Source organism: Saccopteryx leptura, chromosome 1, assembly GCF_036850995.1.
Source record: "Saccopteryx leptura isolate mSacLep1 chromosome 1, mSacLep1_pri_phased_curated, whole genome shotgun sequence".
Lineage (NCBI taxonomy): Eukaryota > Metazoa > Chordata > Mammalia > Chiroptera > Emballonuridae > Saccopteryx > Saccopteryx leptura.
Genome location: NC_089503.1, coordinates 364,785,828 through 365,074,185, shown reverse-complemented (window position 1 = coordinate 365,074,185; position 288,358 = coordinate 364,785,828). Strand labels below are relative to the sequence as shown.

Genomic DNA, 288,358 nt, shown 5'->3' with positions numbered 1-288,358 from the left:
CAGACCAGGATATCCGGCCGGCAGTCTCACGCTCTGAGTGAAACCCCCAACCGCATGGAAAAGTTCCAGCGTTGGAATTGGCTCTCGTTCCGTCCCTGTGCGCAGCTTTTGCAAGATGCTGGGGCAGCCTGAGATTCCGCTTTGGCCCACACAAAGGCCCCTGACTCTGCCCCTCTGTGCGATAACACGGGCACGCACTGCCGAGGCACTCGGAGGAATCTCTCGCTATCTGCGCGTGCAGACCAGGATATCAGACCGGCCGCATTTCCCTCTGAGTGAAACCCCCACCAGCACGGAAAAGTTCCACTGTTGGAATTAGTTCTCGCTCCCTCCCGTGCGCGGCTTTCCCAAGGCGCTGTAGTGCCCAGAGATTCCGCTTTTGTCCCACACAAAGGCCTCTGACTCTGCCTCTCTGTGGGGTAACACGGGCACCCACTCCCGGGGCTTTGGAAGAAATCTCTCACCCACTATCTTCGCGCGCCGACCAGGAGATCGGGTAAAATGGCTGCCCCGCTTGTCTTTCTTTGTCTGGGTTTGCCGCGAGTGTTAGCTTGTATCGCCCGGGTTGCCACAGGAACAGTTTTTCCTCGGCTTGGATCTCCGTGCCACAGCCTGGTTCGGCCGTTTGTGCTGCGGCCTGGATCTATTTACCCCCTTTGCCCGCCTCAGTTTCTATATTCACAGATCCCAGAGAAAGTTAGTGAGGTAGAAATACCTCACTAACTCCTGTTTAGGTTAGTGAGGAAGGTGGAGCATTTCTTACTCCCTAATTCCTTCAGGGTTTGGTTATATATTTAGCCAATTTTTCACTCGACCATACTTTCGGGTGTATTGTGAAACATCTGGAGTCTCTAAGGATAGGTTTTTCTGTTTCTGGTTGAAGATCTTGTTGAGTTTTGGGGGAGATTTATCGGTATCACTTCCTACCCCGCCATTACTCTGACGTCCACATGTGCATCTTTATGTTTATTGCAACATTATTTACAATAGCCAAGATATGGAAGCAACCTAATAATCTTACACTCAAGCCAGCAACCCTGCACTCAAGCTGGTAAACCCACACTTAAATGAGCAACCTCAGGGTTTCGAACCTGGGGATTAGCATAACAGGTTGACACTCTATCCACTGCACCACCAGAGGTAAAGCAAAACAATTTAAAAAATATTTATAAATAAAGTGCTTAGCACAATGCCTGGTTAAAAAAATAATTAGTTAATTAAAATATTTAATACCTTATATATTCTGGATACCAGGTCTTTATTGGAGACATGACTTGCAAATAATTCCTTCCAGTCTGTGGATTGTCTTTTCAGTTTGCATATGGTATTTGAAGCAAAAGTTTTCAATTTTGATGAAGTCCAACTTATTGTTTTTCTTTAATGACTTGTGCTTTTGGTTTCATATCTGAGACATCACTGACTAACCCAAGGTTGTGAAGACTTCCTCCTATGTTTTCTTCTAAAAATTTTATATATAGCTCTTGTTTTCTGTTCAATGACCTATTTTGAGTTAAATTTTGCATTTGGTGTGATAATAGGGTCTAATTTCATTCTTATGAATATGAACATATAGTTGCTCTAGCATCATTTGTAGAAATGAGTATTTTTCCCCCTTGAATTATCTTGGTACCTTGTTGAAAATGAACTGACTATTATTGTAAGAGTTTATCCCTGGGCTCTCAGTTGTATTCTATAGATCACTATGCCTATCTTTATTCCACTTGTACACTGTCTTGATTACTGTAGCTCAGTAGTAAGTTTTAAAAGAAAAAAGTGTGAGTCTCCAACTTGATTCCCTTTTTAAATATTTTTGGTTTTGAGAATCAGCTTGTCAATTTTTACCAAAAAAAAAAATCAGCTAGTACAATATATTGATAGGGGTTTTATTGAATCTGTAGATCAATTTGAGGAATATTGCTATTTTAACAATATTAAATCTTCCAATCCATGAACATGAGATGCTTTCCATTTACTTAGATTTTAATTTTTCAACTCCATTTTATAGGTTTTAGTATACCAATCTTAAAATTCTTTAGGTCCTTTTCTCAAGAAATTTTATTCTTTTTGATTCTCTTGTAATGGAATTGTTTTCTTAAATTCCTTTTCAGATTACTCATTGATACTGTCTAGAAATGCAATTAATTTTTGTATATTGATCTTGTATCCTGCAATCTTGCTAAACTTGTTCATTAGATGCAGTAGTTTTTAGTAGATACATATTATGGTTTAAGTCCCCTTTTTCATTTTACATCATATCAGTATGAATAGCTTTACAAGTCATTTCATCCACACCTTCTTAATTACCATTTTAAGATCTGTATGGTGTTCTACATTATGATATAACAAAATATATTTATCCACCCCCCATGATAGGCATTTATATTGATATTTCTCCTTTTTTATGATAAAAATACCAAAATAAAAAGTCTTGCTCATACCTCTTATTAATCACATATGTTCATATTCTTATAGGTCAAGACCCTAAAAAACCAGAACTGAATGGTCCTAGTGTATATATATTTAAACTGTTTGCAAATATTACAAAATTATCCCTCGAAAGGGCCCAACTTTTCTACCATCAACAGAAAAGATAGATTTATTAAGATGGAACATCAGAACAACTCACAGTTTCTAATGATTATCTTTTAACTTGAGTAGAAAGAATTCCTCTGTAATAAAGCAGTGAGATTCCTCCTGTGATAGTCAAATTAACTTGGTGCTAAGTGTAGATAGATATACAGCAGAACTCCTGGGAAAGATATTTTTCTTTCCCAGAAAATTTAACCAGTAATAACAGAGAAAAACTAAGAGGATTTACTGTAGTTCAATCAATCAACATACATACTGTGAAGCTTTCTAAAATTTTTACTTACTGATTCCCAGAGGGATATGGTTGATTCAGTAGTTCTCAGAATAGGAAGGACGTGTTCAGAATGCAGAAACACATGCAGACTGGTTGTACCTGTATACCTCTCCAAATAAATAATTACTCAAGTTTGTATATGCCTGTGCACCAATACACAAATATACATATAAATTCTATGTTGATTTTGGCATAAAATGGTTAACTAACAACCCCCTACTTCTGCCAGAAGGGTATGTTATAATCATATTCAAACAAAGAGTGTGGTGGTTCCTCACTCAACCACCAAGAGATCCTTGGTAGGTTACACTTGAACTTCCAAAGCCAGTTTTAAAGTACTTCTCCATCAGCTCAAAATGCAGAGGTCTGTTGCCTATGAATGAAAGGATAAAGACCAGAAGCCAAATGCCCATTACTTGGGGCATCTTAGCTTTATTCTCTTTAGATTGTAAAACTGTCAGCCAGTATTGTGCAGAGTGAATTGAATGGAAATAACATCTTAACAGAAATGACTTAACTAAAACTATTCTCTAAGTGAGTACATCAGCAAAGACTACCTCACCAATATGTTCTCAGAAGCAAGAAGGTGACTAAAAATGTGATCCACATACAAGGTGACCCAACAGAACCTGGAAAAGGAATAATGCAGGCCGTTCCAGATCATAAATTATCATCTTAGCCCTAAGATTAATGTTTATTAATATTTTAAGAGAAAAAACTAATTGATAGCAGAATCCAGAGTAAAGGATCTCAATCAAGTTGATAGGTATTTGTTTGCAGTTAACACTAAAGTAAAATCTGAATTACTGTTTGTCAAGATTCCTTTGTTTTTAAATCACATTTTATTTTCAATTTTATCTCACCCCTCAAGGCATATATTTATTAAGTAACTTCCCTATGGAAACTCTAGGCAAAACATCATATACAAATATAACACAAGATCCTATAAAAATCTACTGATCATAGTTTGCAGAGACTTTTCATGCTTTATAAATTTAACAGTACTGATATTCTACAAACAACTTAAAGTTGTAATTAATCCTTTAAAACTAGTCTCCAAAGTAAATTTAATCAATTACATTGCTTTATTCTGATATTTAAAGTAATAATGGAAACTGTTCTAAGTCAGGGGCTGAGTCTGTCTTGTTTATTGTTTTCCCAGCATTTATCACAATGCTTGCTATTTAGTAGACACTCAACAAAGGTTAGTTGAATAAAGGGACTTCAGATTAATGCACAAAAACATAAAAGAGAAAAGAAAGACAACACACATCTTGACCAGTTTATAAATTCAGTAAAAGTATATATTTTTGCTCAGTTTTGTGACTGTCTTCTTAGAAAACTACTGTAAATGAAGTTACTGTGTTTAAACTATGCTCACATTTTACACTATAATACATAATGACTTATTATCTCCAAAAATGTTTTTATTGCTTTATGCTTCATCAACAGTGTCAGAGATTCCTATTAACCAAACATGCCTCAGCACTTTCTCATTTTTTCCCTTCCAAATAATCTAGTATTGTTATTTTCATTTTCAATTTTTTCTTGAGAGAGAGAGAGAGAGAAAGACAGGTAGGAAGAGAGAGAAGGGGACAAGAGAAATGTGCAGCATCCATTCATAGTTGCTTCACTTTTGTTGTTTATTGATTGATGCTTGTCATACATGCCTTGATGGGTGAAAGGGAGAGACTCATGCCAAGCCAGTGACCTTGAGCTTCAAGTCAATGAATGACCTTTAGGGCTTAAACCCTTGAGCTTGCACTCAAGCAAGTGACCTGGTCTCGAACCAGGACCCTCAGCATCCTCAGTGAAAAGCTCTACCCACTGCATCACCACTGATCAGGCTCAATTTCTTTTTCTTTCTTTTTTTTTTTTTTTTTTTTTTTGTGGCAGAGACAGTAAGAGTCAGAGAGAGGGACAGATAGGGCAGACAGATAGGAAGGGAGAGAGATGAGAAGCATCAATTCTTCATTGCAATTCGTTAGTTGTCCATTGATTGGTTTCTCATATGTGCCTTGACCGTGGGGCTACAGCAGACCGAGTGACGCCTGGCTTGAGCCAGTGAACTTGGGCTCAAACTGGTGAGCCTTGCTCAAACCAGATGATCCCATGCTAAAGCTGGCGACCTCGGGGTCTCGAACCTGAGTCCTCTACATCCCAGTCTGGCACTCTATCCACTGCACCAATGCCTGGCCAGGCCAGGCTCAATTTCTTGATTATAAAATAGAAAAATGGGTTTTTTTTGTTCATTACCTTAAATAGTTCTTAATAAATTGGTTGTTTTCTTCTCCAACTTTTTATGAGAATATAAATTCTTTATATAACATTTTATATAGTAATATATTCTATCATCTATTAAAATTTTTATTTTTTAATGTCATCTACACTGTTATTTATTATCTATATATATAATATTCATATATATAGTAACTAGACCTATAAAAATTATTTTTATTTCTTTAGTGTCATTCCACAGGTCATTAAAATTTAAGTTCACATGATCATTTTGCTATACTTTTCTTAGTTTCATTTATTTTTATTTAAATTTTAATATACCAAGAAAGTGGTTTAATCTAAACTATGAAGTATAAATTTAAATTTTATTTTCACAATCAACTAATTATCCTAGTATTTTATAAACAGACCATGAGACTTAAAATATTATATTATAATACCAAAAAACTATTATAACTGTCTCTAAATTATTTTCAGTCTTGTGTCATTTGTCCTTTTATTTTAACAGCAGCACTACCACCTTTTTCTAAAATGTGGTCTTTATACACTTTATTGTTTTTTAATGCCTTTGTTTTCATGTTTTATTGAGAGGTTCCCCTTTTGAAGCGGAGTATTCCTACTTCTGGACTATTCTTTTATGTTTACTTTTTCATATAAGTTTTAAAAAACGATTTTAATTGGCTTGTCTCCCAAATCTCATTGAAATTTCTTCTGGAATTCTCAGAATATGGTTAAAAACTCTCCTCAAGGTAGTAATTGTGTGTTATTTTAACACAACTATTAAAAAAAATGGAGCTGTTTTCAAGAAAATAATTATAAGTGAAAAAATAAATATAAATAAAAAAAAATAAGAATGTCAAAAACTCATTAGCAAAGAACCATGGATCTTTTCTCTCTAGGGAACCTTGAAATAAACTAAAACAAAACAAACAAAAAAAGCCCGTGTTTTAACCACGAGAGGGCAGTGCACTCTAAATAATGGATTTAGCCAAGACACCCAGTCTCACTTAAATTGAAGATCAAATTTTTGTAAGAATAAAAATAGGTTTATTTTAAACTCCAAAGTACTTTTAGACTTTATTCTGATATTGTCAATATAATATTCAGTTAGAATATTTATAGACATATGGTCACCACTAAATAATCCATATTAATATGTCAGCTGCTGCCTGTGCAGCCACATTGCTGAAGACCTACATGAAATCGGAAGCTGTTCTGTACAAACGAGACCTTCCTGAACACAGGAACTGGGTCTTGTTCACCAGCTGTTTCTGTAGCAGTAACGTGGGATTCAGTTTATAGTAACAACTTCAACATAGGGTGAAGAAAAAAATCATCTATAGTCTCACCCTTACTCAATTTACGAATTAGTTCAAAAGAAACCTGGTACATTAGAAACTAGTACTACACTTAGGAAACCAGGTTTCCTGCTCTGGACTTTGGCCTTCAGAAGGCCCCATTTTGCCCTCCCCTAGACTTACCACCTGTCTGTCAGGCTAGGCTCCCTTCCTCTCATGGTCAACACAACATGGCCTTCTGAAGTCTATCATCACTCTGTGAAAGCATGCTCTGGTTATTTCAGACACAACACTCAGTAGAGTCTCTGTTCCATGTTTAGGGAGTCCACTTCTCTGAATCCATCTTACCCAGAGTAGATTATGCTGTGTGTGTGGAGAGCCTAGACCCAAGGGCTAGCTAATGAAGATTTCTTTGGAATGTGGACAGAGTTTGCTGGTGGGGGCTGGGTTTTATAGACAAGGAGATTGAAGAATTTTATCTCTTTAATCCTTATATTTCTGAATTGCATTATTTTAATAATAATTATGTATGAATTATATAACCTTTAAAATACAGAGGTAAAGTCTATTACAGCATTATTCATGGTGGCCAAGACATGGAAACAAACCAAAGTGTCCCTCAATAGAGGATTGAGTAAAGAAGAGGTGGTACTTCTATACAATGGAACACTACTCAGCCACAGGAAGTGATGGCATAGTGCCATTTACGACAACATGGATGGACTTTGAGAACATTATACTGAGAGAAACAAATAAATCAGAAAAAGCTAAGATCTGTATTATTTCTCACATAGGTGGGAGATAAAACTGAGACTCATGGACATAGATAAAAGTGAAGTGGATGCCAGGGGGAGGGAAATGTGCAGGAGGGGATTGAAGGAAGGGTGTAAAGAGCAACAATGTAAGGTGATGAAAAATGATTTGACTTTGGATGATGCGTATACAACATAATTAACAGTCCAAATAGTATAGAAATGTTTACCTGAGATCTATGTACTCTTATTGATCAATGTCACCCTGTTAAATTTAATTTTAATTTTCTAAATAAAAATTTTAAAAATGATATGGAAATTGGAATCAACATGATTTGGTGACAGGTTGGATATAGAAAGTAAAAGGGAGTGAGTGATCTGTCCTTAGGATTCAGAGTGAAGGACTGATTGCATAGTAGAATTGAGAATCAGCAAATGAAGTTAGAAATTCAAGAAGCAGAATGTGTTCAAGTACTACATGGTGTAAGAACGATAAACTCTATGAAGAACAAATTATATTGAGGAACAATGTAATACAGGCATTCCCCGCTTTTTGAAAGTTTGAATTTTGCTACTTTGCTTTTATGGAAGACTTACATTATTAGTACCTGTTTTCACTAACAGAATGGAACTTGAAGAGGACTTTCACTTTTACAAAGAAGAAAAAAGGCAAAAAGCAAAAATAGCATTCAGCATTTGTTTTTGCAAGGAGCTGTGCCATTACAGAGGCAGTGAGCTCCCCAAGCAGCGAGAGAGGCCTTTTCTTTTTTTTTTTCTTTTTTTTTTTTTAATAATTTTATTTTTTTAATGGGGCGACATTAATAAATCAGGATACATATATTCAAAGATAACAAGTCCAGGTTATCTTGTCGTTCAATTATGTTGCATACCCATCACCCAAAGTCAGATTGTCCTCTGTCACCTTCTATCTAGTTTTCTTTGTGCCCCTCCCCCTCCCCCTCCCCCTTTACCTCTCCCTTTCCCCCCTCCCCCCGTAACCACCACACTCTTATCAATGTCTCTTAGTCTCACTTTTATGTCCCACCTACATATGGAATAATGCAGTTCCTGGTTTTTTCTGATTTACTTATTTCACTTCGTATAATGTTATCAAGATCCCACCATTTTGCTGTAAATGATCCGATGTCATCATTTCTTATGGCTGAGTAGTATTCCATAGTGTATATGGACCACATCTTCTTTATCCAGTACATCAGACTAAGAAGTTTTTGCTCAGCAAGAGAAACTGACAACAAAATAAACAGACAGCCAACTAAATGGGAAATGATATTTTCAAACAACAGCTCAGATAAGGGCCTAATATCCAAAATATACAAAGAACTCATAAAACTCAACAACAAACAAACAAACAATCCAATAAAAAAATGGGAAGAGGACATGAACAGACACTTCTCCCAGGAAGAAATACAAATGGCCAACAGATATATGAAAAGATGCTCATCTTCTTTAGTTATTAGAGAAATGCAAATCAAAACTGCAATGAGATATCACCTCACACCTGTTAGATTAGCTATTATTAACAAGACAGGTAATAGCAAATGTTGGAGAGGCTGTGGAGAAAAAGGAACCCTCATCCACTGTTGGTGGGAATGTAAAGTAGTACAACCATTATGGAAGAAAGTATGGCAGTTCCTCAAAAAACTGAAAATAGAATTACCTTATGACCCAGCAATCCCTCTACTGGGTATATACCCCCAAAACTCAGAAACATTGATACGTAAAGACACGTGCAGTCCCATGTTCATTGCAGCATTGTTCACAGTGGCCAGGACATGGAAACAACCAAAAAGCCCATCAATAGATGACTGGATAAAGAAGATGAGGCCCTTTCAAACTCCTCATCCAGGAACCACGCTCAGCGTTTATCAGCACCATGCCACCAGAGCTTTGCATTACGTCGGTGAGCACATGATCTATCTCGATATATTTTGACACACCTGCTTTTACTATATGTTAGCATTACCGTAGGTCTTATGTGTTACTTGTTATGATTTGGTAGGTTATTTTGGAAGTCTGGGAGTGCTCAAAAGTTTCCTATATAAATTAATGGTAATTGCTACTTTGCTTTATAGCAGTTTGGTTTACAAAAGTTTTTAGAGGAATGTTCTACTTTAGATAGTGGCTGAAACCTGTATTTGAGTGTAAATATCTGAAGAGCAATCAGAATTTCTAGTGGAGATACCAGAAGAAAGGGTTGAACTAGATCACGCATTTTGAAAGGCATCTGTGCAGAGCTGACAATATAAGCAAAGAGATCATACAGGGAAAAGTGTGTAAAGTACAAAGGTCCAAGTCAATACTTTAGGAAACAATAAAATTTTGGTGTAAGAGGGAAATTGAGAAGGAGTGATTAGACAGGCCGAAGAATCTGGTAAGTTGAAACCAAGGAAAAGTTTCAGTAAGTGCGAAGAGGTTTTATTAGTAAAATGGAGTAGAAGAGGCCTATGCACTACATTCTTACAAGCATTGAAATGATTAGATCTTCAAGGGGTCATATGTCAACTTAGAGATATTCCTGTTGGTCAGTGGTCAGGATGATGTCAGTGTACTTCAGATTGAACAAAGAATGGGAGGTTGGTTAGTAAAACTAGTAATGGAGTCTACGTTTTTAAGCCATCTTCCCTGAAGAAGATAAGGAATAAAACAGTGTAGCGATTTTGAGGCTTGATGGAAGAGGCTACTCCCAGGAGAAGCTATGGGTTAATCATAAGAAAATCTGGCCATTTAGCTCAGTTGGTTAGAGCATCAGCCCAAAACATGAAAGTTGTGGGTTCAATCCCCAGTCAGGGCACAAATAAGAAGTGACCAAAGAATACACAACTAAGTGAAACAACAAATAAATGTTTCTCTCTCTCTCTCTCTCTCTCTCTCTCTCTCTCTCTCTCCATCTCTCTCCTTTCTTCTCTCTGTCTCTCTAAAATCAATATAAAAAAAAATTTAAATCTGAACAAATGTCATCTGGAAGACTGCCCTCATTGAAAACCCAAATATGACCTCTATTTTTTGTCTTTTCCTATTCTTTCTTGACTCCTAATCACCAAAATTCATTCTTGAGTGGTACCAATTAGAAGTCAAACATTAAATAAATGAACTATTTCCTGACCATAATGTATAGGTTCTCTTCTATGAAGATTAATGTTAAAGTACTGCTTTTATTCTTCATCATTGATCATTTTGTTGAAATGTAAATTCATGAAACAAGTCTAATTTATAAACCAATTTAGAAAACATAGTGTTCTAAGCAGTAAGTAGTAAGTTGATATGCACATTTGGTAATAGAGTCAGAAGCTAGTAGAAGTCAAAAGAAATGTCGGCTGCTCAAAGTTTATTATTTTTTAAATTTCCTTTGGCATACTCATCTTGGCTTTAATTTCTCTTCTTATGCTTAAATTTGTAAGTCATGAAGGCTTAGTATTGATTTATGCCAACTGGGACTTTAATGGATTCCATATTGGTTTAATTCCAACATCATGTTCTACCTCATTGCAGTCACCTTCCTCCAGCACATAAAACATGCTCCCCTATCCCTGCTCCCCACTGTTCTCCTCACCTCTCCTCATGCTCAGCTCCAACCACAAGCCATTCTCCCTTGATAAGTTCATATCCTGCCAGTCCTATGCACAGCCCCCTGAGTAGGTGCTCTACCTCTATGTGGACCCCAGAGGAAACAAGACAGTCAGCTAAATACAGTAAATCCTCAGTTAACATTGTCAACATGTTTTTGGAAATAATATATAATGAAATCAATTTTATCATTGGCCAATTAATACAAACAGCAATTGGCCCTGGCCAGTTGGCTCAGTGGTAGAGTGTCGGCCTGGCGTGCAGGAGTCCTGGGTTCAATTACTGGCCAGGGACCACAGGTGAGGCACCCATCTGCTTCTCTACCCCTCCCCCTCTCTTTCCTCTCTGTCTCTCTCTTCCCCTCCCACAGCCAAGGCTCCATTGGAGCAAAGTTGGCCCAGGCGCTGAGGATGACTCTGTGGCCTCTGCCTCAGGCACTAGAATGGCTCTGGTTGCAACAGAGCAACACCCCAGATGGGCAGATCATCGCCCCCTGGTGGGTGTGCTGGGTGAATCCTGGTCAGGCGCATGCGGGAGTCTGTCTGACTACCTCCCCGTTTCTAACTTCAGAAAAATACAAAAAAAAAAAAAAATACAAACAGCAATTAAGTTTCTGTGGCATTTTCTGGTCACAGAACCCACCAAACCTCTAAATAAAAATCCAAAACACTTCTAATAGTAAACATTGAAATTAATGTGATCTATACATACATTTTTAAAAGATTAATAGAGACAAGTAAGCCCTAGCCAGAAAATTCAGTTAGTTAGAGCATCATCTTGAAATACCAAGGTTGTAGGTTCGATTCCCAGTCAAGTCACATACAAGAATAACCAATGAATGCATAAATAAGTGGAACAACAAATGGATGTTTCTCTCTCTCCCTCCCTCTTCCTCTCTCTCTCTCTCTCTCTCTCTCTCTCTCTCCATACCTCTCTCTCTCTCTAAAATCAATCAATCAATAAAAAATAAAATAAAACAAATAAAGACAAAGATTAATATCACACAGACTGTGCCTCCCCTGGGAATCAATTTTCCTTTCAGCATTATAATGAAACAACATTAAACAAAACAACATTATTCGAGAATCTGTAACATACTTCTAGAATCCAAGGGAGAGTCTCAAGAAATTACACACTGCCTCCTCCATGAGGTTTTGTTTGTTTCCTTCTTCCCTTTGGTGTGTGTGTGTGTGCGCGCGCGAACGTGCATACTTCAAAATAACTCCTTCTTGACTCCATGGTAAGACTCCTCATTCTATTTTTTGAAATAGCTAATTATATGAGTACATATTATCCTACCTCTCTCCCTACCCACTTGCATCCAATAAAACACAGTGCTCTAAATCTGATTCATTCAATCCACGTAATATTCCAGGAAGATAAAGGGGGCTTCAGCAATATAGTTTGTGAGAATCATGGCCTTCCTGTATGAAACATGGCCCTCAGTTTTCACTGGGGATAAAGGCCATCTGGGGCCAAGTCTCACCAGGCCCTTAGGAATCTTTGTTTGGGCGCCATGCTATGGGCTGAGCTTTTGAACAAAGGACACACCTCTTCAGGGCAAAAACAAATTGTTGGTCAGTTTTGTTTAGATAGCTTGAAACCTTAAAGAAACACAAGATAGTTTCCTAACTGTTCCCCAGGTCTTTTACAATGTGGAAGGAAGCTCTGCCTCCTCTGGTACAGTGAGTCACATTATTAAATAGAGTAGTAACTGTACTTTTCAAGGGTGGCTCCCCTAGAAAAGAAGTTTGAAGATAATTGTTCAACCAAGTCCTCAATAAAATTTGTTGCCAAACACTTTCCTTCTCAATTTCCATTGGAGGGGAAGAGGGGAAGGAGGTGGTTCATTCTCCAGTGACTTCTGCTTATTTCATTGTGGAAGAAAGGCCAAACTCCATCATGATACCAACTACAGGATATCATTTGACTTATTTGATATCTTCACTAAGCCATCTGTCTCTTCTGTATCCAAAATCTTTTCATTGTAGTATCTCATAGCAAACAAGGGATTGAGTATTAGAAGTATGACTTTGTATCTTTATAGCTCTTGTGATTCAAGGTACCCTAAAGAAATTACCAACACTTGTTCAGTTATTCATTCAACGAAACTAGTTTAGACTGTCTCATTGTAGGTGTGGTCATTGAGATTGACACTGAGGAAGGAGAGAGAAATAAGATATAAATTCCCACCCTTAAGGAGCTCACGGACAGTAAATCATTACCCCCATGTTGTGTGATAATTAGCCTCATACGCTGTGATAGAATGAGGCACAAGAAGCTCAGGGGGAATAACGGAAGCCATGATAGTCTGAGGAAATCACACATGGCTTCTGGAGGAAATATTACAAAATCTGAACCCAGGAGGGATTTGAAGTTATTGGGATCTGGAAAAGGCAGACAAGTGTTCTTATGAACTGAACTGAGGAGAGTGAAAGCATGCATCAGCCCAGCAGTGAGAGAGCTGAAACTGGTCTACTGTGACTTAGAACACATAGCTGAAAGTTTGGGGATATTGACCACAGATGTCCATTTGTTGAAGGGGAAAAGTTAGTGGTGGAATCTTGAGTAGAGTTCTTGTATCTGGTCTGTTAATCTCAGAAATTTTATAAATAAAATTGGGGATTTGGGCTGCCAACATTCAGAAACCCTAAAAATATGTTTTCTGAGATCTAAGCAAATTAAAATAAATTTCTAAAAATAATTTTATAGTTACAGAAAGAAATGAAAGATAGTACAAGAGATCCCTAATCTCCCTCACCCAGTTTCTCCTGTCATTAATATCTCCACATCCATATGATACATTTGTTATCATTAATGAGTTTATAGTAGTACATTAGTATTAACTGAAGTCTGTGCTTTATATTTTCTCAGTTGTTATAATGTCTTTTTTCTGTGCCAGGATCCCATCCTGCATACCACGTCATGTTTATTAGTTATGTGCCCCTAAAGTCCTCTTGGCTCTGACTATCCTTGTTTCTGATGACTTGGACAGTTGTAAGTATTATTCGTCTGTTATTTTGCAGACTGTCACTCAATATGGGAATGTCTAATGTTTTCTCATGCTTAGACTAAGCTTATATGTTTTAGCAGGATGTGTCAACTTTTCAGTAGAAAAATCTCATCTATATAAGGAGAAGGCTTGTCCTAGGCAAGATTGGGAAGTAAATACAATTTCCCTTGTATTCACTTCATCATCCACATGTTTCTACACCCACCTCCCCAGCACCAGTATCCAGTGCTATCTCTCATCTATTTGTCCATACTTCCCAGGTTCTTCCCCCAATAAAACTTCTTTGACCTTCCTCTCTTCCTCTTGCTATCCGCATCCAGGCTCACTGGTTCTCTGTAACATCCTATGCCTCCTTTACTCCTCAGAGCTATTCTTTTTTCAGAAGTTTCTACACAACACTTCCCACACCCCTTGATGTCCACCTTATCCCATTCTACATCTCAGTTACCTAACACCTCCCATTGATACTTCTAGTACATGCAAATGCCAGCTTTCTCAGGAAGACCCTCTACCACCACTGGCTACAGCCTGCCTGTTAGAAAATCAAATCTTAGAGAAGCTTCAACTGTTCCTTAAATAGCATTACAATCAGGTCCTTATATGATTCTGTGGTTAATGCCGACTTCCCCTACTATCTGTAAGCTATGTGAGGGCAGAAAATATTACTATTTTTTCTCACCTGATATTGTCAGTGCCTTGCACAGGGCCTGAGAGCCAGAGGATGCCCACTACACATCAGTGATGGGGAGGAAGGGAGATGGTAAGACCATGGCAAATACAGGATTGGTACTTTGACTTAATTAATCAACTTTGTGGGATATTTAGGACTGCAGCAATATAATTTCAGTTCTCTGTGAGCACAGTAGGAAGCATTCAAAGGAAAGCAGGGAGGGAATGCTTTATTGGAGTCCAATCAGCACCCTATGAACTATAGTATGGGGTGATGGTGCCTTCAGTAATCAGAAAACTTGTCTTGCATTATCATATGCTGTTCCACTTTTTGAGACAGAAGAAGTCTTCAGACCAACAGCTTCTTAATATCTTAAGATATTTCAAACACTCCTAGTTAGCTAACAGGATTCATGGAAACAAAAGTATATTAAAGATACTGTAGAAATAACATTTTCAGATTATCAGAAGCCGTTAAACTCTCAACTCTTCCTATAACCAGTAAAACTGACTTTCTGCTAGAAATCATAAACTTCCATATATGCAGACATACATGTGTGTGCATGTGTGTATATGTGTGTGTATGTGTGTGTGTGTTTGTGTATGTAAAGGGTACATTTGAGGAAGAGTATAGCAGCAGGAACCACCATTAACCTCTTTTGGGATCTTGGAAGATATAAGTAAATAATTAAATAGTGAGGAATTAAATTAAGTTTTGTAAATTAAAATTTTAAGAAGTAATAGAACATAAAAAACATTATCTAAAAAAGAAATAAATATCATCCAAAATATATTTTATATTCCATTATGGCTGCAACTTAGAATACATGCTAATAAAAAACTACATTATTCTCATATTTTTTGATTTGGCCCCGACCCAACCACAGATGAGTAAGCTAATCAAGAATCCTTAACATCAAAAATATGCAATTTTTTCCTGACACATACACACCTCCCAAATACAGTGATAGTTTACAAACAATGAACAGAAAGACAATCTTTAGTTAACTTATCCAGCATCATAAAGAGCTGGTACCTGTTCTGATATTTAAAGCTCAGTCTTCCCTCTCATACTAAAGTGAATGCAAGTTTGGAGGAGATTTCAGAAATTATCTTACCCATCTTGTATCCACAATATAGAATTAGCCCACTTACTGAGTCAATCTTCTCTGAATCATTTTAGATACTTGCTGAACAGTATTACAAAGAGTTAAAACAAAAATAATGGAAGTATTACCATATGGAGTTTTTTTTTCAAATTTTCTTCATGTTAAGAATAAGTTAGCACCTTGTAAGTTATGATTGATTTAGGCAAGTGAAAGTGGGTTACAATAATTTGAATATTTTAGAAAGGAATTCACATACCTAAATATAACTTTGATTGGATCCTGGAACAGAAAAAGGATATTCATGGAAAAACTGTTGAAACCCAATCATAGCCTATAGTTTACTTTAATAATACTGTACCAATGTTTATTTCTTAGTTCTGACAAATACACCATGGTTATGTGGGATGTTGATGTTGGGCAAGAAGAGTGAAGGACATAGAGAAAATCTCTGCAAACGTCTTTGCAACTTTTGTGCAGATCTAAAATTATTCCAAAATAATGGTTATAGAAAAAAACAAACAAAAGGATACTGACACATCTCATGGAACCCTAGCAGTTAAAATGTACCACAAGGAACTAGAACCATAAAAGAAGAAAAAATTGTAGAGACGATCATATGCAAACTGTTCAACTACACTAGCAATTGAAGAAATAGAAATGAGATATATTGTTTTTACTATGAAATCAGCTAGTGAATTATGATAACCAATGTCGAGTAGATTTTGGAAAATGATCCCTTTACACACTGTGAGAAATATTCATCGTATCAGGATATTTATATTACTGTTAATAGAAAACTTACCTCACACTGGGAAAAGAGGGAAGTTTTTGGTTCTGAAACCTGAAAAGTTCAAAGTTAGGTCAAACTTCAAATAAAGTCTGGTCTTAGAGTACAACAATTCAGGTTCTGTCTGTCTGTCCTCTCTGCTTTCTATAGTGTCTACTATACCTTAGCACTCCTCATATAGCATTAGACTGCCAGAGGTCTCATAACAAAGGCTTCCTCCTTTCCATCAAAAAGTCAAGAGAATAATTTTCCCAACAGTTCTGGAAAAGTAAATATTTCTCACCTCAATGGCCTTAGTGAAGTTATGGGTCTATCTCTGAGCCATTCACTCTGTCCTGGAAAATGGTTTCACATGTGGTGACAATTCCTCCAATGCCATCTGGATGAGAAGATCAGAGGGAACGTCCATCAAAGGAAATGGAGAATACTATTTCCAGGAAGGAGGGGTATACATTAACTTAACTTTTATGGAAGCTCTAACAGGACAGGGAATTTCAAACAATTTTAGCTTTTTAATTCATTTCAAGTAATCAAAGTTGTACAAAAAAGGAATTGTGCATAAGAGATGTTTTGATAATTTTATAGAAAAAAAAAACTTAAATAATCTTAATTCCCAGCAATAGTATGTTACATAGGTTACAAGGTTACAAGGTACTGCTCAATGAATGATCATGCAGCCACTGAATATCAAGTTTTCAAAACCTACTGACATGTGAATAAAAGTCATATTGTACTGGTAAGATCAACAAATAATTCTTGATATCTTACCATGTGCCAGGCACTGGGATATGTCAATGAACAAAATAGACAAGAAGACCTTATCTCCTGAAATTAAATTCAAAAGATAATATTAAAAATAATACAAATCAATGTTTTAAACACCACCATTCTCAGATTCATGCACACAAAAATTTGTGTAAAGGACCAACATTTTCACATGCCTGCATACACAAATATCTGCAAAGTTGCGTATTTATATGTTAAAAATAATTATCTCTGACTGGTGTTTTATGTGGGATACTTTTTATTTCTTCTTTGTTCATTACTGTATTTCCAAAATTGTCTACCATAACCATGTATTTCCTTTTAAGCCAGAAAATAAGTAGCAAATTTGCCCAGTTTTAAGAATGGATATTAGATTTTCTTGATAACTTGGCATTTGCAGAACACCTTTTAAATGTTTAATTCCTTACTTTCTACTCTTAGAGATTTGAAAATTGGGTAGTGAGAAAGAAGGGAAAAGAGCATACTAAACTTATTTTTCTACACAGAGATCCAATTCCATCTAATTTTCTCAAATCAAACACTTGTTGCATCAAATCTCATTTATTTTAATAAATGTTGATGAATTTATATTTCCAAAGATAGAATTGCATTTTTAGATTTATCAAAAACTAAAATTGGATGCAAGGAATGGACATTACCTGTTTGTTATTTAAGATATAATTGCAAAAAGAAGTATTCTTTTGAATTTTAGAATTCCCACAGCATGACTTCTGTCATGTGTTAAAAATAACTCCAATACTGTCCAAGACATTCTGTATTAACTCTGGTGTGTGAATTCCAAAGTCATTCCCATAGGAGAGATGTTTTTAAAGCAATTTCCCATGAGAAAACAAAACATCTGACTTCTAGTGATATGAAAAATAAAATGTCTACTCAAATAGCTGACTTTTCTGTTTAACTATTCACTACCATGTCATTAGTGGTAACAACCCCCTTGGCATATATGAGCTAAAAGTGAGTATTTTGGGGAGGTTTGCGATATGGAATTCATTCCCATACACAGTTCATAAGATGTAGTAAACTCCTCAATGTGATCAACTTTGACTTCTTATGGTTGAACAGTTGATCAAAAAAATAAAAAACTATAAAGGTTCTTTGGAATTTGTTGAGTAAGTGATGAGTGAATTCAAATTGGTTCCCAGGAGTGTCATCATTAAGTTACTATTTGCTCACATAGTGAACAAAAATCTCCGAAATCCCATTATAATCAGGAAACTTTAAAAAGGTTTCATGCACATGAGGTGTTCTCTAAATATGTTGACATCTTAGTCTGAAGGATTAATGACTCTCTCCTAAGTCCCAAAAGATTCTGTTGCAGCACTGGCCAGGAATTTATACCAGAAAAAAACAAGAACTATTTTCTCACTAGATTTTGACAGTTGTTTTTTTTCACTATTTTCTGAACACCACTTAAGAATCACAATTCATCAAAAATAAATATCAAGTAGGCAAATTGTATGCATAAACAGGACCCCTCAATGAAGTTATACAAGTATCAGATACCTTTCTCTTCCCAATGTCTCTTTAGATTATGGGCAATAACAGATTTCTGCTATATAGCATATCCATAATCTTTTAGTATATGTGACAGCTCCAAATACAGGCACTGAACCCATCACTTCCAAAGAGTTGGAGCCTTTAAAAAATCAAGGCAGCCTAGTTTTTCTATAAGATTTAACTTCTTTCAGAGCGAGCAATTTTTAAATGACAGGGGCCAGTCATAAACCAATATTTGATTGGCAGCAGATATTTTCCACAAAAGAAAATAATAATTAGAAAAAATTTTAGATATAAACAGATTAAGTTAATTCCTAACATACTGTTTATAAGTTTTATTAAATTCTTTATGACTTTCTCAAAGATTTGAAACTATTAATAAACTATAATGTCAAATAAGAATTGGAGAATAAATATAAATGTTGTTATTGTTAAACGACAAATACTTTCTAAAATCAAGATCCATAGTAGTACAATAGCAATAAAAAAAAAGTCTTAAATGTAGTTTTTGAATTCATCTGTAAAACAGCCTAACAATACTGCTCAGCTGTTTAATCTGACAATTCAACATAGAATTAAACAGCTGACATTCATGGCTCAGTATTAAGAAATTGATTCAACAGAAAATCATGAAGATCTTTGAATGCTTAATATGAATTCAATGCACAAAATGGGAATTAAACCTCTAAAACAATGTTTACTTTGGCAGTCCAAAATCACAAATTACTCTTACTGCTGTAACAAAATATGCTAATTAATAATGAAATGTACAACTATTTGGCTTTATTATAATAAACCCTTTAAGATCAAGAATAGGATAACTTACACTAATAAACAGAAAACTAACTGTTAAGGCATCATTCCTGGCACTGTGAAAATCAAATTAAACTGTCCTGGCTTTGATATTCAGGAAATTACACTCTGGGCCAATTCCAGTTATTCTGAACCTTGCACCTGCAATTATCAAAGTCTGTTATTTATAGTCTTCTACTCAAACACATATTTAACTCTAGTAAAGCTTGAACTTCAGGTTCTTTCATTTGCCAGGGACTGATTCAAAGTCCTTGAACAAAGTCTAGCAATGTTTGACATGGTGATATGTTTTTGATAATTTAGCGGTGATGAGTTAAGCCCATTGTTTCTTTTAACACGGATCTCTTCTCCATCAAACTTCCTCTTGCATCAAATAGTGTTACAGTGGCCACAGACATTTTGGCCATTGGCCGAAAGATTTGCAGATTCCTTTAGTTTGGTTTGCTGGGATAGATTCATTGAAGTTTTTAGTCACTCTCATGTATAGTTCAGTACTTGTTAACTATCTCAGTGTGCAAATAGTGTCCAGAAACTATCCTACTGCTGCAGCTCAACCAGCACAGAGGCACAAGGTTCAAAACACAAAGTACCAATGAAAACGTTCTATGGCATCTGGCACTGGAAATATATGGGCAGTGAAGAAAAAAACAAAATAATTCAGTTTATATGTGATCTCTTGAATGGATTTCAGATTAATTTGTGAAAATAAAGTTAAGAAAATGGTCAGGTAGTTTTAAACTATTCCTGGAAAAAGAACTTCAAAATACATTAATCTTAAATATACATATAATCTTAACCATGCAAACGTAAGACAATAAGAAGGGGTGGAAGCAGATAGTCGCTTCTCCTCTGTGCCCTGACCAGGAATCGAACCTGGACTTCCACATGCTGGGCCCACACTCTACTGCTGAGCCAACTGGTCAGGGTCCTAGACAAACTTCTTTATGATCTTCCTTCCACAGTGAATAAATTTCTTCTAGCCTTCCAAGAGACTTGGCTTTATATTGATATTTTGGTTTCAATCTATAATTTGCATAAACTCAATCTCTTATCCCCAAATAGATCCAGAACCCAAGTCCTTGTAATATGAATAGGAACCCAACATCATCATGCACAGAGCACACATATGGACCATCAAAGCTCTGATTGTCAGTTCTGTCTTTGTTTCTGGTACCTACACATTTTCCTGACTTTCTTATGAGCTCCTCTATCCTTCCAAAAAGTATCTCTAGCATTTCTAAGTATCTTACCAGGAGGGGTTTCATGTTTTCTGTCCAGAAAATGATGACAAACTCCCTACTTTTGTATCCCTTCATCTTTCTCTCATCTACTGGGTCCCCGCAAAGATATGTTACTTCTTTCTCTTATTTATTCAGAGCATCCTTTGAAGTTCTTTCATCCTTTCTCACATTGGCATATATTTTGCTCCATTTCTGAGGAAGAACAAATGAATGATGGGGAACACAAATTTGGAAGAATAATAAAAAAACATATATATTGACTTTAATTGTATTCCTGGATGCAAACATTAACTAGATACTCTTTGATCCTGTTTCTTCTTGGAAAGTCACAAAAATGATGGTGCCCAGACATCCTTTGCATGAGGCTGAGACCATCTACAAAGTTTGCAGTCAATGCAATGTGGAAGGAAGAGGAGAACTACACTTTCAGGCCTGGCTCTAACACCCCCAGGTACATAGTTCATAGATTTCCTCTCCTCTTTCTCAGATGTTGGAGCTACCCAACGGAAGAGGCTTGAGCTCTTGAATTACTGACTGAGGTAAGGAAAGCAACAAAAGTGCTGCCCGATCCTTGTGCTATTGCAATGTCTGCAAGGAGTCAACTTTTTTTTTTTTTTTTTTTTGTATTTTTCTGAAGCTGGAAACAGGGAGAGACAGTCAGACAGACTCCCGCATGCGCCCAACCGGGATCCACCTGGCATGCCCACCGGAGGCGACGCTCTGCCCACCAGGGGGCGATGCTCTTGCCCCTCCGGGGCGTCGCTTTGCTGCGACCAGAGCCACTCTAGCACCTGGGGCAGAGGCCAAGGATCCATCCCCAGAGCCCAGGCCATCTTTGCTCCAATGGAGCCTTGGCTGCAGGAGGGGAAGAGAGAGACAGAGAGGAAGGAAAGGGGGGGTGGAGAAGCAACTGGGTGCTTCTACTATGTGCCCTGGCCGGGAATCGAACCTGGGTCCCCCGCACGCCAGGCCGACGCTCTACCGCTGAGCCAACCGGCCAGGGCAGGAGTCAACTTTTATTGTGTTAAGTTTCTGAATTTGGAATGTTGCAGGCATTATTTATCCAGACTAATATTTCCCATTATAGTTATTTATAATATACAATTTTAAGTTGAAATGCTCAGATATATGGTATATTTTTTAAATGACATCATTAGAGTCTAAATATGTTCATGGTTAAACTATAAAATTCCTTTGTAGTGTCTTAAGTTTACCAATTTTTAATTACTTGGTTGTGTATTTCCAAATAAGATGTCAAAATATTGATGTGAATATTTATGGCAGCTGTACATTTATTTATGCAGTAGCAACCACAAAAAAATATTCATTGATAAAAAAATGTCTTCTTGGAATCTGAATGAAATGCTAAAACTCTTGAGTTGATATGAGAGAAAACTGAGAAGTGAATCCTGACCAATTCCCAGTACGTAGTTGGATTTTAGGCTGGTCAAGCTGTGTGAACATGTAGATACCACTCTATGTATACTTTGGAGAAGAATGAATGTAAATGCTGTCAAGTGTATACAGGTAAGTTCTATATCTGACTAATGTTTATAATGAATTTTTATTGTCTGGTGAATATTCATATATGTGTGTGTTCTTAACAAAAAGCAAAATGTTTAAAACAATTTACCTTTCATAACATTTTCATATATGATGATATATAGAATTGATTAGCTCTGAAAAAATCAACTTACACACAAAGAAGAGTTTAAATTCAAAGTGAAAACTTTAAACTTTATTTCTCATATGTCACTATAACATGGTAATTGTTTGAAAGCTGTATAACATTTGACATTGTTGCTAATTATATTTTATTCCTTTGCAAAGATATCTTAGATTATTGCATAACATTAGAAACTTTTCTAAATGGGAGGGATTTCCAAAACATTTTAAAAACACAGAAGCAAAGGCATAGTTAAATGAAATGCCTTGCTCCAAGCCTTAGAGAGAGACAAAGGCAAATCTGGAAATAGACTCCAGGGTCCTATTCCCTAGTTCTCTCTTGCTTTTGTACAGATTTCTCACTTGCATTTACAAATCTTTCTTTTCCAAAATAAATCTTAAAATTTTTTGAATAACTTGGCATTTTACCTTTTGAAACTTCATTTTCAACTTTATGTTGTCAATATATATATATATTATATATATATCGAGAGCAACTTTATATACTCAATATATATATTTTCTACTTTTGTGATTTTCAAATTAAAAATATCATTAATAATTTTCCTAAAATATAAAAGGTGCTCCAGAACAAAGAAGCATTTTGTTCATAATTGCATCTAGGGGCCACAAAGAAAGGCAGCCTTGACTCTAACCTAGATGCAAAATGGCAACCTTGCATCAGGACCTTCATCACAACGTGAAAATCCCCATTGCTACTTCACAGCTGTGAGATTCTGGACAAGTTGCTTAATTCCTCTGAGCCTCAATTTCTCATCTCAAAGTGTGGGGTGAAAAGTGGGGGAATAGAATCAGTTCACAGGGTTTTGAAAATTAATAAAGCTCAATGTTGTGAATGTTATAGAGACTCAATCAATAAAATGCAATGTTAATTATTTTTCAAAATTTTCCTGCCCTGGCCAGCTAGTTCAGCAGTAGAGTGTCGGCCCAGCATGTGGAAGTCCCAGGTTTGATTCCCGACCAGGGCACACAGGAGAAGTGCCCATCTGCTTCTCCACCCTTCCCCTCTACTTTCTATCTCTCTCTTCCCCTCCTGCAGCCAAGGCTCCATTGGATCAAAGTTGGCCTAGGCACTGAGGATGGCGCTATGGCCTCCGCCTCAGGCACTAGAATGGCTCCAGTTGCAATGGAGCAACACCCTGGATGGGCAGAACTTTGTCCCCTAGTGGGCATGGCAGGTGGATCCCGGTCGGGTGCATGTGGGAGTCTGTCTCTCTACCTCCCTGCTTCTCACTTCAGAAAAATACAAAAAAGAAAAAATTCCCAAATGTGGTAGAAAACAATGAATATCATTTCAGAATAGAATCAAGAATAATAAAATCTTTAATGTCAATGGAGTTTCCACTAATCTTATACTTTTCATAGAAAAATTGTCATAACTTAATATTAGGATAAAATGTAAGTTTCCAAATACAAAGTTCATAGCAACAAGAAACAAGCTGAATTTTGCAAGCCAACTCATTTGGAACTTCTTTTAGATGAGGGAATCACAAGTTTAAATCCTCAAAGATCACTCACACTCAGAAGCTGTTTAATTGTCATCTGAATTATTTTTCTATAGTTCAACCAACAGCAAAGTGCTTGGTTATGGAAAGATCGCTTCAGCAATTATAGTATTAAATCAACATATGTCTAAATCATTTCCTATTTTTGTTGGTGAGGCTTGCCAAGCAATGAAAATACATTCACTATTAAAGAAAAAAAATGTTTGGAGGTTTAAATTTTACTATTTCATGGGCTAAACTAATTCACAACTTCAAATATTAGTATTTTAATAAATTAGTTGAAAGATTTTTTATCAAACAAGACACCTCATTTGTTTTCTGTCTCTCAAAGACCACTGTTTTTTGTTGCCTGATCTCCAGTATCTTGAAAATATTTTCATATATTTTGTCTGTATTTTTATTGTTTTAGCAGGGAGAGTAAATATGCTTCTTATTATTTGTAAAGCCAGTGGCTGTGGCTACCATCACAGCCACCAGGCCCATGCAGGTTCGCATTGGATTCGGACAGTTGGTAAAGAAACAACGGAGCCAAAAACTGGTGGGCCATAGTCTTTAATCCTAGCTTGCACCCGGCGGGCAAGCAAAAACACACACTGGGCTCCAAAACCACTCACATTCAGTGCTCACAAAGCTACTGACTTATCCGAGTTTCCTAGAATCAAAGGTTTCTAGCTCACCAGACTTTATTCACCTCTGTTCCCCATCTCCTTCCTTCTCCCTGCACAAACTCTGCACAAACTGGCTTCTCACTCAACACTCCACCATCTTGGCTGCTTCTCCTGGCCTCTTCCACGTGGCCTTTCTCTGCTCTCCTCTGCTCTCTGTTCTAATGCTAATCTCAGGAACCAAGAGCGCAAGCTCCCATTCTGCCCCTATTTTATAGTGTAGATTCAAAATCTTTAATCCAATATACAAAATGGGGAAGTCTCTAATACAAAGTCACTTATCTGGGGCATAATTGGATTGTACCACTCCACATCAAAAAGGGTGGGAAAGGCTTAATCCTAAAACCAAGCCCCAGGCTACAAGGCTTCTGCCTGCCCACAGCCCGCCCCCAACACACATTAATATCACCTGGGTAATGGCCTCCACGCGGGCAGCGCCATCTTTAATAAAGTGAGCATGATATATTTTATCTGCCCAACATTATTCCTAGGTTGAAAGAAAGTGTATGAACTGATTTAACAAAGAAAGGTTCATAAAAATTTTTGAAAGTGGGAAATTCTTGTCTTGAGGTCATTGTAGATGATGACATATCAGGCACTGTGAAATAGCATGGGAAGTAGTAAGTGGAAATTTAACTGATTTATTGTTTAACCCAGTGTTGGGCAAATGAGTTTGTAAAATTTGTATTTTTTTAGTTTGCTCACTTTTATTGTTAGAAAATGGCACTGGGCAGCCACATGTGTGCTTGCCCTCAGAGCAGGGCAGTTGATTGCAAATTGAGAATTGCATTCCTGCTTTGGAGGGGCCATTGTTTTGCTAATGCTTGCTGAAGGAGAGGTTTTCACGCCAGAAAGTTTTGAAAAGAGAGGGCAGAAGGAGAAGAGGTAGAAAGAAGCCATGTTTGCAGAGTGAGAGCAGAAAGAATGCAGGATGCTGAAGAAGAAGCCATGTTGGCAGAGAAGGGAAAAGGTGTGCAGATGGGGAACTAGAGCTGAGGGGCTTTTGTGAGCTCTACTGAGATTGGTGGGGCCTTTTTTTTTTTTTTTTTTTTTTTTTTTTTATAATTTTCTGAAGCTGGAAACGGGGAGAGACAGTCAGACAGACTCCCGCATGTGCCCGACCGGGATCCACCCGGCACGCCCACCAGGGGCGACGCTCTGCCCACCAGGGGGCGATGCTCTGCCCCTCTGGGGTGTCGCTCTGCTGCGACCAGAGCCACTCTAGCGCCTGGGGCAGAGGCCAAGGAGCCATCCCCAGCGCCCGGGCCATCTTTGCTCCAATGGAGCCTTGGCTGCGGGAGGGGAAGAGAGGAAGGAAGGGGGGGGGTGGAGAAGCAAATGGGTGCTTCTTCTATGTGCCCTGGCCGGGAATCGAACCCGGGTCCCCCGCACGCCAGGCCGACGCTCTACCGCTGAGCCAACTGGCCAGGGCCTGGTGGGGCCTTTGATTCTAGGAGAAACCAAAGAAGATTCTCCTGGTTGTGGAACCAGATAATGTGTCAGGGCTTTGTGAGCTCTGAATGAAAAGGGAAGTGTTTTCTCTGTGTGCTTGCTTGTCGGCTGGTGCGAGACTTTAATAAAGGAATGGTCCACCATTTTTTGGCTCCACTGTTACTTTACCTTCTGTCCAAATTCAATGGGAACCTGCATAACCACTATGGCCTCAACTATTGGCCTTACACCCAGACACAGGGAAACTGATTTAGTCTACTGGAAAAAGAATGTGGACATTGACCAACCTACTTATCAGACAGCTTAGGGTAATTTTTACCACAGAAACAACAACAACAACAAACCCTCGAAAGTCCACCTACTGCTGTCAAAGAACCCAGGCTGATAGAGTATCCTCTAGTTTGATGGCAGAAGTAAATGAAAAAGTACTGAAACTGGAAAATGTTTTATAGCTCCTGCTCAGATATGGCACACGTGACATTCCCTACATTTTATGATCAAAACTACTCATATGCCTATCCCCCGTTTAAAGGGGCCCTATATATAAGGTTCCTTAATATCTTCAACATTTATAAACTCTACCATGCCTGATAAAAATGAAACTAGTGGCTCTTAACCTTTTTTGAATTCTTATAAAGTTTTCCCAGGAAAATATGAATATGTAACAAAAAATGAATATGTTTTATATACTATCATAGGCCTTGTGAACCCCTATAGGATACTCAAGGACCATAGGCCATAGATTTTAGCTTAAGTACCCCTGATTATATAGCTTTGATGTTCTATAGCTTTGGGGCCAGGAGAAATCTTAGTCAGGTATTTGTAAATTTTATAAAATGAGAAGGTCGTATTTTGTGAAAACCAGAATATACTCTAATTCTGTTAACAATAAACCTTAATCTAATTGTAAAAATATCAAAATACTCCATCAAGTAAATATAATTTTATTAAATATTTATAATACACAAAAATTAAAAAGTCATTTAATCTATGACTTACACTTCATTTTCAGAAATATTAGTTGAGACATCTTAACAAAAATGTTCTAGAGACTGTGAAGCAAGTTTGCTAAACTTTACTTGAACTTTTAACTCAGTCATTTCATTGGACCTGTGAGAATAACAAAACACCTGTTGGTCAGTGTTATTTCTGTTTCTTTTAAGAAATCTTGCCAGATTTGTCAGACTGAAACTATACATGCTCCATTAAATGTCACAGAAGATCATAATAATATTGAAAGAAGAAACAAAAGTACTATTGTTTCTTTTCTGTTGTGAAGGACGTTAAAGCAAATAAATCAAGAACAAAAAATAACAGAAAAATCTATAGAGTAATTATTTCTCTTTTGGATACACAATTGTATCCATCTTATTTTGTATGTGAGCTCTGTATTTTTTGTTGTTTATATCAATAATCATTATATAGTATATAAAAATAGCTGAGAAAATACCTATTGGTTTAGAAAGGAATATTATTTTTATGTTTATAATATTTAGAGTCAGTAGTTTAAAAATTATAATTTTTTTATTTAAAACCAATAAAAATACACCGCATAAATATTCTAGTGGCGTTTTTAGAACAGGGCAGGAAGCAGATATAATTACAACACAGTAAGATGACTGAATGAACACTGGAATGCTCAGAGTCCTGACATTCAAAATAGAAAAATCTAAGAGTGTTTATTCACAAAGGAACTATTTTCAAAAGCACAGGCAGTGTGTAGGGGAACCCTAGGAATACTTTAACAGTTAGAAACAGCAGATTTTTACTATGCAGAAGTTCAAAAGAGAGCTTACTAGAACCCAAAATCAGGGAGTCTTAGAGAGAAATCTGCCTGGAGAAAAGCAATGACCTTTGGTGGAAGGGGACCTCATCTCAAGATGATTACCAAGGGAGGAAGACATCAATGCCCTGAGCTTATTCCCCTGCCTCCTCCTGCTCCACTAGGGCTTCCTATTGGTAAAACCAAGCTTGCAGAAGCCAGAAACCAGCGAAACCATTTGATGCTGGGAGTGGATCTCGAGGGGCAAATGGGAGGAATCTGGCTCAAATATGTTAAGTACAGAACTGGATGTTTTTAAGAAAATTAAATCAGATCAACAAGTGAATTATGCTGCAGATATACCTTTTACTTCCAAAATAGCACTGAATGTTGTTTCATTATTATTATTATCCTCTATTTCTCCCACAGGAAGGCGAAGGGTAAAGAGAGGGAACAGATTTTTCAGAGACTTAGAGTCCCAGTGGTCTATAAATTTCTTGCAACAGGATGCCACATTTACAAATTTTTCTCTCCTCAGCAACTGGCACACATTTAGAACATAATAAATATTTACTGATTTAGTCCACAAAGTGAACAAATCATGTTCAATTGGGAAGAGACTGATGTATATAAATCCCAACAGTGAAAATGGCAATCTATACAACACAGACTGTTAATCCTCCATGTAACTCCTTCGGTGGTTTCCCATAAATCTATGTGAAACCAAGATACTTTACTTCTGTAACACCCTGGCCTAGGTTTCAAAATTATTCCTCTAGGTAATCTCATACAATTCTCTGTGTAGCTAAGCATACAGCAGGCGCCATGTTTTCAATGTATTTTAAAATAAGATGGTTCTCGAAATACATCATTACTAATTCCTGCAGTTTTCTTTGGGTGTTATATTATAACATATTAATCTCTAAATGAAAACAGGATGATTCGTTGGAATCAATCAGTACTCACTTAGGCCACCCCCCGAGAAATAAATCTCAATTCTTTCAGGAGAGCCAGGGGAGCCTTGTTCTTTTGGCCTCAACTTGGCTTACCCAGAGAGGGATCATCTTTAAATAGGTTGAGTAAAAAATAAAGTCCTTTAGGGACCTAAAATGTATAGCTAAATATGTTTCCAAGTCAGTTTTCACTTGACTGGAAAAAAAAAATGCTCCCTATGTAAATCACACTCCAAAAGCCTATATCCTCAGGCTATTCATGAAGTCATTCTTCTCTGTCTTTCTTTTTTCCTTCTCTCTTTTCTTTTCCAGTACCAGTCAACATCTATAAACCATTCCCAAGTGACATAAACAACTATATGGAGAAAGAAGGAGGGCCACATGTATATGTATACTCTCTCAAAGCTTTGTAGATTTTCTGAAAGAAACTGAGGGGGTTTTTCGTTCAACATTTATGCATTCCTCCTGGAATATAGTTATGACAAAACTATCACATATATAATAGATGGTGCAGAAAGAAATTGAAGAAAAGCTAGGAAGGCAAAGGAAGAGAGAAAGGGATGAAGAGAGGGAAGGAAGGAGAGGGAGAGAGAAAGATAGAGAGAGAGGGAATTTTCTTCTACTTACCCATTCATAATTCTTAAATCAGATTCTTCACATCAAAGTAGCAAAGAAGAAGTGAAGAAATTGTGTAAAGAGAAACAATATGTGTCGTGCCAAATCTTCCAGAACCTTAAACAGATCATGATCATAGTTTGAGAGATGCTAAACCAGAAAGAGAAAAGAGGTTTTATAATATAAGAATATCTTATGGCTTATATCAACTTTAAGGTAAAAGCAGAGGGTTTGAGAATTAAAGATGTAAACTCCATATAAAAAAAGACTGTGGGCTTTGGAGTGAGAAAATGCGACTGTGAGTTGTGGCTTGTGTCTTTTGACAAAGTAAAAAAGGATTCTGATCAGTTATAAAAGTAATTGGCCATAAGATGAGCTAAAAACAATTACTCAGCCCTGGCCGGTTGGCTCAGTGGTAGAGCATTGGCCTGGTGTGCAGTAGTCCTGGGTTCGATTCCCAGCCAGGGCACACAGGAGAAGTGCCCATCTGCTTATCCACCTTTCCTCCTCTCCTTCCTCTCTGTCTCTCTCTTCCCCTCCTGCATCCAAGGCTCCATTGGAGCAAAGTTGGCCCGAGCGCTGAGGATGGCTCCATGGCCTCTGCCTCAGGCGCTAAAGTGGTTCTGGTCACAACAGAGCAATGACCCAGATGGGCAGAGCATCGCCCCCTGGTGGGTGTGCCAGGTGGATCCGGTCGGGCTCATGCAGGAGTCTGTCTGACTGCCTCCCCGTTTCCAACTTCGGAAAAATACAAAAAACAAACAAACAAAAAAACCAATTTCTGAGGAGAAGCTTACTTAGAACTGAGAACTGTGGTTGTTGCATAAGAAGACATTATATGATGAAGAAAAAAAGCACTAAATAATAAATAAATGAGATTGGTATACATAACCTACGAGGACCCTTCTAACTCCTCCAGAGTGTTCCAAGGATGTTTAGGTCCATTTGTTTTATTTCTTGAAATCAAAATATTCATCTCTGGAAGGCTGCTTTCAACAATCATCCAGTATACAGCTAGCAGTTCTATAAAGCAATCCAGGGCAATTTATTATCAAAGGGTACATTTTGACAATTTATCTTAATGGTCACAATATGAAATTATATTGTTTAAAGGTAGACATTCTTTGAGGGTTTAATGGTGGGAATTTAATGACATAATCTTTTTTTTTTTTTTTAAATAAATTTTTATTAATGGTAATGGGATGACATTAATAAATCAGGGTACATATATTCAAAGAAAACATGTCTAGGTTACCTTGTCATTAAATTATGTTGCATACCCCTCGCCCAAAGTCAGATTGTCCTTCGCCACCCTCTATCTAGTTCTCTGTGCCCCTCCCCCTCCCCCTAACTCTCCCCCTGTCCTCCCTCCCCCCACCCCTGGTAACCACCACACACTTGTCTATGTCTCTTAGTCTCATTTTTATGTTCCACCAATGTATGGAATCATGTAGTTCTTGTTTTTTTCTGATTTACTTATTTCACTCCTTATAATGTTATCAAGATCCCACCATTTTGCTGTAAATGATCTGATGTCATCATTTCTTATGGCTGAGTAGTATTCCATAGTGTATATGTGCCACATCTTCTTTATCCAGTCTTCTATTGAAGGGCTTTTTGGTTGTTTCCATGTCTTGGCCACTGTGAACAGTGCTGCAATGAACATGGGGCTACATGTGTCTTCACGTATCAATGTTTCTGAGGTTTTGGGGTATATACCCAGTAGAGGGATTGCTGGGTCATAAGGTAGTTCTATTTGCAGTTTTTTGAGGAACCACCATACTTTCCTCCATAATGGTTGTACTACTTTACAGTCCCACCAACAGTGAATGAGGGTTCCTTTTTCTCCGCAGCCTCTCCAACATTTGCTATTACCCGTCTTGTTGATAATAGCTAATCTAACAGGGGTGAGGTGGTATCTCATTGTAGTTTTGATTTGCATTTCCCTAATAACTAATGAAGCTGAGCATCTTTTCATATATTTGTTGGCCATTTGTATCTCTTCCTGGGAGAAGTGTCTATTCATGTCTTCTTCCCATTTTTTTATTGGATTGTTTGTTTGTTTGTTGTTGAGTTTTATGAGTTCTTTGTAAATTTTGGAAATTAGGCCCTTATCTGAGCTGTTGTTTGAAAATATCATTTCCCATTTAGTTGGCTGTCTGTTTATTTTGATATCAGTTTCTCTTGCTGAGCAAAAACTTTTTATTCTGATGTAGTCCCATTCATTTATCTTTGCCTTCACTTCTCTTGCCATTGGAGTCAAGTTCATAAAATGTTCTTTAAAACCCAGGTCCATGAGTTTAGTACCTATGTCTTCTTCTATGTACTTTATTGTTTCAGGTCTTATATTAAGGTCTTTGATCCATTTTGAATTAATTTTAGTACACGGGGACAGGCTGTAGTCGAGTTTCATTCTTTTGCATGTGGCTTTCCAGTTTTCCCAACACCATTTGTTGAAGAGGCTTTCTTTTCTCCATTGTGTGTTGTTGGCCCCTTTATCAAAGATTATTTGACCATATATATGTGGTTTTATTTCTGGGCTTTCTATTCTGTTCCATTGGTCTGAGTGTCTATTTTTCTGCCAATACCATGCTGTTTTGATTATTGTGGCCCTATAATATAGTTTAAAGTCAGGTATTGTAATGCCCCCAGCTTCATTCTTTTTCCTTAGGATTGTTTTGGCTATTCGGGGTTTTTTATAGTTCCATATAAATCTGATGATTTTTTGTTCCATTTCTTTAAAAAATCTCATAGGGATTTTGATGGGAATTGCATTGAATTTGTATATTGCTTTGGGTAATATGGCCATTTTGATTATATTTATTCTTCCTATCCAAGAACAAGGAATATTTTTCCATCTCATTGTATCTTTTTCGATTTCCCTTAACAATGCTTTGTAATTTTCATTATATAGGTCCTTTACATTCTTTGTTATGTTTATTCCTAGGTATTTTATTTTTTTTGTTGCAATCGTGAAGGGGATTATTTTTTTGAGTTCGTTTTCTAATATTTCATTGTTGGCATAGAGAAAGGCTATGGACTTCTGTATGTTAATTTTGTATCCTGCGACCTTACTGTATTGGTTTATTGTTTCTAATAATCTTTTTGTGGAGTCCTTCGGGTTTTCGATGTATAGGATCATATCATCAGCAAAAAGTGATACCTTTACTTCTTCTTTTCCAATATGGATGCCTTTTATTTCTTTGTCTTGTCTGATTGCTCTGGCCAGAACTTCTAGCACCACGTTAAATAAGAGTGGAGAGAGTGGACAACCCTGTCTTGTTCCTGATTTAAGGTAGAAAGTCCTCAGTTTTATGCCGTTTAAAATGATGTTGGCTGATGGTTTATCATATATGGCCTTTATCATGTTGAGATATTTTCCTTCTATACCCATTTTGTTGAGAGTCTTAAACATAAAATTGTGTTGTATTTTATCAAAAGCCTTTTCTGCATCTATTGATAAGATCATGTGGTTTTTGTTCTTTGTTTTGTTGATATGGTGTATTACGTTAACCGTTTTGCGTATGTTGAACCATCCTTGAGATTCTGGGATGAATCCCACTTGATCATGATGTATTATTTTTTTAATATGTTGTTGTATTCGGTTTGCCAGTATTTTGTTTAGAATTTTAGCATCTGTATTCATTAGAGATATTGGTCTGTAATTTTCTTTCTTTGTGCCATCCTTGCCAGGTTTTGGTATGAGGGTTATGTTGGCCTCATAAAATGTGTTTGGAAGTATTGCTTCTTCTTCAATTTTTTGGAAGACTTTGAGTAGAATAGGAACCAAGTCTTCTTTGAATGTTTGATAGAATTCACTAGTATAACCGTCTGGGCCTGGACTTTTATTTTTGGGGAGGTTTTTAATAGTTTTTTCTATTTCCTCCCTGCTGATTGGTCTGTTTAGGCTTTCTGCTTCTTCATGACTCAGTCTAGGAAGGTTGTATTGTTCTAGGAATTTATCCATTTCTTCTAGATTGTTGTATTTGGTGGCATAAAGTTTTTCATAGTATTCTACAATAATTCTTTGTATATCTATGATGTCTGTGGTGATCTCTCCTCTTTCATTTTGGATTTTATTTATTTGAGTCCTGTGCCTTTTTTCCTTGGTGAGTCTTGCCAAGGGTTTGTCAATTTTGTTGATCTTTTCAAAGAACCAGCTCCTTGTTTTATTGATTTTTTCTATAGTTTTTCTGTTCTCTATTTCATTTATTTCTGCTCTGATTTTTATTATCTCCTTTCTTCGGCTGGTTTTGGGTTGTCTTTGTTCTTCTTTTTCTAGTTCCTTAAGGTGTGAAGTTAAGTGGTTTACTTCGGCTCTCTCTTGTTTGTTCATATAGGCCTGAAGTGATATGAACTTTCCTCTTATTACTGCTTTTGCTGCATCCCAGAGATTCTGATATGTCGTATTTTCATTTTCATTTGTCTGTATGTATCTTTTGATCTCTGCGCTTATTTCTTCTTTGACCCATTCATTTTTTAAAAGTATGTTGTTTAGTTTCCACATTTTTGTGGGTTTTTCCCCCCTCTTTTTTGCAGTTGAATTCTAGTTTCAAGGCTTTATGATCAGAAAATATGCTTGGTACAATTTCAATTTTTCTAAATTTGCTGATATTGTCTTTGTGGCCCAACATATGGTCAATTCTTGAGAATGTTCCATGTACACTAGAGAAAAATGTATACTCTGTCGCTTTGGGATGAAGTGTCCTGTAGATGTCTATCATATCCAGGTGTTCTAGTATTTCGTTTAAGGCCACTATATCTTTATTGATTCTCTGTTTGGATGACCGATCTAGAGCCGTCAGCGGAGTATTGAGGTCTCCAAGTATGATTATATTTTTGTTAGTTTTTGTTTTAAGGTCAATAAGTAGCTGTCTTATATATTTTGGTGCTCCTTGGTTTGGTGCATATATATTAAGGATTGTTATGTCTTCTTGATTCAGTTTCCCCTTAATCATTATGAAGTGACCATTTTTGTCTCTGAGTACTTTTTCTGTCTTGTAGTCAGCATTATCAGATATGAGTATTGCTACACCTGCTTTTTTTTGGGTGTTGTTTGCTTGGAGTATTGTTTTCCAGCCTTTCACTTTGAATTTGTTTTTATCCTTGTTGCTTAGATGTGTTTCTTGTAGGCAGCATATAGTTGGATTTTCTTTTTTAATCCATTCTGCTACTCTGTGTCTTTTTATTGGTAAGTTTAATCCATTTACATTTAGTGTAATTATTGACACTTGTGGGTTCCCTACTGCCATTTTATAAATTGCTTTCTGTTAGTTTTGTATCTAGTTTGATTCTTCTCTTTTGTTTTCCTATCATTTGTTTCTGTTTGTTTGTGTTCCATACTTCTTTCCTCTGTTGCTACCTTTTTTAAGTCATGTGTTTTTGTGGTGGTTTTTTCTAGGGTGGTTACCATTAAGTAATGAAAAGGGTACCTACCATATTCATTGTAGTACCCTATCTTATAAGTATTTCTGCACTTCATCGTCCTTTGCTACTGTTAATCTCCATTCTCTCCCCCCTTTTTTTCCTTTGTTGTCACAGTTTAAGTTTGGTTTTATTGTGTTCTTGGTGGAGCTGTTACTTGTGGTGTTGTTTTCTTTTGTTCTTTGAATCTGGTTGGAAAACCCCCTTTAGTATTTCCTGGAGTGGGGGCTTTCTGTTGATAAATTCTCTCATCTTTTCTGTATTTGTGAATGTTTTTATATCTCCTTCATACTTGAAGGATAGCTTTGATGGGTATAGTATTCTTGGCTGAAAGTTCCTCTCTTTCAGGGTTTTAAATATTGGGGTCCACTCTCTTCTAGCTTGTAGAGTTTCTGCTGAGAAATCTGATGATAATCTAATAGGCCTTCCTTTATATGTTGTACTCTTCTTTTCCCTGGCTGCCTTGAGAATTTTTTCTTTGTCATTGGTTTGTGTCATCTTTATTATGATGTGCCTTGGAGTGGGTTTGTTGGGGTTAAGAAAACTCAGTGTTCTGTTTGCTTCTTGAATTTGAGGCTTTAGTTCTTTCCACAGGCTTGGGAAGTTCTCGTCTATTATTTGTTTGAGTATATTCTCCATTCCATTTTCTTTCTCTTCTCCCTCTGATATACCTATTATTCTTATGTTATTCTTTCTGATGGAGTCAGATAATTCCTGTAGGGCTTTCTCGTTTTTTTATTATTTTTGAGTCTCTTTCTTCTTCTCTCTGTTGTGCCTCAAGTTGTTTGTCTTCTATTTCACTAATCCTATCTTCAATCTGGGTTGTTCTGCTAGCTAAGCTTGTTACCTCATTTTTCAGCTCGTGAATTGAGTTTTTCATTTCTGTTTGATTTGTTTTTATAGTTTCAATTTCCTTGGTAATATATTCTTTGTGTTCATTGAGTTGTTTTCTGATCTCCCTATATTGCCTTTCTGTGTTTTCTTGTATATCTCTGAGTATTTTTAAGATTTCTATTTTAAATTCTCTGTCATTTAGCTCCAAGGCTTCCAATATGTTAAGTCTTTTCTCCATAGATTTTTCCACATCTATTTGTGTTACCTCTCTTTCTTTTGTATCCATAATATTCGATTTCCTCTTTCTTATTGGCATCTGAGGGTGGTCTTGTTGATAGCACTAATTAGAATTAATAAAGAATAAAAAGTAAAAAAAAAAAAAAAAAAAAAAAAAAAAAAAAACCAAAGGGTAAAACACCCCACAAAAAAAAGCAGTAATAATTTATTATTTCCCCCTTTTTTTTTTCTTTCTTCTCCTTCCCTCCTCTCCCCTCCTCAGGGAAATATCGTGCCTATAATGGAGGGCCTGGTTTGCGGTGAAGAGTTCAAGGGGCAAAAAAAAAGGAGAGTAGGGACCTACTAAATGCAAAAAAAAAAAAAAAAGAAAAAAAAAAAAGAAAATCTTAGACAAGCATAAGTTGATCTGCCTGCGGGTGATGGTCAACTAAGAGATATAATGAGAGGGATAAGAGAGAACCAGAAAAAAGGACAAAAAAAGGAATAATAAAGAAGAAAAAAATAAAAATAATAAATAAAAATCTGTTGTATTAAGTGGAGCGAAGACCAAATACAATGGAGACCTTGGGTTGGGATGACCCAAAATGCCACAAAAATAAACTAACAAGAAAAAAACAAAAACAAAAGCGAAAAAGAAAAATAAAGCCAAAAAAAACCTTGAGTCCCAAATTAACTAATTTGTTCGTGATTGAGGATTAAATGGGAGGAAAGTAAAACGAGAAAAGAAAAAACGAATAGAAAGGAAAGAATAAGAAAAAGAGAAAAACGAAGGAAGAAATAAAAAAGGAAGAGAAAAAAACAAAATAAAGCAAAAAACAAAAAAAAACAAAACAAAAAAACAAAAAAAAAAACAAAAGAGGAGAGAGTGAGAGTTAAGTGTCCTGGAGTATAACCCCAAAGGAGGGTGAGGATGAAGAAGAGAAATAAAATGTAACACTTATGGGTAGTGTAGTTCAAGAAAAGGGAAGCATAAGATGGGCAGAGAATAGAAGGACCGAGGTGGAGGAAATAAAGGCAATAAGATAGAAGAAACAAACAACAACAACAAAAAAAAAAAAAATTAGTGGAACAAGTTGTAAAGTCTGTGGATTTTTCTTAATTTTGAGATGTTAACTTCTTCCTTTTTCTTTTCTCTCCCTCTTCCTGGTCGGTGACTCTGTACCCCAGGCTCTGCCCCTGTGTCACATTTAGGTAGGGATTTGCAGTTGATGGGATTCTATGGCAATGTCATATAATTGGCTTTAGTCTTGCTGGTAGTCAAGGCTTGTTGGCGTTTGCAGGGTCCAACGATGAGAGAGTTTGCTTTCGTGGATTCTCTCTCCTAGTCTCCCCTTCCTGAATTAGCAGCCTGGTGATCCAGCTATAAGGCTGCCACTGCTTCTGCCTGGGGAGTAAGAGGCTCAAAGAGCTGGGAAATCCCCACTCTATCCCCACTCAGTGCAAGGCTTTGGGAAGGGCTCTGGCAGTCAGGGCCTCCAGTGTAATCAGGCCGGGGTGGGAGTCAATTGTTGTCAAGGTGACTGTTCAGCGCCTAGCATTCAGTTGGACCTCTCAACCCAGGCCTTCCCCACTTTGTAGCCTGTTTTGGCTGGTAAGAAGAGGCACTAGTCTCTGCTTGCGACTAGTGTGGTATAGATCTTATTATCTGCCAAGTCCTTCTTGTTAGCGTTTATCCCTGAATATGGAGGCTCTATCAATCAGAAGTTGCCCCCGCCCCTTTAGCGAGAGGCACTAAAAAATATCACGCCTCTTGTCTTGGGTCGGTGAACTGAGAGAGATCTTATAAATTAGAACCGAGGGTGCGCAGATTTCACGGGTTAAGTTAATTTTAGTAATTGGGTCGCAGCTGTGCTCCCGAAGGTATTTCAGGCTGCCTGCGCGCGCCCCTCCCCCAACGCTTGATTGTTAGCTTGAATGGCTGGGTGAGGTGCCCCGCCCGCGGAGAGAATCTCCCAAGTAGGGAATACCGCCCTGGGGCCTCTCCCGCTCCCCGTGCGCGGGCCGCTGGGAACGTTAGCGGTGCTCGGTCTGCAATGCTCGGTCTGCAACCAGACCGGGCGCGCGCCAGCGGCTGCTCGCCGCTCCGGAGTGTGGGCGGTGCTCGCTCTGCAACCGACCCGGGCGCTGCTCGCGGCGGCTCGCGGCTGGCGGCGGCGGCGGCGGTGGCGGCTCGAGGCTGCTGCTCGCGGCTCCCGAGTGCGGGATGACTTACCCCAGGCGCACTTCCTCGCGGCTTGAATGAACGTCCCTGCGGTAGCTTCCTCCACACCCTCGTCTCTCAGATTCGAGTGATAACAGTCCTTTTGCTTTCAGTTTGTGTGGAACTCCGTAATGCTCCGAAGATAAATTTTCCTGTTTCTAGTTGATAAATTTGTTGTGGTTTTGGGGAGATCTGTCGGACGCGCTGCTCACGGCGCCATTTCCGTGACGTCACTCCGACATAATCTTTTAAACTCTTTTCTTAATGTTTTCAAACATCCACATGTCCTAGGATTTGTCAGACGCTGAGATTGGTAGGCCACCATGAGAAGATGAGAGAAACAAGGTAAGAATGTCCAAGCGGGAAAGGACTACTAGGAAGCACACACCCTGCGTAGCCATGACAAACCATGCTTTTGTTTCAGAGCAACATGAAACAATTAAAAAGTCTTAAGCAGAGGGATATATGGTCTGAACTATTATGTCTATATTGTTTCAAAAGTCTATATATAACATGACCTGTGGTGGCACAGTGGATGTGCCTCGACCTGGAGTACTGAGGTTGCCTGTTCAAAACCCAGCCTTGCCCCATCAAGGCACATTCAAGAAATAATTACAAGTGGATGCTTCCTGCTCTCCCCTCCCCCATTCTTTCTCTCTCACCTTTCTAAAAATTAATAAATTAAAAACAAATCTTTTAAAAAAAAGTCCCTAGACTACAAATTTTATTTTATTTATTTATTTATTTTAATTCCCAACCTTCTAACATCGTACCTTATGTACATGGCACTTACTGAACTAATTACAATGCCTTTATGGTTGATTCATGGTACTTAGGGGGCATGTGGTAGTGACAACCACTCAATGCGCCCTGCTTTCTGGTATATACACTCTTATGTAATCCTCACATTTGAATGTAGACAGAACCTATGACTTGTTTCTAACCAATAAAATATGTTAAATGTGGTAAGATACCATTTCCATGATTAAGTTAAATGTTATCATTTTTCTCTTTCTAACAGACTCTATGTCCTGCCTTCTTCGCTTGTACATTTTGATGAAGCAAGATGCTCTGTTGGAGAGAGTCACATGGTACATGTAGCCAACAGCTAGATAGACCCTGAGACATTGCAATCCAACAGTCTTTAAGAAACTGAATTCTGGAAGTTTCTCCACTTGGAGTCAACCCCTTTCTCAGTTAGACTTTGGGAGACCCCAGCTTGGCTGACAACTTGACTGCAGCCTCTTGAGAGTACCTGAAGCAGAGGACCCAGCAAAGCCATGCCAGACTCTTGATCCACAGAAACTATGTGGATGAATGCCTGTTGTCTTAAACCACATTTGTAGTAATTTATTATATAATAATAAATATCAATAGTATTACAAGGAGGGAGTGGTTAGTTCACACTGAGGATGTGGGTGTTTGGGGCCACATTTGGACTAAGAAACCAGGCACTCTAACCACACTATTAATTAATCCGTAAGTAGTCTCCTGACCTAAACTGGGCCACTGGGAACCTGTCTCCTAGAATTTAACAATTATGAAAGAGAGAGAATAGGGTATAGGTAAATCACAGTCCTATGCCATTCTAGAAAAAAGGTTTAAATAACATACTCCTTATGCGCAGGGTACAACTCAATAAACCATATTTGGCATTGGTAATGGCAATGGCAATGGCCATGGCAAAGTGGGTGAATTTCAAAGAATCTCCAAAAGATTCAGAAAAAAAACCAACCTATATATAATTTATCTATACAACCTTCTAGATCATAACTCAGGTGTGAGATAATCATTGCAGAAAACTTAGTCCCATGACCATAGCCCTTTGTGGACAATGACCTCTTTTGGTCAACAGTTTTCATTGGGGATAATGAAGTTTGAGGATCACACTTCATTGCACACCCAAGCCTGGGACTGTGGGTTAAAATAAGCAATCAATGATAGAAGTTTAAGCTGGATTGAAATTTTTTGTTATTTTGACAGGATAATGTGAAAAATACAGAGGTACCTTCTTTTTTTCAGAAAGTTAAAAATAAAGGAAGAATAAAACTTGATTTTAGACCTGACCTGTGGTGGCGCAGTGGGTAAAGCATCGACCTGGAATGCTGTGGTCATCGGTTCAAAACCCAGGCTTGCTTGGACAAGGCACATATGGGAGTTGATGCTTCCTGCTCCTCCCCCACCTCTCCTCTCTCTCTAAAAATGAATAAATATTAAAAAAATTATATTTAAAAAATCTATTTCTCTGTTTGTAAAATAATTAGATTAAACAAAATATATTCCTAACCACCTTTAAAAAATAAAAGTGAAAAAAAACCTTATCTATTTGATTACCTCTCCATTCTCCTCCAGAAGAGAACAGCACTAAGAAACAGGACGGAAAACAATTCAGCAGGCCTTATAAAGTTCTTGGCAACCCAGTTACATTGAATATTATAAATAAATGAAAGGAAAAGAAAGAGATGCTTGGACCCAAGAAAAACTCAGATAAAAACATTTAGAAAGCTAGGCTTGGTATAACACAAAGGTATAAACTTGAATTATTAATTATGACTTATAATTAATTTTGCATCATCCTTAAACACAATTACTAACACAAATATTGCCAACAATCTCACCCTGGCCAAGTACTCAGTGGGTTAGAGCATTGTTCCAAGGTTGCAGGTATGATCCCTGGTCAGGGCATATACAGAAAACAACCAATAAATGTATTAATAAGCGGAACAACAAAATCAGTGTTTCTCTCTCCCCCTCTCTTTCTTTATTCCTTCCTCTCTCTCTCTCTAAAGTCAATAAATAAAGTATCTTTAAATAATCACCAACAGTCTAATGAGGACTTCAATTAATATGTTTTCTTTCTAAAATAAGCAGCATTTTTTGGTTCATACTTAGGCATATAATGATACCAATAATGTCAATGTTAATTTAAGGCACCAGGAGGCAGTAGTCACTCTGACTGGAGACTCAAATCTGGTTAACATGACATTCCTTGCTGGGTAGTGAGAGCATGGAAATTTGAATAGCTACTTTCCTTGTCTTAAATGTGCATTCATTATCACAAGTGGTGGAGAAACTGACTCGTAAAGTTGAAATAAGATACAGGATTGTTTTTCTGTGTGGTCTTTCTTCTTGAAGTGTAATTCAATTTACAAAGTCTCCTAACAACATAGCAAAGAACAATGGTGAAATGCTATTGTTTCAACCCCTTCTTTTTTTACCCCTCAGGCTGTCCACAGACATAACCACCAAAATCTAAATTGTGCCTTTCATTGCTTAGAGGATGCCTTACAGACATTCTATGGAGGCATTTATGGTAGAATTTGGCTCAGTATCCTGTCTTAGGAGGATCCAGTTTTGTTTGTTTGTCACATTTTCTTGGCTCAACAGCCATTACCTAAATTGTTACTTGTTAGTGTGTCTGTTAGCAGGTTCTGAAAAAGAATAAAATTGTATAGTCATTTGGAAAATAGGAGATGTTAAAAATTCAGTTTGAGAACAATTTTCAGTAGTGTATAGATGTGTATGTATTTTAATCATCAGTATCTCACATTAATGCAAATACATTTTCTCTGTAGATAAAGGTTTTGGAATGTACACTTATTTTAACTATCCTTTAAAATAACACAAGAAGAGTAAAATAATTTGAATGTAATATAATTCAGAAATAAAAATTGTAAGGCAGAATTATAAACTTTATGACTGCTACTTAAGAAAAAAATTGGCCCTGGCTGGTTGGCTTAGTGGTAGAGCGTCAGCCCCGTGTATGGATGTCCCAGGTTCGATTCCCGATCAGTGCACACAGAAGAAGCAACCATCTGCCTCTCTACCCCTCCCCCTTTTCTCTTTCTCTCCCCCCCCACCTCCGCCCAGCCATGGCTTGATTGGCTCAAGAAAGTTGGCCTCAGGTGCTGAGGATGGCTCCATAGCCTCTGCCTCAGGCACTAAGAAGAGCTTGGTTGCTGAACAACAGAGCAGTTCCCCAGATGGACAGAGCATCACCCTCTAGTGGGTTTCCTGGGTGGATCCCTGTTGGGGTGCATGTGGCTGTCTGTCACTCTGCCTCCTTTCCTCTCACTAAAATAAACAAAAAATATTTTATGACTAAATTAATTGTGCTTTGGAAAAGTGTGAATTGTTGGCTATATAGCTGCAACAAAAGTAGTGTGCTTTATATAAAAATGTAGAGTTTGTGCTGAAATAAAATATCTAAGTCATTTGTATAATGATTTGCAGTGTAATAAAGATAAAGGTACTAGACTAGAGCTCAAGAGACAAAAGAATCAGACTAGGATTGGCAAGTAGCTTCAAGTATCAATTCCAAATAGCGGGACATACCTAGAGCACTTTGTTGAGAATGAATTATGAACCATAGGTGGGTGCAGCAAGAAAAACACTAATTAACAATTTCTACCATGGATCAGTATGAAAAGAAGTGTGTTTGGGGGTAGAGGGAGGCAGTGCTGAACGTGCGGCATTCCTGTTCTAAGCAATATTGCCTACAGCTAATTAGCTAAGTAATTCCTCCTCCTCCATCTTTTTTTAGCTTTATTATTTGTAAAACAACAAAAGTTGGACTATATTATATCCAGCTATATTAAATGTGTGAAAATTATATTCATGCATTTTAGTAATAAACTCTTAAGACTATAGACAACATTGTAAATATATAACCTGATGCTTTTGTAGAACAATTGAATGAAAAGACATAATTCAGGATTATCATAAAATCTGATTCAAGAGCCTGCTAAAAGCTGTAATGATGGGGTAACATTATAATTATACTCCCCAGATGGATTTACTAAAACAAAATGTCACACTCTTTCAAGAAGAAATTATTGTTTATGATTTTCACACCAGCCTCTGGAATAAAAACACAAAGAAGTTTCATGGCATTGACCACATAAAGCGCTGGCACAGCTGAGAAACCTGCCTAAGAAAAGTCTACCTATTCCCTCAACTATGAAGGCTTACATACCACATACAACGATTTGGAAGGCACTATTAACAACAAATGATTTTTAAAAAACAAATCCATCAATATTTTACATCCAGACTTAAAAAGGAGAAACAAGATGTTACCAAGATGTGAAAGGGGGAAAAAAATCTGTACTGATTATGGCAAGACTTCTTAATATGGAGCATTTTAACTCTAACCTAAATCCTTGGTATTTATTCATCTTTATTAGCCCAAACCTGAAATTCTAACTCCAGTTAAAGCCCTAACCTATTGAAACCTTACTAGAATTTCAAAGGGGGTGAGAAAGTGGGGGAGGAATTGTCAGAATTGTCTCTATTACTTTTCTGGTCTCTATTTTTTTCTGATTCTTTGTTAGTTGAAATAACCACATTCTTCTACCTAGGAACTGTTTTATTCAAAACTAGTTTTGATATTCAGAGAGAAACCCAAAATATTGAAAATGAAAATCCGTGCAGAATGCACAGACTAATTTGTAAAACAGCTGGACACCTGCTTCAGTAAACCATTGCTTTTATTTAAGCATGGACAGGAGTCAGGATTAATTAGTTAGAAAGAGTAACAAATGCACTGTTGCCAAGGTAACCTTTTCTTAATTTGGGGAAAATCTTCACAAGTTCTAACACATGAAAAAGAAACTATTTGCCCTTCTCTTCATTCTTTGTTAAAATAAGGCAATTTGAAGGTGAATTTAAAAACCAAGCCAAACAGATTAAAAAAACAAAAACAAAACTCTCTTCCTCTGTCTCTCTCTCTAAAAAATAAAATAAAATAAAATAATTTAAACAAATAAAAACCAAGCCAAATAGAGCAGAAAGATACATATGCTACAGAGACCTAAGTTTCCTGGCATGAAACACTGGTAAATAGTGGCAAGAGTTGTAATAGCTCTTATTTTCTTAAGTATTAAGTAGGCTATTTTCCACAGAAAATCCTTGAAGCCAGTAAAAGCCAAACAAGGTATATTCTCTAGTCATTCTGACTGTAAGGTGCAGAATTTACCTCAGTAAAAATACATGGTAACCAATATTATTTGTAGCTTTGTGATCAGCGAAGAACATTTTACGTAGGTAATTAGGTCTTATTATATCATTCTTTATACTAGTTTCATCAAGTCGCTTCTAAAAAGACTGATAGTTTTCATTAAAATCCATTTCTCTTTTCTTTCACAGAAAGTAAACTGTCTCTGGAAGACACTTCCCAGACACTTTTGCAGCCTGGTTTGTCCAGAGCCATCAGTACTGTCTACTGCAAAGTGAGCAGAGACCATGTGAACTACCTGGTCTGTTGTCTTAACCTTGGACACTTGTGATCTTTTCTCCCTTCCTGTGAGCTGACACACACATGCCTGTAACCTAGTTTTGGGTTTTTTTTATTTGTTTGTTTGTTTGGTTTTTTTTTACAGAGACAGAGAGAGAGAGAGAGAGAGATAGGGACAGACAGACAGGAACGGAGAGAGATGAGAAGCATCAATCATTAGTTTTTTGTTGCGACACCTTAGCTGTTCATTCATTGCTTTCTCATATGTGCCTTGACCATGGGGCTACAGCAGACCGAGTAACCCCTTGCTCAAGCCAGTGACCTTGGGTCCAAGCTGGTGAGCTTTGCTCAAACTAGATGAGCCTGCGCTCAAGCTAGAGATCTCGAGGTCTTGAAGCTGGGTCTTCTGCATCCCAGTCCGATGCTCTATCCACTGTGCCAGGCTGGTCAGGCTGTAACCTAGTTTTTACATGCAAATGAGGACAAAGCCCTGGGGGAAATGAAGGAAGAAGGAGAGAAGATGTCTGGGTCCCTGAATGATAGTATAGAGCAGAGAAACTGCAACAACATGGGTTGTTTCTCTAAGGATTCTCCTGTGAGAGAGAAATAAATTAATGTTTTTCTTTAAGCCACATATTTCAGAAGCTCTTTGTGTAACTGTTTAAATTTTGCACTAAAAGATTTTCTGTAGGTATTTTTACATTTATTATGCAATTTCATATACACACACAGATATAATAAATCTGTAACAATATAAAACATTACCAATATAGTTATGGTTCCTTTGTATTCTTTATCAATCAAAATACTTCCTTGCCCCAACCTCTGAAGTAAGTATTAGGTAATCTGAAATTTGTATGTATTGTTGATAGACATGTTTTTACAGTCTTACTACATGCTTTTTTAAATAATATATACATATTATTTTCATTTGTATGTTGTGTAATATGATGTAAATGGTATATTTACCAGCCAGGAATCTTAGTTGCAAATGTAAAAGAATTTACTTTGGTTCATTTAAAATCTCCAGGATCTCACAGAGGCAGAGTCTGAACCCACACAGTCTAACCACTTCACAAATCTTCCTTAATGGAAACACCAGCGTTTCTAGGCTGTAACTGTGATGCTATGGGATATAGAGAAAATATTGTTATGTTTCTGCACCATTTGGGCTTTTTGAATACATTTTGCTAAAAACTTGGCCACCTGGGATAAGACGGTGAGAGAATTCCAGGGCAATTTACCTAACTGTGAAAGTATGTTTATATTTCAAGAGAAAATGTGGCCGCGGACCTTGGAGACATCTGTACATCATAAAAAGCCAGAGAGACCCATGAGGCTGTGGCCCCAGAGAAATGTATGCACCTTTCGAAACATTAGTGACAACCCAGGATCCTTCCGACCCCTTCCGTGTCCTTTCAGAGGCAGAAGGGAAGGCAGCTGTCTCTTTCTTTTGTACATAGGGGGGGGGACTCCATTTCTCTCTTTCCCTCATCAATGGAGTGTCCGCTACTCTTGTAGGTGGTTTCTGCCATCTGGCTTTCATCACATCACCTCCGGGGTAAGGACTGAGGTGAGGGGGAAATTACACACTTATTAATTGTAAGGTAATAAATATGAAATCTGTCTCTGATCCAGAACACCTCATGCACACATTCAGAATAAAATGAATAAGGATGAATATTAAAGTCCCAAGTGTCTGGGACTAGATGCTAGAAATTCCAACACTACTTCCCCCCAAAGCTGTATTAACCGGACACTTTAGGTCAGGTTATTGGGGAAATATGTAGTCCCTGAGACAATGATGTCAGTGCATGATGTTTATGGGAAGTGCTCTCAGGAGCAATACCTAGATTACAGAGAGAAGTAAATCAGATGGAGGGAGAAATTGAACTGTGATGAAATTGTAATGGAGGTCTCAGTCAATCCTTCAGAGGAATGCAGACGTTTAGAGTTCTTTCAGATTTAGACCCAAAGTTGGGCCACTAGAATTGAGCAGTCATTGGATACCAGCTCTCTCTGGGGAGGAGGCTTCCTTTGGCTGCTCTACAAGGGCAAGTCCTGGACAGCTGAGAGCTATCAGCACCAATAGGAGCAACTTTAAAATGATGGCCTTAGTTCTGAAGGGGGTCTGGGCAGTGTGGCATGGCATGTGCCATCGTTTGGCTGCCAGTTCTCCAAGACATGCAACTGCATTTTGGCAGGACAGGGCAGAGGTGGGAGAGACAGGGAAGAAGAAGGGGCAGTGGACTCAGGGTTTGGTGCTGCTAGAAGCCTCGGCCCTCAGGAGTGGCAGTAGTCTGGTCAGCTTCTATGAGGAAGCATCCGTGCTGACCTAGAGAACCCTCAGCCTAGCAAATATTAATAATTACTTCAGACTGATGGTGAAAACAGACATAGACATGACATAGGAAAATAAAATAACATTTACTTATCTAAGTAAGGTTTGACTGACTTATCATACTATAGGAAGAAGTGAGTGCAATCAGAATACTGCAAATAAAATATTTGCAGAGCTCAGCAAAATTATCCCTTAACAGATTTTGGTATGAGTTTCCATGTTCTCCTAAAAAAGGGGAATAATTGCCGGCAAAAAACCTGATTGAAAGTTATCTCAAACTTCCTGGAAGAAGCTCAAATGCTAGCCATGTAGATGTCACCAATCCAGATCATATACAGCATATAATAACGGAATACAGGACAGTTCAATCACGGGGTTCATTATCAAAGTTCATTGATCACTCTCGACCTCTCTGGTTTAAGTGTTCTCTTAAAATTAGAGCTAAGAAGGTGGATGCTAACAGTGAGGATATCTGGGAATCATGCTAACTGGTACTATTCTTATTGATCCTGAACATGTACTGATGTCTCTGCAGGGTGAAAGCCAACTATTTCGATCCAATTATTGAAATGAAGAGAAGAGAGATGTGCTTTCCAGGTCAATGGCTTCCTATCAAGTACCAGAGACCATATACATTTGGTCTGGTAAGAAACTCTATCTTCAGTGGAGTCACCACTTGATTAAACTTACCATGTATAAGATGCTCCCATGTATAAGACGCACCTTAATTTTGGGGCCTGAGATTTGAAAAAGAAAAATGTATTACATAAATTTATTGAACTCAAGGTTTATTCATCATAAAATTCATACAACTCCTCATCACTGTCAAAACTCCTACCCATTAGCTTGTCCTCATCTGTGTCTGATGATGAATCACTGTCTTCAACAATGAGCACAAAAACAAGTACAAAAAAGTAGGAAATGCAAATAAACAAATCTCCAACCACTGTAGAAGACATCCAGTTTTTAGACCCCAAATTTTTCGGAAAATGATGTGTCTTATACATGGGGAAGTAAGGTGCTTTCATAACCCTTATTCTCCAAGGTTCAAGTACCATGGGAGGTAAATGAGCCTGTGGTAAAGATAAGCACATGTGCATCTCAAGTTTTTGGTAGTAGAACTAACTTCTATGATTTCCTAGAGATACAACATTTCTTTGGTTTATATACTGCTCAGAAAAATTAGGTGATATTTCTTTTTATTTATTTATTTATTTTTGTATTTTTCCGAAGTGAGAAGTGGGTTGGGGGGAAGCAGACAGACTCCCTCATGTGCCCAACCAGGATCTACCCGGCATGCCCACCAGGGGTCGTTGCTCCGCTGCAATCGGAGACATTCTAGCGCCTGAGGCTGAGGCCATGGACCCATCCTCAGCACCTGGGCCAACTTTTCTCCAGTGGAGTCTTGCCTGCGGGAGGGTAAGAGAGAGATAGAGAGGAAGAAGAGAGGGAAGGGTGGAGAAGCAGATGGGCACTTCTCCTGTGTGCCCTTTCTGGGAATCAAACCCAGGACTTCCACTGACTCAACCGACACTGTACCACTGACTGACACTGTACCACTGACCCAACCGGCCAGGGCCAAGATATTTCAAAATGAATATGAAGTAATGAAAAAAGAAGCATTTGATTTTTTTTTTTGAATTAACAAGAACATCAGAAAAGCAAATGACAAGTCAAATAAAATTGTTTGATTATGCAAATGAGATACAAAACCAACTTTTATTTCATTGGTGAAGATGCACTATACAAAAGATTAAAAGTATTGGAGTATCTGCACGTTTCTTGATCTCCTAATTTTTGTGAGCAGTATATATAGGATGAACTAGTTTAGTATTCCAGTATCTACCATTTGACTCTTCTTTCATAATAGTCTTTATGCCAATTTGGAAATTTGATAGTATCTCTAAACAAGTAATATACTAGGAAATAGGATGACTAAGAGAAGGCTGTGTCTTCATGTCTGACAGGCCCACTGTGACATGGTCTTGTGTCAAAATTCCAATTTATCACCCAGCCTCAACTCCCTTACACCCACTATGACTGGTGAACCACAGATGTTCTGGGTATCGGGATCGGTTTTCCTTTGCTGACATAACAAATTACCCTTAAAACCAGGGGTCTCAAACTCAACTCAGCATGTGGGCTGCAGAGCAAGATCACAGCCATTCAGCGGGCCGCACTAGGTCTACAAAAGTCAACTGTTATGCAACACTTTTCTCACTGCAGTTGAAAACAAAAAAAAATCAGTACAACAAGCACAATCGTACATGCAGTTTACTCAGTGTCACAAAACGATCAGAAACTGTAGTTCGCATCACAACTGCTGTTAACTAAGCTAATACCTAGCTAGGATGCTAGAGAAATGAAAAATACAAGTAGGCCCCTAGGCTTACTTAATTTTATCCAAAATATTTTGAACTTCGTGGATTAGTCTGCGGGCCTCACAAAATTGTTCAGTGGGCCGCATGTGGCCCGCGGGCCGCAAGTTTGAGACCCCTGCTTAAAACCATACCCATTTATCTCAGTTTATTAGGGTAAAATTCTGATAGATCTCACCAAGCCAAAATCAAAACATCACTTTCAGATTCAACCTGGTTGTTGGCAGGATTGAGTTCCATACACTTGTTGGACTGAGGTCCCCATTGCCTTGCTGGCTTTTGTCCATGGCCATTTGCATGTCTAGAGGCCACCTGCGTTCTCTGGCTCATAACCAACTTCTTGTGCTTTGAATCTGATTTCTCCTTCTGATGCATCCTTCTCTGCCTCCCTCTTGTGATCTCACTACACTGTACTAACTCAAGGATATCTGATTTTGTTTTTTCATTCAAGAAGCTCTGAGTTTGGATCGGGAAACTGGTAAGATGCCAAGCCTACATTATGTGGTCCAAAAGGTGTTACTCTTCTGGAAAGTGGCACAATAGAAAATTGGCTAAAATAAATCTCTAATTCCAATGAAGTTTTCAAATATCAGTTTCTTGTAATAAAGTAATATATCAAGAATGTTTATAATTTGTAATAATTCAATTGCACTCTTTATCTTAAATGAGGTTGCATTATATTAGAGAAACAAGACTACATATAAGCTATTTTACATTTTATATTTTGAGGTATATATCTATAATATTATATGATATGTGGATATGTATGTGTGTGGTTTGATAATATATGAATAACAAACTATAGGTATGAAAGTGGACACAGAAAATGTGTTCGATGTCATATGCAAACAAAAAGAGTCATATTTAAAATATGCACATCTATTTATTGTACTTCATGGAAAAAGTAGTATGGTTCACATAAAATAATAATTTTAGTAAAAGAACAATTTGTATATTGACAAACTAAATATTCCGGTAGGTAATTAATTTAATATTTATTAGATAGAAATACATCACTACTGTGTAATAGATTTCTAAACTAAACTAGAAATTTATTTCGCTGGCTTATCACAGTCTGGTCATGAATGACCCAGGGTTGATATGAAGAATCTACTTCACCAAGTCATCTTCTTGGTCTCCCATCCCTTGCATGCTGTGCTTATCTGCATGGTCTAAGGAGGGGACTTGCTACCATGCTCACATCCCAAAAAGCAGGTTAGAGGAAGGAGATGAGAGGGCAGGTTCTCTCCCTACATGAACATAACCTGTGAATAGCCCACATCACTTCTGACCACATCCCCTCGGGCAGGACTTAGTCACATGGCCACACAGAGCTGCAAAAGTAGCTGATTGCATTTATTAAGCAATTATTTAGTTGCTATATTAAGCCCTTGATGTAGAGTTGTGTTTATTTTAATCTTTTTTTAAATTTTTATTTATTTTTTATTTATTCATTTTAGAGAGGAGAGGGAGAGACAGAGAGAGAGAGAGAGACAGAGACAGAGACAGAGAGAGAGAAGGGGGGAGGAGCTGGAAGCATCAACTCCCATATGTGCCTTGACCAGGCAAGCCCAGGGTTTCGAACTGGCGACCTCAGCATTTCCAGGTCAATGCTTTATCCACTGCGCCACCACAGGTCAGGCCTGTTAATTTTGATCTTTACAACTAATAATAGGGCTCCTTTTAATTGATTTGTCTGTAGTCACAAAATTGGAAAATGAAGACCAAAGCTCAGGCCTCCTGATTCCTAGTTCTTTTCATTTTTCATGCATTAGTGACAGTATGGTCATTTTTGAGGCTAAGGCAGGAAGGGCACATATACATGCACTATAACGTAGCCATAAGTACTAAGAAAGCCAAAATGAAATTATGTCCTTTCCAACAAGGGCTTTGGGCAGAAAACCCTTCTGGATGTCTTTAGACTCTTGCTTTGAGCAGAACAATAGACAACCCGATCTATAAATGATGTTAAGCCTAAAGATTTTTGCAACTAAATTTCATTCTTAAGAATGAGCACCTCGGCCTGACCTGTGGTGGCGCAGTGATTAAAGCGTCAACCTGGAAATGCTGAGGTTGCCGGTTCGAAACCCTGGGCTTGCCTGATCAAGGCACATATGGGAGTTGATGCTTCCAGCTCCTCCCCACCTTCTCTCTCTCTTTCCTCTCTCTGTCCCTCTCTGTCTCTCTCTCTCCCTTTCTCTCTCCTCTCTAAAATGAATAATAAAAAAAAAAGAATGAGCACCTCTAAGTTTTACGACAAGACGTTGGTTTGATGATGTCAGCTGCATTTGTGCCTTTTTGGTCTCTGTCTGGGGCTTTCTATCCAGTACAAGTCCCTGTAGCCCAAGAGGTACCTTAGCAAGCTCTCTGCTGAGAACATTGACCCAAGGATTCCCTCCTTGGTGCAAACTAAGTTTCCACTTAACCACCATTATTTTGATTGCTGATTACTGAGACATTTAACAATAAAAAGACATGTATATTAGCAAGTATATGGTAACATAGACAGAACTACGTTACAAAAAGACATGTCATTTATAGGAAGTACGGTAATATAGTTCAGAAGTCGATATGGAACAGACATGACAGATTATAAAAATGATCATGGATCTTTAATATGTTTTAAAAATTAAGCAACAGCAGTTTGTTAAGCTTGTATATTTTATGAGAACAAAGAATTTAGCCAAATATCAAGGGTCAGAAACTCACTCAGGAAAACCTGGCAGATGAGAAACAGAAAATTCATGGCTCTGATAGGAAGGCTGATGTTAGAAACACATTCAAAGGCAAGGCTTCCTGGTCAGAGAGCTCTATATCTTAGCTGCCTTTAGATACAGAAACGAATCCATATTTTCAAGTGACTCCATGCTCCACTTTGTAAAAGAGAAGAGAGAAAGGAATAGCATACAGCTATGCAAGCTAGATCCTCTTCCAGTGAAGGAATTGATGCCTGTGACATCACACTTCATTTTTGTGGCCCTACACTCTCATGGCAGAAGGGACCATACTAGGAACAAAGACAGAATCTCTCTGGCTGTAGCTACTTAGAGTTCCATTTCATGGGAACATTCCCTTCTTTTACAACACTTTACCCTCCAATAGCTATTATTAAAAGTGGTAAATGGGGTTAAAAATTCATTCAGGGACACAAAGGGCTTGATTTGAGCACAAAAGCCTTCAAGAACAAAATGAAGGATGGAACATTTCGTGCCCCTGGCTCCTCAGTGTTTATGGCTTCTTACATAAGATATAGAAATAGACTAAAGTATTTTTGTGATTTCTAATACAAAATCCAAAGGTTTTTAAGAGAGAGAGAGGAAAAAAGTTGTAGGGGGTAGATAATTCTATCATGAGCAGAGCAAATAATTAGATACACCGACAGGCTACTCAAAATCCTTGCGTGTTGTGGATTGACATGTTGAATTAAACTGTAAATTCAGAATGCATCTTCAGAGGGCAGACATGATCTTCATCTCAGACTTTCAAGCCAGAGGTTCTTTAGTGAAGAGCAGCTGGGCAGGCAAACGCTGAAGAGAGAAGCCAAGATGCTGCGACGTTATTAAGACATTTCTTATCCCTGTGCCTCTCTTTGGAGAAGACAGAAGAGCCTTTCCTCTGACAACGCCTAGATGAATCATTTTGTTGCAAAGAACCATTTCCCCTCCTGGACAAACACAAAGAAAAGGAAGAGGGGGCAGTGGGTGAGGGGGAGAGATAGAAGGGAAGAGAAGGAAACGCTCCCGGGGAAAGACACCAGTTCAGTCTCTCTGGTTTTGCCCCAGTAGGGGGGGAGCGCTCAGGGGACAGCTGAGGCCAGGGAGCCCTTTTTCTCATCTTATAGGCCAGGTGGCTCTTGGCAACCTTCCAGAGCAGCCTGACAGAGCTTATGTTCTCATTATTCTGGAGGTCATGTTTTTGAAGATGCCTGCCAATACTCGCTTGCATGAACCAGATTAAGAAACACACCTCCACCCACAGTATGAGGTCCTCTTGGCTCTGTGCACAGTGCATGCACAACAGCAAGCATTAAAAATATATATTTATATACTGATTTGAGAGAGAGAAAAAAAGAAACATCAACCCGTTTCTGTATGTGCCCTGATCGGGCATCAAGCTGGCACTTTGTGTATCCAGATGATGCTCTAAGCCAGTGGTTCTCAAAATGTGTGCCGGGGCACACTGGTGTGCCCTAGAAGATTTCCAGGTGCGCCCTATGGTATTCCAGAGAAATATGTGCCTGTTGGGGACCAAAAAACCAACAGGGTTTTTGGAGTTTAGATTTTTGGGGGACAGAGGTGTGGGGAATTGGCTGTAAGCTGATAGTTTGCCCAACTCCCCACCTCACTTGTCTGATTAGGTTGCAAAAGGCTGTTAAGCTGTGGTGCTGGATTGTTTACACTACCTCCCATATTCCCCGGAAAGACTGGAGGTAAGTTTCTTCTATCCTTTGTTTGGTGTAAAGTTAAGATGATGTAAAGTATGGTGGGGGTTTTCTGCACTCAATACAATTAAGAGTAAAAAGAGAGGAATTCTTCAATAGATTGATGAGGAAATGAGTGTTTGCCTTTCAAATATATGCCCAAACATTGAAGAAATCACTAGGACACATCAGGCTCATGTTTCTCATAAACACAAGAATGAAAAAACTTAACACATTCTCACTGGGACCTGCCATATTTACTAAATCTTACTAAGAATGTATCTATATATATATAAAGATAACTTTTTTGTCTTTTATTTTTTAACCCCTCTTCTTGACAAATTCTAAAAAGCATAACTCTAAAAATGTAACATAAAAATGTTTTTTAATGTCAGAATAAATTTAATTTTGTCATATTTATTTAGTTTAATTACCATAAAAGCAAGCTTGGACTTTATATTTTTTCTTTAATATTTGACTTAATTATTATAACATATTTCTCAGAAACTTGTATATAGTGCGCCTACAATTATTTGTAGGATTTTAAATGTGCTCGAACTTCAAAAAGTTTGAGAACCACTGCTCCAAGCAACTGAGCTATCAGCCATGCATTTTGGTTCAGCTTGCACGTGAGCTGTCTGCTTCCTGTACCTGGCAAATTCCCACATGATCTCCTCAGGCTCTGTGGGCTCACAATCTTCATATTCCATGAAAAGTATATTAAGTAAAGCTACCTTTAGAACTTTCTTCATTTTCCTTTTTTTGTTCCTTCTTTCCCTCTTCCTTCCATCTCTCCATTCTTCCCTCTTCCTTTCCTTTCCTTTTTCCTTTCCTTTCCTTTCCTTTCCTTTCCTTTCCTTTCCTTCCCTTCCTTCCTTCCTTCCTTCCTTCCTTCCTTCCTTCCTTCCTTCCATCTCTCCTTTCTTCCTTCTTCCCTTCCTTCCTTCCTTCCTTCCTTCCATTTCTCCTTTCTTCCCTCTTCCTTTCCTTCCTTTCCTTCCTTCCTTCCTTCCTTCCTTCCTTCCTTCCTTCCTTCCTTCCTTCCTTCCTTCCTTCCTTCCTTCCTTCCTTCCATCTCACCCTTCTTCTGTCCCTCCTTTCCTACCTTTGAAAAAGAGATCCCATACTAAACCCGAAAAGCTCAGAGGAGGCTTGCATGGTGACCTTACAAACTCAAGAGACACCACATAGGATGGTCTGAGATTAAAACTTTTAACTAAAAACAGCTCATGGAGGGTAATCATGTCCTAGAGCACTATTATTCTCTAAGAAAGGTCAGTCTTCACTTTAACTGAGCCTGCCCGTTGTCTTTTTGCATCTAAAATAGCATACCTGGTGCTATCTTAAACCACCAATCTGCTCATTTTACTACACTGTTAACTGTTAGTTATGCTAGACCCTCCAATGTAAGTGTGTGCCTATTCCTTTTGCTTTTTATCCAGTCCCAGCGATTTCCCCAGCTTGCTTTCTCCTGCCTCCCGAATCCACCACCAGTGGATTTCATGTAACCCCCTGACATCTTCCCCTTTGATTCTGGCGTGTAGAGTAAATGGTAAAACTGCCATTTTTCCGGAGCATCTTCTCAGTCCCTTGAGATTTTGCTTCCTGGTAGTTCTCGTCAGTTTGGCTCAAATAAACTCAGAATATTCTTTCAGGTTTGGACATGTCTTATGTTGATGTTTCTTTTTTATTATTATTAAATCATGGTCTCCCCTGCCCACCCTATGAGGCTAGAGGGTCTTCCCTAGTCTTTGCCCTTCCGGTTCATTCAGATTCCTTCTAGCAAACCTGAAACACAGGTATTTGCAGTTACACTTAAAGCTGAACTTGTTGAAGATGCTCCCAGTGGCCCCTGCCGGCCCTGGCAGTTCACAGAGGACAAGGCTGGGTCACACCACAGGGAAAATCCTGCTGTCCTATAACTGTCCCAGCGCCAAGCACAGACAGTTTCCTTTGGGCATGCTCATGTAGAAATGGCTCAGTCTGGGGCTCTGTCACTGCTGCTGATGTTGTGGGGGAAGGGGAGGCCGCAGTGGCCCTCGGGGGACTGCATGCAGCACCTCACAGTTACTCTGCCGCAGTCCACAGCCTGGAGGCTCGGTTCTGCTGAGTCTGGTCAGTGATCTTCACAGCTACCCTTTCCCAGTCAGGGTTGGCTTGGTGAAGTTACTCTTGGTGATGTTATTCTTGGCAACGTGCTTCAAAATCAGTAGCTGCCAATGTGGGTGTCGTCCTCAGCAGACATGGTTGCTGAGAGGCACTGAGCATTTTGGACTTGCTGCTGGGCTCAGAATCAAGGGAAGACCTACATGGACCTCCAGGGCAAAACATTCCAGGCAGAAGTAGGAGCTAGTGCAAAGCCCTGAGGTGGGAGGGAGTCTGTCATATTCAAGAAACAAGAAGTCCAATAGCTGGACAGGAATAAGGGATGGGTAAAATAGTAGTAGGTAGTGAGTGTCACAGAGTTAACAGGGATGGGTGGGGAGAAGAGGAAATATATGCAGGCCTGTATCCAACAAAGATCCACCTAGGTCTCGCCTTCAAATCCTTACTCTAATTTCACCTTTGTAGTGAGGTCTCCTCTGATCTCCCTAATTTGGTGTTGGAACACCTATTATATCACCTCCATTTATAGCTTTTCAAAAATAAAATCTTTGTATTATGGAAATTTTTAAACACACAAAATTAGAACAGTATAAAGATATTTTCTCACATATCTATTATTCAACATTTATATTTAGGAATATTGTTGAAATCATTTTTTTATCCATAAATACTTTAGTTTGCATTTTTTAAAACACAACATTGCATCATCAAATCTATTAATTAACAGTATTTACAGAATAGTACTGTTCTCATTATCATGTACAAGTCAATATTCAAATTTCCCAGTTGTCTCAAAGATATCTTGTTTCAGTTTATATGTTTGTGTAAAGGCCCAAGCAAGGTTAAAAAATAACAGATAATTACCTGGTTACCTTTTATTGTAGCCTTCAATCTCTCTTCACGATATCTTTTAATTTTGTTTAAAAAACTTGAGGAATTAAATGCATTTCAGAGGACCTGTGAATACACATTCTGTAAAAGTAGAATTTTATTCATGATTATTCAGAACACTTATTAAAATACAGAGCTACAGGAGATGTGCCATGATCCTCATATCTTAAAAATCTAAATAAAAAAAATAAATTTGTAATCCCCAGATACCGTCACAGTTTATAAAAATGTGCTTTATTGTCAAAAATATGTCAACAAAAAAATCAATCATGTGCTAATCCTCATATTAAAAATCATATAATTAAAGTTCACCTTTAAGAAACATATTTTAAGAAATTAACTTGCATACCAATTCATTAAAAGAAATGTATTAAAATTCATATTGTTCAAATCCAGTGTCTATAACAGTGGTAGTCAACCTGGTCCCTACCGCCCACTAGTGGGCATTCCAGCTTTCATGGTGGGTGGTAGCGGAGCAACCAAAGTATAAATAAAAAGATAGATTCAACTACAGTAAGTTGTTTTATAAAGATTTATTCTGCCAAACTTAGCGAAAATCCGACATAAAGTACTTGGTAAGTAATTATTATTATATGTTTTAATTTGCTGTAACTCTGCTTTATAAATTTTATAAAGTTACTTCCCTACTTTATAAGTCACCATTACTGTGGAATGGGTGGGCGATTAGAAAAATTTAGTATTAACAGAGATACAAAAGTGGGAGGTAAGTATAAAAAGGTTGACTACCCCTGGTCTATAATATGTACTGCAGCGATTCAAAGGCAATTAAAATGTTTACTGATAATACTTAGCCTCCAATGTCCACATAGATTTAAAGAGGATATTTTAAGGACATTTGGATAGCAGCAGAATTGAAAAGAAAATATATTACACTGGGAACTAAGAGCTAAAGCTTCTTGCATATTCTCTATTTTTAACTAGATACTTGGTATTAAGAAAGTCAGCAATTCTTTGCCTCAGCATCCTTCTCTAAAATGGAATCAAAGAAAAAACACTTGTCCTACTTAGTTCATAAGTTTGTGAGCTTTCTTCATAAAGTGAGACTTCTCTAAAGATACCAATAACATTTTCCTCCCAAACAAACCGTCTTTTCTGACAGGCTGTTGTCAAGAAATGTAAAAGTTTTATAACTTACCTCTTTCATTTGTTTTTCCAGAAACTATGGACATATACATTTAATATTGAATTTAAAATAAAGCAATTGTATTCTAAAGTTCACATGATTGAGTTTCCAACACATGACGTATTTGGTGGCTAGAAACCCTGAGGGGCCGTGACCCGCTACAATGGGCTCAAGTCATTCTTTCCAGTCCTGGCCACATCCGAGTGCATTTCCCCACTCCTGCCGCACACTGAGTAAAATACAATGTCGTGATGCTCACGGCAACTATAAAGACACCCACTGTCCTCATTTCAAAGTTCAGCCAATTCCTTGGCCTTTTATTGAAGTCCCCACAAGTACTTCACTTGACTTTTGAAAGTACTTCCATATAAATTTCACCATCCCCACTTGTTTTCTTCACAATGAATATTTATCTTCTCTTTTCCCTATTTCTCTCAAAGTAGCTATAGAGAAACAGCTGGCTGTTCTCTATTTCTCTCACAAGTGGGCCTGAAGGATGCTGTGGAAGGAGGTGACTGTACCTGACCATTTTAGTGTCCCTTTACCATCCCACCCACCTTTCTTTAAAATTTTGTTTTAATTACAGTATGCACTGTCATGATGGGATAATGACTTTGGTAGGTTTATAACCTGCTATGTATGTGATATTTTTATGTATATTTGCTTTCATTCAGCTTAAAACCAACTGTTCTTCACAGCAGGAGATGAGCCTGGCTGGAAACAGGCAGAGTCTATGAGAGTTTAGCCATGCCACAATTTGGGAAGATTCAATAAGAAACTGGGCTGGAACAGAATGCAGGGTCAAGGGAAAGAGGGCATTTGGCAAGATAGCTGGCCAGGCTAGCTAATATGGTGTGGGGCTGTCACCTGCTTATACAAGGAAGCCAGAGATCATTTCAGAAGAAACTCTGAGAGCTTTTCCTTCACATTGTTAAAAAAGTCAGACAAAAGGTCAGCCGAGTCTACCTGCTACTTCCTTTTGATTTGTCTGCCCATTTTAGAAATGGGAGTATTAAGGAGTCTCATTAGGTTTGGTATCATATTTCACATTATGATATATAAATGTGGACAAAATTTCTTAGGTTTTTCCATGTTTCTTTGATTTAGGACTGAAAGAGCCTTATACTTTGTGGGTTTCTCTAGCTTTTATTAATATAATCTGTTAGTCACTTAAATAATTTTCTCATTGCATTTCATTACTGAGTTGTATGTATGAATTTTTGTTTGAGAGCAACTGTGCTTGCTATATAGTCAATAATATATTTTCAAACTGTAAAATTGCTGCTAATTGCTTTTTCCCCTAACATCCACCTTCTAATTTTTCTAATATCAAATATCTATAAAATAAATTTGTTTGGCCTTTTATTTACTCTAAATAGATTTAAAAATATCACTCAAAATTTTTAAAAAGTAGTATACATACAGAACAGATACATTTTTTATGAAGTAAATATAATATAAAAACTCACCTTTTCTGTGGTTTAACAAAAGAAAAATTCAGACCACATGCATGTTGGAAACTCTAGCAGTTTTACTACAAAATTAAAATGCATTAAGTATAGCTAGTAATTCAATAGTAGAAATAAATGGAATATTACAATTTACTAAATCCATGAGGCCATGAGGGCCCTGGTTGGCAAACTGCGGTTTGCAAGCCCCATGCGGCTCTTTGGCCCCTTGAGTGTGGCTCTTCCACAAAATACCACGTGCGGCCGCTACCTTGATAAGGAATGTACCTACCTATATAGTTTAAATTTTAAAAAATTTGGCTCTCAAAAGAAATTTCAATCGTTATACCGTTGATATTTGGCTCTGTTGACTAATGAGTTTCCCAACCACTGCATTAGGGGACAAGAATAAAGAAAAATAATAAAGAATAGATGGAACAAACTGAAAACAAACAGAAACATAGAAGCTATACACCCAACCAGATGAATAAATACTTGAAATTTAAATTGTCCAAACCAGGTATCCTCTAACCAAGGACTTTGGGCCAAATCAGGCCTGCCGTTTGTGTTTGTAAATGAAGTTTCACTGGAACACAGCCATGCTCATTTGCTTACGCAGTGTCCATGAATACTTTGACACCACAATGATAAAGTTGAGTGGATGCAAGAGACTGTGTGGCCTTCAAAGATTAAACTATGTACTATCCAGCTTGTTACAGAAAAAGTTTTCTCACCACTGGTCTAAACACTGCAACTAAAAACAGAAAATACCAGGCTGGATGAAAAGTAAGATTCAACAATCCCTATAAGAAATCTTCACACTTTTAATGTAAAAATACAGATAAGATAAAAATGAAAAAAGTGCAGGCATACCTCTGAGACATTGAAGGGTTGGTTCCTGACTGCCACAATAACACAAGTGTCAAAATAAAGCGAGTGGGGATCATTTTGCTGGTGGCGGGTCTCAAGTTTATAAAACACACAACACCCGTGAAGCACAATTGACTGACGCACAATAAACTGAGGTATGTCTGTATTATCATTCAAATATCCACCCTGGCCGGTTGGCTCAGTGGTAGAGCGTCGGCCTGGCGTGCAGAAGTCCCGGGTTCGATTCCCAGCCAAGGCACACAGGAGAAGCGCCCATCTGCTTCTCCACCTCTCCCCCTCTCCTTCTTCTCTGTCTCTCTCTTCCCCTCCCGCAGCAAGGCTCCATTGGAGCAAAGATGGCCCAGGCTCTGGGGATGGCTCCTTGGCCTCTGACCCAGGCGCTAGAGTGGCTCTGGTCTCGACAGAGCAACGCCCCGGAGGGGCAGAGCATCGCCCCCTGGTGGGCGTGCCGGGTGGACCCCGGTTGGGCGGATCCCGGTCGGGCGCATTCGGGAGTCTGTCTGACTGTCTCTCCCTGTTTCCAGCTTCAGAAAAATACAAAAAAAAAAAATTATTTTCCAAAGAATGCTGAGTGTCTATATTAACTTCAAAGTATATTTCAGAACAAGGACTATTGTCATGGGGAAAGAGGAGTATTTATGACAATAAAAAAAAAGCAATTCATCAAGAACACAACATTCTTAAATGTGTAGAAACCCTGAAAGAAAGCTATAATACACAGGAAGGAAAAATTAACAGACCTGAAAGTAGAGACAAATTCAAAATTATGGTTAGAGTTTTTTGTGAGTTGTTTCAACCTTCTTTTTTTTAGAGCAAGAAACATCTATTTGTTGTTTCACTTATTTATGTATTCACTGGTTGCCTCTAGTGTGTGCCCCGACCAGGAATCAAACCTGCAACCTTGACTCATTGGAACAACGCTGCAACCAACAGAGCAACTGGCCAGAGCCTGGTTAAAGATTTCTATACACTCTTTCAGCAACTGAAAGAATAATTAGACAGAGAATCATTAAGAATAGAGAAAATTTGAACAACACTATTAACCAATATGGCTTAATTTATAGAACACTCCATTTGACGATAGCACAATATATTCTTTTCAAGTGTAAATGGTATATTTCCAGAATAGACTATATGCTGCTCGTTAAATTAAATGGCATTCAATTCAGTTTCCTCAAAAAATAAAAAATGGAACTGCCTTATGACCAAGCAGTTCTACTTTGGGGAATTGCAAAGAAATCCCAAACACTGATTCAAAAGAATATACGCACCCCTATGTTCACTGCAGCGTCATTTACAGCAGCCAAACTTCGGAAGCAGACCAAGTACCCAGGGATAAAAAAGCTGTGGTATATTTGCACAATGAATACTACTCAGCAGTAAAAAGGAAGGAAATCTTACCTTTTGCGACAGCGTGGGTGGACCTGGAGGACATTATGCTACATAAAATAGGCCGTCAGAAAAAGACAAGTACCTTATGATTTCACTTATACTTGAAATCTAATGAACAAAATAAACTAACAAAAAAATTAAAACAGACTCCTATATACAGAAAACAGTCTGACAGCTGTTAGAGGGGTGGGGGTACTAAGGGGCTGGGTAAAATATTTGAAAGGTTAAGCAAAAAAACAAACAAACCCAAAACTCATAGACAAAGACAACAGTATGTGATTACCAGAGGAGAAGGGGGTGGGAGGAGGTAAACTAGGGTAAATGAAGAATAAACTGTGATGGATGGAGACTTGACTTTGGGTGGTGACGGGACACACACCACAATGTATAGATGATGTATTACAGAACTGTACACCTGAAACCTATATAATATTATTAACCAATATCACTCCAATTAATTCAATAAAAACTTAAAAAGGAATTGATAGAGTTTGTGTTCTGACAAAAAATTAAATTAGAAAATAACAAGAAAAAATCTAAAAAATAACTAAATGTGTAGAAATTAAATTATAGTTTAAAATAACGTATCTGTCAAAAAAGGAATCAGGCCCTGGCCAGTTGGCTTAGCGGCAGAGCGTTGGCCCAGCATGTGGAAGTCCCAGGTTCTATTCCCGGTCAGGGCACACAGGAGAAACACCCATCTGCTTCTCCACCCCTCCTCCCCCTTCTCTCTCTCTCTCTTTCCCTTCCTCAGCATTGGCTCAATTGGTTCAAGCACATAGGCCCAGGCACTGAGGATGACTCCACTGAGCCTCCGCCTCAGGCACTAAAAACAGCTCAGTCGAGAGCATGGACCCAGAGGGGCAGAGCATCAGCCCAAGACAGGGTTTCAGGTGGATCCCGGTGAGGGCCCATGCGGGAGTCTGTCTCTCTATCTCCCTTCCTCTCACTTGGAAAAGAAGAAGAAGAAAAAAAAAAAAAAAAAAAATATATATGTATATATATATATATGCCATAGTCATAAAAAAGAATATGCCATACTCAGGAATGTAAAGACTAAATGTTTTTTAAATGTCAGTTTCTCCCAAAATAGCCAATAGATTCATTACAACCCCAACCAAAATTCCAGTAGGATTTTTATAGAAATTGACAAGTTATTTAAAAATTTTAATAGAAATATAAAGGAATTAAAATACCCAAAATGACTTTGAACAGTTGGAAGACTCATACTACTTGATTTCAAGTCTCCCACTAAAGTTAAAGTAATAAAGGTGGTATGAAATTGGCATAAAAATAAGCATATGTATCAATGGAACAAAAGCTTACTGTATATTTAGAACCAATTATTTTTTGACAAAAGTGAGTGAGTAGGGGACAATTTGACTTTGGGTGATGGGTATACAACATAATCAAATGTCAAAATGATCTGGAGATGTTTTCTCTGAATCTATGTACTCTAGTTGATCAATATCACCCTGTTAAAATTAAATGTTGAAATAAAATTTTTTTAAAAAGCGAGTGAATGGGGGAAATAACAGTTTTCAACAGTGTTTTGTAGCCTTGGTGAGGAATACCTCACTCACACTTTACACAAAACTTAACTCGAAATTGGTCACTGGAAATATAGAGGGAAATCTATGTCAAGTACATGATTGTTTAACCACTATGCTGTAGACCTGAAAGTAACCCAAAATATTATTGTATGCAAACTGAAACTGAAAAACAAATTTAAAAAATAATGTAATCACAGGCCTGCCTGAACATAAAAGCTAAAAGTATAAATACTTCTAGACCTATGTTGTCCAGTATAGTCACTATTAAACACGTACAGATATTTAAATTTATTCAAATTAAACTTAAATTTTAGTTCCTCAGCTGCACTAGGCACATTTTAAATGCTAGGTAGCCCTGTGCAGGTAATGGCTACTGTGCAGATATAGAAGCTTTCCATCTGCAGAAGTTTTTATCAGATAGTGTTATGCTAGCAGGAAGCAAAGGAAACTCTTCATGATCTCAGGATAAAGATTTCTTAGATGAAATACACAATATACAAACTATAAAAAAAATAGATAAAATTGTACTTCATAAAAATTTTAAACATCTTTAAAGAACTATAAAAAATATATAAATGTAAGCCACAGCCTTGAATATTTTCAAATATATCAAAAGGCTTGTATCCAGAAAAAGCTGTTTTTTAAAAAGAATACACTTACAGTACGGTCCAGTGACTCTAGTCCTAATACCCAAGAGAGATGAAAACCTATCTGTAAATGAGTGCTCATAGAATAGTTATTCAGAATAAACCCACATGGGAAACAACTCAACTCTCCACAAACAGGTAAATGCATAATCAAGTTGAATTATAATCATATAAAGGTATATTATTCAGCAACAAAAAAAGTAATAAATCATTGGTAAACACAGTATCATAGATGAATCTCAAAAACATTATTCTGAATGAAAGAAGCCAGAAACAAAAGAGTACATAATGTATGATCCCATTTATATGGCACCCTGGAGAAGAAAATTCTAATCTATAGCGACAGGAGGCAGGTCAGGGGTAACCTTGTTCTGGATGCAGGATAAATTACCTGATGAAAGCACAAGAAAGCTTTGAGGCGGGGGTGGTGGGGTGTCATGAAAATAGTCTAAATCTTATTTTGGTGGTTGTTTTATAAGCTCATACATTAGTCAAAACCCACCAAAATATACACTTAAAAATAAATGCATTTTACTGTATGTAAATTATGCTTCAACAAAGTTGTTAATTTTCAAGGTAGCAAGTGATACTTATTAAATATACATAATAAACAAAATCAAGCTTTATTTTATATTTTGGGCTTTATATAAGCAAAAAAAAAAGGATAAGAGAAAGGCAGGAGATAGAAAATAATAACAACACAGACCAATATCAGGCTACTTTGATACTGTGGAATCAGAGAGGGGATATAGTTATTTCTTTAGATATGTTTAACATTTTCATTTGAGTTATCTTTTGCTTAATCAGATGTACAAAACCATCGCAATCATTTTTGCCCACAGGAGTTTCTTTCCCCTGAGTAACATTATGCACAAATCTCATTTCACAAGCATTTAGACAGATTTTCATGTAAATACGTATTTGGGAAAGAACATTTCTTGCCAATTTCCAATGCTGAAATTACATAATACTAGGCATAAAAAGTTATGTGGTTGAATACTTTAATTTTCATGCCAAAAGATTAGAATCTCTAATATTCAACAAGCTCTTCTAATTTCATCAACAGTTAGTCTTGTGGAATTCAGAATTTGGCACCAGAAAATCATATTATACCACTGACAACTAGATCATGTGGTCATGTCTTTAGAAAGCACCCATATTAAAGTAGTAGAATATCTGAAAAAATAAAATTGTGAATTATGATTTTCCACAGAAACATACGTATTTTTTCTATAAGTCAGTGGTCCCCAACCTTTTTTGGGCCATGGACCGGTTTAATGTCAGAAAATATTTTCATGGACCGGCCTTTAGGGTAGGACGGATAAATGTATCACATGACTGAGACAAGCGTCAAGAGTGAGTCTTAGACGAATGCAACAGAGGGAATTTGGTAATTTTTTAAAAATAAAACATCATTCAGACTTAAATATAAATAAAACAGAAATAATATAAATTATATATTCTTTCTCTGCGGACCAGTTCCAAATGGCCCACGGACTGGTACTGGTCCATGGCCCGGGGGTTGGGATCCACGGCTATAAGCGGCTCCCCCAATTTCCCCCAAACTGACTAATATTAGTCTATCTAGTGTTCATTTTCAAGGCATTAAATTAGCTTGAATGCTTAAAAGTCTTCAAAGCTTTATTTTCCTATTTACTCTAAAAATAATGTTATTTGGGGATGTTAACAATGACACCACAGTGCGTTTTGTTTTCCACAAATTTTAAAATGGAAAAAAAAAATGTTTGGATATATCATTTGTTATCCAGGTATGGTAAGTTTCATTTAAATAATAGAAATCAGCTTTACAAAAATCACAGAATAAAATACTTTCACTTACCTCCAAGGAGTTAATAAATATACCCTCAAAATGTTAAATATTTACAATTTGTTTCAATTCTCAGCAACAATGAGGCTTGATTCCACAGTCTTAGTAACTGCAAAAAAGTCCAATTGATGAATTCACATATCACAGTCTGAGGAAGCAGAGGGAATGTGCAGCACTCCCTATCAGCACAGTTAATCCCAACCACTTGAAGCCACAATCCAGACTGCCGGCAGCCTGTTCAGTTTGTGTAAAAAGAGAATAGCTTCCTGGCTGATCTGGAGTAACAGTGATGCTACTAATGGTGATGAAAGGAATTCAAGTAGCAAGGGTATCTACCAAATTCTGCTTTATACATCCAGTTAAGTGATAGTAGGATGTTCCGATGAAAGGGCTTCTATATGGCAGATAAGAGACAGAGTCAGGATCAAAATCAGAGATGAAATCAGACCTCTGTCTGTTATAGGTCAGACTTTAGCAATTAACCACAAGGTGCTGGCAGCGTGAAGACCTCCAGCTCCACCAATCAAAACAGTCCCATTCTACTGGGTGTCTACTAGGTGATGTGCACTTTTCTGTATTATAAAATTATCACATTTAAAAATAATCCTCTGAGGTATTATTGCTATTCTTTTTTCACAGATGAAAATACTGATGCTTATCATGACTTAGTTCAAGGCCACACAGGTTGGAAGTGTTGGCAGTTCTGTCCAAATCTTGTGCTGCTAAAAACCACCCTTGTTCCCTGTGTTTTTCTTCTCATCATTGGTGAAGTGTAAAAGAAAATCCAGCAATCAGAGAGTTGTGAAATGATAGCTAATAGTCATTGAATACCAGCTATGTCCCAGGTACTCTGCTAAGATTTTTACTCGACTTGCAACATACTAGCCTTACAAGCACCACCATTATTCCCCTTCCAACAATCATTATACTAATAAATACGATTCAAAAAGAATTTCAAATCAAGGCTTGGCAAGTGTTATACTTGAAAACGTATTTTCAAACACTGAACAAGCCCTTAACAAACTCACAGACTAATAAGGGAGAGTGACAAAAAAAAAAAATGAAAAAACAGGGTTGAAAACAAAAATGCCATCATGGGTAAATGCAAAGAATATAGTGGAATATTTCACAGAGGTTCCGAGATTGACCGGGGATATTCACTCTAAATGAAACCTGCAAATGCCATTCCAAAGGACAGAAAAAAAAACATAGTGCAACATCTTCCTACTGAACTAGATTAATTGCAAGGCAGTGAAAAACTCTAATGAACACAGGTGCATAAATATTAGTTGGCATCCAGTGGCCAATTAAACATTCATTGTATTGTAACATGGATGATAGAGAACACATTTTAGTGATCTTAAGACCGAAAACATGAGTTTGGAGCTTGGCAGATCTGGGTTTCAATCTTGGATTCATTACTGTCTAGACATATGAAGCTCAGTGTTCTCATTTATAAAATAAAAATAATATTGCCTAGTCCTAAGCAAGCTGTGAATATTAAAGGAGGGATATTTTCAAAGTCACTGATCAATAGTCGCCGCTATTAATGTCTCTTTTCAGTCTCCTAAATGTAAACTGCCTCCTGGACAGAACTCAAGAACTTACCAGGTCCCTGTTACTTCTCATTTCGGCTCCAAAAACTCTAAAAACTGCCTGGGGCCATTCACATTTTATGTCGACAGACAACAACATTCATCTTTTATTCTCCGATTGTTACTGTAAACAGTAATAATTTTTATGTGAGCTAATGCCTCTAAAATTTTAACTAGCTTGCCTTGAAATGAACAATGAAATCATGGTATGATGTGCCACGAAATTTGTCAGAGGCAACTTTTTGTTTTCCCCCTTTTCCTACCTGAGAGCCACTTGCTCCTAAGAAGCCTTTAAAAGGTCTTTCCCACTTCTGATTTCTTGACAAGGTGTAAAGAAGTGTGTACTAGTTAAAGCCAAATAGCTTCTGGCACTTAAATATAAAGAAGTTAATAAAAAAATGTAAGTTTTCTTAAGTGAAGTTAAATATGTTATTATCAAAGGGGCCCTTGGCAAGGTACATTATAAAGAAAGAATCTCAGATGTTTCTGAAATTTTAACAGGAAATGTCTACATGGTTCTTAGCATTCTTTTTTATCCTCAATGAATAGCATCTTTCAGCACAGATGTTTTTTCTTCTGCATTACTCTTTTGCATAAACAAAATGCTAATCAGCATTAATATTCTGTATTTGCAAAGTGTAAGTGAACTCCCAAGATCTGTTCTGAAAGTAATTCTCTAACATTACACTGTTGCTTATCCTTCTCTATTACCCAGTTTTTTGAAAACTAGATCTTTTGTTTCTCTAGACTCAAAATTATAGAAGCAAAACACAGGGGGATATTAACTACATTTTGATTTTTTCATTTACATGGACATAAGGAGATTCATCCTTTAGATACATGAGTCTATTCCTATGATAAAAATATATTCTCCATGGCAAAGCCACCCAAGGCCCAATCACCACCATCCTATATGCTCTCTCACTGGCTTCTTTCTGATGTTTGAAGATTATTTCCTGACTGCAGTTAAGCCTCGCCCTAGATATCCTTGAGAATGTGTTCTTTCTACAGTCACGTCCTACCGAGCAAGCTTCCCCTTTCCCTTTCGACCCTCAGTTGTGAAGGACCAAACTCTTTCCCAAAAAAAGTATTGAGCAATTCTCCAAGACTCAGTTTGTCTAGTGAATTCTTTCTAAAACAAAAGTTTAATGAGCCTTAAGAAAAAGAAATACATTTCTGATAGCATTTTTGAAATTACCTGGATACTTTGGACTTGCTTAGTTTCTATCACTTCTTCACTTGTCATTTAGAACTAGTTATTAAATACATCTCTTAATCTCTGAATCTGGAAATGTGTTTATTATAGTACCAGAGAAGGAAATTTCACTAGGAGCCTTGTGGGGCAGCCAATGTTAAATTAATTAAACAAGGAGTTCTAGGAGACTGAGGTGGCTTCATGGGTTACACAGTAAACCAAAACCTAAGACTGAAGCACCACGAGATTAAGAAATAAAAACCTAAGGACAACCATCACAAATAACCAACCACGGTTCCCAAATAAGGCAACCCCGTAAGCTACAGGCAATCCAATACCGTATTATTTGCTCCATAAGACGCACCTGACCGTAAGACGCACCTAGGGTTTTAAGGAGGAAATAAGAAAAAAAATACTCTGAATCAAATGGTGTGTGAAAATATTTAATAAAATATACCACAATAATATTTCAACAATGTAAACTCAAAAGCAGTATTAACAATCATTAGCACTGTTATTAACAAATGAGACGAGACTTTAATGTTCAAATACTCTTCTAGTTGTACGAGAACCTGCAGCAGCTAAAAAAATAAACATTCGTTCCATAAGATGCATAGGCATTTTCCCCTCCACTTTTTTTGGGTGGGGGGTGTGTCTTATGGAGCAAAAACTATGGTAATGTCCTTGCTTGTTTCCACCTCTTCTCTCTAACAGTCTTCCCTCGGCTCCTATTGGTGGAGTGTTCCTAACTCTTCATCAAACAGTGTTAGCACTGCCACATTAACATCAATTCTTGCTCAGTTAAATTCTAGTTATACTGCTCACAAACATTAGGATCCCCTAAAACTTTATCGAAGCAATAAAATGTCTCCTAATTTTTGTGAGCAGTATATTTCAAGCGCATCCTGTGTGTAACAACCAGGTACAAATTTTGGATCATCTCACACTATCACAGTAAGCCTCCCTTCCAGGAGTCACTCAGGATACTGGGGGAAATTCTGGAAATTATCCATGGTTTTAGTAGAACTAATACAATCATGGTCTTTGTTGTCCTATTTCTTCTGTGATTTTATTCTCTCTTTTTTTTTTTTTTTTTTTGTATTTTTCTGAAGTTGGAAACGGGCAGGCAGTCAGACAGACTCCCGCATGCAACCGACCAGGATCCACCCGGCATGCCCACCAGGGGGCGATGCTCCACCTATCTGAGGCGTTGCTCTGTTGCAACCAGAGCCATTCTAGCACCTGAGGCAGAGGCCATAGAGCCATCCTCAGCGCTCGGGCCAACTTTGCTCCAATGGAGCCTTGGCTGCGGGAAGGGAAGAGAGAGACAGAGAGGAAGGAGAGGGGGAGGGGCGGAGAAGCAGATGGGCGCTTCTTCTGTGTGCTCTGGCCGGGAATCAAGCCCAGGACTCCTGCACACCAGGCCGACACTCTACCACTGAGCCAACCGGCCAGGGCCAATTTTATCCTCTTTTATCTTCACCTTCATCCTCAGAGTTACTGCAACGGCATTTAATTAGCTTCTCTACTTCCAATTGTCATCCTAATGTCCAAACCTGTAGAAAATTTGTATTAGAGTTTATTTGAGCCAAACTAACAACATGCCAGGGAGCAACATCTCAAATACTCTGGAGGATGACAATTTTATAGTTTCTTTTAGGCATTTGGAATTTATAGGGAATGTAAGAAAAATTATACGAAGGTGGGAGAAAGCAAGATGGGGAAATCTCTTATTAGCATTAACGAGATTCTGTGCTCCTTTGAGGGTGATTATGCCTCTGGGGGTCTGGACACTGGGATTTCAAAAGTGTGTTAGCCTAACAGGGGTCCCCAAACTTTTTACACAGGGGACCAGTTCACTGTCCCTCAGACCGTTGGAGGGCCGCCACATACAGTGCTCCTCTTACTGACCACCAATGAAAGAGGTGTCCCTTCAGGAAGTGCTGCGGGGCCAGATAAATGGCCTCAGGGGTTCGCATGCGGTACACGGGCCATAGTTTGGGGATGCCTGGTAGTATAACAAAGGACAGGGCTTGCTTAAGGCAAGATAAACCTTTTATAGTCCTGGGGCATGACCACCATGACCCCCTCAGTTAGGAATTTATGATCAGCTCACCCTGTGAGGTTACTTCTGGTCACTGAGCTTGTCAGATTTATTAGATCCCCCCTTTTCACCCAGTACAATCATGACTGGGTCCATCTGTTTTATTCTCAGTGGGAGAGATCATTCAGGAATGCGTACCTCTTCGTGCTACTTCCTCCTTAAAAATCCGACAGGATTCTTTGATATCTCTTTTCCTCTCCATCCCTTTTTCCCTTCACAATATCTTTATCCTATCAGCCACCCTCTAAAGTCAGCTTTCTATAAATAGGTAAAGGATTGCTAAAACTTAAAAAAATAAGTATAGAATTACTTTGACTTCCTTTGAGCTTTTTTTCTTTTTCTTTTTGAGAGAAGCATCAACTCATTTGTTCCACTTAGTTATGCCACTGATTGCTTCCCATATGTGCCCAGACCAGGGCTCAAACCAGTGACCTTGCAGTTCAAATTGCTGACACTAGGCTCACACTCTGCCCACTGTGCCAGTGACCATGGCCGTAATGTGTTCTCTTGCTCAAAGTCTTTGTGCAGGTATTTCCTCTGAGAGCAAACCAATCAGTCAGAATCTCTGGTGAATCCCAAGAAAGGACAAACTTTTAAAGCTCCTTAGGTGATTCTAATGTACAGCCAGAGTTGAAAAACACAGTGATTTATTATTTATTTATTTTGACTAAGAGACAGGAAGGGAGAGAGATGAGAAGCATCAACTCATAGTATGGCACCATAGTTGTTCATTGATTGCTTTCTCATATGTGCCTTGACTGGGAGGCTCCAGCTGAGCCAGTGACCCTTTGTTTAAGCTAGTGACCTTGAACTCAAGTCAGTGACCTTTGAGCTCAAGCTAGTGACCCTGTTGTGGTCATGTCTATGCTATGATCCCACTCTCAAGCCAGTGACCTCAAGGTTTCGAACCTGGGTCTTCAGCATCCCAGGTCACAGCTCTATCCACTGCACAACCTCCTGGTCAGGCAAAACCTTTTGCTTTAGAGATATTAAAAAAATAAATACATTCAGAAAAATTATCTGATTCATCCAAGGTCACACATGTCACAAACCTCTCTTTACCTTTGTTTTAATCAAAATTATTGATTTCAAAAGTTCACTTTAAATTTTGCTCTGTAAGAGCTATAGACACTTGTCAAATGGTATCTGAACTGGGACCACAATGGAGCAGCACATCGCTGTTTCTGTGTTCTCCGTTAATTCAGAATAATACTCCAGTCACTTACTTCAAATGTCATTTTCTTCTAAGACAGCTCTATGGGAATTTTGAAACCTATCTACTCAAAAGTCTTCTGTGAAAACCTACTTTGGGGAAAGTAGACCCAGAAATAATCTAATGAGCAAAAACAGAAATGTTCTTTATTTCAGATATGTTATTTGGGACAAAATAAAATTTCCTGTGTAACTTTTAAGATCAAGTTGTGTTAAAACATCCCAGAGAAACCTCTTCAGCTCGATTTAACTAAGGTATGGGTTTATTTCTGGTCTTTTCCCTTCAAACCACAGACAGCCTCTTACTTTTGGGTTTCCCTCTGAGCTCCCCATTATTCCCCACAGCTCTCAAAGTTTAGGCCCTCTTCCCCTGGCCAGACAGCTCAGCTGGTTAGAGTGCCATTCTGAAGCACAGAAGTTGCCTGTTCGATCCCCGGTCAGGGTACATACAAGAACAGATCAATGTTCCTCTATCTTTCTTTCCCTTCCTCTCTCTCAAAAACCAATAAAATAAACTTTTAAAAAAAGTTACAGCCCTGGCTGGTTGGCTCAGTGGTAGAGCGTCAGCCTGGCGTGCGGAAGTCCCAGGTTCGATTCCCGGCCAGAGCACACAGAAGAAGCGCCCATCTGCTTCTCCACCCCTCTCCCTCTCCTTCCTCTCTGTCTCTCTCTTCCCCTCCCGCAGCAAGGCTCCATTGGAGCAAAGATGGCCCGGGTGCTGGGGATGGCTCCTTGGCCTCTGCCCCAGGCACTGGAGTGGCTCTGGTTGCAACAGAGGGACACCTCGGAGGGGCAGAGCATCGCCCCCTGGTGGGCAGAGCGTCGCGCCCTGGTGGGCGTGCCGGGTGGATCCCGGTCGGGCACATGCGGGAGTCTGGAGTCTGTCTGAATGTCTCTCCCCATTTCCAGCTTCGGAAAAATACAAAAAAAAAAAAAAGCAACCCAAAAAAACAAAAACGATTAGGCTCTCAATGCTTTAGCCACAGAACTGCCAACTTTTGTGTTGACATTTTATACATGTACCAAGATTATAGGATATGTGGTTGACTATTCATTGCAATCTCCGGGTAATGATAAGAACACTGTTCTGCCTCCCCCAAGCACAACACAGCTAAAATACCAGCCAATGGAGCAGACCTGTAACTGAGGAATGCCAGCAGTGAGCCTCAAACCGCTGCTTTGACCACAAGGCTATTAATCCAAAGAATTAATCAAAGCTCCTAGCCAGAGCACTTTAATTAGATAAACTGCACCATATAAAGTTAAAGCAGAAAGCCAAAACATGGAATATAAATGGCCTCATTAACTGTGGCTTCGACTTATGATAAAGGTATTTATTTTCTTCTTCAGAATAATTGAATTTTAAAAATATAAATCTAACCATACTTAGAAAACTGGGGGAAATAATGTTCAGGCTAAATATATAAAGAAATAGTTTCTATGATAAGTATAATATATATCTATATCTATATATATATATTGCTGCCATCTACTGGGGAATCAAAGAATGATTTCCAACTCCATCTCAAGCTCTGCCTTAAAGATTCACACGGCCTGCTCTGTGTGCAGTCATGTTTGCAGTGTACGTGTACGGCCTGCTCTGTGTGCAGTCATGTTTGCAGAGTACGTGTACGGCCTGCTATGTGTGCAGTCATGTTTGCAGTGTACGTGTGCGGCCTGCTCTGTGTGCAGTCATGTTTGCAGTGTACGTGTACGGCCTGCTATGTGTGCAGTCATGTTTGCAGAGTACATGTGCGGCCTGCTATGTGTGCAGTCATGTTTGCAGTGTACGTGTGCGTGTGCATGCGCGTGCACGCCCATGGAGAGAGAAAAGAGACAAAGAGAATCTCTCTTTTAAATTCACCAATTCTATCAGATTAGAACCCTCCTTTTATTGTCTCATTTAACTTTAATTACCTCCTAAAAGTCCTATTTCCAAATATGGTCCACGAAGGTTATGGATTCAACATCTGAATTTGTGAAGGCACAAGTCAGTTCATAGCATCATCCAATACATTTCTAGAGCACCTCCTCCTTTCTCAGAATGAGTGCATAGGAATCACTTGTTTACTTACCTGTGCCTCATTAGACCAGTGCCCTCAGGCCAGACTCTGTACAATATTGATATTACATCCCTACCACAGTAACTGGCACTGAATGGCCCTGTGGCCAATGCTCACTGAATGAATTAAGAAATGATAGCAACTACTTATTCTGTTCTTTTACCAGGTCTTAATATTGAATGTCATTATTAGCAGGTGTAGTAACATTTTTTGGCCTAAACAGATATGTGGGGCTTCTTGGAGACAGAACATGGAAGTGAGCCTTATGCTAATTCAGCTACTAAATGTCATGGCCTTAATTGTTCTCCAAACTCCTCATCAAAGTTGTAGAAAGCCGTGTCGATAAAGCTAGACACTCAACACAGCCGTTTCTGTGCCAGGGAGCAAGTGCTACCTATTGAGGCAAGTAGCACACCAACTACACTTCTAAGTTATTTCAGATGAACCAGTTATTTAAGAATAGGGTACATAATTTCACAAAATTTACCCACTGAATAAATAACTATGTAATATGAATAATATACTCAATAACCAGTTAAACTTATCTATAAAAAAAGACACAGCAATCAGGCCTGTAAAAACTTTATTGTACTTTGAATAACAAGCATGTAACAAAATTTAGAGCATAATAAGGATTAAATACCACAAATTATATTCCTTACAAAAGCATTAAGTACAGTACCCAAAGGCTACTCAGAATATTTTAAAATCTACTAAAAACATCAAGACATACCAGGAACTGGAGTTTTCTTTCAACTACAGCATTTATCCCCATTAGCTTGCTACAATGAAAGTTAACATATATGAACATGAACATACATATAATAAGTGAAATGGAAAATGAAGGCATGCCACAAACATTCCAATTACTCAGCAAGTTTGAAGAAGAAAGTCTTTTTACTATTCCCGAACTTCTGTTTGTTTTGAATATACTGACCGGGTACAATGGCACTTTTTCTTTTTTTATGTTTTTTAATGTTACATAATTTTGACCATTCCCTGTGTAATTGATACTTTCTTGGCTTAGTCATTAATCAAATTTGATCATTTTCAAGTGAAATAAGAAACACATCAATCTTATTCACATATAATATTCAAGACATTGAACAGCCAGCAGGTCCACTGCCTCATCCAATAAGCACAGACACTGAAGTAAATGACTGGAAAGGCAATGAGGTCTGTCCCAGCTGAATATCAGCCCTGATCTTATTTCCAATGACCAGAAACATGTTTTGTCTGATGAAGAAGCATGAGTTATGAGATATGAAGCATAAAATTCACACAGACATGAAACTGAACTCAAATACTCTGCTGCGTAGAGGCTGCATGTGAAATCTTTCACAGTGACTAAAATGGATTAACAGGCAACGGTGGGTTTTTTTATTCAACTTCGATTAAGACAAATGGACTTACAAGAAACCCTTGAGATTTACTTAATGCTACCAATCTAAAGGCTCCACATTACTGAAGATCCTTTAAGATCAGTATATGTAACCTTTTTTTATATTTTTCCTTAAGGAAAAAGAACATCATAAAAACATCGAGGTACTTGAGTTTCTTTTCAAGGGATTACCGTTGGTTATCTTCCTGAGATGCAAAAGACCACAAAACAAAAGCACCATGCCTAGCTTGCGGAATGAGGCATTAGACACTAATAGTTTGGTCCTTTTCTAAATGGATCTCTCCCGACAATGACACTAAAACATAGTGATGGATCGCAGATGCCAGGGGGCCCTGGCGGCCCTTGGATGCCAGGTTTTCCATGATCCCCATCTTTGCCAGGGAGACCTGGGTCTCCTGGAGGACCTTCTTTGCTTATTCCAGGAGGGCCCTCTGGACCTAAGATGGGACATTAGCAGCATATGAACAGAGGAATTTGGGTTTTGAAGGTGATATGGCTGATTCTGTAAGATAATTAAACTGAAAAATATTTTCTTGAAAATTGTACATTCTTGCACTAATGTAAAAGGAGAAGGTATTCTTTTGCTAACTGTATATACCTTCCACTTTGAAAAAGACCATACAAAAGACATCAGTAATTTTTGTAAAACTAAACTAAGCTACATTAATATAGCAATTATTCTACTAATCGAGACATTGAGCTAACATTCTAATATTTCAATTTTTGGGTTGTCCAAATTTATTTCTTCCTTTCAGCATATTTTCTGCCAATATTATTATAAACTAGCAGGTGATATATAGATATATATGATATATCATATACCTGCTAATATATAGATATATATGATATATTATATATGCTAATATAGATCATATCATATATATGATATGATATATCACATATATGCTAATATATAGATATATGTGATATATCATATATATGCTAATATATAGATCATATATATGCTAATATCCATATATGATATATATAATGCTAAAACTCGAATGAAGTTATATTTGTGCCATATTTAAAATACAAATGACTATTTCCAATATAGATATTCTTTTAGTTTACACACCTGAATACATTGTCATTATCATACCCAGTATAATAGTGATCATAAGTGTTATAGTACTAATTTTTAAACCATAGTCTCCTTAGTTCAATTAGCATACTCAAAGAAAAGGAGACTTAATTTAGGATACTGGCCTTTTAAAGTTGATGCCTCAAAATATTCAGGTTTGGGGATGGAGCAGTGTGGTTTTGAGGCACTTCTTACCACTACTTCCTGCTACTAGTATTACTAATAAACACTGCTTAGCATGTAATCACAGTTGTAGATATTGTGGTAAATGTTTTACATAAACAGTATTAAATTATTTGATAGTCGTGATACTCAAAGCCTCATAAGGTAAAAACATTATCTAAAATAACTGCACACATTAATTGAAGGCATAAGTATATACAATTGTCATGTACTGTTCTGCAAGTACTAGAAGCTCATACTCAATCTTCCAGTAGTGCCATGGTGCCAATGACACACCACCACCATTTTACAAATAAGGAAACTGAGGCCTAGCTATGTTAAATTAACACAGCTAGCAAAAGGTGACTTTAGATTCTTAGTTTCAAATGATTTGACATAGATTTATGATGACTTTCTTAGAGTAAAATAAGCAGAAACACTTATGAACATATACCAGTTCTTACCTGGCGGACCGGGGGGACCTTGCTCTCCAGGGTAGCCAACCCCTTGACTCCCCTTTGCCCCATTTCTTCCTGGTAGACCTGCAGTGTCAAAGACAGGGGGAAGCTCATTTTTCCTATAAAATTGTTGCCTCTTACACTGTTTCTTTCAAAGCTGTCAATATACACTTTGAAAGAAAAATGTATCTTTTTAAAATAGTTTGTCACCTATGTATTATTACTACTGGGAAACAAAATTTTTGAAGCAAAATTTCTCAAATTTTCAATGGTCCAGAATTATTTAATAGGGTTTAAATATTAAAAGGGAAAATGTTTTGGGATTATTAGCACTTTCTGTGAATCATACTTATTCTTTTTATTACTTTAAGAAGACATTTATATTGTTTATATAATATTAAACTAAAAGGGATGAATTAGCAACCAACATTTTATATAACCATTCAAAGGCAAAGAGAAGTAAGTTTTAGATTATTAGGAAGTTTGGTTGCAAAACAATTTTTTCTATAATAGAAAAATAAATTGAATCATTTTTTATCACAGAAATGATCAAAGTCATAATAAAAGAAATGCCATCTCTGATTTTCTATTTAAGAACTTTATTAGACTCAAGTAAAATGTCTAAATGCGTTGTCAACATTTTCTAATTTGTAACTTTCCATGCTTCATAACTGACCTATCTCTCTCTTCTCAAAAATGTTCCTTCAAGACAATAGAATAAGTGTTCTTTAACTTAGTTGACAAATTACTTAAAGACTAAGGGATTTAGAAATATACATGTCATCATAAAAACAAAGGTAAATTTGTTCCTATTAAATGAATTTAGGGTGTGGATACAAAAAAAAATCCCTTTCTTGTTTATTTGCTTAATGTCAACTTCTAATGTACCTTTTAATCCTCTGGCACCTGGGCGTCCAGGAACACCCATCAGTCCAGGGACACCATCTCTTCCCGGCAAGCCAGGAAACCCTCGGGGACCTTCGGGGCCGACAGGACCAGGTGGCCCAGGAATACCAGGGGAACCGTGTTGGGACTGACAACGATCACAATTTTGAATTCTTCCACTCTGAAGTAAGACTGGTAGCTGGGCTTAAAAACAAAGAACCACCCCATTATGTTAAAATATTAACAATATTTCTAATAATTTTAAAAAATGTTACAGATGCGGCCCTGGCCGGTTGGCTCAATGGTAGAGCATCGGCCTGGTGTGCAGGAGTCCCGGGTTCGATTCCCAGCCAGGGCACACAGGAGAAGTGCCCATCTGCTTCTCCACCCCTCCCCTTCTCCTTCCTCTCTGTCTCTCTCTTCCCCTCCTGCAGCCGAGGCTCCATTGGAGCAAAGTTGGCCCGAGTGCTGAGGATGGCTCCATGGCCTCTGCCTCAGGTGCTAAAGTGGTTCTGGTCGCAACAGAGCAATGCCCCAGATAGGCAGAACATCGCCCCCTGGTGGGCGAGCCGGGTGGATCCCGGTAGGGCTCATGCGGGAGTCTGTCTGACTGCCTCCCCGGTTCCAACTTCAGAAAAATACAAAGAAAAACAGAAAAAAATATTACAGATGCATATCTCTTAGCCAACACTTTCATTTCTAGGAATTTAACTATTTAAATATCCATTCTCTGTGCAAGATTATTGTATTATTTGCTTAAAATTGGGGATAAAAATGAAAGTGCCCTGAAGACATCCATTTTTTTAATTAAATTATCATAAACATGTCAGAAAATGTGTTAATGTTGAATTACTGATAAACTGCTTTATTTAAAATATCAAAAAGGACATATCATATTCCATCTTTATTATAAAAATATTCATTTAGGAGAAAACTGACAAGTGTTTATAAATGTTTCTTATTTTCTTACGTATCTTTTATTATTTCTACTTAAACGTTGGTTTTACTTTTCTAATTGAAAAAAGTCATTAAAAACTCTGAGACTCACCTCTTAATACATCAGTGCAAACTTGTCGAATAAACTGTTCTGAAAATTCTCTCCCCTGCATGAAATTATTAGGGGTTATAACATGTATGCGCCAAGGAAAAAGCAATGAAAACTATGAAAGAAAGTAGAATACATACAGGCTTCCCATCTAATCCTGGAGGTCCCTGAGGACCTGTTTCCCCAGGTGGCCCCTGGGGTCCCTTAGGCCCCATGAGGCCATCCATTCCAGAGTCTCCTTTTGGTCCAGTGGCACCTCTAACACCGGGTTCTCCCTTTTCACCTTTCTAAAAGCAAAAGAAATCCTTGAGAATTCTATTTAAATATTTCAGGAGTATACCTGAAATTGCATTTAAAAATCCTCAGGCATATGGATATAAATATACAAGGTATCTATGTTACACAGAAAACAGCTGGAAAATATTCTTATTGGTCATAAGGAAAATTTTATATCATGTTAAACTGTTATTTCTCTATCCATCCACCTATCCATCAAACCCTACAAAACCCACTATTTCTTCAGTATACTATGTAGGCAGTAGGTATAGTGCCAGAGATACAACAATCAAGTGACATTGTCCTGTTCTCAAGGAGTTTAAATTCTAGTGAGACAAACAAGGAAACACAATATTGTTCATTGAAAAATGTGCAGAAAAAAAAATGTAGCTCCTAAGGTAGAAAAAGAACCAATAGAATTGGCAAGTATAGAACATTTCATACCTAATTGAATAAATATACATATTCTGAAAGTCACTGGTTAGGAACTACTAAAGAACATAAAAGACATTTTATGTATTCTATATCAAATACTATATTTATATAGTAGTAAAAATCCAAGCAATAAGAACTAAAAAGAAGACACATACCTCTCCTCTTGCACCATGATGACCTTGAACTCCCTTTAAAAATTAATAGGAAAAAGACTGTAATAATTCTGCAAGCTACAGTACTAGTAATGTGGCATGCACCATTTACCACACAGTTAAACTTTAGTTTGGAAAATATTGATCTAATTAGTGACAGAATTGCACATATAAGAGTTTTTTTATGCCTTTTTAAAGGAGACTAATGCCTAGGCAATATGTTAACTGGATAGATAAAAATGTTAATTTATATAACTTTTGTTTTTAGATATGAATATTTTTATATGCTGCAGGCCAAATATGTAGGCTAGAATGAAATTCTATCTGAAGTCTATTTAAGTTTTAAAATATATATAGTTTATGCTGACCTTAAAATATATTACTATATTAATAAAAATTAAAATTCAGGGTAAGGTAGGACATGATATATTCTTTTATTCTGTGATTAAGAGCAGTATTGTATTTTCACATTTATGCATACCACTGATTAAAATATGAGTTAAAGCAAATATAGCACTAAAAGTGATTAACAGAGAAGAAAATGCCTATTTGTCCTCTACCTAAACCACCCATGCTGGTAAATTTAGAAATTAGAGAAGAAGTATGATGTACAATATGGTATTTTCTCCCTAGTGGTACTAACAATGAGAAGTCCATACATGAGACTCACTCATTAGAATCTCTGGATATGGATACATGTGAATTCTATATTAAATCATTTCCCGCTCACTTTCCCACATATTCATTCTAATGATATAATATACATAATAAGAGCTTTTGGGAAAGGCATTAAAAATTTCCATTTCATCATACACTCAAGCTCTAAAATCTCCCAATATCAGTTCATAAAAAGGTTATGATTTTCATGGACACGGGTAGGATCTCATTACTCAACTTTAAAAAATTGATGTTCTTCAATTCAATATATAATATAGTATATAACATTCCATACAATGAATTTTGAGTTTGAGGCTTTATTTTGATTTCTCAGTTCCTTGAACATGGATACTCAAATGAGACAAAAGGAAAGAAAAATTAAAATCACTGTAAGGCACAGAGAATGGTAGATTCTCAAATTAAAGTGTGAGTATAAAAACTAAATTAGTTTCCATATAAAAATTTTAGTGAATAAAACTCTCTAAGGCCATTCTTTTAATATTGAGGATTCTGAAGAAATGCAGTGACATTCCCTACCAGACATAATCCTACAACTGGAGACTTGTAAAGGAAAGACAAAATAGTAAATTCTCAGGACGAGAACTGAATTACAGCTGACACTGAAAACAGCTGTCACTGAGAACCCACTAAGATGATTTCATGAGAGAAACATTCACTTGAACTCCATTCACAACAGGAAGGCCAAAAAATTACAAAGCACGCAGCACTTAGTAGGATGACAGGTCACTGAGACTTTGCTTCAAGAGCTTGGAGAGATTACCCAGCTGCTGAAAAGCAACTACTATTCTGTTCCCAGGGTCCTCCTTATCAGCTTAGTTCCTGATGGTGGGAAATGCAGCTTTCAATACTAGGGAAGATGCTTTTTAGGAAATTCAAACTCTACCCCAAGGGGCAGAGTTTCTATTTGCCTTGAAAAGTGAAAAAAATAAAAACAAGTTAAGGGAACCTTGGAGATGGTATCATCTGTAAGGCAGTGAGCTAGCTAAGTGTGAGCTCAGTTCCAAAGGAAATAGCCTTCTTTTTAGAGAGTTGTAACAATTTCTGTTGGGAGGTAGACTGGATGAAGAGATGAAGGTCCCGCTCTGGTAAGAGATGTTTACAGATATTGTCTAACTTAGGGAAACTTACGGGTCCAGTCTGTGTTGAATTCTATAGTAAATCATTTTTAATATGGACAGAGTTGGTAGTATTGTCAGGTGGATTTGAGTCAAGTGAAGAAACACTAAAATCAAGAGACATTTTTCATTGAACCTAATGGTATGCAGAGAAACTCAGTATATTTCTCCTTTCAGATGGCTTGGTGCTTATTGTTAGCTTCCAAATTCTCAACTTTTCTCAATATCTTGCACTCACCTTTCATCATATTACAGACAACCTTGTGGCCATATGCTTTTAAACCTCTCCCCCACTGACTTTCATATTTCTCCAAGTGAAGAATACAGAGACATCATTATGCAGTTTTACCTATGTGTCACCAGAACTGGTGTAATTATTGAAGCTTTCCCCTACCCATATGCCAGAAGCCCACCCCGTGGGAGGATTCATATATACCATGTGCCCTTTAAATGCAGACCATATTGAAACTGGGCTTAATCATATGCAGTGCAGCAGAAAACACGCTATATAAGTATTAATCACTTTAAGCTCTTTTTTGGTCCAATTTGGCTCCAACTGAACTTATGTGCCAGATAGAAATCTCACTGAAACACTACTTAACGAGGAGAGTTTAGTCAGGAAAGAAGCAAAAACAATCATACTATGTATCTGTTTCATAACACAGTCCCTCAAGAGAGGATTTTAATAAGTCTCTGGTGTAGTAATTTATATCTCTGAACAAACTAAAGGAAAACAAGTACATTCCTCCACAACCTATAGTCTCACCTGTTCACACTGCAAGAAGAAAATCAAGACTAAATAGTAGGTATGGAGATGCTGTCATTGTATAGCTGCCTTTGGCCAATAAATACTCCTAAAATAAGAGGGACTGTCTACCTTCAGTCATTTATTTGGCCAGAAACAAACATTGAAAGGCAAGTTTTACCACCACCAATAGAAATGAAATAAAAAACTAAACATAAAATAAACAATTAATGCAAACCATTGTACCACCACTACTGCCTAGCATTTTCACCCTTGTGTGATTAGAAAGCATGGTATATCAACCCTTCTCCCCTCCTCAGCATTGTCCAGTTAAATTATTCCTTATTTCATTTTCCATCAAAAAAAAAAAAAATACCTGTTGCCCTGGAATCCCTGGTCTTCCATTTTCTCCCTTTTGACCCTTTAAAATTTAACAAATGTTATTAATGAGTTTTCACACATATGATGCAATCACAGATACACACAAACCATTTATTATCCTATAATCTAGAAGAAAAGTCACAAAAGCAGTAATGCAGATATGTAAAATGATGTTAGATATGGGTAGTCTCCCAAAGAAAAAAAAAATGAGAGGAAAATTAACCTAATCATATATCAGTAGTTAAAATGGATAGAGATAAGGAATGAACTTTGGAAGAACATGTAAATAATTTTAGATAGTTGAGAATATTCTGCTCAGTTCACATGAACAGCATCAAAGTAACTTAAAAATCCAATAGTTGTAGACATTTTATCACTTTCAATGACATACTTATGTTCAGTGTTGATTATATACATTTGAGGACAAGACGATCACTATAGAGGAATTTTTAAAAATTAATAATATACTGCAAAAATATCTTGAGTGAAGATATTTAAATCATAAAAAAACAAGAAGAAAGGAAAATTAATAAACACATTTGTCCACCTGATAAATATTTTTGGATATCCAATATATATAAGACATTGTACTAGATCCTAAAGTACTACTTCATTCCTATGTTGAAAAAGATAAGCAGCAGTTTCTAGGAACACATATGCCTTGATAATATAAAGAGCTAGTGACTTAAATTTGAAAACCCTCTTGCATAGTGATTTTTTTTTTCATTTTCTTACATAGGTGAATTACCAATATTCATCGAGAAGCACCTATTTGCTGGACCTTAGGCACTAAAACAAAGATATGACTGTTGCCTTCAAATTGCTTACTGAGTGGTGGGAAAGATAAACAATTAAATCAAGGATGAAAAAAATTTTAAAATAATGAAAATACTGTCTGATAAGTGCCCAAGATATAACTAAACATCTGGACTGGATACCATTGAAACACAGGAAGGTCCATCTGACAGAGAGGGTAGGGAAAATGACTCAACGTTGAGGGCAGCCTTTAGGGATTAATAAGAGGGAGTCAAGAGGAGAAAAGATAGGAGGATGTTCCAAACACAGGACAAAGGAAAGTAACTCTGTTAGGCTAAAGCAGTGGGGCAAGAAGGGATAATAATGGGCAGAGTGGCAAGAGAGCACGAGATAAGACTGATGAAGAAGTCTTATCTGATGGGACCAGCTTATATTGAATTGAGGGCAATCCCACCCCTGTGGGATTACTAGGCAGATAGATAACTTAGTTATTGCATGTTGGTAAAAATGTGTGGTGGGGGGGTAGACTGGACTCAGCCCAGATAGGAAAATATTATAGTAACCAGGACCACTGATATTAAATGATTAGGACAGTGAAGATGGAAAAGAGAACAGCCAAGTCCAAGAGACATTTAGATGTAAAACTGAACGTAAAGAAACTGGAAGAGATTAAGTTTTAAGATGACTTCTAAGACTTTTTATTTTTGAGTGACTGTGTGGTGGTACCAATTACTGTGACAAAGAATTCATGGGTAGGAGATGGTTTATGGGGAGAGATGACAAGTTCTGATTTGAAAATGTTGAGGTGCATACAAGACATCCAAACACAATGTGGTACAGGATGTGTTGTAGAACTGGGCACCTGGAACCTGTGTAATTATGTGAACCAGTGTCACCCCAATAAAGTCAATTTAGAAAAAGCAATAGCAAGAAGAAAACTGGAATATATGGGTCTAGAGCTCACAGACATTTAGTTAAAATTTACCTCACTTTAAATTTCAAAATTAATTTATAGGAATCATAATAATACTTGAATATCTTCAGTAAACAAACAAGTTTTTCTGAAAAACAAGGGTTAGACTGTTACCTTAGCAGATTTTGACTCTATTATTACATCAATTTGAAATTTCCTTTTATGCCTCGAAAAGTTCTAGAGCTCTCAAAACTCTATCTGTGAAATTTTGCAAAGTGTTTTTCTTTTTACATTAAACTCATTCTACATAAAATTCAGCCACGATAACTAAGTCTTTAATCTTAAAAACATCATAAAAGTATCATCTGAATACTAGATTTGTAATTCATAGTTGGAAAAGCCTTCCATTTCTAAAACTTAACAGATTGGAAGATCAACAGATATCATTTATTCCAGATAAGTAGGTATATCACTGGTTCTGCTGGCAGCATTCTATTCATGGCTCAGTGTTCAATTAGTGAAGAACACCCATTCAGCAGCCACTGAGGTGAAATTGTCCTTGTCCTCCATAGTAGCACATTTCTCCTCGGTGCCTCTGCTGCTAAGACACCCAGAATGAAATGTCTTTCTAAACCACCCTAGATTTATTTTTCCTGATACAATTTTCCATTTAATTCTTCTATTTATTAGTTTAAATATGTTTTATATTAGATGTTAATGATTTCTTATCAAATTTATTCATGGCATAAGCCATTTCAAATCATTTTAAAACATGTTCACTATAAATATAATATATAAATAAACATGTATTAGAAGTACATAATAAAATCTGCATCTTTATTATGTTGGTTTCCAAGTTTCCTACAACAGTGAAGTGGTAAAGAACCTAAAAATTAGATTTCATATGATCTGTAAAGTTCAGTGGCAGAAGAGAAAGCTGAGATTTAACTGCTAGATATTGATGGTAAAAGATGAAAGAACTAGAAAAAGAAATTTAAGAATTAAAAAGAACAAAGCACCAATTTTATAGCCAAGCAGAAAAAAAAAAAAAAAGCCAACAATATACCTGAATGCCTTTTTCACCTTGATTTCCTTTGTCTCCCTGCAAAAAGGCAATTTTATAAGTATCATAATCTGGTATATTCTGTATCCTTTCAAATAAACATGTTTTTCTTCAGCAAAAACAAAAAACAAAAAAAAAACCGTGATCTCATGCATAACTTCACAAATGCCTTATATATAGAAGCTGACTCCAATACAATACTTGGGAAGAGAATACAACTATGTTCTGTCAAAATGATGTTCTAAATGAACATTTTCTTGTGCTTTTACATTCCAAAGGAAATTTACTACTATTTCTATTTTCCCAAAGAAATAAAACTTTTCTATGTTAATCATAATCTGAAGTTAAACAAACAAGGAAGAGAGGACTTATTTTGACAAAATGTTGTTTTAAGAAATCAAACTGAAATTTTTCCATTAAGTTCATAGTAGCCACAAATTTATAGGAAACAATGAAATAAAACATAACTTTGGAATGATATTTTAGAAAACCCATGCTTAGAAATGAAGTTTTAGGGGAAAATTATGTTCCGTAATAATAAGCTCCCTAGAATCTTTCAGTTGGAAGAGACATTGGAGACCAACTAGTGCCACGTCTTTGTTCATACAGATACTGAACCACACGCAGGTCAGGAAAGGTAAGTGCTTGTCCAAAGTTGAACTGTTTCCTAATATCCTTTTTTATCCCACCACATTATCTAAACCCAGAAAGCAGAGTTTGTGTTTATATCAAACAAAACAGATTTTCTTTTATAAGGCAAATAGCTGAACAAGGAAATCCTCTAAATCTAAATAGGTATGCACTGTAGATTTACTTAGTATTCACTTAGGTTCTAACAATGGCTGCTATGAAGATCACTCCTATGTCAGCAAGTGCTGTGTACTGTTAAGCAGAACAAAGGGGTGAAGGATAATTAATACTGGGCATAATAATTTAGGGGCTAACTAGACAGGACATGTGGGATAGAAAAATGAAATAGCAGAAAAACTAAAAAAGCAAGTGTTGATGAAGAAGATGTAAGAGCTTGTATCCTTTCCAGAATAAAAGCCAGTACATTCATTTTCAACCTGAAATGTACATAAATGAGAAGTCAGTTGTTGCTTAAGACCGCCAAACAAATGGGACAGCTCAGGGTTCCTCTGGGGGTGGAAGAAGAGGAGGGAATGGAGAGAGAGAATTTTATATGAGCCTATATGAATTGTATTTTAAACTCCGTCAATTAATTGTAAATGATTTTTGTAATATAATTGTTTAATAGATAGACACTGCATGGTCAAACATTTTGGTTGTAATTTTTATCCTTTCAGATTTTTTGTCCCAGTTTTAGTAAGATTTAGTCTTATTTTGGTAGGAGTGTCTGACGCTGAACACTTTTCCTAAAAAATTCTTGACTAGCCTGGATTGACTTTAAAACAGTCTAAATTTACAGAATATTACTTAATTGTATGTTTATATTTTCTGATCTGCAGGCCTCTTCCAAGGTCCTTATCTATACTGCTCACAGAAAAAGCAGTATGGAGAACAATATGCACATAGGGACATGAAAGACACACAGCTACTGAGGTTAAACACACGACACACAGTCCACCAAATATACAGGTAGGCTTATTATTAAAAGTATAATCAGTCCTGCTCTCCTATTTTCACCAACAGGAGACTTACGTTAGTAGCGGATTAAAAGTGACTTATATCTCCTAAACAACACATACCTTTTTTCCTTGAATTCCAGGTAAACCCAGGTATCCTGGTTCTCCCGGGGGACCCACTGCCCCTGGTTCTCCCTAGGTGACACAGAAACTACATAAAGATCACAGACCTACTGCTTAGGAAAACTACTTCTGTTTTTACTTCTATATACATCTCAAATTTTAAATTGGTGGTTAAAAAAATTGGTAGACATTTAGTTGTGACTATAGGAGTAACAAAGAATGAAAAGTTTATTGGCACCCCAATAAAACCTCTTATACATTTTCCTAGAGTTATGAAGTTCTGATAATATACCATATTTCACAATTTTATAAATATCTGTACTTTAATGTATTTTATAGATTCAATAAAGTACTGAAACTAATAAACACAGGTATCATTTTGTTTACTAACCATATTTTTTTCCTCTTTGGAACTCCTTTTCCTCATATTACTACTTTAAAAAACTTATTTTAATGTTACAAAATAGGTAAGTAAATAGAAGTGATAAAAATTTATTGAAAATCTCATGACCCACAATTTTTATTTTGTTATTTTCTCTCTACCTTGCACAAACACAATTACACAATTTAATATGTGCATAATATGCATAATTTTTGTCTTTTATTTCAACATATATTAATATTGTAAAGTTCTTTATAAGCCATTATGTTTTTTAAACATGATTTTTAATCATGGAATAGTATTCAACTGTACTGATTTACTGTATTTTATTGAATAAAGTTCCTATAGTGTTAAACATTTTTTTCACAATATCATCTATATGAATAATATTGGGGTGAATATCTTTGTAGTTAAATGCTGTACACATTTATATTTTTACTTTATGTACATGGAAGTTTATTTTCTTAGCAGTAAATTCTTTTTTAAAAAAGCTATTTTTAATTTTTTTTTAAATATTTTTATTTTAGAGAAGGAAAAAGAGAGAGAGACAGTGGGGGAGCAGGAAGCATCAACTCCCATATGTGCCCTGACCAGGCAAGCCAGGGGTTTCAAACTGGGGACCTCAGCATTCTAGGTTGATATTTTATCCACTGCACCACCACAGGTCAGGCCAGAAGTAAATTCTTGAGCTGTTTCAGTATAAAGAATATCCACGAGTTATCTTAACTCAAATTGTCTACTTTTCAAAGGGGTTATGTTCTTTATTTTAAAAATCTTAAATGAGGAGGTTGTCAGAAAGCACATAGTGATGATGTATCAAAAATTGTTGTGTTAAAACTGTAAGAGATGGGACATAATCCTGAATGCTTCCTGGCTTATTGTTTTGTTTTGTGTTTAACCATCATTCTAAAACTCTATCACATTAACTAAAGACTACTGTCTTTTGTAGAAACTAAGTTTTGTTCCATTTGCTCACTGTACCCACTGCTGAGCTGCTCAATATTACTCTGGATTTTTAAAAGCTGAAGAGAAAAGCCTGACTAGGCAGTGGTGCAGTAAATAGAGCATTGGCCTGGGACACTGAGGACCCAGGTTTGAAACCCAGAGGTCGCTGGCTTTAGTGTGGGTTCACCCAGGTTGAGCGTGGGGTTGCTGCCTTGAGCATGGGATTATAGACATGACCTCATGGTCGCTGAATTGAGCCAAAGGTCACTGGTTTGAGCAAGTGGTCACTGACCGGGTTAGAGCCCTCTGGTCCAGGCACATATGAAAAAGCAATCAATGAACAACTAAGGTACCACAACTCTGAGTTGATGCTTCTCATCTCTCTCCCTTCCTGCCTCTCTGTCTCTCTGTCTCTGTCTCTCTCTCTCTGTCTAATAAATAAATAAAAACTTAAGAGGATTAAAAATCTCAGTGAAATAAACATAAACCATGTGGTTCGAAGGAAACTGGTAAAGGCAGCTATGGGTCCCCACTCTGAAAATAAAGGCCCATCAATCAGCAAACAAAGGAACAGAACCACTTACAGGAGTCACACCCTGTTCTCAGCCATGTGAGAGAGTGCTATTGTCTAGACAGGAGAATATGCTTTTACTGTTTCCAGAAAAATCAAGTCAAAACATATTTTATGACTTTATTACTCAAACTATGAGAAAGTATCCAAATAATAGAAATGAAATTGGCCCACATTGGTCATTTCCTTCCGTGTACCCTAATTTTGTGACAAAAATAATCTTAATTTCAGAAAACTTTTCTTAAGTGATACAAATGTTAACTTCATCAACTAATGAGGGAATTTATAATTCTTTGAAAATACTTCTTAATGCATCAAATCACAATTACCTTCAGCCCCGAAGCCCCAGGCATCCCTTGAAATCCAGGTTCACCTTTATTTCCCTGTCAATCCATCAAAACCATTGGAATTAAAAAAAAAAAAACGAGTTATAGTTTATCTGATATAAACACCAAAATATATTTAAAATAATTTTTATATTTTCAAGTTTCTAATTGTTTGAAACATAGACTCTATACGTTAAGCCTACTTATTAAGAAAAACTCTTCTACAACTACGTGAGTCTGTACATTTAGAAAGCTCTCTAAAAGCCTGTGTTAAGTGTTTTTTACCAGCTTTTAAATTGGCACGTCCAAGTATAAGGGGAGAAATTCAAGTCTTTAGGGACCAGCGCTAATCAGCCAGCTCCCCACGCTGCACAGCCTGGAGCCAGGTATTTTAACAGCATCCTCTGGGTTGAGAACCTTTATCTTTGCCCTGTTTTGCTTTTTCACATGACTCACTTTCAGAATACAACTGAAGGACAAAAGCTTAGCTTCAAGGGTACAGTGGCTTTTCTGAAGAAGTATGAATGAGAAAGTGATTAATCCATGCTTTCTTTCAGGGTTCCAGCTCACAGTCCTTTCTAACAGAAACTTGGAGAGCTAGACCAAGTTGACAGCAAAAAATGTAAGAGAGGAAAAGAGGATTGGACGTGAAAGAGAGAACATGCCTGCTGCTAATGAGGAGAGACTGTCAAAGGCAGTTCTGGTTTTCAAATATTTGTTGAATCCTGGAATCACAGCCCAGTCAATGTCTGGCAAGAGCCCTAATTCAACAGGTCCATGTAACACCTGGAAGGGGCAGGCAATGGTCACTTAGAGCCAGGTTGGGTTCACCCTTAAGAGAAGCGACATCATTTTCAGCTTTTGAAAAATTTTCTAGGCTGCTCATGTTGAGAAACATGGGAATCTAATAAATGGATCTAATTAAAGCATTTAGAACAATGCTTTAATTAACATTTCTAACTTTCCAGGTGATTAAGCTGAAAATCACAGAGGTGAGGAGTCTTGCCCAAAGTTACATGACCTGATTATGTTAATATATCCTAATATCCCTTGGGTAATGCTTTTAAGAACTGGAACATAGTATGGCAAAGTACACTGCCAATGGTTCGACAACTCTTTTAAAAAGAGATATTATAACCTAAATTAGAAGTGTTCTGAAGATCTGCTATGGAGTTTCAGCCTCACACCTGCCCTTCTAATAGAGCTTTCAGACCTATCCTAACACTTCTGTCAAGGCTATTGACCACACAGTTGACAAAATTGGCAGAGATAAGCTAATACAGGGGTCAGTTAACTATGGCCTGTGGGGTTAAATCCAGTGTAAGGCATGCTTTTGAAAATGAAGTTTTAGGAAACACAGGCACATCTTCACAGTTTATATTTGCCCAGCGCTGTTCTTGCATTAAAAGAGCAGCGTTGAGCAGTTGGCAATAGAGACTCTATGTCCCTCAAAGACTAAAGTGCTAACTGGCCCTTTGCAGAGAAAGTTTCCAACACTTGAGCTAATTAACATATTGCCTAAAAAGAAGTTATAATGCTTCATTGAAAAGATTAAACTAATAGGTATAACGTTAACATCCTCAACCTATTTTTAACAAAATAATTGCACAGTACAAGATGAGGGAAACCAAACTTTATAGCAATTCACGTAAAAATAACAAACTGTGATACTGAACACAGCCACTTGCTTCCCCAGACAAATCAGCGGAATCTACAAATGCCACAAATACATTGTTCTAAAATCTTTTATGGAAAAGCCAGCAGGTTTAATTGACCTCCAGCACAGTGAGAGCCAACAATGTGGAGTAGCCAATTTTAAAAAGCTGATGAAATTTTGGGTGGTAGTCTCAAAATTTAGAGCATCCGTAATACCATGAGATAGTCCATTGTACTCCAGATACTTAAGGGGTATACAACTAGTCTATATCTCCTCTTAAAAAAATGACTTTGAAAAATTTTGTAGAATCTCTACTTGGTAAGCCCAGTCACTCAAAGGTTTTATACCAACTGTGCACACCTACTGCTGCTAGGAACTACAATACTCCAAGAATCTATCTATAAGGGCTCCCTACTGGTGAAAGGGCAACTACTTTTCCCTAACCACTAGGCTCCCACAACATTTTATCCTACCTCTTCTTTACTGCTTCAGAAACTATAAGTAGTTTAGGTCCTCTACTCATTTAGTATGCCAGGGTCTATTCCCCTGAAACAATGTTTAGTTAGTGGTTAAATGCTTCCGAAACAGCAATCCTATCACTTCCTTTTGGAAGGATACACTAGAATATTTTAGAATATACTCATCAAATGGCTAAGAATTGCTTCCTGGGTCTAGCCAGAACTACTTAGTCTCATCCTCTAAAACAAATAACAACAAAAATAATTCTCTTCACACAGGATTCTATACACCTAGAAAATGATCACACCATGGTATTAAAGGAATTTCAATTCTACCAGGAGAAGACCTAACCTGATATCCTAAATATTTTTGTCAAGCATGTCTTACTTTTTTAAATTCTGAAAGTAAAAATAATATACTATCTTATCCATCCCTTAGGGAAAAAAATGCCTAATAAAATTCACTACAAGGCATTTCACAAACAAAAATTCCAGATACATTGCACTAAATAAAAATAACAAGAGGACAGAGGAACTGGTACAAATGATAGTACTCAATCATGGCTACTAACCCCCTCAGTCAGTGGATTTGGCACCGAACGACAGAGAGCCCTATGTATTCCCCAGTGCCCTCTAAGATACCTATAAGGGAGGGGGGAGCTGAGTAGAGAGGAATTCTAAATCTTTCCCAGCTTAAACTAGAACTGCTTTACGTTATATGCATAGGTTTTGCCTAAGCTTCTATTCTTGTAAGTGATTGTTCATAAAATTAAAACCACATTCAAAGTAAAGTCAACGTTGTTAAAACTTTTATTGATGTTCATAAATGGTCATTTTGAACAAAGTTCTCAATCTTACTAATTTTCTTATATTTACCTTAGATCCTGGCATTCCAGGCTGACCTGGTAGGCCATCATTTCCCATCAAACCCTATATTTTTAAATGGGAATGTAAGCAAAATATAAGAAAAACATTTTAAAATATTAAATGCATTTCCAAGTAACACGTTCTCATAACAATTGACCCACTAATATATAACACAATATTTGGAAAATTTTCTCACATACATCCAAATAAAGGATAATGAAGTAAATAAGCAACCTATGCAAGATAGTATGAAGGTTAGTAGAGCCCTTAAAATTTTTCTTATCAAAGACCTACAATAGCACAAATTACTGAAGCACTAGTGAAAGACAGATATAAATAAAAAAAGGTCTGTTCTATACTCTTTCTTCCTTTTGTCATGAAAGCTAAGAATTAGGTTTCTTCATAGATATTAACCTTGATCAACATCACTTACAATTTCTATTTTCTTGAGCAATATTTTGAAAGAGTTGCAATCTAATTATTTATTTCAATAATCTCTCTTCAAGTTACAAAATGGCCATACTTTTAACTAACCATAGGATTCAAAATAAGACACTGATAACTGCTCTAGCACAAGAACCTGATTAGTCTGTTTTACTTTAAATACTATCATGTATAATAAAAAACACCTGCTTTCTCCTAAGCATGGTAAAGGAAATATGACAAACAAAAAAATTTAATTAATATCATCAGAAAATATAATCTCAATATGACCATTACTATTACTATGCTTTGCTGTCAATTGTGGATATTATTGCAATTATAAAATGTAAAATATACTAGTTAACAGCCCAGTATATAAAATATTAGCAATTTGTTTTCTGGCTTAGCTATATAATAAGGTCTCTGATCTTTACTTGAGTGGTCAAGTTTTTGAGAACCTGAAGAAATTTAGACTCTTCTAGAAAAATGGACATAAACAATATTTTTCATACAAATGGATGGAATCTGTGAATCCCAAGTATCTGGTTGCTGGATCCCATCCAGTTTGTGAACTCCAGAATAAGAACTAATACATAGTAAAAATATCCTCAACACCTAATAATAATGATATCAACATACAGGTAATCCGGGTGCTCCTTTTTTTCCTAATGGTCCTGGAGGCCCAATTTCTCCCTAAAAATCAAACACAGATCAAATTTAAGATTGGAAATTATCAATTCATTTCTAGAAATTTGCTACCAAAGCACTATAGAATGAAATTTCAATACAATCAGCAGAGATTGTCTGTCTTCCCTCCCTCTATTATAAGGAAAAGGCAAGGCTGAAAACTCAGGAATTTAATATCTCAAAGACTCGGGCCTAGGGTCTGTGGAATTCCCAAGTCAAATATGTTCATTAGGAAGTCAGATGTGACACTTGAAATTCGTTCAAAGGAAGCCCTAGCGATTCACAAAGAGTCGGTAAGGTGAGACAACAGGAAACAAAAAAACAAGAGAGCCTGACTAGGCAGTGGCACAGTGGATAGAGCATCAGACTTGGACATGGAAAACCCAGGTTCAAAACTGCAAGCTCGCTGGCTGGAGCATGGGCTCACTAGCTTGAGTGTGGAGTCTCTGGCTTAAGCGTGAGATCATAGACATCACCCATGGTTGCTGGCTTGAGCCTAAAGGTCAATGGCTTGGAGTCCAAGGCCGCTGGCTTGAGCAAGGGGTCACTGGCTCTGCTGTAGAAAACCCCTATCAAGGCACATATGAGAAAGCAGTCAATAAACAACTAAGGAGCCACAACAAAGAATTGATGCTTCTCATCTCTCTCCCCTCCTGTCTGTCTGTCCCTATCCGTTCCTCTCTCTGTCTCTCTGTCTGTCAAAAAAAAAATCAAGAGATAATATTTTTATTTATCAGACTTTAAGAGCTATGATAGTAAAAACAAACTAATTTTAAAAATAGGGTACACCTGACCTGTGGTGGTGCAGTGGATAAAGTGGCAACTTGGACCTGCTAAGTTCACTGCTTGAAAATTCCAGTCAAGGCACATACAAGAAGCAATTACTACAAGTTGATGGTCTCTGGTCCTCCCACTCCCTGCCCCATTTCTATACTCTTTCTAAAATCAATAAATAAAAAATATATAAAAATGTTACTTTAAAAATAGAGTATAGAATAACAGCATTTAGATTTCAACTTCTGGGACTGTGGCTCGCTAGTGTGCTAAGGGATTCTCTGAATCCAGAACAAAAAAAGAAAAAAAATACCTCTAGAAAGAGAATTCTCTGTGAGAGAGTGCTGGTCTTATATGGATTAGGGAGTCTTCAAAGATCCCTCATTTTAGTAAAATATACTCTGGTTGAGGCTACCAATATGAGGATCTGGAACTGTGCAGAAACCTTGCCAGAAGTAGACACACAGGAGTCAGGGCTGGGGTTATCTAAGACTGCACGTTCAGCTCGGGAAACTGACTGTTGGACCAGCCATGGAAAAAGGCAGGACTTTCAAAGGGGAATGAAATGGTACCCATGCTACCAGCAGGAGGCAGCTCTCTGGGCTCCTATTAGGCTGAAAGGACTCCCACAAGCTAAGATGAAGCAATGAATCACAGTTATCAGAAAGAAGGAGGAGGCAGCAAGCCACAGACTGGGAGTCAAAGGAATATCAACAAACTGTAAATACTGGAATTCTCAGGAACAGAATTTAGAACTATGTATGAGATCTTCACAAATTAAAAAATGAAATCAGAAAAGACTATTAATTAGGACTGAAAACAGAACAAGAAACAAGAATAAAAATGTATTATTAAGCAAAAAGAAAAAAGAGAGTGAACTCATGGACATGGACAACAGTGTGGGGATTGCTGGGGAAGGGGGTTAGTGGAGGGTACAGGGAGAATCAACGGTGAGGGAAGATTTGACTTGGGGAAGGGGGAAGGAGGAGGTACAGGGAGAATCAACGGTGAGGGAAGATTTGACTTGGGGAAGGGGGAAGGAGGAGGTACAGGGAGAATAAACGGTGAGGGAAGATTTGACTTGGGGAAGGGGGTTGCAGGAGGTACAGGGAGAATAAACGGTGAGGGAAGATTTGACTTGGGGAAGGGGGTTGGAGGGGGTACAGGGAGAATAAACGGTGAGGGAAGATTTGACTTGGGGAAGGGGGAAGGAGGAGGTACAGGGAGAATAAACGGTGAGGGAAGATTTGACTTGGGGAAGGGGGTTGGAGGGGGTACAGGGAGAATCAAGGGTGAGGGAAGATTTGACTTGGGGAAGGGGGTTAGTGGAGGGTACAGGGAGAATAAACGGTGAGGGAAGATTTGACTTGGGGAAGGGGGTTGGAGGAGGTACAGGGAGAATCAACGGTGAGGGAAGATTTGACTTGGGGAAGGGGGTTGGAGGAGGTACAGGGAGAATAAACGGTGAGGGAAGATTTGACTTGGGGAAGGGGGTTAGTGGAGGGTACAGGGAGAATAAATGGTGAGGGAAGATTTGACTTGGGTGGTGAAATCACATACAGTGTACAGAGATGTGCTATAGAATTGTGCACCTGAAACCTACCCCATGTATAAGACACAACTTAATTCTGGGGCCCGAAATTTGGAAAAAAAAAAAAAAAGTATCACATAAAGTTATTGAACTCAGGTTTTATTCATCATAAAATTCATACAACTCCTCATCACTGTCAAAACTCCCATCCATTAGCTTGTCCTCATCTGTGTCTGATGACGAATCACTGTCTTCATACATTGCCTCATCCTCAGTTCCATCTATAGCATTTGAAATGCCACAATCATTGTATAAGACGCACCCTGTTTTTAGACCCCACATTTTTCAAAAAAGAGTGTGTCTTATACATGGGGAAATATGGTATTATAATTATGTTAACCAGTGTCACCCCAATAAATTCAGTAAAAAGGAAAAAAGTTGCTGAGGAAAGAAAAGATGTTATTAAAAATTAGAAATAAAAATATAAACTATGATTAAAGTTTTTTTAAAAATAAATTGATGGCTTAAACAGCAGATTAGATACAGCAAAGTAAAAATAAGTACAATGGAAAATATATCCAAAAATGTAACCAGAAAATAAGACAGAATGGAAAATATGAAAATTAAAAGCTATCAAAAGATACAGAAGACAAACTTAGAATAAACTATATCTAACTAAAACTCCAGAAAGAAGCACAGAGAGAATGAAATAGTAGTAATATGGAAATAATGACTGATGTTTTCTAGAGTTAATAGAAATAATTCCACAGCACCAGGAAGCAAACTGAATTCCCACCAGGATGTATTAAGAGAAATTCATATCTAGCTATATCATTTTGAGTTTTGTAAACACTAAAAAAAAGATATCTTAAAGGAATCCCGAAGAAAGAGACAGACTACTTACAAAAGAATGGTAATTAGAATCAAAGAAGATTTTTCATAGTTAACAACAGAGACTGGGAAACAACGAAAGAATTTTCTCAACGTGTTAAGAGAAAATAATCATCAATCTGGAGTTGTATGCGTTACAAGAGTATCTCAAAAACAAGAGTAAAATAAAGATATTTGTAGTTAAATAAAAACTGAAAGAATTTTACCAAGATTTCTGCATGTAAGGAACTTATAAAGTTGTAGTTCAGGAAGAAATAAAATTACCATCAGGCACACAAGACAGAAAAGAAACCAAGTAAAATAGAAAGCATGTATGCAAATCATAATATTACCTGGATAAAACAGCAACAAAAACTAATTTTAAAATTAAAATAATAGCTTCTGAAATGATATTGTATTTGAACAAAGTACCTGTTGCCATGACTGTAGCAAAAAGTATTCTATGTGATGATGCATGACCACTTTCTTTCAGTAACTGGATGCAGGCCCGAATCTTTCTATTTTTATTAATACTCACCTTTTGTCCCATTAATCCTTGGTTTCCAGGAAATCCTGGGATTCCCTAGAAAGAAACAAAGTATATTTTTAATTAAATATTTGTTGATTATATCATTGGAGAATAGGTCATAATTGGGTTTTTAATTTGTTAATAGTACTTAATTTCAAACACCCATTTACAGTTTAACACTGCCACTTATCATAATGTAATTTGGAAAATAGAAAATTTATGAGCATCAATATTATATAAACATCTACCAATATTTAAAGTTTTAAATAAAGGCTTTCAAAAAAAGAAGCTAAGAGGATATTAACCTTTGGTTCTTTTTTCAGATCAACATAAATGATAAAATAAGGTTTCTTCATTTAAACACATCCTCATAAAGACCCTATTTCAATAGATTATAATTTGGTATGAAATCACCTGTAACCAAATCCCACTCAAATACATGCACACACAAACTCATCAGCAGTTTGGATTAAGTTCTGAATTTAAATCAAATCTCCTGATAAAGCTTACAAGGTGGCCATACTCTGTCCTATGCTGACATTAATACAGCTGTGCCAATGCAGTGTCCCTTGGCCTCAGGAATCCCCAGTGGGGTCATGCAATCGTCCATGATACAGTCAGACCTAAAAAGCTGAAATTTTTGCTGCACAGAGTCTTTTATTATTTGGCATTTCATCACTATTCAAGTCTCTGTGCTCTTCATAATTTACAACATTAGTGGGAAATAGTCACAGATATCCTGACTCGACTCCTGATTCTAAAGCCAATCCCAGTGTCAGCAAGCCTACAGCTTCTTTCTGGGGAAAAATGGAGTAATGCCCAGCCATCCATCAGTGGCAACCCAGTTTCCACCTTCCAGAAATACTGGGACCCCCCACATTCATTCCCTGGGTCCAATTTGACACTCTTCTATCTGAGTCATTGTAAGACTGAGCTTGGCCTATATTAGGACATAGCTGCAAATCTTACGTTATTTCAACATATCAGATATTGAGGGTATTTTGGAAGGATTTCAGATTAGAAAAAATAAAAAGGTTCTTTTTCCTATTGTCTTTCTTCTAAAATTAGTAAACATTAATTTTTTTTAATTTATTGATTTTACTGAGAGAAGAAGGCAGAGAGAGAGAGAGAGAGAGAGAGAGAGAGAGAGAATGAGAGGGAGGGAGAGAAAATGAGAGGGAGAGAGAGAGACAGGAACAGTAGGCTGTTCCTGCATGCGCCCTGACCCAGAAGGGACCGGCATTCTCTGAGTTCCTGGATGATGCTCTATCCAACTGAGCTATCCAGCCAGGAACAAAGTACATTTCATAATTTGAAAAGAGGTCATATCTTCTCTATCTACTGATACCAAGAATTATTAAATACTTATTTTATAAATAAGGAAAATAGATAAAACCAAATAAGATTAAAAACAAAATTTAAAACTAATTTATAAAAGTCAATTCTTGGCCAAACTAATATAATACCATGAACATATAATACCATGGAATAAAAGGCTGTTGAGAGAGAGGTTAACCAGAAAAACTAAAATCATTCAGACTGTGTTAGTTAATAAAATTCTCCTAGATAATATTTTTCTGGGCTCCCAATACATTTATTGAAATTGACTAAACTTTTCCAATTTTATATTAGCAGAAATATCATTCAAAACCATTTGAAAGTTACCAGTTTGTTGATCCAAAAGTATTTAGTAACAATTACTTCATAGAGCAACTATTTTTCCAAGCTAACTCTTTTATATTTCACTTTCAGCCTGTGTGGTTTTGGGTTCAGGCAACTGTGAAATGTGTAAGTAAAGACAGAAACAAGTCTTTTATTTGGTAAGAGTGAAGGGATATATTTCTTCCACTTTCTGTGATTTCAGTTTAGGTTTGAGGAAGAGCAGAGAGTCAATGGAAATCCCTGCATAATGATGTGGTAAAAAAAATTGTGGCATTAAAAAAAATGTACCAGAAACTTCTCTGAAACCATTAAACCAGGGGTCCCCAAACTTTTTACACAGGGGGCCAGTTCACTGTCCCTCAGACCATTGGAGGGCCGGACTATAAAAAAAAACTATGAACAAATCCCTATGCATACTGCACATATCTTATTTTAAAGTAAAAAAACAAAATGGGAACAAATACAATATTTAAAATAAAAACAAGTATATTTAAATCAACAAACTGACCAGTATTTCAATGGGAACTATGGGCCTGCTTTTGGCTAATGAGATGGTCAATGTCCGGTTCCATATTTGTCACTGCTAGCCGTAACAAGTGATATGACACGCTTCCCACGTCACCAGAAGTAGTACTGTACGTGAGCGACTCCGCACTTGCTTCCTCTCACTGACCACCAATGAAAGAGGTGCCCCTTCCAGAAGTACAGCGGGGCCGGATAAATGGCCTCAGGGGGCAGCATGCGCCCCTGGGCCATAGTTTGGGGACCATCACATTAAACCATTTCTGTGTAACAAAAATGTCAAAAAAAAAAAGAGATATACATAATTTAAAATAAAGTGTTTGCTCCCTACCTCCTAGAGATCACTTTATAATAAAGGAAAGGTGCCCAGGGGTGCATTACTTAGAAAAGACAAAATGTCACTTAAGGTGACCAATCTTCCTCCTTTAGGGAGGACAGTCCTTCTTTTGTAAGTTCTATCCTCCCTCGAAAAGTGTCCTCCTACATGTCCTCCTTTTTGATATTGGAAGACTAATCTGTAAATATCCGTATTCGAACAATGCAGAGTTGATCCATTGCATGTGATGTGACGTATTTGTATCTAAATGAGTTCTTTTTCTTACAATTATTATTAAAAATTAATAGGCATATAAGCATAATTATAAAATATTACAAATGGTTTTATTATGCATTTATCATATTATAGTGTATTATTGTTGTAATGAATAAAATGGGTTTTTTTATATATGATTTGTTTTCTTCAATTTATTTTTGTCTTTTTCCTTGTAAAAAAGTTGGTCACCTTAACTTTATACTTTCCTACATGAAATAAATACATTTAAGCAGCACTGTTATGGCGCTTGCGACTCTGGGCCATTGAGATGCTTCTGCGGCAGCTGGTGGCACTGGTGGCGCTGGTGGCACAGGTGGCTTGCGTGGACGTGGGCGGTGAAGGCTGGCAGCCACTGTAGCCTCAGCACCGCACCAGTCGGTGCACTAGGACTCCGTGAGGCATCGTCCAGCTCCTCCCACCCCGGAACCTCGGTTTTCATCTGTCCTCCTGCATACCCACCGACCCCTCCCACCCCGGAACCTCGGTTTTCATCTGTCCTCCTGCATACCCACCGACCCACACCCCACACCATCTTTGGGATCCAGATCCCTGACATCGCCTGTCACAAAACATGACTCATGATTTCAAACCTGGAGACCTCATCTTTGCCAAGATGAATGAAAGGTTATCCTCATTGGCCGGCTCGAGTAGATGAAGTTCCCAATGGAGCTGTGAAACCACCCACAAACTACCCATTTTCTTTTCTGGAACTCATGTGACGGCTTTTTTAGGCCCAAAGGATATACTTCCTTACTCAGAAAATAAGGAAAAGTATGGAAAACCAAATAAACGAAAAGGCTTTAATGAAGGTTTATGGGAGATAACAATCCAAAAGTGAAATTTTCAAGTCAACAGGCATCAACAATCAAATGTATCACCTCATGTTGAAGTTGAAGAAAAAGAAACTAGTGTTTCAAAGAACATACTGAACATGAAGAAAAAGCCAGCAATGAGGATGTGACTAATGCAATGGATATGACCACTCTAAAAACTGCTGGAAGAGGAAGAAAGAGAAAGGCAGGAAATCGAGTAGAAACCAAGGTGGCAGGAGTCATGACAACAGCAGCAGCATCTGCTAATCTAAAAGTCCGCCCTGGCTGGTTGGCTCAGCGGTAGAGCGTCGGCCTGGCGTGTGGGGGATCCGGGTTCGATTCCCGGCCAGGGCACACAGGAGAAGCGCCCATTTGCTTCTCCACCCCCTCCCCCTCCTTCCTCTCTGTCTCTCTCTTCCCCTCCCGCAGCCGAGGCTCCATTGGAGCAAAGATGGCCCGGGCGCTGGGGATGGCTCCTTGGCCTGTGCCCCAGGCGCTAGAGTGGCTCTGGTTGCAGCAGAGCGATGCCCCGGAAGGGCAGAGCATTGCCCCCTGGTGGGCGTGCCGGGTGGATCCCGGTCGGGCGCATGCGGGAGTCTGTCTGTCTCTCCCTGTTTCCAGCTTCAGAAAAATACAAAAAAATAAAAAATAAAAGTAAAGTCCTAGAAGAGGACGACCTGCAGCTATAGAAGTCAGGATTCCAAAACCTAGAGGCAGATCCAGAATGGTAAAACAGACCTGTCCTTCAAGAGACTGACATGGTATCTGAAGAAGACAAGGGTAAGAAAAAGGCTCAAGAGGAAAAACAACCTAAAAAGCAGCTTAAAAAGGATGAAGAGGGCCAGATGGGAGAAGCCAAGAAAGCCAGACAAAAAAGAGGGGAAGAAAGAAGTTGAATCAAAAAGAAAAATTTAGCTAAAACAACAAGGATTACATCAACCTCTGATTCTGAAGAGGAAGGAGATGATCAAGAAGGCGAAAAGAAAAGGTGGGAGAAACTTTCAGACTGCTCATAGAAGAAATACGCCGAAGGGTCAACGCGAGAAAGCAGCAGCAGACAGGAAGCACAAGCAAGAGGAACAAATGGACAGTGAGCACCAAATAACATGTAATCTACAGTAATAAAAAAGATATCTCATTTTGGGCTCTAAGCATTAATCCAGTTACTGAAAAGAAAGTACAAGTGGAGCAAACAAGAGATGAAGATCTTGAGACGAACTCATCGGACTGAATTTCCTCCTCACCCCCTTTAGATAAAAGAATGTTCCAGATTCTAAATTGAGAACTTCGTTAATGGCATTATTACTGTGTTATGATTGTTAAATTTCCTGTAAAGTACACACTACATACTAAGGTCGGCAAAAGTTTTTTCGTAAGCTTACAATGAAGCTTTGTGTATGAAAATTAGAATGAGATGAGGAGGTGGTGGTTGTACATTATTTCATTTAGAAAATATAAAAATTAATTTTGTTTTGAAGTTAGGTGTTACACTGGCACAGTTACTATACCTCAGAGAATAGGGCAGTTGTACCCTTCCCTTGACATTCCTTTGTTGTTTAATTCTTTAAAATTTTAATTGTTTTTTTAATCCTGAGAGATTAAAGATAGCCTTGTTAACAAAAATAAAAATGTAACCAAAAATTTTAAATAAAGTTTTTTTTAAAAAAAATGAATACATTTATATTATTCCTGAACTTAGAGCATTTTGAATCAAATCTACTTTTAAGTAACACAATATTTTCAATGAACTAAAAACAGATTTAGCCCTGGCCAGGTAGCTCAGTTTGTTACAGTGTCCTCCAGAAATGCCACGGTTGCATATACAAGAATCAACGAATGAAGGTATAAATAAGTGGAAAAACAAATCAATGTTTCTCTCTCTTTCTCCCTCTCTCCCTCTTCCTCTCTCCATCTAAGATCAATAAAAAAAAATATTAAAAAAATAAAAACATTTAACTAAGCCACTAATGGTATTTTTAAGTCAAAATTTTCAACCTTTCTATACAATGGTAAAGATACTTAACATTACACAGGTTTCAAAATATTAGCATATTATGTTTTTTACATAAAGAAGTTATTTGTTCATTTCCAAAGTTTCAATGAAAGAAAAACTTATGTTGAAAGTATTATTCTTATTAGCTACAAAGATTACAATGATTATTAATAAAGAACATAGAAGTTGTTGAAACAGTTAAAAGTCTAGCCTCTGAATGGTCAGTCAGTCCATTATAAAGTGGCTGACTATAGGCCAATATTTAAACTGTGAAATCTCAGTATCACCATTATAGATATGGGAAAATAACAGAATCTACTTCACTGAGTTGGTACATAATAACAATGAACTCTCACAAGTGCTCAGCTCAATGCTGGCATGACAGTGATGAGATTTTCATGACTGTTTGACCTTTGAAAGTTACAAAATAAATGAGTCTAATCTCTTCAGTGTCCAAAATTTTTCATTTTTCTCCATTTTGAGCAAGTCTTTTCTTTTTTTTCTTTCTACCTTGTCTTTTTCTACACTCTTTTCCAAGTTTCCATCAAATCCAAGACGACTCTGGCCATCCAAGTCTTCCCACTAAGGGGCGCTAACATGCTGGCCTTGCCCACACTTACTATCTTTGCCTTTTCATATTCGGCTGATTTTAATTACCGAAAATAATACTGCAACAACTTTCGTTTTTTAAACACTTTAAATACAGTCCATCACTATTTTTTAAAATCATAAAACGATGACAAAATGTTTCAAATATATTTGAAACACATTGTGGATCCCCACAATGTGTTTCAACCCAACTTTTTTAAAACTCTACACCGACAGATCATTATGAGTGATGTACAAAAGATTACACACTATGGGGAGATAACTCTAAAAAGAAATCACAGTCATAGCTTCTAGACCTTAAAAAAAGAAACAATATACAAATACTTGCAATAAACCATTAATAAAGAAATTATCAGTGTTACTACCCTCTTTAATATTTAAGGGAAAAAACAGTAATCTAAGTAACTGGATAAATATATTCTCTCTGGCCTTAAAACCAGGACCCACATAAGATTGGATCCAAATTACCCAAAGATAAATAATTTCAATAGAAAATCTTTGGTAAATATTTTTGGGTCCCTCATACTTATACATAACAGAAAATGTCACCCATTTGACATAATAAATTACGTAGAGACAAGGGATATCACAGGAAGAAAAAACTACCTGGGATCCCTTTGCAAACTTGCTTCATGTTTCTGGCATTTTTCACCCTGACCTACAGGCCTTTATAACTCTTTGTAAAGCTAAGAAGATTCTCTACATCATTTTGCAAATGTATCCGTGTTCAGGACAATATTTAAAAAGGCAAATATTTACCAAATTAAAATTGTATACCTGAAAAACCAAAGGAGGTGGAAGAGGACAGAAATAGAAGACCCAGGACAGCCTCTGCACTGCCATATATATCCTGAGAAAGTCATACAACCACCCTGAACCCCTAATCCAGAAAAAAACCTACTCTTTTACACTTACAAGTGAAATGAAATCATGCATGTTAAACACACTAGTAAACTAAATGGAACATATCCATATAAACACATGTAAACCTGAAAACCAATTCCATTTCAAAGAAAGTTTCCAAAGTAATACCAGAGCTGTTCTAAAACAAGCTCTCATCCTCCAAAACTTAAAAAGTGCAGATCATTCTCTTTTAGGCACATGGAATGTCACTGTATAACTCAAAACAACTTGTGGTGAATTTCTCATTAAGGAGGAAATTGTACATGGTGAACATGGATTTTTCAAAGACCTTTAAAACTGACTCAGTTACTGAGTAGAAGCTGTATACCATTTTCCAGAGAAATCTGAAAATTATAAGAAATTTCCCAAAAGAAGTAATATATAAGTCATCAAATAAAAATATTTTAAAACATCAAATCAAAGATAAAGGTAGTTTGATAAATAAAATAAATTTTAATCTTAATCCATTTATGTGGTAAAAAGTAAATAACTATTTGAAAATTTTATCTGTAACCTTCTATGTATCTCTTATTAGTAGCATTTTTTGTGACAGAGACAGAGAGAGGGACAGATAAGGACAAACAGACAGGAAGGAAGAGAGATGAGAAGCTTCAATTCTTCATTGCAGCACCTTAGTTGTTCATTGATTGCTTTCTCATATGTGCCTTGACTGGGGGGAGTAGGGAGGACAGCAGACCGAATGACCCCTTGCTCAAGCCAGTGACCCTGGGCTCAAGCTGATGAGCCTTGCTCAAACCAGATGACCCCACACTCAAGTCAGTGACCTCGGGGTTTCAAACCTGGGTCCTCTGTGTCCCAGTTTGACACTCTATCCACTGTGCCACCACATGGTCAGGCTATTTTTGAAATACCTGTATTATATAAATAATGTTATATCCAAATCATTGTATTTATTGTGTAACTCAGCCCATTGTGAATTTTATGTTTATACAATGTGTATCATTTTTTTCTACTAAAAATAATGAGATGATAGACTAATAAGCACTCACTAAAAAAACAAAATTAAAAGGAATTATATTAGTTTTCAATTGACCTATGACAAATCACCACACAGTGACTTAAAACAGAATTTATTCTTTTATAGTTCTGTAGGTCAGAAGTCTAGCATAGGTCTCACTGGGTAAATTCAAGAAGTTGGCAAGGCTGAACTCTTCTCTGTAGTCTCTAGAGAATAATTTATTTCCTATTTTTTCAGTTACTGGCAAAATTGAATTACTTGCAGTTGTAGAACCAACATCTCCATTTTCTTTCTGGCTATAAACTGAGGGCCATTCCCAGTTTATAGATGAAACTACATTCCTTGGCTCAAGGACTCCTTTTTTTATATTCAGTGTCAGCAATGGCCAGTCAGATCTTTTTCCAGTTGAATATTTTTACCCATTCTTTATCCATTATCTTCTACTTTCAATTATATTTTATTAGATTGGGCCCACCTAGGTAATCCATGATAATCTCAAGGTCATTAACATCTATCATATCTGTAAAATCTCTTTACCATGGTATTTACCATATTCTCAGGTTCTGGGGACTAGGATGTGGCTATCTTTCTGGAGGTGGGGGAGTCATTATTTATTCTACCTCAGAAACGGTATATATTACCCCAGGATAAGATAGTTACTATGTTACTTAATTAAACTTACCCAGTACATTAAAAAGATGGGGATCATCTAATCTGTAATTATGAGGCCTTCATAATGCTACTGACAAAACCAGTCAAGAATAATACCTAAAGCCTGACCAGGCAATGGCGCAGTAGATAGAGCATCAAACTAGGAAGCAGAGGACCCAGGTTCGAAACTCTGAGGTCGCCGGCTTGAATACGGGCTCACCAGCTTGAGTGTGGGGTCACTGGCTTGAGCATGGGGTCACTCAGTTTGCTATAGCCCTCAGTGAAGGCACATATGAGATAGCAATCAATGAGCAACTAAGGAGACTAAAGAGCCACAACAAAAGAATTGATGCTTCTCATCTTTCTCCCTTCCTGTCTGTCCCTATCTGTCCCTCTCTCCGTCTCTGTCACAAAAAGAAATAAAAATGAAAAAATAATACCTAAAAAAGAAATCTACAAACTGATCTAATTTGTTACTACAAATTTAAGTGGCTTTTACTACTATGCTGGGAAATCAAATATAACTGAATTAGATCTAAAGTTGAACATGGTTAAGTAAGGCTTGTTTCAGGGTGCAGGATGCAGCGAGTATTCAGCATTAAAAAATAGACTCAGATTTGGAAGAGTGGCCTAATGTAGTAGGTGCTGCATATGGCCCAGTGGTGCAGCCTCCCCAATCACCTGAGGTGGGAGCACCAGGTACTCCCCAGTGTGGGCTGTCTGGGCGACAGAGCAGCCCTACCTAATACATAGAAACAAACATAGGGAAGCATCCTAAATGCAGACATAAAGGAATGGGTCCAAAACGAAAGAACAAGAGAAATCTCCAAAAAAATAACTAAATGAAATGGAGGCAAGCAAACTACAAGAAACGGAGTTCAAAACAATGGTGATAAAGTTGCTCAGGGAACTTAGTGAGAACTTCAACAGCATGAAAAAAGACATAGAAACCATAAAGAATAACCAGTCATAAATGAGAAGGCTACACTAACTGAAATAAAAAATAAATGCCCTGGCCAGTTGGCTCAGCGGTAGAGCGTCGGCCTAGCGTGCGGAGGACCCGGGTTCGATTCCTGGCCAGGGCACACAGGAGAAGCGCCCATTTGCTTCTCCACCCCTCTGCCGCGCCTTCCTCTCTGTCTCTCTCTTCCCCTCCCGCAGCCAGGGCTCCATTGGAGCGAAGATGGCCCAGGCGCTGGGGATGGCTCTGTGGCCTCTGCCTCAGGCGCTAGAGTGGCTCTGGTCGCAACATGGCGACGCCCAGGATGGGCAGAGCATCGCCCCTTGGTGGGCAGAGCTTCGCCCCATGGTGGGCGTGCTGGGTGGATCCCGGTCGGGCGCATGCAGGAGTCTGTCTGACTGCCTCTCCCTGTTTCCAGCTTCAGAAAGATGCAAAAAAAAAATAAAAATAAAAATAAATAATAATTTACAGGAATTAACAGGACAGTAGATGAAGCTGAGAATCAAATCAGTGATTTGAAACATAAGGAAGCAAAAAAATACCCAATCATAATAGCAAACAAAAAAGAGAATCTAAAAAAATGAAGATAGCATAAGGAGCATCTGAGACAACTTTAAAAGTACCAATATTTATACCATGGGGTGCTAGAAGGAGAAGAGAAAGAGCAAGAAATTAAATATGTAAAATGAAAAAATAATTACATAAAACTTTCCTAACCTGGTAAAAGAAATAGACATACAAATCCAGGAAGCACTGAGAGTCCTAAACAAAATGAACCCAAAGAGGCCCACACCAAGACACAGTATAATTAAAATTCAAAAATTAAAGACAGAATCTTAAAAGTAGCAAGAGAAAAGCAGTTAGTTACCTCCAAAAGAGCTCCCATAATACTGTCAGCTGATTTCTCAATAGAAACTCTGCAGGCCAGAAGGGATTCACAAGAAATATTCAAAGTGATGAATAACAAGGACCTACAAACAAGATCACTCAGCAAAGCTATTATTTAGAATGGAAGAACAAATAAAGATCTTCCCAGACAAGAAAAAGCTAGAGGAGTTCATACCACCAAACCAGTATTACATGAAATGTTAAATGGTCTTTAAAAAAAAAGATTAAAAAAATGAACAATAAAATGGTAATAAATGTATATATCTATCAATAATTAAATCTAAAAATAAAAATAAAAATAAATGAACAAGCAGAACAGAATCAGATTCATAGACACAGAGAACACTTTTACAGTTACCAGATTGGAGGGGAGTTGGAAGAATGAGAGAAAAGGTGAAGGGATAGAGAAGTACAAGTTGGTTGTTATGGACGAGTCAGGGATTGCAAAGTACAGCATAGGGAATATAGTCAATAATATTCTAATAACTATGGATGGTATCAGATGAGTATGAAATTTATCAGGATGACTACTTAGTTATATAGTGTCTAATCACGGCGGAGAGGGGAAATCCTGAAACTAATATAATATTGTATGTCAACTGGAATTGAAAACTAAAAAATGATTAATAAAATATACCCATATAATGTATTATGTTCATGTAAGTTACTATATTAATAGAAGTAGAACAATACATTTCAAAAGATACTAAACATGCATTTTGTAAAATTTATCATTACTTATTAAAAACTTTTCCTAACCCAGGACTAGGACTTGGTAAAACTGAATCTGAAACAACTGGAAACTAATTATAAACATCAGACTGATCAAACAATAAACATTCTACTTAAGATTAGGGATATTGCACAGGCAGCTTTGAAGTAGTAATTTCACTTAGAGTAGTATATATCCTTTCTGAAAAATATTTCCTATGTATGTGGGAATATATGAAACATCAATAGGAAAGGTTAAATGAAATATACCCATGCATAAGCATAACATTCATTGTAAAGTTAAAGTTTCAATGGGCATGGTTTTTTATTTTAAAAATATGTAGATGCTTTGTTTATATATTTGAACATAAAAAGAAAAAGTGTGAAAAGAATTTTACTGAATGAACAATAGCTATTATCTCTGGGAATGGGAATGGAACTTGGATAAGACAGGCTTTCAAATTTACAACATATTTCTATATATTTTGCCTATTTAAGAGAAGCTAAATAATAAAAATGTATAATAAGTAACAAACAATGAATAAAATAAATATAAGTAAATAATAAAATATAACAAGTGTATAATAAAATTTGGCAAGGCAGTTTTTATATTTCAAAAAATTCTTAGAAAAATAATCTAAGACTTTTTTCTTCACATTTAAGTCATCAAAGAAACTGCTGTTAAACATCAGTCTTACAAAATAATAAGGTCATGCTCTTAATGACTGTGGCTATGGTTGAGTACAAGAAAACGCTAAAACAAGAAAGAAGACTCAGATCAATTCTGGAAGGGTCTTAATGTGGCACACTTCTGTGACTTCAGACAATAATGCACGTCTCAGTTATAATAAGACAATAAAGCTTATTAAAGCTCAGTTTTCAGGACTTGGTAGGTTATTCTTGTAGATAAATTTTTACATGTTGCTAAGGATAAACTGCCAGACAAAGGCACCAATTTCTTAGGGAAGGACAATTCTGTGTTCAAGAAACAATATTTTTGATAAAAGAGCTAGGAATTTGCCACTTGACAAGATGAGCCTAACTAGCGAGCATTTCCCCACCTCCCCACATTAACAGAAGTTAACCCTTCTGAAATAAAAATAATACTGCATATCTAGAATTGAAAGCTTGTATTATTAAATACTATGTATTTTTTTAATTTTAGGAAAATTAATCACCTAAAATGTATATAAAATTGAAACAGAATAAATATAAATTACCTAATTCCTACCTTTGTGAAGATTTACCTATATTTCATAAATAAGTTTAGTCTAATTGCATATAGATATACTTTTTTTTACAAGGTAGATTTGTTTCTGAGATTATGTCAAAAAATAATAAAGTATTTTAAATATACAAGGGAACTGAATCCACTTGGAAATATAATTTCAAATTATGATTTATGGGAATTTTGAAGCTTATTTAGGCAGAGGAAGCTTATTAAAGCACATATAGTCTAAAAGGATAAAGTCATAATTCCATTTTCCTTTACCAATGTCATTAAAATAAATAGTCCTCAGCTGGGTACCATCTTTCTACTACTTTTATATTCCTGTTTTGATTAAGTTGTTTCATAGCCTCTACATTACTAGTTATCAAACTTTATATCAGACAAACATAGGGCAGTGATTAAAAATACAGTGTCTTGGCCCTGGCCGGTTGGCTCAGCGGTGGAGCGTCGGCCTGGCGTGCGGGGGACCCGGGTTCGATTCCCGGCCAGGGCACATAGGAGAGGCGCCCATTTGTTTCTCCGCCCCTCCCCCCTCCTTCCTCTCTGTCTCTCTCTTCCCCTCCCGCAGCCAGGGCTCCATTGGAGTAAAGATGGCCCGGACGCTGGGGATGGCTCCTTGGCCTCTGCCCCAGGCGCTAGAGTGGCTCTGGTCGCAGCGGAGCGACACCCCGGAGGGGCAGAGCATCACCCCCTGGTGGGCAGAGCGTCGCCCCTGGTGGGTGTGCCGGGTGGATCCCGGTCGGGCGCATGTGGGAGTCTGTCTGACTGTCTCTCCCTGTTTCCAGCTTCAGGAAAAAAAAAAAAAAATACAGTGTCTTGGGCTTCAGCTCCTGATTCTGAGTCACTAGGACAGGGCTAAGACCAGAAAACTGAATTTTAACTGATACCCCTGGTGATTCCAATTAAGCTCATCTAAGGATCACAGTTGGAAAAGTGTTCTTTTATAAAAAAAAAATCACAAAGACTCTTAAAAATTATCTGTATTGGAGATGGTAAGCTAAGAGAGTCATCAAGGAGTTTTTAATTTGATTTTCCTTCTCCCAATTACATTTTATATAATCCATTTTATGTCCATATATAAATTTAAGTACTATATATAAATTACTTTCCCACAAGTCTTGGACACCTTGATCAAAATTTATAACACTTTGCTCATGATTAACTTCATTTTTCTTTAATGTCTTTTAAGAGTCTTAACCTGCCACGAGTTTTTTACACACACCTTTATAGCCTTCATTTCTTAAGTGAATTTCCTATTTCCCTAACTGAAGAGCAAAATGTTCCATCTGAAACCACCTCGTACAATGGTGTACATTGATGACTGTTCAGTAAATATTAGTGACTGGCTATACATCTCAATAAGATTTGCAACAATTCTAAAGTACTCTTGTAAGGTTTCCCATTTTTGTATAATTAATCATTCCATTTTTTTTAAATTTGTTGTTCTGAAATTCTTTGTTTTATCTAATCCATCAATTAAGTGCCTTCATTTTTATGTAGATGGCAGAAGAAAATTCTATTACAACAAAAAATTATTCATAGTTTTTAGAATCAATACATCATCATAGGACTCCTTTGCCCTATTTAAAATTAATATTAATTTATCAGTTATTCTTTATCCTTGATTTGAAAAAGATTGTCATTTAAAAAACCTAGTCCCTATGTTTTAATAAAATTAAAAGAAATTTATATCCTAATATCCTGTCTTGATACTCTTCATCAGGTTAAATTCACTGTATGCCATTAGAGTAAAACATGGCTTCTGGAATGTATTTATAAATACTAGTCTCATGATTAATATAGCCTTTAGTTAACAACACACCTTGTATTTTATACAACTCCCAAAGCATGTATCCATGCCAAAAGCATTTCAAAACCACAATCTTTTAAAGAACCAAAGTTAAAATACGGCATAAACAGCTAACTATGACCTAACTAGGCATGTCTTTTTCAAACAATGGACCATTTCTGTTCAGTATTCAAAATTACAAAATTATTTTTATAAACCATTTCAGTACCTAAAACTATTGGCAATCAATTACCTAATTAGGTGCTTACCTCATTACCAACAACAAAAATGAATATTGGTATAAACAAAATAAATATTTTCAAGTGCTCTTTTTCAGATAATCTTCCTCTGTTTTACCATCCTTTAAATACATCCAGAACATAAATATTTTTTTCGTGTTAATTCTCAGAGGCATCATACATTTTCCTAGTATTCAAAGTGGTCACCCATACTCAAGCATTTTAAATATATTAAAACATAAAAAAAACAAGAAAGAGATCTTTAGAATGAAATGATCTAGTTACCAAAGTGTGCACCAAGGGTCATATAAAAAATATAGTTGTTTCCACCTCATTGAGTGTAGAATGAATGCAAAACATTCTCATTTCATCTGCTCAAATAGCAGTTCATATGGATCACAGAACCAGTATGAAAATAAATATGCCCTGTCTTGAGCAACTGTTTTGTTAATTCTGTATTTTTCATGCTTTGAAAATGGAGAATGTTTTTGGACTATTCAAGAATATCATATGAGTACCTCTGAGACATCAAAGATTTTTAATGCAGAAGTGTCTCTGGTCCCCATATAACTAAAGAACATATTTACTCAGGGAATATATTACCCATTCTGAGACTTAATCACGCATCATTTCTTACGTTCCATTGCATTTATTCCTCTTGTCATTTCAGGGTTCAATAATGCCTCTTTTAAATTATAAAAAAGTGAACAAAGAAGTGAAAAATTCAAATACATATATTTTAATGCTTATTAGTGATTTTACAATGACCATGTTAGAAAAGATTTTTTCAAAACAAAACCAACAAACATGATAATAGGCACAAAGCTTCTAAAGATAAAATCCACAATGTTGTTTTATAAAGTTGTTTGATGATGGGTTGGTTTTACTATGCCGATGAACTCATTTATAATAGGAAAGAATCAAAGAGATCTATGATTATCCATGGTGAGACTTTATTAATTAATTTATACAGATAAGAGGCGAACATTTGCTTTGTAAGTTTTAAGAAAAGATATACCGTTACAGTCATTACAATGCCAAACGCCATATTTTGGGAGACCAAAAAGGTGTAGATGTCACTTATAAGTATAGTCACTCCTCTAGATAATTGGACATTTACATTATTTAATTTAAATAAAACCTACTTCAAAATTCAAAGTGTTATCCTCAATCAAGTTTTAAAATCTAACCCTGGAATTATTAAAATAATAAATACAATTGAATTTCCTAAATTGCTAAATGTGGGCTGCCTTCACCCTAAAAGTGCCCTGTGAAATCCTTAGCAGATACCAGATTACAGTTGTTGCACTCAGCACATACCAAGGATGCGGCATTCCTGGTGCCCGCAGGGGGTGGGAGCAGGGGCAGTGTTGCAAATCCACACAAGACTTTTAAAGGCTTGCCATACAATCGCAAATCAAATAAAAACAAGGACAGAAGTAGTGAGTTTGTTTTCCTCTTTCCTTTCTTCTCTATCTAAATAAGAAATATAGTCAAGTAGACAAGAAAAGACACCTTCATTTTACTAGTATAATAAAGTAGATAGCAGTTCATCATTAACTTTTCCCAAGAATTCCATGCATGTCTTCAGTATATATGCATAAAAATGACAGGTCAAGTAATCACATCACAGAAAACGTGATTAAACAAAAGACCTATTTGTCTCTTAGGCAAATGATGACTTGGAAGGACTCAGCAGTTAACATTACACCATAAAGACAAGCACAACATGTGGTTTAGCAAGAATTTGAAAGGCATGAGGAAAGGAAACAATAAAAGCCTCTATGAGCCCATGTCCTCAAACACAATACAATGATCCCCACATCTTTATTCCTGGAAAAATGAGAAAGCAAACATTTCCATAATAAAAAGACTTAAGGCATCCTCAAGGAAGAAATGTGTGCTCACCTCCAAAGAGCCAGAAAAATGTGGCATCCTTTTCTCACCCTCAATCATGAGGCTCCAGGGATCTCGGTTTAAGCAGTGGAAACCGAGTCCTGCCTACACATCTTCACCACAAGCCATAAGGCTCTCTGTGTATATGCCAGTGAGTGGTTCAGACTGCCTTAAGAAAGTGTTGCACTAAAGACAAGATGCCATCAGGACTGAGGGTCCAGCCATGAAGAGCTACAGCACAGAAGCAGTGGGAAGACTGCCACTGTAGGTAATCTGGTCAGCAACACCTGGCCATGGCAGAAAACTGACCAACATGATAATTTGGTCTCAAAGCTGCCTGATCAAAACTTAATTTAAAAAAATGAATATTTCCAGTTCTAATTTTTCAACAACTGGTAAATTTAGCGTGCTGCTGTCCTGTACTGCCCTGTCCGCCGCCCAAATCCACCCAAGATATAATCAGTGAATCTGTGAGAAGTTAGGAAAACATATTTCCAACATTCGAGGATTCCTTGAAACAATCTGGCTGTTCTTAAATCCCTGGCACAAAAATGAAAATGTAGTCTGACAAACTAAGCCACTCTTAATGAGGAGGAAATGGTGTAAAACACTCTAAATCCAGGCCTTAATTTGTTTTATAATGCATTACAAATACATGTTCATGGGGGAAAATAAAAGCAAAACTAAAACATAAACATCAAAAAACCAACTGGGGCCCTGGCCGGTTGGCTCAGTGGTAGAGCGTCGGCCTGGCGTGCGGGGGACCCGGGTTCGATTCCCGGCCAGGGCACATAGGAGAAGCACCCATTTGCTTCTCCACTCCCCCCCCCCTTCCTCTCTGTCTCTCTCTTCCCCTCCCGCAGCCAAGGCTCCATTGGAGCAAAGATGGCCCGGGCGCTGGGGATGGCTCCTTGGCCTCTGCCCCAGGCGCTCGAGTGGCTCTGGTCCTGGCAGAGCATCGCCCCCTGGTGGGCAGAGCGTCGCCCCCTGGTGGGCGTGCCGGGTGGATCCCGGTCGGGTGCATGCGGGAGTCTGTCTGACTGTCTCTCCCCGTTTCCAGCTTCAGAAAAATACAAAAAAAAAAAAAAGAAAGAAAGAAAAAAAAAAGTTATACAGCAAGAGCCTTTCTCTTTAAAAAAAAAAAAAAAACCAACTGGGAGGGAACATAGCAGAGAAACTGAAGCTGGATTAAACCATGTTTACCACGCGGATTGTAGAGTGGAGGGCAAGGAGAAAGGTCACGTGAGACACCAGACCCGGGAACTTGGCTAGAACCACCCACATCCATGCCCGCCAAAAAAAAACCTCCCAGGAGCCCTTTGAAAAAAGCGACTGTCCGTCAGCCATTGAGATTTCACCACATCATATTAGCTCAACCACCCTACAGACCCTTTAAATATCCCCCACACGGGTCACCCTATGCGAATTCTCTGGCCTCTGTCCCCGAGACCAGAGAACCTTGTCGAGCGGGAAGCGCTGTACTCAATAAGGCCTTTTATTATTCCACACTTGGTGGTTCCGGCCCCTTCCTTCTTCCTCAGCAGGAAAAAAATACCTTACAGGGATCCCTTCATATGCATACATAGTCAAGTAGTATTACATTTTTAAACTCTGGTTTATATATATTATACCAGACATTTCAACTGTTCCAATTTTGCAATATAATGACTAGTACAGGGAAGATACATGGAGTCCACATTACTACATACAATGGGGGAAATGTAGAAAAATTAGGAAGTAGGTAAAAATAAGTTTTTAAAAACACGTGAGACTTGGATAAAATTAATGATACAGAAAATACTAGTGACTGAGGAGCCTTGCTTTTAACCAAACTGTCATTTAAACTTGTTTAATCTATTTGCTTTAAGTCCAAATGTTTGTGATCAATACATGTGCTACTAAGAGTGTGAGATATGTAGCAGTCTGTAGACAACATCTCTTTTTTACATAGGTTCATTACATAAATGATTGTTAAGTATTAGAGTAGAAGAAAAGCCCAGTATATTGGTTTCCTTTGGTTGCTATAAAAAATTGCCATAAGCTTATTAGATTAAAACAACTGAATTTTATTCTCTCACAGTTTTGGAGGCCAGAAATCTGAACTCAAGGTCTAGACCAGGGGTCTCAAACTCGCGGCCCGCGGGCCGCATGTGGCCCGCCGAACAATTTTGTGCAGCCCGCAGACTAATCCACGAAGTTCAAAATATTTTGGATAAAATTAAGTAAGCCTAGGGGCCTACTTGTATTTTTCATTTCTCTAGCATCCTAGCTAGATATTAGCTTAGTTAACAGCAGTTGTGATGCGAACTACAGTTTCTGATCATTTTGTGACACTGAAAAGTGTTGCGTAACAGTTGCCTTTTTTAGACCTAGTGCGGCCCCCGAAGGGCTGTGATCTTGCTCTGCGGCCCACATGCTGAGTTGAGTTTGAGACCCCTGGTCTAGATAGAGTTGCACGGCCCCAGAGGCTCTAATGGAAAAGCCATTCCTCGCCTCTCCTATGTTCTCGTAGCTGCCAGCATTCCCTGACTTGTGGCCTCATCACCCCAATCTCAGCCACTATGTTCTCTTTGCCTTCTCTGAGAAGCTTCAGTTCTGCTCTTCATGACTTTCAACTGACTGGATCAGGCCCATCCAGGAAATCCAGGATAATTTCCCCATCGCAAGAACTTTACTCAGATCTCCAAAGACCTTCTCAAAACCAAATTTATAGAAATTCTTCTAAATTTTCCTTGAAATCTGGCCCACGATTTCTTACTGAAATTGTATTAGTCCCCATTTTTACATGTCTATTCTAATTACCCAAAGCTTAGTCCTCCTAGTTAAATGCCCTCATTGTTACCTAGGTATGTTTCATGTAAAGTTATACATGTTACATGAAACCTCCCCCAGCCAGAATGGATTCTTCTTGGTTGATTCCTAGTTTATTGCTCGGTCTTCCTGTGCCTCTACCTATGTGATAAGGTTTTGAGAGTCATCTTTTTTCATATTACCCACGTGCAATTGATCTTTGAGTTTTACTGGTACCATTTAGTTCATTCCAAAGAGTCCCAAACTCCCAATCCCAACTCTGAATGCTCTTGCCTTAGCTGGAACTGGAGGTGACAAAGTTCTGCTACTGGGCTCTGTCCTCCATCTCAGCTCGCCTTCCATGCCTTCTCTATTCTGCTGTCAGAGTGATCTTTCTGAAACTCTCTAAATCTGATCAACCTACATCCCTACTTAAAACCACTTTCAGATTTATATCCAAATAGCTTAGACATATAAGGTCCTTCTTGATTTGGAGTCTACCTACCTCTACACCCCCATCTGGTGTTTTCTTCCCACCTCCTCTATGTATCCTTGCAGCCTAAACTAGAGGCAACTTTCTCAAAGTATCATAATTTACTTTACTTTTGTGTTTTGAAACATGCTATGGACTTCTGCCTTCCCAGTCCAAAGAACTGGCCAACTCCCATTTATATTTGAGAATTTGGTCAAGAGGTCATCTTGTTTAAAAATGTATCCTTAGCTTTCACATATGAGTGAAATCATATAGTTCTTTGTCTTTCTCTGCCTGGCTTATTTCACTTAGCATAAAAATCTTCAGGTCCATCCATGCTGTCGCAAAAAGGTAAGATTTCCTTCTCTTACAGCGGAGTAGTATTCCCAATGGAATAATACAGCTTTTTTATCTAATCATCTACTGATGGGCACTTGGATTGCTTCCAATTCTTCATTATTGTAAATAAGGCTGCAATGAACATCAGGATACATATATGCCTTTGAAATGGTGTTTCAGATTTCTTTGGATATATTCCCAGAAGTGGAATTGCTGGGTCATAAGGCAGTTCCATTTTTAATTGTTTAAAATAATTCCCTTTTGCTTTTCCCAGTGGTTGCCACAATCTGTATTCCCACCAACAGCGCATGAAGGTTCCCCTTTTTTCACATCCTTACCAACACTTGTTTGTGGATTTACTGATGATAGCCATTCTGCAGGTGATAGCTCATTGTGGTTTGAATTTGCATTTCTCTGATGATTAGTGACATTAATCTAATAAACAAACTAACAAATGAAATAGAAACAGACTCATAGATACAGAAAACAGGCTGACAGTGTCAGAGGGGAATGGGTGTTAGGGGCTACATGGAAAAGGTGAAAGGATTAAGGGAAGAAAAACACCCACAGATACAGACAACAGTATGGTGATTACAAGAGGGAAAGGGGAGTAGGAGGAGGCAGAAAATGGTAAAAGGGGGTTAAATGGTGATGGAAGAAGACTCGACTTGGGGTGAACAAACAATAGAATATATAGATGATGTATTACAGAATTGTACCCCTGAAACCAATATAATTTTATTAACCAATGTCACCCCAATAAATTCAGTTAAAAACAAACTTGAATGTGTAAAATTAATGTAAAATGCAAATGAATCAACATGTTCACCTTACTATGAAACAAGACCTTCACAGCTGGTCACCATCATGCTTACCCTACATGTGACTTCTGCCAAATACATTTCTTCTTCTTTTTATTATTTGGGGAATATTTTATTTCTGCCTACTCATACATTTATCAATATTTGCTGTCTATTCTGACATCTCAAACTTTCATTCTGAGATCATTCTCCTTTAGTTCTTTAACTCAGTCTGTCTCTGAAAAACCAATTTCATTTTCACTATTATTTGATTAAGTTTGATAAGTACATAATTCTACACTTCAGGTCTTTCTTATCTTTTCCTTTGTTTTCCTTGAGTTGCAACTCAATATATCTGTAAGTGGGGTTTTAAATATGTTCATACTCCATGGTTTTCAACCTTTCTCCTAAGGCTAAGAAATCATACATTTTTATCAAATCTAAGAAGTTCTTTACTTTTATTACTTCAGATATTTTATGTCTCCCATTCTCTCCATTTTTCTCTTGGAATAAAATTAGATTATTAGACCTGCTTTAAAAAAAAAGGAAGAAATAAAGTTACCAGTAGTACTGAATTACTACTAAGATTAAAAATGCTAACCTTTAAAATGCAAAGTATAAGCATGTAAATGTAACTGTACTTCAAGGCGGTACAGGGGGTCTTCGGATTATGACACAGTTCCGTTTCTATGAGTGACATAATCCAAATTTTGGTGTAGGTCCAAACACACCCTAGCCTAACACAAACGGAACACTTGTGCTTTTAATAGTCCAAAATGGCGTAGGTAAGCTTACTGGGGGACACCAACTCCCCTACTCATATGCCCCATTACTGAAAATTCTTCCACCGAGTGCAACCAAACTAGTTTGCCCATGTAGTCTGTAAGTATATCGCTAACTGCATAAGAGGAAACACTCATGTCTCGATTTTTTTAACTTTTTATGGGAGTGACCGTCATAAACTAGAAACGTTGTATGTCAAGACTGTGGTAACCCTAGGGCCCTCTGTACAATCATTTCCCAGTGAAATATAGCCTTTGTCCTCAAGTTGAATTCCAGGAGTTAGTTCATATTTACCAATCTACTTACATGGATGACTCATCATCCAGCTCCTATAAGCTGTGTTTAATTAACTTTAAAGCATTTTTTCTAAGAGCTTCTGTCCTTCCAAGTTAAGTACCATTAACTTTCTTGGCTGCCACATTATAGAGCAAATAACATAGTGAACATGTCCTTTTGAGTGGGGCCAAATCATTCATTATAAATACTTAAAACCAGCATCCACATGCAAAACGGAAGAGTCTTCATTTCTTGGTGTCACCAAAATATAAACTTTCATTTTTTCATGTTTTCAAAGCTACTTCACAAATGGTAAAGATCAATCTTCACAACCAAGTTGTCATTAATTGTCAAAATAACAGAATAGATTGTAATGTTAATTGTTCTTAATTGGAAGAGAATTAAGACCAGAAGAATTACATCCAGATAACATGGGAAGATTTCATAGGCTTAATCTATTCACTGTTTTCTTAACAAACTATTTCTCCTGGCATAGGAAACCTGAATGCCTCCCCACCACTTAGCAGGAAAGAGAGAGAAGTGGGAGAGAAGGGATACGGGATCCTTTCATGACTTTCCTGATCTGGTGGGAGAGGGACTGCAGTCTCACTTGGTAACTTCCAGTTTTCTATCAGGTTGTTTTAGGAGGACAGTGTACATGTAAAAACCTTCACTGTCGGTCCTGGCCAGTTGGCCTGGCGTGCGGGAGTCCTGGGTTCGATTCCCAGTCAGGGCACACAGGAGAAGCGCCCATCTGTTTCTCCACCCCTCCCCCTCTCCTTCCTCTCTGTCTCTCTCTTCCCCTCCCGCAGCCAAGGCTTCATTGGAGCAAAGTTGGCCCCGGCGCTGAGGATGGCTCTGTGGCCTCTGCCTCAGGCACTAGAATGGCTCTGATTGTGGCAGAGTGATGCCCCAAGATGGGCAGAGCATTGCTCCCTGGTGGGTGTGCCGGGTGGATCCCGGTCGGGCGCATGCGGGAGTCTGTCTGACTGCCTCCCCGTTTCCAACTTAAGGAAAAAAAGAAAAAAAAAAAACCCTCCACTATCCCACTGCCATGATTCCCTGCCCCAATTCCTTGATTGTGTTCTTTTTAGAGTTTTGTAATTCAGTTTTTGTTTTTTGCATCCTTTTGCCTTCTATCTCCACTATAAGGTTGTAAGCTTCTGTGGGGCAGACCTGTGTTCTTCTCCTCACTAAATCAATGCCGTACACATTCCAGGAATCCAGTAAATGTTGGATTGAAATATGAAGGCCCACGCTGCTTGGTATAAAAATTTATGCTAGTGCAAAAGCTCTAGACAGGGCTATGTCTTGAAAAAGTAGAGCAGGCAGGGCAGGAGAAAACGCAACCTGGTGTCTTTCTTCTGTTTGGTTTTATCAACAGGTTCACAGCAGTGTTCATTTCAAAGTAAATATACGCTGCTCACATTGCATTATGGTTGATATAGACTTGCTGATCATCTGCCCTGTGACACTGCTTCTGTGGTAAAAGGAGTCACTAATGCTTGCAAATGTCTGACACAAATATTTGGAACACAATCGACTCAAACTATGATCTGTTGCTGATGTCCATTGCTGCTTATTTCCCTCTTCCCTTTCACCTTCTCTCTCACCTCTCTGTTCTCCTCCCTGGTCCCGCTCGAGACTGTCTGCACTCACACAAGCATGAGCATATACACACTCACTTTATATTTTCTGAACAAAAATATAAACATAGCCAGTCTCATATCCAGTTACCAAGTCTTAGAATTATTCTTTAATAATTACAGGTCAGACATGTTGAACTCACACTATCTCTACTGACTTCTCTCCATTCCATTGAAACCCTAGTTAAGGCCTTGTTCGCCCATGCCAGCTCTGTCAAAACATCTAGATAACTGCTGTCCGGATGGCAGTCTCTTCTCATTCTGATTCATTCTACATACACCAGTAGCTCAGCACTGCCTCTGAAGCATTACTTGTCATCATGTTATGTCATCAGGTTCCTTTCCTATACTCCTGCAGCCTTTTGGATCACCCCATATATTGGTGCAATGGTTTCACACAATTTTTCACATTTCCTATGTGAGCCTCACAACAAACTTTTTCTTAATGAAATTTTCAAGGCAGGTGAATAAAGTTTACTTCCCAAGTTCACATTCCAAGATTTCCATATCATGATCCTAATCATCTTCTTAACTTTACTTGCTACCACCCAACAAGGACCTTTCACAGGACCTCATTAACATTGTATTATTCCCTTACTTCTAGGGCATGTCCTTCATCATCCTACTTGTGTGTCTTTACTTATATTAGTTCTCCCTCTCCTCTTCCTTTCATTTCCAGTCATCCTTTCATGACCAAATCTAATCCCAAAGCCTTGGTAAAAATTTCTCAGTCTCCTCATGAATCAAGGTTCCTTTCCTATACTCCTCCAGCCTTTCAGATCACCCCATATATTGGTGCAATGGTTTCACACAATTTTTCACATTTCCTATGTAAGCCTCACAACAAACTTGTGAAGTGGGCACCACAAGTAAGTATACTTTTTTGATGAGGAGAGAGGTTATCAGAGACGTGAAGTGACTCATCCAAGCTCACACAGCTGGAATGTGGCAAAGATGATCTCTGAGGCCTGCCTTCCAGCTCCATATTAAATGCATATTTGGAATTTACTATAATCTGCTTCAGGTTGGTTTTGCATCCTTATTTGTCATCTTCCAAACTATATTATAAGCTACTTGAAGGCAGTAGCTACGTAGAGAACTCGCCCCAGTGCACTGTAGTACACAAAATGAGAGTTCAATGAATATTTGGTTGAGTAGTTCTAAGCATAGTTCAATCCTTCCACCAATTTAAGGAGCTTTGGTGATCCCTCTTTCCCTCTGATGTCCAATATTCAGTTTCTGAGCACTCAACTGAACACTTTGTGGTAAACTGCAATAGATATTGGCTATTATTTACATTCTTGATTTGGTTTCTCCCAAAACTAATTGCAAATTCCCTAAAGATAGGTAACTTTTGACCCGAATAAAAGAAAGAACTGTGCTAGCAAATTTAAACCTTGGCCAAGCTGGCCATGAGTTGTAGAAATAGGAATTGGAAAAAACTGTCTTTCCAAAATTCATCTGAAGTTGAGTCATGTGACACACTTACTACAAATACATGTGTCTAGGATTCAGATTTTCTTCAAGCATATGTTTCTTTATCTTGATTCCTATTGAACATACAATCCCAGAAAGCATCCTACAAAACAATAAGCAGGTGGCAAAGTGACATTGACTAAAGGTTCATCAACAGACCATGTTGTTGTGCTCAACACGCGCTGCTGTGGGCATGACTGCTTGTGATTCATACTGTACATAAATTTCCTGCTAGAAAAATTCTTACTAGTTTGTGACAGAAGATTAAGTATTTCACTATTTGAAAGTGTTTCACAAAGAGCTTCTACAACTTCCAAATGTGGAAGCCACTAAAGAAGAATAGGATATCTGGGAAACAGATTTCATGACAGGAACAGAGCATCATTCCTTACAACTGAATTGACAAGGTACTCACAGGCTCTCCCCGCGGTCCATCCTGCCCTGGAGCTCCTGGAGGCCCTGCTTCTCCCTTTAACAACAAAAAGAAATAAAGAATGCCACTTTTAGGTATACTTATAAAATAATTGTATATGTTATATAATATTATATTATATTATATATTAAAGCTTATTAGATACAAAGACAAAACTAAAAATTACTTCGAGAGTATTCATATTAACTTTTCCTGACATCAAGTAACTTATTCTGAAATTCACAAAGTGACTATGTAAATATCAAATCTATACGTGGCAGCAGACAGTTAAGTTATAAAATAATTGTGGTCCGTATATTCATGAGAATAGGACACGATTCTTATCTCCAAAGTTTACATCAATCCATTTAACATTTATTTTTACATTTACTTTGAAAGTGTTCATCTTATTGGCTCTATTATAACCTTCCCTTCCAAGAGTTACATTCTAAAACCAAAGTAAGGTGCTTTCATTAAGAATGGAGTTATTGTCCTGGCCGGGTAGCTCAGTTGGTTAGAGCATCATCCCAATACACCAGGGTTGTGGGTTTGATCCCCAGTCAGGGCACATACAAGAATCAATCAATGAGAGCATAAATAAGTGGAACAACAAATCAATGTTTCTCTCTCTCTCAAAAATCAATCAATAAATAAAATTAAGAAACAGGTAATGAAGTTACATGTGGGTTATGACTTGAAATCATTTGGCACTTCAGTAGCTACTATTTAAAATGAATATCAAAAAATTTAGGTGCCTGTATGAAGTATAATAATTTTTTAGGTATATATCTTTACATTTTTATGCTCAAATTATTTAACCATCTTATTTTATTTTCACCATTTAGCATCCTAAAAGTGTTTCCCAAATGTAGGTGTTTTAAAACCTAACAGTCTTTAAAAGCCATGATTTTGTCTCTGTTCAGTGAAGTGTTAGATTATAACAAGTAAACACTTGTTTCATACCAGGGAGACCATTTCATTCTACACGAGAGCAAGAGACAAAGTAAAACAAAAGCACTTTTTAAAAATACTTCAAATGCCTGAATTGAAATAGGGGAAGTGTCTCAGAATACATGGTACTAAGCGTATGCCAACATATTGCTTTCCATCGTTTCACATTCTAATGAATTTCCCAAAATTATAAGAAATGAACCACAGAGGGAAGAACCAATAAAACTTGGCTAATATAATCAGCACTTAGGAGAACATTCAACCATATCACGTTATATAAACACGGAGTCTCTCACTTTTATGAATTCTTGCATTTCATTAGCACAGTGAAATACCAACTAAAACCAAACATTTCATCTGTTCCAATTTATTTACAAACACTAGCTGACAGCTGAGAATAGAGTGAGCAGAAGTATAATGCTTTCCTGTAAGTTAACCAAACCGGGGGAGGTCCTGCTGACCTAATGGTTCTACGGAAAAGCTTAAAAATTTCTGAGAAACAAAAATCTAATTTTTATCCACTTAATTTAAAAGCTACAACTTTAAAAGCCTGAAAATTTAGAGAAAAGGGACATTCCTGGTCCTAAATCATCAGGGAACTAACGCAATGACTATACGCTTACTCAACATTCAATTCCATAGGGAGATCCCTCCAAGTCAGAGGTTCTCAGGTATGGCTCCTCACAGCAGCCAGATCAGCCCCACTTCATGTGGAAACTTCTTCAAAGTGCAAAATTTCAGACCATACTGCAGACCTATGAAATCAGAAACTCTGGATGGTGGAGCCTGAACATCTGTTTTAACAGACCTCCAGCTGAGTCTGCTGTGGGAACCATGGCTCTGAGTCTTGAGGCCACCTAACTGCCCCTACCGTCAGGTACTATACTGTCATATGTGACTTGTTAAGCAAATCTGGAGTTTAGATCTTTTGTACCTACAATAAATGGGGGAGGGCACTTGTCAAATAATAGAAAAAACTAACTTGGAATTACATGACTACTTTGTTTGGTAAAATCTCTCCTTTTACTTCTCTGACTATAGATTCAAATGTTATTGTTTTATTCTAATTAGCAGGAGGGTTTGTTTTGGGGGGGGTTTTTGCTTGTTTGTTTTTTAAAGTAACCACCAGCAAGGTTAATCGATAATGAAATCCTACAATTATTTGAGGATTTAGTTTATCCTTATTCTTCCTACTTCTTGTTAGGACAGATAATCAGAATGATACATAAGCTATTCTTTATCATCTATAGCAGTGATTCTCAAATATTAGATCATCAGAATCTCCTACAGGGTTTGTTACTCTGCAGATCTGAGTCCCTGATTCCATAAGTCTGGAGTGGATCCCAATTGTTTGCATTTCTAACAGGTTTCCAGAAAGTGTTACTACTGCTGTTCTTGGGGCCACACTTTGAGACCCACAGCTCCTGCCCAGGTCATGAGAGAGAGAGACTTACATCTCCTTTCTACTCTTACAAGGTCCTCTATCTTTGAACTACACTAGCATTGTATAGCTTTACACTTGGCACTGAGTTTTATGATGGCTGGGTTGTTTAGCTGGTGTCTTGTTTATGAAGATACTGTTTTTCTGACTTGAACATTCTTTAAATGCAGAAAGCACATCTTACATGAGTTTTTTTTTTAATCACCTACAATATTTAGACTAGTGCTAAACAGAATGTAAGACTCTATATAAGGCTGTATATCCCATTCCTTACAAACATTTAAGAAAGGGAAATGGACTATTTATTTTTAAATGCTCAATTTCAAACAAATAAAATGGAAAATAAAAACATTTGTAGATAAGGCTACAGCATTTCTTTTTGGAAGATTATGCAAGTTAATTATCATAAAATGGGAGCCAATAATCTTTACCTAGAAGACTTCTCTTCATTATTTTAATGTGTCATTGGGAAATGGAAGGATGATTTCTTCTTGGCCATCTGTCTTAACATAATTGAACACAGTATGCAACTAATATGTGAAATTCAGTATTGTAACCAGAACCTAATCTGATCACTTGATTGCTTTGATAACCTTGAGAACCAGATACACATACACCAATTTGTTTGGCTGATGGAAAAAGTTATATAGCATGCCACTACCTCTAATTATCATTTTGCCAACTTATTAACTTCTTCCTTGATTAAAAAAATAATAATAATTGAGAAAACGTCATGCTAAACATTATTCCTCAACTCAATTTCTACAGCTATTATCAAAGATAATTTATTTTACAAAACACAACAACAAAAAAACTTATTTTTAAGAAGAAAATTTAACCAAAAACAGACATATGAAACTTGTACTGCATGTGTATCTCCTTTCATGCTGTGGTCTTTGGTACTTATCCACAAAAAAAATAAAAAAGGATGAAGAGTAATTTAGTCTGTGACCATAGTAATCCTTAAAATCAGGTAAAAGACGTATGACCATTACAACAGATTATAATTTTGAGGAAGATCTTTACTTTGTTATTAACCACTTTATTTTTACTTTGATCCTACCGCATGGCTTATTCTTCCTGTGTAAACACACTTCCAGCATGCCAGAGCTCGTACTGAATATAGAAGGCTGGGAAGCTCCTCCTGGCTGACGGGCCAGCAGGCCTGAGTTTAGAAGGCATCATCCATGGACAGGAACACACAAACCAGGCCTGGGATTCTAGTTTTGCCACAGGACTGACGCCACTTTTGAGTAAATTCTTTAAGTTCTTAATAGAACCTTAATGCCTAAGTGACATTAATACTCCCAATTTCATAGGTCTTCCTTTATTTTTGTTTATTTATTTATTTATTTATTTATTCATTTTAGAGGAGACAGAGAGAGAGAGAGAGAGAGAGAGAGAGAAGGGGGGAGGAGCAACAAGTATCAACTCCCATATGTGCCTTGACCAGGCAAGCCCAGGGTTTTGAACCAGCAACCTCAGTGTTCCAGGTCGACGCTTTATCCACTGCGCCACCACAGGTCAGGCCATGGTCTTCTTTTTTAACAAAAAATAAAGAGTCTTTGTGAAAATGCCTTGCACAGCTCTAAGCAAAGAAGGGGAGAACCACAAAAGTTAGCTACTCCATTGTCACCTAAAAAGGTGGGGTTTTAATGATCCTTTACTTTTATGATTTGTTTTAGCATTTAAATGTTTTTATATTTGTACTGCTATGGTTTGGCAATATAATTTAGGCAAAATGAGTATTTTTTAAATGTCAACATTTTAATCTTGTTAAAATGCATAATAACAATAAAGTCAATAGTTTAATTATCATATCCTATATTTGGAAAATATTACTTGGGTATAATGGTTTTCCAACAATTTGGTGAAAGAAATTTTCGTTGGTTATTAAATTATGGCTACATAATCTTGGACAAATTACCTCGCCTCTCCATTCCTCAGTTTGCTCATATGTAAAAGGGTAACTTTTTAAATTTTATAATTCATAATGATTTATGATATTAATGAGAAAATGCCTATAAAGTGCTGGGGAAAGAGCCAAGCATGTACTAAGTATCCAATAAATCATACCCTTCATTATAATCTGTCCTCTCCTGTGTTCACTTCCTTTCATATCCAGTTTATAAACCATGTGTCAGTATTTCAACTGCTCTCTAACTAAATTCTTACCCCTTTACCTCATGTTAATCTGCTTCACTTGCTTGTGCAAGACCCAATACTTAGTAAATCAAACTAAAAGCCTCTTCAGACCCAATGTTAGGCTTCTAAGTATAGACACAGGAGAGAAAAAAATAGTACAATAGTCATACAGATTGTAACTTTTGGCTTCAACTGGAATTCAGTTTGGCTTCTATACTTTGTTGACCTACTCTCTGTCGTATTTTCCAAATAGATATATAAAAAGTTATCCAATCAACAAAATCGCCTTTTTGTCCCCCTTGCAACAGACAACAACTCCCACTTCCTTTGAGAAAACAAGTCAGACATCTTGTCAACCAACCAACACACCTACCTGCATTGCATTTATTTTTACAGTGAAACAGATGATCTTTATACAACCTAAGGTAATTCTTCCAACTCTGTTCAGTATTCCATTCATTCCCCATTCCAAATGAGATAGAGCTTCTTATCTAGATCTAACTAACTACCTGCTGGACAGCTAGCTACTCTTGGATGTGCCACAGAATCTTAAATGAACACATTATACTTTTCACTTCTCCACCCTCTCCACAGAAGGTATACTGAACCCTTCCCAGCAAATAATTCCATTGTTTGAGGAAACATCTAACTTCGCTATAAAAGAGACACTCAAAGAAGCCTAGGAAGCTACTCAAACTTTTACACACTGCCTACTATTACAAGTCAAATATATTTATATGACATTTCAAACTGCAGAGGAATCAGCAGACAATACCCAGTCAAAACGACTCAAAGAAAAAAATAGAAAATGAGAATTTAAAAAATTTCAATAAATTTTTCTCACACAAAAATAAACACAAAGCAGGAGAAAGTTGCAACAAAAAATGCTGTAGCCTAGATTAATATTATACAACCATTTTCAGATGTAAAAAAAGGGGAGAATATATAAAATAAAATTAATTCAGGAAACAAATTGAAAGGACAAAATCATCTTGGACCTTAGGATTAAATTACTAGAAACCAAGAGGGAATAGATTTAACTTTACAATTAAGGTTTTTCCTCTAAAATCAAGAATAAGATAAGGCTGCCCACTCTCATCATTCTTATTCAACATAGTGCTGAAAGTTTTAGCCAGAGCAATCAGGCAAGAGAGAGAAATAACAGGTATCCATATTGGGAAATAAGAAAAGGTATCACTTTTTGCAGATGTCGATCCTGTCTACAGCTTTCCTATACACCAATAATAAAACTTCAGAAAATGAAAAAAAAAAAATCCAAGTAAGCTCCTCTCTTAACAAGGGCAAAAGTAAAATAAATTAGAAATATGACCTTAAAAAAAAACAATCCTTTTACAATTACAACAGCAAAAAATAAAATACAGAATAAACTTAACAAAAAATGTGAAGAGGCTATATCCTAAAAACTACAAAGCATTATTGAAAAAAAATTGAAAAAGATACAATAAAATGGAAAAATATTCCATGTTCACAGACTGGAAGAATCAACATAGTTAAAATGGCCATATACCCAAAGCAATATACAAATTTAATACAATCCCCATCAAAATCCCAATGTTGTTTTTTAAAGAAATAGAACAAAAAATCACCAGGCTTGTATGGAACCATAAAAAACCCCACATAGCCAAAGCAACCCTGAGAAAAAGAATAAAGCCAGAGGTATCACACCATTTGACTTCAAATTATACTTTGAGATACAATAATCAAAACGGCATGGTATTGGCAGAAAAACAGACATGGAGAACAATGGAACAGAATGAAGAGCCCAGAAATAAAACCACATATATATGGACAAATAATCTTCAGCAAGGAAACCAAAAACACACAGTGGAAAAAGAAAGCCTCTTCAATAAATGGTACTGGGAAAATTGGAAAGCCACATGCAAAAGAACGAAGCTTAACTACAGTTTGTCCTCCTGCACCAAAATTAATTCAAAATAGATCAAAGACCTATATATAAGATTTGAAACAATAAATTACATAGAGGCAAACATAGGTACTAAACTTATGGACTTTGGCAATAGAGAACATTTTATGAATTTGACCCCAAAGGCAAAGGAAGTAAAAGCAACAATAAATGAATGGGACTATATCAATCTAAAAAGCTCCTGCACAGCAAAAGAAACCAACAACAAAACAAAAAGGCAGCCAACCAAATGGGAGATGATATTTACTCCAATAAGGGGTTAATATCCAAAATATATAAAGAACTCATAAAGTTCAGCAACAAGAAGCAAACAATCCAATTAAAAAATGGGGAGAGGTCCTGAACAGACACATCTCCCAAAAAGACAAATGACCAATAGGCATATGAAAAAACAATCAAGGTCACTAACATTGATATGTAAAGACACATGCACTCCCACACTCATCGCAGCATTATTCACAGTGGCCAAGACATGGAAACAACCAAAGTATCCTTCAATAGAGGATTGGATAAAGAAGACACAGCACATATATATAATGGAATACTGCTCAGCCATAAGGAATAATGACATGGTGCTATTTATGACAACATGAATGGACCTTGAGAACATTATATTGAGTGAAATAAGTAAATCAGAAAAAGCTAAGAACTGTGTATGATTTCATACATAGGTGGGATATAAAACTGAGACTCATGGACATAGATAAAAGTGGTTACCAGGGAGAGGGGAGTAAAAAGGGAAAAATATAAGATGATGGGAAACGATATAACTTTGGGTGATGGGCACACAACACCATCAACAGTTTAAATGCTAAAGAAATGTTTACCTGAAACTTATGTACTCTTATTAATCAACGTCACCCCATTAAATTTAATTTTCTTAATAAAATTTAGAAAGAAAAAATATTAAAAGGCAATGAGGATAAACTAAACATAGCAAATAAAAATAGAATTTTTAAAAAAAAGGATCAGAAAGTGACAGAGATAAAAGACAGTTAAAGAAGTCTCAACATATCTATATACCAAATAATGTAAAATAAAAGTTCTATTTAAAACTTAAATGCAAGAGAACATTCCAGAATTAAAAGAAGCCCTGAATCTACTTATTGAAAGAATTTTGGGATAACTAAAATTATTAATTCTGATACATAAATTATGCTATTAGACTTAAAACATAAAGTTAAAAAAATATATATATACCTCTCTGGGCTTCCAAACAAAGAAACAAGGGCAAACAATTAGGTTGACACCAGTGACATACATGACAGCAGTGGAGCAGCATTTTAAAGGCATTCAAGAAAAACACAGAGATAATGTTTTTATGATAGTTGCACAAGTTGTTATTCATTCAGGTAACAAGAATATTGAAGAATATGTTAAAATATAAGAATGCTGAGAATCTAAGGAGTATACAGACAAGATTTTTCATCAGACTCAGATTATGACTATCGAATATTAGTGAAGGGACTGGTGATGACTGTTAAATATATTTATGGATCTGAAAAAGCAGAAGTTATATGATTGAACAAGTAAAGATAATGGAAAAGGGAAAGTAGAATAAATTTGTTAATTGCAACACAAATAACAGGGTACCATTTAAAGTTAACAAAACAAAGATTAGATGCCTAAAATAAAGGGGATTAAGGGAATTCTGATGTGCTTTTATAGACTACTACAGGTATTTGTATAAAGACTATTAATAGTTTGCAGTGCCAAGTGGTATATTTGAAAACCATGAAAATAATAAATCCTGAGAGTTCTCAATACAAAAAAAAAATGTTTTTTCTTTTTCTCTTTTTTGCACCTATATGTTAGATGTTAGCTAAATTTACAGTGGCATTCATTTCACAATATATGTAAGTGAAATCATTATGCTTTATATCCTAAACTTTCACAGTACTGTGTATCAAATATTTCAATAAAATCAGGATGGGGAAAACTAGAACACACACACACACACACACACATCATAAATTCCAAAGAAAATAAAAGCAAAAAAGATAAAACAACAGACCAAATGAAGAAAGAGGCATAGTAAATATATAGCCTATAACATAAGTAGTATGGCAAAGACAAAATCTATCAGCTTATGAATAAAAAGATTCAATCTCCTAAAAGAAAAATATTTCAGATTGCTTTAAAAAGCAAAGACTAACTCTATGCTTGACATGAGAAATAACTAAAACTAAGTGATTCCAAAACTTAAACCTAACACAGTAGAAGACAGGCAAAGGTTTAGTAAGCAAATAAAAATAATCAGAAAGGAGAAATAAAGTCCTGATAAAAGAGAATGTAAAATTCAAGGTAAAAATTAATAACAAAGACAAAAAAATGACATTTGATGATGCTAAAGCCAAAATTAAAAATTAAGATGTAATAGTTATGAATATCTATGCAACAAATAACATAAAACCACCTTCATGAAACAGAAGGTAGAACGAGAAACATGAACACACACAAATAGGACACTCACACACCACACTCTGTCCCAGACAGGATAAAGAAACCAAAGGAAGTATACAGAACATTTAAGCAAGGTATTCAGTAAGTAAATCTTATGAATGTATATTGAGTTTTACTTTCTCAAAATAGAGATTTACCTTCTCATATGCACAGAGAACATTCCTGAAAATTGAACATATAATAAGTCAAAGAAAACAATTCAATAAATCCCATAAAGAAGAAATTATACAAATAACATTCTCTGACACAGAGCTATAAAATCAGAAATTGACAACAGAATCAAAATTCGAGACTTTTCAATCTAAATTTATTTTAACTTTTCAACAAATCTTTAAAAAATGGAAATAAACCAAAATGGCAAGATTTTCTAAAAATAATGTTAATGAAAACATTGTGCATTACAATCAAAGGAATGCAATTGAAGCCATAATCAGAAAATATTTATAATTTACCTAGAGCAAAAAATAGTAAGAGAATAAAAATAAATTCAATTTACAATTGTAAAAGCTAGAAAAAACATAGAAATTAATAAAAGAAACTATATTAATAAAAGTTTTTAAAAACCAGAAAAATCAATGAAAACAATAATTAAATTACAGTGTTGGATCTTTGAATAAAAACCAACAAAACAGAAATCCATAAATACATACCAGCCTGATCAGGCGGTAGCACAGTGGATAGAGCGTCAGATTGAGACATGGAGGACCCAGGTTTGAAAACCCGAGGTCGCCAGCTTAAGCATGGGCTCATCTTGTTTGAGCAAGGCTCACCAGCTTGAGCCCAAGGTTGCTGGCTTGAGCAAGAGGTCACTGGCTCAGCTGTAGCCCTCCAGTCAAGACACATATGAGAAAGCAATCAATGAACAACTAAGGTGCCCCAACGAAGAACTGACGCTTCTCATCTCTCTCCCTTCCTGCCTGTCTGTCCCTATCTGTCCCTCTCTGTTTTGGTCACACACACACACACACACACACACACACACACACAAAAGTAAGTATGTAAATATTCAAAGTAAGTAATGACAAAGGAAAAATAATGACTGAAATAATTAAATAAAAATATTTTTCAACAAGTAAAGGAAAAATTTCTTGGCCATATAGGAAGAAAACCAGAATAAAGGGGCCTTGGAGACAGGTACAGAGGGTCAGCCCGGAATGGTCTGCTACTTGCTGCCCATTGCTCTCCTGGTTGCAAGTCTCGTGGGCTCCCTGATAGCTTAGGTCTTAGGGGAAGGAGAGAGGCAAGGAAAACAGTTCTGAGAGGAACAGGAGGAGAGGGGGAGGAGGAGAAAGGTGGGCGCTTGCACCTGGAATGGAGAGTGCTAAGCAGAACTTTCTTAAATGATGAAAGGACTTTGCACATTATATTATATAAATCACTTGAAAAATCTAGGTGGAATGGCTAATTTGTTAAGAAAATAAAGTTTAAGTATTATTCATCCTATGAGAGCTAGAATGCTTAAGAAGAGCAATTTTTATGTAAAAATAAGAGAAAGTTATTAAGGAACTATTCAACAAAAAAGCACCAGACCCAAATGGCAGGGGGAAAGATGAGGAAAAATACCCTGGTGCTTGATTTCAATTGAAACTACCAATAAAAAACCATTATGAGTCCTGGCCAGTTGGCTCAGTGGTAGAGCGTCAGCCTGGCATGCAGGAGTCCCAGGTTCGATTCCCAGCCAGGGCTCACAGGAGAAGCACCCATCTGCTTCTCCACCCCTCCCCCTCTCCTTCCTCTCTGTCTCTCTCTTCCCCTCTCACAGCCAAGGCTCTATTGGAGCAAAGTTGGCCTGGGCACTGAGGATGGCTCTGTGGCCTCTGCCTCAGGCGCTGGAATGGCTCTGGTTGCAGCAGAGCGACGCCCCAGATGGGCAGAGCATTGCCCCCTGGTGGGCGTGCCAGGTGGATCCCGGTCGGGAGCATGCAGGAGTCTGACTGCCTCCCCATTTCCAACTTCAGAAAAATACAAAAAAAAAAACCCCATTATGACAAACTATAATACCATGAATGAAATATAAAACACTATTATAAACCCTGCATTAAAAACAGGAATAATACAATATTATAAACAAAATATGTCAATAAATTTGAAAGTTAAAGACCATGGACAAATTCCTTGAAAGGCGCAAATTACTAAAACTTACTCAATAAGAAAAAAATCTAAACACCCCTATGTTTAGTAAAGGAAATTAATTAGTGATTAAAATTTTCCTTATACCTACAAAGCCCAGGTCCACATGGCTTCCCTGCTGAATTCTAACAAATAAATAAGGAAGAAGTGATGTTAATTCTGTATAAATGCTTTCAGAAAATAGAAGCTAGTATTATTACCTGAAAACCAAAGCTGTACAAAAATATCACACAAAAACTACTGACCGATACCCCTCATGACGAAGGACACAAAACTCAATACAAAATATTTACAATTTAAATCCTAAATTCATAAAAACAATAATATAAGATGACCAACTGGATTTATTCCAACAATGCAAGGTTAGTGTAACATACAAACTCAATTAATGTTCTTAGTTATTTCAAGGAAATAAAGGAGGAAAACCATATAATCTACTTTAGTAAAGAAAAGTTTTTTGACAAAACTTAACACCTTATCATAATTAAAAAGAGAAAAACATTTGAAAAAATTAGGAAAAAAAATTTCCTCAACCTGAGGAAGTATTTCTATGAAAAACTAACAACTAACACTTACTGGTAAAAAATGGCAGGGTTTCTGTGCAAGGTCAGAAACAAGGAAAGAATGTATACCCTCACCACTTCTATTCAGCATTGCATTGGAGGGCACTGTCAGTGCAATAAAACTATTAAAATAAATAAAATTACCTAAATTAGTTTGAAAAATAAAAAAATGTCTTTATTTGCAGAGAATATTATCATCTAAGCAGGTGACCCTAAGAAATTTATACAGAAAATTACACGAAGCCATAAATGATTTCAGCAATATTGCAAGAAATATGATATATGATCTGTGTACCGAAACTAATTCCGTACTTTCATATACTAGCAAAAAAACAAAAATAAAATTTTAAAGTCTATTTAGAAGAGTATGATAAAATGAAATACAATACTTGTATATGAATTTAACATACAAGAGCTGTATGCTGCAAACCAAAACACTGCTGTGATAAATTTTAAAAAACCTAGGAAAGTAGAACAATATACCATGTTCTAAGATTGGAAGGCTCAATATGGTTACCACCATAACTCCCCCCAAACGAATGTGAAGATATGTAGATACTCTCCTCTCTGAAAGTTGCAGCTTAATTCTACCCCTACTCCCATCTTGAGTAGGCTGGATTTAGTGAATTAATTCCAAAGGAAATATAGAAAGAAAAAATCAGTAACTTTCTGGTGAAGAAACCTGACAGTTGATCAAAGTTAATAAAAGCTATGCTTACTTGTGGATTGTACATACTCTCCAATATGCTAACAGGGCAATTCTCTGTTGTGTTATTCTTCCCTCAAAAAAAACTATAATCCCTGTCTAATCAAGAAGAAAACATCAGACAAATCCAAATTGAGTGACATCTACAAAATACCTAGCCAAGGCTCTTCAAACTGTGAAAGTCATAAAAGAAAAAAAAAAAAGAAAGAAAGAAAAACTGAGAAATTATCACAGATCAAGTGATAAAGAAGTATGACAAATAAGTGCAAAGTGGGATATCCTGCACTGGATCCTGGAACAGACAAAGGACAATAGTGAAAAAACTAATAAAATCCAAATAAAGTATTGAGTTCGGTTTCCAACAATTTGCCAATATTGATTTCTTAGTTTTGATGAATGTACTGTAGGAACCTAAGATGTTAACGTGAGAAGACACTGGGTAAAGCATATAAGAGAATTTTCTGTACTGTATCTGCAACTTCTCTGTAAATCTAAAATTATTCCCAACTAAAAAGTTTCATTAAAAACAATAGTAGGCTTTTTTTGTAAAAATTTTAAGATGATACTAAAGCTTATATAAGACTAATATGGATCTAGGATATCCACTACAATTTAAAAACAGAAAAGTAAGTTTAGAGTACTTACACTACCTGATTCCAAGTCTTATTTTAAAGTTATGGTAAGTAAGACAGTGCATTGTTGAGAAAGGATAGAGATATAGATTATTGAAATTGAACCAAGATTCCAAAAAATAGTTTTATACTGATCAATTGATATTTAGCAAAAATAGTCATATAATTCCATAAGAAAGGATACCTTTTGCCTGACCAGGTAGTGGCACAGTGGATAGAGTGTCAGACTAGGACGCAGAGGACCCAGGTTCGAGATCCCGAGGTCACCAGCTTGAGCACGGGCTCATCTGTTTTAAGGAAGGCTCACCAGCTTGCGCTCAAGGTTGCTGGTTTGAGCAAGGGGTCACTCAGTCTGCTGGAGCCCCCCCGTCAAGGCACATGTGAGAAATCAACCAATGAACAACTAAGGTGCCGCAAAGAAGAACTGACACTTTGCTTCTCATCTCTCTCCCTTCCTGTCTGTCTGTCCCTCTCTCTGACTCTCTGTCTCTGTCACACACACACACACACACAAAAAAAAGATACTTATTTTTCAATAAATAGTGCTAGAATAACTGGATCCCTATACAGAAAAAAAATCAACATTGGCTTTTGCCTCACACCTCAGAAACATAGAAATTAATTCAAAATGGATCATAGACCTAAATTTGTAATCTAAGAAAATATTAATTTTAAAAATATTCAGAAAATATAATGTCCCAAATATAAGTGTCTAGAAAAATTATTTTTCTTTTAGAAGAAAATATAGAAGAAAGTTTGTGACCTTAAATTAGGTAAAGATTCTTAAGTAGTGCACAAAAGCATGAATAAAATAATTTAAGAAACTGGTCTTCATCCAGACCAAAAACTTTTTCCCACTAAATGATACCACTAGAAAAATAAAAAGGCAATCCAAAGATTGGGAGAAAATATTTGCAAGCATATATCTAATAAAAAAATATCCAAATATAGTAAGAACTCTTACAACTAATAAAAATAAAACCCCCTAAATGTTTTAAATGGTCAAGTGTTTGAATAGACACTTCACAAAAGAAGATATACAAATGGCCAACAAGTTCATAAAATGATGTCAACACCATCGTCATCTGGGAGATGCTAACTAATGAGATGCCATTACCTACCAACTAAAGTGGCTAAAATATAAAAAGGGTGATAACGCTAAGTGTTGACAGAATTTGGTAAAACTGGAATTCCCATGTATTACTGATGGAAATAGAAGAATATGTAACCACTTTAGAAAATAGGTAGCTTTTTAAGAAGTATGTATTCATCATACAACCCAGTAGTTCTAGGGATCAACCCAAGAGAAATTAAAGCATATCCAACTCAGATGTCTATAAGATTACTCATATCAACATTACACATAACATAAGTGTCAAATACAGGAAACGAGTCAAACGTTCACAAACTGATGAGTGAAAATAGTAACTGTCATATCTCCATATGACTTAAATGCATGATTACATTTAAATGAACTGATAAGAATGGTATAAGAGTAACAGAAAACAGAGCAGTAGTTGCCTGGTGGCAAGGGGTAGGATTAGTAATGAACTGCCAAGGAGAATAAAAGAATTATTTGGGGTTACAAAAATTCAAAAATTTGGATTTGGTGGTAGTTGCACGAATGAGTGGTTTTATTTCTACATGAATTGTACTTCAATAAAGCTATAAGGGCCCTGGCCAGTTAGCTTAGTCAGTTAGAGTGTCATCCTAAAACACCAAGATTGCTGGTTCGATCCCTTGTTAAGGCACATATGAAAAGCAACTAATGAACATACAGCTAAGTGGAACAACAAATTGATCAAATAAATGCTTCTCTCTCCCTCTCCCTCCCCACTCCATCAGCCTCTCTCTGCTTCTCTTAAAAAAAAACTATAAAAATGATACTATTTACAATAGCATTAATAATATTATACTTAGAAAAACAAATCAAATATCTGCTACACCTTTATAAAGGAAATTATTAAATACTTTAGAAACATTTAAATAGGACTTAAATAAGTCAGGAATATACCATGGGAAAAATAAAACACATACATATGCCTACACATACAGCTATTTCCACGTTCTTAACCACGTGATCAAGTAGGATTATGTATTAATTATATGTGACCAGAGCACAGTGCCCAGATACTTGGTTAAACACCAGTCTGGACAGTGTTCTGAAGGTGTTTTTAAAGATATGATTAACGTTTAAATTAGTAACCTTTGAGATCGGAAAATCAGATTACCCTCCATAATGTGGGTGGGGTTTATCCAATGGGTTGAAGAACTTAAGAAAAAATGACTGAGATGTCCCTGAGGAAGAAAGAATTCTGTCTTCAGACTGTCTTTGGATTAGATCTGCTTTTCTCTAGATTTGCCTGCCTGCCCTGCAGGTTTTGGACGTACTAGCCTTTCCAGTGGTGTGAGCCAATTCCTTCAAATGAAACAATCGCAATGTCTCTATCAGAGAAAAATTAGGTATGATTCAATAGCCAGCGATTCCCAAAATAGAAATGTGAACTGGAGACCATTCAGTAAAAGTAACATTATTCAGTGCTAAAAGGAAATGAGCCATCAAGCCACAAAAAGACATGGAGGACCCTTAAATGCATATTATTAAGTGAAAGAAGCCAATACAATAAGGCTACATCTTGTGTGATTCCAACTATATGACATTCTGGAAAAGGCACAGATACAGAGACAGAAAAGAGATCAGTGATTTCCAGGAGTTGAAGGGAGGGAAGGATGAATAGTCAGAGCACAGAGGGTTTTTATGGCAGTGGAACTATTATGTATGATATCAAAAGGGAACCATAATGTAAACTATGGACTTTGAGTGACAATCATGTGTCAAAGTAGGTCTATCAACTGAATCAAATGTACCACTCCAGTGTGAGAAGTTGATTTGAGAACTGCCCTAAAAAATAAAGTGTTTTTCTTAAGTAAATAGGCATTTTTAAGAATCACAAATTATTCCAGTAAAAAATTATAAAAAAAAAAAAGACCCTGGTTGGTGGCACAGTGGATAGAGCATCATCCTGGAGTGCCTAGGCTGCAGACTTGACCCCGAGGTCACCGGTTTGAGCCCTGGCCAGGACACATATGAGAGTCAATCCATGGGTGCACAAGTAAGCAACTAAGTGGAATGAGTTGATGCTTCTCTCTATCTCAAAAATAAAAAATAAAAATTCACAAACAAATGAGAAAGAATAAATAATTATTTTCAGGAAATCCATACTAGTTAGAAAAATGGGAGATATAACCAAAGTTAAAGATGAGGGGTGGCATGAATCTATCAGGAAAGCAAATACCAAGAGTAAATTGACCTCAAGATGTTAAACACAGGTCTATGCCCCAGTAATTCCACTACTAGGAATAATACCCAACAGAAATAAAACATACATCCTCACAAAAACTTGTACACAAATATTCAGAACAGCACTATGGATAATAGTCATATTGTTGGCTAATAAATAGCCCAACATGGATTCATAAATAAAATGTGACATATTCATACAATGAAACATTATCAGCAGTAAAGAGGAATAAAATATACTGATATGGGCCAAGACATAGATGAACCTGGAAAATATTATGGTCATTGAAAGAGATTAAGAATGAAAGACCACATACTATATGATTCCTTTTATATAAAATGTTCAGAGTACACAAATCCAGAGAGAAAGAAAGTAGATTAGAAATTGCATAGGGCTGGAAATGGAGGAATAATGGCTTGGGTAGAAATAGGGAGTGACTGCTAACAAGTATAGGGTTTCTTTCTGAGGTGATGAAAATGTTTTAAAATTAGACTCTAGCAATGATTGCATAACTCTATAAATATACTAAAAAACATTCAATTGTACTGAAACCTTAGCCTATTGGGAGTGAGAGCTAAGAACTTATGCTTCATACCAACCAAACAAACCCGACTGAATGGTTTTTCAAAGAAGTCAACCTTTTAATATCCTGGAGGTTTATTTCTATCATATAAAAATTCACAACAAACTCAAAAGAAATTTAGTATGATTTTTAAATTACAATAAAACAACTTCAGATCATTAATTTTATGCTAATGTCATACGTAAAGAAGTCTAATACTGGTATATTTTCCTAGTGTTCATTTCCAAACTAAAGAAATCTTTTCTGTTCTGTTTGTAAATACCTTGTAACCAGGACTACCCATTAATCCATCCTTTCCATGTCGCCCTGGTTCTCCCTGAAAGGTAAAGACACATATTTTAATATAGTTTTGCAACAATTTTTAAAAGAAAGATACTATAAGATCATTTTTATTTAAAACAAAACATGCAAGAACTTTTCATCAAACTCACAGCACGTCCCGGAAGGCCAGGAAAACCAGCATTCCCCTTTTCACCTTTTGCACCCTGTATCAATAGAGAACACTTAAAGACAATCCTTACAATAATCTTTGAAACTTTCAACTCACACTTAATTAGGGCAGTAAGTTAACCTCCTTATATAGTGACAGAATTCACAGAACTATAGCTCGTGTTTGCCTTTGAAACCTACTAGCAGAGTACTATTTTACCAGGACAATGGACAGACCTGAGACACTGAAAACACTGACAGATGCAGAAATATCACAAGCATCTAAACACAGAAACCACATCTTGGAAAAATTAATAAGGCAATGAGTATTTTAAAGATGCAGAGAATATAACCGTCCTTCAATGTGAAGAACTAGCAAGGCCCATAACATCAATTCGCAATGGATATACTGTGAAGCAACTATTACTTCCAAGGAATCTCTTCCTATAATTACTGTCAAAGTTTAAAATGACCAGTAACACACCATAGTCTCAAGAAGACAAACAATAACAACAGAACAACCCCAAACCAAAAAACCAACGCCCCCCCCCCCAAAAAAGACAATGCATCGACATATTCTTGTAGTATACCATGCCTAACAAACAATCACCAGTTATTTTCTCCATTGGTTTTAATAAAACCCCTGAGATATGTGAATAAAACTAATTGCTAAAATGGTGGTTTGGGATGCAAATTCAAGCTATTTACATTACAGTGAAAGTTCAATATGGATACTTTGTTTTGTGACCGATACTTCCCTTTTTGCCATAAAATCCAGGTGACCCTTTATCTCCTTTGGGACCCATTTCACCCTAGAAGACAAAATACAAATATTGAATTTTAGAGATATAGGAATATTTTTCTCACATATTAAAGAAAAAATTATACCAATTATAAAACAAGAGTTTAATACTCCAACAACAAAATAAAATAAAAAGAATTTAAGCTTTGTTTACAAAAGTTCTATTTTCCAGGCTTAAAACAAAAAAAAGGAAAAATAAGGATAGTTGGGACTTCTATATAATAAAACTTACTCATCAATTTTTCAAGACTTCAATATTTATGACTAGAAATTTTAAAGAAACTTTTCAAAGCTTTCTGTGAACTATAATATTAATGTTAATCTAATCATTTACTTCAGCACACTTTAATTTACATATAAGCATTTATTTATAATACCTTTATAATATAAAGTTTGAATATGAAATTTGAAAGAATATATGGCATTGCTGCATATATTTTAAAAGATCAGATTTTGTCCACCTTTGATCCTGGCATTCCATGAAGCCCAGGAAAACCAGGAAGTCCACGGTCACCCTGAAAAATAAAACTAGAATTAATGAAAGAAAACACATTTCAGCCTAAAAAAAATCAATCATATATATCATGTATATTTTAACCTTACACTTTTCAAAATCCATTAAAAATAAATCTGCAAACAGTTAAATGCATATCTACATTACAACCCTTATCTCTATGAAAGAGTAATGTTAATTTTTCAGGGTTTGATTTATGTTCAGAAAAGGAAAGTACCTGGGGGCTTAGGGGTATCTCATCAGCAGTCCTAACCACTCACTCAGCCTCCATCCACACTCCACATAAACAACCTTCCCTCAGCCCCTTCTATGTGTGTATGAGTAGACACAACTGTGTTGGAAGGCCCTATTAGGACAGAGACAGGAAGAAGCCTGCAGACCCGAGGAATGGGATTGGGGTGGTTTGTGCAGGGATTGCCAAGACCAGGAATCTGGAATGTTACAAGGGAATCATGGGCTACAGGTGTGCCTCTAGGTTGGTTCTGAGGACCTATCACTCAACACTGGGGAGCACAGCTAAAGCAGGGTATATCAGGACTTCTGTCTCTCTGAGGGTAGTAATGACAGAGTTTTTGCAAGACCTCTTCTCCATGCCTATGTCAGTTTCTTATAAGATTTTTCTTTAGTTTTCTTAAGATATTTGGTGTTTCCTGGTTGTCAGCTCACAGGGAAGCTGATGATAAGCTCTCAGTGGGTACTGTTCATTGAGCTTCATTATACTATGATCTCATCTGATGGGGTCATTTTGATAGGGGAGCCCAGAAGTAAGAAATCTGGCTTCACTAATAGTAACTTTTAGTCGTAATAAATAGGAAATATATAAGGGTTAAGAAATAGTTCATCTACTTGTTATTCTCTCCTAATAGCTCCCTGGCCTTTGAAATGTAGCAAAAAGTTGACCTTTGCAGGAATGTTGGAAAAAGCTTACATTGGGGAGAGAGCTGATAATTAGGGGAGTTTAAGTCACAATAGTTGTTTATAAAAGCCAAAACACAGGATGAGGATGTACTGTGAAAAGTCAAGGCCTATAAATTAAATAAAAACTTAGTTCACCAATCTTAAAGCTTTACTCTGTATCCTAAGAAAACAGGGAGTCTTTTCACAGACAATTTAGAGGCGCCAGGTCCCAGCTGTTCCTGGGAGACACTTCCCTGGAGATTTTACTAAGGACATCAGACAGGACCATACTGAGTAGGCCTGAGCTACATCAAAAGAAATTGCAAAGGAGATGTTCCTGAGCTGAACCCACTACGTGACTAATTGCATAAATTTTTTTTTCATTTTTTTTTTCTTTTACCCCTTACACCATTACTAACAGCCCCTAAACCCTATAAATCCTACCAGCACCAGGAGAATGGTAAGCTAGTTATTTTGGAAAGGAGTCAACTGCCTTCTCAAGTTGCTGCAATTTGAAATAAAAGACACACTTAATGCCTACTCGGTCTTCATCTCTCTTTATTGGCATTAAGGGTGGTGGGTAACCCTGAATCTGGCTTTATTTTCTGGTTACATATTTTGGTGACCCAATTGGGACCCATCAGGACCTCTGGTAAGTTTTTGATGGGAATCCCAATGGGTTACTTGGATGGGCAGGCCCGTGGGAGCTAGACTTTAAAAACTCCCTGACAACTGCCAAGTATTTATTTATTATCAGGGAGACAGCCAACTCTGCTCCTTGGTGTCCCCCATCAGGATCAGCCCAGAACAAATAAAGATGAGGGTGTCATTTAGATAAGTACTACTCTTTTATATCGGTCTGATCTCACGTTGAAATTTTGTCTCCCGTAAAAGACACATTTTTGCATTTACATTGGTAAAAATAGTCCTTTTGTTTTGCATTTGTCTTCCCTGTACATTTAAATTAGAAATACCTCAGATAGTACCTGTTGTTTTATTGGTTATAACCTACTAAGTAATATCAAAAATAGGAGACACCACATCTATTTCTAAAAAAAAAAAAAAAAAAATGTCCATTAGGACATACCTAATTGGTCAACCTATCCTTATAAATTTATAAAATACTATCAACTTAAAATGGCCAAGATATGACTCTTTTAAAGCCTGAGTTAATTTCTCACATACAAAATTAGATATGCCAACTCTAATGTTAAACTAAAGAAAATAGTCTCATTCCTGTATTAAGTACTCTGGACATTGTTACTTAAAAACTAAAATACTCCTGACCTGTGGTGGCACAGTGGATAAAGCATCGACCTGGAAATGCTGAGGTCGCTGATTCAAAACCCTAGGTTTGCCTGGTCAAGTCACATATGGGAGTTGATGCTTCCAGCTCCTCCCCCTTCTCTCTCTCTGTCTCTCTCTCTCCCTCTCTCTCTCCTCTCTAAAAATGAATAAATAAAAAAATTAAAAAAAAATTAAAACTAAAATACATAAAAAAAAAACACTCCCTTAAACTTAAATAAAATTTTGAATCCTAAACTTATTTCTTTGTTTAGTATTCTGTAAGGCCTTGCCATACTAATTACTGTACTTTGTATTATCTTCAGAGTTAAGGACCAAATAACAATTCTAGTATTAAGTTTAATCAGGTTCTATTTATGTGTCATGCCTGTGTCTCTCTACTGTAATTGTCTTGTTTATATATCAAATTGTACTCAGGTCTGTAAAATAGGAGAAGTCAAATTCGGTTTAAAAACTTATCTATCTGTCTAAAATTCTTATTCTTCTATGGCAAAGGACAAATAAGGAGTCTAGCCTTCTCTACCACTATTAAAATACTATAAAATAAAGTAATTCCAAATGTTTTTTTAATCAAGTGGTCTAGAAAAACATTTGCTATTAGTACAGTGTTAATAGCAATTAAATTCAATTAGTGTCTTTTAAGGTTATTAACAAAAAATATCTTTACTTTGCCCAAGTTTATAACAGGTTCCTATTATCTCTGTTAAGTCTTAAAAATATAAGTGTTTGCCAATAAAAAAAAAACTCTGTTTCTAAAGGTCATAAAATATATTCATAAAAATATCAATCTAAAATTACTAATTACTTAGTCCTCACTAAAAATTAAGGTTTTTAAAAATTAAAAATTCTAATTACCGTATTTTTCACTCCATAAGACGCACTTTTTTCTACCGCAAAAGTGGAGGGGAAAATGCCCGTGCATCTTATGGAGCAAAAAATACAGTATTTTATTAAACATTTTAACACACCACTTGGTTCAGAGTATTTTCTTTCTTATTTTCCTCCTTAAAACCCTAGGTGTGTATTATGGTCAGATGCATGTTATGGAGTGAAAAATATGGTAAATTTAAAAAAATTATATAGTTTTAGTAATAAGTGGTATAAAATACAAATATACATTTTTTTTTATTTTATTTATTCATTTTAGAGAGGAGAGAGAGACAGAGAGAGAGAAGGGGGGAGGAGCTGGAAGCATCAACTCTCATATGTGCCTTGACCAGGCAAGCCCAGGGTTTTAGAACGACCTCAGCATTTCCAGGTGGACGCTTTATCCACTGCGCCACCACAGGTCAGGCACAAATATACATTTTTTAAAAAGTAAGTAGTTCTAAAAACTAGTTATTTCTAAATAGTACAAAAGGTTTGTGTAAGTCACAAAAAGTTTATACAGGTTGTAAAAGATCTATACAACACCCCCAAAATTAAAAATTATTTTAATTGCAAATAAAAAAAGAACATACATATTACAAAAAAAGGGACTTTAAGAAAATTGTCCTAAAAAATTAAAAGTATATATTAGACTAACTAGACCTATTTAATATACTTAAAATCACTTTTTAAAACTTTACAAAATATAACAATAACAATTATATTTTGTTTATATACATATATTTTATTACAACAGGTACTCTGCAAATTCTGTAAAAACCTCTAAAAGTCTACAAGTCTTTAATATACCTTTATTAGTTATTCTAATTGTTATTCTGATCTGTAACCATATTTTAAGTTTTTCTTTTTATCATTTAAAAGCAGCCACTATTTTAATCTGATAAGTTTACAAATACATTATATTTCCAAAGTAATCCATAAAAAGGACTTAAATTTATTCTAAAAAACAGGTTTCTAAAAATAAATAATCAAATAATTCCTTTAAAGAAAAATTTATAAAACTCTAAAAAAATAACTGAATTCATAAAAATACTGACAAATAACCAAGATAAACAAAAATTAATTATAAAGCTAAATAAGAAAATTTTTATTTTCCTGACTTTGTTAAAAGTATTGATAATTCTTAAATCTTTTTGTTTTCCAAATATAAGAAAACTTATTTTTCTTAAAATAGATTAGTAAATTATATTTTATAAATAATGTTAGAACATTTATATATTTCTCCCTACTTAAACCCTTCAAAATTTAACAACTCTTAATAAGTAAGCATTATTGTAATAGTAATATATTTATTTACATAAATCCAATAAAAATCTACTCTCTTTATAAAATACAAAACCAGTTTCTTAATATAATTTTATTAACCAAGACTGTCACCAAAAACATTTAAAAATTAAGATTAACTTAAAATGAATAAAAGCCAATAAAAAAAACACCCTGGTACCTTACTTATTTATGGTTTATAACATTTCTAGGTAAAAAACAAAGGTTACTTTCTTAAAAAATGAAAAAATAATCCTCAGGACATTCTTATAGGCCTCAAAAACTTAAAAAATTCACCCAAACTTAAAGGTATTTCAGACAAAGCCTAATTACAACTATGTAACTTAGTTCTTTACATATTTATATGCCTTGAAAAACTAACTATAACTTGCCTGACCAGGCGGTGGCACAGTGGATAGAGCATCAGACTCTATCCACTGGAGGATCCAGGTTTGAGACCCCAAGGTTGCCAGCTTGAGCACAGGCTCATCTGGTTTAAGCAATGCTCACCAGCTTGAGCCCAAAGTCACTGGCTTGAGCACGGGCTCATCTGGTTTGAGCAAGGCTCACCAGCTTGAGCCCAAGGTCGCTGGCTTGAGTGAGGGGTCACTCGGTCTGCTGTAGTCTCCAGGTCAAGGAACATATAAGAAAGCAATCAATGAACAACTAAGGTGCCACAACAAAGAATTGATATTTCTCATCTCTCTCCTTTCCTGTCAGTCTGTCCCTCTCTCTGACTCTCTCTCTCTGTCACACACACAAAAAAAAATTAAAAATACAAACATTTAAAAAAAAAGAAAAACTAATTATAACTCAACCTAAAAATTCCTATAAAATTCCAACCAAAAAATTTAAAAAACAAGTAGAAGCATATACTGTATTCATGGATAGGAGAAATTAACATCATTAAAATATTCATGCTACCCAAAGCAATCTACAGATTCAATGCAAATCCTATTAAAATTCCAATGGCAGACTTTACAGATCTAGAACATATATTCCAAAAACTTTTAAGAAACCAAAAAATAAATAATCCTGAAAATGAACAAAGTGGGAGGTATCACACTTCCTGATATCAGTTATACTATAAGGCTATTGTAATCAAAACAGTCTGGTACTGGCTTAAGAACAGGCATACAGATCAATGGAACAGGACAGAGAACCCAGAAATAAACCCACGCTTTTATGGTCAATTAATATGTGACAAAGGAGGTAAGAGTATACAATAGAGTAAAGATAGTCTCTTTAATAAATGGTGTTGGGAAAAAATGGACGGGCAAAAAATAAAAATAAAACTAGACCAATTTAACACCATTCACAAAAATAAATTCAAAATGGATAAAAGACTTAAATGTAAGTAGCAAAATCATAAAAATCCTAGAAGAAAACATAGGCAATAGACTCTCAGACATCTCTGGAAGCACTATTTTTCCAATATATCTTCTTGGGCAAGTGAAATAAAGGACAAAATTTAAAAATGTACTATATCAACCTAAAAAGCTTTTGCACAGCAAAAGACACCATTAACAAAATAGAAAGAGAACCCAGTCAATGAGAGAACATATTTGCTGATACATCTGACAAGCGGTTAATAACCAAAATTTATAAAGAACTCCTAAAACTCAACTCAAAAAGGTAAGCAATCCAATTAACAAATGGGCAAAAGCCCTGGCCGGGTTGGCTCAGCGGTAGAGCGTCGGCCTAGCGTGCAGAGGACCCGGGTTTGATTCCCGGCCAGGGCACACAGGAGAAGCGCCCATTTGCTTCTCCACCCCTCCGCCGCGCTTTCCTCTCTGTCTCTCTCTTCCCCTCCCACAGCCAAGGCTCCATTGGAGCAAAGATGGCCCGGGCGCTGGGGATGGCTCCTTGGCCTCTGCCTCAGGCGCTATAGTGGCTCTGGTCGCAACATGGCGACGCCCAGGATGGGCAGAGCATCGCCCCCTGGTGGGCGTGCCGGGTGGATCCCGGTCGGGCGCATGCGGGAGTCTGTCTGACTGTCTCTCCCTGTTTCCAGCTTCAAAAAAAAAAAGAGAGAAAAAAAAAAGTAAGAAAAAAAAAAAAAAAATGGGCAAAAGACCTGAATAGACAATTCTCCAAAGAGGACATACAAATGAGCAATAACCATATGAAAAAAATGCTCTTCAGTAATCATTAGAGAAATGCAAATTAAAACCACAATGAGATATTACCTCACACCTGTCAGAATAGTTCTTATTAACAAATCAACACACAAGTGCTACTTGAGGGTGTGGATAAAAGGGAACCCTCCTGCACTGCTGGTGGTAATGCAGACTCCTGAAGCCACTGTGGAAAACTGTGAAGTTTCCTCAAAAAATTAAAAATGGAACTGCCTTATGGCCCAGCTATTCCATTTCTAAGAATAGTATTTTTATAGCTTGTAATAAATGTCCTTTTCAAGAATAGCTTGAAAATTACCCTTGATTACCTTAATTTTCCACCAAAGGTTAATAACAATCTGGCGTGTGTGTGTGTGTGTGTGTGTGTGTATGTGTATGTGTACATGTATGTGTGAAAGACAGAGAGAAAGAGAGAGAGGCCCACTAAAATCCTATACATTCCAGAGTTTGTCAACGTAAGAGACATTTTTATGAGTTTATTTGAGCCAAACTCACACCAGAAAACACGATTTCAAATGCTCAAGAATAGGACAGTTGTGCAGTTTCTTTTGAACATTTAGAATGAAAAAGGGGAAGAAAGATTACATGAATGTGGGAAAACGCAAGGTACAAGATAGTTAACAAGATTATGTTCATCCTTGAGGATGGTTATGCCTTCCAGTGGTCTAAAACAGAAGATCACTCTGGCATTTCCAAGGCGTGTAACTAGATACATGAGAACAATAGACGGGGCTTGCTTAAGGCAAAGCCTAACCTTTTTTTTTTTTTTAATTTTTATTTATTCATTTTAGAGAGGAGAGGGGGAGACAGAGAGGAGAGACAGAGAGAGAGAAGTGGGGGAGGAGCTGGAATCATCAACTCCCATATGTGCCTTGACCAGGCAAGCCCAGGGTTTCGAACCGGCGACCTCAGCATTTCCAGGTCGACGCTTTATCCACTGTGCCACCACAGATCAGGCGCCTAACCTTTTTATAGGCTTGAAGAGTGACTACCACCAGGACCTGCCCAGTTAGGAATTGGTGATCAGATCACCTTGTGAGGTTATTACATTCAGATTTAGTACAGGTTCCTTTTTCATCTATAAGCTTAAATCCCCAAAATGCCACAAGTTAGCCAGGCAGAGGGCAAAAGAAAAAAAAAATTAAGGAGCCACCAATAAACACAACAAGAAAACAGGATGATTTTCTTTCCCCTATCATGTGAATAGATTGATAAGACAAGAACCAGAACTACCTTCGAATATATATATGTTTTTCCCTTTTGCTTGGAGCAAGAGGGAGTGGAAAAAGATCCTAGAGAGAGAAAGATTAAAGTTAATAGAACAACTGCAGCTGACTCTTCAGAAGACTGAAATGAGGTAACCAGTTGAAGGGCTGGCGAGATTAAGATATGTACTTAATAAAATGGAATTTAGCTGGGCAATAAATACTTGATAAAACTACAGAAGAAAGGGGCAAACCAGGATTTCCTATGAAGACTAAATAAAGTCCCAGCTAAGATTTATTCTCTGGCCAGTTTTAGAAGACACGACTTTCAAAGTTGACTTACTGGAGATGACAAAGCTCAGACGAAGTGAGAAGACTAGGAACACACTCACCAACATTGGGACAAAAACATTAAAATATGGACAAAGCTACCTTCATGTCCATAAGTTGAGATTTTTAAGTAAAAGAAAAAGACATGGCATCCATAGTAACATCCAACAGTTAGGGGGGCTGGGGAGAGAAGCGGGGGTCAGAGAAACTTAATGAGCAAAATGATTGGGGAATATTGAGACAGTAACTACAAGAAAGTGTGACCCAAACACATTATACGCAGCCACGTTTTGGTCAAGGTTTAAAGGTAATTGGTAGCAAATGTGGTCAAGTTAAGCCAAATTTTATACACAATGGGCATGTAATGTGAAAGACAAATAAATGTTCTTGTGCTGCCCACTGAGCCATTGGATCATCCGTTACTGCAGTACAGCTAAGCCTACATTAATACAAAAATTGGTATAGCAGAAAGAGGACTCTGCCAAAACAACAATATTAACGTTTATATGTGGCACTATGGAGTTCGGTAGTGAGCAGTATAAAACAGTTATTGGAGGTTGGAAAAATGTTTATTCATGTAATGCAGTGGTGAATATTTTACTAAAATTTTTCTTGTAATAACTTGAAAAGCAAATCATGCACCAAATGAACTTGCGACTAGAGGTAAAGAATTGAGAAAACAGGCCCTGGCCGGGTAGTACAGTTGGTTAGAGCTTCATCCTGATATGCAAAGGTTGCAGATTCAACCCCCAGTCAGAGCACATACAAGAATCAACCAGTGTGAATGCCTAAATAAGTGGGACAACAAATTAATATTTCTCTTTCTCTGTCTCTGTCTTTTTTTCTCTCTCTCTCTTTTCCTTTCCTTCCCTCCCTTCCATTCTCTGTAAAACCAGTTGATTAATAAAAAAAAGGAACTGAGAAAACAGAATGTTAGTATCATGAATTAGTTGGTATTGGTTTATTTGACAAGGTACTGTTAAAGAGATGAACTCAGAAAACAATTGGCGGCCTGACCTGTGGTGGCGCAGTGGATAAAGCGTCAACCTGGAAACTCTGAGGTTGCCGGTTCAAAATCCTGGGCTTGCCTGGTCAAGGCACATATGGGAGTTGATGCTTTCTGCTCCTCCCTCCTTCTCTCTCTCTCTCTCTCTCTCTCTCTCTCCCTCCCCCTTCCCTCTCAAAAATGAATAATAAATAAAATCTTAAAAAAAAAAGAGAGAAAACAATTGGCCAGTTTGCAAGTAGTAAGTAAAAGAAATAGACCACAGCCCCAGCTGGTGACACAGTGAACAGAGTGTCAATCCGGAGTACTATGATCATGGGTTCAATCTGGGATCTCTGGCTGGATCCTGAGGCCTGGCTTGACTGCAGGTCATGGCACGTTTGAGAAGCAATCAATGGGTACCTAAGTGAAACAACAAGTTAGTGCTTCGCTCTCTCTCTCTCTCTCTCTCTCATTTCCTCCCTCTCTCTCAAAAAAAGAAAAAGTCTACATCCAAAAACACTGGGTTTAGGATTCGTTTGTTATTGCAGCATAACCTACTCTATCCTAGCTTGAGTCTTCCAAAAAAATGTCTATACAACAGATATTCTGAGGAGTCACACTCTTGGTTCTATCCAAGTTTACAAGAGATTAGAATCAAAGAGAACCCAAGATTTACAGTAAGCTGGTTCTACTTTCTATAGGTTGCCTCCAAAGCTTTCAAGATTGGTGCAAATGCCTTTTGAGAGGCTGTTCATCTCATAAATTGATCTAGAGTTACAGTTTCTAAAGTCAGGTCCAGATTATTTATTTCAGTAATAAGAGAATATGAAAATTAATATTTTTAAAATCTCTTTATTTTAAAGTTTCTCAGTGTATGTATTTGTTTCCAAAGGACATAATGCTTTGTACAGTAACATAGGCATATAATTCATACATATATACAGGACTACATGCTCAAAAGTCTTCTACTGCAAAGATTCTACAAGTTAAAGTTTGGTTCACTCTATGATCCCACTTTCATTAAAGAGATATGTAGCCTGGCCAGGCGGTGGCACAGTGGAGAGAGCATTGGATTAGGATGCAGAGGACCACAGTTCAAAACCCTGAGGTTGCTGGCTTGGGCATGGGCTCATCCAGCTTGAGTGTGGGATCATAGACATGACCCTATGGTCTCTGGCTTGAAGCCCAAGGGTTGCTGGCTTTCATCCGAGGTCATTGCCATGAGCAAGGGGTCACTCAGTCTGCTGTAGCTCCTACCCCCGGTCAAGGCCCATATGAGAAAGCAATCGATGAACAATTAAGGTTCCACAATGAAGAATTGATGCTTCTCATCTCTCCCCTTTCCTGTTTGTCTGTCCCTCTCTCTGTATCCCTCCCTGTCTCTGTCACAAAAAAAAGAGAGATATGTAGACCATGAATCCTATCTCATACCACAATCAGCACAACCTAAACTCATTCATCCAACTACCTTCATCCTCCTACAATCTACTCGGCTACTGACAGGCATGCAGGTGCAGGCAACAGCATGAAAGTGAAACACACCACACTGCTATAAATTATTCTGGCCAAAGAAGAAAAATGTGAAAAGAAAGCCACATTCAGATCAACACATTTTATCTCCACTCCATGATCCTTGAGTAACTTCAGACAAATTATTTAACTTTTTCACTTCTGTTTTCCAAATTGTAAAATAGGAATGGTTTACTTCACAATTAATATAAAAATAGGCATAGCATGACTTATTCTAATAATCATATATGTCTTTCTGTGAGGGTTCTATGTGATAATAATAATATGGATAATACCAATATATTATAAAACATGTCTAAAAATATAACAAAAAATGTACACACAATAGTAAAGGCTTTCAAGCACCCAATACACCAAAAGCCTTACACATTTTGGTTGTTTTTTCTCCTCTCCATTAAAAACAAATGCTAAAGCCCTGGCCAGTTAGCTCAGCAGTAGAGCGCTGGCCCAGCATGTGGAAGTCCCGGGTTCAATTCCTGGTCAGGGCACATAGGAGAAGTGCCCATCTGCTTCTCCCCCCTTGCCCCTATTCTTTTTTTTTTTTTTTTTTCCTGAAGCTAGAAACAGGGAGAGACAGTCAGACAGACTCCCGCATGCACCCGACTGGGATCCACCCGCACGCCCACCAGGGGCGATGCTCTGCCCACCAGGGGGCGATGCTCTGCCCCTCCGTGGCGTCGCTCTGTGGCGACCAGAGCCACTCTAGCGCCTGGGGCAGAGGCCAAGGAGCCATCCCCAGCGCCCGGGCCATCTTTGCTCCAATGGAGCCTTGGCTGCGGGAGGGGAAGAGAGAGACAGAGAGGAAGGAGGGGGTGGGGGTGGAGAAGCAAATGGGCGCTTCTCCTATGTGCCCTGGCCGGAAATCGAACCCGGGTCCCCCCGCACGCCAGGCCAATGCTCTACCGCTGAGCCAACCGGCCAGGGCCCCCTTGCCCCTATTCTTTCTCTCTCTCTCTCTCTTCCCCTCCTGCAGCCAAGGCTCCATTGGAGTAGAGTTGGCCCAGATGCTGAGGATGGCTCCATGGCCTCCACCTCAGGTGCTGAGGATAGCTCCATGGCCTCTGCCTTAGGTGCTAGAATGGCTCTAGTTGCAGGGGAGCAATGCCCCAGATGGGCAGAGCATCGCCCCGTGGTGGGTATGCTGGGTGGATCCCGTTTGGACGCATGCGGGAGTCTGTCTGCCTCCCGGCTTCTCACTTCAGAAAAACACAAAAATAAATGCTAAGTCTTACTCAAGCTTGGGTAATGATGACTTACTGGGAACTGTACAAATCTACTAAAATGTTCCCACTCTCTAACACAAGGAAGGGCATTTCCTTGGGGTGTGGGGATCGCCATCGAACTACTCAGGCCTAAAAAATAAAATGTGGATTCCCGAGCTTCTACTACAGGGTCACTGCCATAGCTTATCAGTGACCAGAGAAGAGAGTGTACCCAGGGTGAAATGAGAAATCAAGTTCAGAACCAAGGAAATATGAAGCGCTCTGTAAAAACTCAGTAAAAGCTAAGTTTCCCAATGACGCCAGTACCACAAAGGAAAACAGGACAGGGAGCAGCCAATACATGAGGCAGGAAATGGAATTACTAGTCCCTCATAATGAGTTGAGATGCTGAATCCATTACAGAGCCTTACAATAAAAGAGGGTCGAAAGATCAGGAATCAAGACTTTGCCAATATATCCAGAGAAGTACTGAAAACCTGAGCACACACAGGTCAGCACCATATGTGCAAGGGGGACACTCAACCCTAGTGCAGAGAATATGTCGGGAGGGTACAGCTAGTGCTGCTTTGGAGGAAGAACCTCTGAGGAAAGGGTATAGGAAAGAAGGAAAATGGGGCACCACTCCTTCAAAAAAGCAGAGTACATTTTTCAGAAAATTTCGGGTTCTAACAACGCTTCCATGCATTCTCCAGATTCAGATAAAGCAAACTACTTTATTAGAAAACAAAGTATATATATGTGTGTATAAGTATTGATTTAATAATGTTTTGATTATATTAACTGTAACATTATGTCAACATATTAGTCATGACTACACTTATCACCAATATGTATAATTATATGTTTGCTATATTAATTCATATTCCTATAAGTTTATATTTAATAATATTACCACAATAGACTTGATTAAGGAATAAGAGAAAGGGAACAGGGCTAACCAACCCACGATTTAGAGAATAGAAAGAAGAAGAAGACATAATAGCTAAACTATGAAAAAGTAACCAACTAGTAAGAGAAAATATAGGAACATGTGATATCCCAGAAGCAAAGAGAAGAAATCATTTTAAGAGGAAGGGACAGTTATTTGTGTCAAATGCTGCTCAGACATACAAGATAAGCAGAAATTATTGGAAAACACTGACTACTGGATTTTAAAGATGGTAGACATTAGTGATCTAAATATGTAGCCACGGTTGGGACAAAAATCCTACTGGCATGTGTCAAAGAAAGGGACGTAAGAGAGTGCAGAATGAGTCAAATCATGCTCATATTGTGGTGGGAAAGAAGAAAGGGATAGTAACTACACAAGGCTATGTGCTTGGTTTGAGATCGGTCATCTTTTGGGCTATTAGAATAATTTAACTAGCAAAGAAGAAAAACTAATGACACAGATGAGAAGGGCTAGTTAATAACACAAAGTAATACAGAACTATGGGATCCCGAGCACAAAAGGACGGTTAGATATTATATACGGACAATTCATTGTTATTAATGAGAGAAGGCAGAATATAGGTACATATCCAGGTAGAAGCCATAGGAAGAAGTTTAGGAAATGCCTGTCTGCTTTGGATGGGCACTTCAACATTCAGATAAATGATAAAAAGTAAACCAAAGGTATTTCCAAAAAAATTTACCTTATATAATCTGCAGGATGGTGGTTCCAATAAGGAAATCATCACTATTATCATCACCACACATTTATAGTGCTTAAGTTTGGCCAAGCACATGGCCTCATTTAATCTTCCAAACAAGACCATAAAAAAATAACATAGCACCCACTTTTTAGATTTTAAAAACTAAGTTTGAAGAGACTAAGAAGTATCACTGGCTAATTAAGTAGCCTGAATTCAGAGCTCAGCCTGTAACTTTGAACTGCTTTAAACCATTTTTCCTTCTCCCTGTAACACACACACACACACACACACACACACACACACACACACACACACCACTGTTTACACTGTGATACTTTCAGAAAGCTACATAGCTGGATTACTCTTTTTGAGAAAGCAGAAAACCCTAGCAGCTTTGGCAAGCCAGTTCCAACTATTTCTCCCTCCCATGTCACTAATGGCTGTGCTTTAATATTTTTAAACTTTTTTTTTTTTGGGGGGGGGTGGACTTCAGGAACTCTGCCAGAAGTAAAACCACTAACAAACTAAGTTTTAACATATTTTTCCCTAATAACCCTTTTGGCTTGATCCTTTGTTACTTTTCTCTCAATATATCGATATTGGAGTTGATTGTGCCTGGGCTTTATATTAGAAATCACTAGAGCCCCACTTAATCTTTTGACTTTGGAAGCCCAGATACCAACAAGACAGGTAATAACAAGTGTTGGAGGGGCTGTGGAGAAAAAGGAACCCTCATTCACTGCTAGTGGGAATGTAAACTGGTACAGTCATTATGGAAGAGAGTATGATGGTTCCTCAAAAAATTAAGAATAGAACTACCATATGACCCAGCAATCCCTCTACTGGGTATCTACCCAAAACACTCAAAAACACTGATACATAAAGACACATGCAACCCCATGTTCATCACAGCATTGTTCACAGGGCCAAGACATAGAAACAACCAAAGTGTCTCTCAATAGAGGATTGAATAAAGATGTGGTACATATATACAATGGAATACTACTCAGCCATAAGAAATAATGACATATTTCCATTTACAACAACATAGATGGACCTTAAAAACATTATACTGAGTGAAATAAGTGGATCAGAAAAAGCTAAGAACTATACAATTTCACACATAGGTGGGGTACAAAACCAAGACACATGGACATAGATAAAAGTGAAGTGTTTACCAGGGTGAGGGGGTTGTGGTGGAGGATTAAAGAGGGACAAATATACAGTGAAGGAAAATGATTTGACTTTGGGTGATGGGCACACAACGCAATCAACAGTTCTAAAGCTATAGAAACATTTACCTGAAACCTATGTATTCTTATTGATCAATATCACCCCATTAAATTTAATTTTCTAAACAAATTTTTTAAATTATTTTATAAAAAACATAAGGGACTTATTTAAGTAGAGAAGTCTCACTCATCATGATATTCTCTGGTATTGCTACTGAGGACAATGGGAATATGAGGTCTTGAAGGAACTGTTTAAATGTTCAATGCTCTAACAAAGAAATTAAACAAAATACATAATTTGTTTTATAATGATACCTCAGATATAATTAGTTTATTTCTTAAATCTAGAAAAACCAAGTGATGATTTTGTCACAAAGTCTGATGAATTTAAAAAAATCATGAATACTTCCTTTGTCTCCTTTGACTTGAATTTGCTATAAAAATTTCATACACTATTCAAAAGCCCATAAACAGATATCAGTCAACAAACACAACACAATATGTCTTAACAAAATATATTTCTCCACATAGTTTAAGTATATTAGTTTTCCTTAACATTGAGGAAGTGTTTTTGAAGTACTTAAAGTATTTCTTAAGATTCCAAAGAACAGCTTTAAAGCATATTATAAAATGAGATACCCAATAAGACTATTTGATGGATAAATATTTCTTTTGATTTGTAAACTCAGAGAAAAACACCTTGCAAAATCTATGCACATTTGATTTGTCTGATATGTAAAGAACATGTTAATTTAAGCAGGAAAGTACATCTAATTTTAGTTATCCTCAGTGAAAATTCCTGCCATGGGAGTTTTTGGAGGAAATCCACAAAATGAAAATTATTTGGGGGAAATTTTCCTAATGGAGAATAAGACTGTGTGAAATGATCTCCCAAAAACCTGGAAGCAATATCCTGCACTGCCACAAGTCAAGGTCATCTCAGGGGTGTGACTTTGAACATTGCTATTTCAGAAAATCAAAGAACCGCTGTAAAGAAGAAGAGCCAAAGAAATGTCGTTAACTAACTTACTAAATTATTTGAACTCTAGATAAAGAGTTCTCTGAAGCCACAGGAAATGTGAGGCAGAATTTAGGTGGTAGCATGTGTGACTTTAGGCCCATAATGACTGTGTCAAATCAGATTTAGGCCCAAACAATGAATTTCAGCAAACAATAAATTCTGAATAAAATCATTGCTGAATTGGAAACAGAAACCTTTGCAGAAATACACAGCTTATTTATCTAATTCAATAAAAAGTATGCCTTTAGAAAATTCACACACATCTATATTAAAGACAGCACAACAATCCAAAACAATAGAGCAGTTAGTTTGAGATGTGACCAATCAAATTTTTATTATTCCTTTATTTTAAAAAAAAGGCACATCTACTCCAATTTCTTCTTTTTATTTTAGTGAGAGAGAGAGAGAGAGAGAAAGGCACAGACAGGGACAGACAGACAGGAAGAGAGAGAGATGAGAAGGATCAATTCATAGTTGCATACTTTAGTTATTTATTAATTGGTTTCTCATATGTGCCTTGACTAGGGGGCCCCAGTCAAGCCAGTGACCCCTTGCTCAAGCAAGCAATCTTGGGCTTTAAGCCAGCTACCTTTGGGATCTAGCCAGCAATCATGGAGTCATGTCTATGATTTCATGCTCAAGTGGCAACCTCATGCTCTAGCTAGTGAGCCCGCGCTCAAGCCAACTACCTTGGGGTTTTGAACCTGGATCTTCAGCATCCCAGGCCAATGCTCTACCCTCTGTACCACTGACGGGTCAGGCCTTACTCCAGTTTTTTAAAAATGAATACAAAGCCTCCTCTTCATGTCTGGTTTCTAAAACCCAGGTAAAAGGAAAAATAAATTCATTCATTCATTCATTGATGCATTCATTCATACATGCATACTTTTATGCATCCCCCAATTGGACTACTTATTAAAATGTCAAAGAAACAGTAATGATCCTGCATGCTAAATGGTAGGTCTCAGAACAGGTATCCTCCTCAGCTTCCCAGAGGAATTCCCCATTCACCTGGAGGAATACCAGCTGTCTCTCAGAATATTACAATATCTTGAAAATATAAGACCTCTGCCTTTCCCGTGGTTGTGGACTGCTCTCTTTCATCTCTTAAGATGCACCTCCATCATTTAAAATAGGCAGAAATTGCTCAGTGGCTCAAAGCATTTATAGAGGCCTCAGTAGACAAGAGGATTCTATACTGCTTCTTCAGGAATTATATCGATTACTGCTGCTGCTCTAACTCTCCCCATATTGTAAAGGTGCCCTGACCTATTCCATCTTCTCTGTTTCTTTTGTAGTCACTAAGCCTCCTCTTTTCCCTGGAGGCCACTCTAACCCATGTCTTGGCCATGACACGTGCCAGCTCACCCCATGCCACATCTCAACTGCAACCATACCGCTTGATGAACAAGGCAGAACAATAAAACAGCAACCACTTTTTAAAGAAAAACCCTATACAAGAAACCATACTAACTATTCTTGATACATTATTTCATGTCGTTCTCACAAAAACCTACAAAGAAGTCCCTATTGTGTCATGAAGAATATAAGAGTCAGAGACATTATTAAGTAACGTGCCTGAGGCCGTAGCCGGTTGGCTCAGTGGTAGAGCGTCAGCCTGGCGTGCGGGGGACCCGGGTTCAATTCCCGGCCAGGGCACATAGGAGAAGTGCCCATTTGCTTCTCCACCCCCGCCCCCCTCCTTCCTCTCTGTCTCTCTCTTCCCCTCCCGCAGCCGAGGCTCCGTTGGAGCAAAGATGGCCCGGGCGCTGGAGATGGCTCCTTGGCCTCTGCCCCAGGCGCTAGAGTGGCTCTGGTCGCGGCAGAGCGACGCCCCGGAGGGGCAGAGCATCGCCCCCTGGTGGGCAGAGCGTCGCCCCGCCGGGTGGATCCCGGTCGGGCGCATGCGGGAGTCTGTCTGACTGTCTCTCCCCGTTTCCAGCTTCAGAAAAATACAAAAAAAAAAAAAAAAGTACCGTGCCTGAGATCAAATAGCTTGGAAGTGGCAGATCCAGCCTAACATGATGCTTTAACAACTACAATTTTCTGCAACCAATATGAGCAGTTATAAAACATAAAATGCATACAATCTACATCAGTGTTTACTCCCATGGGAATGCTGTACATTATTATTATTATTATTATTATTATTATTATTATTATTATTATTATTATATGTGACAGAGAGAGACAGAAAGGGAGATGAGAAGCATCAATTCTTTGTTGTGCCATCTTAGTTGTTCATTGATTGCTTTCCCATATGCCAGAGATCTCAGGGTTTCAAACCTCAGACTTCAGTGTCCCATGTTGATGCTCCATCCACTACACCACCTCCAGTCAGGCTGTACACATTATTTTAAAAAGATAATAATTTTGCAAGGATTGTAGTTAGAAAATCAGTGCAGGTTTTTTGCCAGGAGTGAATAAAGAACTTAGAAATAATATTGCGGTTTAATTAAACTAACAAAATCCACATGGGGATCTGAGCAAATACAAATGGGCATCTTGGACATGGACCAGCTCTCAGGGCCAACAGCCCTGACTGGATCCATGGGGAGGCACTAACATACTGAACATATTTTTTAAAACATGCACTTCAAAGAAACATTGGCAAATCTCAAAGTTGTAACAAAAAGGAAACCCAGCAGTTCAAATGCTGTCTGTATCCACTGAAGCTCGAAGGAGAAGTTCGGTAAAGCTAAGCCTACTAGTTAGGTGTCTATTATGGAGATGGACACATGACTATGGGGCTATCTGTGGCTAACATTCCATTCACCTAATCCCCTTCTAAGAGAGTAGATTTCCCCAACCCCCAAAGCCTAACCACAGCAGAGAACATAGCACCTGGATAATGCCAACACCTGTTTCATTTGACAGTGGTCATCAAGTAATAGCCACTTTCATCTAGTATTAAAAGCTTTATTAGCCCATGGCCACAGACAAATTTCTGAGCCCACAAGTCCTAGAATTCACCGAGGTGAACACTGTTGAATGGGAGGCATAATCCATAACCCCCTTGTCTTCTTTGAGTGACTACCACAACTAGACACATTTATGTTTGTGTGTGTTTACCTTTTCTCCATCTCTTCCTGGTTCTCCTTTGTAACCTGGTAGTCCTCGTGCACCCTAAATTAACCACAAAATAAAATTATGTTAATCATTGTGTTTCGGTTCATTTGAAATGGTATTTTTAAAATGTATATAAACAGATCACCTACTTGTATTCCTGGGGATCCTGGAACACCTGGTGATCCTACGATTCCCTGATAACCCTAAAGAAAAGCAGATAAGAAATAATGAACATTTTATCACATTTGCAAAGAGCAGCCTCCATTTTAGGATTCACTCCCCTCTCAAGTTTCTTACACCGAAGACCTCAATTAGTTTAAGAAACCAAATTAATAAAGTGTAAAATGCTTAATAAGGAATTCATATCCTTTAGCCTTTATGAAAAAAAAAGGTGTTAAATATCTCTAGATTAAATAAAAATATCCAGAAATGCTTCAATTAAATAGAAGGCTTTGAGATCAAAATAGAAAGCCAGTGTTCACAGCTCCTAAAGAAATGCCCTGCACATTAGAAACATAGTCAACATATTCAGGAGAAAAACACCTAAAACTGGAGGGTTCAACAAAAATAATACACTTTTAAACTACCCGAGTAATGGCCACCTGAGCTAATCCTTAGAATAAACTAAACCTCGATGAACGTTCTCCTCAGAATAAGTCTATACATAACTGCCTTTGGATTACTCACTTTAGAAAGCCGCTGATGTTAACCTCAATAACATGGCTGTAATGTGCCCCCGCCCCTCACCTCCCAAGGCTGAGCCATCCACTCAGGCCACGGTCACCTTCATCTACACTGTTTCTTACATATTCCTCCAGAAAGTGGACCCTTGGTAAAACAGCACAACTTTTTCAGATAGGGGGAAACTCTTCATTCTTCACTCAGCACATGGCAACTGAACTCCAAAACAAACTGGTAGGCCCTGAGTATTCATCTGAGTTTTTCAGTGTCAACGTCATGCTGACTTGGACCACCTGGCACCTGCAAACAATCACATTTACCACTCTTATTCAGGTCCCCTCTTTCTCCCAAACTCTATTCATATTCCATCTTTCTCAGATCTCACTATTTGGGTACAGCTTTCTTTTGTCACTAGTATTAACAAAGATCTCGATGTTTCAATTACATTTTCATTCTTAAATCCAAAAGCTTCATTTCCATGTGGCTACTCATGGATATCTGCACTGGTCTTCGAGTTCACCCAATCACTTGTCAATATATTTTCAGTTGCAATTTTAGACATCATAGTTCCCTACTTTTCCAATCCCATTTTCAAGTTATTTCTTTTACTATTCTTTGCTAGCTCTAATAATAAAAACCTAGTGGTTGTCTCAAAAAGATCAGTCACGTATTACAGTTTTTCTCCTGTTACACATTTGTATTTCTTATTTTGTAAAATGCTCTCAGTTACCCCTAGAAGAATTTCTATCACCAACCATCAGCCTTTCCTTCACACCCCATTCAGTTCTTCACAGAGTGTATCATTATGCTCTATCAGGATTTCCCAAACTCAAACTTTTCTCTCCCATGCCTTTGCCCAATCCTTAAACATTTTACTTCACCAGTGAATGAGTTTCATAACCAACCTTTCGATATTCTATGCAAAATAACCAGTGACTTTAAGCGTGTCATATACTGTCTGAGCTGACAGTGTCTCTGTGTCACTGGATTGTGTGCCCCCTTGAGATGAGGAACCAGGTCTAACTCAATGCTATATTTCCAGTATTGAACAGAGTGTTTGGCACATTTTCTGTTAATTGAGCATTGGAAGAAGTTACCTTCAATTCATCCACATGGCATACGAGAGTAAAACAGCTCTTTCTCCAAGGAACCATGTTACGTTTGTGCTCTTTCCAATAGCAACTGAAACTTTTCGTAACACCATGCGGTTCATGTTCTCAAGATCAGTTGGAAGAAAGAAAACCAATTTACCCAGAACTTGCTTAGCTTTATTTCTGTACCAGTCTAGTTACCACTGAATCTCTTTCCCTCACCACTCTGGAATTGGATAGGCTTGGAATTCAATTTCAATTCTATCACTGTTAGCACATGCCTAAACAGAGTTAGGTTACTTATAAATGCTACCAGCTAGGATGTCCTTCAGATTCTTCTAAACCTTGCATGCACTTTCTGGATAGTCTGACACAGTTTATATTTATACTAGGCTGCTGTAATTGGGAGAAATAATAATGGCAATGATTTCTGTACTACTTGTCATGTTCCAGACTAATTAATTCACTTAATCTTCACAATTACCCTTTAATGCAGGTTCCACCTTATCCTCATTTTAAAATGAGGACATTGAAGCACAGAACCTTAAGTAACGTGCCCCAAGTTAATAGACCATAAGTTGACAGAGCCAGTGCAACCACCCTTTATTGAAAAATGCTTCGTGGGCCCTAGCTGGTTCGCTCAGCGGTAGAGCGTCGGCCTGGCGTGCGGGGGACCCGGGTTCGATTCCTGGCCAGGGCACATAGGAGAAGTGCCCATTTGCTTCTCCACCCACCCCCTTCTTCCTCTCTGTCTCTCTCTTCCCCTCCCGCAGCCAAGGCTCCATTGGAGCAAAGATGGCCCGGGCGCTGGGGATGGCTCCTTGGACTCTGCCCCAGGCACTACAGTGGCTCTGGTCGCGGCAGAGCGACACCCCGGAGGGGCAGAGCATCGCCCCCTGGTGGGCAGAGCTCGCCCCTGGTGGGCGCGCCGGGTGGATCCCGGTCGGGCGCATGCGGGAGTCTGTCTGACTCTCTCTCCCCGTTTCCAGCTTCAGAAAAATACAAAAAAAAAAAAAAAAATGCTTCGTGGTAGATCAGACCTTATGATTCCAGAATGATTAATCAGAGTCAAAGAAATCCATTTAACCAGACTACTTTTACATTGGTTAGGATTCTGAGTGCCCAGAGGAAAGATATGTTCATAAAATTCCTCAACAAGAAAGTTACCATAGAAATGAGCTATTTATCAAAATGATTGGTCATCTACAAAGTTCACATTTAATGAATTATTTTTCTTCCACATTTTTTATAAATGTTAAGCCAAATGTCATATCTGCTTTATTACTTTTCCAGAAAGTTAATCTTTTGTAGACAATCAAAAACTGCATGCTGTCTCTTCTCTTTGACGAAGTTAATAGGATGCATTTGTTAGAAGAACACATCACCATTTAGTGGATTACAGTAACATAAAAGATGCCCCAGAATGTGTTCCCAGCTCACCTGACTCATAATGTGACCTCAGACAGAGTAATCAAATCCCCAAGTCCTGGGACAACACGGTGAAGTGGAAAGACAATAAATTTTGAAATTAGAAAAGACCTTGGGCTGAATTTCTGCCCCTCCCTTTCTATAAGATTTTGGCTAAGTTACTTTGCCTAGCTAAGCCTCAGGGTTTTTTTTTTTATCATAAACCAGGATAACATGCACTTTATTTCAGAAAACAAGCAAATGGTGTCATAGTAAAAATGTCTGGGAGATGTTAGTATCTCAGTAAATGTAAGTTGCTTTCTTCAGACACAATGACTATAGTACAAAACTATGAGAACACTTCTGCAGAATTATTCTGTAGCCTTAACAGCCATCATTAGTGCATAAGGATTGGCAGGTCCAGTCACCATCATGATTTATCCATTTCTCAACATTCATACATATGTAATCCTGAACATGTCAAAAAAAAGCCTCAGTATATTTAACAATCGCTCTGCTGGTTTTAACTTTGGAAGAACTGCAATACAGGAATAATAAATGTTTCCTACAATATGAGAACCAAGCTATTGTTGTTCCTACAATGCTCTAGGAAAGATATATAGTTTTAAAATGAAAATTGGTAATAATATCATATCATCAAGTGTATAAGGGTCATGATGTCTTCTGAGCCCAATTTTGATCATGCTATAAAACATTCTGCCAATTTAAATATATAGATTTCTTTCAAATGGTGAGAAAGAGGAATTGGTTTCCTTTAAATACTCTAAATTTAAAAATTAAAAGATGCAGTCTTGAAAACTTAGTTGAATAAAGAAATTCAAAGATTATTTTAGAAACTAGAGGAGGCATGATTTGTAATAAAATAAAAAATCAAAACCATATCCAAGGTGGGGGAATCCCAGGGCAAATCACCAGAAGAAATTGGATGAAATTCAGAAAAACAACGTTTGGAATAAAAACCAGGAAAATAAAGGTTAACCAGCAGGAATATTACAACAGAGAACAATTTCCAAGAGGAGAAAGAAATAAAGTGTTGGTTGACTCATAGCAGGACACACAGAAACAAGAGAAATTCCCTGAAACAGGGAAAATGATAAGCTTCTCATGTAGCTTACTGAGATTTTATTTTTCCGAGTACACAAGTTTATATGTTTTCTTGTATAACTATAAACTTAACATGTCCTTAATAATTGTCAACGTTAAATTTTTACCATTTTGTATTAGCAGGTCTAAATACCCACACTACCCCCATCTGGCAGATTTCTGACAGTATTTAAGTTTTTCCCATGTTCAGAAAAAGTTTCTTTGTAAATGAGTCATTTTAAAGGAAAAAAATATTCTCACTGCCAAATTGTAGGTTTGAAGTATACAGAGTCAATTTACTTTTCTTCCATGATTCATAGCTGTAATGCTCCAGGAAAGATATATAGTTTTGAAATGGAAATTGGTAATAATATCATCAAGTGGGCAAGGGTCATGATGTCTTCTGAGCCCAATTTTGATCATGCTATAAAATATTCTGCCATTCTAAATATATAGATTTCTTTTAAGTAATGAGAAGGATAGAGTAATTGGTTTCCTTTAAATACTCTAAACTTAAAAATGAGCATAAATTCAAAGAAATTATTTGAGATGTCACTCTTATTTTAAAAATGTACAAATATGATTTAAAGTTTATTCTATTATATCATTTTCTTCAAAGATTTCCAAAATTCTATCAGATACTCTTAGGTGCATGGCCAGCGTAACTAGGTAACCAAAATCAAATGTATACTTTTCATGTCTACTGTGGGTTCTTCTAGCCATTGGCAGACTTTATAGCTCTTTACAACTAAATTCCAAGAATATTCATGAAGCTCTGTCTTTCCATGTATATAACTAATACAGAAACCAGTTTCAAGCTAACTCAACTATTAGTCAAATAGTTTAAATGATTTAACTGAGTGCTCAAATTACTTGACTAACAGATCATATTATGTATATAAAAAATGACCCCTGAGCTGAATTTTAAGAAATTACTGTGATACTATGGGAGGTGAAGAGTGGGTCGCCATGGAAAGCTTTCTGAAGACATAAGCTCAAAGGAACACTAAAGGAAGCACAGTGTATACAGAAAGCCCTTCAGTCGGCCATGCACAGGATGGCAGGATGAGCCTTCTCCCTGAAGATGAAAGGAGAGATGTATGCATGCATGCTGCACACAAGACTGGAATGACAGACTGAAGGTTACGTACACAGCTCATGGGTCTTATAAAGGACTTTGATCTTTATCCAACCAGGGGGGGTCACACAATCAGACTTGAGCTTTAAAGAGCTCACTTGCTACACTATGGAGAATATATTATAGGGGGGCAAGAAAAATCATGATGACCCAATGGGAGGGTCCTGCAGGGAAGAGATGACGGCAGATAGACTGAGTCTATTTAAGGTGTATTTAGTCTAGCCTGATGATGGGTTACAGGAGGTGAGGAGTTTGGAGTTGTGGAAGGATGCCCAGGATTCTGGCTTGTGCAGTGGGGTGACTGCTACTATCACTGACTGAGGGAGGGACTCTGGAGGAAAATATAGTTTAATTGATTGCAAATAGGAAGTAGCACGACATTTATAAAAATATTTTTATGTACTATGATAAACAATTTTTTATTTGACAATGAGAAGCTATATGCTTCTATGTGGGGGAAAATACTACTGCCAATTAAAACAAACCACATTTACTATAAATGAACTTTAATCTAAATCTAATCCTCCTTCTCTTAGATAAAGGTGGATAAGTGATAAATGGGAAACAACATCATCTGCTTTTCATTAATAATTAGCCTTATACTAAGCACATAAAAGAAAAACACTGTCCACCTTTGGCAAATAATCTCTGCAGATATAGTTCAGTTCTTAGATTCACAGAATTTAATCAAATTTATGTAAATGACCTCATTCTCCAAGTAAGGTTACACTCATACTAAGCTTATTTGAAACAGAAAATGCACAACTTTTAATGTAACTGATAACATTTTTAATAATTCTTACTTCCCAACCTAAATCTCTAGTTATGCTTTATATTCAAAGGGAGGTGACTAATAGCTAACCTTATTTCTTCTCTTGCTATTCTACAATATTTTTACCATCATCCGTTATTATTGACTTATTTTTAAATTATTATTTTAGATTAACTGTCTTTCCCCAGTGGAAATGTGAGCTTCACTACAGCAGGACTTTAGTCTGTTTTGTTCACAGCTATATCTCCTTAGCCTAGAAGAGAGCCAGGAACAGAGCAAATCCCCAACAAATGTTGTATATATGACCAAATGAATGAAAGCATGAATAAATAAGCAAACTCAGAAATACAGATTGGCAAAAGTACGTTTACATTTGTAATACAAATAAATAATACAGTAATTAAGAAATAATGATACAAAAATAAACTCCGTGTCTCTTATACTCACAACTGTAAGCCTACTTCTGCCAACCCCTTGATTTATTGAGTCCAACTGGTCACAGATACTGAGGGCTCTAAAAATAATCATAGATACAATCATAGATACAACCCTACACTCATAGAAATTTCAATCAAAAGAAGACACAATATAAGCATGAATTTATCTTTAAAATCACAAATGCTAGATGTGTGACCAAATGTTTCCTTGAATAATTCAGTATACAAATAATATGAGTACGTATATGATGCGTATGTACACGTCATTATGGTATATTGTACCTATAATAAATAAAATTTGAGTAATCTATTTAAGGGACATATCAGATAAATATGAAAATATCCATATATGAGATATAGATAGATAGATAGATAGATAGATAGATAGATAGATAGAGATAGATAGATAGATAGATAGATAGATAGATAGATAGATAGATAGGGGAGCACTGGAGAAAAATGATTTAGTCAACTAAGCATTGTCCAGGGAAGACTTATGGAAGAGATTTTAAAAATAGTTTATTACAGAAAAAGAAGAGAAATGCCTAAATACAGAATGGGTCACTCGAGGCGAATGGGCCATATTTTAGTTCATCAGTGAGACCCTTATGAGTGAGTGTGTGTGTGTGTGTGTGTGTGTGTGTGTGTGTGATAGGAGTGGGAGCATGAAACCATAACCCTTTGGCTAAGAAACCCAAATTGAGGTGAAGTGAGAGTCAAGCAGAAACTGTTCTCTTTAGAAAGATGTTTTCTATACACTTCATAATTAAGCTTCCTCTTGTAATTCTCTTTTCCATGCCAAATTAGAGCCATTTCTTTGGCTTTTATCCTAATGCATTCCATTTTCTAAGTCTTTCATCTTCACGGCTCTCCTTCTCACAGTCTAAACTTCCCACAGATCTTAAACTGCAGAGTCTACAATTGGCACACATTCAGTTAACAGTCTGAAAGGAGAAATGCAGAGAAAGCTCGTCTCACAGGTCCTATTATTCTATTACTGACTACTCACCCCACCAAGTGTGCTCTGCAAGCCTCGGTGCTAGTTTACCCCACCCCCTTCTTCTTATTCTCTACCATCATTCTTGAGTAGTTTAAAACCAGTGTCTCTGGTTTGGATTACACCTGAAGTTCAGTAAATCTTTCCCCACAGGCTGTCTTCTGAGGTCTACTCTCTCCCAGTTACTTTTTTCTGAATGAAATGCAGACCCTACACATCCCTAAAGTGTAGTATCCTAAATCGAATCCAATAGCAGGCCTGTCATCTTCCTTAATATAGACGTTATATGTTTACTAACGATGCCAAAAATTGCATCATCCTTTTAGGCATCCGCAACACATATGTTGATCACTTTGCACCAAGGTTAAATTCAAATAACATCTCCCAGACAAATAAGAGCCATATGTTTACTCCAACTGAATTTCACTCTGTTAAAATAGCCATTATCCAAGTTCACCAATTTTTTTTTTTTTGGATCTTAATGTGACCCCAAACACCAAAATAAATTCCAAAAGTGAAATCAAGATTTTAAAATTCTTAAAAACCATAAAAAATGAATATTGATTCTCTCTTGCCAAAAACAAGACAAACAAACAAACACACAAACATAAACACTGAAGAAATTACAAGAGAAAATATTTAATTGTGGGAAAACTTTAAATCTCTAAAAACTAAAAGCTAACTTAAAAACAAAATTAATAGAAGAATGATTTACAACAACAGATAAGTATGTAGGTAGGTAGGTGGGTGGGTAGGTGGGTGGATGATAGATAGATGATGATAGATAGATAGATAGATAGATAGATAGATAGATAGATAGATAAATTCTCTTCACATATAAGAAGCTCTTATTAATTGATATAGAAAGTGCTATCGAATACATTAAAGAACACTTCATAAAATGGAAACTCACCCTGTACGTCAGATTTCTATATTCAACTATCCACGGAAAATTTCTATTTGAACATCTAACATAAAAAGTTAACATTTCCAAAGCCAAATTCCAAATTTCCCTTGCTCAGTTTTCTCTGTCCCATCCTTGCACACTTCACTGGAATCTCTTTTGACTTCTCTCTTACATTTACATCCAATACATCAGCAAATCCTGTTAGCTCTAACTTCAAATTTTCCGCAGAAAGTCAGTCAAGGTTCTCTCCACCTCACTACTCCCATCCTGATGCTGGCCTCATCACATCGCTCCTATCATTTCAAGAGAATTTCTGACTGATCTTGCTGCTTTTGCCCTCATCACCCCAAAATCTAGTCTCAACTCAAAAATCAAGAGTAATTCCTTTTTAAAATAAGCTCTATCACATCAATCCTTTACTCAAGCCCCTACATGACTCCTGAGTTCACTGCAACTGTAAGCCAGTCACCACACTGACTCCACTCCATCTCTAACCTTTCTCCCTCTTACCTATATGACTTCACCTCCTACTAGCCTGCCCCATCCCTCTCTTTATTCATGACTTAGTGAAGTCATGTAACTCTGAAATTCCCCATCTGTGCTGACTACCAGTTCTGTCAGGTGTAACCCTCCACAGTAATCTGGCCAGTGTCTGAGGTCTGTAGACCACTCGGGCACACTGAGGGCGGTGGAGACAAAGGGGAAGGACACTGCATCACTCAGTGTGACCCACTCTTAAGTCGATTAGTAGCATTACGTTGGCAATCTTCCTGAACCACTTCTTAAAGCCAATAATATGAAAAATCATATTCAGAAACTGTAGTCTAGTTTACCTTTCTTAGCAAATAGGAGGGCCTTCGTGGAACCTTAGAAAATCAGTATCGGAGACAACCTGGGCCTCATCTGGCATCATGTTCTCATTTCCCAGATTAAGAAACAGGGGCTGTTAGTAGCAAAGCAAGTTTTGAAAATAAAGCAGAGGACAAAATAACCACAGATCTCTCCGCCAACCAGCAAAAGGCTTTAATTTCAGTAAAATACTTTACTTCATGAAGAGTACTTAATCATGATGAAAAACAGACAGCAACGTGCATTGTAAAAATATAAGCTTCTATAAAATCATTAAATAATCCTACTATATGCTTCCATATATGACCTTCTTTTAAAAAATCAATGGCATGTCAGAATAAAATCATTAAATAATCCTACTATATGTTTTCATATATGGCCTTCTTTTAAAAAATCAATGGCATGTCAGAATGATGTCTTTAATAGCTATATTACTCTGATTACTTAGTAGGACACATAAATATTTCCCTGCCTCTCTTTTTATAAGGAGAAAAGAGTAAAATGGTAATATGTTCAGACACTGTGCTGATAGAAGTTATTTAATTGTTAGAGAAATGAGAAATGAGAACGGAGTGGAAGGATTTGAAAATAACTCTTTAATTTTGGTTGAAGGCATTTTCCTTATGAAAATTAGTATTTCTCCAGAGTGGAATAATTTACTATTTAAAGCTTTGGTTGACTTGGCCTGATTATAATGAGAAAGAGACTCAAATTGCTTATTGAGGGGGGTTGCACAGAACTAAATCCAAACAAAGCAGAATTCCCTTCGAATTGTTCCATCCAAGTTTCCTCGGTCCAGATGGCTTCAATCGCCAGCCAGAGGCTCCACCCACACCTTCCCACTCCCGCTGTGCGCTGGCCCTGGACACACACTAATGACCCTCAGCTGTTCTGGCTCCCAGGCTCACTTTCTCTTCCTGCCTGGCCACCCAATCTCATATCTCCTGCAGAGAGAAAGACACAGGGGGAGAAGGGGATATTTCAGAAAAATGTCATCCCTCTGGGTAAATAGGATTTGGGTTAGTGGATCAGACTGCTATTGCTGCTGTACCAAAGTACTCCAAACATAGTAGGTTAAAATAATACAAACTTACAGTTGTGCAGACCAGAACCGGGGTCTTAGGGTGCTAAATGCATAGTGCCGAGGCGCTGCATTCCTTTTAGAGGTTCTAGGGGAGAATCTTCTCCTTCCCTTTTCCACTCATAGAGATTGCCTTCCTTCGACCTCTGCTTCCATCACCACTTCTGCTCTGAGTCATATTTCTGCCTCACACTTAGAGGACCCTTGTTTACATGGGCTGCTCAGATAAACCAGGATCAAGATGCTTCATTTAATCACACATGCAAAGTCCCTTCTGCCATGGAATGTAACATATTCTCAGGCGTTTGAGATTAGGATGTTAACAGTATTCTATCTACCACAGTTGGTTTCTTCTTTCTTTAACATCAAATATCATCTAATACCATCTAACATCTAATATCAAATACTACTATACAGCTACATCCATAGCTATACATTGAGTCATGCACATGCACAAAAACATATGTATATAATGAATGAGATGAAACACAAGCCTATTATAGCTGAAATAAGAGTCAGAGTAATATTCATAATTATCATATCAGGCTAATAACAACAAATTTCTAGTCATTCATGGCAAGATATGAAGAAAGGAAAAAATAATGAAGCAAACTAAAGCTGACAGCCAGTGGAAGACCTGATCCACACTCAGCTTCAAATATCCCCCAGGACTTTCCACCACTGAAAAAGCAAAAGCCTAAATAATTTAGCAGCGTTGTCAAGGGAGCTCTGTTGCTGTGAGGTGCCAGCATGTGACAGTTCAGCGTGTAAAGTGTATCTGCTTTGGATCTGGGACAGCATGCAATGGCCAGTAACAGAAAAAGTCCATCCCGGGGAAGGGTTCTCCAGGCAAAGGAGGGCTCTAATTTCACCCCCTGTGATTAGGTCAGAACTCACACAGGAACTCAAACAGTCTCTTTGGTAGGATTTGGAGCTGCAGCAAGGGAATGCAACAGACTCACGTGACCCTTTCAGTTACAGTGAGAAAGAGATAAGCGTATAAGAGAAACTACAAGGCTGGTGTTGACAGATAACAGAAGTTAAGGATAAAGGCAAAAGGAAGATGTTCAGTTTGGAATCTACTCATTCCATTCAATTCAAATTGATGTGATGACCAATTTCTCATCCTATTTCCTGAAACATACCACCTAGCTATTTCTGTATATATCGACTTGGCCCACTAGCCCATATAAAAGTTGAACTACCTATATTCTTACCCAGGACAAACTCTCTTGTTGCAGTTGGAACCAATATTTTCCCATCTACCAAAGGATTTTTTTTTTTCTGCAAAGATCTCAAATATCCAAAATCACCAATTTCTCGCTTCTGCTTCATTTTCTTCATCATAGAAAATGCTAAGATTTCTCATCTTTTAAAAAAAAACCCTCCTTTTATCCCACATCCGCTCTAACCTATTACTCCATTTCTCTGCTCCTTGTCATATCCCTCAGGAGAAGCAACTATATTCATTTTCACCATTTTATCTCCCACTCTCTCTTGAACCCATTTCAAGCCAGTTTTGTACTGCCCCTCCCTCAATTACCTCCATGCAGCAAATCCCTTGGTCTAGGCAGAGATCTCATTTTTCTCAACTTCTTAACAACAGTGACACAACTGATCACTCCCTTCTTGAAATGCTTTCTTCACTTTACTCCTAGGATACCACATTCTCCTGGAGATCCTCCTCCTTCACTGATCATTCTTTTCCAACTTCCTTGGCTGTATCCCTTTTTCTCTGGAAGAGAACCCTAAACTCAGTTCACTGCTGCCTTCTCTTCTCTAGTTGTTTCTACTTACTCCCTAAATAATCTCATCCAGTCGGTGTCTTTAGATAAGTCGACATGCTAAAGTGCCTCAAGTGTGTATTTTCATTCTCAAACACATCCCTGAACTCAAGATCCCTATACTGATGTCTTAAGAGATACCTTCAGCATGTCCAAAAATGCATTCTCGAGTTCTTCCACAAAACTTACATCTCCCCCAGTACTGCCCAGCTCAGTAAATGGCAACACGACTCACCCAGGTGCTCAAGCTAAGAGCCTCTAAGTCTTCTCTGACTCTTTTTCTCACACCTCATATCTAATTGAACAGAAATACTAATCAGCTTTACATTAAAATATAATCTAGAATCTGACTACTTCTCTTCTCTGCCACATTACTTTAGTCCAAGCCACTCTTAGTGCTCAGAATTCAGAAATAACCTTTTACTTGGTCCCCTGCTTCCACTCCCCCCCCCCATATATTCTTTATATATAATATTTATAAGGAGGGGTAAAAGTAGGTTTACAGTTGTTTGTATGAAAAATGATATAATTAATAACACAAGAATAAACTCTGTGCTTTCTGTTCTCAAACTGTAAACCTACTTTGCCCCACCCTGTATTTTCCTCTTTCTAAAGAGTAAGGTGAATCAAGTTACTTTCCTTCTTAACATCCCCAAATAGATTGCCATCATATTTAGAATAAATCCTGCTGAGTGGGTCAGTTGAGCCTCAAGGCTCCAGTAGCCCAGCACCTCAGCCCCAGTGACCCAGCTCCTCAACCCAAAGACCCAGCTCCTCACCCCAGTGTCCCAGCTCCTCAGCCCCAGTGACCCAGCTCCTTACCCCAATGGCCCAGATCCTCAGCCCAGTGGCTCAGCTCCTCAGCTCTCTGCAGCTCCAGTGGGCCACCATTTTGTCACCTCTTCAGATCCCTTCTTTCACAATCTCTCTCTAGACAGACTCACCTGCATAATTAACCCCTTTCCCATTCAACACTGGTGCCAACAGCCCCAGAACATCGCTAGTCTTCAAAAATTGGCTGTATTGAGGGGGTTTCGAAAGGCATTAAATTTGTCAGTACTTCTGTCAGTGACAAGACAAGCTCCTCTTCTATCTTAATGGGGTATTGATGGTTTAATATTAGGCCTGTAGTTCTTTAACTGCTCAAATATTATTGACTCATAATACAAACCTTCCATCCTTCATGGCAACAGTTAAAGTCTTATAGTAAAGAAAGTCTCTTAGGAAATACTTTTTTGGGGATAATTAATTAATATTCAAAAGCTAATTCCAAATGTCTATTTACTGAGGATAATTAATTAATATTCAAAAGCTAATCCCAAATGTCTATTTACTCTTATAAATATTCTGATAGTAACTGACCTGTAAATATTTGCTGAAAATGCTTTAAAGTAAATATGCTTGATGGTTATTTAATTCATACCTGTCCTTTAAGTTCTCTTAAACTATAAAGGATATTATTTTTTGGAAGATCATAAGTGTATACACCAGTATACATATTCTTAGAAAAATAATATAACCTTTGAAAAATAGGTTACACTAATTCTTTGTGGGAAAGAATTTTAATATAAAATATAATTAGAGGACATAAAATAGAAAATCTCACACATGTAAGAAAAACAAAACTTAAAGGACTGAGAAACTGATTTCCTATAAATGGATGATTTATAGAAAATGGACAATGTTAGAACTTTCTTAAATGATAGGGAATTGGTCAAGGGTTGACTTATACCAACATTGGGAAGTTTTGCTTATGGTTCCCAGAGGCATGAACAAAAATTGGCTGGATTGAGCTTTGCATGAAGAATTTAACTGGATTTCTCTGAGTGGGGAATTTTCAAAGCTGGTCTCCATTCCTGATTTTACCAGACTCTTAACTGAACTTTCCCCTCTTTACACTCCTTCTCCATGAATTCAGCAAACACCAAACTCTCAACAGGCTCACCTGTAACCTGGTACAGTGTGTGTGTCCTGAACTGCCTGCCACGCCTCTGCTATTCCGAAATAAACACATCCTTTTGGTAATTTTGATCTCGACACAATTTATCTCTTTATTTAGATCAACATGAAAATTTCCATAGAAGTGAAGGGAAAATACAAAAGGATTTCTGAAGATAGCTACTCATTGTTACTAAGAAATCAGTGGACAACTTTTTAAATGTAGCAAGGATGTTTGCAATTTTGAGGTAAAACACCTAGAGTGACTAGAATGTTAATTCTATTGACCAAGGCAGCCCTAATGTTCCCCTCAGTTTGATTACACTTTAGACAGGTGTCAGCCTGACTTTAGGCCCTGATCTCCCTTATCTGAGAACATTTACTTCAGAAAATTTGTAACTGTAAATTCTTTTTTGTCCTTTTGAGTTTTAAACTTTAAACACACACAACTATAAGCACACCTCCCCACTAGCTTTAAACTACCAAGCAATGTCTTTCTCAAGGACCTGGGAACCATCTCTTTAAAATGTAGTCTTTTGCTGGTTTGGGGTTACCTTTGTTCTCCTTTTTCTAGTTCCTTAAGATGTGATGTTAGGTTGTTTACTTGGGTTCTCTCTTGTTTTTTCATATAAGCCTGTAATGATATGAACTTCCCTCTTATTACTGCTTTTGCTGCATCCCAGAGATTTTGATATGCCGTGTTGTCATTTTCATTTGTCTGTATATATCTTTTGATCTCTTATTTCTTCTTTGACCCATTCATTTTTTAGAAGTATGTTGATTAATTTCCACATTTTTGTGGGTGTGTTTACTTCTTTTTTGCAGTTTAATTCTAGTTTCAAAGCCAGCATAAGAAAGAAAATAATAAAAATTAAAGCAGAAATAAATAAAATAGAGAACAGAAAAACTATAGAAAAAATTAATACAACAAAGAGCTGGCTCTTTGAAAAGATCGATAAAATTGACAAACCCCTGGCAAACTCACTAAGAAAAAAAAATAAAGGACTCATATAAATAAAATCCAAAATGAAAGAGGAACAATTACCACAGATATCATAGATATACAAAGGATTATTGCAGAATACTATGAAAAATTATATGTCTCCAAATTGACAATCTAGAAGAAATGGATAAACTCTGAGAACAATACAATCTTCCTAGACTGAAGCACAAAGAAGTATAAAGCCTAAATAAACCACTAAACAGGGAGGAAATAGAAACAACTATCAAAAACCTCCCCAAATATATAAGTCCGGGGCCAGATGTCTATCCTACTGAATTCTACCAAACATTCAAAGAAGATTTGGTTCCTATCCTTCTCAAAGTCTTCCAAAAAACTGAAGAAGAAATGCAGTCTTTAAAAAAGATAAGCATCCTGGACATCCCAGTCTCTGTGGGAGGGCAGTACCCCATCTTCCATGGTGGCCACTGAGGAACACAGATGACGTACTCATAGAGAACATCTACCAAGTACAGGATAATTCAATATACTTCATCTCATTGACTAACCTCTCCTAAAGTCCTCACCCCAGCACTCAAGAATCTACCCTCCCTTTGTTGCAATCTCCCTCCCCTATTACGATGGTGCTAAATAGAGTCTTCATTGCCTACTTCACTTTGCCGGGTGAAATGTTAACTTGATCACTGAAATCCCAGTACTGGAGATGACTAAGCTTTCAGTACTCACAGGCTTACCATCTTGACCAGGCTGTCCAGGGTAGCCAGGGTTCCCAGGCTGTCCAGGATCACCCTAGAGGAGAAAAAAACTTCTCAGTACAAAACAACCAACCATACTGGTCAGTCAGAGCCCATTAAGGTTCAAAGCCAACTTCATAATTTGTAGCCTTTTGTATATTAAAAACAGCAAATCTTGGAGGGAAGGAGGGAAGGCATTGGGGAGAGGGGGCAAAGGGGGGGCCGAGGGGAACACAAGGGTGGGGGGAGATTTATTCAGTGGAACACTTGAATCTATGTAAACACAATAAATTAAAATCATAAATAAATTTAAAAAGAACAAAAACTTTAAAAAAAAAAAACAAAAAACAAGCAGAAGTATTAAAATGAGAGTTAAAAAGTGATGCCATTTTTAAATGCCTACCTTAACAAATAAAGGCTTTTTAGGATGCAAAGCTTACAGTAACCTGTGTGAGGACACCAGGTATAACAGCTAAAGTACATTTCACTGATATAAAATGTTAATATTTACAGAAGGATACATTTTTAGAACCTAAAAGACTATGAAGTTTCACAGCTAAATGCAGTTTTAATGATAACAATATTTCACTCATAGGTCCATAGACCTAATTCTATTCCATATGTTATACTACAGCTCAATGACCTATGACATAATAATTCAATTCACAATTATTTATTTAAAAAAAACAGTCCACAGGCCATGGGATCTGACACGTGGGACTCAAGTCTAAAGCTACACACAGCCATTTCTTTCAATCCAGTCAATGTGTCTCTTTGTCTACATTTATAATCTCATTTGAACATGCTAAAACTCTAGAACTTGAATACTTTTATGAGAATGAGGCCCAAGGCAAACAACTTTGCCCAACCCCCATAGTCTTTCAACACATGCAATACCTAAGAAATGAAGAAATGACCTTTGCCTTCACAAACCAGAGCCCTTCAAAGAAAAGTATTCTATACAGCCCTGGCCGGTTGGCTCAGCGGTAGAGCGTCGGCCTGGCGTGCGGGAGTCCCGGGTTCGATTCCCAGCCGGGGCACACAGGAGAAGCGCCCATCTGCTTCTCCACCCCTACCCCTCTCCTTCCTCTCTGTCTCTCTCTTCCCCTCCCTCAGCTGAAGCTCCATTGGAGCGGGGATGACCCGGCGCTGGGGATGGCTCTGTGGCCTCTGCCTCGGACGCTGGAGTGGCTCTGGATGTGGCAGAGCCACGCCCCAGAGGGGCAGAACATCGCCCCCTGGTGGGCATGCCGGGTGGATCCCGGTGGGGCGCATGTGAGAGTCTGTCTGACTGCCTCCCCGTTTCCAGCTTCGGAAAAAAAATGAAAAAAAAAAAAAAGTATTCTATACAACATGGCAATGAACCCAGGTACATTCTATGGAACTCGAGACTGTTGAGCAATGGCCAGTACTGACCATTCAGATGGTCTCCACCTTTCCAAAAACAAACCAAAACAATGAAAGCAAATATTTTTGTATGTGAAGTGAGGGTGTTTTATAATTTAATTCTGATACTTCAAAAATTATATCCTATTCGTCTATTGCTGAGTCCATGAGGTCCGCATTGGGGCATCATGCCAAAAAAATGAAGTCTCAGTCATCAGTACCAACAAATTCCTGCATACAGGCAACTGATTTTCATCTCAATAACTCTTCACTTATTTTCATCAAGAAATCATTCACATAGAACTCCCATGATTATATATTAACTAGGGGTACTACCACACAGCCAGATTTGCTGGCCTGGAATACGACTTCAGGCTACTGGCTTGGGAGATTTGTTCCTGAAACTAAACAGGAAAAATGGAAAGAACGATGTGAACTCTATTAAAGACCCAGTCAAAAGGGGACAGGCTTTTCACTTAGGAGCTGCCCAAGAGGCTTAGCATAAGGAAAGGCTGAGGAGAGGGAAAATATCATTTTTAAAAGAGACAGAGGAAGAATGGTTGTAAATCCAGGGAGATAAATAATGCTGAAACATTTAGTGTCTTGCTAAAAAGGTATAATTTATAATCCTAATCCAAGGACTTGCAGTGTTAGCTAGGTTTAGGAAGCAACATTCTGGCTTTCTAGAGGGTTAGAATTTTTTTCCTATTTTCAGAGGCTCCATATTAATCTCTAGAAGCCTCCCTGCCATCCTTCTTTATCTGTGCTTAGATTGGATGCATTGCCTTTCAACATATTCCATTGTTCGTTTTCCTGGGAAGATTTGTCATGTGGGAGTCAACAAGACAAAATTTCCCTCGCTGCTCCTTTACCATTGCTCCATTTTCTCCTGCTGTCTCATTCTATTGAAATGCTATAGCAGTTCCTATATCACTGATCACTTATTCACAACTAGAGTTTTCTCAAAGCCTTTCCTTGATTAGTCCTCATTTGTCATTTGAATTTAGACTCCTTAAAAACCTAGTCCATATTTTCTACTTCTCTTTCACAATGTTGTGGATCAAAAAGAGATTCGGCAACTAGTTGCTGATTGACTTATTTCAAATCTTGAAATCAGATCTCCTGTTAATGACCCCTCCCTTTGCTTGCAGAATATTAATTATCAGCAAAATCTAGGACATCAAAAGTATCTGAGGGGGTTGAATTTCTACTATGATGAGGCTGAAATAAAACTCTGGCAGAAGAAGAAACAGAATTTGTTTTTATGCTGCATAAAAGTACAAAATACACTTAACAATAATATTTTAAATGAATCAAAACCAACTTTCCAAGGGGGAAAAAATTATCCACAAGATCAATCCAATGTGACTTCATAAGGACCATAACCCTGGTTGATAGCCCTTCGAGGGAAAAATAATCTCTTTTGCAGTTTTTATTATTGCTGGTAGATTTTACTGGTAATTTTGACTATTGACATGCTGATTTTATTGCAAAAACTCAGGTAGGTCTGGTGTTGTTTCCACATAATTGGAAGAATAATGTAAAACCCTAACTAATTTTAAAGAGAAGATTAATTAAAATAAAAATTCAATTTTATTACTGTAATAAAAACTAATACCCAGACTTCATTGTTTATTGTATGCTAGGAACTGCTTTAAAAGATTTACATATATTAAATTATTTAATCCTCATGATAATCCCACAGAGCAGGTAATTTTATTATTTCCATTTTTATTGTAGGAATACTGAGGCCCAAGAAGGTTAGGTAACTTGCTCAAGGTCACAGAGCAGTAGTGGAGATGGAATTAGAAATCAGCCAGTTCAGCTCCAGAGTACACGTGTCTAAACATTACTATCCCTGCCCACATTAAAATGCACACACTGGGCACTAGCCAAGTGGCTCAATGGATAATGTATCATTCCAGCATGACGAGGTCACTGGTTCAATCCCTGTTCAGGTCACAAACAAGAAGCAATCAATGAGTACACAACTAAACGGAGCAACTAAGTGGAACGAGTTAATGCTTCTCTCTTGCTCTCTCCATCCACCTCTTTCCCCTTACTTTCTCTTTCTTCCCATCCTCTCTCTCTCTCTCTCTCTCTCTCTCTCTCAAATCAATAGAAAAATTAAAATGCAGACACTGATCAGAACCAGACCTGGGGACTGCTAGCAAATTGAACATGGAAAGAAAATTCCAAATACATGAAATTAGACATATGACTTATTATTGTATAATTGTAACTAAATTCCCAATCTAGTTTCATCTAATTTACTTGAAACATTTGCACATTTTGAATTAAAAAAAAATGTATTCAGCTGAAAAGCAATACTTACTTATGCTGAACTGAATTTGTGCCACAGGATTTTTGACTTGTTGACAGGAGTGGAAATGTCATGGACTAAGCTAAAACATCTCTGAACGCGGCCTCTCAAGTCATGTAAACATGAATAATGAAAGTAAAAATAGCTGTGCTTGCAAAAAGCAAGTTAATGTTTTAAGTTACTCACCTATAATAAATATCTTTGCAACTATTCCAGTAGGACCATACACCACATTACCATGACCTTTTCTCCGAATCTCTGTTTCCTCAATTAACCCTTGGCCTCCACAGGAGTACTTGACTTAATACCTATTCCAGTCTCTAAAACCAACCTCTTCCCTCCCTCAAAACTCAAACACCCACTTTCTTAGGAGAGAAAGAATCTACTAAGCCTGGAGAAATTAACATAAAAATGTAAATGCTCAGTGGCCCCTGAAATCTTCCAAAGGCTTTTTGTATTTTAGACAGAGGATACTTTGATAGTCTAAATGCATCTACACAGTAGAATTATTGAGGTGAAGCAACGGGCATCAACATGGATATAGATGTAATGAAAATGGCATTTCAGAGCAAAGAACTTCTTAAGAAATTCTTCCTTCCTAAAAAAGAAAAAAAATGCTTTCTGTGCACTTCTGAACTAATAGATCTAACATTTAAGCTTAGATCAAATGTAGGAAGTTTGTTGCCATAAATGTTCCTATAGTTACTGAAGTGGGGAAGAAGCTGCCATTTTCAGGTCAAGGTTGTTTTGTTTTTTGTTTTGTTTAGTTTTGTTCTGTTTTATTTTGTTTTTAAAGACGTTTGTAAATTGGGAGATTGTATGGACCTTACAGGGGTTGGGAACCTATGGCTCACGGACCAGATGTGGCTCTTTTGATGGCTGCATCTGGCGCGCAGACAAATCTTTAATAAAAAAAATAATAACGTTAAAAATATAAAACATTCTCATGTATTACAATCCATTCATTTCCTACCACTCATGTTCACAGTTGCGGGTGACTAGAGCCAATCATAGCTGTCCTCCGGGACAACACCAAATTTTTATTGGATAATGCATAACATACACGGGTTGTTGTATGGCTCTCACGGAATTACATTTTAAAATATGTGGCATTCATAGCTCTCTCAGCCAAAAAGGTTTCTGACCCCTGATATAGAACAAAGGCATTCCGGCCTGACTAGGAAGTGGCACAGTGGATAGAACATCAGACTGGACATGGACGACCCACATTCCAAGCCCTGAGGTCACTGGCTTGAGCCCAAGGTCACTAGCTTGGCTGTAATCCTCCAGGGATGGCACGTATGAGAAAGCAATCAATAAACAACTAAGGAACCACAACAAAGAATTGATGCTTCTCCTTTCTCTCCCTTCCTGCCTGTCTGTCCCTATCTATTCCTCTCTCTGTCTCTCTCCCTATCTCTGTCACACACACAAAAAAAAAAAACAACAAAGGCATTCTATAGCATTTAATAAGAAGGGGTGAATCTTATTTTTTCAATAATTTCATAATTCATGAAATAAAAAATATATATTTTTACTAAACATTGGCCTAGACACTAGGATTCCAAAAAAGAATTTAGTTTGTATTTACCTTCATTGTGAAATATTTGCATGTAAAACTTATTCCAATAGATTCATTAATTTAATCACTTTCTATGTTTGACACTAGGGATACAAAATGAATAAACTATTCTTCAAGGCACTCCCAGTCCAGTGACCGGTTGATATATTTTTCTTTGCTTGTTGAAGAGTTATAATGCCATGATAAATCTAAGTGTGTGACATAGTAGTTAATTTGGCCTGGTTTTTTAATAGAGCACTCATATTTTTTGGAAATTTAGAAATTTTTTTTTTGTATTTTTCTAAAGTTAGAAGCGGGGAGACTGCCGCATGAACCTGACCGGGATCCATCCGCAATGCCCACCAGGGGGCGATGCTCGGCCCATCTGGGGCATCACTTAGCAGGCAGAGCCATTCTAGCACCTGAGGCAGAGGCCATGGAGCCATCCTCAGCGCCCAGGCCAACTCTGCTCCAATGGATCCTTGGCTGCAGGAGGGGAAGAGAAACAGAGGAAGGAGAGGAGGAAGGGGTGGAGAAGCAGATGGGCGCTTCTCCTGTGTTCCCTGACCAGAAGTCAAACCCAGGACTTCCACACGCTAGGCTGATGCTCTACCACGGAGCCAACTGGCCAGGGCCTGGAAATCTAGAGAATTTTTAACAGATGACTTTATCTTAGAATAACCACTTACTCAGCTTTTCACACAAAAATTTCTCTTCTGTTTTAGTTTTATAACTCAACTCTCACCTCCTAGAACTCTATTTCTGGCTAATAAAAGACTAAATCTGTTTTTCGCACGTAACTCTGATGGACACCTGCAAAACTTTCCAGAGAGCATCAAACAAAAATGGCCTATAAGTTTCAGATGGATCTATAGTAAGTAAACCTGCTTCATCTCCTTTAGTTCCAGTTCTGTTGATCTAAATAAAACCTTATCAATTTTCCAAGATGGAAATTCTCGAAAGGAAAGGCATGAAACTCAGTGTTGCTAGGGGTGCTGTTTTCCACACACAGGTCCCTGATGTGGGTATGGAACCACTTCCAGGGGAAAGAGCCTTAAAAGGATAAAGGAGTGTGTGTGTTCCTCTCCTCCTGCCAGATATTCTGAAGAAAATGGAAAGCAGATCAAGAAGGCACGCCAACTTGAAGATTGGTGGAAAACTGCAATTTCACTTAAAGTAGTAGGTGGCAATGGGGTTACACTATGACTAAGAAAAGAGAATGAAAATGAGGAACACATGAAAGTGGGAAATACTGAGAATTGAATAAGACAAAGGGTGTGCTAAAACTTTGCTGTAGAAACATATGTGAATAATAATTGATGTCATTATAAGACACCTAATAAACTACTAGTGAATAATTATAACACATCAAAAGTATCCCATATCTCCTCAGAAGTGGACAGCCCATTAGAGACCCATTAGAGGTGACTAGGACTCACCGAGAATGAGAAAAGAATTCTGGACTTTGAGAGGTTAGGTGACTTGAGACTCTGAGTTTTCACATTGTATCTCTTGCAGATCAAATAATTTTTAAGTATAATATTCCATTATTATAAACCACACACACACACACACACACACACACACTTTTTAAAAAGAAATCTGCTGGTGGTTCACACCACGCTGTCTTCTAAGATATACTCTCTCTGGAGTATCTTACGGGTATTTCTCATTTATGTCAAGGCATGCTAAATAACATGCAGTTAGTTTAAGTAAAAAACTCTTGGATTAACTTTCTTGAATGCAATTTTAAAAAGTTTACAATATAAATTAGTTAGAATATACTAAAGTCAAATTCCAAGCCAAATACATTTACTTCGAATGAAATATTGAATGTAAACTTTTATTTCTTAAATTTCACTTATTTCTTGATTTTAATAGCTGGGCTTGAAGTATGTCATGCACTATGATATAAAAATGAATATACAAAAGATAGGAAGAATTAAATTATCTTAGATCAGCAGTCCAGAAGCTAAAATTTTTCAATCATGGTGATTGAAACACCAAGGAAATTCCTTCTAAATATAAATTATAGTTCATATTTAAGAAAAATCCTATGGTCACCTCAAGTAATAGATGATCAATACCCAAAACACTTTTTGTGACCAAGGAGTCATATTGGCTTTCAAGCTAGACTTTTTTTTTATTAGGTGATTTTAAAAATATTAAATGAGTAAGATTTATCTACAGTAAATATGCTACTTCTCAGTATCTTAGGTTGTGTCTGAGTGACGCCATAATAAGTATCAACTTACTTAAAAACTTAGTCATAAAAAAACTTAGTCATTCATATTTAATAATACACAAATATATTCAAAGTATTTTGTTATGTGAAAAATAACTGGTTATAAAATAGTATATATACATGGCTCCAATCATACATCCACAAAGTAATTATTACACGATTGAGTGAAATAAATATACATGCCTCTATTTTTAGAATTAGACATGCAACACAACATTAAAATCAATTCAAAATTTTTTCACTATATATTTTTATCTGAAAATCTATTTGACAAATTAGGAATGTAAACATTTCAGAATCTGAACATATCTTAAGAAGTTCCCTTTCTTTATTTTTTACCAAGTTGTAAGAATCTTTCTTGGAACCTAGCAGCAGTGTTTGGGGGCGGGGAGGGATAGTGCTCTACTGTGGGCAAGGGTATCAGTTTTAAGTTCAAAAGCAAATACAGATTAGAATTTTTTTTTTTTTTAAATCACTAGCACTCAGGTTTTAAACTGTTCTAAAGTATCAGGTAGAAATTTCACAACAGGGTCAATGGTATTTGGAATTTTGTGTTGGCTCAGCCCTTGTTTGTACATTTCAACAACAAATAAATAGCATATTAGGTATTACTCACTTTGGGGCCTTGTAGTCCTGGTTTTCCTGGAGGACAAATACAGGGAGCTGGAGTTGCACCTACGTCACTGGGACCATTAAGGCACTATGAAGACAAAAACAGAAATAAGCAAAAATGGAAAGATGCTTATATTTATATATATATATGTACATATGTATGCATACATGTATGTTTGTGTGAAATGATAAAGATAACTTAAACATACTTTTTAATTTTATTTAGCCTAAATCTAATAAATTTCTAATCACAAAAGCTATGAATATTAAATACACTCAAACTACATAAAAAATGAGTGCAATTTGCCTACAATACTTACAGTTGATAGAAGGAAGCTAAACAGTCCCACAATGTAAATATTACCTTAAGGAAAACAATAGTATCCAGGCCTACCTCACCATTCTGAAAGACAAACAGTAAAATTGTGTTTGAAAATATGTTTTTAATTCAATTTTTAAATTATCTTCCTAATTTTCAATATTTCATTGTCCATATTAGAGATGCCTGAAGTATCAAAACCAGCAAAAGCTACATTTGCTTGCAACTATCCTAAAAAATTACTTAATTATACACATGTGATTTTATAGGAAAAAAGGAGATTATGAAACCATGATTATTCAAACTAAAAAAAACAAAAAACATTTACAGCTTTACAACATTCTACTTGATTTGCATTACATTTTTTTGCCTAGAGGAAATAAGATTGACTATATACATTCATGTATATAATCAGACTCTATAACATTTAGCTTATAATCTTTTCCCTCCTAACACATTAATGAAAATAAATAAGTAGAAATGTTGCTTATATCTTAGAAATAATAAGAAAATCTTACTTAGATAACAAAAACAAAACCATCTTCATTATAGTTTGAGAAAACATGCTGGTGATGAACCATTTCCTACTCCAGAATTGTGCTGCATACTATACTAATTATACATTTAATTAAGGATAGATATGTATTTTACATACTAGATATTTAGACAAAAAAAAATCCTTTGTTTTTCTAGAGCAAGTCCAGTCCTACTTTGTGCAAATATTGGAATAATCACCACCAGAGATGATGTGGGGAAAAAGCTTCTTGTGATCTTTTATTCATACTTGCAAAACATTAAAATTTATTTCGATTATGAACTCCAAAATATGTTTTAATCAATGTAACTTTATTTTGTTTCAATTGAAAATATTAACTTTATAGATTAAATTAAGACTCACATATTATCTGCTCTTTATCTATTGCTTTGCAAGTACTGAAGCAACACTTGGGAAAAAAATAACCCATCCTACTTACAAATCCAGGAATCTCACATGCTGTCTCCCGGTTGTTCTGTTCTGGGTCACAGTAGATTCGCAACTTTTGGACATCAAACTAGGAACATAAACCCAGACAACTTAAAGTTGAGGCACAAGCTAATTTTTTTTATAAGAACAACTCAGACACGCAGAAACAACCACTATAGTTAGCAATCAGGGAAAGTTTTGATCACACAATTTAGCTTAAACAATAAAAATCTAAAACTTGAATACTAACATTCAGCATTAAAGATGTGATGCTACATAACTCCAAAGGAAAACTTCTCTAGCATCTAAAAATACATAATTTCCTTCAGGAACACAGTGGAGCATTTTAGTATCCCTGTATTAAAAGCTAATCTACAGAAAATTTCCCAAGACACATAGAAACGGTAGCTCCAGAACCATCTTTAGTTTCAGACATTTAGTTGCCAGCATGGAATGTCCTGTGATGAGTAGGCCTAGCACCTGTTACTATTTAAATATTGACTGTAGTTTGACATGTAGGATTAATATACAGTGGCCGTGCGTGTAATCACACATTTAAATGTGACAGTTTTCCCTCAATAAAGACAGAGTGGGAAAGACATACCTTTCGAATAAAGGATTTTTCAAGAAATCGCTTGTACACATAATTTTCAACCCACACGTAGACACTCTACTTTAAAGAGATATGGAAATAGTTTTGTTTCTGAAGACCCTGACATGTATTAATCTAATTTTATCTTCCCAGCTGCAAGGAAATGTTTATAATGCCACTTGTAGCTCTAATCACATTCCCTTTTCTAAATCCATTATTTAAGCTATGACTTTCCTGGAAAATATAAAATTAACATTCCATAAGAATGTGGAATTCTACCCTCGCCCAGGGGAACATTTTTCTAAGTATTCTTACAAAACAGATTAAGTCTAATTTTGTATTTCATACTTACACAAAAACACACAATTTCACTAATGAACTGACCTCATTTTGATTAAATATCTTAAAGGAATTCACAACTAAGTTAAATATAATTAAATGTGATAAATACAATCAAAAACAACAAAAGCTCCATTTTATATAATGCAAAAAGCAAATCATAATTTGTGCACCTGGACAGTTTCTTCTTTCCCAGAGTATTTTCCAATTTGAGTTTGCCCACTGATAAAGATCCCTAAAACTGGATGTAAGGGTTTGTTTTCAATTTGTTGATCATCGATATAGAGAGTTACATCTTGTTCTGTTACTAAGAGACGAATTTGATGCCAGCCTTCATCAAACAATGTCTATAGGAAGAAAGTATAGAAGATTCATAAATAAAATTCCTAAGAATCTTTTATTTTCTTCATTCCCATTTCTTTGCTGCCAATCATAAATCTACAGCACACAAATTAGCTGTATTACATACAGATTCACCCTGACCCAAGCTTGGCCTCAAATGCCATCCACCAATTATTGTATTAATCCATAGATTTTCTAAAGTAGTTGTGTAGAACAACTCCCACAAAGTCACTAACAAGTTCCTAATCTCCTAATGCAAATGGTTTCTCTCTTGCTCATCCTTCTTACTTCATTGAAACTCTGGACTCCATAACCAGTCCGTCTTCTTTTAAATTCTCACTCAACTTCTGTGATTCAAACCATCTTGATTATCTTCATTTCTTCTCCAATTGCTCATACTCACTCTATTTGAGGACCCCTCTTCCTCAACCTGCCCTTTAATGACGCATTCCCCACAGGTCTGTCCTCGACTTTTCATTCTCCTCTTTGACTATTTCATCCATTCCCACAGGTCAATTATTACTTTTATAGGGTAATTCCAATATTTACATCAACATATAATACTTATGATTCTAATAACAACTAGAATAATTTTGCCAGGCTGTCTCACAATCAGCCTTCACAATCAGCCTGAGTATGTTACAAAACAAACCTGAACTATCCCCCAAACTTTCTTCTTATCCCTAATTCGCTTGAATCATTGTATCTCCATAGTTTCTTTACCTCCTTTCTTTCCCTTGGCAACAATAACCAAATGCAAAATTCTACAAACTATGTCTCCTAAATATGACTGAAATTCACTTCCACATGTCCATTCTCAGTACCATAATTTAGGCTAATGCGTATCTTGCTGCATTTGAATAATTTTCAAACATATCTCTAGTTTGAAGCCTTCCTTCTCCATGCCATTCTTCTTACCTCCACTAATCTCTCTAACGAGAGTTTTGTCAGAGATGTCTTATCTTCATTTCTGTACTCCCAGGACCTAACACCATTCCAAGATAGGGTTAAAAGTATTGCTCACGAAAGAAAAAGAGAGGAGAGGGTTGCTTTGACCATGACACATCCATAGTCAAGACCTTTAAATGGAATCATCCACCAAATGAAGTACATACCCCTTTGTGTGGCTATGCAGGTCCCCACAACTTGAGCTTATACCTTGCTAGCCTCACCTTTCATGCATCTTATACTTCCAACACAGGGGATACAAACTTCTACTCTCTAAATAAAAACCCTGAGTTGTACTACACATCACTACCCAATAATGAACCACTGACTAAATGTGTCCTATTCTCCTCCATCAAAATCCTTTATAGGTTTCATGGTCAATCTAAATATCATCTCATTTATGAAGATTTCCTCATATTTTGTATTAGGATCTACATTTCCCTCCACACTCTGCTAACATGGTATAGTTTTATGAGAGATTAGAAGCCTTGAATTTTTCATTATATATAAATAAGCTCCATGAAAATAAGAAACATGCCATATTCATTTTTCATTTCTTATAGAACCTAGCATAATACCTTTAGTGAAAATTGCAGACAACAAATTTTTTTTAAAATTGATCTACTTACCAAAGGAATAAACTGTATAAATGTATAATTTCATATATAACCCTGTACATTTCCTAAATTATATACTACATCACTAGACATTCATAATTATAATAATGATCAAAACTTAATTGCTTTTATTATTGCATCTGCATTCTGAACTCATGACTTGGAAAGTGCACTTTTATTTTTATTTTATTAATTTTATTAACTATATTTCTTTAGAAGAAATAAAGCACCTTCATAATTCATGTAAATTCTGCATCCAGTCTGACCAGATGGTGGCACAGTGGATAGAGCGTCAGACTGGGATGTGGAGGACCCAGGTTTGAGACCCCGAGGTCGCCAGCTTAAGTGCAGGCTCATCTGGTTTGAGCAAAGCTCACCAGCTTGGTCGCTAGCTTGAGCAAGGGGTTACTTGGTCTGCTGTAGCCCCATGGTCAAGGCACATATGAGAAAGCAATCAATGAACAACTAAGGTGTTGCAACAAAAAACTAATGATTGATGCATCTCATCTCTCTCTGTTCCTGTCTGTCCTTATCAATCCCTCTCTCTGACTCTCTCTCTGTCTCTGTAAAAAAAAAAAAAAAAATCTGCATCCATCATCTGCCTGTAGTTAATGCTCTAACAAATGTCTCTTTTTTTTTTATTGCTTCTTAGAGAGAGATGAAGGAAGAGAGACAGAGAGAGAGAATTTGACTTATTCCGTTTATTCATGCCATTATTGGCTGATTCTTGTACGTGCCCTGACAGAGGACCTGAGCTGCAATCCCAGCATGTTAGGACAACGTTCTAATTGAGCTACCCAGCCAGGGCACAAATGTCTTTACTTCAATATCCTATAGGCGATGGCAATGTAAAACAGATCAACGGGACTTTAAAAATGACCAGACCTAAATTCAATTTCTATTGTCACTACTTAACTAGCTCTGCTACTTTGAGTAGGAACTTAATACCTTTGACTCTTGGTTTCTTTGACTATAAAAGGGGAACAATGGTTCTTCCTTGGTGGTTATTATAATTAAATGTGCCTGGCACCTAGTGGTAAACATTCAAAAAATGTTAGTTCCCCCATCCCTAAATTCCATTTGGACTAAGAAACAATTTTCCTTCTTTTGTCGCTTTTTTCAATAAAGCAACATTAAAATATGAAGTTAATATCTTTCCAGTTCTGTTGAAATTATATCTCTCTTCCCCCAATACACATAAACCCAACAGTATTCCCTCATGAACACCATAATCATATCCAGGCATCTTTACCTTAACTCGAGGGTCCGCAAAGGTAACCACTTGTGAACCATTAATCACACTGGTTGTTGTAAATAGTAATGTTTTATCCACACCATTTAAAGTAACTGCTATTTGTGGCCTTCCATCAATGGTTAAAATTCTCCATAAATCCCACATTTTCTTGACCTTAAATCTCTGCGTGGAGACAAATACATATGATGGAGGAAGACCTTCTGGGAAAACATTGCTAGGAAAAGAAGAACACAAATAAGCTTAAAGAATTCTCAACACACTTATAGGTATGTCAAAAAATATATATTAATAAACAATATTTACCTTGTGAATTCTGATAAATCAACTTTTGATGTTACTTCATATCCTTTTATCCTTGTTGGTGAAAGCTGGATTCTTTTCTTAACCTTTGTCTTTACACCCAAGCCTAAAAGAATATCAAAACCTTTCTCGTCTCGGGCTGCCACTGGAATTCGGGTTGGACAGACAGATTCTATAAATCAAAAGCAAAAGCAGTAAAAGCTGGTTAACCATGGATTACTACAACAAGAAAAGAAAACCAAGAAGGTATGTCAGAGAATATAAGAATTAAAAAATCTATATATGCACGAAGTATATATAAACATATGTAAATGTATTTTCTGAAAAAAAACATGGAATTTTTGGCATTTAAGAATGAAGTCTCATTGTCTTTTCTTCCCCTAAAAGGTGATAAACATAAAACAGAAATGTAAGAGGCACATTTATTAATGGTCTGCTTTAAACACACTGCTGATGCTTATTAGTTACTATGCATTTTGACTATGAGGCAATCTAATCTTTTGTCGTGGGGGGCAAAAGAACATGGGAGCAGGATTCAAGATTCTCATCCAGGATTTGCTATCAATTAGTCACATGACCTTGGGTAACTCTTAAATTTCTTGGATCTAGATGAACCCTGAGATTCCTCTCTTGCATTCCCAGCACTGAAGGGATAAAATAAATGTGTTGTTCTTGATTACTCTTTCCAGTTCTAGCAGTTTATAATTCTACAGTTTATATATCACTGGTTCTGGCACTCTGGAAAAAACTTAACTGGGTCTTATCTAGTCATAAAAGTTTGAAAAATGTTCCTATTAGCTCACCTATGATTAATTACATTATTATTATATCATAATAACCATAGTTATAAATAAGTAAAGACTACTTCCTGAAGAAGAACAATTTAGGTTTGCATAATATAGTCATCTATATAACTTATAAAAATATGATATATCTTTCACTTCTCTGGGAAACTAGTGTCTCAAATTATGTGGAAATTTTGATATGGTTGAAATACTATTAATCTGTTATACTGTAGAAATGCTGCAGTATTTTCAGATCCTTGCAAGGCCCTCATATAACACACACATGGGGCATGATTGCTATATTTCATAGAGCAGCTAACACAACTAGCAAATGCCACTAAATATACCTTAAGATAATCTCTCTTGCGTAACATTAAGGAAAGAGAAAGATACCATATTTACAATACAATAAAAAGTAATGAAATAAATTTTATTAGCTCAACATGTACAGTTATAACTTGTACCATAGAATATTAGAAATAAACTAAAACTTTGATATAAATAAAATCAGATGTATTTCTAGGAAGGGAGAAGTATTTTTCTCTTCAGATCTTAAGATATTGAGTTTTGAAGGGACTCAATTAGTCACATCTTTTTTCCTCTGGTAAACTTGGAGCTAACTTATGCAGAGATAGGGAAGTCAGGCAAATAGAAGGTGTTGATTGGATGTGTAACCCAGTGAGTTTCATGAAATGGTACACCACAGTTAACCACACCCTTCCAGCAATGCAGGGCTGATTTATTCCCATCCCCTTCAGAAGCAGGCCCTGCCCACTAAGATCACACGTGGTTCACCAGCCAGTTTTATCAAACTCAGTCATCTGAAAACTTTTTTTTTCTCATTCAGGGGTAAGGAGTGAAAGAAGCCGGGAGAGATATCAAAAGTGTTAGTCTAGGTAATCCCTCCATATGAAAACATGAGACTAGAAAATAAATGTTCCCAATAGCACTCTATTATACAGTTTTAAATTATAAATCAATGAATAAGATGAAATCTTTCCTGTCATTATGAGGCAGTATTTGGGGGGGAAGGTAGGGGAGAAGGTGTATACAGAACAATCTATGAGGCCTCGCTTCAAATGCATTCGATTTAAAAACATCAAAAGAGAGAAGTTCGGCTCAAAAAAGAATGTTATAAAGATTACATCATAAGAATATACAAATGTCAATTGCTCCTTTGAACTGCTTTACAAAAGAAAAGAGCTCACTCAGACTTAAGAACTTTAGGTTAAGATCTAAGCCTCTCTTGTAACCACTCATGAAGCTTGGATTTTTATCTCTAAGTAAGAATAATCACCTTCATAGGGTTTGTTTGAGGATCAAATGTGATGATGTATGTAATAGTGCCCTGTAACTCCCAATTGTATGCAAGAGCAGGGGATAAAGCACATATTTGTCCATTCTTTGATAAAATCCTTTACACTGTATTCTAATTCCCCAAACTTCATAGGGAGCAATGTGACTGTTTGTGAAATCAGGAATATAAATTGATAGTCACAATATAGCCATGTTTCCATGTGTACCTAGGCATGTCTCTTTAGGGAAAATGTATTTAAATAATTGTATTTTCTTGAAGGAATAATCTTCCCAATTTTCTCATCTACTAGGAGAACAACAAGATATCCTTACACATGAGAACTGAAAAGAAAAATGTAGTTAAAATACTCAAATATAGTTTGTATGTTTGCATATACCCAGAGATAAGAAACAGGTAAAAATAAAATTAAAAGTTTCCATATATAAAATGCTACTTTGATTACCAACCAATTTTTTCACAAATTTCAGGGAAAAGAAAACAGGTAAATAATTAACATCCTCACTGTGTAGGGGAAAAAAATAAGTGTATAAATATACAACCACATCCTGAGTGGGGAAAGGAAACTAAAAATAAAAGTTGGAACTTGAAAGTTATCATTTTAAGGACCAAGGAAATCAAGTGCTAAGAAAGACTCAATTGGGAATTTGCTATAACACCTACAACAGGTAGGTGGATAAGCTAGATGAACAAAGTTAGCTTTAATAGTAGATTCAGGAGCAAAGGCAAAAAGGGCACAAAGAAGATCTAAATTCACAGTGGTTTCCTACAAGGACTACAGTCATAATTTCATTTTACTCTAATATGTTCTGAGAGTATTTGGAATAGAAATGCTTTCTGAGATGAGCACAGAGTACTCCATTTATTTTAATCCTTGGGGTCCAGTAATATTTGCTTTTCTATTAAATCTCAGGGCTTTGTACTATAAGTGATTTAGTCTTATCAAGGTCATAATAAAAATGTTTTATTTACAATCCTGTCATGAACAGGAACACAAAAACTTCATATATCTTGAGTCTAACCAGGACAAACAAATATGTCCAGTAACACTTTTCTAGTTATAAGTTAACATCACAGGGCCACTGATGAACAATCCTAAAGCATATCTAACCTAGTTTGTAAGTGCCTATTCAATCCATTCCACATTGCCAGATTATCTGTATGTCACCCTATTCCTAAAGTCACATATTTTATTGCAAACTAGGACCAAAAGTAATTTTAGTAATCTAGACCTGATGTCCAATAAAACAGAGTCATCTGTGGGACCTGTGGCTCAGCTCGGATCTGTACAAGCCAATTTCTTCAAACTTCCCTGGATTGAACTCAGTTTTAATGGTAAGACAAGCATGAGCACATGTGTACTGACACACATCCTTCGATGCTGATCAGTGGCAACGAAATATATTTGCCTTCCTAAGGTCCATCATATCATCATGTACCCCAACACCATGCACAAGTTCATCAGAGTCACCACACAGTTTCAACTTACCACTAAGACTGTGATAACTTATGCTCTATCACAACATATTAGAAATAGAATAAAATAACAATAGCAAAACCAAAATAAATTCCAGGTAGCGATCCTCTTACCAAAGATTAGGTACGTTAATAAAGAAAGCAGCCTCAACTTTACATAATTCCTTTTCTCAGTTCAGATTGCGTAATCTCATCCTTTACCAGCAAGCAACCCCACTGTCTTGAAATCTAGGTTAATTTAGAGTCAACGGTCTTTTATCTAAGGAAGTCTGCCAGATGTGTGGCTGGCAGATAATGGAACACAATAAGCATAAATTTTTATAGCATTCCTTTCAGTGGTAAGTCAATGAGAACAGTAGACTCCAACTACTTGTGCACAAACCAGAAAAGTTCAAATCTTCTGCACAAGTAGCGTCACTAATCACAGAATATATTATTATTTGACAAGAAAAAATATTAATAAATGGAAATCTATATATTAATAAATGGAAATCCATATCTAGCTTAAGATAGGTAAGGAGAATATAGTTTTAAAAGCTTACAAGATTATAAAAATAACTCATCTGGTTTTGCCATTTTTCATTTTAAAAGCATTAATTATGTAATAAAAATTTTTAAGTTATTCTTTCTCCTGTTTATACTCTAGAGAAATAGCAGTATGTTTTGCTTTTATATATATCTGGACAATAGTATATTGTCCAGTTCCTTTACCTTATTCTTTATTCCTTTTCTTTTTCATTTTTAATTTGAATACACTGAGTTTTTGTCAGGTATTAGAGTTATATGTCATTGTAACACATGCACTTACACTCTATTATTTTTTTAATCAGCAGCCAGGCATCTTAACATGTTCCAGAACTTCTCTAGAACACTGATATTAACATTCATAAAATGTGGTCTATATCATCAACAAGGTTGCAGTCAATCACTTAACCTAAGACCACACTTCAAGAAAGAGAGGTTGGGGCCATGGCCAGGTAGTTCAGTGGATAAAGAGTTGTCACTAAGGTCACGTGTTCAATCTCTGGTCAGGGCACGTATGAGAAGAAATCAATGAGTACACACTCAATGAAACAATTAAGCGAAACAACAAGTTGATGTGTGTCTCCCCCCCCCCAAATCAATGGAAAAATTTTAGAAAAAGAAAGAAAGAGAGGTTGACCCTGGGCCTGACTCCAGATCGGGCTGGACAACCATGTAATCATAGGGCCGCAGGTTTATAAATAAAACTATAAGGAAATAGTTCTTTACTCAACAGATATTGTGCTTACTGAATTTTTAAAAATTTCTTTATTAAGTTACAATCTACATTCAATAAAATATCCTAACCTCAAGTATAGAGTTCAATTGACATATATGTATACACTCACATAATGTACCAGGTGAGATCAAGAATGTCCAACACCTTAGAAAACTAGCACATATTCCTTTACAGACAATAACCACCACCACCAGAGACCACTGTTACCATTTCTCTAACCATTGATTAATTAGTTTTGTCTGTATTTACTTTTGTCTGTTCTTGGAGTTAAATATCTAGGAGTTGAATCGCTGTTTCTTAGGGTAGGTGTGTGCTTTGCTCTAGCAGATAATGCCAAAACCTTTTCCAAAGTGGTTGCGTCAATTTTTAATCCCACAAGCATGCCACTTACAGAGCCTGGTGGTGTTATGAGAATAAAATTTGTAATTAGGTGATAAATATTATATATAATATCTTAGAGAGAGAAAAAGGAGGAAAAAATGGGCTATCCATATAAGCTTTAAACATTTCTAATGGAAATTATTCTGAACATTTTCTTGTTTATTTATTCCTTTCCTTGAATTAACATATACAGCTGTATCTAAATCCAATCACAATGACAATTTATTTTGTGTATTTTCTGAATCACACCATAGTCATTCCACTGTTTCCAATGAATAAACATCACTTGTCACATAAAATATAAACATATCATGTTTCTTTTCTTGAAACACAGCTTTTAGCCTAACTGAATGAATGGAAAATTCATATTTTTGGATCTACTACAAGCCCTGACAGTGTAAGTTACCTTCAACACAGATTAGAATTAAATTCCTTTAATCTATAGATGGAATACAAAGTGATTCTCCTAAATATTTAATGAGGTTTTATAAAATACTACATCTGATCCTATTCCATCTGCCAAACTTCACTCTACCTTGACCTTTCATTCACTCTTCCCTGTAATACCTCAATTGAAAATTCATGCATATGTGTACCAAGAGTGGAGAGGCTTAATGGAAGGGAATCAGTTTCATGTGAGGACAAAGAAATTAATCACATATGTTATGAAATCATAGAAACTAAAATAATTGCCATCTCCAAAAACATCTTGGTACTCCTGGCCATGCCTCCTGACATGTGTGCCCTTACCTTTTGTGACTTCCATTAAAATGTAAGGATAGGTTATTATACCAGCCCATTATTACAAAGCATTATAGGGCTTGAATTAGATAATAAAATGAAATTATCCAGCAATCTCCAAGCAGTACAAAGTATGGTAATTTTTGATGAGAAGAAAAGAAATTCAGGAAACGTTCTGAACATCATTCTGAGTGCAATGCACGATGGTAAAAAGCATTGCAAGGAAGAAAAAAAGCCCCAAAGTTTTTGGGGGATGGAAGACACCAAAGTTCCACTCAGGAAGGCATTCAGTTTCTCTCTTTCTCTCTCTCAGAAGACAATGCTACAATTACACAGCTGATTACCTTCTGACCTCTGGCCCCTCTTGAGCAAGTCAACACCATATACTTCTTAAAAAAAAAGAGATAGAGGCCCTGGCCGGGTGGCTCAGTGGTAGAGCGTCGGCCTGGCGTGCAGAAGTCCCAGGTTTGATTCCCAGCCAGGGCACACAGGAGAAGCGCCCATCTGCTTCTCCACCCCTCCCCCTCTCCTTCCTCTCTGTCTCTCTCTTCCCCTCCCACAGCCAAGGCTCCATTGGAGCAAAGATGGCCCGGGCGCTGAGGATGGCTCCATGGCCTCTGCCTCAGGCACTAGAGTGGCTCTGGTCTAAACAGAGCAACACCCTGGATTGGCAGAGCATCGCGACGGCGGGTGTGCTGGGAGGATCCCGGTCGGGCTCATGCGGGAGTCTGTCTGACTGCCTCCCTGTTTCCAGCTTCAGAAAAATACAAAAAAAAAAAAAGAGATAGATTCCCTATTTTATTCAACGTAAATATGGTAGAAATTGAACTGTAAGAACACACAGGCAGTTTTCTAGAGCTTACTCTTTAACTACCTGCACCTGTGCACAGGCAATTTCAACACCTGAACCAAAACATGGGTCTTGAAACATAGTAATTCAAGCCCTAGGCTGCTGGAAGCCACCTAAGAAAGGTATCATCCAGGGAACAAGGAGAAATTAGTTCCTTTCTCCCTCTTCAATCTGTTGTACAAAGACCATGCCTGGCTGACTGGAAAAAAAAAAAAGGAACAGCAAAATGACATCAGCAAAATGGAAGAATAAAAAGTCACAGCCCAAGTCACCCCAACACACACATTGAAACACTGATTTGACAATGGTATATGGACAAAAATACCTTTAAGAGAATTCCAGATAGAAAGTACCCCATGTGGGCATGAAGACAAAAACAGCCTCATTAACACAAGTAATAAAGAGTAATTTCACTTTACCCACATCAGTCCCTCCGCAAGGCCTGCACAAATTATTATAGATGCCAGGAGAGAATGCCCTAGCTCATGACATCTCTCTCAGGGGCATGGAAGGGATTGGAGTTTACTTCCAATACTCCAGCTTCTCAGAACTGCCCACAACACTGGACACTGGTTTCTCTCTCGCCTCATTTGGAGCACTAAAGAATCAGAATCATTTGGATGGCTGGGGACTGCAGGGGACAACGAAGTGTGAGGGGTGGGCTGCTGTGGCTGGCATGGCTCAGCGTGAGCAGGAGGAGAGACACTACTTGAGGCTCCTCCTTCAGGAAGAAGAGAAAAAAGTAGAGCATGATTCTAGTATTCCAACTCTTTTCAAAGGGCTGCCTGAAAAAATGATATCAGCTTTGCCTGCCTAAGGATGCTGACAGGAAACCAGAATACTCTGGCTGTCTACTAGCCACTGAGAACAAGGAAAAGTAGGAAAGTTTGTAGCTAAAGTACCAGAGGTCTTGAAATGTTATAGAGAGACACCAAAGAGAGACTATGAGCACCTGAAGAAGAAACCAGCAAGCCTTTTTAATTAAAAAATTATTCACACAGGCCCAAAGAAATATCCCCCCCTAAAAATAGCTTCAGACTCACAGAATCTCTCGTTGGACAGATTGCTGAGAAAATCCCCTGTACAGAGCCAGTTGGTAAGGACTGAGAGAGGTGACTGTTTTTTCAAATGTCTGGATCCCAAAATAAGACTTTAATATACACAAAGAAATAGGGAAACATGACCCAGTCAAAGAAAATAAATAACTCTCTAGATACATACTCTAAAGAAAGGGAGGTAAAGATCTAACAAAGAATTCACAATAGCCATTATAAAGATGATTTACAAGTGTAAGAAAATAACATATGAACAAAATGAGAATAACAACAAAGAGGTAGAAAATATAAAGAGGAACCAAACAAATTTTGGTGCTAAAGAAGACAATAATTGAATGAAAACACTGACTAGAGAGGTTTGCAATCACACTTGATCAATCAAAACTCAGCAAACTTGAAACAGATCATTTGAAATTATCCAGGCAGAAGAATAAAAATTTAAAAGAATGAGAAACATTAAGAAAATCCTAAAGAACTATATGGGACACCATCAAATAGACCAATATACACATTATGGGAGTTCTGGAAGAAGAAAGAGACAGAGCTTATTTTTAAAATAGCCAAAAACTCTCAAGTCTGGGAAAGGAAATGAATATCCAGAGATAAAGAGGGGATTTTGAAAGCACCAAGAGAACAGCAACTCCTTATCTACAAGGGTAGCCCATAAGACTGTTAGTGAATTTTCAGCATAAGCCTTGCAGGCCACAAGGGAATATGATCATAAATTCAAAGTGCTGAAATGAAAAAAAAAAAAAAAAGAAAGAAAAGAAAAGAAAAAGAAAAAGAAAAAGAAAAAAGAAAAACCTACCAAACAAAAATTCTGTATCTGGCAAAGGGTCCTTCAAAAATGAATAATAAACATTTTACCAAATTTAAAAAAGGCTAATAGAGTTTATCACCACTAGACCCACATTACAAGAAATACTGAGGAAGTCTCCCAAATCAAAAGAAAAGAACATTAAACTGCAACACAAAACCATTGGAAAGTATACAACTTGCTGGTAAAAGTAGACAAATTCAAAACACTAAAATACAATATTGGTGGTATATAACTTTTCATTCTGATACAAATTTGAAAGATAAAAGTATAAATGATAATGATAACTTTAAAATATGTTAATGGAGACACTATTTTAAGATGATATTAGTGACATCAATAAAGTATGAGGGGGCAAGGGGATGTAAAAATGTAGAGCATTTGTACATGATTGAAGTTAAGATATCAGCTTAAAATAAATTTTTATAAAAATATAATACTTAATGTAATTACCATGGTAACCACAAAAAATACATATAGAAGATACATAAATGAAAACGAGAAACAAATCAAAGCATGTCAATAAAAAAAAATCAGGGCCCTGGCCGGTTGGCTCAGCGGTAGAGCGTCGGCCTAGCTTGCGGAGAACCCGGGTTCGATTCCCGGCCAGGGCACATAGGAGAGGCGCCCATTTGCTTCTCCACCCCTCCGCCGCGCTTTCCTCTCTGTCTCTCTCTTCCCCTCCCGCAGCCAGGGCTCCATTGGAGCGAAGATGGCCCGGGCGCTGGGCATGGCTCTGTGGCCTCTGCCTCAGGCGCTAGAGTGGCTCTGGTCGCAATATGGCGACGCCCAGGATGGGCAGAGCATCGCCCCCTGGGGGGCAGAGCACCGCCCCTGGTGGGCGTGCCGGGTGGATCCCGGTCGGGCGCATGCGGGAGTCTGTCTGACTGTCTCTCCCTGTTTCCAGCTTCAGAAAAATGGAAAAAAATAAATAAATAAATAAATAAATAAATAAATAAATCAGTAAAACACAAAGGAAGACCATGTTGGTCAAATAAGTTTGTAAATATGATGTATATGTTTGCTCACTTAGAGTGTGGGAGACAGACTGTAAGCTGGCAAAATTATTATAGCCTAAGGCGTAGTTTTAAGACTAAACCTTTCCCTCCCTTCCAATACTAAGATTTTCTCAAAACTAAGCTTTTTCCCACACCCTTGACTGTTGTGCGATAGGGGGTGGTACACTCTTAGGAGGAATCCCATTTATGCCTCAGATAAGTGGCTTTGTATCAGAGACTTCCTTATTTGTATATTGGCTTAAAGACTTTAATTTTCTACACTATAAAATGAAGCAGACCAGGGGCTCTTGCTCTTGGTTCCTGCCATCAGCATTGCAGAGTTCTCCCTGATCCCTTGCCCTCCATGGGAAAAGCAGGTTTTCTGCTTTTCCCTTGGCTTTTCCTGTGACTTGCCTGTATTGGTGAGACACCAATAAACAGAATGGCCCACTATCCTCTGACACTGCCATTTCTTTACCATCTGCCCGAATTCAATAAGAACCTGCATGTGAATGGCCATGATGGCGGCCCCTGGCCATACAGACCACAAGAGAGAAGAGAATAAGAAGGCTATATAACAGAAAACTATGCACAAAATGGCAATATTAAATCCTTCCCTATAGATAATTAATTCAGATGTAAATAAATTAAACTCCCCAATAAAAAGACACAGAGTGGCTAAATGAATTAAAATAAAACCACAAGATTCAATTACATACTCTCTCTAAGACATGTACTTTATAATTAAGGACACACACAGGCTAAAAGTAAAAGAATGGAAAAAGATACTCTATGCAAATGATAACCAAAGAGGGCAAAGGTAGTGATATTTATCTCAGATAAAATAGGCTTTAAGTCAAAAACTGCCAAAAGAGACAAAGAAGGATAATGTATAATGATAAGATTAACTCACCAGCAAGATATAACAACTATAAATATATATACACACACACACACACATACACACACACACACCCAACATCATAATACCCATATATATGAAACAAACACTGACAGAACTGAAGAGTAACACAATAGGAAGGAATTCCAATACTTCACTTTCAATAGATACAACATCCAGATAGAAAATAAAAAAATGGAACAAAAAGGGCCTGACCAGGTGGTAGTGTAGTGGATAAAGCATCGAACTGGGATGTGGAGGATGCAGGTTCAAAACCCTGAGGTTGCCAGCTTAAGTGCAGACTCATATGCTTTCAGCAAGGCTCACCAGCTTGAGCCCAAGGTTGCTGGCTTGAGCAAGGGGTCACTCGGTCTGCTATAGCCCCCTGGTCAAGGCACATATGAGAAAGCAATCAATGAACAATTAAGGTGCCACAAGAAGGAATTGATGCTTCTCATCTCTCTCCCTTCCTGTCTGTCTTTCCCTATCTGTCCCTCTCTCTGTCTCTCTCTGTTTCTGTCACACACAAAAAAAAAAGGAAACAAAGGATTTAAACAAGATCAAATGAATCAAGCAGACATATACAGAATATACCACCACAAAGTAGCAGAATACACATCTCAAGCATAAGTAAAACATAAGCATTCTCCAGGAAAAAACACAATAGGTCAAAAAGCAAGTCTCAACATATTAAAGAACAGTGAAATTATACCATGTGTATTTTCCAACCACAGTAGAATAAAACTATATAGAAATTAATGGTAGGAGGAAAACTAAAAAATTCAAAAATATGTGGAAACTAAACAACTTTCTTGAATAACCACTGAGTCAAGAAAGAAATCAAAGAGAAATTAGAAAGTATCTTGAAAACAAAACAAAACTAAAATACAACATACCAAAACTTATGGGATATAGCAAAAGCAGTCCTAAGAAGGAAATATATAGCAATAAAAATCTACATTAGACAGATTAATGTTTCTGTCTCTCTCTTCCTCTCTCTCTGAAGTCATTTTTTTAAAAGCCTACATTAAAAAATTAGGATCTCAAATAAACAACCTAACTTTTCACATCAAGGAACTAGAAAAAGAACAAACTAAGCCCAAAAGTATAAGAAAGAAAATAATTAATATCAGAGTGCATATAGAAAATGGTAAAACAATAGAAAAACTCAATAAAATTAAGAGTTGGATTTTTATAAAAAACTGAGAAACCTTTAGCTAGAATCAACTCTCATACATCTTGAACTGAAAAAATAAAAAGGCTTAAATTAAAAACAAAAAAGTGAAAGAATTCATTAACAGGAGTGATATGATCATGTATAGTTTACATATATTTTTATTCTTTATTTATCTTTAGTTTCTATGATCTCCACAACAGACATAACTGAAAGGTATAACAAAATATTGTATTTTCAACTGTAGGTTTTATAACCGTTTCCCAAAACAAAACTTATCCAGAATAAATATAACACAAAAATTCCTGTTCACTCCAGTTCTAACATGAGTTATATGACATTAAATATAACTATTTACACCAGTGTAAATGAACAGATAATACCAAAATGTCAGAAAGTGCAATTATTAATTGTTTACTATTTATATTAAGACTTACCCTCACAGAGTTTTTGTTTTATCACCTCTCTTATTTTGGATATCGCAATGTAGTCTTCCACATAAAACACATAAGTAGATGAAGGCTTGTTAGCAATAGCTCTAAGTTCCGCATCTTCTGTTTCTGAACCAACGCCGATAGCAAATAAAGTTATTTTACTATCTCTTGCTGCTTCTGCTGCATCTTTGACTTCATCTTGGGATTTACCATCTGTAAGAACTACTGCTATCTTAGTCAGAAATCGTGAGGACTTAGCAAAAAGGTAATCAAGTGCAAACTGGATGGCCTTTCCAGTCCTTGTGTTTCCTCCCAAGTAGTGTATGGATTCCATTGCGGCCATCAAATTCTCTCCCGAATCATGGCTTCCGAGGGGAATCTCCAGCACGGGGTAGTCACTGTACTGGACCACTCCAACCTGAATAAACTTTGGTCCTATGTCAAAGTTTTTTGTAATATTGACAAGCCACTTTTTCACTATTTCAAAGTTTTCTGGGCCAACACTGTAGGAACCATCTAAGATGAAAACTAAATCTGTTGGAGCAGTACGGCAACCTAAGTGAAAAAAACAGAATCATCAAAGCATATTTGTTATTAAAAAAGCAAAAATTGAAAAGTTTTAAATGCATGGTTTTTTAATTAAGCAGATGAACTGAATTCTTCCACAATGTATATGCATATTAAATCACTACAATGAATACTTCAAACATCTAATCACTTATATGCCAGCTTTATTCCTTTAATAAAGTAAATTTTTTTAAAGGTCATAGTAACTATTTATAGGAACTTTGTGAAGAGTACTATATACACTGCTTAGCTCATGAAAATTCTTTGTCAATGAGGGCTATTTTTCTTGTTGATACTTTAAATTCTTATATTTTAAATTAATGATTCAGTTTTAAAAGTAGAGAATAAAATATGTATGCTGTACAAGAACATTATTTCTAGATATTTCTTTGTAGGTATAAGTATTACCAACCACAAAGCAGCATTTTATTCTATTTCCCCTTTGACGAAATGAAAACAAAAAGTAAATGCATAATTTTCAGCTACATCAACATCATTGTTTTAAGTTACCAATGACATAACGTTTTATTTAATACTACCTGAAATATTTACAAATATATGTATATAACACTTAATAGGGGGAAAGAAATTAAAAACAGACTTTCTGCCAACTTCAAGATGGACTCAAGCAGCTACTAAAGGTTCATATTCTTTAATATAGTTGATAAAAGTTAAAAGAACCAATATCATCAAGCCATCATTCTTGGACTACATGCAAATCAACTTTTTAAAGGTCTGATCTCTCATCTTCAGTGAATAATGAAGTCAAACTTGTGCTAAGTGAATCTATATTCAAGGGTATAAAACTATATATTTCTTTCTCCATAAAGATTCTCGTTTCAAGATACCAGGAAACAGTGTGATCAACACGTCTTATAGTTCATTTGGGAAAAAAGACTAACTCTGGTCCAAATTATCCCTTGATAAGTTCTAAGAACTTGTAGAATGAAAAGAAAAATAAACCTTCACTCTTCTTTCCACAGCACAGAACATGTCTTTAACCCTATTTCATTCTTTGCTATATGTATATTGAGTTTGTACTCTGTGTCTGCTAAATATTCAAAGGTACATAAGATATCTCAAAAGCTCACGGTGTAGTGAGATAGACAACTAGCTGGCTAGGGAAAGCACACAGAATTATGAAAGCATTTAGGAGGGGTAGTAACTGAACTAAAGAAAGTCAAGGAAGGTTGTATAGAAAGCGGACAGGCAACCTGAGATTCAAAAGGAGAGCTCTGGCTAGGTGAAGAGGGAGGACATTCTTATCAGACAGAACAGTAAGTACAAAGGTCCAGAGATGAGCAACAGACACCGCCAAAAAGACCAGTGGTTGGTTTGGATAATTCCAACAGAGTGCACAGGAAGGAACTGTGGCTCTACTTGCCTTCTCCCTCCCTAACTTCTGAAATCAAAGCAGCCAAAACACTATTGTTCATGGACCATCTGATAGTAATCACACATGTCCCTGGATTTGATGTGTTGGAAGAAAATGATATAAGCCAAGGTAATATTAGAGCAAATTTTAAGTCTTGCGTTTTTATTCACATTAATGGTTTCCCTTAAATTGTGATCAGATGCCCAATTTAAAGTAAAAAAAAAAAAAGATGATATATTTTCTTTATCTATTTTAAATAAGATATAATTGCAAAGAATGATGTTGGAGAAAAAAGAAGTTTAGTGGCAATTAATATTATTATTTTTGTTTTGCCTTAGGCGTAAACTATCAACCTCTTTCCTTCTCTTTCACTGGCTCACCCACGCCTTCCCTCTCCTTCCCATTTCATCATTTTCCTTGTCTTTGCCTGTTTACATATCTAGGATGATGACGACAAGACTCACATGAAGAGTCCTCAATTTTACAGTTACCTCAATGCTCCCAACATACTGACGAGCAAAAATAGACACTATTGTCGTGAATATATATAACTGTCAAGACTTTACTTAAAAAAAAAAAAAAAAAAACACTGCCACAACATGAATTTCTCAAAAATGTAAGTGTGCTTATATGTTACTCCTATTCTGCTCACAAAATCACAAAAATTAGGGAATCAGGGAATGTGCAGATACACCGGTACTTTCAGCCTTCTCTATAGTACATTTTCACCAATGAAATAAAAGCTGGTTTTGCATCTCATTTGCATAGTCAAACAACTTTCTTTGACTTGTCATTTGCTTTTCTAATGTCCTTGTTTAATTTTAAAAAAAGAGCAAATGCTTCTTTTTTTATTGCTTTATTTTCATTTTGAAATATCCCCTAATTTTGGTGAGCAGTATATACGGCAGGTAGCACAGTGCCGAAGGGCACAACAGATGCTATTCCAACAATCTGTGCCATGGTGACTACTGCCAGAACGTAGGGCAGGGACAGAACAATGGAATTAGCTCCAGAGGCAACTTTTCTAACTCAAGGAAATGCAGTTCTTCTGTTATTTTTGGACACTGCATTGGGGTTATGCTTTTCTTGAGGTTTTGAAAGGACAGGAAACTTGTGTTTGCGGAGCTCTTCAGTGTTGCACTTTCTAAATACTGTGAAAGTCATTGTTGTCTGGACCTGCTAGTGTTTCCGTGCCACTTGAATCTGTGGTTATAAACTCTTACAGGGTTATTCTTGGCCCTTCCTACCTCTTGCCAGAGCCATGGAGCATGTATTTCATACCTGTAAGGTTAGCCAAGATCATGGGTACAAAAGGACAAATATTGCCATTTATAAACACCAGACAAAATACGATTCCAAGAGACCTTCTCCTAAGGGAGACGTTTTACTGATGTCATAAGAAAGGAATGGACTAAAGATAAAAAGCATAGTTCAAATACTAGTTACAGCTCTAATAAGCGGTATGATACTATGTAAGTCCTCTAAATTTTGTGAATCTTTTTTTCCATTAAACACACACACACACACACACACACACACACACACAAAGAAAACAAAAACAGAAAAAACTGAAAAGTGTACTTGGGTAGATTAAATTATAAATTTATTATGCAAAAATTATTTTGCATAATACTAAAATAAATTTTAAGGCAAGTTAAATCAGGTTGTTAAACCATCTGACTTAACTGTTATAGAAACTATAATTAACTTATAGTAGGGCCTTTATAAGTTTTAAAATATGAAAATAAGCAAACTCTTAGAAAAGTATGATATCTTTAACTGGTGGCCTAGGTAGCAGAACCATATCAATATAGCCCTTTTTTAATGAAGCTTTCCCACAGGCAATCAGAATAATAGTCACCATTTACTGAGCTAAGCCATTTACAAGATTATCTCACTTACATGGATTATCTCATTATCACTGAGATAACCTCATAGGATGGTTCTAATAAAGATCTTAGGGGGTAGGAATTTTTTTCATCTCCCTGTTAGGAAGCTAAAAAATGGCTGAATTCAATATCAGACATTTTATTCCAAAGGCTGAAGGGTCAACAGAGTAAAGAATTATTTTAGTTTTTTTCAAAACTACCTCTGGTAGAAGCTTTCCCTCCTAGTTAATGTGTAACATAACAACTCATTCATTTCAGGAAATTACAGCATCAAATACAATAATATAAGATCCTAAAAATCATTTCTGGAGCTCCTCTTATTTGATTTCTAAAATCAACTTGATAACAAAAAAGGGCAATGCTGGAACTTCTTACTTGATCTGATTTCCCCATCTTCAGCTAATACAGAATTCTGAAGAAGCAGGACCAAAACTATCCAAACAGCCATATGGTGAGCCATGTTTCTGTTTTTGTTCTAATGTTTTTGTTTTAGGATTCCTAAAAAGAAAAAGAAAAAAGGAAAAGTTAAATATACTGGAAAAATACAGACAAATACCCAGCCATTATATGTTTACTTTTAAAATTGCAATACTTGGCCCTGGCCAGTTGGCTCAGTGGTAGAGCATTGGCCTGGCATGCAGGAGTCCTGGGTTCAATTCCTGGCCAGCGCACACAGGAGAAGTGTCCATCTGCTTCTCCACCCTTCCCCCTCTCCTTTCTCTCTATCTCTTTCTTCCCCACCCACAGCCAAGGCTCCATTGGAGCAAAGTTGGCCTGGGCGCTGAGGATGGCTCTGTGGCCTCTGCCTCAGGCGCTAGAATGGCTCTGGTTGCAACAGAGCAACACCCTAGATGGGCAGAGCATCTCCCCCTGGTGGACATGCCGGGTGGATCCCAGTCAGGCGCATGCAGGAGTATGTCTGACTGCCTCCCTGTTTCCAAATTCAGAAAAATAAAAATAAATAAATAAATAAATAAAATAAAACAAAATAAAATTGCAATATTCAGTTGGAGTATAGTTAATTTTTACTGTTCTTAAAATTAATTGCATGTTGGCCCTGGCTGGTTGGCTCAGTGGTAGAACATCAGCCCAACGTGTGAATGTCCTGGGTTCAGTTCCTAGTCAGGGCACATAGGAGAAGCAACCATCTGCTTCTTCACCCCTCCTCCTCCCACTTCTCTCTCTCTCCCCACCTCCCACAGGCATGGCTTGATTGGTTAGAGCACATTGACCCCTGGCGCTGAGGACGGCTCTGTGGAGCCTCAACCTCAGGAGCTAAAAATAGCTCAGTTGGGAGCATGGCCTCAGATGGGGGTTGCCAGGTGGATCCTGGTCGAGGCGCATGCAGGAGTCTATCTTCCTCCTCTTGCTTGGAAAAGAGAAAAAGAAGAAAAAAATTGTGTGTCTAAAATACACACATTTTAAATATATTATGCAAAAGGACAATGAGTAGAAGCTGAGGAAGACCATGATTAAGCCTTTCTTTTTTTTTTTTTTTTTTTTTTTTTTTTTTTTTTTTCTGAAGCTGGAAACAGGGAGGGACAGCCAGACAGACTCCTGCAGGCGCCCAACCGGGATCCACCCGGCACGCCCACCAGGGGGCGACGCTCTGCCCCTCCGGGGCGTCGCTCCACCGCGGCCAGAGCCACTCCAGAGCCTGGGGCAGAGGCCAAGGAGCCATCCCCAGCGCCCGGGGCCATCCCTGCTCCAGTGGAGCCCCGGCTGTGGAGGGGAAGAGAGAGACAGAGAGGAAGGAGGGGGGCGGGGCGGAGAAGCAAATGGGCGCCCCTCCCATGTGCCCTGGCCGGGAATCGAACCCAGGTCCCCCGCACACCAGACTGACGCTCCACCACTGAGCCAACTGGCCAGGGCCTGATTAAGCCTTTTAATTCATAAATTATCTTGAAAAATTATAAACTTTTCTAAAATGTGGGCTTTCCCTAATATATTAACTAGAATTTCTTTTAGCACAAATTCCTTCTGCCTTCTTATAGTCTTTTTATTATCTCAATAGTAGCAAGAATTTTTCTTTTAAATATGAATTTGCATTAAAAAAAAAAAAAAACATTCAAAGGGGCCTGACCAGGCAGTGGCGCAGCGAATAGAGTATTGGACTGGGATACGAAGGACCCAGGTTTGAGACCCCGAGGTCGCCAGCTTGAGCACAGGCTCATTTGATTTGAGCAAAGCTCACCAGCTTGGACCCAAGGTCACTGGCTCAAGCAAGGGGTTTGCTGAAGGCCCGCGGTCAAGGCACATATGAGAGAGCAATGAACAATTAAGGTGTCACAACGCGTAACGAAAAACTAATGATTGATGCTTCTCATCTCTCCGTTCCTGTCTGTCTGTCCCTGTCTATCCCTCTCTCTGACTCTCTCTCTGTCTCTGAAAAAAAATAAAAATCAAAGGGTATCTAGTCAAAATATTTATATAATAAAGTTAAGTGATAGTTTAATTTTTAGAAATGAAGTACATTTATAAACCTTAAGACATATTTTATTTGATTTAAAAATATTCAGTTATATGACTTTAATATATATTTTAAGTTAGTCCATGGACTTCACTTCTGGTTAGACTGGAAAGTTGCAAGACTTTCACTCTCAACAATAAGAACATGCCAGATAAATTATAAAGCTATAGTACTTTTAAACCCACAAGAAAAGACAAGATTTAAAGAAACTGAAATGAACCAATCCAAAAGTTATGAATCTTTTATAAGGCAGAAGACAATGAGAGCTGTATTCGTCCCTAGCAGAGTAAGAATCCGCTTCAAGAAAAGGATTTTGTCACAGACTCCAGTCAAAGCTGATGAGACAGATTAGCATCTAGAGGGACCCCAGCCCTAGACCAAATATGCACCATTCAGCAATTCTTCCCCATGAGCTTTAACTGAGTACATGGAGTAGACAAGTAATACAAAGAAAGATGAGAGCCATTTAAACAGCCTAGATGATCCTCCCCCTGTTCAGATACCTAGGGTTTATCTCAAATACAAATCCTTGGTTTGTTGAAAGGTGGGAGAGAAGCAACAGAAACTGAGAAAAATTCCTCCAAGGCACTTTAGTCCTTCTATACAGTGGGGAGAAATATCTCAAAAAGCATTAAGCCAAAGAAGGACAAGAGAAAAACAGAACACATAAATACAAAAAGCTGTAAACTATACTGGAAAGCCAAAAGAAATCTCCCCCAAGGGTATCCTAAAATATGAGAAGAAGAAAATTTGATTTCTGATCAGGAGAAAGAGATTAGTATAAGCAGATCCAGAGGTGATCTAAATATCAGATATATCAAACAGGCTTACAAAACAGCTATAATAAATTTGTTATATCTAATAAACAAGATGGACAACAATGTGCAAAAATATGGAAAATTTAGAAGAGAGCTGAAAACTATAAAAAAGATACCAACAGAAATACTTGAAATAAAAAATTATAATTCATGCAAGAGACTTAACTGCATAAGGAAAAGATTAGTAAACTTAAAGAAAAGTCAATAGAAATTATCACAAATCCAACGGGGGGAGGGGAACAGTGAGAAAATGAACAGAAAATTTGAAATCTATGGGAAATTATCAAGTAATCAAAATTTAACATACAAATAATTAGTTTTTGAGATGGAAAAGAGAAAGTGAATGAAGAGATATTTGAAAATACAATGGGCAAGAATTTTCCAAACTGACAAACATTGAAATCAGATCAAAGAAGTTCAAAAAATCCCAACAAGATATAAAGTAAGTCACATTTAGGTACATTATAATCAATTGAAAATAAGAATAAAAGAGAAAATTCTTAAAACTAGCAAGAAAAAAGATGCATTACATACAGAGGACAATAAAAAAAATTTTAGAGAGAAATTTCATACTGATAAAACTGGCAACAGATCAGAAACATATATGTAAAGCCAGTACCCACGGCCACCATCACAGCCGCCTGACCCATGCAGGTTCACATTTGATTCAGACAGACAGTAATGAAACAATGAAGCCAAGAAGTGGTGGGCCATTAGATTTAATCCTAGCTTTCACCCAGCAGGCAAGAAATACACACAGTGGGAAAACACTTCCCTTTCCATTTAGGGCTCACAAAGCCACTGACTTATCCAAGTTTCCTGGAATCAAAGGTTTGTACCTCACCAGCCTTATTCACCTCTGTTCCCCCTCTCCTTTTCTCTGCACAAACTCTGCACAAACTGGCTTCTCCTTCAGCACTCTGCCATCTTGGCTGCTTCTCCTTTCCTCCATGTGACCTTTCTCTGCTCTCCTCACTAATGCTAATCTCAGGAACCGAGAAAGAGCTAGCTCCCAGTCTGCCCCATTTTAGTGTAGAAATCAAAACCTTTAATCCAATATACAAACAAGAAACTCTCTGATACAAAGTCACTTATCTGAGGCATAATGGGATTGCTCAGGAGAGTGCACCATCCCATATCATGCAACAGTCAAGGGTGTGGGGAAAAGTTTAGTTTTGAAAAGATCTTAGTATTTAAAGGGTGGGAAAGGCTTAGTCTTAAAACTAAACCTTAGGCTATAATGACCCTGCCTGCTTATAGCCTGTCCCCCACACCCAATGCAAACTATAAGCGAGCAAACATATATATTATATTTACAAACTTATTCGACCAACATTCCACCCCTTTTGTTGCTTCACAATCTAAAGCACAGGTATTCCTGCACAAGGAAATTAGGCACATTACACAAATTACAACAACATAACAAATTATACAATTTCAACAATTACAAAGGTACATTTTACCAGTCTCTGAGCACTTTACCAAAAGCACAAAATGTCCTCAGACTTCTTTCTAGCCATTTGAAAGGCTTCCCAGGGCTGGGGAGGGGGGCTCCAGCAAAGCCGCTCCTGCCCCCATCAGAGTATTTCACATTGTTCAAAATCCATAAGTCCATTCAACAAAGGAGCCAGTGCTCACTCCAGTCGTAGTCCAGGAACCAGTCCATGCAAATGGGGCCTCAGCCACCACCCTCATCCTTGCTGTCCTGGCAGGTCTTACATTGTCCCAAGGAGGAGCACGTGGCAATGGCAGTCAGCATTTCCATCTCTGCTCTGGAGAGCAAAATGACACCCACCCCTATGTCCCAAAATCACAGACCTACCAAGGGCATAGTAGGTACTCCTTGCTGCTGGGCTCTCACCTTCTGGAGACTACAGATTGCAACTCCAGCTCAATTCTCCTCATCCTCCAAAGAGGAACTAGAAACATCAGCTCCTGCTGCTGGGCTTGAGCCCCAGGTCACCACCTTCTGCTCTGCGGGCCTTGCTGCCCCAGCCCCGGCCTCAGCCATGGCCTCCCACTGCTGCTGGCTCTCCACAACGTCTAGGGCCATCTGCAATTCACGAACCTGTGATTCCTCCTCCAGCAGCTGCTCCATTTCCAAGTGAATCTCATGAACCTGGTCAGCCTCCTCTGGTGCTTGCTCCAGCTCCAGGGTAGGCTTCTCTTTCTCCCACATTAGCTCCAGCTTCATCCATTGCTCAGTTTGCAGGTCCTGGGCAGCCTCTTCCACAGAGCTCTCAGTTTCCTCACGCATGGCTATTAAAGTCAGCCAGCCTACAGCCCCCAAAAGGATAGCCATGGGGAACCATAACAGCAGCCAGGCTTCCACCATTCAAAGGTGGTGGTGGCTCCATACAAATCTGTATTGAATTCTGCCACAGAGTACGTCAAATGTATGCCCAGTAGCCATGGCCACCATCACAGCCACCTAGCCCATGCAGGTTGGCATTTGATTTGAACAGACAGTAATGAAACAACGAAGCCAAGAACTGGTGGGCCATTAGCTTTAATCCTAGCTTGCACCCAGCAGGCAAGAAATACGCACAATGGGAAAACACTTCCCTTTCCATTCAGGGCTCCCAAAGCCACTGATTTATCCGAGTTTCCTAGTATCAAAGGTTTCTATCCTCACCAACCTTATTCACCTCTGTTTCCCATCTCCATCTCTCTGCACAAACTCTGCACAAACTGGCTTCTCCTTTAGCACTCCACCATTTTGGCTGCTTCTCCTTTCCTCCATGTGGCCTTTCTCTGCTCTCCTCTCTAATGCTAATCTCAGGAACGGAGAGAGAGCAAGTTCCTGGTATGCCCCATTTTATAGTGTAGAAATCAAAACCTTTAATCCAATATACAAACAAGAAACTCTCTGATACAAAGTCACTTATCTGAGGCATAAATGGGATTCCTCACAAGAGTGCACCACCCCCTATCATGCAACAGTCAAGGATGTGGGGAAAAGCTTAGTCTTAAAACTAGGACCTATGAGAGGGAGTAGCCATGCATACCAATTGATCTTGTCTAACCAAGCATCCCAGATGTTGAACTGACACTCTCTTATCTTAGCAGCTCTTCCGGTTAGTGTATGACCCTCCACTCAAAATAGGCCTGATTGATTGACATAGAAACAGTATCCTCTTCTAGGAAGAGAGTCCTCCCTGCAGGAAGGCATCCCACAGAAATGTGAGATGTTTCTCTATGTCAGGGCATTGAGAAGGAGGAACTTGCTCTGTCAGACTAAGGATAAGATTGTAGAAGGAATATATATACACAGTGGGAGGAGGTGATGGATGAGACATGTTCCTAGGCAGGGAGCTGCCTGGGGGCCAGTCTTTCACTGTCTTGAAGTTTCTCAGGAACTTGGGTGAGCCTGAGGTAAGACTGAAATGGAATGATACCAGTAGACTGGGGAGAGGCTGCGCTTTTGAGCCTTTGTTCACTTTTTTAGCTCTTTCTCCCTCTTGCTTCTTTCCTCTGCAGAAATCTTTTAAAGCTGCACAGAGCTTCTGCAACTTTCACAAAACTTCTTATCCATTCAGAAATAACCAGCTTTCAGAACTTACTTTCTCCCTTTTTCTTTAAAAAGTACCTTTATACTAATGTTGGTCAATATGTTTGTAAATATGATGTATATGTTTGCTCACTGATAGTTTGCATTGGGAGCTGAGCAACACCAGATATAGTGGTCTGTGAGGTTGTAGATTGCCTTCCTGCTTGGGAGGGGCTATTGTCTTGCTAATGTTTACTGGAAGAGAGATTCTGCCCCCACCACCGAGAGGTGGGGAAGGATTTTTTCTTTCTCTCCTCCCTGAACCCTTACCCTCCATGGAAAAAGCAGGTTTTCTGCTTTTCCCTTGGCTTTTCTTGTGGCTTGCCTGTCTTGGTGAGACACCAATAAACAGAATAGCCCACCATCCTCCGACTCCACCGTTTCTTTACTGTCTGCCCAAATCCAATGAGAACCTGCGTGGGAATGGCCAGCATAGCGGCGGACGCCCCTGGCCTTACAATACTTGACACTTTCTATCACTAAAACTTTCTTCCTGGTTAATTAAAATTCTCAATTTCTAGAAAAGACAAAGTTTAAACAAAAGGTATTTATAAACCAAATATTCCAGAAGGAGAGACTGAAACACAACTCTTAGAATCTTATTGTAAAGCCAGTATTCAGGGCCACGACTACCATCAGAGCAGCCTGGCCCATGCAGGTTCGCATTGGATTCGGACAGTCGGTAAAGAAACAACGGAGCCACAAACTGGTGGGCCATAGTCTTTAATCCTAGCTTGCACCCGGCGGGCAAGTAAAAAATACACACTGGGCTCCAAAACCCAATCACATTCAGTGCTCACAAAGCCACTGACTTATCCGAGTTTCCTAGAATCAAAGGTTTCTAGCTCACCAGCCTTATTCACCTCAGTTCCCCATCTCCTTCCTTATCCCAGATACAAACTCTGTACAAACTGGCATCTCACTCAGCACTCCACCATCTTGGCTGCTTTTCCTGGCCTCCTCCACGCGGCCTCCTTCCGCTGCTGGCTCTACTCTCTCCTCTAATGATAATCTCAGGAACCAAGAGTGCAAACTCTCGTTCCGCCCCCATTTTATATTGTTGCTTCACAACCTCTAATCCAATATACAAAATAGGGAAGACTCTAATACAAAGTCACTTTCTGAGGCATGATTGGATTGTACCACCCCACATCAAAAAGGGTGGGAAAGGCTTAATCCCAAAACCAAGCCCCAGGCTACAAGGATTCTGCCCACCCCCAACATACATTAATATCACCTGGGCGACGGCCTTCTCATGTCATCTTTAACAAAGTGAGCATAATACATTTTATCTTCCCAACACTTATCTCATACCAACCAGTAATGCAAATGATTTTTACAAGGTCCAGATTACCCAAAGCCCAAGTGGTGGGGACAGAGAATTCCAAGTGTGCATAGAACAGCAAGAATTTCAGACATCAGATGTAAAGCCAGTAGCCGCAGCCACCATCACAGCCACCTGGCCCATGCAGGTTCACATTTAATTCAAATAGATGGTAATGAAACAACAGAACCAAGAACTGGTGGGCCATTAGCTTTAATCCTAGCTTGTACTTGGCGGGCAAGAAATACAGTGGAAAAAGACTTCCTTTTCCATTCAGGGCTCCCAAAGCCACTGACTTATCCGAGTTTCTTAGAATCGAAGGTTTCTAGCTCATCAGCCTTATTCACTTCTGTTCCCCATCTCCTTCTCTCTACACAAACTCTGCACAAACTGGCTTTTCCTTTAGCACTCCACCATTTTGGCTGCCTTCCTCTCCTCCACGTGGCCTTTCTCTGCTCTCCTCTAGCATGGGCTCCTCCTAGATCATAATCACTCTTCCCTAGAACAATGTGATCTCTCTTGCTTTTAAAACCTTTTGGCACAAAAGCCCTCCATCAACACATTAATTTAATCACACCCATCCCAAGCAAGAAGGGCAACTAATATTATTACCTGGGCAACGGGCTTCCACGTGGGCAGTGCCATCTTTAACAAAATGTGCATAATATATTTTATTTGCCCAACATCTGACAAAAATATGAGACAGACAAGATAAATGAGAGCTCTCAAAATGAAATTGACTATATATAAACAAGATAATTACAGTACAAAGACACAAGTATGGCACATTAAGTAAAACCTGATTAAACCAAATAGTAGAGTTGCAATTTGGCCCTTAACACAGGAGAGAATGAACATGGAGCATAACAATTAACAGGACAAGACCTTATAGAATACAGAAATAAGTTCAGGATACAAAATTCCATTCTATTTAAATTTAAATAAGTGTTCCTTACATATTTTAAATTTTAAAGCAATAATGCGCAGAGTATCTAGATATAGGAATGAGACTATTTTATAGAGTATGTACAATCAAAACAGTATATCTTAAAGGCTTGAATTTGGGAGGGAGGGAGAGTTTGTGTGGCTTTGTGAGATAGTAAGACAGAAAGATTGTGGGAGGAAAAAACTGTTCTTGGTTGTCCAAAAGTGAGTTTTTTACTCTCTTGTGTGAGGAGGGCAGTTAGCCATCCCTTAACAGAAGTCTCAAGTTGTTTTGATAAATAAACCATAACTAGTAGGTCTGGCCCTAGAGCTTGTCCTAAAAGGTCAACAGTTACCCCCTCCCTTTCATCAATATAAAGTTTTAAGGGTTTGGTGAGATTGGGGAGAGTAAGAGTGGAGCTGAGACAAGGGCTTGTTGGAGTTTTTTCAAGGGTGGGGAAATGTTTAGGGTGGGAACTAGGGGCTCTGATGAGAGAGGCCCTTCGTCACCTGGTAGAGGGGCTTTGCTGGGAGGCCAAAGTTGGAAATATAGATTCGAAAATAACCTGCAAGTCTGAGGAAAGATAGTACTTGCTTTGAGGTTAGTGTGGATAAGAAGAAAATTAATTTTTGGTTGGGGGGGGTTGTGATTTGTTTTGTTTTCAGTTAGTCGTTATAGCTCAGTGTTAAGGAGTGATAGTGAACCTTGTGTGACTTGGGGAGTTGAAATCTGGGCCTTTTGGGGGGAAACTCAGTAACCTTTCTGGCAAGGAAGTTGAGAAGGGTGATGGTATGTTGTGATAATGGATAAGAAGGGCTGCAGAGAGGGAAATTATCTACATATTAAAGAATAATGCTAGGGTTTAGATCTAAAGTAGCTATGGAGGCCAGGGCTTGGCCCCAGAAGTGGGGCTGTCTCAGGAGCCCGGAGGGAGGACTGCCCAAGTGAGTTGGCAAGACTGTAGTGAGACAGGATCACTCCAGGTAAAAGCAAATAGGACCTGAGAGTCTGGGTGTAGGGGATGGTGAAGAAAGCATCCTGAAGATCAAGGACTAGGAAGTAGGAGGTATTAGGGGGAATGAGGGATAGGATAGTGTAGGGACTGAGCCTGAACTAGGCGATAGGAACCACCTGGGTTTTTGACTGGTAAACTGGGAGTATTATACGGTGAATTGGTAGGCTTTAGGACAGGGGTCCCCAAACTACGGCCCATGGGCCACATGCGGCCCCCTGAGGCCATTTATCCGGCCCCCACCACACTTCCGGAAGGGGCACCTCTTTCATTGGTGGTCAGTGAGAGGAGCATAGTTCCCATTGAAATACTGGTCAGTTTGTTGATTTAAATTTACTTGTTCTTTATTTTAAATATTGTATTTGTGCCCGTTTTGTTTTTTTACTTTAAAATAAAATATGTGCAGTGTGCATAGGGATTTGTTCATAGTTTTTTTAGAGTCCGGCCCTCCAACGGTCTGAGGGACAGTGAACTGACCCCCTGTGTAAAAAGTTTGGGGACCCCTGCTTTAGGAGGTTTGGTGAGAGAGGACAAGTGATGATGGGCTGTAGGCCTATCAGGGAAAGGGGGTATTGTGGCTGTCAAGGATATGAAGTGGGGTCTTCTAATTGAATTTTTATTGAGGTGTGGTGGCGGGCTACCAAGGGGGTAGATGTGTCCCAAACTACTGGATTCACCTGGGAAGGAGGCAGTTGGAACTCTTTACATTCAGGGGTAGTGAGGAAGAAGAGAGGGATCTGAATTAAAGAGCTGAGGTGTTAACATAAGGGAGGCTCTGAATTTTGATAAAATATCTCCTCCTAAAATGGGGGTTGGAAGGCTGAGGATAAGGAGGAAGGAGTGTACAAAAGTATTTAGAAGAGTACAGTTGAGAGAGAGAGTCGTGAGGGGTTTTGATATTAGGCCATCAACTCCCACACTAGAAACTTGGGAGGGACTAGTAGGTTCTGAAAATTCTGATATGGTAAAGTTGCCCACCCACCCCACCCCCCACTGGTGAGAAAAGAGATCAGCTTATTTGCTATTGTTAGAGTTACCCTGGGCTCCACTGAAGTTACTTGCATGGGGGTTGTGGGTCAAATAAGTTTGCAAATATGATGTATATGTTTGCTCGCTTATATCAATAGTTGGCATTGGGTGTGGGGGACAGGCTGTAAGCAGGCAGGGTTGTTACAGCCTAAGGCTTAGTTTTAAGACTAAACTTTTCCCCACACCCTTGACTGTTGCATGATGTGGGGTGGTGTGCTCTTATGAGAAATCTCACTTATGCCTCAGATAAGTGGCTTTGTATCAGAGACTTCCTTATTTATATACTGGCTTAAAGGCTTTAATTTCTACTCTATAAAATAAGGGAGACCAGGGGTTCTCTCTTTCAGTTCCTGAAATTAGGATTGCAGAGGAGAAGCAGCCCAAGATGGCAGAGTGCTGAAAGAGAAGCCAGTCTGTGCAGTTTGTGCAGAGAGAAAGAGATGAGGAACAGAAGTGAATAAGGCTGGTGAGGTAGAAACCTTTGATTCTAGGAATACTCAGATAAGTCAGTGGCTTTGGGAACCCTGAATGGAAAGGGAAGTGTTTCCCCACTGTGTGTATTTCTCGCCCACCAGGTGTGAGCTAGGATTAAAGGTAATGGCCCACCAATTCTTGGCTCCGTTCATTACTAATTTCATTACTGTTTGTCCGAATCAAATGCAAACCTGCATGGGCCAGGCAGCTGTATGGTGGCTGCAGCAACTGGCTTTACAGGGGCCATGTGGCCTGGGCACTCTCAGTAGTCAGTGGCCAGTCTTAGGAGGTTGGGCAAGCCAAGGTCCAATGGATCCTGTTGTACAGAGGGAAGAGATGGGACTCTAACTTGAGAGGTCTTGTCAGAGCCTGACTTCCAGTGGCCTTTTCTGCCACATTTGGGACAGGGGCCCGAGGGAGACCAGAGGTTAGGTCAGGCACTTACCTAATGTCTCTTCTTGCTGCATTTAAAGCACAGACTGGGTAGTGGTTTATTCCCCTTCCCTCTCTGAGTATTTTTATTGGAGCCTTGAATTGCTGCAGCTAGCATTTGGTATTTAGCCTGATCTCTTTTCTGTTTTTGTATTTTGGCCTTTTCATTTCTGTTACTAAAGACCTTGAAGGCTATATTTAAGAGATCGTTCTGTGGGGTTTGAGAGCCTTTCTCTAATTTTTGTAGTTTTCATCAAATATCTGAGTCCGACTGGAAAATTAAAAACATGTTTAAAAACAATTGCCCCTTGGTAGACATGGGGTCAAGGGAGGTATATTTTTAAAGAGCCTCTGTTAGACAAGAAAGGAAAAGGGAAGAATTTTCATCAGATCCTGGGTAATCTCTAAGTTTTTCATAGTTAACAGCCTTAAGGGCATTTTTCTTTAACCCTGCTAGTAAACAGGTGATCACATGGGCTTGGAGTGTCTATTTGATAGTCCTCATGGGGGTCTTCTCGAGGAATGACTGCTGACCCACTGGCTGGTGATTGTCCTGTCTATGGAGGTAATCAGCATGAGCCTACGCTGAGACCCAAACCTGCCCCTTCTCCTCATGGGAAAGAGTGGAGCTTAGTATTATAATAAGACTAGGGTTAGAGCCTGGAACGGGTAAGGGTTGGGTGGGAGAGTTCTCAACAGGAGGTGGCACACAGGGAAAAGGAGCATGACTGTCTGCAGGGTCAAAGTCAGATCCAGGGGGAGAAGGGGAGGTTTGTGGTTTAGAGCAAAGGGGAAGAATTTGATAGGTGGAGCAGAACTGACGGAGATAGGATTGTGAACAGAGGGTGAAGAACACCCAGACAGAGGGAATTTCCATTGCAGTGACAAAAGACTTTGAGGTCTTGTAAGGCTTTAAAGTTAAAAGTGCCATTGAGAGTCATCGTCTAGTTTATATTTAGTCCAGACAGTGTTGCAAAAGAAAATAAGGTGTTTTGGCTTGATGTCTCCCTCAAGGCTGACACAATTTAAATTCCTGAGAAGACAGCCTAAGTGAGTAAATTTTGGAGGTGTGAAGTGTGTGTTGCCCATAGTGTAGAGAAAGAGAAAGGCAATAAGGGTGAGTGAGAGTGGTGAGTGGCTGACTACCATCCCTGAGAGTGTCCCGCTATGAACAGGCATCTCTATCGGTAGTCAAGCCACCCTGAGAGAGTGAGGGGAGTCCCTTAGGTCACTCATCCTGGAGCCTACGGGGTTCTAAGCCAGAAGGCTGAAGAGTCTTCTGGCCTAGTGCTAGTGCTTTTGAGACATGAGCGAAAGTGAGTAAGAACAAATCGGAAGACCCGGTGAGAGGGACTGTAGGGTCACTCACGAACACTAATGACCACTGTGGACTGAGAAGTCGGCAATGGAGAAGAGAAATTCTCAATGTCCAGCATCCTCCTTGGCTGGCTCAGGAGAGTCACAAGGGAAGAAGCTGATGCAGGATGGTCCCATGATCCCAAACAGGATTCAGAGGTTAGCCAGGGATGAGCTGCCTCTGCCCACTGCTCTCCAAGTTGCAAGCCCAAGATGACCAGGGACCAGGGTGCTGCTCAGGTACTGCCCACATGGGACCCTCCCAGCTTTTGGCACCAACGGTTAAGTTGCCAAAGAAGGAATGCACAAGGCCTGATAAGTTTTATAAGAAATTTATTATGCATCTGCAAACAGAAGGGTTGAGACACTAGTGGCTTCAGCAGCCAGTAGAAGAGAATGCCTTAGCCAACATTGACCAGGGTTTGGTGGGATTTCCTGCTACAGGGCAAAAACTTCTGTTACCTGTGGCAGTTAAACAATGGTGGGATGAATGATGCCAAGTAATAGAATGTTTAGATAAGTGATGGGGAGGTGACTAACTGACAGGATGTCCAAGGGTTCAGAGGAGGTAAGATATCAATCAGGATTGTTCAGGTGGAGATTTTCGGGAACTGTCCTAGCTCCAGGTCTCCTCAAGTTCAATCTAGCTAGTTCAGGCTTTTGGTAAGGGGCCCTGGACCTGGACCTAACAGAAGGGGCATGGAGAAATCAAGAGAGAATAAAAAGCAAATGTACTAATTAACTATTTCCTAACCCTTACATTAGAAATTACATTGAATCTATAGATTGCTTTGGGTAGTATGGACATTTTAATGATATTAATCCTTCCAATCCATGAGCATGATATATACTTCCATTTATTTGTATAACCTTCTATTTCTTTCATCAGTGTCTTATAGTTTTCAGGGTATATGTTTTTCACCTCCTGGGTTAAATTTATTCCCAGATATGTTTTTTGTTTGCTTGTTTGTTTGTTTGTTTTTTGTTGCAGTTGTAAATGGAATTTCTTAATTTCTCTTTCTGATAGTTTAATTTGATAATGTTTAGAAATGCAACTGATTTATGTATATTAATTTTGTATTTTACAACTTTACGGAATTCATTTATTAGTTCTAATAGTTTTCTGGTGGAGTCTTTAGTAATTAAAACAGTATGGTAATGGCACAAAACCAAACATAGATCATGTAACAAAATAGAGAGCCCAAAAATAAACCCACACATATGGTCAATTAGTCTACAATAATGGAGGCAAGAATATACAATTTTAAAAAATGACAGACCCTCTAATAAATGGTGTTGGTAAAACTAGACAGATATATGCAAAAAAAATTAATCTTAATGATATTCTTACACCATATACAGAAATAAACCGGAAATAATTAAAGATGTACATATAAAGCCTAAAACCATAAAACTCCTAGAAAAAAACATAGGCAATAAACTCTTAGATATTGGTCTTAATAGAATTTTTCTGGATGTCACTCCAGGCAATGGCAAAATGAACAAATGGGTTAAATCCAACTAGAACATTTTTATATGGTGAAGAAAACCATCAATAAACAAAATAACGACCCACTGAACTTGCAAATGATATATCTAATAAGGGTTTAATATCCAAAATATATAAAGAATTCATACAACTCAACATCAAAAAATCAAACAATCTAATTAAAAAATGGGCAGAGGACTTCCAAAGAAGATATACAGATGGCCAACAGACATATGAAAAGATGTTCAACATTACTAGTCACCAGGGAAATGCAAATCACAACCACAATGAGATATCACCTCACACTTGTCAAAATGATTATTATTAACAAGTGGCTAGTATTGGCAAAGATGTGCAAAAAGAAAATCCTTATGCACTGTTGGTGCAAATGAAAATCAGTGCAGCAACTATGGAAAACAGTAAGGAGATTCCTCAAAAATTTAAAAACAAAACTTCTTATGGTCTAGCAATTTCAATTCTGGGTATATAACTCAAAGAAAATAAAAACACTAATTCAAAAAGATACATGTACTCCTATATTCATTGCAGTATTATTTACAATAGCCAAATACAGAAATAACCTGTTCACCAATAGATGAATGAATAAAGAAGATCTGGTATATATACCCAATCTAATATTACTCAGCATAAAAAATAAATAAAAATAAAACCTTGCCATTTGTGACATGCATAGACCCAAAGGGTATTAAGTGAAATAGGTCAGACAGAAAAAGATTAAATACCATATGATTTCACTTATATGTGGAATATAAAAACACAAAATAAACAAACAAAACAATACAGAAAACAAACTGCTATTTGTGTGTGTGGGGGGGGGGGGGAAAGTATGCATGGAAAATAGGAAAGTGAGTAAGAGTCACCAAACTTCCAGTTATAAACAAATAAGTCATGCGGAGATGTAATGTATAGCACAGAGAATATAGTCACTAATATTGCAATAACTGTATGGTGATGGATGGTTACTAAACTTATGGTGATCACATTGTAAGATATATAAATGTTGAATAACTATGTTGTAAATCTGACTAATATAATATTATATTGATATGTCAACTATTCTCTAATCAGAGGGAATATTAAAGATACTTCAAACTAATCAATAATTTTTTAATACCTAATTTTATGATGCAGCTAAGGTTTTTTTACTGCATTTATGACTGCTTAAAGAAAAGGGTTAGCTTAAAAGCATTATTAGAAAAAAAGAAAAATGAAAAATCAATACCTAAGTTTCTATCTTAAGAAGCTACACAAAGGACAACAAATTAAACACAAAGAGTAAAGAAAATAATCAGTGAAATAGAAAATTAAAAAATAAAGTTAATTCTTTAAACAAACAAATATACTTCTAAATCCATGCAAAAATAAATAAATTAGACATAAAACATTAATTACCTAACTTAATATTGAAACAGGGGAATGCCACTATAGCTCCTACAGACATTAAAAGAATAGTAAGAAAACAGATGAAATGTACAAAGTCTTAGAATACTTATTGAAACAGGTCTAAATTGAAATTATCCATTAAAGAAATTCAATTTTTTACCAAAACTTTTTTCACAAAGAAACTCCAGGTTCAAATAGTTTCTCCAGTAATTTCTACCAAACATTAAAAAATAAAACAACAGCAACAAAAATACTAAAAAAACTATTTTTATAAAAAGAAATTATATAAAAAATAGAAGAGGAGTGAATTTTCCCCAACTTTTAGTATGAGGACACTGTAACCCTAATAGAAAACTAGACAAAAGTATTACAAGATGCAGCTTAGTTGGTTGTCCTTTATGAACAAGGATGTAAACACCCACAGCAAAATTTAGCAAATCAAATCTAGAAATATATAAAAAGTGAGATATACCCCAGAAATACAAGATTGGTTTAACATTAAAAACTCAATTGATAAAACTTACTACACTAAAAACTTTTTTAGGCCTGACCTGTGGTGGCGGCAGTAGATAAAGCGTCAACCTGGAAATGCTGAGGTCGCCGGTTCGAAACCCTGGGCTTGCCTGGTCAAGGCACATATGGGAGTTGATGCTTCCAGCTCCTCCCCACCTTCTCTTTCTCTCTCTCTCTCTCCCTTTCTCTCTCCTCTCTAAAATGAATAAATAAAATTAAAAAAAAAACACAAAACTTTTTTAAAATCCCATGATCATCTCAATTTATGCAGCAAAGACATTTAACAAAATTTACCACCCATTCATTATAAAATTCTCAGGAAACTTAGAAGTAAAAGAGAACCTCTTCAATATAACAACACCATCTATGAAAAATCTACAGCTAACATATTGCATAGTGAAAGATTAAATACTTTCCACCAAAAATTAGTAAGAAGTTAGGGATATATTCTCATATCACTTCTATTCAAAATGTACAGTGAGTCCTGGCCACTTCCATAAGCAAAATGCAATATAAAAAAATGTAGAGAAATAACCTGACCAGGCAGTGGCGCAGTGGATAGAGTGTCAAACTAGGATTCGAAAAACTCAGGTCTAAAACCCCAAGGTTGCTGGCTTGAGCGCAGGCTCATCCAGCTTGAGCACGGGGTCGCTGGCTTGAGCATGGGATCATAGATATGACACTATGATTACTGGCTCAAGTCCAAAGGTTGCTGGCTTGAGCCCAAGGTCACTGGCATGAGCAAGGGGTCACTCGCTCTGCTGTAGCCCCAGTCCCAGTCAAGGCACATATGAGAAAGCAATCAATGAACAACTAAGGTGCCACAACAAAGAATTGATGCTTCTCATCTCTCTCCCTTTCTGTCTGTCTGTTACCATCTGTCTGACTCTCTCTCTCTCAGAGACAGTCTGTCAAAAATATATATATAATATATATGTGTGTGTGTGTATATATATATATATAAAATACATGACTTTACATAGAAAACTTTTTGAAATCCACCAAACACTAGTATAAATAATAAGTGAATTTAGCAAGTTCACAAGACAAAGGGTTAATAGGGGTTTTTTTTCAAATTAATCTATATAATAGCAACAAAATTGGGAGGAAATGTAATATCATATTTAATAGTATCAAAAGCATCATAAGCTAATGAAGCAATAAAGCTAATGAAAAATGTATAAGATATCTATACTAAAACATATAATACATTGTTAAGGTTAATTAAAGAAAGCAAAAAAAATGGAGAGGCCTATCTATATTCATGGATTAAAAGACTCAGTATTGGTTATATCCATCCTCCTCTCATTGACCTAGGGATTCAACACCATCCTCACAAAATAACAGCAGATTTTTAAAAGAAATGGACTTATTCTAAAATGTATATAAAATGCAAATGATTTTGAATTAGAAAAACAATTTTAAATGAAGAAAAACAATCTTAAAGAATAATTCTAACTAAGAAAAACTATGTTGTATAACTTACACTACCTGATTTTGACTTATCATGAATCTACAGTAATCAGAAAAGTGTGGTATTGGCTTAAGGATAAATATATAGACTAGAATACCATAAAGTTCAGAAATAGGCACAACTTAGATGGCTAATTGATTTTTAATAAAAGTGTCAGGGTAAGGAGGTGACGTCACGGAAATGGCACCGTGAGCAGCGCGTCTGACAGATCTCCCCAAAATCACAACAAATTTATCAACTAGAAACAGGAAAATTTATCCTCGGAGCATTCCGGAGTTCCACACAAACTGAAAGCGAAAGGACTGTTATCATTTGAATCTGAGAGACGAGGGTGTGGAGGAAGCTACCGCAGGGACGTTCATTCAAGCCGCGAGGAAGTGCGCCTGTGGTGAGTCGGCCCACACTTGGGAGCCGCGAGCAGCCGCCGCGAACAGCCGCGAGCAGCTGCAGGCGCGCGCCCGGTTCGGTTGCAGAGCGAGCACCGCCCACACTCCTGAGCGGCGAGCAGCCGCTGGCACGCCCGGTCTGGTTGCAGAGCGAGCACTGCTAACGCTCCCAGCGGCCCGCACACTGCGAGTGAGAGTCCCCAGCCACCGGTGCCCGGAGCACCCCATTCGCGCGTGTACCCTGGGCATTCCACGTGCCCAGAGCGCCCTGCTGGCCCGCACACCCAGGGTGCCCCATCATCCTGCGCCTGGTGCGCCCCAGCCGCCAGCAGTGGGGGGAGCAGGAGAGGCATCAGGGCGGTATTCCCTACTTGGGAGATTCTCTCCGTGGGCGGGGCACCTCACCCAGCCATTCAAGCTAACAATCAAGCGTTGGGGGAGGGGCACGCGCAGGCAGCCTGAAATACCTTCGGGAGCACAGCTGCGACCCAATCACTGAAATTAGCTTAACCCATGAAATCTGAAGCACCCTCGGTTCTAATTGATAAGATCTCTCTCAGTTCAGCGACCCAAGACAAGAGGCCTGATATTTTTTAGTGCCTCTCGCTAAAGGGGCGGGGGCAACTTCTGATTGATAGAGCCTCCATATTCAGGGATAAACGCTAACAAGAAGGACTTGGCAGATAATAAGATCTATACTACACTAGTCGCAAGCAGAGACTAGTGCCTCTTCTTCCCAGCCGAAACAGGCTACAAAGTGTGGAAAGCCTGGGTTGAGAGGTCCAACTGAATGCTAGGCGCTGAACAGTCACCTTGACAACAATTGACTCCCACCCCCGCCTGATTACACTGGAGGCCCTGACTGCCAGAGCCTTTCCCAAAGCCTTGCACTGAGTGGGGATAGAGTGGGGATTTCCCAGCTCTTTGAGCCTCTTACTCCCCAGGCAGAAGCAGTTGCAGCCTTATAGCTGGATCACCAGGCTGCTAATTCAGGAAGGGGGGACTAGAAGAGAGAATCCAGGAAAGCAAACTCTCTCATCGTTGGACCCTGCAAACGCCAACAAGCCTTGACTACCAACAAGACTAAAGCCAATTATATGACATTGCCATAGAATCCCATCAACTGCAAATCCCTACCTAAGTGTGACACAGGGGCAGAGCCTGGGGTAGAGTCACCGACCAAGAAGAGGGAGAGAAAAGAAAAAGGAAGAAGTTAACATCTCAAAATCAAGAAAAATCCACAGACTTTACAACTTGTTCCACTAATTTTTTTGTTGTTGTTGTTGTTTGTTTCTTCTATCTTATTGCCTTTATTTCCTCCACCTCGGTCCTTCTATTCTCTGCCCATCTTATGCTTCCCTTTTCTTGAACTACACTACCCATAAGTGTTACATTTTATTTCTCTTCTTCATCCTCACCCTCCTTTAAGGTTATACTCCAAAACACTTAACTCTCACTCTCTCCTCTTTTGTTTTATTTTGTTTTGCTTTATCTTGTTTTTTTCTCTTCCTTTTTTATTTCTTCCTTCATTTTTCTCTTTTTCTTATTTTTTCCTTTCTATTCGTTTTTTCTTTTCTCGTTTTACTTTCATCCCATTTAATCCTCAATCATGAACAAATTAGTTAATTTGAGACTCAAGGCTTTTTTTGGCTTTATTTTTCTTTTTCGCTTTTGTTTTTGTTTTTTTCTTGTTTGTTTATTTTTGTGGCATTTTGGGTCCTCCCAACCCAAGGTCTCCATTGTATTTAGTCTTTGCTCCACTTAATACAACAGATTTTTACTTATCATTTTTATTTTTTTCTTCTTTATTATTCTTTTTTTTGTCCTTTTTTCTGGTTCCCTCTTATCCCTCTCATTATATCTCTTAGTTGACCATCACTCACAAGCAAATCATCTTATGCTTGTCTAAGATTTTCTTCCTTTTTTTTTTTTTTTTTTCATTTAGTAGGTCCCTACTCCCCTTTTTTTGCCCCTTGAACTCTTCACCCCAAATCAGGCCCTCCATTATAGGCACGATATTTCCCTGAGGAGGGGAGAGGAGAGAAAGAGAAGAAAAAAAAAAGGGGGAAATAATAAATTATTACTGTTTTTTTTTTTGTGGGGTGTTTTACCTTTTTTTTTTTTACTTTTTACTCTTTACTAATTCTAATTAGTGCTATCAACAAGACCACCCTCAGATGCCAATAAGAAAGAGGAAATCGAATATTATGGATACAAAAGAAAGAGAGGTAACACAAATAGATGTGGAAAAATCTATAGAGAAAAGACTTAACATATTGGAAGCCTTGGAAGTAAATGACAGAGAATTTAAAATAGAAATCTTAAAAATACTCAGAGATATACAAGAAAACACAGAAAGGCAATATAGGGAGATCAGAAAACAACTCAATGAACACAAAGAATATATTACCAAGGAAATTGAAACTATAAAAACAAATCAAACAGAAATGAAAAACTCAATTCACGAGCTGAAAAACGAGGTAACAAGCTTAGCTAGCAGAACAGCCCAGATTGAAGATAGGATTAGTGAAATAGAAGACAAACAACTTGAGGCACAACAGAGAGAAGAAGAAAGAGACTCAAAAATAATAAAAAATGAGAAAGCCCTACAGGAATTGTCTGACTCCATCAGAAAGAATAACATAAGAATAATAGGTATATCAGAGGGAGAAGAGAAAGAAAATGGAATGGAGAATATACTCAAACAAATAATAGACGAGAACTTCCCAAGCCTGTGGAAAGAACTAAAGCCTCAAATTCAAGAAGCAAACAGAACACCGAGTTTTCTTAACCCCAACAAACCCACTCCAAGGCACATCATAATAAAGATGACACAAACCAATGACAAAGAAAAAATTCTCAAGGCAGCCAGGGAAAAGAAGAGTACAACATATAAAGGAAGGCCTATTAGATTATCATCAGATTTCTCAGCAGAAACTCTACAAGCTAGAAGAGAGTGGACCCCAATATTTAAAGCCCTGAAAGAGAGGAACTTTCAGCCACGAATACTATACCCATCAAAGCTATCCTTCAAGTATGAAGGAGATATAAAAACATTCACAAATTCAGAAAAGATGAGAGAATTTATCAACAGAAAGCCCCCACTCCAGGAAATACTAAAGGGGGTTTTCCAACCAGATTCAAAGAACAAAAGAAAACAACACCACAAGTAACAGCTCCACCAAGAACACAATAAAACCAAACTTAAACTGTGACAACAAAGGAAAAAAAGGGGGGAGAGGATGGAGATTAACAGTAGCAAAGGACAATGAAGTGCAGAAATACTTATAAGATAGGGTACTACAATGAATATGGTAGGTACCCTTTTCATTACTTAATGGTAACCACCCTAGAAAAAACCACCACAAAAACACTTGACTTAAAAAAGGTAGCAACAGAGGAAAGAAGTATGGAACACAAACAAACAAAAACAAATGATAGAAAAACAAAAGAGAAGAATCAAACTAGATACAAAACTAACAGAAAGCAATTTATAAAATGGCAGTAGGGAACCCACAAGTGTCAATAATTACACTAAATGTAAATGGATTAAACTTACCAATAAAAAGACACAGAGTAGCAGAATGGATTAAAAAAGAAAATCCAACTATATGCTGCCTACAAGAAACACATCTAAGCAACAAGGATAAAAACAAATGCAAAGTGAAAGGCTGGAAAACAATACTCCAAGCAAACAACACCCCAAAAAAAGCAGGTGTAGCAATACTCATATCTGATAATGAGGACTACAAGACAGAAAAAGTACTCAGAGACAAAAATGGTCATTTCATAATGATTAAGGGGACACTGAATCAAGAAGACATAACAATCCTTAATATATATGCACCAAACCAAGGAGCACCAAAATATATAAGACAGCTACTTATTGACCTTAAAACAAAAACTAACAAAAATACAATCATACTTGGAGACCTCAATACTCCGCTGACGGCTCTAGATCGGTCATCCAAACAGAGAATCAATAAAGAGATAGTGGCCTTAAACGAAATACTAGAACACCTGGATATGATAGACATCTACAGGACACTTCATCCCAAAGCGACAGAGTATACATTTTTCTCTAGTGTACATGGAACATTCTCAAGAATTGACCATATGTTGGGCCACAAAGACAATATCAGCAAATTTAGAAAAATTGAAATTGTACCAAGCATATTTTCTGATCATAAAGCCTTGAAACTAGAATTCAACTGCAAAAAAGAGGGGGAAAACCCACAAAAATGTGGAAACTAAACAACATACTTCTAAAAAATGAATGGGTCAAAGAAGAAATAAGCGCAGAGATCAAAAGATATATACAGAGAAATGAAAATGAAAATACGACATATCAGAATCTCTGGGATGCAGCAAAAGCAGTAATAAGAGGAAAGTTCATATCACTTCAGGCCTATATGAACAAACAAGAGAGAGCCGAAGTAAACCACTTAACTTCACACCTTAAGGAACTAGAAAAAGAAGAACAAAGACAACCCAAAACCAGCCGAAGAAAGGAGATAATAAAAATCAGAGCAGAAATAAATGAAATAGAGAACAGAAAAACTATAGAAAAAAATCAATAAAACAAGGAGCTGGTTCTTTGAAAAGATCAACAAAATTGACAAACCCTTGGCAAGACTCACCAAGGAAAAAAGGCACAGGACTCAAATAAATAAAATCCAAAATGAAAGAGGAGAGATCACCACAGACATCATAGATATACAAAGAATTATTGTAGAATACTATGAAAAATTATATGCCACCAAATACAACAATCTAGAAGAAATGGATAAATTCCTAGAACAATACAACCTTCCTAGACTGAGTCATGAAGAAGCAGAAAGCCTAAACAGACCAATCAGCAGGGAGGAAATACAAAAAACTATTAAAAACCTCCCCAAAAATAAAAGTCCAGGCCCAGACGGTTATACTAGTGAATTCTATCAAACATTCAAAGAAGACTTGGTTCCTATTCTACTCAAAGTCTTCCAAAATATTGAAGAAGAAGCAATACTTCCAAACACATTTTATGAGGCCAACATAACCCTCATACCAAAACCTGGCAAGGATGGCACAAAGAAAGAAAACTACAGACCAATATCTCTAATGAATACAGATGCTAAAATTCTAAACAAAATACTGGCAAACCGAATACAACAACATATTAAAAAAATAATACATCATGATCAAGTGGGATTCATCCCAGAATCTCAAGGATGGTTCAACATACGCAAAACGGTTAACGTAATACACCATACCAACAAAACAAAGAACAAAAACCACATGATCTTATCAATAGATGCAGAAAAGGCTTTTGATAAAATACAACACAATTTTATGTTTAAGACTCTCAACAAAATGGGTATAGAAGGAAAATATCTCAACATGATAAAGGCCATATATGATAAACCATCAGCCAACATCATTTTAAACAGCATAAAACTGAGGACTTTCTACCTTAAATCAGGAACAAGACAGGGTTGTCCACTCTCTCCACTCTTATTTAACGTGGTGCTAGAAGTTCTGGCCAGAGCAATCAGACAAGACAAAGAAATAAAAGGCATCCATATTGGAAAAGAAGAAGTAAAGGTATCACTTTTTGCTGATGATATGATCCTATACATCGAAAACCCGAAGGACTCCACAAAAAGATTATTAGAAACAATAAACCAATACAGTAAGGTCGCAGGATACAAAATTAACATACAGAAGTCCATAGCCTTTCTCTATGCCAACAATGAAATATTAGAAAACGACCTCAAAAAAATAATCCCCTTCACGATTGCAACAAAAAAAATAAAATACCTAGGAATAAACATAACAAAGAATGTAAAGGACCTATATAATGAAAATTACAAAGCATTGTTAAGGGAAATCGAAAAAGATACAATGAGATGGAAAAATATTCCTTGTTCTTGGATAGGAAGAATAAATATAATCAAAATGGCCATATTACCCAAAGCAATATACAAATTTAATGCAATTCCCATCAAAATCCCTATGAGATTTTTTAAAGAAATGGAACAAAAAATCATCAGATTTATATGGAACTATAAAAAACCCCGAATAGCCAAAGCAATCCTAAGGAAAAAGAATGAAGCTGGGGGCATTACAATACCTGACTTTAAACTATATTATAGGGCCACGATAATCAAAACAGCATGGTATTGGCAGAAAAATAGACACTCAGACCAATGGAACAGAATAGAAAGCCCAGAAATAAAACCACATATATATGGTCAAATAATCTTTGATAAAGGGGCCAACAACACACAATGGAGAAAAGAAAGCCTCTTCAACAAATGGTGTTGGGAAAACTGGAAAGCCACATGCAAAAGAATGAAACTCGACTACAGCCTGTCCCCGTGTACTAAAATTAATTCAAAATGGATCAAAGACCTAAATATAAGACCTGAAACAATAAAGTACATAGAAGAAGACATAGGTACTAAACTCATGGACCTGGGTTTTAAAGAACATTTTATGAACTTGACTCCAATGGCAAGAGAAGTGAAGACAAAGATAAATGAATGGGACTACATCAGAATAAAAAGTTTTTGCTCAGCAAGAGAAACTGATATAAAAATAAACAGACAGCCAACTAAATGGGAAATGATATTTTCAAACAACAGCTCAGATAAGGGCCTAATATCCAAAATTTACAAAGAACTCATAAAACTCAACAACAAACAAACAAACAATCCAATAAAAAAATGGGAAGAGGACATGAACAGACACTTCTCCCAGGAAGAGATACAAATGGCCAACAGATATATGAAAAGATGCTCAGCTTCATTAGTTATTAGGGAAATGCAAATCAAAACTACAATGAGATACCACCTCACCCCTGTTAGATTAGCTATTATCAACAAGACGGGTAATAGCAAATGTTGGAGAGGCTGTGGAGAAAAAGGAACCCTCATTCATTGTTGGTGGGACTGTAAAGTAGTACAACCATTATGGAGGAAAGTATGGTGGTTTCTCAAAAAACTGCAAATAGAACTACCTTATGACCCAGCAATCCCTCTACTGGGTATATACCCCAAAACCTCAGAAACATTGATACGTGAAGACACATGTAGCCCCATGTTCATTGCAGCACTGTTCACAGTGGCCAAGACATGGAAACAACCAAAAAGCCCTTCAATAGAAGACTGGATAAAGAAGATGTGGCACATATACACTATGGAATACTACTCAGCCATAAGAAATGATGACATCAGATCATTTACAGCAAAATGGTGGGATCTTGATAACATTATAAGGAGTGAAATAAGTAAATCAGAAAAAAACAAGAACTACATGATTCCATACATTGGTGGAACATAAAAATGAGACTAAGAGACATGGACAAGAGTGTGGTGGTTACCAGGGGTGGGGGGAGGGAGGACAGGGGGATAGTTAGGGGGAGGGGGAGGGGCACAGAGAACTAGATAGAGGATGGCGAAGGACAATCTGACTTTGGGCGAGGGGTATGCAACATAATATAATGACAAAATAACCTAGACATGTTTTCTTTGAATATATGTACCCTGATTTATTAATGTCATCCCATTACCATTAATAAAAATTCATTTAAAAAAAAAAAGTGTCAGGGTAATTGAATAGAAAAGTCTTTTCAATAAATGGTGCTGAATAAACTGGGTAAACAAAATAAATGAACCTTTGACTCAATCTCATTCCATATACAAAAATTCGATGAAGTACAGATCTAAATGTAAAAGCTAAAACTATAAAACTTCTAGAAGAACACATAAGAGAATTACTTTACAACCTTGGAATTAAGCAAATTTTATTAGCACACCAAAACCACTAGTAATTTTAAACATGGATACATTAGATTTCAACATTCCTATTTTTTGAAAGACACTATTAAATGTAAAAGCCAATATTTTGTACCTATGTAAAAGCCAATAATATATCTATGAAAAAAATGACATATCCAGTAGAGATATACATATATATTTTTAAACTCCTACAAGTTAAAAATAAAAAGGAAAACCATCCGCCTGACCTGTGGTGGCGCAGTGGATAAAGCGTCGACCTGGAAATGCTGAGGTTGCCAGTTCGAAACCCTGGGCTTGCCTGGTCAAGGCACATATGGGAGTTGATGCTTCCAGCTCCTCTCCACCTTCTCTCTCTCTCTCTCTCCCTCTCTGTCTCTCTCTCTCTCCCTTTCTCTCTCCTCTCTAAAATGAATAATTAAATTTTTTAAAAAAAAAAGGAAAACCATCCAATTTTTCTAAGAGGGAAAATCTTGAAAAGACACATTACATTAGATACAGAAATGGCCAATAAACATTTTAATGGTGCTCATCATTAGCTATAAAAAAAAAGCTATGTTAAAACCACAACACAATATCATTTCACATCCATTCAAATGATGACAATTGAGACTGATAATATTAAATTTATGAGGGTATCTGAAGAAATTGGAACTCATACTAGTTCATGAGCAATGATTAGCCACTTTAGAAAACTGTTAGGTTTAGTTTCTTATAAACTATGACTAGTAATTCCTTAGTTTTGTATATAACCAAGAGCAGTGGTTCTCGAAGTGTGTGCCAGGGTGCAGTGGTGTGCTCTAGAAGATTTCCAGGTGCACCCTATGGTATTCCAGAGAATATGTGCCTGTTGGGGACCAAAACACCAACAGGGTTTTTGGAGTTTAGATTTTTGGGGGACAGAGGTGTAGAGAATTGGCTGTGAGCTGACAGTCTGCCCAACCCCCCCCCCAGTTACCTGATTAGGTTGCAAAAGGCTATTAAACTGTGGTGCTGGATTGTTTACACTATCCCCCATGTTCCCCGGAAAGACTGGAGGCAAGTTTCTTCTATCCTTTGTTTGTTATAAAGTTAAGATGATATGTATGGTGGGGGTTTTCTGCACTCAACACAATTAAGAGTAAAAAGAGAGGAATTCTTCAATGTATTGATGAGGAAATGAGAGTTTGCCTTTCAAATATATGCCCAAACATTGAAGAAATCGCTAGGACACATCAGGCTCATGTTTCTCATAAACACAAGAATGCAAAAACTTAACACATTCACGCCGGGACCTGCCGAATTTATTAAATCTTACTAAGAATGGATCTATATATATATAAAAGACAACTTTTTGTCGTTTTTTTATTTTTTAACCCCTATTTTTTTACAAATTCTAAAAAGCATAACTCAAAAAATGTAACATAAAAATGTTTTTTAATGTCAGAATAAATTTAATTTTGTCATATTTATTTTGTTTAATTACCAGAAGAGCACGCTTGGACTTTATATTTTTTTTCTTTAATATTTGACTTGATTATTATAACATATTTCTCAGAAATTTGTACATAGGGCGCCTACAATTATTTGTAGGATTTTAAATGTGCCCCAACTTCAGAAAGTTTGAGAACCGCTGCCCTAGAGAAATGAAAACATGTTTCCACAAAAAGACGTTAATAATGTTTGTATTAGTGTCACTCATAATGGTTCCAAACTAAAAAGAACTAAAATGCTACAGACAGACAAGTGGACAAACAAAATGTGTGGTATATCCACATAGTGGAATAATGTATAGTAACAAGAAATAATCAACTACTGCTATATGCAACCGCATGAATAAAATTTAAATATGTTCTAGTTACTGAAAGAAATCAAACACAACAGTATAGAGCATGATTCCAGTTACATGAAGATCCAACCACAAAACTAATCAATAGTCTTAAAAATCAGAAAAAAATGGCCTTTGGTGGGACAAGTCAACTGGAAAGTGGCATCAGTAAACTTGCCAAGGGTGATAGAAATAACCTACATCTGCGGTGATGATATCCAAGAATGTATATTTGGTCTAACACCATTAAAATTAAGGCTTGACAACTGTATAATTTGTTGTAGTATACCTTAATGCAAAAGAAGCAGTAATTTATATCATCACCGTCATTTTTCAAATTAGGCTGGCCTCTGGACAAAGAGCTACAAAGTTCAGAGAATGTCAGTGAGGCATTTTTGATGAGTCATCACCAGGATGTGCTCTTTACTGGTAACAATGTGTGCTAACAAATACTGACTAACTTCCTCCCCTAAGGCCTGAAAATTAAGTTATTCTGCTCCTTTTCCAAAAATAGGCTCATTATTTCTATGTCGTTTCTAATTCTTTCAGAATTCTTGGGCTAACCTTAATTATTTCATTTTATTATAATCTAGATTAACAACTTTTAAAGTAATAATATGAAGAAGGCATTAAACAAATATTAGTGCCATATTATTTAACCACGGAAACATAACTGATATAGTTCATTGCTATATATATAAATATCTTTTGTATGCTTATGTATAATGCATGCAAATTGAGGCATATCAAGTTTTAACATTTGTTTCAATCACCAGGGGAGCTTTTTAAACATAGGAATGTCTTAGCCCTATCTGATCGCTCCAGATTACAGAGCAAGGGACCAAGCCTTAAATTAAAAATAGCTCTCTACATGCTAATGAACACCAAAGTTCTACAAATTCTGGTCTAAAGCAATAGAAAAATGATAAATAAGAAAAAAAATGCCTATGGTTCCTGTGGGTCCTATTTCCTTGGTAGAGAGTAAGTTAGCAACCTCAAATAGGGACACAGAACTAAGAATCTTTATAAGTAAAAATTAGTAAAGATTTGCTACTCAGAGTGGTCAGAGACCTTGAGCGCCGCCACTTCTCAAATGTTAAGATGCATAGAAATCATTTAGAGATCTTGTTAAAATGCAGATTCTGACTCAGTGGGTGTTTTTATGGCCTAAGATGTTTTATTTCTAACAGGCTCCCAGATGACATGGATGCAGGACCAAGTCCGTAATGCTTGCCTTGCTGCTAGTGAAGGGGCCTCTAAGGCTTATGGGAAAAGATGCTACTTTGAAACATGGAAAATGTGGTTTGGAAAAATTTAACCTTTTAATGCTACATAAAAATGTCTTAGTGGGTAATGGAATTACAGAATGTAGGTACGTCGAAACTTAATTAAACTAAACTAAGCTCGCCTGTTAATATGGAATATACACTGCACTAAATCTAAAATAGGCAATCCGGGCTATAGATGTCATATTTCTACTAACTATAACTTAATATCATTTTATAGGGTCTAATGTTCAAAACAGAAAAGGAGATGAAACTGGTGATCTGTAATCTTCCCTCCAACAAAGAAATAATGATCCATATTCTCTAACCTCACAGGATTACTATAAAAAGGAAAATTTATATTTTACCATGCCCGAGACAACACTCTTTCTTTTCATCTTGGGAAGTATTGAGACAACTAAGGCAAAACAGGTAATATGGCTTGCCTGTCACATGCTCTCTACTGAGGAACAGACCTAGAGCAAACTCAGGTTCTCTCCCCTCCAGAACTCTGTCCACTATGTTCATTCAGCAAGAAATATTCACCAAGTGCCTATTATGTGCCAGATACTCTTAGGTGCTGGGAATTCACAGTGAACAAACGAGATAAGGAATCTGCTCTTGGGTAGTTTATGTTCCGGAGACTAAATAAATAGTTGAGTGAGATATTTTCAGATAGTTGTAAATGGTAAGAAGAAATGAAAACAGTGCCATATCAGTTGGGGCCAGGAGGAGAGAAAAGACTCCCTTCTTTAGATCTGGCTGTCAGAGAAGGCCTCTGACAAGGCACCATGTGAGCCGACACGTGAGAAACATGATTAAGCCATCTTGGCTGGGAAGACAGGCTTTCCCTTCTGCGGATGGAGTGAGTGTGACTTGTTCTCAGAAGAGAAGGAAGGTCAGGGAAGAAAGAGTGTGGGAGCTACAGTGGAAGAATGGTAGGCCCTACAGTGCAACAAGGACCCCACGTAGCACGTTAAATTTAGAACTCTTTTCCCTGTATGTGAGTGAAATCCAGCTCAGGGTGCTGAGCACGGGTGCCGCATGGCCAGGTTTTCACATTATGTAGGTCATTCCACTTTCAAAATCAAAGAACTCTATGCAATTTAAGACTTTGATTCTCAGAGAAAGCAAAAGAGAAATAAATTGATTATTATCCTTTTATTTTCATCTCTTCCATTTCCTTACCTTGAGTGTTTATTACTTCCCACTGTCAATGACTCTGATACTTTATTAAAATCAAACTAAGTACTAGCCCTGACCGTTGGCTCAGTGATAGAGCATCAGCCCAGTGTGTAGAAGTCCCGGGTTCAATTTTCGGCCAGGGTACAAAGGACAGGGGCCATATGCTTCTCCACCCTTCCCCCTCTCCTTCCTCTCTGTCTCTCTCTTCTCCTCCTACAGCCATGGCTCCATTGGAGCAAAGTTGGCCCAGGCACTGAGGATGGCTCCATGGCCTCCACCGCAGGTGCTAGAATGGCTCTGGTTGCAGCAGAACAACACCCCAAATGGGCAGAGCATCGCCCCCTGGTAGGCATCCCAGTCAGGTGCATGTGGGAGTCTGTCTGTCTGCCACCCTCTGCTTTCTCACTTCAGAAAAAATACAAAAAAAGAAAAAAGAAAAAAGTACTTGTGAGTAAATTTCTGAGAATAGTGAATACAAATGAAAGAAAATTCCTTGTCTTCTCAAAAGTAATGTATCTTCCCATGTGTCTATGAGAAAGGCATGAGATTTCCATGAGAGCCACCAGGAATGTAATAAAAGCTTTCAAAATGAAAGTTTCTCAAAATGTAGTTGTTTGCTTGGCTTTAAAACCTTCTAATATAATTGAAGACTAAAAATAGTCCCCTTATGTGGCATTAACACTCATGCTTATTTATAGCCTGTGTCTTTGAGCTAAATTGTAAAACAGGAAAAGTAGGGAAACTGAAATTCTGGTCACCACTCTTTTACACACACACACACAAACACACACATACACATCTATTGTGTTCTATATCACTGACATTAAAGGAATAGTACTAGTAGAAGAAAGCATCAATTGGGACAGTTAGATTTGAGAAGTACAAAATTCTGGTAAACTGGTAAAAAAAGAATTAATTCATGTATATTTGTATGTATGTAGTATTTAGTTGGTTTAGTTAACATTAAAACAACAGATCTATAATTATAACTTCTGAAATTTCATAAGTAAAATCATGCCCCCCAAAATATGTAATTGTCATCTTGATTGTGTAAAACAACTGATGGCTAACTAAACAATTGATATTTGTCATATTTCTCTAAACAAAAATCTAGTATGGTAGTCAGATAGGCAATTATAAATCCCCATTTTATAGATGGGCTAACAGATTTGAAGAAGCTATTATTTTACTCATTAAAGAATTTGCTTCCATCCTACAGAGGAGGCAACCTCTTTCTTGATTTCTTTTTAGAGTACATCATCTAGCAGCCATTAAAGCCACACAAGACCAAGTGAACAGCAGTAACTTAATTGTCTGTAGTTTGGTCAAGTGATTTAAAATCCCATTTGGCCATAGAAGCCTCTAAATATTCAATCAACAAAAGAATATGCATGTCTGTGCAATCATTCAAAGTGAAACCAATAAAAGAAAGCCAAGGAACATGGAGTACAGTGCATATTATTTGCCCATGCCAGCTAAAATCAGGTCACGAGATTCTGTGGTAGTTTTAGGATGTTAAACTTAAAATGTTGCCCTATTTTCACCCCTAAATTCTTCTTATATTAATATATATTAGCCTAACTTGTTTTACTAACTCAGTCCTAATTTTGATGATAATGTATCAGGAAAGTAAATTCCCCAAAGGAAAGCTAATAAAATTTTAAACATCTAACTCAGCTCAAATTGTTCTCCAACCAACTAATCTTCCAATTCATTCAAAATACAACAACAAAAAAAAAGAATGCAGATAACAAATCACGAGATGTAAATTCTGGTTGTAAATATGCCTGTTTGCTGCCTTAGAAAATAAAATGTAATTATGTGCAAAGTTAAATAGCAATACAGAATAATAAATACTAAATAAATGGCATAGACAAAAGAGCAAGGGTGAGAGCAAATGGGAGAAAATGAGTAATTTATGCTCAAGTGTTATGAATAAAATTATCACTAAGCAACTCCAACACCCAAATTGTGGTTTTTAAATATCACTTCCCATTAAAAGGAACCAGGGCTTCTGGGAAAATATCACATTTGAGATCTGGGGTACATGATATATGAGACAGGAAATCTTGTCATTCTGAAATCAAGAAAAGCTTCAAAAATTACTAGGATTATATCAAAAGAATCCAAGAGCTAAATTAGGGGGCTTGTTGGGCAAATGAATTTGTGTAAAATATGACTTTTGAGTTTGCTCACTTTTGTTGTTAAAAATGGCGCTGGTAGCCTGATCAGGCAGTGGTGCAGTGGATAAAGTATCAGACTGGGATGCGGAGGACCCAGGTTCAAGACCCCAAGGTTGCCAGCTTGAGCACGGGCTTATCTGGTTTGAGCAAAGCTACCAGCTTGAACCCAATGTCACAGGCTCGTGCAAGGGGTTACTCGGTCTACTGAAGGCCCGCCGTCAAGGCACATATGAGAAAGCAATCAATGAACAACTGAGGTGTCACAACAAAAAACTGATTATTGATGCTTCTCATTTCTTTCCATTCCTGTCTGTCCGTCCCTATCTATCCTTCTCTCTGACTCTCTCTGTCTCTGTAATTAAAAAAAAAAAATGTCTGAGGATCCTTATAAAAGTTTCTGAATAAAAGGTAATTTCTTTAAAAAAAAAAAGTAAATAAAAATAAAAATGGCACTGGTCTGTGGAATTGCTAATTACCTTCCTGCTTGGGAAGGGCCATTGTTATGCTAATTTTGATGGAGGAGAGAATTTTGGCACTACAGAAGTTTTAAAAGGAGAGAAGAAGGAGAAAGGAAGGAAGCCATTTTTGCAGAGTTAGGAAAGAGAAGAGCCAAGAGGGCAGGGTGTTGGAGCCCTGCGTGTTTACTCATTGGCCGGTACAAGAGTAGAAGAAAGGAATGGCCCGCCATTCTCGGGCTCCACTGTTTCTTTACCACCTGCCCGAATCTAACGGGAACCTGAAAGTGAATGGCAGCCACAACGGCCACAGTTACTGGCCATACAGGGCTCCTATTGGCCAAAGATAAAACCATTTGATCATTAAAAATAATAACTACAATGTATTGAAATATAACAATTTATAAAAATCTATGAGTTTATAATTTGATTCTTTTTAAAAGTAAAACCCACCATAGGTCACCTGTGGAGGCTGCTAAAGTACGAAAAAGAATTAAGCGTTTGTCCTACATACCCTACATGGATGCTATTTCAAGAATATGAAATGATTAATATACGCCAGGAGAATTAGAAAATCATATTTTTCAACCTCTAATGAAATAATGGATCTAGTCAAGGATTACCAGTGCTGCTAATATTATTAGGTGAAAAGTTAGATATAAGTTAGTACAGAAGCATTTGGCTTGACGATACTTGATCGCACTAATCTACCTTAACATCATTAAAGTAGAATAAGACGTTTTTCCTGACATGACATAATTAGAAGGAGCACATTTCCTTCTGCCAATTATTTTTAGCCAAAAAAAAGTCAAACTAGAATCTATTTAAGTCTCTATATCCACCTAATTATAAGAAATTTCAGAATACATTAAATGACACCAAGAGGATAAAATCAGCAAAATTTAGAAAATGAAAACTTATATGATTAATATATAAATGGCATAAAAACAAAAGTAAGGGGACTTAAGTGACATATCAATTAAATACAGGGGTGGACTTTGTTGAGAACCTGATTTAAACAACAAACTACATAGATATTTTTGAGACAATCAGAGAAAACTGAAGATGCACTGGACATATTATTCACCATTTAGCACAGTGTTTGTGTTTGCTTTAGCTTAAGTAATCAAAGAAAATAAGGTTTCAAATTAAACTAATTCAAAGCTGACTAATTAATAAAATACCTCAATTGTACCACTTTGATCAAAACCCAATGAATGACTTTCCCAATAGAAGCAACTCTAAGCATGGTGTTGTATGATATAAGAAGTTATTTTTCTGCTTTTTTTCTAACCAAGTTTGATGAATTTCAAAGATTGTGAAATTTTCAAGTGGATATTGGAGAAAAAGACAGCACCAATTTAAATTTCTTGGGTAGTTTAAGAGACTTGGTCTAACCTGAATAATATACTCTTAAATCATACTCCTAAATCATTCTTAATTCAAAGAGGAACAATAAAATTAGTGCTAAGCATTTTATTAACACTTCTTATAGTCAAACTATAGCTATGATACACTAAAGGGTTTCCTGAAAATGCTTTATGGTTCTTGAGGCCTCATAAAATTGATAGATTCTGTGTACTTAGGTTCATTTTTAAAGGTTTGGAGCATTATTTTTCTACATTATTATGGTGCTATGATTGCTGTTGAGAGTAGCCCCTGAAATACTCATGTTGATTGCTAGTCAGGAACAGAGCACCTCCCAAACTAATAATATTCCTATAGTGAATATACACCAGCTAGCAAGTCATGATTTTATAGCATAATTTTGCCACAAATAACAATAAATATTCCCACTCTAAGGTATTCTCGGTTTACAGGAGAAATTCTAGATTTGTTACACAGTAATGACAAATCGATAGAATAATGATTACGATGATCTTTCTGAAATTGTAACTTTTCCCTTTCAAGGGAAACAATAATCACAGAAGATAAAAATGCATGGCATTTACATGGGACTCAAGAGAAGACCAAGCAAAAAACTAAAATTTGGAGTCATTTTCAAAGAAACAAGATATCACCAAGGAAAAGGAATCAAAAAAAAAAAAAAAAAAAGGCAAAGGATAGATATGAAGCACCATTATCACTTAATTTAATAATGTACTTAGTAATCTCTAAGAATGTTTTCTATGAGGATGCAAAATGCATGGTTTCTACAGTAAGATATTTTTATAACATCATATTGAAGCACAAGAAAACAAGTAATATGTACTCAAAATTATTAAAATTATTTTTATCTTTTAACAGTGTGTACGTATCTGCTACAAATCAATGAGTGAAAACATTATGTGTCTTAAAGAACATTAAGCTGGTATTGGAAGACTATTTAGCCTGAGTCTACTATGATATAAATTTAAGAAAGAGAGTAAAAAAAGCAGCTGGGACTGCTCTCTAAGAAATTTTCTTCTTTTCTATAAAAGAAGGGCTGAGCAATATGACATTCTGTGAATTTATGATAATCAGCAAAATCAATTTACATGTATTCTTTTTGTTTTGTTTTTTTACCCAAAAGTATAATGGTACCATGTGTAGCCTGCTTTAAAAAAGAAATCATAGACATTCAAGAAACTATTCTGAGAGCCAAGATATTTTATTCCAGTAGATAAAATGCAAATATGTAGTACTCATTAGACATACTGCACAGAGTTTATCACTTTGTAAATGACATTTTTATTTACATTATCCATGATTACCACCATCCACATAACCTTTCCTTTTCTGAACTCCTCATAACAAACAACATTTACTATTTCACCAACTCTTTTCTCTATAGAAGAATTGTCTCCCCAACTAGTAAGCGTATTTCCTAATGCAGATCTGGAATTCAAACCCTGGTCCACCAATCACTATCCTGAGCTAGTTCTCAAACCTTGCTTAGTCAGTTTCTTCATCTGAAAAATCAGTATTATACCACAACCCTTACAGAACTATTCTAAAGATTAAATGAGATAGTAAAGCACTGGTTTGTGTGAGGTAAAATAGTCACAAGCACTGACATTTCTTCCTTTACCCACCTCAGATTTCTAATTACAAACAAGAAAGTATCTTATAAATGTTAAGATTTGCATTCTGCAAAGTACTTAATGATTCTCAGTTCACAAAAGGCATGAAAATACTTGTTTCCTCACTGATTTAATAAACATTTATTGAGAGCCAACTTGTGTCAGGCTTTGGGGTATGCATGGGGAGAAAATACAAATAAAGAAGAATGTTATAATTTCACTGAAGATGTCAAAGTCCACTAGACACCGTATGATAAGAATATTAGTTGTGGACTCATGCACCTGAAACCTGCATAATTTTGACCAGCATCACTCCAATAAATTCAATAAAAAACCACTTTGAAAGTAGACTATGTAAGAAGTGCTATTAAATAAATGTTATTTTTCTTAAAAAAAAAAAAAGAATATTAGACGTATGAAGTAATTTTAACATAACTTGGAATAATTGTGATTGGGGGTTGGTCAAAGTATTTAAAAATACAAAGCAAAAGTAACAAAATGCATAGCTATACATAAATAGAAAGATTTTAGTATATGGCCACTGTTTATCTTCCTTCATGAAAATGTCCCATGTAGTTAAATTTTAATAGGAAAAATGTGAATATTTTTTAAATTGGAAACCTGTTTTCTTTATCTTGGAGCAAGAATCACAGGAAAAACATTTCAGAGCTTCAAGTTCCATGATAAAGGAGAAAAAAACAAAATAGGTTTTCATAGATGGGATGAAATCATGTTTCCATGGAAACCCTGAACTGGTTTATTGCAGCCCAACTTCAGTTGGCAATTTTGGTTAATTTCAACTATAAAAATAAGTTTGGCAACGTGAAAACTGTGCCCATTCTATTACAAATGCAATTTCAAATAATAGCTAAATACATGGACTGCATCTCACCAGACTAAATACGTAGTTTTAAATTCCTGTAATCATTACCAATCTCACCTGGCAAAGATATCATTTAAATTTGAAAGAAGTCCAATGTGCCAGAATAAATAGAATCTAGAATATGGTTGTCCTCAGATTCTAATGTTGGCGCAAGAACAGGGACAAGGACTTCCTCTATTACAGACTAACAGAGTCTGTGGATTTAATAGCTTTTACTGAATCATGATAACCAAAATAGATCTAACATCTCATTCCAAACAGACAAGGCTACTTTTTTTCTATTTAGATATGTTTTCATAGTAGAGATACATTTGATCACTGGTACATTGTTGTTAGGCCACAAGTAAGACACAAAAATGTTTATGTTTTATATTAATGATTTAAAAAGTATTTTTTGTTCTATGTTTTACATTTATTGAAGGTTTTACCCTTATTTAAGGACCTCATTGTTATACAGGGATTGGTACCAGCCTTTCAATTTCTTTCATATCAAATTCTTTTGCCTGGACCTCCTGCCAAATAAGAACCAAAGGGAAGGGCAGGCAAACATATATCTGAACAATCAACTCTGAATGAAAACTGCCCAGTCATACAACCTGGATCAGCTTTACATAACCCTGAAAAAATAAATGTGTTTATTTATCAAGACAATATTACAAAGGTAAAAGATTTTTCCCTCAAATAATCTACATATTCAATGCACTTCTCATCACAATCCAGGCATTCTATGTTTGATGTGGGTGTGAAGCTTGACAAGCTGATCAAAAATTCAAATGGAAGAAAAGCAGGCCAAAATTAGCCAACACAATTTTGAGGAAGAACAATGAGGAGGAATAGATTTATACTGCCTGATATCAATTTTTATTTTACATCTTTACTAATTATAAAGATTTAGTACTAACAAAAAGTTTATACTAAAACAGTGAGTCTGAATAAAGGTCCTAGAAACAAACCCATCTATATATGGGAACTGGTTATAAGAGAGAAAGGGCATTGCAAACGAGTTGCAGAGATGGACTGTTGGATGCATGTGCTGTGGTATTTGCTAATCTAATATGGGGAAGGGAAAATAGAGATAAAACTGTGCCCTTATTCACAATATATGTCAAACATGGATTCAAGCCCTAAATGTGTAAAGCAAAATGTTACAACACTTAGAAATATATATATATACTGCTCACAAAAATTAGGTGATATTTCAAAATGAATATAAAGCAATTAAAAAAGCATTTGATTTTTTTTATTAAACAAGAACATCACAAAAGCAAATGACAAGTCAAAGAAAGTTGTTTGATTATGCAAATGAGATGCAAAACCAACATTTATTTCATTGGTGACAATGCACTATACAAAGGCCGAGAGTACTTTATTATTTTTAAAAAGACAACTGTGTGAAGCAAATAAATATGGATGATGGGTTCACTGGTGTCTTGTATTGTTTTTCTATATGTTTAAACATATCCACGTTTAAACATATCTCCACGTTCCCTGATCCCCTAATTTTTGTGAGCAGTAGAATGGTTCTAACACTGGGGAAAAAGTTATTCATATTTTTCTAACAAAAGATATAAAGTTAAAAAAACAAGCCTAATCTGGAATAAAATATGTGCCATCTAAATTTCTAACCAAAAATTTCTACCTTAAATATATAAAGAAACCCTATCTAGATTCAGTAAGAAAAAATATAAACAATCTATAAAACAATGCATAAAGATTATGAACAAAAAACTAGGAGGAGTCTGAGATATCCAATATGAAAATATGAGCAATCTTGACAATAAGAAAATACAAACTAAAGTGAAATACTATTCATACTCACAAAAATATGTTAACAACAAAAGTTAAAGAGGATATAGGAAAATAGAAATTCATGCTTCTGAAGAGAATACACTGATATAGCCACTTTAAAGAGCAATTTACAATGCTTAGTGTGATTGAAAAAAGCATATACAATCTCATGATTCTATTTCAAGGGAAAAATATACCTCTGTACACAGGAGACATCACTGGGTAACTAGAAAGAAAAGAGAAACAGACTAAATGTCCATCAAAAATACAAACCCTAACTATTTCAAAAGAGTAAAAATGGTTGTTCTAGAGCTGTATGTGCTAATATAATATTAAGTGTGAACAATAAGTTCCAGGAAGAAATGAAAGTATGATGCCAGTCATATAAATTTTAAATTTTACAAAATAACATGTTGTTTGGAAGTACATACATATTTGAGAAAAGTACAAATGTATACATTGGAATAATATAAAGCAACCTTCAGAGAGTGGTTATTTGTGGGTTTGAAGAGATGAAAAAAGGCATGGGGTAGCTGTTTATTCACAACTTTATTACTTTTAAAAAGACAACTGTGGGCCTGACCTCTGGTGGCGCAGTGGATAAAGCATCGACCTGGAAATGCTGAGGTCGCCGGTTCGAAACCCTGGGCTTCCCTGGTCAAGGCACATATGGGAGTTGGTGCTTCCAGCTCCTCCCCCCTTCTCTCTCTCTCTCTCACACTCTGTCTCTCTCTCGCCCTCTCTTTCTCCTCTCTAAAAATGAATAAATAAAAAAATTAAAAAAAATAAAAATAAAAAAATAAAAAGACAACTGTGTGAAGCAAATAAATATGGATGATGGATTCACTGGTGTCTTGTATTGTTTTTCTATATGTTTAAACTACTCTCTTATTTTTTTTAACTTAAATCTTTTAATGACTTCCTATTGCCTTTACGACACAGCTCTAGCTCCTTCTCAAACAAGCCCTTTCGTGATGTGGTCCCCACCTACCAGTCAACAACTGTCACTGTCCTCTCCTGCTAAACATCATGCTCCTTGCGGTACTTTCCATGGTGATAGCTTTCCCACGCAGAATTAGGATTCTGTCTTATATCAAAACTTTAGAGGACCTGATACAATAATTGCTTGTAGACATGTCCGTTGCTCCCCAACAAAATGTGAGCTTCTTGAGGACATTATCTGAATTTTCTCTCCCACCCAGTGTGCTTCATAGTGCTTTCATTTATTAGAAATTCAATAAATGGGATATATATATACACAGACATACAGATATCCATTGCTGAATGTCAGCCTTGTTTCCCACCAGCTCTTGGTTCTTAAAGAGAGGTTCTTGACGGGTAACATATTGGGCATAAACACTTGTCCAACCCTGGGGTACTGGGAGAGTTTGAGTGGCCTCTGTTATCTCCTCCTTCGTGCTCACTTATGTAGTTCTAGATTCCTAGTTTTCAAAGACTGGTGCTACCACGGACACTGTACCAGGACTCTCTTTGCCCCGCCCCCATTCCTGACCCACGCCCTCTATCTGCAGAAGTGTCCTCCTCCTCATCTGTCAGTGCAATTACCTACAGATCAAAATGAAAATACTTTTTGGAGATTTGCCCAAATCTAGGCACTTCCATATTTTCTTGCACATAATTCTAAAAACCATGGCATGGCTGAAAGGGTATAAGCTTTCAGTGAAAACATTTAAATTCTTATCTACCACTTACTGTGTGATTTAAAACATGTTTTTTAATCTCTCTGAATCTTACCTTTCTCTTCTCCTAAATCAGTAATAAATCTACCTCATCTACCTTGAAGGGTTGTTGTGAATTCTAAATGAAATGGCATAAAAGCACCTTATAAAGTCTCTCATCCATTGTGAGAACTCAATAAATTATATTCGTTCTTCCTTTCTCCTTAACTTTTTAACACCAGGATTTACAAAAGTATGAGTGGAACAACAACTGATTGCTATATTTGAAAAGAATGACCCTTTCCCAAATAGTAATAGAGCATTATCTTCAAATCTATCAATTTCCTGTAAGATAATATACATTCATGTGTATATCTCCTAGTTGCCTGACTGTGAGTTTCTGGAGGGCCGGATTTAAAAATCACTAATTCTCTAAGCCAAGTGAAGTTTTACATGTTACAGGCAATCAGTTATAATATTTTGATGGTTCACCCACCACTAATAAGATTTTAGTTCTATGTTATCACAATAGGGATAGTTTCAGGCTAACCATCTGCACTTTCTGAGACGACTTCTTTTAGAAGTCACACATCAGTGGAATGATTTGTTAGGACAAAGTGTTCAGAACATGGTTGTGGGACACTGTAAAGTCACCTGGCACATGAGACCTACTGCCGTACTAGTGGCCATGTTCCAATCAACTAACCCATCAGCCCAGATACCATCCAACTCCATAGAAGAACAACATTATTACTTTTGGAAAAGAGCTTATTTTTAGATATACCAGAGGTTAGATTTGAAATTTCAACCCAAGTCAAAAGGTGGCACAACGAAATATAAAAACAGCAAAAAGATATCCACCCCATGCTTATACAGACATAAATTTCTTGGCAAGATGTCTTTTAAAGCTCAATCCACACTAGGATGACTTAAAGAGATGCTGAGAATTTCATTCTCTCTCCTCCTACTCTGTTCTCTGTTATCCAAACAATTCCCATCGGATTCATCAACAGTACCTCCTGATTACGGTCAACCTCTCACAGATGTGAAGCTCACTGGTTTTATAGAGTCCGTGCTAAGTCAGCATTCTTCATTGTCTCTGACTACAAGAAGATTCCAGTTCAATTCCCATCCCTAAGCACCGGCAGAGCTATGTTTTTTTTTTGACATGTGTCTTATTATTTGAGCCAAAACTTCTTAGCACATGAGGGCTAAACTGGATTTTTCCACACCTGTTTCCATCTTTGGACATTAAAAAAAATTATGAGATCCTTTTCCTGAACATCTTTCATATTTTAAAAATAAGATAATTAGTCATTTCTTTCTGAAAATTAAGTACATGAGAAAATAAATTTGTATATTGAGAAGGTGAGTCCTAAGTACCTATTCCAAAGCAACTCAGAGGTATTTCCTATATTAAGCATATCATATTTAACTGTATATTCTTTAATTGTATGAGTTCTTATAAAAATATGGCCAGTCCATATTTTTAAAAAAATGTTTTAAGGTGGAGAGTTTTAGTGCTAATTATTATGTTTCAAAATTAGAATAGTGTTGAAGAGTAATATTCTCAAATGTGATGGAAGTATAACACTAGCTTTAATTATAATAAGATGTCTGTGAATGAATACTGTATGAGCTTCACTAAATGGTGTCCTTTTTCTGGACAATTGGATCAGTCAATGAAGAGAACTCCATTTGGTGGGGGGCCCACTAATGAGTCATTTGAGGCCAAACAACTTTATCTCAGTTAACAGAAATCCAGCTCAACTGTGGGCTCCACAATAAAATTACAAAAGTTTATTTCACAAAAATTGCATTAACACATCTATAGTTTTAACGAAGCATATTTATCCTTTGTGATATCATCAGAATAAATTCCATTTCATTACACAGGTAAGATAGCATTTTTTCAAGCAGCTGACTTTTGTTGCAATAACATTTTGCTAATCTAGCCACTGAATGGCACTTTGTTCAATTTTGGAGAAGCAAACATTTATTTAGTGTCTGATTACCAAATATCTGATATTTATTGAATACCTGATAATCACTAAAGTATTATAAACATGTATAGACCTTTTTAATTAAAGCCCTATTTAGAGAAAGTGTATTATAAATATATCCTGTTTTTCCAACAAAACTATGAGCTTTTAGGGAGTAAGATGAAGATGTATTTTATATTAATTATTTTTAATAATAACTATTACTACATAATACATACTAGAGGTTGAATTAATGTTGTTTTTACTGTTAATACACTTGTTCACTTATTCATTCAATGAACATTCATTGCCTGCTTGCCAAATGCTATAATACATGTACAGCACATTGTATGACACCTGGCAAGACAAGGGGTGCTCAGTAAGTGTCATGTTAGGTGGAGAAGTAATTCACTAGCCAGCCATGACCTGTATTAAGCAACGAGCACATAATGGATGTGCTGGATTAGACAAGGGCCTCAAGGTTTGGGCTGTTCTTACTCAATGCTACTCTTGCTAAATGATAAAATGTAGTACAGTATTTTGTAGAGGCAACTGTATCCCATGAGCATGACCAGACCCAACTGGATATGTTTAGCCAACTGCAAAGAAGAAATCAACATGTAATTAACCAAATAGTACATATAAGCAATGGCTAAACCTCCCTTTCAGGATACAGAGCTTTGTATGTGAATCCTCTGTCTTATTTACCTACTTCAATAAGTAAAACTACTTAATGACAACTATGTCCTTTTTTTCCGTTTTTTTGTGTGTGGCAGAGACAGAGAGACGGACAGACAGACAGGAATGGAGAGAGGTGAGAAGCATCAATTATTCGTTGCGGTTCCTTAGTTGTCCATTGGTTGATTTCTCATATGTGCCTTGACCTGGGGGCTACAGCAGACCGAGTGACCCTTGCTCAAGCCAGCGACCTTGGGCTCAAGCTGGTGAGCCTTGCTCAAACCCAATGAGCCCGCACTCAAGCTGGCGACCTCGGGGTCTCAAACTAGGATCCTCCGCGTCCCAGTCTGACGCTCTATCCACAGCGCCACCACCTGGTTAGGCCTATGTCTTTTCTTGACTAGAACACTCCTTGAATTGGGTAACAGATGGAGAGAAACAGAGAACACAGCCTGGGGGAATCCCAGCAAATAACTAACAGGTTCAGCAGAGGGAACAAAGGGAACATGTATGTAAAAAATTTTAGGGAGTAAGATGAAGATATATTCTTAGAACCAATGTCTTAGTATCAATTTCTTAATATTACTGAATGTATCAGTGCTGTCTAAGCTTACTTGATGTCAACCTTACCTAAAGCTGTAGTTACTAAAGACTCAAGAAAAGCCATCAGCCATTTTATGCCTTATTTAGGAATGGTTCTGTATAACTAAGAAAAAATGGAATGCCACTGAAACAAATAATAGAGGAAGAGACACACAAGAAGTTGTCCATACTCTGCTTCAACCTGCCTAAGAACAGGAGACTTAACTTAAACCATCCATCTTTAGACACTTCTAACTGCTACAAGGTTTTTCCTGATAGTATCATAAATAATAGCTAGCTTTTACTGAGATACTACATGAACCAGGCAATGGATTAAGCAATTATATAACTTAGTTCTTTTAGTCCTACAAACCCATGAGGTAGCAATGATACCATTAGTTCTATTTTACAATAGCACAGTGAGGCTCTGAGAAATTTGAAGGAAGTTAGTCTCAGAAGCAGAACCAGAAATTTTAGCAAAGTCCCTCTAAGGCCATATGAACCCTGCTTTCTAATGTACAGTTCAGTGTGCTCTTGAGGCAAAAATCTACCTCTTGTTTAGTGATATTCTGCAGTTCTTCTTCGTGTTATTAAATTCACTAGTGTGTATTTATTCAACTCAATAGTTTTCTCAACTGTTGACATTTGGAGCCAGGTTCAGTATTTATTATGGGATCTGTCTTGTGAATTTTAGAATGTTTGTGGCACCCCAAGCCTCTACCCACTAGATACCCTTCCAGTTGTGAAAACAAAAAAATATATATATTCCTAGACATGACCTCAGGACTAAATCAACACCATTGGAAAGCACAGATTATATCAATACAGTTTGCCTCAAGGATTGGCAGTTAGAGGGCCTAAGCAAATGAAACTGTATTTGAACTTTGTCTTAGATTTCATAGTAGGAATCAACCACAACTTTCATAGTCCTTTGCCTCAAAAATAAGGCAATAAGGTAAAAAACATTAGTTTAAAATATGAAACAGTCTTGAATTTGTTGGTTAGCCTTTCGGTTTCAGACTTGACATAAACTTTACTCTTCCATTATTGATATTTCTGGAATTTTGCTTCTATTTCATAATTAAATGTCCCTAATATAGAACAGGTCAGCCTGACCAGGGGGTGGCAGAGTGGAAAGAGCATCATCCTAGGACACTGAGGACTCCGGTTCAAAATCCTGAGCTTGCCAGATTGAGCATGGGCTCACCAGCTTGAGCACAGGGTCACTGACTTGAGCGTGGGATCACAGACATGACCTCATGGTCATTGGCTTAAAGCCCAAGGTCACTGGCTTGAAGCCCAAGGTCACTGACTTAGCCGAAGCCCCCCAGGCAAGGCACATATAAGAAAGTGATCAATGAACAACAAAGGAGCCGCAACAAAAAACTGATGCTTCTCATATCTCTCCCTTCCTGTCTGTCTGTCCCTGTCTGTCTCTCTCTCACTTGCTAAAAAAAAAGAAAAAAAGAAATAGAACAGGTCATTAAAAAATATCTAAAAGCAAATTTTAAAAAACTACCACATTCAGTCTCCTGGCTTGTATTTGCCCTTTATTCTTTGGCCATGACAACAGAGTTATTTTAAAATTGAGTGTTTTCCTTCTATTTTATTCTGGTTTCACAGACAATTAATTGTAAAACATTATAATAATGTTGCCTGTGAGGATTTTTATTATACTTCACTCCCTCACATGATAATGGTGGTTTTATTTGTCAGGTTTCTTGACCCATACATCAGCAAAGCTATAGGATCCCATGGAGGTAATGAAACTGTTAGATAGTCTGAGTCTTAACACATTGAAAGAATATAATACAAGAGAGGAACTGCTTCTCTAGGGAATCAAGTTTAAGGCATATAATCCAACTCTGTGATAAAATGCAGGTTTCCCATTAGAAAACAAATCATTTAATTCACTTGAGTAGGATAGTATTAAAAGATAATTCATCTGGTTACATTTAAAGTTCAGAAAAAACTCATGTACAAAAAGATTCTTTGGCTTTCAGCCTAGAGGATTTTCGTGTAATTGTCAATCAGATATAGTTTCATTCATTTTAAGCTCATCTTCTTCAAGAGGGACTCCCAGGGAGATGCTGGGAGAATTTCATAGTGGCTCACACAAATCAGAATTCCCAGTTTCCGAAAAAGCTAAGCCTAATCTCATGATAATGTTGGCAATGATGAGTGAATGAACTAATTCTATAACCATTACTTTTCCCATCTTTTATATTTTTCTCTCATACCAAAGAAGTAAGAGGTCTCATGTAAGTGGTTCATACATTTTTTTTATTAAATGCTGCTGAGAAGGTATGTATTGAGGCTTAAAAATATATCCTCAGCCCTGGCCGGTTGGCTCGGCGGTAGAGCGTCGGCCTGGCGTGCGGGGGGACCCGGGTTTGATTCCCGGCCAGGGCACATAGGAGAAGCGCCCATTTGCTTCTCCACCCCCCACCCCTCCTCCTTCCTCTCTGTCTCTCTCTTCCCCTCCCGCAGCCAAGGCTCCATTGGAGCAAAGATGGCCCGGGCGCTGGGGATGGCTCCTTGGCCTCTGCCCCAAGCGCTCAAGTGGCTCTGTTCGCGCCACAGCGACACCCCGGAGGGGCAGAGCATCGCCCCCTGGTGGGCAGAGCGTCGCCCCTGGTGGGCGTGCCGGGTGGATCCTGGTCGGGCGCATGCGGGAGTCTGTCTGACTGTCTCTCCCCGTTTCCAGCTTCAGAAAAAAAAAGAAAAAAATAAAAAAAATAAATAAAAATTAAAAAAAAATAATATATATATATATATATATATATATATATATATATATATATATATATATATATATCCTCAGTCCGTTCAGAATAAAAAAGGCTTTTGCATCCTGGCCAGATAGCTCATTGTGTTGGAGCATCATCCCGATACACAAAGATTGCCAGTTCGATCTCTAGTCAGGGCACATATAGTAACAGACTGATGTTTCTGTCTTTCTCCCTCTCAAAACAATAAATAAATAAAAATAAACATTTGCAATACCTGGATAAGCTATGATTGGAACAGTCTCTTCTGGGAAAAACAGTAGTCCTGCCAATATTCCTTTCCATGAAAATCAAGTCTATCAGTTGTGTTTATCTAAAGAAAGGCTGATAGTGACTGACAGTAATATTGGTAGAAGTGAGGATGGTACCATGTTTTTTCCTATATTTTTTTGCTTATTTACTTATTGTCTTGATTTATCTTTCCCTTTCCACAAATGTCCTCTGTGAAGGCAATATGAAAAAAGGTCAGTACTTTTTTATTTCATATTTTTATTCATGCTTCATTTGGATGCTATAAACAATACTCTTCATTCTACAACATGCTTTGCAGAAATACAAAATTATTTGTTTTTCCAAATAACTACATAATTAAATTTTAAAAATAAACAATATGTGAAATTTTTCTAAGAATTTAGGTACTAGGTTGATGTCATTCTCTGTGTATGTTGGCACACAAAGTGCATTAAAATTTTCTGGAGGCCACCAATAAATGGTTTCTGATGATAAGTATAGTTAGTACATTAGTTTTTCACAGGTGAAAGAATACTTGGAATTTCAAAAACTATACAAATTTTTTAATCAGTGACAAACTATATTTGCATAATGCAGTCATGGTAAAGTACCTTGAAATCAAAGATGCTCAGGAATGTGATCTTATTAGCTATTGCCAAAGTACAAAATACACCATGGTTCCTCTTGACAATTGCCAAAAATGTTTCAACCCATAAAAACAAAGTTAATTAACATGCAATATATATTAAAATGTTTTCATTTTAATTGATTTTTCAACTATAAAGTATTAGATTACAATTTTGCATCATGTTTCTGTGCCTCTTAAGTCAGTTTCTGTTCCAGACTATTTCCAGGAATGCTGGATGATCTCCCAAAGAGCCTTGAGAAGTGTCTCCTTCTTGGGATGATGGCAGGTTTGTTTCCAGTACAAATGTTGGACATGTCTGCTAGCACCTTCCACATCAACCTCATGGGACTTGGAGAATAAGAGGGATGAATGCAATTATGAAGCTGATGCTTTCTGCTGTGTGGTGACTAATAAAATCCTTTGTCTCTAACCCAAAATTCTTTTGTCTGCCAGCTGAAAACTGTGGCCAACTATCCTGTTAGATTGTTAGAGTAAAGTCTCAGGCCCTTCACAGTTCTTGACATAAATGAAATAGATATATAATATATAATTGCTGTAGATGTTCAATGAAAAGGTCAAGTCACTATATATAACTGAACTCCATTATTTGTTAAGCAGATTTACAATCTTCTTTAGAAAAAGTATATATTACAGTCTACATTTTAATTAGACATAATTGAAACAAAAGTGATTATTTTAATATTTTCCATTCTGATATCTACGTACCTTATTTTAATATGTGACTTCTACTAAACAAGTCTCAAACTCTTTGGAACATGGTAGATATATACAAAAATCATATGTAAAAATCCCCCAAAAGGATTGTGTCTCTAGAATCAGTAGATATGTCTGAATCAAAACATAAAAATAGCCACTATAGAATATTGTTTTCCTGACATTATTCTATTTTACTAAATCCTCTACTGGAAAAAAAATACATCAATGTGAACAATTTGATGAAAATAATGACATATTAGATTTCATTTGGATAATTATGATGAAATATTGCAGACAGTATCCCATTCTATGTAACTCTATTATTTAAATGTATTTCATGGCCACTGGCTTATGGGTCAGTGGATAGGGTGTCAGCCCAGTGTATGAATGTCCCAGGTTTAATTCCTGCTCAGGCCACACAGAAGAAGTGACCATCTGCTTCTCCCCACCTCCCTCTCCCCTCTCTCTCCCTCTTCCCTTCATGCAGCCAGTGGCTCGATTGGTTCAAGCTTGGCCCTGGGGCACTGAGGAAAGCTCCATTGGAGTGCATCAGCCTCAGGTGCTAAAAATAGTTCAGTACTCAAGCATGGGCCCAAGATGGGGTTACTGGGTGGATCCTGGCCAGGGTACATGCAGGATTCTGCCTCACTATCTCCCTTGCACTCATCCAAAAAAATGTATTTAATGAAAAGTACAGCTTTAAATATCACAACTAGTGAAACAATCACTTCTAACTTTCTCAAAACTGAAAATGATGAAGAATAGCAAGACTCTTGAGTAAGATAGCATGTGATGTGAACTTTAACATTAAACAAATGCTTAAGTCAATAAACAGGGAAATGAAGACAAAATCCTAACCCCTCAAAAAAAATCAGAGATTTCCCTTTTCTCAAAATTCTAAAAACGATCACTCTAACCACTAACTTAGTTTAAACACCACTGACTCTTTCAAAGCCACAATTTAAATTTTCCTCCCACAAAACCCTTAAAATCTTCCATTTTCTTTTAACATCAAACAAGTTACAATAAGGCTTCCATTAAAGCAAACATCTTTCTCTGAACTAAACAGCTATTTCATTAAATCATTTTTGAGACCCTGAGCTACTAAGGAACTATCTAACCACTAGATCAGGGGTCAGGAACCTTTTTGGCTGAGAGAGCCATGAACACCACATATTTTAAAATATAATTTCATGAGAGGCATACAACGATTCGTGTACGTTACGCATTATCCAATAAAAATTTGGTGTTGTCCCGGAGGACAGCTGTGATTGGCTCCAGCCACCCGCAACCATGAACATGAGCAGTAGGAAATGAATGGATTGTAATACATGAGAATGTTTTATATTTTTAACATTATTATTTTTTTATTAAAGATTTGTCTGTGAGCCAGATGCAGCCATCAAAAGAGCCACATCCGCCTCGCTAGCCATAGGTTCCCGACCCCTGCACTATATCAATGATTTTCTTTTATTTTTTAAGTTATTTTTTAGATTTTATTTATTCACGTTGGGAGGGGGAGCAGGAAGCATTAATTTATATTTGCTTCCTGTATGTGCCTTGATCGGGGAAGCCCAGGATTTCACACTGGTGACCTCAGCATTCCAAGTTGACACTTTATCCACTGCGCCACCACAGGTCAGGCTAGCCCACTGGTTTTCAACCAGTGTGCCGCAGAATTTTTAAAACATGCAATACCTGACTATTTAGTCAGGAGCACTGATCTCTTTTTCCTTAGATTGTCAAATTTAAATAATGACAACCAACACAACAATAGTGGTCCAGTGTGAATAAATCAAAATTATACATATTTTTTTGTCATATTAGCAGATTTTTGGCTGTGCCATAGAATTTTAGTAATTAGTTTATGTGTGCCATGAGATGAAAAAGGTTGAAAATCACTGACTCAGAACACCTAATGCTTGCTGAGTGAGACAATGACTCAAACCTTCTGAAACACTTTACAGAATCTCATTTTTAGCGACTGCTACGGGTTCATCAGGAAAGAAACCTAAAAGCTTTAAGTAGCTACATTCTCTGCTCAAATACAGGGGAAACCTATACTTGCTAGAATGACAGCAACCAAAACCTACTCTGACAGCAAAGACCTGGCATTTGGCTGCCTACAGTGTGCCGCCTGGGTGAGCTTTCGCCTGTTCCTGGCTAAGGGAGGTGCTCTCTTCAGGTGCTCAATGAAAAGAACATAATACACATCATAAAAAAATCTGGTGATGGCTTCAGCACAAAAAGATCACTTTAAAGAAAAAGACTTGAAAAATCACAAGGATATGTCACGAATATGAACCACTGGAAAAAAATTGAAAATTTAAAATATATTCACTACTTTACTTTTTAAATATATTAATCATTTAACAGCATTTTCTCTTTCTAAGGTGTAAATTATTTAAAGTAGTTACAATCAGTATTACGCCTGTTATCTTGTGATCTCCTTATTTCATACTTCCTAAGAACTGAAAAATACTAAACACAATTCTTTAATGAATCCATACACATCAAATTTTACTTTTAAAGCCAACGTGAGAAGTGTTATTAAAGTTTAATTTTTTCACTAATAGAGAAATACTGAGGGTATCAAGCATAACGAATCCCCAACAGGGTAGCTTCTACAGTCAACTTTATACCAAGATAAACCACTGATTTCCTCCCCTTCCATGATGGAAACACCATACTATTCCTTTCTAGAAACTGGAAAGGTAACTCTTTTTTTTTTTTAAGGGTACTTTTTTTTTTTATTCATTTTAGAAAGGAGAGAGAGAGGGAGAGAGAGAGGAGAGAGAGAGAGAGAGAAGGGGGAAGGAGCAGGAAGCATCAACTCCCATATGTGCCTTGACCAGGCAAGCCCAGGGTTTCGAACCGGCAACCTCAGCATTTCCAGGTTGATGCTTTATCCACTGCGCCACCACAGGTCAGGCCAAGAACTCTTAATCAAATGTGTCCCTCTAGGATTCTATCGCCTATCTTCTAAAGGATTTTACTTTTCAGGACCTAAGTATTTATCCCTCTCCTTCATAATTCTCAAAGGAAAAGATAACTACCATGATTAAATGCTTTAACTGCTTTCTGAATTGAAACAGTATAAAATAAACCAGTTCCTCAATTATATTAAGGTTACCTGGCTTTTCAGGACAGAATTCCTTGGAAATGTTGGGAACACAACATACCCAAAATGTCAGACTTCTAGTCTAACTAGCAGGGCTGCTTTGAGTCACACTGTATTCAGAAAACCCCATTTTCCTAACTTAGTTTAACTTCAATTGTATTTGTGATGGTGTTCTTTGATTTGCTTTCTTTTATAAGACAATTTACTGATTGGTTTCTTTAGTATTACAGTTTATAAAAAAAATCAGATGTTCTTCACTTCTATGAAGAGCAGAATAAGGTGACAAAACTAAATTAGGCAGGGTTTTGAGTCAGAATGAGAATGTAACTTTGGATGAGAACATCAGACACAGAAAGGGGTCACTGAAAAAATTGGGAAACACTATGTGTGGAGACTTTTTTAATGATAAAAGTCTCATCTCTGTGGGATGACTTCCATTGAAGGAGCCCACAAACAGTTGATTAGACTTTGAATCACTCAAGTGTTTTCCCAAACCTATCATAACGACACAGAGGGTCTTCAAAGGAACTAAGAGAACAATTTTTTTTTAATAACTAAAAGTAGAATGCAGTTCCAGACTACCAAATCTCTGCAAGGCTGGTTTTGTGACCTTGACTCAGAGTCACTGGGATGTACCAGGAAACCACAATTTTTGGCAGATAAACATTTTATGTGCAAACACTTACCAGATGTGAAATTCATATGATCTATGCCGAGCAATAGAAATAAAAATGAACTTGCTGTGTGATTTGACATACCAGTTCATTCTGTGAGCCAGCAGGTAACGGGCCTGCTCTCATGGTTAGGCAGAGCCTTGGGGTATGAATCTCAAGCAAAGAAAATTCTTAAACCCTATCCCTACCCTCAATTAAAACAATCCCATATGCTTGTTAAGCCAGAAATTCGACCAAGAACACTGTCTTTCTTTACATTAAGAACCCTATCCCTGTTAAAATTGAAATGCCCTTGGGAGACATAAACAGTTATCAGTATCAGTTATATGTATTTGAGTATAAGCGAATTTCAAATCCTCTCTTGACAGCTGGTTTGATAAGAAGAATGCATGCAGCCTGGTTGGTTGCATTGTAAGAGAGTAGAAAAAGATCTTCTAGAAATAAAAGTTAATACATCAAGTACTAGTTTACTACTATTACTTGTCTAGTCATTCAATAATATTTATGGGCACCTACTATTTTTCAGTCAATGTGCTAAGCATGAGGAATGTAAGATGGCAGAGCTGGTTAATGGCCTTAAGAAACATAGGGTTCGGGAGAAGCAGTCAAGTCTGCAGTTACCACAGAAGAGCAGAGATGCTAACGGAGGTGTGCGCAAGGCACAAGCGGAGCTCGGAGCAACGAACACCCATATCCGCCTGGCAGAGCTCAGATGGGACAGTTTGCCAAGAGCAGGTCAAATCTGACCTGTGACTTGAAGGAAAACCAAGGATTTGTAGGTAACCTGGGGACAGGAAGATAGCACCTGATTTTGCCTGGAAACATTAAAGAGCAAGAAGTCTCAGTGAAACAGCATTTCTGAAAAAAAAAAGATTTCTAGAGTGAAGTACCTCTGGGGAGTAAGGAGGCAGTGTCTTAGTCGCTAGGGCTGCCGTGGAGGGCTGAAACAACAGCATTTATTTTCTCAACAGTCCTAGAGGCTGCAAGTCCAAGATTGGGGTGCCAGCATGGCACGTGTCTGGTAGGCGGGCCACCATCTTGCTGGTGGTGTCCTCGCTAGGGGTGTGTGTGTGTGTGTGTGTGTGTGTGTGTGTGTGTGTGTGTAGAGCTCCCTGGTGTCTCTTCTTATAAAAACCATTCATCCTATCAGCCAATGGTATCAGAACCCCATACTCCTAAAGAATCATTTAACCCTAATTATCACCTTATGAGGTTTTTACAAGTTCAGGCTTTAACCTAATTTGTTCCATTGTGGGCAGTCAGGGAAAAGAATTTCAAGGACAGGAAGGGTACTCAGGAAACAAACTTTGAAGAACCTTCTACATCAAGTGAAGAGGAATGGACTTTCAAAGCTCATTCTAGGATTCCACAGACGGACTGAAAACCGAGAATGGTATTCCAGCTCAGGGACAGGGAGCTCACTATGACAGCAAAAAGAAGAACGTTGCCAGGAAAACCGGGAAGACCCTGAGAGGCAGTGAGGGCCTGAGGTAGCACAGTGGAGTGAGGACAGAGCTGAGAGATCCAGCATTACATAAGCCAAGGAGGACTGATGAGATCTGTGGAGAGGGGAGAAAGGAGAACGAGCCCAGGCCTCTGGCTTAGGGGTCAGGCAGATGGCAATGACCTTCCCTGAAAGAACTCAGAAGGAAACCAAATTCATTGCTAGAGGATGGAGGAAAGGAAATAAAAAGCATCCCCGTTTTTAAAAACTGAGCATAAGCTTTACAGAAGGCATATGTACATATGGAATTATTTACTTGGCAGTAGACCATGTGCGCCCACTCTGTGCCAGGAATGGGGAACGGGGTGATGCAGCTGATACTAACCAGAGGGAGTGCATGTGGACTGTCCTCTGGCTTACTATGTGCTTTCGAGTGCCAAGGGCTGTGATTGTAGACCATTAAAACTCTTTGTAGTGAACGAAATTTAAACATCTAACAATACAAGAAGAGCTAAATAAATGCTGGTTCATCTATATGATGACGCATTGCAGAGGCATGACATTCATGAGTTCCAAGGATATTTAATGAGTTCGAAAAACAGTAAGAGAAAGAGCAAAACACAAAACTATATAGTTAACTGAGTAAAACGTTCTTTTCATAGAATGTCAAACAATTTTAGCTCCAAATAATAGTGTTACATATACATAATTTTTTCATTATGCTTTTCTATATTTTCCAAGTGTTTGTATAAAGAACACATATTGTTTTATAATCAGAAATAATAAACTTATTTTTAAACTTAAATATGTTTTTAGGAAAAGTTAATATTCCAAAAAAAGGCTCTCCGTGCCACTATCAGCAGAACACATAATTGAACTCTCCTCTACCACCAGGAGAATTAGCGTATTCCAAGTAGTAAATTAAAAAATTGTGCCTTGTAACAATAAAGTTTTATTTTTTCATTTACACCATGGGATGGCTAAGGGTTCTACTCCACATCCCTCTATTTGGGACCCATTCTAAGGAACATGGCCATTAGCCAGGCCAGAGGTATAGAGCTTCGGAAAGTCTCAAACAGAAACTAAATGCTCCAGTCCTGACTCATGTCAATTTCCACTGAATTTACTGGCCAGGTCTACCATGGGATTAGGAAATGTAAACTCATTGTGTACCTGAAATGTATTTGGCAAACAGAGCTACCCATACAACTATAAACTCATCACCCCCCAAAAAAAATTATGGTGGGGATTTTATGGCAGTGTTATTCAAACCGCAAACCATGACCCATTAATAGATTATAAAATCGATGTAGTGAGTCATGACCAGTGTTTCAACAGAATGGAAAGAGAAATGTCGGAACATAATGCAGCAAAGGTAAATGTTGATCATAAAACAATATTTGATACATCTATCACATAAATACAGATTTGTCACAGTGTAAACCAGGGGCAGTCAACCTTTTTATACCTATCGCCCACTTTTGTATCTCTGTTAGTAGTAAAATTTTCTAACCACCCACTGGTTCCACAGTAACGGTGGTTTATAAAGTAGGGAAGTAACTTTACTTTATAAAATATATAAAGCAGAGTTACAGCAAGTTAAAGCATATAATAGTAATTGCTTACCAAGTACTTTATGTCGGACTTTCGCTAAGTTTGGCAGAATAAATCTTTATAAAAAACTTACTATAGTTAAATCTATCTTTTTATTTATACTTTGGTTGCTCTTCTACCGCCCACCATGAAAGCTGGAATGCCCACTAGTGGGCGGTAGGGACCAGGTTGACTACCACTCATCTAAACTATTTTCTTGTGGGTGCTGTAAAAAAATCTTGAAAGTCATTGTTCTATGAAAGCCCCAACAAAACCAGATATATAGAAACATGGTTTTCAGACTGGCTCATCTTATCCAATGTCTTATGGCGACCAAGAGAGAGTCAGAAAAACACGGTCTCCCTCTGTAGTATCAATCTCAAAGAACTGAGTCCAGTTTTTACTCTTTATTTAATATAATGCTCTCTTAATAATAAATCAATTAAGAAATATTATAAAGTGACTCATATTTTTAGCATCTTACAAATACTGAGTTCACTTTTTATTTCTTCTAAAATTAAAAAAAAAAATTTTTTTTCTAAAATTCAAAAATTTAAGCTTCAAAAATCTTCTCCTTAATTCTACAGAGCCTCGTTTTATTGGTTTGTTAGGAATTTACACAGTTCTTATATTAATTTAAATCCTGGCTTCCTTGACCAAGATGAATGGTCCTTAATTGTTTTACTTTGTATTCCTGTTAACTTATAAAAACATTGTCATGGGTGAATTTTGTCTTGCTTATCTTCTGCTTTGATGTTTAAGGGAAGAATGCCTGTTTCAAAACTGCAAAATACCTATTGTATTTAACTCCTTGACCTAGACTTAATATTCCCAATATCCAATTTCTTCCTTTTTATCTGCAACTAAGAAAATACAAATTTGAAATATGCACCTTCTATTTGCTTGCTTGTGGGAAAAGTGCAATATTTATCAATTTAGTTTCAAATTCTTTTAGAGACCTTATCTTAACTCTGACTTTCTGTCATTTATGTGAAATGTTTATAAGTGCTTACTTAAACCTAAGTGTTTCAACCAAGTTCAATGCTTTCTACCCTTTCCCCAAACACACTGCCATGTTTTTCCCTACCTACCCTTTCAGAGCACTGCCCGTTCAAAAGCTAGTCTTTTGTTCCTATTGGGAAAATGCTAGCTAAACAGCCAGGAAAAACAAAATGCTTCATGGGGTACAATCTTCTTTTGCCTCCCAGATGGCCCCACTGCCACATACGAGGTATGCCAGAGAGGTTTCCTGAGGAAAAAGAGAGTCACTGTGAACTAATACAGCCAACCTACCATCCTGACATTCCAGGGAACCAAATAAAACCTGAATAACTGTTCAAAAGAATGGAAAATGAAAAGACCATCCTCAAAAATAAACTAGTGAGATATTTTTTTTTTTTTTCATTTTTCTGAAGCTGGAAACAGAGAGAGACAGTCAGACAGACTCCCGCATGCGCCCGACCGGGATCCACCCGGCACGCCCACCATGGGGCGGCGCTCTGCCCACCAGGGGGCGATGCTCTGCCCATCCTGGGCGTCGCCATATTGCGACCAGAGCCACTCTAGCGCCTGGGGCAGAGGCCACAGAGCCATCCCCAGCGCCCGGGCCCGGGCCATCTTTGCTCCGATGGAGCCTTGGCTGCGGGAGGGGAAGAGAGAGACAGAGAGGAAAGTGCGGCGGAGGGGTGGAGAAGCAAATGGGCGCTTCTCCTGTGTGCCCTGGCCGGGAATCGAACCCGGGTCCTCCGCACGCTAGGCCGACGCTCTACCGCTGAGCCAACCGGCCAGGGCCATTTTTTTTTTTTTTTTTTTTTTTTTTTAACCATCTAAAAGGAAGCTCTGGTATGAAAAAATGAACATCCTGCATTTGTTAATTAAGGAACCATTATAGTCAGTTCAGTAAGAATGAGTTGTTTAAAAGTGATGAGTCACAATATTCAGTTCCTTTCTGGCCTGTTCAGCTAGGTGTGGGGAAAAGAGGATTGTTCAGGCAGTTGGACCTCTCTGTCCCAGGGCCAGCAAGGCCACTAGGACACTGTAGGAATCAGGACAAGAATATAAGCCTGGCTGGACTTCAGTATCTCCTCTATAAACCAGGGGTGAGGAGACAGTTTATTCCCATAAATAATTTACCTAATTATTTCATTAAATTCAAGGTTATTAATTATCCCCTTAAAACAAATTTTAAAAACGATCATTTCTTTCCATTATTCCAAGCTGGATCTACTAGATCTAATACCTTATGAATTTTCCATTAAGTTAAAATTATATAATCAAAGTTATCATACTATGAACATTTCTACTGCATTCAAAAGCTCTAAAGACATGCACAATACTATCGTGATCGTTCTCTTTTCATGATAGTGTTTCTTTCTTATCACTAAGCTATCAGACAAAAAAAATAATTTTTTGAAAATACTCTTCCTTTTAAGCAAATGACAAGCACTACACAAATTCAACTGAATGCTTGAAGTATGGCTTTAAATTCTAACATGAGGGAGTTTCTTAAACTATTTACATTGTTTTCCCCGCAAAACACACACAAAAAGTTAGCAAATAAATACCAGAGTCAAGTTTAGATTATCTGTCAATTGGAATGGTGTGAGAGAACTTGTACAGATATTCTTAAATGGTGAAGATCAGGGGTGGGGGGGGGTTATGTACAATTGGGCATTGGAATGTATTTTATTCTTACATTTGAATAAAACTATGCTTGGCGCTCTAAAAGTGACAAGACTATTTCAAACTGAGTAAATAATGAAACTTTCTGAGGAAAAACCAATCCAAGAGAACTAGAAAACATTTGAGTTTGTATATATTTTGGTTCATACCTTGGCAAACGAGGACAGTGTGCAATGTTTAAAAAGATATATTTAAATCCCTACTCTATGAGGTTAGTGCAATAAAAAAAGAAAGAATTATAAGAGGTGAAATTGTAATTAAATATTTATAAAAATTCTTACAGAAAGGAACCCTAAAGAGGATTATGAGACACAAACTTAGGATATTACTATTATTATTATCATCAAATACATCTACAATGTAAAAAACTCATGAGGTAGAAACTCTCATGCCTCACTGCTCACGCTAAAGTTTGTTGGTTACCTTCTCTTATACAGATTTTCAGATTCAATAGTCTAAACAGAAACAGCTGCACTGGACAGACTTTCTTCATATTAGAAAACTGACATGTCGCTAGGAAGTGCCAAGTGCAGTCTTAGAATTACAATAGGTCAGACTTCATCCAAAAGAAGATGCTCGCATTTTTCTACATCATACAACTGAGTGTGGAAGAAATAGTAAACAAGATCCCTAAAGCCATAGTAACCAAGAGCCCAAGGGTGCAACTATGACTGTCTATATATATACTATTTGGTCAAAAATGTTCACTTCATAACGGAAGTAATAAAGCAGGCAACAAAATGACTTTTGTTCCTTTCTATAAATACAGATTGTTTTTGTTTGTTTGTTTGTTTGTTTGTTTGTTTGTTTTTAATAAGTGAGAGGCATGGAGGCAGAGAGACAGATTCCTGCATGCACTGGGACTGGGATCCCTGATGCTCTGCCCATCTGGTGCCTCTGCTTCATTGCTCGGCAACCAAGCTAATTTAGTGCCTAAGGCAAAGCCATGGAGCCATCCTTAGTGGCCAGCACGAATTTGCTGGAATCATTCAAGCCTTAGCTACAGAAAGGGAAGAGAGAGAGAGAAGTGAAGGGTTGGGGTGGAGAAGCAGATGGTCACTCTTCTTGTGTGCCCTGACCAGGAATCAAACCTTGTACTTCCACACGCTGGGCCAATGCTTTACCACTGAACCAACTGGCCAGGGCTACAGTTGCTTTAGAATACTGTCAGATTAACACTGAACATGATCCCTTCACAACTCAATGGCCTGCATTGCTGGGAAGGTCAGGAGAACAATATTACTCAGAGGTTGAAGAAAAAGTATTCTTAGAACAAGCAAAGAAAAAGTATCCTGACAGATACTTCTCAGGCTGAGCAGGAAGCAGTTTGTGCAAATTAGAACAGTGGCCTCTTGGACATGATGTAACTCTTTTCCATTTGTATCCGCGGGAAGCCATGATTGTGGGCTCTTAGACTGGTGTGGAAAAAAGTCTCAGGTAGATTCCCCACTAGCAAACCCTGAGAGAAACAGGAAACAGCCGTGTCCAGAAAGGCAAGACACTACCTAGTACATCGTCCAACTCCACGATTATTAGGAGCAAGCTGTAGTAAACAGGGAAAACATCCATATAATAGTAAACATGAAACTGCAAACACAGTTACCCAGTGACAACTGGCATCATGGAGGAAGTCCACGAACTCAACAAATATAGGAATGAACACCCCTATAAGGAGAGTTTATAACAGGGAAAAGACAATTAACTTAAATATAATTAATATATTCACAGATATATGTGAGAATAGTTGAAAAATAGCTAGATGGAAAATCGAGTTACAGGATTCTACCAGATTACAATGCAAAGGGACACAGAGTTTCCAAAATATTAAAGAAAAAAAGATTTTCAGAAGAAAGCAAAAGTAGAGGCTATGAAGAAATAATAAAAAGCTTTCCGAGCTAAGTAAAGATTTGAATCATTAGATTGAAAGGGTCTCATAAGTACCAAAATGATTGCATTTGGGGGAAAAAGGTCTCCTTCATACACATATTGGTGGCAAATCATAAGTCAAAGGATGAAGCAAAAAATCCTAAATCATTGTAAAGGCAGGAGGGGTAGGGGGAGAATTCCTAAAAAAAATAATAAATTCAGATTGTCTAGAGATTATCACAGAAGTGAACCTAAAACACAATGAATCAAAATCTTTAAAGTTCTAAAAGGAAAATATAGACTTAACCAAAAAACCATTCATCTATGAACACTTTGGTCATTTGAACATTAAAAAATCTCAAATGTTTGCTCTCTGTTCACTCTCTCCAAAAAAAATTACTAGATCAACAAAACTAAGCTAGCTGTAGAGTAGAAAATTGTTTTTAAATGAACAAAATTTGCCACCCTCCCCGAATGACATCTCCAAAATAAACTTCCATCTAGAATTATTACATTAAAAAGTTAATAACATTCTAGAAGTACATACAAGTTCTCAAACTGGGAGCTGGGTGGGCAGGGGGAGATGGAGGCCAGTGAACGTGACACAAATCATGTAAACAGAATAAGTAAGTGATCTCAAAGACGGGTGACTGGATACAAGCTAGCTAATAGAAAATTTAAATTTCAACTGATATATAGAAATATAATGGTAACTATTATTATGTAAATAGGAATAAATTTTCCAGAGATAACTGGTAAGAAAAAACAATGAAGCAAACTTAATTCCAAACAAAGTCAGAAAAACTAATTGTAATAATTATAATAAAAAACAAAAAAGCATGATAAAAAAGAAATCCAAATGAAATGCAAAAAAAAAAAAATGAGTTTCAATATATTAAGCAATTATAATAAAGTTTAATGGGTTCAATTTGCTAGTTAGAATTTATAGAAATGGCCCTGGCCGGTTGGCTCAGCAGTAGAGCATAGGCCTGGCGTGCGGGGGACCCGGGTTCGATTCCCGGCCAGGGCACATAGGAGAAGCGCCCCTTCCTCTCTGTCTCTCTCTTCCCCTTCCGCAGCCAAGGCTCCATTGGAGCAAAGATGGCCCGGGCGCTGGGGATGGCTCCTTGGCGTCTGCCCCAGGCGCTAGAGTGGCTCTGGTCTTGGCAGAGCGACGCCCCGGAGGTGCAGAGCATCGTCCCCTGGTGGGCGTGTCGGGTGGATCCCGGTCCAGCGCATGCGGGAGTCTGTCTGACTGTCTCTCCCCGTTTCCAGCTTCAGAAAAATACAAAAAAAAAAAAAAAAAGTATTTATAGAAATTTTATATTTTGGTTGTTTGTTCTTTTTAAGTCCACCTATATATATGCTGTTTAAAATAAAAAAATGACCTAAAACACTTGTTAAATGACAAGAATAAATTATACCAAACTGACCTGTACTTCTTTGATGGGAGTACTAGGCTGATGTTAGAATATCATGCTCAGGATATTTCAATAAGGAAAACAGGTAAATGTAAGCTTAATTTAAAACTAATTAAATGGCTTCACTGTTACCCAGTGAAGAGTAACACCTATGCCAACCTAGTAGGAAGTTTCTAGTGCTGTTTTAGAATTCTGCCATTCACCCTGTTGACTTAATTAGTTACAGGGGGTCCTTGTGATATGACATAGTTCTGTACCTACAACAGTGATGTAACCCAAATTTTGGTGTATGTCAAAACACACCCTAGCCTAAGTCATTCACCTATCCTAACACAGTTGTAAAATCATAACAGGCATCCCCAAACTATGGCCCGCGAACCGCATCCGGCCCCCTGAGGCCATTTATCCTGCCCCTCCCCTGCACTTCCGGAAGGGGCGCTTCTTTCATTGGTGGTCAGTGAGAGGAGCACTCTATGTGGCGGCCCTCCAATGGTCTGAGGGACAATGAACTGGCCCCTTGTGTAAAAAGTTTGGGGACCCCTGATCATAAAAACACAACTAAGCCATGGAAAAAGAATACTACGTATTCTTCCACTGCGTGCAACCAAACTAGTTCGCCCGCATAGTCCGTAAGTACAATGCTAACGGTGTAAGCCAAACACTCACGTCTTAGCTTTTTAAAGTTTATTTGTTCGTAAACTCGAAACGTCATTTTCGAGACTGTCATAACCCGAGGACTCCCTGTATTTGTAATTTGGCTGAGGGCAATGATGAACTGCAAATCAATTTCCAGACAAAGCTAAACTAAGAAAGATTTCTAACTAAATGAAAGACTTTGGATTTAACAGATCTCACCTGGGTAAATAATGGACCAACTGCAAGAAAACAAAATTTAAAAGAAACACAGAAAAATCCTCGAAGCCAAAATCTGGATTGCAGAATGCTCAATAGGAATCAGCTGGCTTAATAGCAAGAGGTCTAAGTAGACTGAAAGGTCTTAGCTAATGGTGAACTGCAGTCATTAGTGCGAAATGGCTGCCAACAATTTGTTTGGTCTTCGGCTACAAGTGAGAAAGAGAACAGCACTGCACACGTTCTATTCAGCAACCAGTGGTCAGAGGGAATCAAAATTCAGCGTGACCAGGGAAGGCTGACCAGACTGGAGAAGTAATTCCAAATCATTGCAAAAGAGAAGCGGTTTTAGAATATGATGCTTCACTTGTCTTCAAATACTGGGAAGACTGTCATGTGGAAAAGAAATCAACTTGTCCCTGTCACTCCAAGAATACAGAGTTAGGATCAATGCCTAGAAACTCCAGAGAGGAAGTTTTCAGTTTAATTCAAGGAAAAGGGTTTTAATAAATGGGAATGCCCCTAAAACTTAAAGTGACCCATCATTAAATGTGTTTGGCATTGGGAAATTTGCTCATTAGATATGCTAGAGAGAGGTTACAGCATCAAGTATTGTTGGTATAAACAACATTTGGATTGCAAACAGTAATTATTTGTGGGATAACTTCCAGCCCTATGATTTATGTTGACTACAGTGTGTATCTAAACTGAACCATTTGTTCAAACTGAACGATGCATCAAGAAGCAGGTTCAAGGCCCTGGCCAGCTGGCTTAGTAGTAGAGCATCAGCCTGGTGTGTGGATGTCCTAGGTTCGATTCCCGGTCAGGGCACACAGGAGAAGCACCCATCTGCTTCTCCACCCCTCCCCCTTTCGCTTCGCGCGTACTCTCTCTCTCTCTCTCTCTCTCTAGTGTTGTGACTGTAAATGGCAAAAAGCCATTGTAAATTTGAGGCTTAGCAAAAGGCTAAGTTCTCCCCCCTTCACCTCCATATTGGCTATGATGCTGAGATGCTGAGTATTTGCCCCCACTTCACTTGTTTGCTTAAGTTTCTGGAAGCAACTTACATGCCCCTCCTCTCACTCTTTGTTTGTTCAGACATTGACTGATTTCACTTATGCATGGTGGGGGGATTCCTGTTTATGCCTTAAGAGAGTTCCTGTTTTTGCCTCAGATGTGTAACTTTGTATCAAGGACTTCCTTGATTTGCATATAGCTATATAATAAAGCAAACTGGGGCTATGGGGCACTCCGATATTGCCATCAGCATAGAAGAGGCCTCCTGATCCCATCCTTTTGCTTAATGAGTTTGGTTTCTTAATTCCACACAGTTCTCACTCAAGACCCAGAATTACAAACCGTGCTGGTCCGCGGCACTCTTGCTCTCTCTTCTCCTCCCTACAACCATGGCTCAATTAGAGCAAGTTGGCCCTGGGTGCTGAGGATGGCTTCATGGCCTCCGCCCCAGGCACTAAAAAATGGCTCCAGTTGCAACAGAGCAAGGGCCCCAGATGTGCAAACATTACTCCCTAATGGGCTTGCCTGGTGGATCCCAGTCAGGGGGCATGCAGGAGTTCGTCTCTGCCTCCCCTCCTCTCACTAAATAAAAAAAAATAAAAAGAAGCAGGTTTAAGCCCCACCTCCTCTATGAAACAAATTATAACAAAAACTGACAATATCTCCATTATTAGACCATTTGAAGCTCAATGACAGTCTTATTTTGCTTCTTAAAAATTATATTTAAGCCTAACAGGTGGTGGTGCAGAGGACGGAGTGTTGGACTGGGACCAGAGGACCCTGTTTAGAAACCCTGAGGTCACCAGCTTGAGCACAGGCTCATCCGGCTTAAGCAAGGGTTCACCAGCTTGAACTGGCTTGATCATGGGATCATAGACATGACCCCATGGTTGCTGGCTTGAGCCCAAAAGTCACTGGCTTGAGCTCAAGGTTGTGGCTTGAGCAAGGGGTTACTCGATCTGCTGTAGCCTCCCAGTCAAGGCACATATGAGAAAGCAATCACTGAACAACTAAAGAGCTGCAACAAAGAGTTGATGCTTCTCATCTCTCTCCCTTCCTGTCTGTCTGTTCCTGTCTGTCCCTATCTGGCCCTCTCTCTGACTTTCTGTCTCTGTCAAAAAAAATTATATTTAAAATAGTCCATCCCCCAACTGTGTCACAAGCAACCTGGAATCATGGAACCTTAATCTACAGTAAATCTCTAAGTTACAAACATCTAAATTATGTACAACTCATACAAATGGAGCGCCATAAGGGCTATTGGTAATCGACTGCAGCTGGACATCAGTGAAAATGATATCATAGAGTTACTGAACTCCCATGCAAATAACTAACCAATGAAGACCTTATGGAACTAGAGCAGCACACAAGAGCATATAGGGAAGAAAACAGGGACCTAGAAACTCCAGAACCAAACAAGTTTTCTACAAAAGAGTTAGCTGATGCAGGAATGGGAAAGTTAAAGGAGCAAGATCCTGATACAGAAAGGTTCACCAGTGTACCGTACAGTTACCGAAGGCCTAAGATGCTACACGGCCATTTTTGAGGAAAAGAAAAGCTCTGTGAATACCTCCCCTGATGCTACTTCAGAAAACTGACTCTAAAAGCAGAATCAAACCCTGACTCTCTAACTAACTCCAATCCTATCCTCTCCAACAAGTCCATCATCTTCTGCATCATCCCAGATTGTTTAAGGTCATATTTGATAATGTTTAAGTATTTATATGCACAGAAAAATAAAAATAAATACTATGTTAAGACAAACACCTAAGTTGCATCTAATAGGTAAATGTACCTGTTCCAATTACATACAAATTCAACTTAAGAACAAACCTACAGAACCTATGTTGTTTGTAACATGGGGCTGCCTATACTAGGCATCCTGACAGCCACTGAAATTAAACATACTTGGCTCATCCCTTCTCTTGTTTTCTTTGTTTTGTTTTCTTTTGCTTTCATATAGCACATATTCAGTGTTTTTATAATTACCCATATATCAAGGTTATGAAAGTGATGAAATACTCATTAATGGCTTCCTTGGAAGTTCCTGTGTCCCCTATCCCCAATCCTGTGATGTATCAAAATCCCTGTATTTTTCTATTGAAAACTTCCCAACTCTCTAATGAGAATAATGGTTGCAGAAACTGAAACCCATTCCTGCAACTTTTACAGATAATCAGATGTGCCTTCTTCCTTCCCCTTTTCACCATAGGACACACCACAGGATGGCCCTGAGAAAAGACAAATGCCAGAAGGAAAGAAACTGACATTCTCCAGAGTGTCGGGTAATAGTAGCAAAGTCTTGTGGTCTCAAGAAGCAGGCGACATCTCCTCTGCATGGAAGTCTGGAAAGATTGAAGCTCTGTATAAGTGGATTCCTTGAAAACAGCTTAGCATAAAATAGGTTGGCCTTGTCTAATGATTGGCAATACTTAAACAATAAAAGAAAGGAAAAGGAAAAAAATTTCTTGGGCTAACTTTATTATAAATGGAAGAGGAATGAACATGCACACAATTATCTTTTAATTTAAGTCATTAGTACTCAAATCAAGTTTAAAAACATGAAATTATAACTGATTTTCAAGATTTATATAGGCTGACTTAGGCCCAACGCTCAAAACCATGGCAGGTTACTAGAGAGAAATTTGGAATACATCTTGACAGCCATATCCAAGATAATATAGAAACATTTAAAATATACAAACGCATTGCGTTACTCAGGTTTAACATTTAATAATGTAATAGATCTGGCCAAAAAATATCCAATCTGAAATTACACTATCCACCTAAAAGTTAAAAGTATTTAGAGCCACAGTTACGAAAGCGCAGATGCACAAATGACTCTTAACTATCCTATATGGGTAACTGTCTAGACATTCATTTAACTTACTCATTTAGAATGAGTCCAAGATCAAAAAATATTCCCACTTTTTTCAGAGTTCTGATATCTATTGTCTAAAAAGGATTGATTTTGATTATCCCAAAGCCTCCTTAACTTCTGTCAAGCCTCAGTTCATTTCATCATGGCTTTTTGTTTTATTTTGTTTTAGCTTAATAGAAGACATGCTTAGCCTAAATATTTTGACAAAACTTAAACTGATATACATTATATATATGGAAATCATCATGGTTCTAAGGAGAACACAGATATAACCACAACCCCTAATAATAAACCTTCAGACTAGAAGGTATGAGACAATTAACATATGAACAACCACAACTTCCTCAAGTCATTCTACCCTAAGCAGCAATGGAACGGGATTAGGAGCTTGTGGTATGACATCCAAGCATCTATGGGGAAATTTGCTAAGCAACTGTTAGTCCTTGAAGACAGGAACCGTGTTTATTTACTTCTGCATCCCTAGGATCTAGTTTAACTATAGAAAGAGCTGAAATACTTGCTGAATGGTTGAATGAATGTATGCTTATACAGAGGCACCCTAGTCCAAGAGATAGCAACTGAAGAAGCAAAAGGATACTGAAACCGAGAGCTGCGTCAGACCTGAGAAAAGCTATCTTCTGATTTTTGTAAAGCCCTGATATTAGTTATCTGTGGCCCTCGCCAAAGAGAGCTCTACAATTGCTAAATACAGGAGCTCGTGACAAGCCATCTTCAGCTATAAGCAAGAATTGAGGATACCCTCAATGCCATCAACAGCCATGACCTTCTGGGACTGAGCCATAGGGTAAAGGATGACAGCCACTCAGACTCCAGAATCAACACTAATAGTTACAAGGAGTGAGTCTCAAAGCCTCTGTTATTGCTGCTATTGCCTTGCCAGCTTCAGGAGACCCCTCTCTGCGCTGGAAATTTCTTCTCCCCCAGCACAGCATGGGTAATGGCGAAAACCTGGATCTGCCTCTCCTCCCTGCTAGGCTCTCTGCTCAAGTGTTTATTTGCATTACCCCATTTAACCTTACTGACCACTCTATGAACTAGGTCCTATGATCCTCAATTAACAATGGACAAATTAAGCTTTAAAAGATTAAATGCCAGGCCCTGGCCGCTTGCCTCAGTGGTAGAGCATTGGCCTACCATGTCAAAGTCCTGGGTTCAATTCCCAGTCAGGACACACAGGAGAAGCACTATCTGCTTCTCCACCCCTTTCCCTTCTCCCTCTCTCTTCACCTCCCACAGGCATGGCTCGAATGGTTTGAGCAAGTTGGCCTTGGGCGCTGAGGATGGCACCATGGCCTCATCTCAGGCACTAAAATAGCTTGGTTGCTGAGCAACAAAGCAGTGGCCCCAGATGGGCAGAACACCAGCCCCAGACAGGGGTTGAGAGGTGGATCCCAGTCAGAGCACATGCAAGAGTCTCTCTTTCTGCCTCCCTGCCTCTCATTTGATAAAAAAAAAATCAAAATAAAAATAAACCAGAAAGATTAAATATCATGTCCAGGGACATACAGGTGCTAAGTGTAAGGGCCACGACTGTGCAATACCTATGATTTTAGCTAATATCTTATATGGCCTCAGAGTAGTAGAGCACATGATATTCTTTCACATTCACAAGAAGTAATAAACTAATTTTTCTGCTTTAAAAAATTTTTTGTCATTTTAGCCAGATTTTACTATCTGTACTTAGTTTGTGTGGTATTTCAAAGTACATCTGGCATAATATGTACTTTATGAGCAAATTAATCACACTAAACATCATTTCCTCTCATTTGTGTGGGAATTTAAAATTATAATTTCAAATGTTTCTATCTACAAGGCATGTCGTTATACATTCATTTTGTAGTATAAACGTAATATATGTATATTTTAAAATAAACAAAAGCAGAAAAGAGAATATCTATCATTATGCAACCCAAACACAACTGTTAGCATTTTGAGAAACATATAATTTAGAGCTCAAAAATATAATTTGATTACTCATATAAACATGATTTCCCTCACAAAACCCATAATTCAGAATCAGAAACAAAAATTTTTTTCAAGTGTTAAAAAGACCAGTGAACATTATTTATGTAATTCCCACATGGAAGCCAAAGAAAAAATGTGTTTAGGCATCATTAAAATGGTCTGGAAATAAAAAGAGCTGTTATTTTCTCATTCCTCACTCACAGTAACATCCATCTTCAGCGCACATTCAAGAAGTATGTTAACAGCAATTTTAGGAATGCATTCTCCATTCCTCAATAGACTGATTTCCTAAAGGTTACTACTCCACAGTGACTTCAACTCTATACACAGGTGCTCTAAGCTGCAATTCTTTATATGTTCCATGATGGTCTCAAAGGGTGCTTTCAACCAAGACGAAGATAAGTATCAAACAGCAAAATGAAGGAAGACTTGACAGTCACACCTGCTAGCTCTCCCTTACCACAGGCTTTTCTAAACTACCAGCTTTTCAGCAAGTTGGTGGTGGGCTGGGATGAGAAACCAGGTTCTCCATTTCCTGGTCCAGATCCTTCTTGAAAATAACGAGAGCACCTGTTTATTCAGCACTTGGCATATAACTATTATTACTATTATTTACACGGTTGTATAGAAATCACACATAACGTGGACTGGAGGTACCTACCTGCTCACACTACACACTCACATGTTTGCTTTCACTAAATATACAGGAATTCGCATTAGCCTCCGTGGGCCTCCACTGGCTGTCATGAGCTCTGCATCCCACTGGCTCTTTCCATCCCTGCTCCTACCTTGTTCCAAAGGGACCCGAGTAGGGACTCTGCCTACACCATTCTGGTTAAGGCAGTTACCATGTCATCCCTGCTCCCCACAGCTGTTATTTCACGCTCATTTCAAACCTTAGTCCAGAAGTTCTAGGTAACTAATGATTTGATCAGGTTGAGAAAAGTAAAGGCACTTTGCTTTTGAAAGAGAAATGAATGTTGAATGTTGAAAAGGCAGACTGCCCAAGGGGAAGTGTAACTTTCTCCAGGGCGGTAGTGCAGTTGCCTCCATTCCCAGGACCTGGGGTGTTTACTTTCTCATAACCTCTCCGCTTCTTGCCAGGATATACCCTCAAACCACACACGGCCCTTTCCGCAGATTGAACCATGGCATTATGTCAAATGAGAATCAAACATGGTGTGAGAAGAAACTAAGTGACACATCACGCGATGCTTGTAGATTTTTTCTAAATTTAAATGACAACTATTTTCACCTTTTGCATTTTTTCACTTAAGATATTTATAAAACATTCTTATTTTTATATAATAAATAAAAGGGCATTTTCCATTTAAAAAATTTTCCAATTGGCTATCAATAGAACAACTAAACAGAACTTAGCAACTTCTCTGAGTCCTCCTAGGATAGCCAAGCATTTGGTAAGCACTTAATCACTATTTGATGAATGGCTGAACCCTTACAGAGAATGTTTTTCCCTGTCTTATCTTTAATATACTATCTATTCAGGGTACTAATAGGGAACACTTGTTTACCCAAAATCCATGAGATGAAATCAAACTCTCTCTTCCTAATAAAGTAGCAAAATTCATGTGGAAAAAGTTTTAGAATTTTTAAAAGTATATATTTCTTTTTTTAATTTTTATTTATTGACTTGAGAAAGACAGAAAGATTTATTTGTTGTTCCAATTATTTATACATTCATTGATTCTTGTATGTGCCCTGACCAAGAATAGAATGGGCAGCCTCGGCATGTTGGGATGATGCTCTAACCAACTGAGCTAGCCAGCCAGAGCCAAAAGTATATATTTCAATAAGTTGTTTCAAACATTGAGTCACCTATGAATTTGAAAGTTACCATAAAAATATAATGCACAGCCTGACCAGGCGGTGGCACAATGGATAGAGCATCTGACTAGGACACAGAAGACCCAGATTTGAAACCCCGAGGTCGCTGGCTTGAGCACAGCTCACCAGCTTAAACCCAAGGTCACTGGTTTAAGCAAGGGGTCACTCTCTCTGCTGTAATCCCCACCCCCTGCCTGTCAAGGCACATGAGAAAGCAATCAATGAACAACTAAGGTGCCGCAATGAAGAATTGATGCTTCTCATCTCTCCCTTCCTGTCTGTCTGTCTGTATCTGTCCCTCCCTCTGTCTCTGTCTCACATACACACACACACAGACACACACACACAAAATATATATAATGCATATTTTTCTGAGTGTTTTTATTTATCCCTGTTATATAATAAAACTTTTAAAACCAGTTTTTAAAGAACATTCTTAGCAGAACAAACTTTCTATAAAGTTCAAACTTCACTAGAATGTCTTTTTTACTTTAAATTTTAAAAAGGAAAATTTTTTGGTCCCCAATCTTTTCTTATTCACACCAATTACTGTAAAAACAAATAGTTAAAAGGTAACATAACACTGCAATCATGAGTAAATTGACCTAGATCAAAACAAGACAAGTCAAAAAACTAAACACTGAATCAAACACAAGCAACTGGCAGGATTCCCAGAAGGTCACCAAACTTGGACTTGAGACAACTGTCAATGTTTCCAAACAGATCTCCTGAGTTTGTCATTAGTGACAATCAAAATGTCAAAGAAACAACAAAGATCTAAAAAACTAAACTAAATCTTTCGAAAAAACAAACTAGTGGAAAAGATTGCCCTTTTCACAAGTAATATCTGTGGATTAATTTTCTTGTCATTGTGAATATATTGTTTTCTGCGGTTTTTCATTAAGGAAGGCTTTTAAATAAATAACGCTGAAATAAGTCAAACTGGGTTAAATGGGACAAGAAGACCTATAGTATTCCAAAAACATTCTCCCATGTCAAATTACCCAATTTATCAGAAAGCAAGGTAGTTAAATAAAAAATGCAGAGCTGAAGACAGGAAAGTACTCAGGGCCACCACTAGCTATTCATGAGCCCTTAGTCAAGATAAATGTCTCCATTTTTCTTACATATTAAACAAATTCCAATTCCCCTTAACTGTTCTAAAAAGTCTATGAGTTCATGGGAATCCTATGGATGTAGTTAGTAGGCCTCTCTTTATAAGGACATAATTACTTTATTCATTTACAAAATAAATTAATCAAACTGATTGCTTTTAATCAGCTTGGAATCAACATTCTAAAATACTATTCCCACTGACTCCTAATGTGTGGTCTCTGGCCTGCAGCAGCAGTATCTGGGAATTTTTATAAATGTTCAGAATGTTGTATTCGTTTCTGAGAAACTTAAAGTACTTTATATACTCTGAAACAAATTCCACCCACTAGATAAAACAGAAAAAAATTAAATGAACATAATGTACATTACTATACTTTTTTAGGGTCCAATTGTCAGAGGTGAAAACAGAAGAGAGCTTTAGCTTAAACCATTTGGTAATGTTTAAGGTAAAATAATAGCAAATTCTTACTAAGCATTTACTATATGCCAGGCACTGTTTAAAAAAAAAAACAAAAAAAAAACAAAAAAAAACCCTTCATATGTATCAATTCACTCCTTAGAACAATCCAGTTGAAGTAGGTACCTTGACCCCATTTTTACTAATTAGAACACAGAAGCAAAAAAAAGTATGTGTAACATCCAAGTTCAAACAACTAGTAAGTCAAAGAGTCAGGATCCAGTTTAGGCAGTCTGGCTGAAGGAACTGTATCTTTATTCTTTTCTCTTTTTTCTCTTTTTTTTTTTTAGGTGAGATAAGGGGAGATAGTGAGGCAGACTCCCACATATGCCCCAACTGGGATCCACTAGGCAACCCCATCAGGGGCCAATGCTCCAGTACTAAGCTATTTGTAGCACTTGAGGCTTATGTGCTAAGACCAACCGAGCTATTCTCAGCATTCGGGGCCACACTCTAACCAATTGAGTCACTGGCGGCAGGAGGAAAAGAGGGAGAGAAGGAGAGGGAGGGGAAGAGGTAGAGGGAGGGGGAGAGGGAGGAGGAGGGAGAGAGAAGGAAAGGGAGAGGGAGTTAGGGGGAGAGAGAAGAAGTTAGGGGGAGAAAGAGGGAGTTAGGGGGAGAGAAGCAGGTGGTTGCTTCTCCTGTGTGCCCTGACTGGGAATCAAACACGGGCATCCATACTCTGGGCCAACACTATATCAACTGAGTCACAGGCCAGGGCCAAGACTGTATCTTTAATCATAAGGCAGAAGTTGAGGAACTTGGCCTCTGTGGCTAATTCTCTTTGTCTGAGACTGGACCACCTGCCAGAAATAAACATTTCAATGTTGTTTTCACAAAAATGATAATGAATCAAACTAAAGAATTTACAATTGCATGCTGAGTAATATAATCTAAAAACAATAAATACAAAATAAAAACATGTATCCATTTTCTGTGATGTATTTACTCATAAGACTTTCAAGATGGGACTTGATAAAAAAACAATCCTCTCTGAAATAAATAGGGCCCACAAAAAGAACCTAAATGAATGCCAGGTAACTCTCATCAAAAATTTCCTAAGAGAGCCAGGTTATGTAATTGTATGCAGTTAAGCTAACTTCTCTATGATCACCTCTGCTCTGGGCCTTATGCCTATAAATGGAGAATTATAAAATTACTGCGGGGCCCTGCAATATTGATCATTCCTAATTGGCCACATCCTGTCACTGAATTGCGACATCACAGACTCTCTTAGCTTTTCAAATTATCCAGAACTCTCCTGTGAGTACTGAGAGTTGTATAGGCTTCCACATAGCTTCATTTTTCCCTTCTAGAGATGTACATCTGATCTTTCCTTTTTATTGCCACACATCTCCTCATATCATACACAATGAGCCAAACAAAACACCCTACTAACATTAAATTGTAATTACATTTCATTTAATAACACTGAATTTTAATTCAACTCAATTTAATAACATTAAATTGTAATTTCAAAAGTATCCTAATAGGCCCCGGCAGGTTGGCTCAGTGGACAGAGTGTTGGCCTGGCCTGTGGACATCCTGGGGATCGATTCCTGGTCAGGGCACGCAGGAGAAGTGATCATCTGCTTCTCTCCCCTCTCTCCTTCACGCAGCCAGTGGCTCAATTGGTTTGAGCGTTGGCCTGGGTTGCTCAGGATAGCTCATTGGTCTGACCTGAGCCTCAGGCGCTAAAGAGAGCTCCATACTCGGAGTTGACGCATGGATCCCTATCGGGGCACAGACAGGAGTCTATCTCACTATCTCCTCTAACTTAAAAACAAAACAAAAATAAATAAATAAATAAATAAATAAATATTTAAAGTATCCTAATAAAGACCTGATTTCCTGAACGGAGGAGTCACTAAAATGCTTATATGCTGGAACTTGGGTTATGTTTAGTCTTCTAGAAGTCACACAGGATTGATTAAAGGCAGAGTCTGACCTCTTGTATTTGAAGTGCAAATCAAAACTACAATGAGGTACCTCCTCACACCTGTTAGAATGGCTTCTCTCAACAAGACAAGTAATAACAAGCGTTGAAGTGGTTGTGGAGAAAAAAAGAACCCTCATTGACTGCTGATGGGAATGTAAACTGAAACAGCCACTATGGAAAACAGTAAGGTAACTCAAAAGATTAAGAATAGAATTACCATATGACCCATCATCCCCTTTCTGGGTTTCTACCTGAATAATATGAAAACACTTGTAAACATATATGCATCCCTATGTTCACTACAGCCCTACTCATGGAGGGCCAAGACAAGGAAACAACCAAAGTGCCCTTTGAGAGATGATCAGATAAAGATGTAGTACATATATACAATGAAATACTACTCAGCCATAAGAAAAGATGAAATACTGCCATTTGTGACAACATGGATAGATCTTGAGAATAGCTTGCTAAGCTAAAGTCAGAAGGAAAAAGTCAAGAACCAAATGATTTCACTCACATGTGGTATTTAAAACTGAAAGTAGGCCTGACCTGTGGTGGCACAGTGGATAAAGCGTCAACCTGGAACACCTGAGGTCACCAGTTCAAAATCCTGGGCTTGCCCGGTCAAGGCACATATGGGAGTTGATGCTTCCTGCTCCTCCCCCCTTCTCCCTCTCTCTCTCTCTCTCTCCCCTCTCTAAAATGAATAAATTTTAAAAAATTAAAACTGAAAGCAACAAATGAACAAACAAGACAAATGAACAAAAACTCAAGCACAAATAACAGTATGTTGGTGACCAGAGGAAAAGAGGGGCATGGGGGAGGGGGGCACGGGGGAGGGGGTATGGGGGAAGGGGGTAATGAGGGTTGAGGGGATCAAATATAAGGTGACAGAGGAGACTGGACTCGGGGTGGTGAACACATAATGTAATATACTGACGATGTATTATAGAACTGTACACTTGAAACCTATATAATTTTATTAACAATGTTACCCCAATAAATTAAATTTACAAAACAATGCAAGACGAGTCGTAAAAAGGTACTCAAGGTAGATATCTAATATTAAATTTATCACTGGAATTAAAGGAGAATCAAGACCGATTTTAAAGTACAGCATCATTTGGCATCCCTTTTAGAATTAATATCATAAATATTTTTTTCAGTAGTACCATTTGGTCCTAACCAGATCATCCAGATCAGTTCCATTCAAATAATATTAAAGAAATTGCTTTTGGATATGTGGCTTGGAACATTTTGAAATTACGGCAGTTGAAGAAAAGGACACTTAAATGACCTTACCTACCCTTTTTTTGCCCATTTAGGCCTGTCCGTGCTCTGTGTCCTTATTTTGTTTTGTTACATGTTGTCTTGAACAAATCTTGATGTAACTGGTTAAGGTTTCATTTTATTCTTTCTCTCAAGAACCTAAGATACACCAGATAGTACCTCTCCACTGGTTCTCTTGGAGGCCACACTATGCCCCTTTTATTTTATCATATGCATTTCCTTTTATAAGGCATGATATCCTGGAGAGCTAAGAGTTTCAGACTATTTAAATGCAACTGTCCATAGATTACAAACTCCACCTCATGGTGAAATCTTTCACCATAGACCAGGGGTCCTCAAACTACGGCCCCGTGGGCCGCATGCGGCCCCCTGAGGCCATTCATCCGGCCCCCGCTGCATTTCCGGAAGGGGCACCTCTTTCATTGGTGGTCATTGAGAGGAGCATATTGACCATCTCATTAGCCAAAAGCAGGCCCATAGTTCCCATTGAAATACTGGTTGATTTAAATTTACTTGTTCTTTATTTTAAATATTGTATTTGTTACCGTTTTGTTTTTTTACTTTAAAATAAGATATGTGCAGTGTGCATAGGGATTTTTTTATAGTTTTTTTTTATAGTCCGGCCCTCCAACGGTCTGAGGGACAGTGAACTGGCCCCCTGTGTAAAAAGTTTGGGGACCCCTGCCATAGACAGTGAGTAGATAAAAACTAGGCTGTCAGTTTGAAGCTATGCTACTTAAAAATGTCTTTCCTAGAAAGTGCTATATTAAACATGCAATAAAATTATGAAGACAAATTGAGGATATCCATATGTTCACATTCAGGTAAAAAAAAAAAGCAAAAATTTTAAATTCTACAGGTGAGGTTGGCACGTAAATAAATATGAATATCTACAAAATCAGACCGTGTTATCCATAACCTGTTTTTTCTTTTCATTTCAAGGTGTCTGGGGTTAAGTTTTTGTTTTATTTTCAGTTTATGTGTGATATGTGCACATTTTAAGCTAACAAACATTTAATTTACTATGCTAGACACTATAGAAGCATTATTTCATTTCAGCTTGGCAACAATGTGAGATTTTGGAAGTATGCATTGCGCTACGACAGCCCCCGTAGGACAGATGCGCAGAGTGATACCTGGAGGGTGGATGCCCCATCCAAGCGCATGGAGGAGCAGAGAGCATGTACGGAACCTGAGGCTTGAGCTTCAGACCAAGGCTCCTCCTATTCCTAACTACTATCTACATTTCCCCAGTTTTCTAAACCCTAGCGTGCTACCTGTCCCTTAACAGGTTGACACACCTCAATCATAAGTTGGCACAGAGAGCAGCTTGGAAAATAAACAGTCTCGGTACAGAAAGTCTTGGGAGATAGCACTACGTTCACCACAGCACACGTGCTGGGACTGAAGTCATGCCTATTTTAGCTTTTTAGCCAGTGTGAGATTTTCTAATCCACTTAAGCTTATTTGCAAAGTCATTTTATTTCTGTACTCATGACTTAGAAAGAGCTGGATTTTATTTTCTAGCCCAAATTTTGAAATCTCAGATCTCTATTAAAAGAAAGAAGAAGAAAAAAGAGCCACTTCAGATATTCCAGAGACCTGTAATGCTGAATTCCCTTTCATTCTGGAGAACTGGCATGAATCCCTTAAACTTACAACTGCTTTTTTTTAGAAAAAGAAAAATACTGCTGCAAATGAGTCCTGCGATGTGCACTGATGACAGGAATGACCTGGGCTCATGTCATCAGGGGCCAAAGGTTCTTGTCGTTACAGCTACAAGGCTCTCTCTTTCTTCCCTGGCTTCATTTCAACTCTGAAAAAAAGAAGAGCCACAGTCTCTCCTAAAGCAAATACGCCAAGTCTACTATGTGAAAATTGCTCAAGATGATGGCTGTGCCTCAGTCCTTCGTAGGATCCTCCAAAGTCCACAGTATACCTTAGATTTTCCAAAAATGGTGTTTCCTCCTCCGTCCGTGGACTGGCATTTGCAGGTGTTTGCCCTTACCCTGAGATCCAACCCAAGTTCTGAAAAGGGCGCAAGCTCTGGCATCACCTAGGGGTCTCATTAAAACAGAGCTGGGCCCTGCTCCCAGAGTCTCAGCTGCGCCCTAGATTTTGCTTTTCTAAAAGTTCCCAGGTGATGCCGATGCTGCGGGCCAGAGAACACCCTTTGGGAACCACGGGTCCCCAAACTACTCCGCATGGGACTCACCTGAGAACAGTTTTTTCCAATGAGTTTGCCCAAAGTCCCACTGCAAGAATTCTGATTTCTTTGGTCTGGGGTGCTGCTCAAGCACTGAATTTTAGGAAAGCTCCGGAGTGAGCCTCCCATGTAGCAAACGAGAAGAACCTGTGACGCACCCCTCACAGACCCCGGCCCCGCGCGCCCGCTGCCCGCTCCGCGCTCCCGCTCCGGGCTCCGCGCTCCCGGACGCGCCAGGTGTGAACGCCGCAGCCCCTTCCTACGAAATGGGCAGTGGAAGATGAGTTTAGGAAAGTAAATCCCCGCACGTTATTATTCTCAGAGGCCAAACACCCTGAGGTATATAAATCAGCACCCAGCGAAAACTCGAGATTCATTAACACCCAAGTAACTTTGCAAGACAGACCCTGGCATCCCAGCCTCCAGCTGGGTGCGGAGTCCACCTCCGGGTTCACCGAGCATTTCAGCGCGGGGAGAACTGCACCCTCGGAGCGCCCAAATGCCACATTGCAGCCTCCGGAGAGCCAGCCCTAAAGTCCCCTGTCTGTCGTTCTGGCGGGGAAAGGGGAGAAAGCGGTGTCACCTCACCTGGCGCGGCGTCCAGGGTCACGGTTGTCGCGGCCAACTGCGTTCTCCACCAAGGATACGGGGATTCCCGGGAGGCGAGCAGCCACAGCCCGGGCAAAAACGGGGCTGAAGCGGGTTTGCTGCCCTCCGCCCGGAGCCCGGCTCCCTGCAGCGGCCAGGGCAGAGCTCGGCGGCTCGGGAACTCGCTCTCAGCCCCCTGGAGGCGGAGCCCGGGAGATAAGGTTCTCGCTCCCCACCCACCCCCTTTCCGGGGCAAGGCCAGAGGGTGGGTTTTGGATCTGGATCTCCAAGGGCGAACTGCGAGTGGAACCCTGTTAGAAACATGCTCACTTCACATCCTGCTGGGACCAGAAAATGCACCCCTGGGAGAAGTCAGAATGAGGCACCACCGGCAATCAGGAAAAACACATTAAGTCAGATTGAAAGGACAAGTACTAAAGGAGGCAGGGGCCTGGGGCACCACCTGCGCCCATCAGACAAGGCCTTCCTCCCTTGGCCTATGAGAACGGCCCGTCCGGGCGCCAAGGTCGGTCACGCTAATCCGCCCAACAGCAAACTGACTGATGTACCTGCTTTTAACTAAGGCTATGGCTGCCCGAAAACCTGAGAGGAGTTCACTTTCAGAGAATCGGATAGGCAGTTACCTTTGAGGATATGGGGATGCAGGGGAGTCGTAGAATAAGTTGACTGCCTTATGACAATAAAGCAATGCTCTGTGCTTTGCCCCCTCTAGTCCGTTCTTCTCAGAGCAGCCACAAAGTTCTCTTGTGCTTAGGACTTCATTGTTTTCTGACCTCTCTCCTCCCTTCCCCACCTCCTGCCAGCTGGCTCTCACGTTTTCAATATGAAAATGGATAACAACTTACAAATAATATTTTTATTAATGAAGAGACTACATTCCAAATTCTCACTCTCCCCGCTTCTTACTCTCCCAGTTTCTCACGCTGCTTCCCCACAATCCCGCCAGTGGGCCCTTCCTTATTATACACACCAGCGTGTTTTCCTCTCACTTGCTGTTTATTCTGCTTCCAAAGCTCTATTCCAGACCTTATCATGATTGCCTGCTTCTCTTCAAGCCTCAGATGTCCAGACTTCTTCCTGCACAATCCATCCAAATGGAAACCTCCACAACCATGCCCAACCCCTGACCTCACTATTTTGAAACTGTTATTTGTTTGTTGCTCTTTCATTTTAAAAATTTATTATTCGTTCTTGCCCTTTTGTTTTACTTCCATCTCAAGGTAAGCTCTATGAGGACAGATAATTGATTTTATACCCAGCTTTAACTTCTGCATCTAAAGCAATACCTGAAATATAGTAGATACTTAATCCAGTGAATGAATGTGGGAATCAATATTTCCCCAAGGGAAAATCCTGACAAAGACATGCCTCCTTCAGTATCTCGGGCCCATTCAACTCAAGGTCATATAGAAACATACTGGAATGCTGATCATTTCCTGCATTGTTTATCCATTCATACATTCATATTTGCACTGTTATGCAAATATGTTTCTTCACAGTTCATATCAATAAAAATATAGTAATAATTTTTCAATATGAAGATGGATAACACCTTCCAAATATTTTTATTAAAGAAGAAACTACATTTCAAATTCTCAGCAAATGGCTTCTTCTAATTTTCAGAGAAAACTGAAGCCCACCAAAACCAGATCTACATCGATTGTTTCTGCTTTGCCTCTATTAAAAAAGAAAAGAGGGGCTCTGGCTGGTTGACCCACTGGTAGAGTGTTGGCCGTTGTAAGAATGTCCCAGTTTGATTCTGGGTCACAGCACAACACAGGAGAAGTGCCCATCTGCTTCTCCACCCCTCCCCTTCCCTCTTCTCTCTCTCTCTCTCTCTCTCTCTCTCTTTTCCTTTCCTGCAGCCATGGCTCAACTGGTTCAAGCACATTGGCCCGGGCACTGAGGATGGCTCCATGGAGCCTCCACCTCAAGTGCTAAAAATAGCTCGGAGTGAGCATGGCCCCAGAGGGGCAGAGCATCCGCCCCAGACAGGGGTTGCCAGGTAGATCCCCCTTGGGGCGCATGCAGGAATCTGTCTATCTCCCCTCCTCTCACTTGGAAAATTAAAAAAATAGAAAAGGTGTTCCCTCACTTTTTCTCTAGGTCCTGCCTCTTTGTCTCCATTAATGGTTCTACCTTCTCTTATATTTTTAAACTCTTTCTCTTAAATAGTTTAATTGAACTTACTCTAGGCTCTCCTATCCCAACTCATTACATACTTGTCTTCTTACGGCTTTCTGAAACTGCGCCAGCCAAGTTTGCTAACAATCTCCAATAGTCAATGGGCCAGCAGTAGTTGATCAAATTCTGATTCATAAGTGTGGTGATGGACCTAGGAATCTGCAGTTTGCAGAAGCTCCCTCATAGATGACTCTAGTATACACTTTTTGCTAAGACTGTTGCAAAGGCTACTTGTCAGTTCTTTCCTTTCTTAATCTCTCAGTAGTTTCCACCTAGTTGGTTCCTCCTCCATTCATCTTGAAATATTTTCTTCCTTTGTCCTTATTAATTTCTCACCTACCTATCTGTCCCTGCTACTAGCTAGCTCCTCTTCTTCTATATGTAGTAGCTCACCGCTAAGCCTTCTCTTCTCCCATGTTATCCATTTCCATAACTTCATTGATAGTTGGGGTTCTTAATGTGGGACCCATGTTTAAGCCCTCAGGGAATCTGTTGATCCTTAGAATTTTTATCCAGTACTCTGCATTTATATTCTCTGGAGAGGTTTTTTTAAGGTTCTTTTAGATTATCAAAGTATGGCCCTCTGACTGCTGTCCCATCCACAAGAAGGTTAAGAGCCCTTCATCTACCTGCATGTCTACACCTCCAACCCAGATCTCCCCCCCAAATTTCACCAGTATCCCAACTGTTCCCTGGACATCTTCACTTATTTGAAGGGTCATAATGAGTATGGTCAAGCCTGGGTTTATTATCTTTTTGTCCCCTTCAAAAAAAATGTTCTTCCTCTCTACATTCCCTATCTTTCCCGAAGGCACCGCTATTCATCCCATTGCTCAGGAGGGGGCTTTGCCATAGTCTCCACTTTAAAGTCAATCTGACCCTCTGCTGATTAAAACACCAACATGATTTTCTAATACTCATAAAACAAGCTCTGAACTCTTCAACCTGTCTCCACAACTATTACCTTGCCGACCTCTCCACCCTCAGGCCTTGCACTTCCTCCTCACCTGCTTACCCCCTTCTTTTCCAACACTATCCATACTGAACTCCTGCTGCCAAGGACCCTCCGTGCTGAGATGTCCTTCCCACAGAAACTGTGGTAGAATCCATTATGTTGTTGTACACGGAAAACTCTGTGGTGATTTGTTACACGACAATAAAAAATTAACACAGTGAACCAAGTCCAGCTCTTCTTGCAAGGTCTAAATCTCCTATCATTTTAATAGATAAAGTATATTTTTAATATGCAATTAATATTTACTATATCCCTCAATAAATGTTGTATTTACTTTTTGTTTGATTTGATTATTAAATGTTTAATTACTAATTTGGTAAATTTAAAATTCATTAAATATTATATTTAAATAAGACCTGCATGTAAATATTTAAATTTTAAAATTAGGGAAAATATATGCTTCGCAAGTAAAATTTCTTGGTTTTTGTTTTAGAATATAATTGTATCTAGCCCTGGCCGGTTGGCTCAGCGGTAGAGCGTCGGCCTAGCGTGCGGAGGACCCGGGTTCGATTCCCGGCCAGGGCACATAGGAGAAGCGCCCATTTGCTTCTCCACCCCTCCGCCGCGCTTTCCTCTCTGTCTCTCTCTTCCCCTCCCGCAGCCGAGGCTCCATTGGAGCAAAGATGGCCCGGGCGCTGGGCATGGCTCTGTGGCCTCTGCCTCAGGCGCTAGAGTGGCTCTGGTCGCAATATGGCGACGCCCAGGATGGGCAGAGCATCGCCCCCTGGGGGGCAGAGCACCGCCCCTGGTGGGCGTGCCGGGTGGATCCCGGTCGGGCGCATGCGGGAGTCTGTCTGACTGTCTCTCCCTGTTTCCAGCTTCAGAAAAATGAAAAAAAAAAAAAAAAAAAGAAAAAAAAAAAAAAAAAAAAAAAAGAATATAATTGTATCCAAGTCTATAATATTGCCCCTTCCTCATCAGCAACAGAGATCTAAGTCATAGACTCCAAAATTGGTGCAGAAGAGACCAGAGGAACCCTTAATTTCCTTTACAGTCTTCTTCGCCTTACCTATGCCACATAAGGAGCTAGAACCAAGATTGCCTGTAACTGATATATTACTCCACTAGAAATGTCTTCTACACTGGCTTTTTCATGGTTTACTTCTGTTCAGGGTAATATTTTTTTCCTTCTCCTGAATAATAAGCCTATATTATTGCTATATTATCACATTTTAAGTATCAAATTCTCAACAACTAAAGCATATTTAATCAAGCTATCACAACTGAGCTGGATAGCTATAACCAAAAGTCAGGACCATTGAGAATAAGTGCCGTATTTGTATTGCTTACCATTATATTCCAATGGGAACCATACACATTTATTAAATGAATGAATGAACCTAAAGTGATATCGAGAACAGCATCAATGTATATATATACTAAATGCACTGATATATACCAGGCGCCAGGCTAGACTTTTGAGACATAGCTGTAAACAAAAGCCTCTGCCCTTTCTCATAAATAGCTAACACCACCCTACAATAATGTATGATTCACAAAGGCAGTTCTCAAATGCTCTCCCTAGGATTGCAGACAGGGTCATACCAAGAAAACTTGAGGTTCTCACCCTTTCCTCCAGTAATGCTATGTAGATGAAATATACTTTAAACTGAAATCATGTGTGAAGGGAGCAGGAGGTTATCTGGAAAGAGAAAGGGTGAATACCTGGTGATCCTGGAGGTACAACCCAGAGAAACCAAATCTAGATGAGTTCAGCAGCAAAGGAAAGCACTGGGAGAGGGCAGCCTCAGCACTGATGGGAAGCTGGGGAAGTCAGCTTGCACAAAGACAGAGCCCCAGGCCCGAGTCTGTGCAGCACATACTGCTCGACAGTTGGGTAAAGGCACCACAGTTTGAGAGAACGGACCACATCTGTTTCTCCTGGCTTTGCAGCACTCCACCTGAGAGTCACAGCCCAGGGAGAGAGTCCAGTTAGCCTGGCTTGGGTTACATGCCTAAAGCTGGTGGTCAGAAATGTCTGACTATTGGGCACCAGGTGACGATCAGGAACTGGGTATTGTATGGTCAACCTGAAAATAAAACTAGCCCTGCCCAATAGCACTTCTTCAAATACTGAGTAAATGTAAATAGTTTCCAAAGTGGAAGTTGCTGGAGTAGGAGCCAGCCTGAAGCAGTTCCCATGGGAGAGGTGTCCAGGGTGCTGAATGGGAGGTTGGGGTCATATGCTTCATCCTTAGAGTCAGGAGTGAAGCTGCATCCAGAGCCCAAAGACTAGAAGAGGGAGATGGTCATTCTTCAAATAGAATCAGGGCTCCATTAATTAAAAAAATAGGAAACAGACCTGAGAGATGGGGGTATCAAAAGCTACAAATGTTCACCAAGTCTACACCTTTGCTGTCCAGCTTCCAAATGTGACTTTTTTCCACATAAAAACAAACCCACACCTCATCAGATTACCATCTTCAGCTCCAAATCCAAGATGTACATTTTTCTTGATCAGGTTAGGTGGTCCAGCAACCCATAGTTAAACGATCAGATTAACCAATGTCAATATTGGGGGGAAAACAAGTCACAGCAAAAAAAAAAAAAAAAAAGCACCTGGAGAAGGGCAAAAAAAAAAAGAAGCTCATTATCCCACCACCATTGTCCATAATATATCCTGCTAAAAAGAAATGGCCACAACTGTTTCCTGAAAGAGAAGTGAGTGTCCTGATCTGCCCTCCAGGGGGATATCCTTT

At 37.6% G+C, this 288,358-nt stretch overlaps 1 protein-coding gene, 1 non-coding gene and 1 pseudogene across 2 annotated transcripts; 2 read left to right on the top strand and 1 right to left on the bottom strand.

The window, feature by feature from the left end:
* Window positions 1–74,002: 74,002 nt before the first annotated feature.
* Window positions 74,003–282,721, bottom strand: COL21A1 (collagen type XXI alpha 1 chain). The gene is made up of 30 exons (XM_066359179.1): window positions 282,440–282,721; window positions 205,546–205,668; window positions 201,343–201,894; window positions 189,155–189,323; window positions 188,849–189,065; window positions 185,863–186,036; window positions 184,769–184,846; window positions 183,870–183,878; window positions 183,480–183,563; window positions 175,341–175,403; window positions 159,617–159,670; window positions 159,471–159,524; window positions 140,692–140,745; window positions 140,177–140,240; window positions 139,431–139,474; window positions 139,262–139,315; window positions 122,142–122,195; window positions 96,716–96,760; window positions 92,955–93,008; window positions 91,902–91,955; window positions 88,914–88,967; window positions 86,687–86,758; window positions 84,981–85,016; window positions 82,241–82,285; window positions 79,330–79,362; window positions 78,604–78,750; window positions 78,467–78,521; window positions 77,422–77,622; window positions 76,540–76,617; window positions 74,003–75,266 (listed from the first exon to the last, which is right to left on the bottom strand). Exons 2-30 carry the CDS (start codon window positions 205,628–205,630, stop codon window positions 75,079–75,081), a joined length of 2,871 nt encoding a protein of 956 aa, XP_066215276.1. The 5' UTR covers window positions 205,631–205,668; window positions 282,440–282,721; the 3' UTR covers window positions 74,003–75,078.
* Window positions 100,054–101,416, top strand: LOC136389537 (PC4 and SFRS1-interacting protein-like; annotated as a pseudogene).
* On the top strand, window positions 272,129–272,204 carry TRNAG-ACC (transfer RNA glycine (anticodon ACC)). Its single transcript has one exon. It is a non-coding gene; the product is annotated as a tRNA-Gly (tRNA).
* Window positions 282,722–288,358: the final 5,637 nt, after the last annotated feature.

Bases quoted from the DNA above. Each gene is read 5' to 3' on its own strand.
- COL21A1 (XM_066359179.1), bottom strand. From the start codon at position 205,630: ATGGCTCACCATATGGCTGTTTGGATAGTTTTGGTCCTGCTTCTTCAG. The intron at 159,525-159,616 runs GTAGGTGATCTG...TGGTTAATTTAG, and splicing joins CAGGATCCCCAGGAATACAA to GGTGCACGAGGACTACCAGG. The intron at 79,363-82,240 runs GTATTTTTTTTT...TAATTTTTAAAG, and splicing joins CAGGGATTCCAGGGCAACAG to GGAGTTCAAGGTCATCATGG.